Source organism: Pseudophryne corroboree, chromosome 12, assembly GCF_028390025.1.
Source record: "Pseudophryne corroboree isolate aPseCor3 chromosome 12, aPseCor3.hap2, whole genome shotgun sequence".
Taxonomy (NCBI): Eukaryota; Metazoa; Chordata; class Amphibia; order Anura; family Myobatrachidae; genus Pseudophryne; species Pseudophryne corroboree.
This window is the reverse complement of record NC_086455.1, coordinates 11,733,303-12,021,660: the sequence shown is the minus strand read 5'-3', so window position 1 is coordinate 12,021,660 and position 288,358 is coordinate 11,733,303. Positions and strand designations below refer to the sequence as shown.

Genomic DNA, 288,358 nt, shown 5'->3' with positions numbered 1-288,358 from the left:
AGCAACACATCCCCACCTCACTGACAGTAGCACATCCCCGCCTCACTGACAGCAACACATCCCCACCTCACTGACAGCAGCACAACCCCGCCTTACTGACAGCAACACATCCCCGCCTCACTGACAGCAACACATCCCCACCTCACTGACAGCAGCACATCCCCGCCTCACTGACAGCAACACATCCCCGCCTCACTGACAGCAACACATCCCCACCTCACTGACAGCAGCACATCCCCGCCTCACTGACAGCAACACATCCCCGCCTCACTGACAGCAGCACATCCCCGCCTCACTGACAGCAGCACATCCCCGCCTCACTGACAGCAACACATCCCCGCCTCACTGACAGCAGCACATCCCCGCCTCACTGACAGCAGCACATCCCCGCCTCACTGACAGCAACACATCCCCGCCTCACTGACAGCAGCACATCCCCGCCTCACTGGCAGCAGCACATCCCCGCCTCACTGACAGAAACACATCCACACCTCACTGACAGCAGCACATCCTCACCTCACTGACAGCAGCACATCCCCGCCTCACTGACAGCACATCCCCGCCTCACCGACAGCGGCACATCCCCGCCTCACTGACAGCGGCACATCCCCGCCTCACTGACAGCAGTGCATCCCCGCCTCACTGACAGCGGCACATCCTCGCCTCACTGACAGCATCACATCCCCCCTCACTGACAGCACATCCCCGCCTCACTGACAGCAACACCTCCCCACCTCACTGACAGCAACACATCCACACCTCACTGACAGTAGCACATCTCCACCTCACTGACAGCAACACATCCTCACCTCACTGACAGCGGCACATCCCAGCCTCACCGACAGCGGCACATCCCCGCCTCACTGACAGCGGCACATCCTCGCCTCACTGACAGCAGCACATCCCCGCCTCACTGGCAGCAGCACATCCCCGCCTCACTGACAGAAACACATCCACACCTCACTGACAGCAGCACATCCTCACCTCACTGACAGCAGCACATCCCCGCCTCACTGACAGCACATCCCCGCCTCACCGACAGCGGCACATCCCCGCCTCACTGACAGCGGCACATCCCCGCCTCACTGACAGCGGCACATCCCCGCCTCACTGACAGCGGCACATCCCCGCCTCACTGACAGCGGCACATCCCCCCTCACTGACAGCAGCACATCCTCACCTCACTGACAGCAGCACATCCCCGCCTCACTGACAGCAGCACATCCCCTCCTCACTGACAGCAGCACATCCCCGCCTCACTGGCAGCAGCACATCCCCCCTCACTGACAGCACATCCCCGCCTCACTGACAGCAGCACATCCCCGCCTCACTGACAGCAGCACATCCCCGCCTCACTGACAGCAACACATCCCCGCCTCACTGACAGCAGCACATCCCCGCCTCACTGACAGCAACACATCCCCCCTCACTGACAGTAGCACATCCCCGCCTCACCGACAGCAGCACATCCCCGCCTCACTGACAGCAGCACATCCCCGCCTCACTGACAGCATCACATCCCCGCCTCACTGACAGCAGCACAACCCCGCCTCACTGACAGCAGCACATCCCCGCCTCACTGACAGCACATCCCCGCCTCACTGACAGCACATCCCCGCCTCACTGACAGCAGCACAACCCCGCCTCACTGACAGCAGCACATCCCCGCCTCACCGACAGCGGCACATCCTCGCCTCACTGACAGCAACACATCCCCGCCTCACTGACAGCAGCACATCCCCGCCTCACTGACAGAAACACATCCTCGCCTCACTGACAGCGGCACATCCTCACCTCACTGACAGCAGCACATCCCCGCCTCACTGACAGCAGCACATCCCCGCCTCACTGACAGCAGCACAACCCCGCCTCACTGACAGCACATCCCCGCCTCACTGACAGCAGCACAACCCCACCTCACCGACAGCAGCACATCCCCACCTCACTGACAGCAGCACATCCTCACCTCACTGACAGCAGTGCATCCCAGCCTCACTGACAGCAGCACATCCCCGCCTCACTGACAGCACATCCCCGCCTCACTGACAGCACATCCCCGCCTCACTGACAGCAGCACATCCCCACCTCACTGACAGTAGCACATCCCCGCCTCACTGACAGCAACACATCCCCGCCTCACTGACAGCAACACATCCCCGCCTCACTGACAGTAGCACATCCCCGCCTCACTGACAGCAACACATCCCCGCCTCACTGACAGCAACACATCCCCACCTCACTGACAGCAACACATCCCCCCTCACTGACAGCAGCACATCCCTGCCTCACTGACAGCAGCACATCCCCGCCTTACTGACAGCGGCACATCCCCGCCTCACTGACAGCAACACATCCCCGACTCACTGACAGCAGCACATCCCCCCTCACTGACAGCAGCACAACCCCGCCTCACTGACAGCATCACATCCCCACCTCACTGACAGCATCACATCCCCACCTCACTGACATCAGCACATCCCCCCTCACTGACAGCAGCACATCCCCGCCTCACTGACAGCAGCACATCCCCGCCTCACTGACAGCAGCACAACCCCGCCTCACTGACAGCAACACAACCCCGCCTCACTGACAGTAGCACATCCCCGCCTCACTGACAGTAGCACATCCCCGCCTCACTGACAGTAGCACATCCCCGCCTCACTGACAGCAACACATCCCCCCTCACTGACATCAGCACATCCCCCCTCACTGACAGCAGCACATCCCCGCCTCACTGACAGTAGCACATCCCCGCCTCACTGACAGTAACACATCCCCGCCTCACTGACAGCAGCACATCCCCGTCTTACTGACAGCAACACATCCCCACCTCACTGACAGTAGCACATCCCCGCCTCACTGACAGCAACACATCCTCACCTCACTGACAGCAGCACATCCCCACCTCACTGACAGCACATCCCCGCCTCACTGACAGCACATCCCCGCCTCACTGACAGCAACACATCCCCACCTCACTGACAGTAGCACATCCCCGCCTCACTGACAGCAACACATCCTCACCTCACTGACAGCAGCACATCCCCACCTCACTGACAGTAGCACATCCCCGCCTCACTGACAGCAACACATCCTCACCTCACTGACAGCAGCACATCCCCACCTCACTGACAGCACATCCCCGCCTCACTGACAGCACATCCCCGCCTCACTGACAGCAACACATCCCCACCTCACTGACAGTAGCACATCCCCGCCTCACTGACAGCAACACATCCTCACCTCACTGACAGCGGCACATCCCCACCTCACTGACAGCACATCCCCGCCTCACTGACAGCACATCCCCGCCTCACTGACAGCAACACATCCCCACCTCACTGACAGTAGCACATCCCCGCCTCACTGACAGCAACACATCCTCACCTCACTGACAGCGGCACATCCCCACCTCACTGACAGCACATCCCCGCCTCACTGACAGCACATCCCCGCCTCACTGACAGTAGCACATCCCCGCCTTACTGACAGCAACACATCCCCGCCTCACTGACAGCAACACATCCCCACCTCACTGACAGCAGCACATCCCCGCCTCACTGACAGCAACACATCCCCGCCTCACTGACAGCAACACATCCCCACCTCACTGACAGCAGCACATCCCCGCCTCACTGACAGCAACACATCCCCGCCTCACTGACAGCAGCACATCCCCGCCTCACTGACAGCAGCACATCCCCGCCTCACTGACAGCAACACATCCCCGCCTCACTGACAGCAGCACATCCCCGCCTCACTGACAGCAGCACATCCCCGCCTCACTGACAGCAACACATCCCCGCCTCACTGACAGCAGCACATCCCCGCCTCACTGGCAGCAGCACATCCCCGCCTCACTGACAGAAACACATCCACACCTCACTGACAGCAGCACATCCTCACCTCACTGACAGCAGCACATCCCCGCCTCACTGACAGCACATCCCCGCCTCACCGACAGCGGCACATCCCCGCCTCACTGACAGCGGCACATCCCCGCCTCACTGACAGCAGTGCATCCCCGCCTCACTGACAGCGGCACATCCTCGCCTCACTGACAGCATCACATCCCCCCTCACTGACAGCACATCCCCGCCTCACTGACAGCAACACCTCCCCACCTCACTGACAGCAACACATCCACACCTCACTGACAGTAGCACATCTCCACCTCACTGACAGCAACACATCCTCACCTCACTGACAGCGGCACATCCCCGCCTCACCGACAGCGGCACATCCCCGCCTCACTGACAGCGGCACATCCTCGCCTCACTGACAGCAGCACATCCCCGCCTCACTGGCAGCAGCACATCCCCGCCTCACTGACAGAAACACATCCACACCTCACTGACAGCAGCACATCCTCACCTCACTGACAGCAGCACATCCCCGCCTCACTGACAGCACATCCCCGCCTCACCGACAGCGGCACATCCCCGCCTCACTGACAGCGGCACATCCCCGCCTCACTGACAGCGGCACATCCCCGCCTCACTGACAGCGGCACATCCCCGCCTCACTGACAGCGGCACATCCCCCCTCACTGACAGCAGCACATCCTCACCTCACTGACAGCAGCACATCCCCGCCTCACTGACAGCAGCACATCCCCTCCTCACTGACAGCAGCACATCCCCGCCTCACTGGCAGCAGCACATCCCCCCTCACTGACAGCACATCCCCGCCTCACTGACAGCAGCACATCCCCGCCTCACTGACAGCGGCACATCCCCCCTCACTGACAGCATCACATCCCCGCCTCACTGGCAGCATCACATCCCCCCTCACTGACAGCACATCCCCGCCTCACTGACAGCGGCACATCCCCCCTCACTGACAGCACATCCCCACCTCACTGACAGCAGCACATCCCCCCTCACTGACAGCGGCACATCCCCGCCTCACTGACAGCAGCACATCCCCCCTCACTGACAGCAGCACATCCCCGCCTCACTGACAGCAGCACATCCCCCCTCACTGACAGCAGCACATCCCCCCTCACTGACAGCAGCACATCCCCGCCTCACTGACAGCAGCACATCCCCCCTCACTGACATCAGCACATCCCCGCCTTACTGACAGCAGCACATCCCCGCCTCACTGACAGCAGCACATCCCCCCTCACTGACATCAGCACATCCCCGCCTCACTGACAGCAGCACATCCCCCCTCACTGACATCAGCACATCCCTGCCTCACTGACAGCAGCACATCCCCGCCTCACTGACAGCAGCACATCCCCGCCTCACTGACAGCAGCACATCCCCGCCTCACTGACATCAGCACATCCCCCCTCACTGACAGCAGCACATCCCCGCCTCACTGACAGCAGCACATCCCCGCCTCACTGACAGCAGCACGTCCCCGCAACACATCACCAATCACTGATTGACAGGCAGAGGCGGTTGCGGGGTGGGAGGGGGCGTGCCAACGGTGTTAGAACGCCATTGGCGGGGCGTGGTCCGGACAACACAGGTGTGTAAGGACCATTCCGGGGGTCTCACACAGCTGCTGCAACCTGAGAAGCGGCTGGTAGCCCCCTGCCAGTGCTCAGGAGCTGCACAGGCAGGGAGCTACTCGCCAGGTGCAAAAGCATTGCTGCTGTGCAATGCTTTCGCACCCTTGCGGGATGGTGCAGAGCCAGACATGCGGAGCGGACTAGCCCTGTGCTGGGCGTCCCCCCGCATACGATCAGATCTGAATTACCCCCTTGTGTCTGTGGCTAGCTTTGCATAATGAGCAAAATGCTATTTTTTTTCCCTGCTCGCATTTTACACTTTCATTTAGATGCAACGCCGAATGAGGTCCATTATATACATATTGATATGAGGCATTTAATGGAAAAAAAAGTAGATTTGGATAACATTTTTAACACGTGGGATACACCGGTAACACGTTTGGAAAACCCCTTGTAAAATCCTTCTCTGTTTCCTCTCTCCTGCTGTCCCGTTCTTCTCTCCTCTCCCTCACCTCCTGCCAATCAATGTGCCACATTGTGCTGGTCTGACACAAATGTGACCTTCAATTACAAATGTATTCTCTAAATGCCGGCTCAATAACTGTCCTGAGGTTGGAAATAGTGATGGGGGCTATGTGCAGCCTGTCAGACCCTCCATAGAGAAGCACTAACGCCCTTACACGGACCACAGCAGTGGAAACACTAGCGTCCACTCAGCCCATATGGATTAAGCTGCCAATACTCACTGATCACCGTGACACCTACTCATCTACAGTACACTGATCACCGTGACCCCTACTCATCTACAGTACACTGATCACCGTGACACCTACTCATCTACAGTACACTGATCACCGTGACCCCTACTCATCTACAGTACACTGATCACCGTGACACCTACTCATCTACAGTACACTGATCACCGTAACATCTACTCATCTACAGTACAGTGATCACCGTGACACCTACTCATCTATAGTACACTGATCACCGTGACATCTACTCATCTACAGTACACTGATCACCGTAACATCTACTCATCTACAGTACACTGATCACCGTGACACCTACTCATCTACAGTACACTGATCACTGTGACACCTACTCATCTACAGTACACTGATCACCGTGACCCCTACTCATCTACAGTACACTGATCACCGTAACATCTACTCATCTACAGTACACTGATCACCGTGACCCCTACTCACCTACAGTGCACTGATCACCGTGACCCCTACTCACCTACAGTACAGTGACCCCTACTCATCTACAGTGCACTGATCACCGTAACATCTACTCATCTACAGTACACTGATCACCGTGACACCTACTCATCTACAGTACACTGATCACTGTGACACCTACTCATCTACAGTACAGTGATCACCGTGACACCTACTCATCTACAGTACACTGATCACCGTAACATCTACTCATCTACAGTACACTGATCACCGTGACCCCTACTCACCTACAGTGCACTGATCACCGTGACCCCTACTCACCTACAGTACAGTGACCCCTACTCATCTACAGTGCACTGATCACCGTAACATCTACTCATCTACAGTACACTGATCACCGTGACCCCTACTCACCTACAGTGCACTGATCACTGTGACACCTACTCATCTACAGTACAGTGACCCCTACTCATCTACAGTGCACTGATCACTGTGACACCTACTCATCTACAGTACAGTGACCCCTACTCATCTACAGTGCACTGATCACCGTGTCACCTACTCATCTACAGTACACTGATCACCGTGACACCTACTCAACTACAGTACAGTGATCACCGTGACACCTTCTCATCTACAGTACACTGATCACCGTGACCCCTACTCATCTACAGTACACTGATCACCGTGACACCTACTCATCTACAGTACACTGATCACCGTGACACCTACTCATCTACAGACACTGATCACCGTGACCCCTACTCATCTACAGTACACTGATCACCGTGACCCCTACTCATCTACAGTACACTGATCACCGTGACACCTACTCATCTACAGTACACTGATCACCGTGACATCTACTCATCTACAGTACACTGATCACCGTGACATCTACTCATCTACAGTACACTGATCACCGTGACACCTACTCATCTACAGTACAGTGATCACCGTGACACCTTCTCATCTACAGTACACTGATCACCGTGACCCCTACTCATCTACAGTACACTGATCACCGTGACACCTACTCATCTACAGTACACTGATCACCGTGACATCTACTCATCTACAGTACACTGATCACCGTGACCCCTACTCATCTACAGTACACTGATCACCGTGACACCTACTCATCTACAGTACACTGATCACCGTGACCCCTACTCATCTACAGTACACTGATCACCGTGACATCTACTCATCTACAGTACACTGATCACCGTGACACCTACTCATCTACAGTACAGTGATCACCGTGACACCTTCTCATCTACAGTACACTGATCACCGTGACACCTACTCATCTACAGTACACTGATCACCGTGACCCCTACTCATCTACAGTACACTGATCACCGTGACACCTACTCATCTACAGTACACTGATCACCGTGACCCCTACTCATCTACAGTACACTGATCACCGTGACACCTACTCATCTACAGTACACTGATCACCGTGACATCTACTCATCTACAGTACACTGATCACCGTGACCCCTACTCATCTACAGTACACTGATCACCCTGACACCTACTCATCTACAGTACACTGATCACCGTGACATCTACTCATCTACAGTACACTGATCACCGTGACCCCTTCTCATCTACAGTACAGTGATCACCGTGACACCTACTCACCTACAGTACACTGATCACCGTGACCCCTACTCATCTACAGTACACTGATCACCGTGACACCTACTCATCTACAGTACACTGATCACCGTGACCCCTACTCATCTACAGTACACTGATCACCGTGACCCCTACTCATCTACAGTACAGTGATCACCGTGACACCTACTCATCTACAGTACACAGATCACCGTGACCCCTACTCATCTACAGTACACTGATCACCGTGACACCTACTCATCTACAGTACACTGATCACTGTGACCCCTACTCATCTACAGTACACTGATCACTGTGACCCCTACTCATCTACAGTACACTGATCACCGTGACACCTACTCATCTACAGTACACTGATCACCGTGTCACCTACTCATCTACAGTACAGTGATCACCGTGACCCCTACTCATCTACAGTACACTGATCACCGTGACCCCTACTCATCTACAGTACACTGATCACCGTGACACCTACTCATCTACAGTACACTGATCACCGTGACCCCTACTCACCTACAGTACACTGATCACTGTGACCCCTACTCATCTACAGTACACTGATCACCGTGACATCTACTCATCTACAGTACACTGATCACCGTGACCCCTACTCATCTACAGTACACTGATCACCGTGACACCTACTCATCTACAGTACACTGATCACCGTGACCCCTACTCATCTACAGTACACTGATCACCGTGACCCCTACTCATCTACAGTACACTGATCACCGTGACCCCTACTCATCTACAGTACACTGATCACTGTGACCCCTACTCATCTACAGTGCACTGATCACCGTGACATCTACTCATCTACAGTACACTGATCACCGTGACCCCTACTCATCTACAGTACACTGATCACCGTGACCCCTACTCATCTACAGTACACTGATCACCGTGACCCCTACTCACCTACAGTACACTGATCACTGTGACCCCTACTCATCTACAGTACACTGATCACCGTGACCCCTACTCATCTACAGTACACTGATCACCGTGACACCTACTCATCTACAGTACACTGATCACCGTGACCCCTACTCATCTACAGTACACTGATCACCGTGACCCCTACTCATCTACAGTACACTGATCACCGTGACCCCTACTCATCTACAGTACAGTGATCACCGTGACACCTACTCATCTACAGTACACTGATCACCGTGACCCCTACTCATCTACAGTACACTGATCACCGTGACCCCTACTCATCTACAGTACAGTGATCACCGTGACACCTACTCATCTACAGTACACTGATCACCGTGACACCTACTCATCTACAGTACACTGATCACTGTGACCCCTACTCATCTACAGTACACTGATCACCGTGACCCCTTCTCATCTACAGTACACTGATCACCGTGACCCCTACTCACCTACAGTACACTGATCACTGTGACCCCTACTCATCTACAGTACACTGATCACCGTGACATCTACTCATCTACAGTACACTGATCACCGTGACCCCTACTCATCTACAGTACACTGATCACCGTGACCCCTACTCATCTACAGTACACTGATCACCGTGACACCTACTCATCTACAGTACACTGATCACCGTGACACCTACTCATCTACAGTACACTGATCACCGTGACCCCTACTCATCTACAGTACACTGATCACTGTGACCCCTACTCATCTACAGTACACTGATCACCGTGTCACCTACTCATCTACAGTACAGTGATCACTGTGACCCCTACTCATCTACAGTACACTGATCACCGTGACACCTACTCATCTACAGTACACTGATCACTGTGACCCCTACTCACCTACAGTACAGTGATCACCGTGTCACCTACTCATCTACAGTACAGTGATCACCGTGACACCTACTCATCTACAGTACACTGATCACCGTGACCCCTACTCATCTACAGTACACTAATCACCGTGACCCCTACTCATCTACAGTACACTGATCACCGTGACCCCTACTCACCTACAGTACACTGATCACCGTGACCCCTACTCATCTACAGTACACTGATCACCGTGACCCCTTCTCATCTACAGTACACTGATCACCGTGACCCCTACTCATCTACAGTACAGTGATCACCGTGACACCTACTCACCTACAGTACACTGATCACCGTGACCCCTACTCATCTACAGTACACTGATCACCGTGACCCCTTCTCATCTACAGTACACTGATCACCGTGACCCCTACTCATCTACAGTACACTGATCACTGTGACCCCTTCTCATCTACAGTGCACTGATGACCGTGACCCCTACTCATCTACAGTACACTGATCACCGTGACATCTACTCATCTACAGTGCACTGATCACCGTGACCCCTACTCATCTACAGTACACTGATCACCGTGACCCCTACTCATCTACAGTACACTGATCACCGTGACATCTACTCATCTACAGTGCACTGATCACCGTGACCCCTACTCATCTATAGTACACTGATCACCGTGACATCTACTCATCTACAGTGCACTGATCACCGTGACATCTACTCATCTACAGTGCACTGATCACCGTGACCCCTACTCATCTACAGTACACTGATCACCGTGACCCCTACTCATCTACAGTACACTGATCACCGTGACATCTACTCATCTACAGTGCACTGATCACCGTGACCCCTACTCATCTATAGTACACTGATCACCGTGACATCTACTCATCTACAGTGCACTGATCACCGTGACCCCTACTCATCTACAGTACACTGATCACCGTGACCCCTACTCATCTACAGTACACTGATCACCGTGACATCTACTCATCTACAGTGCACTGATCACCGTGACCCCTACTCATCTACAGTGCACTGATCACCGTGACACCTACTCATCTACAGTACACTGATCACTGTGACCCCTTCTCATCTACAGTACACTGATCACCGTGACCCCTACTCATCTACAGTACACTGATCACCGTGACATCTACTCATCTACAGTACACTGATCACTGTGACCCCTACTCATCTACAGTACACTGATCACTGTGACCCCTACTCATCTACAGTACACTGACCCCTACTCATCTACAGTACACTGATCACCGTGACCCCTACTCATCTACAGTGCACTGATCACCGTGACACCTACTCATCTACAGTACAGTGACCCCTACTCATCTACAGTGCACTGATCACCGTGACACCTACTCATCTACAGTACACTGATCACCGTGACCCCTACTCCTCTACAGTACACTGATCACCGTGTCACCTACTCATCTACAGTACACTGATCACCGTGTCACCTACTCATCTACAGTACACTGATCACCGTGACACCTACTCATCTACAGTGCACTGATCACCGTGACCCCTACTCATCTACAGTACACTGACCCCTACTCATCTACAGTGCACTGATCACCGTGACCCCTACTCATCTACAGTGCACTGATCACCGTGACCCCTACTCATCTACAGTGCACTGATCACCGTGACCCCTACTCATCTACAGTGCACTGATCACCGTGACCCCTACTCATCTACAGTGCACTGATCACCGTGACCCCTACTCATCTACAGTGCACTGATCACCGTGACCCCTACTCATCTACAGTACACTGATCACCGTGACCCCTACTCATCTACAGTACACTGATCACCGTGACCCCTACTCATCTACAGCACACTGATCACCGTGACACCTACTCATCTACAGTACACTGATCACCGTGACACCTACTCATCTACAGTACACTGATCACCGTGACATCTACTCACCTACAGTACACTGATCACCGTGACCCCTACTCATCTACAGTACACTGATCACCGTGACACCTACTCATCTACAGTACACTGATCACCGTGACATCTACTCACCTACAGTACACTGATCACCGTGACCCCTACTCATCTACAGTACACTGATCACTGTGACACCTACTCATCTACAGTACACGGATCACCGTGACACCTACTCATCTACAGTACACTGATCACTGTGACACCTACTCATCTACAGTACACGGATCACCGTGACACCTACTCATCTACAGTGCACTGATCACCGTGACCCCTACTCATCTATAGTACACTGATCACCGTGACATCTACTCATCTACAGTGCACTGATCACCGTGACCCCTACTCATCTACAGTACACTGATCACCGTGACATCTACTCATCTACAGTGCACTGATCACCGTGACACCTACTCATCTATAGTACACTGATCACCGTGACCCCTACTCATCTACAGTACACTGATCACCGTGACACCTACTCATCTATAGTACACTGATCACCGTGACCCCTACTCATCTACAGTACACTGATCACCGTGACATCTACTCATCTACAGTGCACTGATCACCGTGACCCCTACTCATCTACAGTACACTGATCACCGTGACCCCTACTCATCTACAGTACACTGATCACCGTGACATCTACTCATCTACAGTGCACTGATCACCGTGACCCCTACTCACCTACAGTGCACTGATCACCGTGACACCTACTCATCTACAGTACACTGATCACTGTGACCCCTTCTCATCTACAGTACAGTGATCACCGTGACATCTACTCATCTACAGTACACTGATCACCGTGATACCTACTCATCTACAGTACACTGATCACCGTGACCCCTACTCATCTACAGTACACTGATCACCGTGACATCTACTCATCTACAGTACACTGATCACTGTGACCCCTACTCATCTACAGTACACTGATCACTGTGACCCCTACTCATCTACAGTACACTGACCCCTACTCATCTACAGTACACTGATCACCGTGACCCCTACTCATCTACAGTGCACTGATCACCGTGACACCTACTCATCTACAGTACACTGATCACCGTGACCCCTACTCATCTACAGTACACTGATCACCGTGACACCTACTCATCTACAGTACACTGATCACCGTGACCCCTACTCCTCTACAGTACACTGATCACCGTGTCACCTACTCATCTACAGTACACTGATCACCGTGTCACCTACTCATCTACAGTACACTGATCACCGTGACACCTACTCATCTACAGTGCACTGATCACCGTGACCCCTACTCATCTACAGTACACTGACCCCTACTCATCTACAGTGCACTGATCACCGTGACCCCTACTCATCTACAGTGCACTGATCACCGTGACCCCTACTCATCTACAGTGCACTGATCACCGTGACCCCTACTCATCTACAGTGCACTGATCACCGTGACCCCTACTCATCTACAGTGCACTGATCACCGTGACCCCTACTCATCTACCGTACACTGATCACCGTGACCCCTACTCATCTACAGTACACTGATCACCGTGACCCCTACTCATCTACAGCACACTGATCACCGTGACACCTACTCATCTACAGTACACTGATCACCGTGACACCTACTCATCTACAGTACACTGATCACCGTGACATCTACTCACCTACAGTACACTGATCACTGTGACACCTACTCATCTACAGTACACGGATCACCGTGACACCTACTCATCTACAGTACACTGATCACTGTGACACCTACTCATCTACAGTACACGGATCACCGTGACACCTACTCATCTACAGTGCACTGATCACCGTGACCCCTACTCATCTACAGTACACTGATCACCGTGACCCCTACTCATCTACAGTACACTGATCACTGTGACACCTACTCACCTACAGTACACTGATCACCGTGACATCTACTCACCTACAGTACACTGATCACTGTGACACCTACTCACCTACAGTACACTGATCACCGTGACACCTACTAATCTGCAGTGCACTGACCCCTACTCATCTACAGTACACTGATCACCGTGACACCTACTCATCTACAGTACACTGATCACCGTGACCCCTACTCATCTACAGTACAGTGATCACCGTGATACCTACTCACCTACAGTGCACTGATCACCGTGACACCTACTCACCTACAGTACACTGATCACTGTGACCCCTACTCATCTACAGTACACTGATCACCGTGACCCGTACTCATCTACAGTACACTGATCACCGTGACACCTACTCATCTACAGTACACTGATCACCGTGACACCTACTCATCTACAGTACACTGATCACCGTGACCCCTACTCCTCTACAGTATACTGATCACCGTGACCCCTACTCACCTACAGTACACTGATCACCGTGACACCTACTCATCTACAGTACACTGATCACCGTGACACCTACTCATCTACAGTACACTGATCACCGTGACACCTACTCATGTACAGTACACTGATCACCGTGACCCCTACTCCTCTACAGTATACTGATCACCGTGATACCTACTCATCTACAGTACAGTGATCACCGTGACATCTACTCATCTACAGTACACTGATCACCGTGACACCTACTCACCTACAGTGCACTGATCACCGTGACACCTACTCATCTACAGTACACTGATCACCGTGACCCCTACTCACCTACAGTGCACTGATCACCGTGACACCTACTCATCTACAGTACACTGATCACCGTGACCCCTACTCACCTACAGTGCATTGACACCCCTACTCATCTACAGTACACTGATCACCGTGACACCTACTCATCTACAGTACACTGATCACCGTGACACCTACTCATCTACAGTACACTGATCACCGTGACACCTACTCATCTACAGTACACTGATCACCGTGACCCCTACTCCTCTACAGTATACTGATCACCGTGATACCTACTCATCTACAGTACAGTGATCACCGTGACATCTACTCATCTACAGTACACTGATCACCGTGACACCTACTCACCTACAGTGCACTGATCACCGTGACACCTACTCATCTACAGTACACTGATCACCGTGACCCCTACTCACCTACAGTGCACTGATCACCGTGACACCTACTCATCTACAGTACACTGATCACCGTGACCCCTACTCATCTACAGTGCATTGACACCCCTACTCATCTACAGTACACTGATCACCGTGACACCTACTCATCTACAGTACACTGATCACCGTGACACCTACTCATCTACAGTACACTGATCACCGTGACACCTACTCATCTACAGTACACTGATCACCGTGACCCCTACTCCTCTACAGTATACTGATCACCGTGATACCTACTCATCTACAGTACACTGATCACCGTGACCCCTACTCATCTACAGTACACTGATCACCGTGACACCTACTCACCTACAGTGCACTGATCACCGTGACACCTACTCATCTACAGTACACTGATCACCGTGACCCCTACTCGCCTACAGTGCACTGATCACCGTGACACCTACTCATCTACAGTACACTGATCACCGTGACACCTACTCATCTACAGTACACTGATCACCGTGACCCCTACTCATCTACAGTACACTGATCACTGTGACACCTACTCATCTACAGTACACTGACCCCTACTCATCTACAGTACACTGATCACCGTGACACCTACTCATCTACAGTACACTGATCACCGTGACCCCTACTCATCTACAGTACACTGATCACCGTGACCCCTACTCATCTACAGTACACTGATCACCGTGACCCCTACTCATCTACAGTACACTGATCACTGTGACCCCTACTCATCTACAGTACACTGATCACCGTGACACCTACTCATCTACAGTACACTGATCACCGTGACCCCTACTCATCTACAGTACACTGATCACCGTGACACCTACTCATCTACAGTACACTGATCACCGTGACCCCTACTCATCTACAGTACACTGATCACCGTGACCCCTACTCATCTACAGTACACTGATCACCGTGACACCTACTCATCTACAGTACACTGATCACCGTGACCCCTACTCATCTACAGTACACTGATCACCGTGACCCCTACTCATCTACAGTACACTGATCACCGTGACACCTACTCATCTACAGTACACTGATCACCGTGACCCCTACTCATCTACAGTACACTGATCACCGTGACCCCTACTCATCTACAGTACACTGATCACTCTTTTTTACTGACAGAAAATCAAAATTTTAAACAAAACTTGCTTAAAAAAAAGGAAGATTAGCAGACCCAACCATTACCCAAATCTTTGGTGCGGCACTTCTCTTACTGATGGGTGCAAATGTGGCATCTTGTTTCTTTATCAGTTTTACTGACACTCAAACAATCTTACTGACAGGTGGCGAGCCATAATGAAATTATTTCTTAGTGATGTAATTGAATGTATTCCCCTGAGAGTGATTATGGAAATAATTAGAACATTGGGGGTAATTCTCAGTTGATCGCAGCAGGAACTTTGTTAGCAGTTGGCAAAACCATGTGCACTGCAGGGGAGGCCAATGTAACATGTGCAGAGAGAGTTAGATTTGGGTGGGGTGAGTTCAATCTGCAATCTAAATTGCAGTGTAAAAATAAAGCAGCCAGTATTTACCCTGCAAAGAAACAAAATATCCCACCCAAATCCAACTCTCTCTGCACATGTTACATCTGTCCCCCTGCAGTGCACATGGTTTTGCCCAACTGCTAACAAACTTGCTGCTGCAATCAACTCAGAATTACCCCCATTATGCAGGTAGTTGGAAAAAGATTAGGGCAATTTATTTTCTGACGTGAGCAAGGGGGGGGGGGGGGGGGGGCACATTGATGACACAGTACAGAGATACGTGGGATTCCTATCGGTAACCACCGCCTACATTATAAAAACTCTATATCTTTGTGGTAATGTCACATATTTTGGACTAACGTCTTTCTTTCCTGACTACTGAAAAAAAAAGGCAGTTTTTGCCGACTGTAAGTAAATTTACAGACATTAATGACACCCCCCTCTCAGCAACACCGTCTGACACTGAAGTGAATATAATCCATCGCACCGGGCGGTTCCGCCACTCTGCGCCTTACAGCCCCCTGCGATGGATTGTGCCAAAGGTGACGATTTAACACTTCCGCTCCCAGATAGCCTAAACATTATGTCTGCTGCCAGTGCGGGAGCTGCTGGTATCTGCACCCCCCCAATATGACATGCATTTGTTTATTTATTCACAGCCGTCTACATAGCGCACACATATTCCACAGCGTTGTACAGAGAGTGTATCAGTCACTCACATCAGCCCCTGCCTCTATGGAGCTTACACTCTATATTCCCTGTCACATGCACACACACATTCACTCTAGGGTAAATCTACCAGTCTGATATTGGATGCATATAGAGACAGGCAGACTTCCCCCCGCTGTAATATGACATGCAACGTGCCAGCTCTCTGCCCGTGTCTGCGGTGAAGGGCCGATAGATGCCTGGCAGACAATGGGCAGTACCCGGCCCCGAGCTGCAGAAAGCGTCTCCTTACCTGTTGATGAAGAACTTGAGTATTCCCATCCCCACGCTCTGCCTCTATAATTGTATTCCGTTGCTAATCACAGATTGCCGCCAGCTCCCCCCGGGATCACCCACCTCACATGAAGCACTGTAGGTGTCCCCTCTCCATCTGATGTTCTGCTGGCGGTCTCTCTTCTCCCTGCATTTTCCAGGGGGGATGATACTGATGTTTTGGTTGCTACCAGCAACCGGTACCTATAGCAACCCTTGGGCTGTGCATCTGCCAATCATTTGCAAGAGCCTGTGGATGCTGACGCCTTGAAGAGGTCCCCCCTGCTGGCCAGTCAGCCTCGTCTGCTGGACCACAGAGGGATACCCCTCCGGCTGCGATTGGCTGCTCAGATGACTGGTGTTTTTTTTTTTCTTCACTCTTTTCTGTGTGATGTGAGACTGAATGAGCCCCTCCTCTGATCTGAGACCACCGGCCAACGCTGACAAGTGGATGATGGGGTGGGGGACTGTAACCCTCCGCTTGCCAGACAAATGCACAGCAGGGGAAGGGGTTAATCCTGCTGGAGCAGACTGTAGTGTAACTGAGCACAGCCGGGCCAGCCATTACCTGCCTAGTGACCACCAAGGGGTCCAAACTACCCTGCTTTACATTTATTTATTTTATATATTACCTAGGGCCCCCGTTGGGCCCCCCAGGCTAGCATGGACCAAGTAAACTGTACCCTCCCACCCCCCTTTTGCAGCCCCCGGACATAGTAGGTCGGCATCACTGCCCTGCAGAAATGGGGCACTGGGTTTAATTTTGGTGCCTGCACAGGGCTTGCATGCCATTCCGCCGCCATCCCCCCAAAAAACACATCAGCAGATCATTTGGACTTTCAGGGCATGCTGGGACTTGTAGTTCTAGTTGCTGGCTCCAGCCTTCAGCAGACAGTTATGTAATGATAAACACCATTTACTTTCTAATGTTCCTTAAAGCCACCACATATAATGTGATCTTAGCATTTCCCTGCATATATTGCAGCTTCCGCCACTATACAGATATACCTTATGCATACATTATACATAGGAAGACTCAGATGCAGATAAGCAAATCTGTCTGGGTTGGGTTTGGAACCCACATATGAGACATATTCACACAAGTGCAAAACGTGCCCGAGGCGGTTTGCCTACCTCTAATTTCATCATTGTGGCTGTGGTGGGAATAAAAACCATATACATTTTTTTTTTTTGTCAACCTATCTACTTGTGAGCTGGAGAATTCAGCCGCTGTGTATAAAGGGACATGGAAATGTCATTTTGGGTGGAGTTAGTGAATTATGATCAATTGCAGAGAGAGATTGATCTGGGCTATGGGGCTAGTCCAGGTATATAAGGCTCCCCGAGGGTTCCAATCTGCAACCGTATATACTTGTTATAAAACCACGATGTTGTTGATGCCCCGCCCTCCATGAAGTTCCCTTATACAGGAAAGGAAATGATCAGTATTTTTATTTTGGGGTGGGGGTTGGTGGTAGAGAGGTGCTGACCGTTCCTCTGCTTCTTTCAAGCAGGTACGCTGTAGTAGCAGAGTGGGCACACCTGGTTCACTAGACAGGGCCTGATTCTGAGCTGACGTAATCCGCGCACGGGGCCTAATTCAGACCTGATCGCAAAACCAAAATCTTTCTCTAATGGGCAAAACCATGTGCAGTGCAGGTGGGGCAGATGTAACATGTGCAGAGAGAGTTAGATTTGGGTGGGTTATATTGTTTCTGTGCAGGGTAAATACTGGCTGCATTATTTTTTTACACTGCAATTTAGTTTTCAGTTTGAACACACCCCACCCAAATCTAAAGCCCCCCATACACACTAGACGAGAAAATAAAATATAATAAAATGTAATAATAATAATAATAATAATAATAATAATAATAATAATAATATCGCTCAGAAGGGCCGTTCTGAGCAAGATCTTTTACAGTCTCATCTAATGTGTACACTCAATGTCGCTCTCGCGCATCGTTAACTAACCACTTCCTTACCTTTACTCTCTCTGCACATGTTACATCTGCCCCACCTGCAGTGCTACATGGTTTTTTTGACCAGTTGTGTGCTTTTTTGCCTTTTTTTACAAACCTGAATCAGGCACCCAGAGCCGGCCCTACCCAATATGATGCCCTAGGCAAGATTTTGGCTGGTGCCCCCTAGCACCAACGCTAGTTCCTCCTCTAACCCTGCACCCCTTTCCCAGCACCATCACCCCTCACCTATACCAGTCCTTATTTGGGTTTTCCTACCCCCTGTAATTTAAATAAGAACAGTGTGCACATTCAGCGCACAGCCCAAAAGGTATGTGTTCTTGCTGGGAAGGGGCATGGCCACACAATAGAACCCCCAATTCAAATTATGCCACACAGTAGTGCAACTTTGTTCACAATTTATCATGCGATAGTGTCCCTTATTCACATTACATCACACAGTAGTACAACTTTACCTTATATACGTTACTCCTCACAGTAGTGCCCCTCATTCACATAACATCATACTGAATTGCTCCTTATTCACATTACACCATACCATATTGCTATTTATTCACATTACACCATACCATATTGCTCTTTGTTATCATTACACCACACCATGTTGCTCCTTATTCACATTACACCATAACATATTGCTCTTTATTCACATTAGACCACACACTAGTGCCCTTTCTGTACACATTTGCTGCACATTATTAATACATTATACACATTAAACCCATAATGACCCTTACACATATGCTGAACACTATTGCACAACCAACCCACTCACACACACAGCACTCACACGGCTGCTAACACTGTGACCTCTGCCTCTGCTTGGATACATAAATCTTACACCATGCAGCAGGAGATGCCTGGCGCGAGTCAACTGGTAGCTCTGCTAACTTCAGGTGCCTGTTTTTGATGAAAATGCATCTTATTTGCATTGCTATGTGGCTAGGATGCACAAGCAGCTTTTCCTGATTAAAATGATATGCAGCATGCCTATATACTGTGTGTGACTGTGGCTGTATCTGCAAACGAAATGCTACACACAGACTATAGGCATGCCGCATATCATTTTAATCAGCAGAAGCTGCTTGTGCCCCTAGGCATACCAGATGCCATAGGCAATTGCCTAGTTTGCCTATACCTAGGGCCGGCTCTGCCTGAGGCACCCCTATACATGAGAGAGAGGAACAAATGCTAAAACAAAGGAAGTGCAGTACGGATGGTGTAATGGTTAGCATTACTGCCTCACAGCACTGAGGTCATGGGTTCCATTCCCACCATGGCCCTAACTGTGTGGAGTTGTGTATATTCTCCCCGTACTTGCGTGGGTTTCCTCCGGGTACTCCGGTTTCCTCCCACAATCCGAAAATATACTGGTAGGTTAATTGGCTCTCAACAAAATTAACCCTAGTATGAATGTGTGTGTGTGTACATGTGATAGGGAATATAGATTGTAAGCTCCACTGGGGCAGGGACTGATGTGAATGGCCAATTCTCTGTAAAGTGCTGCGGAATATGTGTGCGCTATGTAAATAATAAATTATATAACTTGAATGCATTATGAAAACAGGCTGAGATTGGAGTTATGCCGCCATCTACTGGTGATAAATGGATAAAGTATTATTAATGGTTTAGGGAGCTTTTTTAGTGTTAGGAAATTGACAAGGAATGGCATCACACAATTCTGGCATATTATTATACCACCAATATAACAAGAAATTGGGGATGATTCCGTTAGCCTGCGGGACCTCACTATACTAATGCCTTGGGGGATATCCAGGTTTTTCTTCGCTCACACCTTATAGGTTGCACGAGTTTCTTGATGGGACCTTGCACTGAATTGAATCTGCCCCATAAAATGCACCTTAAAAATGAATTACATTTTTACAACATGTCCTTTACTTTGTATTCGAAGCTCTCTGCCCCTCTTTGCATAGTTTGTACCTCTGTGAAGTTGCAAAGGTTTGCGATCAGACAGTCGCTGCCCAGCCAGAGTGAAAATCTGCCCCGTGCAAGTCTGCATACGCCGTGCGAAAAGATGGAAATCCGTTCGCAACTCACTCACCATCAAATGATTTTTCCAGTGTGTGCGTAGCGCAGGACCTAATCCTACTGTGCGATAGAAACAGGCTGATTGGGGGCCGGAGCTGACGTCACACACCCGCCCTGAAAATGCTTGTACACGCCTGTGTTTTTCCTGACACTCCCAGAAAACGGCCAGTTACCACCCCAAACGTCCGCTTCCTGTCATTCAATCTGCAAACGCCTAACGATCAAAAAAGTTGCAGTTTTTTTCCCGCAGTTTGGCCTCGCGTCTGCGCATTACAATCCGTACGCATGCGCAGCAGATCGATAATCGGCAGCTTTGCGATTTCGCACAACTGCGATCGGGTCTGATTTAGGCCCAGTGTTAGAGATGAGCTCTGCCCACATTTGAGAATCTGGCTCTCTGCTAGTAGAGGCTTGGGATCTATAATGGTAATTAAATGGTGTTGCTGGCCCTCTTTAAAGTAGTACAAAAAGACTTTGGGGTCTATTTACTAAGCCTTGGATGGAGATAAAGTACCAGCCAATCGGAGTCCTAACTGCCATGTTACAGGCTGTATTTGAAAAATGACCGTTAGGAGCTGATTGATTGGATTCCAAGGCTTAGTAAATAGACCTCTTTATGCCCAGGACTGTCCAGGGAGTGTTCAAGTTGAGACAAGCAGTGCCTAAAAGGTGCCATCGGAATGCCGCCAGTGCGGCCGGAATGGCGGCACTTCACAACCACCTACATCGTTAAATACACCGCGCCCCCCATGGTAGTGCACAGAATAATTGGTGATGTTGGGGTATTGTACTCTGCCTCACATTACGAGTTAAATAAGGGCCTTGATGACAAACTGAAAAAGTGACATATTTCCCAGCAAGTGTTCACATCATAAACGTTTTTGTATTGTGCACATTGATCACAAAATGTTTTTGTTTTTCCTTCAGGGATTAGCACAAAAAGATGCTTGGGGTTATTAACTCGTAAAGCTGCCCATGGGAGAAGCAGCTGGTCCTGGGATCTACGCCTGCAGCCCTGAGCGTTTGCCGCTGCAACATTCGATCGTCATAGCAAAGCAGACGCTTACAGGAAACTCCAAGCGCTTGAATTGGGAAGGGAAAGGGTATACGTGGTATAAACACAGTCTCACCTGCGCAGCTGCGCTACATCCCGTTAGAATCTCTGCCTCTGCAGAGCAGTGACTGTAAGTCGGGTTCCGTTACATAACTTGGGCGGAGTCAAGTTCCGCAGAAGCATGATCGGAACACCACCTTTCAGTGCGCCGAGTGTCAAGCGCCCGGTATTTCCTTTATTGCTCCTCTCCCTGATGTCACATCGAGATCATACATACCTCCGTTTCTGTCTAGGTCACTAAGCTATTCAATCGTGAAAACGCAATCCATATTCATCCAATGGTTTTAGTGTGATTCCGGAACAGACAGACTCCATCGTTCATAAACAGTCCATTGTAGTATATTCCTAAGCACAAATTGCTATGTACAGACGCAACCCTTACAGTTTATTATATGTATAGATAACAAGGTTTCACAGTGATCACGGCTCTTGCTTCTGGCTTATTTTTCAGCTTGGAAAAAGGGGGGGGGGGACCTGAATTGCAAATATATTAAAAAATAATTTAAATAAACCCTCACAATTAACATGAAGTATAATTGAAGTGCTTGTGCTAAGAACTTCAATTATATTCCATGGTAATTGTGAGGGTTTATTTCAATTATTTTTACTATCAGTGTTCTTAGTTGGTCATTTCAAGTTGATCGATCGCTAGCAGTTTTTAGCAGCCGTCCAAACGCTATGCCGCCTCCCACTGGGAGTGTATCTTAGCTTAGCAGAAGTGCGAATGCAAGGATCGCAGAGCGGCTACAAAGTTTTTTTGTGCAGTTTTAGAGTAGCTCAAAACCTACTCAGCGCTTGCGATGACTTCAGACTGTTCAGTTTCGGATTTGACGTCACGAACACGCCCTGCGTTCACCCAGCCACGCCTGCGTTTTTCCTGGCACACCTGCGTTTTTTCGAACACTCCCTGAAAACGGTCAGTTGACACCCAGAGACGCCCCCTTCATGTCAATCACTCTGTGAACACAAGTGCGACTGAAATGCTTCGGTAGACCCTGTGCTAAATTACATTGTTCATTGTAATAGTACTTCGTGTGTGCGCATTGCGCTGCATACGCATGCGCAGTAGTGCCATTTTTTTGCCTCATCGTTGCACAGCGAATTAATGCAGCTAGGGATCAACTCGGAATGACCACCATAGTGCTAAGAGTGTGCATCTACATCTCTCTTCCCCCAGCATAGTATTAGAACCCTCAGCATGATAGCAGCTCTTGATATCTTTAGTATTAGGGTGTGCAGTCCAGCTCTCCCCCTTTTTCCTCTATATTTGTGTCTATATTGTACACTGGAAGGCAAGGCTTCCTTCCTCTGGTATTGGCACTCCTCCCATTCACCCTCAGGTGATTTAATTAGCACGGTTCCTGCATTTCAGATCACACATTGATAAGGCCCTATGTAGAGGTGAGTCCTGAATACATTTATAGAATATGATGGTATTAGGAATGTTAGGGACCCATGTGACTAAGTCACCTGGCCGCGGTACATGGGCCCGCATATTTGCGCAAATCTGTGCTAAGAACTTAAATTATACCCCATGTTAATTGTGAGGGTTTATTTAAATTATTTTTACTATCGGTGTTCTACAGGCCCGTATTCACAGGCCGATGTGGGAGAGATGTGTGCTGGGGGAGACGGGGGGGGGGGGGGGGCTAATTTCACCCAGCGGATGAAGTGAGCGACCTGCTAGATTGAGCTTGCATGCAGGCCAATCTAGCACCAGCGATAGCGATGCGCGGGGCTGCGCATCGCTATCGCTGTAGGGGGTACACACGGAGCAATCATGCTTAAAATCTAAGCAATCTAGTGAGATTGCTTAGATTATCGGTCCGTGAGTACCCCCCTTTAGTGCTAAGAGTATGCATCTGCATCTTTCTTCCTCCAGCATATTTTTCACCTTGACTAATACAAAAGATGGCTCTTGCCGCAATAAAGGGCTACGTAAAGGATTACACTCTGCCACAGATTATTTTATTGTCGGTTATTTATATAGCATACAGTGGGGCAGATGTATCAAGCCTGGAGAAGGCATAAGGAAGTGATAAATCAGTGATAAGTGCAAGGTGAAAAACGCACCAGCCAATCAGCTCCTAACTGTCAATTTGCATATTGGAGTTGATTGGCTGGTGCGTTTATCACCTTGCACTTATCACTGGTTTATCACTGCCTTATGCCTTCTCCAGGTTAATACATCTGCCCCAATATTCCATGTATTTATATATTTATATTCTATAGCGCTTTACAGAGCTGTGCCACTTTGCAGCTGATTAGATGCATGCACAGTTGAAAAAAAACATACATTTCAATGAATGTCTGCATCTTTTTTGGAGAGTGTGAGGAAAGCCACGCGAACATGGCAAGAACATACAAACTCCACACAAAAAATGTGGGGATCAACCTAAAAGTAGCTAAGCAAAGGCTGTGATCTAGCGATAAGACTTCTGTGTCAACAGGTGAGGAGGAGGGAGACGTGAGGGAAATGGGAGTCATACCCCTTCTGGGCGGCGGGATATGTGAGCAAGCAACTACTATGATGTATCCTGATTTCATGACAAAATCATTGGGAGTCCTTTATGCTGGCCTGAAGGGCAGATAGCTTGCTTTAATTCTCAGTACTAACCAATGGCCTTTATTGGTCAGGAGGTCTCAAGATGGCCGTGTTATTGTTCTACCCACGAGAGATGGCATTTATATTACTATGGATTTGACAGAAATACCACACCTCTGATCTGCAATAATCTCAGGGTGAGCTTGGTCGTCTCTTTAGAATGGTTGAATAAAGGTGATTTTTAATCCCAAGCAGTGGACAAGGGCTGCTGGGACACTCATTCCAACGGCTCACCATAAAACCAAACTGAACTCAGAATTATGGAGGGATTTTGTGTAATTGATGATAAATTGAGGTGACTAGAATTCTCAGAGGCCAAGGGAAGATAAGAATTAGGGGCAGCGCTGGTGGCTGCTCAGATCTTACCAGTTCAGGATTGCCCAGTATAGTTTATGTCACCTTCTATTATGTCTGGCTCGAGTCGCAGGGTGGCACAGACACCTCCTCTGAGGATTCCACTGATGATAGACTGCCTTTAGGCAGATATGGATGATGTGCGTTGTGGGCCTGAAACCTGCCTTGGGCACATGGGCTCATGAACGGAAGCTTTGAGCAATGCTTAGCTCCATCTCTGTTTATGTCTCCAAGTAGCCTCTTGGCTTTTCCAAAAGGGAATGCAGAGCTGGTAGCTGAGATCTTCTGTAGACCCATCACACTGGTCCTAGAGGTGGAGTTGTCATCTGCTAACTGGAGGTAGCCCATGCTGTCGACAAGGGAAATATTGTATTCTGCTTTTTCATCTTCAACCTTGTTAGCGCATGCAATCACAACCAGGTTTCTCCAAATATTCCACAAAAGGTCTCCTGTACTATCAATGGCTAATGGAGAAAACCATTAACACAAGCTTACTGTCTTCTAATCATACAACCTTCTCTCTCTCCGCACATACTTCAAGGTCATAATATCCACCCACACACCATTACTTCTTTGCCACCATTAAGTCGCTTATATTCATCAACACAACCATCATTGTTTTTTATTCAACCTGTCCCATCAACCATGTTCCTTGTCTGTTCGCTCTCCCCCTCAATGCCTGCCTGCTCCTAAGGCTGGGTACACTCTTGGCTGACCAACCGGTTGACCAGCCGACTGATTTGGTAAACTGTACACACTTACCTATTGGCCGCTCGATATTGACTGCCCAGGCATCAGACCCCCCCCCCATAGAAAACACAGGCAGATGTACCACTACATCTACCGTGCCGCTGGGCAAATCTGATACTGAATGCCTGTGGACACTGCACATGGGCCCTCTCCTTTCTTAAACCGCCCCTGTATACAAATGCTTAGTTATTGCTTAATATTACTAGAACCCTAGGACTTGAATACATTTCTCATTAGAGCTTAGTCTCAGACCCTTCCATTAAAAACGTATACACTTAGAGTAGGGGTTGGTGCTATCTCTTACTCCATCTTTCTGCAGGTCTTTGAGATAGTGGATGTTCTCCTCAAATGGAGAGTTTAAGCCCAGGGTAAAGGGTTTAGACTGGAATTTACAGGAGGACGAGACTTTGATAAAACAAGAAACCTGGAGACTTCCAATAACAATGGGGTAAGCCAGCATGAGGTAGGCCAGGCACCAGAGAGATGGCCACCAGGTGGGAGACCTGCTAAAACAGGACGCACGCTACCTCAATTGCAGCCAACAAACGAGCAAGATTCATGCTCTCCAAAACTCATTTTATTTTTCAGTTATTACCATCCTATTCCTGAGTTTGTCACTTTACATCAATGTATTGATGGCCTTGCTCTATTCCCCTCAGGCCACTAGATGCCACTGTGAGCTCAGACATGGCTGACCATGGGAGCTAAAAGAAGCCGTATACCCAAGAAGGTAATTGCACTGCTTCATGCAATAGAGGGACAAGATTGCCTTGGCTTTTCTGGAGCTGATCCACGCTAATCAGATTGCTGCAGTTCTCCCGTTACAAGAATGCTCTCCACATACTGCTATCGGTTAAATATACTTCATCTGCAGTCGCCGCACAGGAGGTTATTTAAAGATTGTTGCCTGATGGCGCTACAGAAAAGCAGTCCCCCAGCTACTGCTCTTCTCTGAAAATACAGACAACCAAATTTATCAAGTGCGCTCAATCAGGACTGAGTTTATATATCGGCTGGCAGCCCAAGTCTATTTCTGACAAAAGTGCTGACTTTAATTCCTGCAGCAGCTTATTTTTCTCTACAGCTTCTGGGAAAATTGAGAGTATATAACTGTTGTTAAGAACGTCACGTCAAATCTTGTCAAGGGCTACACGAGCGTCTTTGGAACAGCAATTAGCACTTAATAGATTTTTATCAAATCTTTAAAACACTTCCGTTAATTGGTATTGCTTTAATGACTTGATAAACCATGCATAAATAGCTGTCATCGCAACACAAGGCATGTAATCTAGACTCAGGAAGGTATTTACACAACGACTGCTCGTGTTTGTGTGCGGGGAGGGGGCTAACAGCCAATTTGCGGGTGCTGTATCAAAATTTGAGGTGGTGCGGCAAAGCTGGTAAATATATATGCCATGGCGCAGTGCTCCCATGTCATTACTCTATAACCCAACCAATGTACGTCTACCTCCTTTCCTGGCAGATTACATAATCTACTTTCTAGACAAATATCTCGGCACACAAATCAGTCTTACTGGGATAACAAAATATCACCAACTACCAACTACATCTCAATCAAATGTGGTCTGATATATGAACCTAAAGGACCTCTATACATGTTCTCCCATCTTGCTATGGCCCCATCTAGTGTGTTGTCCAATGTCTGCTGTCAAACCCAAACTCTTTTATCATTGATCAAGTACAGAGTGAAATCTAGACAATATCGTACCAAACATCATTATGGAAGAGCAGACATCTGGACTAACTTTCGAACCTGGAAGAGAAGAACTAAAACTGAAAAATGTTGTCCTGTAATGCCTTCATTGGATCTATTCACCATTGAATTGTTTTCAGTAATTTACTGTATATAGGGCCTAATTCAAGGTTGATTGCAAAACATTTTCCGCTAATGGGCAAAACCATGTGCACTGTAGGTTGGGCAGATGTAACATGTGCAGAGATAGTTAGATTTGGGTGGGGGTGTTGAAACTGAAATCTAAATTGCAATGTAAAAATAAAGCAGCCAGTATTTACCCTGCACAGAAACACTATAGCCCACCCAAATCTAACTCTCTCTGCACATGTTACATCTGCCCCACCTGCAGTGCACATGGTTTTGGCCTTTAGAGTAAAATGTTGTTTTGCAATCAACCTTGAATTAGGCCCATAATCCCTTCCTGACAGGATAAAGTATTACATTACAAATGATAGCAGATACGGTATATAGGAGCATCAGAAAGTGTAATCAAACAGGGACTGTATATTTCTGTATAAACAGGAACAAACACATGCTGCAAACTTAACACACAGCTTTCAGCATGGAGGGGAGAAGGAACACCTATATCATTACATGGCAGCTCCTTGTACAGTATGTACGGATATTGCAGATGGGGAGCTGTTGAGACTGCCATGTGCCTTTGCGGATTGTCGTGTGCCTTTGGGCAACATTCATGACGTCAGAGTCAAATTATAGGCCCCAAAATATAAATGAACTTTCTGCTCACGTTCCTCATGCCAACCTCACGCTCCCCACACTCCGCATACCTCCATCCCTTCCACTAGAGCTGTGGGGCCTGATGAGGCCCATGGCGTGCTAAATATGGTTGATCTATAGACATGTCACTAACCTCGGTCAACTGCAGAAAAAGGAATAGCGCAAAGCTCTGAATCAGGTTTAACATGGGGGCAAGGGGTGATTTGATTTCTGCCCTTGCATCCCAAATACTCTTGTGGAAATTATATGACCATGCCTTATTTGTAAGAGGTTTTCGTGGTGGGCCCAACACCCCTTCTGTGAGGTACCGATGAGCCAAAGGTATTCAACCGGCCAACACCTAATTAAAGAAATGGCCTGACCATCATGAGCTTCTCATCGTACTTATGCCAAGTCATTCTTCTGTAACTCTTCATAGGTCTTCCAATTCCCACCTAGGAGCCAATATCATCCTGAAGAGTTTGCAGGAGCTTTCTCTCCTATAACTCTCCCCATGGTATTAAATGTTTGTAGTCAGTGGCCAAACAATCTGTGGATGAGCCGTGGCCTACAGCTTTCTTCATCTCCCCCCCACCTCTTTCCCATGTGTCTATATTAAAGTGCTTCAGTGGAAGAACAGTGAATATGTCAGTGTTCTATCTCCAAATCTTCTCTGTTATTTCCTGACTCAGGTGTGGACCTCAGCACGGAACCTACTACAATCCAACCATCTAAGACTAAGCTGTAAGGTGGATAACTGCTATAAGAAGTTGCCTATTACTATCTTGCACACTACCACTAGTTCCCACACAGCCCACATCCAGACCAGTTATGGGTTCCTGAGCTTAAGGCCGCAGGAAAGGCAGTTCTCTTGCATCAATCATGACCCACATAGCGGTATCCAAGGCCTTTCTTCATGGTTATCCATCTGATTTTGCCAGAATATTGCTTTGACTTGCGATAAAGATCTAAGTTAATGTTTGGACATCTCAAATTTGGAGATGAGCTCACTAGTGAGCGCACACACATTATGTTACTTAGTTTTTTTTCGTCTTTGGTGTTTGTGTGTAACCTGGGAGGAACGGGTGGTCTCATACTACACCCGGGAGGAACTACAATCAACCTGTAGCATTAGAACCTTCAGCCAATAGTCAGCATGCTGTCCGTTATCCTTAACAGGTTCACTGCGGCGACAATTGAGGCGTGACATTAAGAAAAGACCAAGGAAGAAACTTTTTATGTTTAATAATGGTCAATCTATTATTACTCAATGTTCATGTTAAATTAGCTAATAATATAAACAAATATAAGCATGTTACACGCCACTACAAGACTGTACAGTACAGTTTTACCTGTTTCCCATGCTTATGGATTACAGATGTGTTGAGTACTCTGCCCCATGTTGCAGCAGGATACGGTGCTTCTGTATGCGCATAGTGACTTTGTATAGAGGCGTGATGATTGCATAGATTCCATCTGGTTGACCCTGAGCAGTCATTTATCTCATCAAGGTGCCATTTCATGTCCCTTCATTAAGCCATGTACTACTTGCCCACATGCCTGTCGGCGTGTAAATCTCTTTATAACTGATCCGCGGCGCCCACGCTTCTCTCCCGTTTATTGCTTTAACCTTTCAACGAAAAGCATGCTTTTTTTTTTCTTGCACCCATAAATATTCTTTTAATGTCCACTCTGTATGAGAACGTTCACACAATTCATAATATTTAAAACACAGGAATGGTTCTATTTTACAGTTTAATAGTTGTTTTGTATTTGTGTAATATATAACTGGAGTGGCAAGTTTAGTTTATGTAGATGTTCTTGGCGCTCAAGCTGAGTTTTACGGAATGTGCTTCTAAATCACCTGTGCAAAATGTTAATCGGGTCATATAGATGTGTCTAGCTCGCAAGGTTAGACTATGCGTCTGGTTTACTCCAGGAGACAACGGTAGTATAGGCCTAATTCAGGTTAGATCGCAAATCGCCATCCAACCGCAGTTTTTCTGATGGCACCCACTAATGCTTAGCATTAACCGCGAACGCAGCATTCATGAGGCGGGCGGAGGTCCATTGCGGGGGAGGCGCAGGGTAAACAGGGGCATGGCGGTGCGAACGGGGGGTGTCTAGTCTGCATTTTCGGGGCGGCTGCGTGTCATCAGAACAGTCTACAATCAATAAATGCGGAGGGGGATGCTGAGTCGCTTCAGAACGACTTAGTTAAATTAGAAGCTTGGGCAGCGAAATGGAGAATGCGCTTCAATACAGACAAGTGTAAGGTAATGCACTGTGGTAACAAGAACAAAAATAACACCTACCTACTAAATGGGGTAAAATTAGGGGATTCTGTACTGGAAAAGGACTTAGGTGTCCTCATAGATAGCAAACTAAGCAGTAGTACCCAAAGTAGGATTGCAGCAAAGAAGGCTAATAAGATATTAGCATGCATAAAATGGGGAATTGATGCTAGGGACGAGAGTATTATACTCCCGTTATATAAATCACTTGTGAGGCCACACCGTGAATACTGTGTACAATTCTGGGCACCTTACTACAGAAAGGATATCCTGGAGCTAGAAAAGGTTCAAAGGCGGGCGACCAAACTAATTAAGGGTATGGAGACGCTGGAATACTAGGAAAGGCTTGCAAGACTAGGCATGTTTACACTAAAAAAGAGGAGAATAAGAGGGGACATGATCAACATTTACAAATATATAAGGGGACAATATACAGATCTTGCGCAGGACCTGTTTTTGGTTAGATCAACACAGAGAACTCGTGGACACTTGCTCAGGTTAGAGGAGAGGAGATTCCGCACAATACGGCGTAAAGGCTTTTTTACGGTAAGGACGATACGTGTTTGGAATTCCCTGCCTGAGGGAGTTGTAATGGCGGAATCTGTCAACACCTTTAAGAATGGGTTAGATAAATTCCTAATGGATAAGGATATCCAGGGTTACGGGGCATAGTCACGCACTATGGGTATTATGAAAAAGAGGGGTAAAACGTAACGGCAGTCATCAACTTCAGTCAAAATTTTATACAAGATAATCGTGCATAGGAGACCTCAAATAGGTTGAACTCGATGGACAATTGTCTTTTTTCAACCTTAGATACTATGTAAACTAATACAGTAGGTCTACCAAAAGGTAGACATAGAATAGGTAGACAGTAGGAAAGGTCGACATGTAAATGGTCAACACAAAAAAAAAATGGTAGAAACAATTTTATTTTTTTTGGGGTGTGTTGTCACCGTTTGAACTGTCTACAACTGTCTACATTTTACATGTCGACCTTTTGACTCTGTCTGGACACCTAATGCATGTTGCCCATTAGTGGTAGACCTATTGACTGTAGACCTTTTTAGTGTAGATCTATAGTCCAGATTTCCCCTGGGAGGAGGTATGTAACATAACATGGAGATTCTCCTTGCAGGAGGATGAAGGTCTATCCGTTATACATTGGGGTGGTGGATTTATTTGGCTGTCTTCACCCTCCACCATTTCTCTCACAAAGTGGTAAGTAGGACGCCAACAACAATTCATTTTCATCCCAAGAATGATTTTTGTCCCCGCAAAAAGTAGTAGCAAGTTTAGCGGAGTGATTATGCCATTATAAAGCGAATCGTTAACAGAGAGCGCCATCTAATGGCCAATTTACTATGAAAATAGTGACCACAGAATCTATTGCTCCTAATAACAGAAACGTGTTTTAAAATCATGAACCTCCAATTACATACAGGTATGGCGTACTGTACCCCCTACTCTGAATTGTTTGGCTATTAGAAGTCACAGAGGATTTGTGTGACTATATAAAAGCCACCTGATTATGTACAGGTCACCGAAATCCAAGGTGAGTTCTAATATCTGTAATCATTTACAATAGGGGTTCCTTATAATATACAGGGATCCAGATTTATCAATCTTTGGAGAGTGATATGTTGCATGGTGATAAGATACCAGCCAATCAGCTCCTAACTGTCATTTTTCAAACACAGCCTGTAACATGGCAGTTAGGAGCTGATTGGCTGCTACGTTAACACTGTGCTATTAATCACTTCCGAGGCTTGATAAATGAGGGCCAGGGTTTCTTACAGAACACCTGACCTAATGACTTCAGATATTAATTATGGGAGGTTATTCAAATATTACCATCACTTGTGTACTATTATAAAGATGTAAAATCTCAAATCGTTCCAGTTTCTCCTTGTTATGGATGGGTCTGTTCTATGCAAATGATGCTCGCTGTTCTAAGCATGCAGGAAATTGGACAGCTGCATTAGGCATAACAAACGATGCATGGAGAATACTTTGCCGTCATGCCTGTAAATCAGACAGGACTGTAAAAGAGGTATTTAATATTTATTAATCCCCGCGGATAAATCACGCTGAGCCTGCAGCTTGTAATGCCTCCGGCAATTTGCTCCCTGATCAATGTGCATCTTCTTAATACCCCCTTCCCCCACTTCACCTCCTTGTGTGATTATTTAGAAAATAAATGACATTTATCGATAAGAGTTATGTATTTATTCTGCTGTCAGGCCTGTGAACCAGAGGGAGCGCAATGAACGGCTGCATTTTGGAGAATACATTGTGTCCTTGTCTTATCAAACTACAAGGGTAGCACCAATGTCCCAGAGAGACTGTAAATCTTCACCCACCCAACCCCCTCCAAAGTAAAAAGACAAAGCAGCTGTGGTATATGTGTAGCTTTAGTGGGTGCAGGTGGTGCCCTTGCTGTGGGGCCCAGAGGCTCTAGGGGGACCCTGACACATGTCATATAGTTTTCTACCAAGTTCCCAGAATTTCCTGTTACACAATTGTCTCTGACGCATGCCAGGCCTAAGTAGGGTGACAATGACATTCCATTTTCAGTGACTACTGTGTGCAGTGGTTGTTAAGAGTACCTGTAAAGTGGCATAATGTGAAATGGGCACTGTAATGTTGTATAACAATAACCAGTGGCACTATAGTATGGCATAATATTAACTGTGGGCATTGTAATGTGGCATAATATGACCTGGAGGCACTATAGTATGCATAATATGAACAGGACACTTTAATGTGGCATAATACGAACAGGGGACAGTGTAATGTGGCATAATATGAACTGGGGCACTGTAATGTGGTATAGTATGAACTGTGGGCACTGCAGTTGGGCATAATGTGAATTGATGGCACTACAATGTGGCATCAAATTATCTGGGGCTACATCTGTGGTGCTATGAACTGAGGACACATCAATGTGACATAATTTGTTACTGGGGACATACGGCATGATGTAAATTGGGGCCATTGTGTGGCATAATATGTACTGTCAGCACTACATTGTTGCATATTGTGATCTGGGGTCACTACACTGTGGTATTATGAACTGAGAACACTTCAATGTGACATAATATGTACTGGGGGCAATGTATGGCATAATGCACAGGTTCTCAAACTCGGTCCTCAGGACCCCACATGGTGCATGTTTTGCAGGTCTCCTCACAGAATCACAAGTGACATAATTAACTCCATCTGTGGACCTTTAAAAATGTGTCAGTGATTAATTAATACACCTGTGCACCTACTGGGTTACCTGCAAAACATGCACTGTGTGGGATCCTGAGAACCGAGTTTGAGAACCACTGGCATAATGTAAATTGGGGCCGCTGTGTGGCATAATATCTACTGGGGACAATGTATGGCATAATGTGAATTGGGGCAGCTGTGTGACATAATATCTACTGGGGACAATGTATGGCATAATGTAAATTGGGGCCGCTGTGTGGCATAATATGTACTGGGGACACTGTATGGCATAATGTAAATTGGGGCAGCTGTGTGACATAATATGTACTGGGGACAATGTATGGCATAATGTAAATTGGGGCCGCTGTGTGGCATAATATGTACTGGGGACAATGTATGGCATAATGTGAATTGGGGCAGCTGTGTGACATAATATCTACTGGGGACACTGTATGGCATAATGTAAATTGGGGCAGCTGTGTGACATAATATGTACTGGGGACAATGTATGGCATAATGTAAATTGGGGCCGCTGTGTGGCATAATATGTACTGGGGACACTGTACGGCATAATGTAAATTGGGGCCATTGTGTGACATAATATGTACTGGGGACAATGTATGGCATAATGTAAATTGGGGCCATTGTGTGGCATAATATGTACTGTCAGCACTACATTGTAGCATATTATGAACTGGGGACACTTCTTTGGAGCTTACAATGAACTAGGGAACTACTATGGGACATATATGAATTAGGATACTGCTATGGGGCATAAAATGAACAACTGAAAAGAAAGGTGTCTCTATGGAAGCATTAGGGTGGGGCAGGGCCGGCTCTACCATTAGGCAGCTTTAGGCGGCTGCCTAGGGGCGCCAGCCCCTGGAGGGCGCCACTGAATTCATCTAGCAAAAAACTGAAGGATGTCTCTTTATGCCGCCTCTTCTTTTCACACTGTGCTGGCTGCTGCTGCGGGTCTAATCAGGTGCAACCACCACTATCAAGCTGTACCACATAGTGCCTCAGCACTTCCTCTGTGCCGACATGTGTAACGTCAAGTCACGTGAAGGCACATAGGGGGGCGGATGTAACTATGGCTCCTGAGGGGCACTCCCATGGCTGCTCTTCATAGCCCTAATGCACCTCCTGCAGGAGGGTTGCAGGTTAGGAGGCACCAGGTTGAAGCTTTGCCTAGGGTGCAGAGAGACCTTGCACCGGCCCTGGGGTGGGGGCTTTCTCAAAATGTTGATATGGGGTCCACATATTTTCTGCTACACCACTGAGCTGTTGCCATCTAGGACTGTAGGATGATGGGCTCAACAGTCTCCTACATAGGCATCACTGTAATCACCACCAGGGCTGTATCTAGAAAGATGTCCAGGGGCGCTGGTCAAAGGGGGGCATCACCTGGCTCAGCCTGCACCAGGATCTGCTTCTTGTCACCACAGTGGAGGGGAGTCCCCTTACTGAAGTCTTTGCACTGGTATTGTTAATATAGAGAAAACTCATACCGTTCTGACTATACCCTGCAGAACATTGTGTACGGAGAGTAGAAAATGGCATAATATCACTGTTTTCCTAGGGGGAGGGCCATGACCAGGTAAGGTTATAGAAGTCCCCATCTCCCTCCAAAGCAATACTGTGCAAAGGACTGCTTGGTGCAGCACTGCCTTCATGTTTCTTGGAGCCATTTTGACGTTTCTATAATGGGTGCAGTGTGTGCGGTGCAGGGGGCCCCACACCGCACACACTGCACCCATTTCTCCTATATTTACCTTTCCAGAGTCCATCGCTGACGGTGTGTCTCCCGTAGCCGTTGCGCCGCTGCTAGCGCTCCGAGCGCTGTAGACTCTGGCACAGTGCCAGAGTCCACAGCGCATGCGCAGGACTCCGAAAAAATGGCCGCTGCGACATTTTTTTGGAGTCCTGCGCATGCGCTGTAGACTCTGGTACTGTGCCAGAGTCTCTAGTGGTCAGTGCGCTAGTAGTGGTGCGACAGCTACGGGAGAGGAAGGGGCCCACACACGGTGTCTGCACACGGGTTCCCTCCTCTCTAGAGACGCCGCTGCTTGGAGCTAATGGACTCCACAAGGTAATGCCCCGCTTTATTGATTCTGCTTTAGGTAATGCCCCCTCTCTACACTGTAACTTCAGGTCATGCCCTCAGTGCATTCTCTATAGTTTGCCCTATGTTTGCATATATCCTACAAGACCCTCCTCAGTCGTCCGTCCGTCCCCCCATATCCCACTACACCTCTCCGGTCACCCTGTTTTCCCATCCTTCCTGCCCAACACCCCACCCTGCTGTTACTATTGTCTTATCCTTCTCAGTTTCCACTAATTACCACAAGTCCACTGTCCCACCTCACCTAATGTATCTTTCCCTTCCTTCCACATTTGATGTTTTGATGGGCAGGGTCTTTAGTAATTTGCCCTATACAACACGGAAGGCCAAGTAACAAGTAAAAATTATTATATGGATGACATGATGTGGGGGCAACAACAGTGGCTGATCCGGGGGGGGGGCACTCGGGCCCGTGCCCCCCCTGTCATTTGTGGCCTCCGTCCCCCGTCCCTCCGTCCGTCCCCCGTCCCCCCGAAGCCGCACAGGGAGATGACGGGCGCCCGCTGAGATTGTGTTACCAGCGGGCGCCCGCTGAGATTGTCTTACCAGCGGGCGCCCGTCTCCCTGCACAGCGGTAGCCGGAGGCCGGAGCTCAGTACTGAGCTTCGGCTTCCGACGCTGTCACTGTGCGGCGTGCGCTATGGGAGAGACATCAGTCATGACGTCTCTCTCATAGTGCTGAGGAGAGGACGCCAAGAGAGGAGGACTGCAGAGATCTGGAAGCGGGAACGGGGCTTGGTAAGTATGTTGTGTTTTGTCTTCTTCAGTGCAGCGGGGGCATCTTCTGGGGGCATCAACAAGGGGCATTACTACGTGGGGGGGGACATTACTACTGGGGGCATCAACAAGGGGCATTACTACTGGGGGGGCATTACTACTGGGGGCATTATTACTGGGGGAGCATCTACTGGGGGCATTACTACAGGGGGGCATCAACAAGGGACATTACTACTGGGTGGGGGGGGCATTACTACTGGGGGCATTATTACTGGGGGAGCATCTACTGGGGGCATTACTACTGTGGGCATCAACAAGGGGCATTACTACTGGGGGCGCATTATTACTGGGGGAGCATCTACTGGGGGCATTACTACTGGGGGGCATCAACAAGGGACATTACTACTGGGTGGGGGGGCATTACTACTGGGGGCATTATTACTGGGGGAGCATCTACTGGGGGCATCAACAAGGGGCATTACTACTGAGGGGGCATTACTACTGGGGGAGCATCTACTGGGGGCATTACTACTGGGGGGCATCAACAAGGGGCATTACTACTGGGTGGGGAGGCATTACTACTGGGGGCATTATTACTGGGGGAGCATCTACTGGGGGCATTACTACAGGGGGGCATCAACAAGGGACATTACTACTGGGTGGGGGGCATTATTACTGGGGGAGCATCTACTGGGGGGGCATTACAGCTGGGGGCATTATTACTGGGGGAGCATCTACTGGGGGCATTACTACTGGGGGGCATCAACAAGGGGCATTACTACTGGGGGCATCAACAAGGGACATTACTACTGGGTGGGGGGGCATTACTACTGGGGGCATTATTACTGGGGGAGCATCTACTGGGGGCATTACTACTGGGGGCATCAACAAGGGGCATTACTGCTGGGGGCATCAACAAGGGACATTACTACTGCGTGGGGGGGCATTACTACTGGGGGCATTATTACTGGGGGAGCATCTACTGGGGGCATTACTACTGGGGAGTCATCTATTGTGGGCAACCTCCTAGGGGGCATTACTACTGGGGGCAAACTACTGGAGGACATTATTACTGGGGGACATTATTACTGGGGGCATCTACTGGGGCAAACTACTGGAGGACATAATTACTGGGGGACATTATTACTGGGGGCATCTACTGGGGCAAACTACTGGGGGACATTATTACTGGGGGCCAACTACAAAGGGGCTAACTACTGGGGGCATACTACAGGAGGGCCTTACTACTGGCGGCTTAACTACAGGGGTATTACTACTTGGGGGCTAAACTACAGGGGCCAAACCACTGGGGGCATAACTACAGGGGCCAAACTACTGGGGGATAACTACAGGGGCCAAACTATTGGGGGCAGTACTACTGGGGGCTAAACTACAAGGGGGGCATAACTACAGGGGCTAAACTACAATGGGGCAAACTACAGGGAGGCATTACTACTGGTGGCTAAACTACAAGCAGGCAAACTACTGGGGGCATTACCACTGGGAGGCTAAACTAAAGGGTGGTGGTAAACTACTGGGGTCATAACTGCAGGGGCATTACCACTGGGGGCATAGCTACTAGGGCGCCAAATGACTGGGGGCATTACTACAGGCAACATTACTACTGGGGGCAATATGGGCATTGCATAAGGGGCACCACTACTATGGGGTCTATATAAGGGGCACGACCAGTACAGTGGACATTGCATAATGAGCGCTACAACTGTGGGCATTGTATAAAAAGCGCCACCTCACATGCACCGAAGCCGCACGCAAATGTACTTGCCCCTTCCATGGTGCCCCCCCTATCATTTTCTTCTGGATCCACCCCTGGGCAACAAGCCGTTCACCTCTCCAGGGTGCCCAGACCCCAATGTACGGCCCTGATCACCACCTGCCTGTATGACATGATAGCAAAGGGACGGATGGGGCACTGTGCCAGAGTCTACTGCGCACTCCCAGATATCAGGTGTGTACAGTGACACAGCAGTGAGCTCATTACTGTTCCTCATAACTGTAGATATGTCAGAGCGATTAGGGCCATTGATGACCCTCTCAGCTGTAGGGCCCTGTAGCAGCTATTACTTCTTTTTCCCATGTAGTCAGCGTTGGAATGGCCCATAGGGGTACAGGTGAAATTCTTGGCCACACACCCTCGGTTGGGTTACCACACCCCTCTGGTAGTAGGCCACACCCCTTAAGCATGGGCCCCTACCACAGCATTTCCTGGAGGGCCCAGTCCAACGCTGTCAGTAGTTACTGCCAGGGCCGGACTGCCCATCTGGCACTTCTGGCACTCCCCCGTACATTGTGTCAGCACGCCCTCCGTGACATCGGCACGTGCGTTCACAAATGCCCGGGCCGAAACGGAAGCCCCAGTCCGTCCCTGGTTACTGGCAGCACACAATCAATTGAGTCAATCTCTCTGGAACCTTCATCAGGTGATTAGTGATTGCGGCGAAGGCGCTGCAGTATTTAGAACTCATAATTTCATTAGCCGTGAAATTAAAATCATTACGTTTAAAAAAAAACAGTCAATATAATTACATTTCATAATTAGTAAACTTCCATGTTGTTTACAGTGACACTTTAATGACATTGTAATAGAAGAGATTACAAGATTTTTATATACGTCGTTATATCATCCATTTTATGTCACTTAATAAGCATTTACATTTTAATCGTGTAGTACAATTTGTAAAATATGTTTTGTTGAGACCTGTGTATTCTGTGACTAAAAGTATCCTCTGAATAAAAATAATACATCTATTACAAAATGTGAAACGATGTTATCATCACCCGCTGATTTCATTTGAATACTCATAAATAATTGCTAGGTTTATGATGATTTTATAATATGTGGGATATAAAATATGTGACCTATAACTACAATAAATTGTGGAAGGGAAAGATCAGATGATATAAGGGCTCACACAGGTAAAATAAATCAATAGAATATACAAGGTAAAATGGAGGTAATGAACGCGGGTCATTATTATACTATTTCACTATCCCGTCAGTTTACTGTAAGGACTGAAATCTATTACAGAGGCATATTCCAGTGTTAATTACCCAACAGACTTGTTCTGTTACAGCTCAAAGATACATAGACATATCTATATAGCATTTATCCAGATTTAAATGATAGAAAGTTCAATAGCACGGAATAGAGTGAACGTTTTTATTACCCATAGGAAGCACCGGATCAAGTTTCTTAATATTTTTTTATTTATTTTGTAGTAAAACTAAGTAGGTTTCAATATTGAGATTCATTTTAATATTTAAAAATCATCCCTGATACGCCTTTTGTGCTCGGAGGCTAATTTACATTTGTTGCTGAGTTGGTTCGAGGTACTGGAGTCAAAACTGCACAGAGCTTTTAACCACTTAACTGACCATTTTCCCCCCCAAAAAAACGCTCCGAAATTGTCGTTTTTTTTTAAAATGAGTTTATTAGGTGAAGAACACTATCCAAAATTATTTTAGTTAAAAATAAAAAATAAAAAATAATATGAAATCATTTTTCTCAAACATCGGAACACCGGTTGGAAGATATGTAACATCAGAACATCGCGACCATCGCAATGTTACTTTATTTACCCCCAAGACAGCTGCCGGCTACACAGGGAGGGCCCTGGGGGTGGCTTGGGGGGGGGGGGGGGGGAGGGAGGGAGGGGGGATTGCTTTACACTTCCCCAGCGGCTGCTTTTGTCTGCAGCCACTGCAGCCGCTTTATGTTTACATTGCAATTTTGATTTAATTTTGAACACCCCCCACCCAGATCTAATCTGTCTACACATGTTACATCTGCCTCATCTGCAGTGCAATATGGTTCTGCCTTATTGCTGGCTTTTTTGTTTTACTTACAAACATGAATCAGGCCCAATGGATAGGAAAAGTGTCCAGGCCACCCTGCTAGCCGAAAACAGGTGCCATCATGGCAACATCCAGAGTCGGCCCTAACCAATATGATGCACTAGGCAAGATTTTGGCTGGTGCCCCATAGCTACGCCGCTAGTTCTGCAGGAGATGCCTGGCATGAGTCAGCTGGCAGCCCTGCTAACGTCTGGCGCCTTTTGTTTATGAAGATGCATCTTATTTGCATTACTATGTGGCTAGGACACACAAGCAGCTTCTGCTGATTACAATGATATGCAGCATGCCTATATTCTGTGGGCGACTGCGGCTGTATCTGCATATGAAATGCTACATTACAGTGATTTCCAGGAATACACTGCAACGTAGCATTTCGTATGCAGATACAGCCGCAGTCACACATAGAATATAGGCATGTTGCATATCATTTTAATCAGCAGAAGCTGCTGGTGCCCCTAGACATTCCAAATGCCCTAGGCATTTGCCTAGTTTGCCTATGCCTAAGGTCGGCTCTGGCAACATCCATGCCCCCCCATTACAGCCTTGGGTATATAACTCCTAAAGGTGGGTACACACTGGTAGATATATCTGCCGATCAATTGATCGGCAGATATATCTATGGACGGATCGGACAGTGTGTTGAGCATACACACTGGCCGATTCGTCGGGGACTGACGCCATGAACGTGCCCGCCCAGTTCAGCTGTCAATCACCGCCGGCTGCCGCAGCATGTGTACTGGCGGTCACAGCGACGCTCCAATATATCGGTAGATATATTGGCCATCGGCTGTGCTGTGAGGCCGACGCGATACGTCTGTGGACGATGGAGTTCACAGACGTATCGCCCGTACACACTGGCCGACGGACCCACCTTTAGTATAATGTATTCATTACCAAAACTATCTACTCTGAGGATCAGGGCTGCCCACTCTCTCCGTTATTGTTTCATTTGGCCTTGGATTGCATATTGAGATTACTCCAAAACCGTCCATCTTTCTGGTATATCAAGGTTGGACTGTAGGAGGTGAGGCGGAATCCTTTTGTATATCGCAAATCCTGAGCACTATTTGACTTTAGATATGATCGCCTCATTTGGTTTAATTTCCAGTTTTAAAATAAATGTTAATAAGTCTGTGGCACTATTATTGCAGGGCCGGACCACTTGTCCACGGTGGGCGAGTCATTTTTCCTAGAAATGGGCCAAGGCCACTCGGTATCCGGACACCAAGAAGGTCGACACCACTTAGGTCAACACAATTAGTCAACACACCTTAGGCCGATGCCTGAAATAGGTCGACATTAACAAAAGGTCGACGTGCGTTTTTAGCTTTTTTTCTCTTCATTTTTTGAACTTTTTCATACTTTACGATCCACGTGGACTACGATTGGGAACGGTAACCTTGCCCTAAGCATGGCAAATGAAGCAAGCCATGCGAGGGGACACGGTGCACTAAATGGGGTTCCCCGTCACATTATGGAGAAAACAACACCCAAAAACCCATAAAAAACTCATGTTGATCTTTTTTCCATGTTGACCTTGTTCAGGTCGACCTTTTGTCCATGGTGACCTATTTCAGGTGTCGACCTACGGTGTGTCAACCAATTGGTGTCGACCTAATTGCTGTCGGCCTTGAGTCCCAGACCCGACCCCTCTGCCTTATCTAGGTACTGCCTTGCTTAAACATCCCTCCAACTTATTCTAGAACTCAATATTTTGTGGACTGCACTGAACGTCACACCACGCTGGGAGAGGAGGAGATGTTGGTTGTATATTGATGCCAGAGACTAAAAAAACAATAATGTTATTATTGGTACTCTCCATCATCTTATTGGCTGCCAAAATGAAGGTTCCGGATGCTTCACTTATATGTATGCCTGTTAGTAAGGTGTGCCTAACCATCTTATTTAGGATTAGGGGCCTGTTCAGCAAGGTGCAAAAGGCCATATTGCCGCCCATATTGATCCAGTGATAAGTGTCATTGCTAAAGGCAAGCCATTGTATGTGGAGGCCTATTTATCAAGTACGTACTGCAGCAATTGGCGTTTCTATAATGGGTGCAGTGTGTGCAGTGCACATGCGCCCCTGAGTCCAGGGGGGGCCCACACTGCACACACTGCACCCATTTCTCCTATACTTCCTTTCCAGAGTCCATCGCTGACCGTGTGTGGGTCACCTCCTTTCCCGTAGCCGTCGCACCGCTGCTAGCGCACTGGCCACTAGAGACTCTGGCACAGTGCCAGAGTCTACAGCGCATGCGCAGGACTCAGAAAAAATGGCGCGGCGGCCATTTTTCGGAGTCCTGCGCATACGCTGTAGACTCTGGCACTGTGCCAGAGTCTACAGCGCTCAAAGCACTAGCAGCGGCGCGATGGCTACGGGAGAGGAGGGGGCCCACACACGGAGTCTGCACACGGGTCCCCTCCTCTCTAGAGACGCCCCTGCATAGACCCCACTGTCTAACCCAGTTATATACTGCCCAGGTCTGACACTGTAAGGCTGCAAATTCTGCCCAGCCCCGGTAATTTACCTCAGCATATGAGACAGTAACATTACCTGTTATTACCAGTATACAGCAGCAGTGTCGGACTGGGGCATGTAGGGCCCACCGGGGGAATGCAGTGGTAGGGGCCCATGTTTAGGGGTGTGGCCAGTCCACAGAGGGGGTGTGGCCTGCCACCTCATTAGTTTCACTAACCATTAGAGGGTGCAACGTCTGGGCCCCTTCATAAATATATACAGTAAATTCAGCTGCTGCATGCATGATAATGTACCAGATTAAGAACAGCAATGCACTGTAGAAAATACACCATAGTCCAGTATAAGGTAACATATGTATAATGTATAATTCAAGTGCACAGTCTGGAACCTGATCCTTAGAGCAGGAGGTGGGGCCCACCGGGGTTTCCCCTGTACCCCTGTGGGCCAGTCCAAGCCTGTACAGCAGTACCCAGCCTCGGTAATTACCTCAGCATATGAGACAGTAACGTTACCTGTTATTACTAGTATAACTATACAGCAGTACCCAGCACAGGTAATTTACCTCAGCATTTGAGACAGGAACGTTACCTGTTATTACTAGTACACAGCAGTACCCAGCACAGGTAATTTACCTCAGCATTTGAGACAGGAACGTTACCTGTTATTACTAGTATACAGCAGTACCCAGCATAAGTAATTTACCTCAGCATATGAGACAGGAACGTTACCTGTTATTACTAGTATACAGCAGTACCCAGCCCCGATAATTTACCTCAGCATATGAGACAGTCACGTTACCTGTTATTACTAGTATACAGCAGTACCCAGCACTGGTAATTTACCTCAGCATTTGAGACAGGAACGTTACCTGTTATTACTAGTATACAGCAGTACCCAGCACAGGTAATTTACCTCAGCATATGAGACAGGAACGTTACCTGTTATTACTAGTATACAGCAGTACCCAGCACAGGTAATTTACCTCAGCATATGAGACAGTCACGTTACCTGTTATTACTAGTATACAGCAGTACCCAGCACCAGTAATTTACCTCAGCATATGAGACAGGAACGTTAACTGTTATTACTAGTATACAGCAGTACCCAGCCCCGATAATTTACCTCAGCATATGAGACAGTCACGTTACCTGTTATTACTAGTATACAGCAGTACCCAGCACCAGTAATTTACCTCAGCATATGAGACAGGAACGTTACCTGTTATTACTAGTATACAGCAGTACCCAGCCCCGATAATTTACCTCAGCATATGAGACAGTCACGTTACCTGTTATTACTAGTATACAGCAGTACCCAGCACAGGTAATTTACCTCAGCATTTGAGACAGGAACGTTACCTGTTATTACTAGTATACAGCAGTACCCAGCACAGGTAATTTACCTCAGCATTTGAGACAGGAACGTTACCTGTTATTACTAGTATACAGCAGTACCCAGCACAGGTAATTTACCTCAGCATTTGAGACAGGAACGTTACCTGTTATTACTAGTATACAGCAGTACCCAGCACCAGTAATTTACCTCAGCATATGAGACAGTCACGTTACCTGTTATTACTAGCATACAGCAGTACCCAGCCCCGGTAATTACCTCAGCATATGAGACAGTAACGTTACCTGTTATTACTAGTATACAGCAGTACCCAGCACCAGTAATTTACCTCAGCATAAGAGACAGTAACGTTACCTGTTATTACTAGTATACAGCAGTACCCAGCACTGGTAATTTACCTCAGCATAAGAGACAGTAACGTTACCTGTTATTACTAGCATACAGCAGTACCCAGCACTGGTAATTTACCTCAGCATAAGAGACAGTAACGTTACCTGTAATTACTAGTATACAGCAGTACCAAGCACCAGTAATTTACCTCAGCATATGAGACAGTAACGTTACCTGTTATTACTAGTATACAGCAGTACCCAGCACTGGTAATTTACCTCAGCATTTGAGACAGTAACGTTACCTGTTATTACTAGTATACAGCAGTACCCAGCACCAGTAATTTACCTCAGCATATGAGACAGTCATGTTACCTGTTAGTACTAGTATACAGCACAGTACCCAGCACAGGTAATTTACCTCAGCATTTGAGACAGGAACGTTACCTGTTATTACTAGTATACAGCAGTACCCAGCACCAGTAATTTACCTCAGCATAAGAGACAGTAACGTTACCTGTTATTACTAGCATAGAGCAGTACCCAGCACTGGTAATTTACCTCAGCATAAGAGACAGTAACGTTACCTGTTATTACTAGTATACAGCAGTACCCAGCACCAGTAATTTACCTCAGCATATGAGACAGTCACGTTACCTGTTATTACGAGTACACAGCAGTACCCAGCACCAAGACCAAGTGGTGGTGGGAGTGATAAGCAGCATCTTAAAAATACTAAAGAGAATACATACTGGGGGTGAGTAATGTAATAAAGGACACACAAGAGGGGGGAGGGCATGTATGCGAAGCTCGGTAAAGGGGGCTTCATGTTAAGGTTAATACAGTTATATAGAGGAGAGAACGTCCGTAGTGACGTCATCGCGGCCACGCCCATTCCGGAAGCGGGCGGCCGCGTTCATCACTGTAGCGGGACCGCGAACAGAGGGGACCTGGACAACACTCGCCGCACACCTTGCGGCTGCGGTAACTTACACTAGACCACCAGGGTTTGAATGCTGAGTAGGAATCACTGGTGACATTCAGGTCCGCTGCCCAATACCAACTGCACACGAGTTCAATTGACACTAGATCGCCATGGTTATAATGTGCAGTAGGAATCACCAGTGCTCAATAACATTTAAGTTCGTTGTTTAATACCAACTGCATACTGTTTTTTTTGTCCACAAATATAATCGTAGTGACATCAGATATTAAATCTATCACTACACTCTCTGTTTTGAACAGTGTTTTACAAACAATGTTCTATCTGCAAATAACAATCTGCATAATTATGTTCTAAATACCCGTCCATGCCTCCAAGAATGATTTGTTAATTACAGATACCTAACTGTGTTTCATGGTAAACATATATATATTTTCTCATTTGTTGCAATTCCAACCTATATATGTACTTAAGGTAGTAATTAGCGATTTCGACATATATATGTATTTATGGTAGCATTATTTATTTACATTATAATTTTTGTTTTCTCTGGTATTTATCAAATAATAATTGACACTTGGTATTAACTGTTCCCATACTGAATAAGGTGAAGAGTACCATTTGTGAACTAGCCTTGAGCTCCTCATTAACAATTTTGGCTCTAATTATAGAATAATTGAATAACTGACACTTGGTATTAACCACTATTTTTCTGAATATAAGGCGAATAGTACCATTTGGAAGCCTATTTTGAGCTCCTTCAGTATATGATCAGCCATTTGGCATTAATTAAATTTAGTTAATTCCTAGCTCTATTCTATTACTAACTGATACAGATTAAATTTTTCTTCATAATAAGACTCCATATACACTATTCATGAGCCAGCCTTGAGCTCTCTTTTCATAAGATATTTACACACATCTTGCATTATTCTTTCAATATTTCTGTGTGAGCTTCACCATCTGCCAAACTTCACTTACCACACCATCCCTTTATCAATTCCAGACACTTAGAACCATCTTGATACACCTTGTCCGGAATTACCAATGGAGACCATCAGTGGCCTTGGTTGAGTGTGAAGTACAGAAAGCAATTTACTCTCCCTTTCCATTCTTATTTTCTCCACACTGGCCCACGGCCATACTACCCTGAATACGCCCGATCTTGTCCAATCTCGGAAGCTAAGCAGGCATGGCCTGGTCAGTACTAGGAAGGAGAACCTCCTGAGAATACCAGGTGCGGTGGGCCCTTTTTAATTCTCCAACACCTTCCATTTCATTACTCCTGCTTCTGGAAAAACACTCCCAGACTACACATGGTTGATATATGCACAGTACGGACATTAGGAGTGGATTTTCTCCCTTTTCATCTTTTCCCACATATTTCCCACAATAGGCCCACGGCCATACTACCCTGAATACGCCCGATCTTGTCCGATCTCGGAAGCTAAGCAGGTATGGCCTGGTCAGTATCAGGATGGGAAACCTCCTGAGAATACCAGGTGCAGTGGGCCCCCCTTCTCTTTCCTTCTCCAAAAAGAAAAAAAATTTTGTTCAGTCAATTCAATCTTGCTACCACATCACGCTTCCATTGAATACCTTCATTTCCAGGCATGCACAGTGATTGTTCCGGACACATTTATTCCATCAGAACACACGGATATCTAACATATTGCTTCTGATATTTTCACCTTCTCTGAATAACTTGTACCTCATTTGTTAAAAAGGTTAAACAAGTTCCTTACAAACATCAGACACGAGTCTCAAAATTATTCCTCATTAATTTCTTTTTATTCTAGAAACAATTAAAGGTTAAGTTTTATTACACTAATCATTTACTTTACTCATATCATACAAATCATTATAAACGAGTGCTCCCAAACAAGGGTTTTTTGTCTTTTCTCTCCTTTCCAATTGTAGCCAAGCCTACAAAATTCCTGGGAGCACCGCCAATCATTAGCAGTTTAAAACTTTTTGCTAACTGCATATACATTGGTTTCTTTATGTTATGTTATTTCTATACTCAGTTTAGATTATTAAGACTAGTGCGGCTCCACATTGAATTTACTTTAATACAGTCAAGGGGTCAGTATTATTAAGTAAATACAGACAAGAGGGGGGACCCTATAAGGAATATACAATTAAGTGGACCACTATAAGGAATATACAGATAAGGGGGTCGGGTCTACCACGTTATGCTGGCTGTCGGGATCCCGACTGCTGGCAGCGGGCGAGCTTAAAAGAGCTCCTTGTGAGATACTCGTGCCATGCTATTTATTCTCCCTCCAGGGGGGTCGTAGACCCCCCAGGAGGTAGAATAGTTGTCGGTACGCCGGCTGCCGGGATCCTGGCGCAGTGTGCTGTGATTATATGACATTCTAATGGAACTATAACCTTTCACTTAAAGTGCACGTGCCAGCTACGCATAGCAGAGGCAGCCACCTTCTCTACAGACTTTTTGGTCATGAAGAGCCCTCAATGAGGTTATTGGTTCCCATGAGAAGAGACATGTTGTAGGTCAGGAGGCGAGAGCCTTGTCTCTGGATGGTGCCACTTGAGATGAAGTTCCCACCTCGCCCCATGGTCCTTCCTGTTCTCGCACATCACAGCTAAACACTGTTTGGTCGCCGTCCTGGTGGATTGTACTCCACATTACGATCAATATTTGTTGCTGGTCTTGGTGTGTACACTGTTATCCATTCACAGCTTCTCCTTTATCTTTGCAGTTCAGCTGGAAACTTCATGAAGACAAAATGGCCGCTCTTAAAGCAAGTGCACTTCATAAAAGCAGTAAAGAAGGTAATGATCTCTATATCTTTTATTCAGCTCGATATTCACAGTGCCTTTGCTCCAACAGACCGGAAGAAAAAAATGTTTTACATGTAAATGTGTCAGCCTTTGGGTGGTCTGTTCAAATTACGCTATCACACTGCTTCAGGCTCTGATCGGAGCAAAGCAAGTCTATTAAAAACCATGAGTTTTTAAAATGCGTCTGAACCATATATAATATATATACCAGCATATAAACTGTATTTTAAATAACATAGGCAATAAAAAATATTGATGATAAATCATAAACTGAAAAAAAAAAAAAAAAACCAAAAAATAGACTGAGATCCACATGAAAGAAAGCGCTTGTGTCTGCAACGCGTTTCTTGGTGCAACAGACCGCTTCCTCAGCAAGTGCTTTGTATCCACCATTATTTATTCATTTACACACAGCGAGGGGGCTGAATACCCGAAATATAAGCTTCTATATATCTTTGTATACCATTGGTTTCTGGGGATGAAGGAATGAACACCACAAACATTTGGGCTTCTCTCTAATACCTCTTTCACACCAAATTCATGGGTCCAGCCCGGATCACTGAACACCGTTTCACACTGCCCTGTAATCCGGGTCGTCCAGTGTCCAACTCAAGTCGCTACCCGGGTTGGATTCGTGGGTCACTCGGCCCAAGCTTTTTTCTGGGGACGCTTTCACATTGAGCTACGGGTTAACCAACCAATAATCTGGGTCGATGCGGTGAAGTGAAAGGGGTTTATTGTATTTGGCATGATTTGCGTGGCACCAGCCGGAACATCTGCCTATACACCCCTACATGCATGCCACCACTGTACAATACTTAAACTTGCTCACTCCTGAACAGAGGTGGATTTAGACCTCATGGGGCCCTAAGCAAGATACAGATTTGGGGCCCCCTCCCTCAAACAATCCACAGCACTATTTTCCTTCCTCGTTTATGCCTCTTACATTATTTGTTATTTTTCCACTTCTATTACAGTTTATTACTTTCCCCCTTCACTGAGTGCACAATGGGGGTGATTCTGAGTTGTTTGCTCGCTAGCTGCTTTTTGCAGCATTGCACACGCTAAGCCGCCGCCTACTGGGAGTGTATCTTAGCATAGCAGAATTGCTAACGAAGGCTTCGCTAATTTTCTCGTAACGATTACCCCGCAGTTTCTGAGTAGCTCCAGACTTACTCTGCCATTGCGACCAGCTCAGTCCTTTACGTTCCTGGTTTGACGTCACAAACACACCCAGCGTTCGCCCAGCCACTCCCCCGTTTCTCCAGCCACTCCTGCGTTTTCACGTAGAACGCCTGCGTTTTCCGCACACTCCCATAAAACGGCCAGTTTCCGCCCAGAAACACCCACTTCCTGTCAATCACACTACGATCAGCAGAGCGATGGAAAAGTTTCGTTATGCCATGAGTAAAATACCTAACTTTTGTATAAAATAACTAAGCGCATGCGCTCTGCGTACCATGCGCAGTAAGCGACTAATCGCAGTATAGCGAAAATCGGCAACGAGAGAACAACTCTGAATGACCCCCAACGTCCACTCACTGACTGCATTTTATAATACCCATTATTTACCCTCTCCAGTCAGTGTGACTGTGTTGATTATATATCAGTGCCCCACTGATTGTAGCAGGCAGGCCCCCATCGTCAATACACAGTTGTACTTAAAATAGAGTATAATGACATATTGATATATCATCAGTCAGCGGAGGTCTTGGTCCACCGGAAATTCCCTCCCTCAAGCCATATCAGCAGGACCTCCTGCACCCACAAGGCAACCAAGGCAGCTGCTTAGGGCCCTGTGGTAAATCCTCCTCTGCTTCTGAACCACTTCTCCAACTGCTATTGCAGGTTCCATCTAACTATAAGTATTGCTGCATTTTTGTGAGTGGGGATATCAAGGCCTGCAGCCATTGAAATCAGGGGCTGTGATCACAAATCAGAGTTTTAATGCTCTTTACACGCTCTCCGAGTCCCCTTTGTTTTTACTAGGTAAATCATAACCTCGTTCGCCCTTACACGCAGCCCAGTTTCAAGTTACCAGCCTGGAACTGATGCCCTTTCAAGATGTGCGACATTCATAACGGGTGACATCAGCCTGACACATGTTGACGAGATTAGACCCCCTGCCACGGGATCCGCTATATATTATTCTTGTTTATGTTCATGATCACCCTCCACACCTGTTCAGCTCTCGCTCATGTCATATTCCACTGAGTCGGCACGATGAGCCGGATAATACCAGCCCAGCTCTGCTTACTAAGCAGAGTTATACTTCCAACGGCGTCGCCGTGACACTAGACCAACTGTTCAGCACCTAAAGTGTGCCGGTCATCTTCACACAGTACAGGCGGCCATTTTGTGGACTTTACTAACATTCATTCTGTCAGTTCATTAGTAACTGGGCAGCTTTCTCAGATCATGTCAGCTTAGCTTGCACCATGGCTGCTACACACCTTGGTAACATCACTAGCTCGTATTAACGTGATAGATGGCTTTTTCAAGATCCATACACAAATGTACCATGGTAAATATCCAAGTTACGTAATATATTGGTTCAGTTTACAAAATGGCTCTTGTTAACTTAGAGTGGCTGGCTGCTTCGGTGTGGCGCATTCTAACACTTAGTTTAGCACTTTTTTAGAACTTTCAAATATATATATATGCTACTAATACAACACTTTTTAGCATTTTAATTAATACCTCTCTCCAATGTAACACTCTTTAATACATCGTTTTTGCTTCTTTCTTATTAACACTTACTAACACCTTAGCCTCTCACTAGTGTGTGAGGGAGCTAGCCTTTGCTGGCGTGGTGGGCTCCCGCACCCCGGACTTAAACTTAGTGTTAGGGACCCACCAGACGAGGTCACCTGGACGCTGGTTGGTGGGCCGATATTTTTTGGACAAAAAGTATGCCAAGACCTCGATTTTGCTCAATTCTAGATTGCAGAGTTCATAATCACTTTTCTCTGACGTCCTAGTGGATGCTGGGGACTCCGTAAGGACCATGGGGAATAGACGGCTCCGCAGGAGACTGGGCACATCTAAAGAAAGATTTAGGACTATCTGGTGTGCACTGACTCCTCCCCCTATGACCCTCCTCCAAGCCTCAGTTAGATTTCTGTGCCCGGCTGAGCTGGATGCACACTAGGGGCTCTCCTGAGCTCCTAGGAAGAAAGTATATGTTAGGTTTTTTATTTTCAGTGAGACCTGCTGGCAACAGGCTCACTGCACCGAGGGACTAAGGGGAGAAGAAGCGAACCTACCTAAGTGGTGGTAGCTTGGGCTTCTTAGGCTACTGGACACCATTAGCTCCAGAGGGATCGAACACAGGACCCGACCTCGTCGTCCGTTCCCGGAGCCGCGCCGCCGTCCCCCTTACAGAGCCAGAAGCAAGAAGGTGGTCCGGAAAATCGGCGGCTGAAGACTTCGGTCTTCTCCAAGGTAGCGCACAGCACTGCAGCTGTGCGCCATTGCTCCTCATGCACACCCCACACTGCGGTCACTGATGGGTGCAGGGCGCTGGGGGGGGGGGCGCCCTGAGCAGCAATATTAACACCTTGGCTGGCGAACTGACACCATATATAGCCCCAGGGGCTATATAGGTGTTTATTAACCCCTGCCAGAACTTTTACAATAGCGGGAGAAAGCCCGCCGAAAAAGGGGCGGAGCCATCTCCCTCAGCACACTGGCGCCATTTTCCCTCACAGCTCTGCTGGAGGGATCGCTCCCTGACTCTCCCCTGCAGTCCTGCACTACAGAAAAGGGTTAAAAAGAGAGGGGGGGCACAAATTAGGCGCAGTATATGTATATTATGCAGCTATAAGGGAAAACACTCTCTATAGGTGATATCCCTGTGATATATAGCGCTCTGGTGTGTGCTGGCATACTCTCCCTCTGTCTCCCCAAAGGGCTTTGTGGGGTCCTGTCCTCTGTCAGAGCATTCCCTGTGTGTGTGCTGTGTGTCGGTACTGCTGTGTCGACATGTATGATGAGGATAATGATGTGGAGGCGGAGCAAATGCCTGTGAATGGGATGTCACCCCCTGCGGGGTCGACACCGGTGTGGATGGACTTATGGAAGGAATTACGTGACAGTGTCAACTCCTTACATAAAAGGTTTGATGACATAGGACAGCCGGCTGCTCAGCTTGTGCCTGTCCAAGCGTCTCACATGTCATCAGGGGCTCTAAAACGCCCGCTACCTCAGATGGCAGACACAGATGTTGACACGGATACCGACTCCAGTGTCGACAACGATGAGACTAGTGTACCTTCCAATAGGGCCACCCGTTACATGATAGAGGCAATTAAAAATGTATTACACATTTCTGATAATACCCCAGATACCACAAAAAAGGGTATTATGTTTGGTGACAGAAAACTACCAGTAGTTTTCCTGCATCTGAGGAATTGATATGAGGTGTGTGAGGAAGCGTGGACTTCCCCCGATAAGAAATTGATAATTTCTAAGCAGCGTACCCTTTTCCGCCAGAGGATAGGTCACGTTGGGAAATAACCCCTAGGGTAGATAAAGCGGTTACACGCTTATTGAAAAAGGTGGCACTACCGTCACAGATACGGCCGCCCTGAAGGACCTGCTGATAGAAAGCAGAAAACTACCCTTAAAGCTATACACACACACACGGGCATTATATTGAGACCTGCTATTGCCTCGGCATAGATGTGCAGTGCGGCAGCTGCGTGGTCAGATTCCCTGTCGGATAATATTTATACTATAGATAGGGACAATATTTTGCTGAAAATAGAGCATATAAAAGACACTGTCTTATACATGTGTGATGCACAGAGGGATATTTGCCGACTGGCATCACTAATAAGCGCTATGTAAAACCATTGCCGCCAGACGGGGGTTATGGACTCGGCAATGGTCGGGCGATGCCGATTCAAAACGGTACATGGAAGTTTGCCCTAGAAGGGGGTGGAACTGTTTAGGGATGGTCTTTCAGACCTCGTTTCCACAGCTACGGCTGGGAAATCAAAACTTTTGCCACAAGCTACCCCACAGCAAAAGTAAGCACTGTATTATCAGGTACAGTCCCTTCGGCCCCAGAAAAGTAGAGGGCTAGAGGCTCATCTTTTCTGCCAAGAGGAAAAGATAGAGGGAAAAAGCTGCAGCACACAGCTAGTTCCCGGGAGCAGAAGTCCTCCCCTGCGTCCGGTAAGTCCACAGCATGACGCTGGGGCTGCTCAGGCGGACCCGGGTACGGTGGGGGCCCGTCTCAGAAATTTTCAGCGCACAGTGGGCTCTCTCACAGGTGGATCCCTGGGTTCTTCAAACAGTATCTCAGAGGTACAGGCTGGAATTCGAGACGTCTCCCCCCCGCCGTTTCCTAAAATCTGCCTTACCGGCAACTCCCTCTGCCAGGGAGGCAGTGTTGGTGGCTATCCAAAAAACTGTATTCACAGCAAGTGATTATCAAGGTACCCCTCCTTCAACAGGAAAAGGGTTACCTTTCCACAATGTTTGTGGTACCGAAACCGGACGGTTCGGTGAGACCCATCTTAAATTTAAAATCCTTGAACACATATAACAAAAGATTGAAGTTCAAGATGGAATCGCTCAGGGCGATTATTGCGATCCTGGACGAGGGGGATTACAGGGTCTCTCTGGACATCAAGGATACTTACCTGCATGTCACCATTTACCCTCCTCACCAGGAGTACCTCAAGATTGTGGTACCGGACTGTCACTATCAGTTCCAGACGCTGCCGTTTGGATTATCCACGGCACCGAGGGTCTTTACCATGGGTAATGACCGAAATGATGATACTCCTTCGCAAGAAGGGAGTTTTAATTATCCCGTACTTGGACGATCTCCGGATAAAGGCGAGGTCCAAGGAACAGTTGGTAAGGGGGTAGCACTTTCTCGGGAAGTGCTGCAACAGCAGGACTGGATTCTCTATTCCAAAGTCACAGCTGGTCCCGACGACACGTCTTCTGTTCCTGGGAATGATTCTGGAAACAGACCAGAAAAAAGTGTTTCTTCCAATGGAAAAAGCCGAGGAGTTTGTCATCTCTAGTCAGAAACCTCCTAAGACCGGGACAGGTGTCGGTACATCAATGCACACGAGTCCTGGGAAAAATGGTAGCTTCGTACGAAGAAATTCCATTCGGAAAGTTCCACGCAAGGATTTTCCAGGGGGACCTGTTGGACAAATGGTCCGGGTCCCATCTCCAGATACAGCAGCGGATAACCCGGTCGGCAAGAACCAGGGTGTCGCTGCGGTGGTGGCTGCAGAGGGCTCATCTACTAGAGGGCCGCAGATTCGGAATACAGGACTGGGTCCTGGTAAACACGGATGCCAGCCTTTGGGGCTGGGGTGCAGTCACACAGGGAGTAAAATTCCAAGGACTGTGGTCCAAACAGAAGATTTCACTTCACATAAATTTTCTGGAGCTAAGAGCCCTTTACAAGGCCGTAAGCCAAACAAGGCCCCTGCTTCAAAACCAGCCGTACTGATCCAATCAGACAACATCACGGCGCTCGCTCATGTAAACAGGCAGGGCGGCACAAGAAGCAGGAGGGCAATGGCAGAAGCCACAAGGATTCCCCGTTGGGCGGAAAATCATGTGGTAGCACTGGCAGCAGTGTTCATTCCGGGAGTGGACAACTGGGAAGCAGACTTCCTCGGCAGACTCCACCCGGGAGAATAGGGACTTCATCCAGAAGTCTTCCAAATGCTGGTAAACCGTTGGGAAAGACCACAGGTGGACATAATGGCGTCCCGCCTCAATAAAAAAGATATTGCGCCAGGTCAAGGGAACCTCAGGCGATCACTGTGGACGCTCTAGTGACACCGCGGGCGTACCAGTCGGTTTATGTGTTCACTCCTCTCCCTCTCATACCCAAGGTACTGAGGATAATAAGGAAAAGAGGAGTAAGAACTATACTCATTGTTCCGGATTGGCCAAGAAGGGCTTGGTACCTGGAACTTCAGGAGTTGATCTCAGAGGACCCATGGCTTCTGCCATTCAGACAGGATCTGCTGCAGCAGGGGCCCTGTCTGTTCAAAGACTTATCACGGCTGCATTGACGGCATGGCGGTTGAACACCGGATCCTGAGTGAAAAAGGCATTCCGGAGGAAGTCATTCTTATCCTGATCAAAGCCAGGAAGGATGTCAGCCTGAAGTGCAGACGTTGTAAGGGAGTGCTGCATATTCAGCCCCTTTTTTGTGCCCCAGTGGCACCTTGGGATCTCAATGTGGTTTTGAAGTTCCTGGAATCACATTGGTTTGAGCCACTTAAAACCGTGGATTTGAAATATCTCACATGAAAAGTGGTCATGTGTTGGCTCTGGCTTCGGCCAGGCATGTGTCAGAATTGGCGGCTTTGTCATAAAAAAGCCCTTACCTGACTTTCCATATGGATAGGGCAGAGTTGAGGACTCGTCCCCACTTTCTCCCGAAGGTGGTATCAGGTTTTCACTTGTACCAACCTATTGTGGTGCCTGCGGCTACTAGGGACTTGGAGGATTCCAAGTTACTGGACGTAGTCAGGGCCCTGAAAAATTATATTTCCAGGACGGCTGGAGTCAGGAACACTGACTCGCTGTTATCCTAGATGCACCCAACATGCTGGGTGCTCCTGCTTCTAAGCAGACTATAGCGCGCTGGATTTGTAGCACTATTCAGCTTGCGCATTCTGCGGTGGGACTACCGCAGCCTAAATCTGTAAAAGCCCATTCCACATGGAAGGGGGCTCATCTTGGGCGGCTGCCCGAGGGGTCTCGGCTTTACAACTTGGTCGAGCTGCTACTTGGTCAGGGGCAAACACGTTGCAAAATTCTACAAATTTGATACCCTAGCTGAGAAGGACCTTGAGTTCTCTCATTCGGTGCTGCAGAGTCATCCGCACTCTCCCGCCCATTTGGGAGCTTTGGTATAATCCCCATGGTCCTTACGGAGTCCCCAGCATCCACTAGGACGTCAGAGAAAATAAGATTTTACTCACCGGTAAATCTATTTCTCGTAGTCCGTAGTGGATGCTGGGCGCCCATCCCTAGTGCGGATTGTCTGCAATACTTGTAAATAGTTATTGTTACACAAATCGGGTTGTTATTGCGAACCATCTATTCAGAGGTTCCATTGTTATCATACTGTTAACCGGGGTTCCTATCACGAGTTATATGGTGTGATTGGTGTGGCTGGTATGAGTCTTACCCGGGATTCAAAATCCTTCCTTATTGTGTCAGCTCTTCCGGGCACAGTGTCCTAACTGAGGCTTGGAGGAGGGTCATAGGGGGAGGAGCCAGTGCACACCAGATAGTCCTAAAGCTTTCTTTAGATGTGCCCAGTCTCCTGCGGAGCCGTCTATTCCCCATGGTCCTTACGGAGTCCCCAGCATCCACTACGGACTACGAGAAATAGATTTACCGGTGAGTAAAATCTTATTTTCTTGATTAGCAGTGCTTGGTACTATATAGGGGTGTGTATCGTGTTACCGGCGGCCGGGATCCCAGCGGTCAGCATCCCAGCGGGGGAAGGGCGAGCGTAACAAGCCCCTTGTGGGCTCCCTGCAGTCGCCACAAGTTCTATTCCTACTCTATGGGTGTAGTGGACACCCACGAGTGGGAATAGTTCCTGTTGGTTGTCACGCTGACCATCGGGATTGTGAAGGGGCGGGATATAGGGGGAGGTAATGTGACCGTCAGTCTCCTCAGACCTGTATGAGGGCCCCAGGTTAGAGTCAACTCATCCAAATGACGACAGGAGTCTCAGGTATGTGAGCCCTATAATAACACATCATGACGTATGTATACTAGCTGGGAGCCCAATATTCAGACATACTGACAAGAGGCCTAGGCAGCCCTTTCTCTCGTTGGACCAAGATACCGCTGATCCCTATTTAGCACAAGGCTAGCGTAGTGGGACCTCTCGGTTTTGGAACTCTGTCTGGCTTAGACTCGCTCCTTCACTTTCAGTGTATCCAGATGAAGCTGGAACCCCCGAGCAAACGATATTATTCCTTTACCCACGGAAGCTCAGCTCGTAACATGGTTGAGGAAGGAATGGGTTGGCAGGGGTTAATCTGAAACCCAGTGACATTGCGCACGGCTGGACCCGGCGCCAGGGCAGGCATCGGCAAGTGCATACACGCTCACCGATGCTGCCAGTGACGAATGACGGCAGGAGGGGCGGGGAACAATGCTTCATTGTTCATCACATAGTGCATACACACTGGACGATATTACAAACGATATTGCTCAGAAGGATGAAAATGAGTGAAAACACTTGCCTAGAGCGGACCCAGCGTTACTTCCTGAATAAACAATACCCAAACCCAAGGGCACCCCTTCCGGTAACTGGCATGTAGATTTGCTCTGGACAGTGTCTGGTCTGTATATACTATCTCTCCCTAGCTCTATGTGCAGGTAAAACGCGCTTCCCTACCATCTGATTCTCTGGTTTTTACATCTCAGCAGCTTTATTGAAATGAGCTGAATCCTTTGGCTTCGCCTGGGAAATCAATCTCATTGAGGTGCTTGGCCCGCAGTTGCCTGGCATTAAGACGCCACTTAAGTTTCTTTTCATTGTTGTCCAGCGCGGAGAGGAGACGGCTCCCAGAAGAGTCCCCTTCTCCTGAACCTGCCAATATCGCTCTCATTTGCTTTCCTTTCATGAGTACACTTGTACCTCCTCACAGACAACTGTTCCGTATTCACTGCATTTGCCGGAGACGATGATTGAAAAATAGAGAGAATTAGATTATGGAGAAAGGAAGGAGGACGGCGACGCAGGAGCCGAGGGGATATCAGCCGATGGTTTTTCTTTAGGGCTATGAAGATGCTGACCTATAAATTGGTAATATACTCATCTCTTCGTTCCACTTCAGCAAAGTCCCTCACCCATTATTCTCATATTTACCATTTTTAGCAATCTGAAACAAGTATAATGCAATATGCTTACTGTTAGTGTGCCATTATAATGCGGTATAACATGATGGATACCTCCGCTGGTGTTATGTGATGGGCACCTCCACTGGTATAATGTGATGGGCACCTCCACTGGTATGATGGGATGGGCACCTCAGATGGTATAATGTGATGTTACCTCCACTGGTATGATGGGATGGGCACCTCCGCTGGTATGATGGGATGGGCACCTCCACTGGTATGATGGGATGGGCACCTCGGATGGTATAATGTGATGTTACCTCCACTGGTATGATGGGATGGGCACCTCCACTGGTATGATGGCATGGGCACCTCTGCTTATATGATGGGATGGGCACCACGGATGGTATAATGTGATGGGCACCTTCACTGATATGATGGGATGGGCACCGCCTCTGGTATGATGGGATGGGCACCTCCACTGGTATAATGTGATGGGCACCACCACTGGTATAATGGGATGGGCACCACCACTGGGATGATGGGATGGTCCCCTCCGCTGGTATGATGGGATGGGCACCTCAGATGGTATGATGGGATCGGCACCTCCCCTGGTATAATGTGATGGGCACCACCACTGGGATGATGGGATGGGCACCTCGGATGGTATAATGGGATGGTAACCTTCACTGGTATAATGTGATGTGATGGGCACCACCACTGGTATGATGGGATGGGCACCTCCACTGGTATAATGTGATGGACACCACCACTGGGATGATGGGGTGGGCACCTCCACTGGTATGATGGGATCGGCAACTCGATGGTATAATGTGATGGGCCCAACCACTGGTATGATGGGATGGGCACCTCCGCTGGTATAATATGATGGGCACCTCCACTGGTATGATGGGATGGGCACCTCTGCTGGTATGGTGGGATCTGCACCTCAGATGGTATAACTGGATGGGCACCTCCCCTGGTATAATGTGATGGGCACCTTTGCTATTATTTACTGCTGGCCAGTTGTTGGGCCCCACTGCTGGTTTGATAGCCTGAACACTGTAGGTATGATATGCTAGGAACCAGTAATCTCTAATTCAATATAGTACATTAAATAAAGTTCACATGCTCCAATTGTTTATCATTTTCCAAGACTTCACCTTCCTGTGCCCCAGTTTTGAAGTGAATAGAGATGGAACAACCTACCGTCAAGATTGTGATATGTAGTCTTGTAGGAAGCCCTCCCTGCTTCCAGGCCTGCTTCCAGACCTTCCACACTAATCTAGGCTGCTCTTCCTGTATACAGATGTGGATTTCCCACTAGGCATGTGTGGCACTTGTTGGGGGGCAGCATGGCAGACTGATGAAGTCAGGTGATTCTTTTTTTTTTCTGTCATTACGACTTTTTTTTTAAATATATATTTTATTTTGCAACTGACGGGAGTGGGACAATGGGCGGCAAATTTTGGCCTGGGAGCTGGTGGTAGGCTGAGGTTGGATCTGCTTTGGTGGTCTTGAGGCATCAACATGAAGGCAGTGACTTGATGGGGAGCGTGGCCAATAATATGCCTAGGGGTGGCCTGTCCCCTAAATCAGCTCCTGTCTGTATCGCATTCATAGCTGCACGAGAGAGAGGGTTAGAGAGAGGGAAGAGAAGGAGAAGGTGCAAAGACAGTGAAAAACACGGGCCCTCATTCCAAGTTGTTCGCTCGTTATTTTTCTTTGCATCGGTGCGATTAGTCGCAAACTGCGAATGCGCAACGTTCGCAGTGCGCCTGCGCCAAGTAAATTTGCTAAAAAGTTTGGTATTTTAATCACGGCTTAACAAAGAAATTTCTTCGCTCTGGTGATCGGAGTGTGATTGACAGGAAGTGGGTGTTTCTGGGCGGAAACTGGACGTTTTATGGGTGTGTGCAAAAAAACGCAGCCGTTTCTGGGAAAAACGCGGGAGTGTCTGGAGAAACGGGGGAGTGTCTGGGCGAACGCTGGGTGGGTTTGTGACGTCAAAGCAGGAACGAACCTGACTGAACTGATCGCAGTGGCAGAGTAAGTCTCGAGCTACTCAGAAACTGCAAAGAAATTTCTATTCGCAATTCTGCTAATCTTTCGTTCGCAATTCTGCAAAGCTAAGATACACTCCCAGTAGGTGGCGGCTTAGCGTGTGCAAAGCTGCTAAAAGCAGCTAGCGAGCAAACAACTCGGAATGAGGGCCACTATTTTAAAGTTTATAAGTTTGGGACTTTCGTCAGAACTCCTTGCACACCCACCCCCCCTAATGACTAACTAGACAATTGGAAGTTTCCAATGAACTTAATTAGTTAAAAAATACGTGTCATTATTGGTATGAAAAAAAAAATGGTCTTAAAATAAAACTTTTGTTACTATATGCACCCTAAATGTAATACTATTTAAGCAGCCATTTTTAGCATTTTTAAATATCAAAATATTTTTCTTTGGGACAGTAATGAACTTAATTACTGTTTTCCAATATTTTTTCTAAACATTTTATGGGGATACAAGCTGTTCTAATAAACTGGTTTTTGCAGTAAAAACGACTGTGACCATTGTTGTTGAGTTGGATAGGGTGAGTATCGGGAGCACACATACCTGTTTTAATAAAAAAAAAAATGGCTGCCATGTCTGTGGTAATTTGTTCAGCAAAAATCACGCTACTAATTTATTTAAGTTTCACATTTATTATATAAGTGAATACTTTTATTCATAGGCTATCACAGCTGGGTTTTTTTGTTGGGGGGGGGGGGGGGGAAGCATTGGGAGCTGTAGTAGATTATTTTAAAAGTAAACTATTATATGGTAGCAAATACAAGGTATAAATGATGGCAGATTATTTTGTATTATTATTATTATTATATTATTATAATAGTTATTTATATAGCGCTAGCAGTATGTCCTGCTTATACCCCTGAGCTGAGGTCCAGGGTTATTGCCAGGGCAAGCTGGCACGACGTGGGTCGCAGCTCTGTGTGAAAGGATCAACCCGGAACCTTGCATGCCAAATCCAGAACCCTGGTTGCGACACGAGGCTGCCTCGTGGTTGCGACTAGGGTTATACCCGTGTCCGACCCGGGTCAGCTGCAGTGTGAAAGGCAGCCCGGCTCATTTGACTTGAGTCATGCCTGAAGGGCAGCTGATTGGCAGGATCGGAAGTGCCTGTCGATGATGTCATCTCCAAGCGTCCTGTGTGAACAGCGACAACCTGGGAATAACTCGAGTCCTGGTAGAGGCCTAAATGGGTAAGTGCTTCTGAAGCCTCAGCTCCGGCCCATGTTCAGAATCCCAGGACGGACACAGGTCGGAATATGGGTTTCTTTCTCACAGGGGTGATAGTGTTACATGACTGATGAAGGATGCTGTCCCACCATCAGTTATAGTATGTGACTGACAATTTTATTTACTCTTTTTTTTTTTTTTTTAACTGTGTCTGGCAAAAGGAGCCTAAGTGGCCCTCGTACTGTATGTAATTAACCCTTTTATCTCACCACTTTAATGCTGCCCTGAACAATCGCTGTTACTGTGGTACTCTTGTGTAAGGGAAGGGGTTAATCTATTGATCTAGCTATGCTTCTCATGTCCTCCTGTCGTCTCCCTGCCCCCTTCTGTCTCAGTGTCCACCTTCTGTCTCCATGTCCTCCTGTTGTATCTGTGGCCCCTGCTGCCTCCGTGTCCACCTTCTGTCTCCATGTCCTCCTGTTGTATCTGTGGCCCCTGCTGTCTCAGCGTCCACCTTCTGTCTCCATGTCCTCCTGTTGTCTCCCTGCCCCCTTCTGTCTCAGCGTCCACCTTCTGTCTCCATGTCCTCCTGTTGTATCTGTGGCCCCTGCTGTCTCCATGTCCTCCTGTTGTATCTGTGGCCCCTGCTGCCTCCGTGTCCACCTTCTGTCTCCATGTCCTACTGTTGTATCTGTGGCCCCTGCTGCCTCCATGCCCCCTTCTGTCTCTGTGTCTCGCTGCTGTCTCAGTGTCCCCTGCTGTCTCCATGCCCGCTGCTGTCTTTGTGCCCTCTGCTGTCTCCGTGCCCCTTGCTTGTCTCAGTGCTTATTGCTGTCTCAGTGTCCCTCTGCTGCCTCCATGCCTCCTGCTGTCTCAGTGTCCCTCTGCTGCCTCCATGCCTCCTGCTGTCTCAGTGTCCCTCTGCTGCCTCCATGCCTCCTGCTGTCTCTGTGTCCCTCTGCTGCCTCCATGCCTCCTGCTGTCTCTGTGTCCCTCTGCTGCCTCCATGCCTCCTGCTGTCTCTGTGTCCCTCTACTGCCTCCAAGCCTCCTGCTGTCTCTGTGTCCCTCTGCTGCCTCCATGCCTTCTGCTGTCTCTGTGTCGTGCTGCTGTCTCTGTGTCTCCTGCTATCTTTGTGGCCCCTGCTTTCCCTGATCCCCTTGCTTGTCTATGTACCTCTTGCTGTCTCCGTACCCCCTTGTGTCTCCGTGTCCGCCTGCTGTCTTCGTACCCTCCTGCTTTATCAGTGCCCCCATGCTGTCTTTGTGCCCCCACTGTCTCCATGCCCCCATGCTGTCTTTGTGCCCCCCAGGCTGTCTCCATGTCTCCCTGCTGTCTCCTTGCCCCCTGCTGTCTCCATGCTCCCTGCTTTATCCATGCCCTCTGTTGTCTCCGTGTCCCGCTTCTGTCTCCATGCACCATGCTGTCTCCGTGCCCCCATGCTGTCTCCGTGCCCCCATGCTGTCTCCGTGCCCCCATGCTGTCTCCGTGCTCCCATGCTGTCTCCGTGCCCCCAGGCTGTCTCCATGTCTCCCTGCTGTCTCCGTGCCCCCAGGCTGTCTCCATGTCTACCTGCTGTCTCCTGGCCCCCTGCTGTCTCCATGCTCCCTGCTATATCCATGCCCTCTGTTGTCTCCGTGTCCCGCTTCTGTCTCCATGCCCCCATGCTGTCTCCGTGCCCCCATGCTGTCTCCGTGCCCCCCTGCTGTCTCCATGTCCCCTGCTGTCTCCATGCCCCCAGGCTGTCTCCATGTCTACCTGCTGTCTCCTGGCCTCCTGCTGTCTCCATGCTCCCTGCTATATCCATGCCCTCTGTTGTCTCCGTGTCCCGCTTCTGTCTCCGTGCCCCCATGCTGTCTCCGTGCCCCCATGCTGTCTCCGTGCCCCCAGGCTGTCTCCATGTCCCCTGCTGTCTCTGTGCCCCCAGGCTGTCTCCATGTCCCCTGCTGTCTCCATGCCCCCAGGCTGTCTCCATGTCCCCCTGCTGTCTCTGTGCCTCTTACTTTAATGCATTGTTTTACCCATATGTTAGGTGTTTGTATATTTTGTAAGTTACTTTATAGATTTTAAAATAAATATTTTATTAGTTCAAACTGCAGCATTGGTCCTGATGCAATATACTACTATATAAGAGGAAATAGACACATGCTTAGGGTACGTATCCAAGACCATACACTGAGGGTGTGCCAGATGCAGATGGGGGCGTCTTTTGCTGCAGACGCATCTGCGTCTTTATGTTCTATGCGTAAATCCCCGGATCTGTTTATTTATAATGTGTGGATCATTTATTTCCAACCTGCACCGTTCTGAACACTAAACAATAGCCAAGTAATAGATATCAATGAGTATCCCATATTACAGTGGCTTTACACAGTGCTGACTTCTGAGGACTCTGGCGGTTTATTCCGAGTTGATTGCTAGCTGCATTCGTTCGCTGTGCAGCGATGAGGCAAAAAAATGGCACTTCTGCGCATGCGGCGCACGCGCGACGTACTTTTACAACGGCCGATGTAGTTTCACACAGGGTCTAGCGAAGCTTTTCAGTCGCACTGCTGACCGCAGAGTGATTGACATGAAGTGGGCGTTTCTGGGTGTCAACTGACCGTTTTCAGGGAGTGTTCAAAAAAACGCAGGCGTGCCAGAAAAAATGCAGGCGTGGCTGGGCGAACGCAGGGCGTGTTTGTGACGTCAAAACAGGAACTGAACAGTCTGAAGTGATCGCAATCGCTGAGTAGGTATTGAGCTACTGTAAAACTGCACAAAAAAACTTTTTAGTCGCTCTGCGATCCTTTCGTTCGCACTTATGCTAAGCTAAAATACACTCCCAGTGGGAGGCGGCATAGCGTTTGCACGGCTGCTAAAAACAGCTAGCGAGCAAAGAACTCGGAATTACCACCTATGTTAGATCAGGAGACTGTCTAGATACTGTAGTAGTTCAGGTCTTCTAGGCAGAAGAGGGGAAAGTGTCAGCCTGTGCCTCTTATTTGCATGCCCCAGCCCGAGGAGGCAGAGGCAGAGCTCTGGGAAGCAATGGAGTCATCTGCCGCCGGGCTCCTGCTCTGAAGGGGGGCACTTCTCCTCCCATTCTGTGACACCATTGAATTAAGTTAATTGATGGCTGTCGCTGTCTTTTCAGTGGCCGACTTCCTCACTGGTCCCTGCACCTTACAAATCACACCCTCTTTATTATACACATTTTACAAGTGTCATACCCTGGATTAGAACCCACAACTTATTACACTGGAAGCAGACACCTTACTGATAAAGCTGTTTGCTCCTGTATAAGAAATATGAGAATTCTAACTATATGAAGATACTTCTCTGACAATTACACGTGACTTCATATAGTTAGAATTCTCATGTTTCCTCTACAGGAGCAAATAACTCCATCAGTAAAGTGTCTGCTATCAGTGTAACAGGTCCCGTGATTGCATAATGAAAGCCTGCACACAAACAATGCGGTCACGGCGCGTGCGCAGATGGCCGGAAGGCGTCTGTTTGCGATTTTATAGAGACTGCGTGCATCTTTGAATAGCCCCTTTAGTGGGCAAAATCAACATCTGGGGATGGATTGTCTTCTTCTGATGAGGTTAAATTGACTGATGTTTCTCCCCCTGCTCGTAGCATACCACCCAATATTTTATATTTGTACATCTGTACCCTTCTGTGCATCCAAAAGGCGACGTGGCCTAGGTCCCATTAGGTTACACCTTGAATAATGACGGTTTGGAGACGTGGGCTGCATTTCACCCCCCTATTTTCAGGTCAGGGCGGTGGAGAGCCCCAGCCCCCTCACGTGCATCTATTCACCATGCACTGCTGCTCAATCTGCATAGCAAGTCAGAGTAAAGCAGCTCGACGGCCCCTGCGGGACGCTGCGGCTCGCAGGTGGGAGAGCGGGACAGTCCTGGAATAACGGGACTATACCGTTAAAGTCGGGCTGGTTGAGAGGTATTCCATTGCAACCAGATGGGTTGGGTCTATTCATGAAGCAGTGAAAATAGTGAAGAAGTGAGCCAGTGAAGAAGTTGCCCATGGCAACCAATCAGCTGCTCTGTATCATTTTATAGTATGCATATTATAAATGTTGTTTCAGTGCTGATTGGTTGCCATGGAAAACTTCTCCACTGGCTCCCTTCTCCACACTTTTCACTGCTTCGTGAATAGACCCCTCTATCGTTTTCTACGATACAATAGAGACATGATCAACAACACCATTTTTTTTTTATTTTAGAAGCTTTGGTAAATCTACCCCCATAGACTGATATCTTGACGATGGTGTACACCGCTGGAACCAGACACTATGATTTTTTTTCTTTTTTACAAGGAGAAATTAATATCATTTTGCCTTTGAATATACTTTTGGGAAGTTGCGTTATCCATTTAGCCATCCATAAAAGGCGTACGGGTTGCTGGAGCTTCCAGCGTACTTTCCCGTACCGATGACACTCAGAAATATCCAACCACAGGACGCCTCTTTTTTTATTATTATTTTTTTTATTTTTGTTTACAAATTTTACATTCAATGTCTTTATAAAAAAATGCAGAAGATGCCGATCGTTACACAGGGACAACAGGCTATTCACTCCAGGGAGCCGCACAGCCTGTGGATTATTACAGGGAATTACGCTTATAATGAGGGGGTGGGGGGCAATTTCGTGAGTAGCCGATGAGTCGGGAACCTGCGTGAAACATGAACAGATTTGACGTAAGATAAATTGTGTCGCCGGGCGTTCCTCTGCTAAGCGGAACGCATCATTCGCAAAATGCCGCCATCTTTGACTTCAGTCACATATCCGTGTATCCTGAATAAAACATTCGGCAAATAATAGCTACAGGATGGCGTCTTAAAAGTTTAAAAGCCCATGCTGAGAAACGGCTTGGAAGAATGTAAGCTCTGTGGGGAAGAGACCATATGTTTCTGGATTACACAGTTCACCCATGGGCTTCTGGGAAAAACATTGACAAAATAACACTGGTTCTCTATGAATTCATAGTAGACAGTAGACCACAGATGGCCAAGGGTCACTCTAAATAAACCTTTTGAAGTGTGTGTGTGTGTGTGTGTGTGTGTGTATGTGTATATATATATATATATATATATATATATATATATTTCTCTATCGTCCTAGTGGATGCTGGGGTTCCTGAAAGGACCATGGGGGGATAGCGGCTCCGCAGGAGACAGGGCACAAAAAGTAAAGCTTTAGGATCAGGTGGTGTGCACTGGCTCCTCCCCCTATGACCCTCCTCCAAGCCTCAGTTAGATTTTTGTGCCCGGCCGAGAAGGGTGCAATCTAGGTGGCTCTCCTAAAGAGCTGCTTAGAAAAGTTTAGCTTAGGTTTTTTATTTTACAGTGAGTCCTGCTGGCAACAGGATCACTGCAACGAGGGACTTAGGGGAGAAGAAGTGAACTCACCTGCGTGCAGGATGGATTGGCTTCTTTGGCTACTGGACATTAGCTCCAGAGGGACGATCACAGGTACAGCCTGGATGGTCACCGGAGCCTCGCCGCCGGCCCCCTTGCAGATGCTGAAACAAGAAGAAGGTCCAGAATCGGCGGCATGAAGACTCCTCAGTCTTCTTAAGGTAGCGCACAGCACTGCAGCTGTGCGCCATTTCCTCTCAGCACACTTCACACGGCAGTCACTGAGGGTGCAGGGCGCTGGAAGGGGGGCGCCCTGGGAGGCAATGAAAACCTATTTTTGGCTAAAAATACCTCACATATAGCCTCCGGGGGCTATATGGAGATATTTAACCCCTGCCAGAATCCGTTAAGAGCGGGAGACGAGGCCGCCGAAAAAGGGGCGGGGCCTATCTCCTCAGCACACAGCGCCATTTTCCCTCACAGAAAGGCTGGAGGGAAGGCTCCCAGGCTCTCCCCTGCACTGCACTACAGAAACAGGGTTAAAACAGAGAGGGGGGGCACTAATTTGGCGTTAGAAATATATAAAAAAGATGCTATAAGGGAAAACACTTATATAAGGTTGTCCCTATATAATTATAGCGTTTTTGGTGTGTGCTGGCAAACTCTCCCTCTGTCTCTCCAAAGGGCTAGTAGGTCCTGTCCTCTATCAGAGCATTCCCTGTGTGTGTGCTGTGTGTCGGTACGTGTGTGTCGACATGTATGAGGACGATGTTGGTGAGGAGGCGGAGCAATTGCCTGTAATGGTGATGTCACTCTCTAGGGAGTCGACACCGGAATGGATGGCTTATTTAGGGAATTACGTGATAATGTCAACACGCGGCAAGGTCGGTTGACGACATGAGACGGCCGACAAACAATTAGTACCGGTCCAGACGTCTCAAAAACACCGTCAGGGGTTTTAAAACGCCCGTTTACTTTAGTCGGTCGACACAGACACAGACAGGGATACTGAATCCAGTGTCGACGGTGAATAAACAAACGTATTCCTTATTAGGGCCACACGTTAAGGGCAATGAAGGAGGTGTTACATATTTCTGATACTACAAGTACCACAAAAGAGGGTATTATGTGGGATGTGAAAAAACTACCGTAGTTTTTCCTGAATCAGATAAATTAAATGAAGTGTGTGATGATGCGTGGGTTCCCCCCGATAGAAAATATGGGCGGTATACCCTTTCCCGCCAGAAGTTAGGGCGCGTTGGGAAACACCCCTTAGGGTGGATAAGGCGCTCACACGCTTATCAGAACAAGTGGCGGTACCGTCTATAGATAGGGCCGTCCTCAAGGAGCCAGCTGACAGGAGGCTGGAAAATATCATAAAAAGTATATACACACATACTGGTGTTATACTGCGACCAGCGATCGCCTCAGCCTGGATGTGCAGAGCTGGGGTGGCTTGGTCGGATTCCCTGACTAAAAATATTGATACCCTTGACAGGGACAGTATTTTATTGACTATAGAGCATTTAAAGGATGCATTTCTATATATGCGAGATGCACAGAGGGATATTTGCACTCTGGCATCAAGAGTAAGTGCGATGTCCATATCTGCCAGAAGATGTTTATGGACACGACAGTGGTCAGGTGATGCAGATTCCAAACGGCACAAAGGTGTATTGCCGTATAAAGGAAGAGGAGTTATTTGGGGTCGGTCCATCGGACCTGGTGGCCACGGCAACTGCTGGAAAATCCACCGTTTTTTACCCTAAGTCACATCTCTGCAGAAAAAGACACCGTCTTTTCAGCTTCAGTCCTTTCGTCCCTATAAGAGTCATATCTGCCCAGGGATAGAGGAAAGGGAAGAAGACTGCAGCAGGCAGCCCATTCCCAGGAACAGAAGCCTTCCACCGCTTCTGACAAGCTCTCAGCATGACGCTGAGACCGTACAGGACCCCTGGATCCTACAAGTAGTATCCCAGGGGTACAGATTGGAATGTCGAGACGTTTCCCCTGCGCAGGCTCCTGAAGTCTGCTTTACCAAGGTCTCCCTCCGACAAGGAGGCAGTATGGGAAACAATTCACGAGCTGTATTCCCAGCAGGTGATAATTAAATTACCCCTCCTACAACAAGAAAAGGGGTATTATTCCACACTATATTGTGGTACTGAAGCCAGAAGGCTAGGTGAGACCTATTCTAAATCTAAAAAAATTTGAACACTTACAAAGGTTCAAATCAAGATGGAGTCACTCAGAGCAGTGATAACGAACCGGGAAGAAGGGGATTATCTGGTGTCCCGAGACATCAGGGATGCTTACCTCCATGTCCCAAATTTGCCCTTATCACTAAGGGTACCTCAGGTTCGTGGTACAGAACTGTCACTATCAGTTTCAGACGCTGCCGTTTGGATTGTCTACGGCACCCCGGGTCTTTACCAAGGTAATGGCCGAAATGATGGTTCTTCTTCGAAGAAAAGGCGTCTTAATTATCCCTTACTTGGACGATCTCTTGATAAGGGCAAAGTCCAGGGAACAGTTGTAGGTCGGAGTAGCACTATCTCGGATACTGTTACAACAGCAGGGGTGGATTCTAAATATTCCAAAATCGCAGCTGATCCCGACAACAAGTCTCCTGTGCTTAGGGATGATTCTGGACACAGTCCAGAAAAAGGTGTTTCTCCCGGAAGAGAAAGCCAGGGAGTTATCCGAGCTAGTCAGGAACCTCCTAAAATCAGTGCATCATTGCACAAGGGCCATGGTAAAAAAAATGGTGACTTCCTTCGAAGCAATTCCAGTCGGCAGATTTCATGCAAGAACTTTTCAGTGGGATCTGCTGGACAAATGGTCCGGATCGCATCTTCAGATGCATCAGCGGATAACCCTATATCCAAGGACAAGGGTGTCTCTCCTGTGGTGGTTACAGAGTGCTCATCTTCTAGAGGGCCGCAGATTCGGCATTCAGTTTTGGATGTTGGTGACCACGGAGGCCAGCCCGAGAGGCTGGGGAGCAGTCACACAAGGAAAAAATTTCCAGGGAGTGTGATCAAGTCTGGAGACTTTTCTCCACATAAATATAGCTAAGGGTAAATTTATAATGCTCTAAGCTTAGCAAGACCTCTGCTTCAAGGTCAGCCGGTATTGATCCAGTGGGATAAAACATCACGGCAGTCGCCCACGTAAATAGACAGGGCGGCACAAGAAGCAGGAGGGCAGTGGCAAAAACTGCAAGGACTTTTCGCTGGGCGGAAAATCATGTGATAGCACTGTCAGCAGTGTTTCATTCCGGGAATGGAAACTGGGAAGCAGACTTCCTCAGTAGGCACGACCTCCACCCGGCAGAGTGGGAACTTCATGGGGAAGTTTTCCACATGATTGTAAACCGTTGGGAATTACCAAAGGTGGACATGATGGCGTCCCGTCTGAACAAAAAACGGTACAGGTATTGCGCCAGGTTAAGAGACCCTCAGGCAATAGCTGTGGACGTTCTGGTAACACCGTGGGTGTACCAGTCGGTGTATGTGTTCCATCCTCTGCTTTTCATACCTAAGGTACTGAGAATTATAAGACGTAGAGGAGTAAGAACTATACTCATGGCTCCGGATTGGCCAAGAAGGACTTGGTACCCGGAACTTCAAGAGATGCTCACAGAGGACTTATGGCCTCTGCCGCTAAGAAGGGACTTGTTTCAGCAAGTACCATGTCTGTTCCAAGACTTACCGCAGCTGCGTTTGACGGCATGGCGGTGGAACGCCGGATCCTAAGGGAAAAGGCATTCAGGAAGAGGTCATTCCTACCCTGGTCAAAGCCAGAAAGGAGGTGACCGCACAACATTATCACCACATGTGGCGAAAATATGTTGCGTGGTGTGAGGCCAGGAAGGCCCCACGAAGAAATTTCAACTCGGTCGATTCCTGCATTTCCTGCAAACAGGAGTGTCTATGGGCCTCAAATTGGGGTCCATTAAGGTTCAAATTTCGGCCCTGTCGATTTTTCTTCCAGAAAGAATTGGCTTCAGTTCCTGAAGTCCAGAAGTTTGTCAAGGGAGTATTACATATACAACCCCCTTTTGTGCCTCCAGTGGCACTGTGGGATCTCAACGTAGTTCTGGGATTCCTCAAAACACATTGGTTTAAAACCAGTCAAATCTGTGGATTTGAAGCATCTCACATGAAAAGTGAACATGCTCTTGGACCTGGCCTGGACCAGGCGAGTGTCAAATTGGTGGTTTTTTTCTCAAAAAAGCCCATATCTGTTTGTCCATTCGGACAGGGCAGAGCTGCGGACTCGTCCCCAGTTCTCTCCCTAAGGTGGTGTCAGTGTTTCACCTGAACCAGCTTATTGTGGTGTCTTGCGCCTACTAGGGACTTGGAGGACTCCAAGTTGCTAGATGTGGTCAGGGCCCTGAAAATATAGGTTCCAGGACGGCTGGAGTCAGGAAAACTGACTTGCTGTTATCCTGTATGCACCCAACAAACTGGGAGCTCTTGCTTCTAAGCAGACTTTTGCTAGTTGGATGTGTAATACAATTCAGCTTGCACATTCTGTGGCAGGCCTGCCACAGCCAAAATATGTAAATGCCCATTCCACAAGGAAGGTGGGCTCATCTTGGGCGGCTGCCCGAGGGGTCTCGGCTTTACAACTTTGCCGAGCGGCTATTTAGTCAGGGGCAAACACGTTTGTAAAATCCTACAAATTTGATAACCTGGCTAAGGAGGACCTGGAGTTCTCTCATTCGGTGCTGCAGAGTCATCCGCACTCTCCCGCCCGTTTGGGAGCTTTGGTATAATCCCCATGGTCCTTTCAGGAACCCCAGCATCCACTAGGACGATAGAGAAAATAAGAATTTACTTACCGATAATTCTATTTCTCGGAGTCCGTAGTGGATGCTGGGCGCCCATCCCAAGTGCGGATTATCTGCAATACTTGTACATAGTTACAAAAATCGGGTTATTATTGTTGTGAGCCATATTTCAGAGGCTCCGCTGTTATCATACTGTTAACTGGGTTCAGATCACAGGTTGTACAGTGTGATTGGTGTGGCTGGTATGAGTCTTACCCGGGATTCATAAATCCTTCCTTATTGTGTACGCTCGTCCGGGCACAGTATCCTAACTGAGGCTTGGAGGAGGGTCATAGGGGGAGGAGCCAGTGCACACCACCTGATCCTAAAGCTTTACTTTTTGTGCCCTGTCTCCTGCGGAGCCGCTATCCCCCCATGGTCCTTTCAGGAACCCCAGCATCCACTACGGACTCCGAGAAATAGAATTATCGGTAAGTAAATTCTTATTATACACACCCACACGTGATCACACACATATATATTTCTTCATTCATTCATTGGTGATTCAGTTGTGGATAAATGGAAATGTAGGGCTCTCAAGATAAGGACCTCAGGAGTAAGTCATTCATTTCTTTGTAATGAACTTATATTTACTGTAAAATCAATAGATGATAGATATTTCTTTCACAGCAGTAGTAGTGTTTATAGTGGTTCCCCTATATCTCTTTGATCTGATGAAGAGGTCATTCTATAAGAGTGAAGATAAGTAGTGTAAATAGATCCGTGTCACCATAATCTATAACGAGCTATAAGAATGATTGGGAGATTTAAGCTATTTATGAGACAAATAAGCGAAAGTTGGACATTTTTTAAGTTCTACCTATCATCGAGTGATAACGAATTCTGCATTTTTCCAGCCAGTTTTCAGAAGCCTGTACGGTAAATCGGTAATAGATCCATCTCAAAGGGAAACGCTGGTCGCCGTTACTCTAGAGTACTTTAGAAGGATATTCTGGCTGACGGGATGCCGGCAGTAAGAATACCGACGCTTGCACCCCGATAGAGTAAATCCCGATAGTGGGGAGGTAACACTGTCGATCCCCTGGCCCTGACGGGATTCCGTTGTTTGGCATTCTGACGGTTGTCGGGATTTCTGCGTAGGCATTCCGACTCCTGAGATCCTGACAGCCGCCATCTTGACCGCATCCCCTTTAGAGTGCTTCAATCGTAGAGTGCTCTAGCATTTTAGGGCCCCTACTGAATATTATTACCCAGAAAACATTTATTTTGTCTGGAACAACTCTCCATTCATCAACGCTTTTGCCACGCGCTAAAAATGAAATATTCATGAAGATGTTTTTGTAAACTTGCTATAATGTTTTTGTTTTTTTTCTCTGCGCTTGCTTTACGGTAAATTTACCTTTACCATTATAGAACAACCTCTGTAAATTTTGTATATTGCCTTTGAGTTAGATAACCAAAACAAGATTAGGTACATTGGTATACTTTACATACGGTTTTATTAAATGCTACCCTAAACTCTGATATACGCAATTTCTGCGTCCCTTATAACGCAATAAATGGATCCGGAGTTACCGCTGCCAGTAAAGACCGCTCGGCGGCCTCTCTACATAATTTTTCCTTTGAGGACCTACGTTGAAAACTAGATAGGGAAAGTAGCCATGACGTGACTTGTTTGCAGCTGAAGTCTGGTCACAGAGCAGATCTGCATAGTCCGGGTGACCAAATTTACGTATTCAAAGGATTTAATATGAGGTACTACCTGGAGCGCATTAATGATCATTTTTTACTGGCATACTGGTGAAAACCCATGAAAACTAAGTACTAGGGAAATCTGATGGGCAAAATAAATAAATCTGCGGCGCCTATAGACGTGAACCTGGCTAGCAGCCACCAAGACGGCATTTCCCGACAACGTACAGTGGAGCGTTGCGTTGCTCCACTAGTGAAAGCACCCCTTTGCAAAAATAAGAACCACTCAGTGACAAAATAAATACAGACGTGTGTTGCTACAATCGCAGTGTTCATAATACTAGGTTGAAATAAGGCACACATGTACACAGACTATCCATTGACCTATCTGGATTCAAATAAAGAGCAGAGTCTCTTTGCCAAGCGCCTTTCTCCTGAAGGAACTTTCAGTCTCGGCCAACTCCCTCCGATCACTAGTCCAAAGATACGGCAGGCGTGGGGCCCCATCAATGTTGAGCACACGGTGCTCATAGCTCGGCTGTTTTACATCACCCTCATCTGGAATATATTTGACAGTCACCGGTGATTTAAGAACAGCCTAGACGAGACCGTTTCTCTGATACTGCTGCGGTGAGAGATTCACGATGCTGAAGTCCATTGACGTACACCTGATTGGATGGGTGACGCTACACATTAGCTCAGGCACCGACTTCCGACTAATTCTTCATTTTCATTTTTTTTTTTTAATGTTTATTTTTGATCTATACATTTTCAGAAACATTAATATAGAAGTGAGTTTCTAACCCCTACACAGTAGGGTATTTTAACCTCCTTTTATATGGAGTTAAGATTGTGAAATATATATATATATCTTTATATATATATATATATATATATATATACATGTATGTATATATAAATTTAATTTACATTTGATCTATTCCTCTTGAGGTATCCTTTCTTCATCCAACTGCGGCCATGAAACGCGTGACTGTCCATTTCATGGGTCTCGTTAGTGCTATTCTTCGGCTCAGAGATACAGGTAATTTAAGTCCGTTGGATTGATACTTATTTGTGATGATCTGTGAGGTTACCCCATTTCCCACCCTCCCAAATCACATCCACCAATCAGGTGATGGGGCAGGCTCTCCTGGTGCATAAATGGACATCGGTTGTCAACATATGCGGGTCATGTGCTCCAAGTAGAGGCCTACACTGTAGCTAGGTAGAATACTTTTAAAATAAAACAGCAGTTGTCTGCCCTCCAACAGTGTCTCACGTGCTGTCACCCTAGGACATCAAGGCAGTTCATGGGTGCGTTGGTGGCGTAGACCGTCTCACCGCTTCGCACACTCTCCAGTCGTTTCTTGGAACACTCTTGTTTGCTGGAGATTACGTGACATTCAATGTCTTTGAAAGTACTCTGTGGCGAGGGCATTTCAGAACACCAAGGCAAAGTTCACAGCATCAGTTTTCACATTTCTTCAACTGAGTTTAGAATTGTTCTAAGTGTCCTTTGGTTGGTAGAGTAGCTAAACTGATCTTTTTAATACTTAAACTGATTTGCATCCTTTACGGGAGAAGATGGTAGGAACACAGGGTTTGATGACACTTCTGGCCTCAATGAGAGGGTCCTTTTCACCATACTTCTCTGCATTGGGTTTTGCTCTGAGTAGCTGTGCTGCCGGGAGAGAAAGACGTTGTGGCTATCCATAGGCACTGGTGTGCCCGTTGAGTGCATCCTGGTGAGAAGAGGGGCAGGATGTTGCCTGCCACCTTGTCCCAGGCTATGCTGTCTAGAAACCATCGGCCCTCCTGGACCCAAGTTCATGAGTTTGTGTCCAGAGGAGAGAGAATGTCTCTGAGACGGGTGCCTAGACTGTTTCTCCAAGCAGGACTGGGGAGAAACATCTGGTGGTATGTCAAGTCTCCTGGGCAGACTGTCCCTCGGAAGTGTTGAGGAGCTGTAATAAGGTGCACTTTCAGTGTCGGGAATTTGGGGCTGGACTCTGTTCATAAAGGACAAGGGTGAATGGGGGCTGACGGCCTGTGGGCTAAAAGCCATCATGCCTGACATTTTCCTTGGCGATCCGCCACTTTCTGGAAGGTGCTTGAGGAGTTCATCTAGAGTGGTCACCTCAACCCCTTTCGGGAGATAACACTGCGAGTGACGTAGGAGAGCCCTTTCACAGTTGGGTATCTTCTTCTCATCTGTGTAGGTGGGCAGGGGCTGGTCGTAGCCATGCATGCTACTTGGGAGGACCATGGTGCTAGGAAACTGAAAGACTTGAGAATTGGATATGGGGAAATGAAACACTGGACTCTTGCCTTGGATTTCTTTGGCATTGTTACAGTTCTGATTCCTTTCCCATTGGTTCTTAAAGGCCTTGAGGTTCTTCATGGGCAGTTCTGGTGTGGACTCTGGTGTGGGAAGACCCTGGAGCTCAGGATGTTCTTTCGTCCCAGCTTTGGTTGCCTCTGCTGGCTGCTCTTTTTCACCGTGCAGTAGTGTAGTGTAGAGCTTCGGAGAAGTAGCTTCCATCATTCCTTCCTTGGATTGGCTGTCTAGTAGTCCATTCATCTTTGCCAGGCTCCTCAGGGACAGTGGTCTCTGAAGACTGGACTCTGGGTCCTTCCCAATGTGCTTACTTTTCTGGAACATATGGTTGCAGTAACAAGACACAAAGAGACCAGAGAAGATGGCTCCCACAACAAAGGCTACGAAGACACAGCCAATAAGGAAGGTAAAGTGGACCGTCTTGGTGGCCTCTTTTCCAGCAGCTTCCTGACGTACACCTTAGGAAGAGAAAAAGAGACGAGTGTAAAAACTCACAAGTCTATTTTACCAAGAGCTACAATAAAGGCTTATAAATCCATTTACTGTCAATTATCTTCCAAATTTCTATGAGAATACAAAAACAATTGCTCAATCTCCTAGCATTTTCACTGGATTGCAGTCATTTTTTATTGCCAGTAGGTGGCGCTGTTGTTATCCCTGTCTACAGCCCTCTTGGAAAGATGCAAAATTCAAGCTACTGTACTGAAACCCTAACATATCAAAGATTGCTTGGATGAATAGCCTAGATGAAACAATGACCGTAACCTAATTCATCAAGTATAAGAGACTTAAGTTAGACTACATTTACTCTTTTGCAGATAATCTTCATTTACACAAAATATTAAAATATTAGATACGTGTGCTGTAAAGCCACATTTGCAACCTGCCCTTAAACCATTAAAGACTTTGGATCTGTAACTGTTTGTTTTTGTTTTTTTATTTAAAGCGGCTAATAATTTATTATCTCGCCGGTGTTAAACTCTTGTTCTAAATTTCTTGTCAGGAACTAAAGGTTGTTTACTCAGAAGATTCTTAGCTCAGAATTCTATTGGGATAAAAAATAAAAATAAAAAATAAAATAAAAATGTTTTATTCTCCAGAGACTGCAGTGCAGGTTTGTGAGGAAAACACAGGAGGCGGAGCTGGAGAAGAGGGAGAGGTGGGGAGTTTAAATTCTCCTTTCCCTAGAAGGACTATGCGGTCTCCCTGGGGCGGTGACAATAAAGAAACATAGAATGTGACAGCAGATAAGAACCACTTGGCCCATCTAGCTGACATTGAACACAGGCACTCAGTATGGAACCAAACAATTTTGGAAATCACCAATCTTCAGTGTTATAAATGTTTTTGATTTTTTTTTAAAATGCGAGATATTGCAGCCTATCCGTTCACAAGGAACTAGTGACATCACTGAGGCATGAGTCACTTGGATGATGTCACTAGCTGGTGTTAAATGGTCAGCGGGCTCACGCTGGTGATGTCGTTAGTCTTCAGCAAATGGAATTGGCTACATTCCCATGGAATAATGGCTGCCCTCTAAAGTCCAAAGTGCCTCTAGCGTATACATAAAACCAGCTCTGAATCCACCGTGCGTGATTAGACAGGAGATCGCTGCGCCACCCATTTGCTGGACTTGCTACATCTGTGTATTGGCAAATTACCCAACACAACCAAACAGGGTTATAGGTATTATATTTATTAAAGGGGCAACGCTTAAGATTGCCACAAAAATCCCTTAATTAAGAAGCCTCCATGGACGCTAACTAGTGTTCGGGCCACTTCTTCCTTGTACAAGATCCCTTTTAGCGACTTATTTGAAAAGCTGGGATATTATTTGAAGTGTTCGTTGACAGTGGTCGCAGCCAGCGCTTCCACTGACTATTCTCCACCCTGGCCTCAGCTTGCAGCGCACAGAGACCAGTGGGATATTTTAGCAAGAAGCACTCCTGGCATGGTATCAGACATCAAGGATCCAAGCAACATATGCACCGCGCCGTCCAATCAGACAGGCGGTGGCAGGCACTGTGATGTTAGCTAATGGATGCGGCCTTCATCCCCGAAGGCTGCCTGCCATGCTCCGGGCCCGCGGCTCCCCCCCCCCGCCCCTCCCGGGACGGCTTAATTTAAAACCCAGCAAAGACTCATTTTGAAAAACGTGCGCTGTTAATGCAATGAAAGGCATGAGCCAATCAAACCGTAGTGCGCGCAGCTGCAGATAGGTAATGAGCTGCCTGCTTCAAAGACAGGACAGCAGGCAGAGAAATCACATAAGCTAATGTAAGACTATTATAATTATACACGCGCACCACAACGAGCTCTCGCCGGCTCCATCTAATCTTTACACACTGAGTTTTGTTTTAATAATACAATGGCTCCTCCGCTCTTTGAACAATATCCTCTCAGGTAAGTGCTGGGAAATTGCATTTTTCTTTCTGTATTCATGAACCAATCAATGACTTTAACCCACAACGTGCCTGGGAAAGGGGTGGGGGGGATAGGTGGGGCACAGACAATTATTTCCGCAGTGAGAAATATACGGCTTGTCATCTTGCCGGAGATTGATGCGATTTTCGGTGCGGCGGAAATCAGCTTGATACGGCCGCTCGTGTCTCTGAGGCAGCTGTAAGCAGACTTTGGCTGTATTTATTCTGCTGTAAGCCGGGAACGCGGTTGCGTTGACTCACAAACAGCTCCTAACAAAAATGCCGCAAAAATCGAAACAATGAAAAATAAAAATAAAATAAAAAATTCATAACAGTCATTGTTAATGATCCAAAATATTTAGTGGATAATTTGTTTAATTAGTAATTCACTGCTAATTACCAACTTCCTAGGCCTTGAACTCAGCTCACAAACCTGTACTATTAGTGGGAGGGACACATACTGTATGATGGGAAGATGCTAGCCTCTTCCTTCGTTAGATTGCAAGCTCTTGTTGCCAGGGTCCTCACTATCTACTTATGTACAGCAAAACATGGCGGCACTTTATAAATACTAATAATTACTTATAATACTGATAATGGTGACAAACAACAGGAATGCTGCCCCGCCCCTGTCTCTGTTTGTGCCATAAATTTCCCGTAGGAAGGGACTGGCCATTGATGAACACTTGGCTGACAGAAGGGAAAGGACTAGACACAGGGGAAAAATGCAATAAAATTAATTTCTAAAGCAAATTATTATCTATACGTATCATTATCACAATCCTCATTATCCAGAAAGTTCTGACCTCTATAATTAGTAATAATATACCCTCAGATATAATTACTGGCATCCGGAGTCACTGCTACACAATGTAATGAGGGAGGAACTCCTGTGGAATGCGTGTGCTGTTTTTAAATATATTTAATATATCTTAGGTCACCTCTACCTCCTAAGCATTCTGGGTAACACATTCCCTGTCAGCACAGTGTGATGTAGGATACAGTGCTTATGGCACTGGGCATAGGTGGCAGATATTTCCCCAAAATATGGCAGCGTGTAGTTGCCAACTCGTAAAGAACTGCATGTGAAAACTCTTTTATAATTCATTTCTGCGTAATATGGCTGCACGGTGCCTTACAGGAAAAAGGAGATGGATTAGACAAGCAGGTTAGCACACAAAACACAATGGTCAGGTTTAATGGCTGAGGGGTCATGCAAAGCTCAGGCTCCGCCTATCACAAGCCGGGGGAGGTGGAACAATGTCACAGCGGAGGAAGCAGATGTTAATCCTGGCACCCAGGGATGGTGGAAAGGAGAAGATGGGTGCATCTAGTGGGGATGAGGCAGCCGGCGACTAACCTGCAGCATCTAGAAATTAGGCTATCTACCAAAAGCCCAGGATGGACGGTAAAGAAAGAATGCCCCTCTTACCCTGGGTTCTAAGAGTGTGCCAGGCAGAGAGTTGGTAGTAACCGTCTGAAGTCACACCTGGTGGGGGGTAGCCATGCCCGCCTGGGAGAGTCACTACCCCAAGGGAGGCAACACTGGCAATGGTGAAGTCGCTGCTGGCCGGGTTTTTCCCTGCGTTACCAGCAACAAATAAAACATAATAAAACACAGGCAAAGGCAACAGTATGAATAGTGTAACGGTGCAATTATCAGGGGGCGGGGCAAGTGGGGGGAGGGGGAGGGTCTGGTCAATGCAACAATTACTCTACTCCCGATTACTATGGGTAAGTGTGAGAGAGCGAGTAACCCAGTGTAAGAGGAGACCACTTCCTAATTACATGTATCATTAAAGGGCTTGCTGGGCCCAATAAAAGCCTAACTTGATAATATAATGCATACAGGCCTGATGTGCTGTAATTAAGAACCCATGGGGACCTAGGCAAGACGCCGGATTAGGCCCCTGTTTCAAATGACCCTTATAGATAAATAGGTTACAGTAATCTGGGCCATACGATGCCCACTGGGCCCTGGTTGCCTTATGGATGATCCAGCTCTGGCTGTAACCAATACCAACCAATCAGATTACACGTAACAATGACCTGACTTTAGTCCTTTGCATACTCACATTGTAAGGACCACAGAGGAAAACGTGACCTACCGTACTGTCGTCAAACTACTAGTGCACGGCTCCAAACCAACACCTACCCAACACCTACCCATCCCCTGTCTACATCTGCTTACGCAAAACCAATATGTATGCCACCGTCACTTCATGTTTCATCCACTAATTGCCAAGTCCCATAAAACATTTATGTAGCTCATCAGTCTTGGTGGTCACCATATGATCACTGGACAACATGGCTTGCTACCAGAGTATAGTTCTATATATTTCTGTTGGTTATTGTGCTGGAGCTGTGCGTAAATTAGTACATAATGGGTTGTCAGTCAATGAGCTTGGTGACCTGCAGGAAGCTGACATGGCCACAAGGTGGCAGACATGCTCCGATCACAGGCTGGTTTTTATATTTTTCCACAATATGGCTGCATTATATTGCTGTAATTATAATAATTGTGCTATCAGTTTGCTAATAAACACAAAAATATATCCGTTTTCCTACTACATGCGATCGCACCTGAAAAATCTGGAGCTTCAATCATTTGCAGTCTTGTAATACAATCTAATCTGAATTATCCTTTATAGATACTTAGATACTCTGTGTGTGTGTGTGTGTGTGTGTGTGTGTGTGTGTGTGTGTGTGTGTGTGTGTGTATATATTGCAGTTTAATTCTTTATGGTACATAAAATCATCCACTACTAATGTAAATGTGCGTCGCCTTTCATGAACTTGAAGGTTTCGTATACACGCGCACTGAGAAATATTGCTGTGTTTGAGGCCCAAGGGAGTGGTAAAGGGGGACATTTACTAAGCAGTGAAAAGAGCAGAGAAGTGATCCAGTGGTGAAGTTGCCCATGGCAACCAATCAGCACTGAAGTAACATCCATAATTTGCACACTATAAAATGATACAGAGCTGCTGATTGGTTGATGGGGCAACTTCTCCACTGGCTCACTTCTCCGCTCTTATCACTGCTTAGTAAATGTACCCCAAAGCCTTGGAGAGTGATAAAGTGGAGAGAGATAAAGTACCAGCCAATCGGCTCCTAACTGTCATTTTTCAAACACAGCCTGTGACATGACAGTTAGGCGCTGATTCGTCGGTACTTTATCTCTCTCCAAGGCTTTAGTACAGCTCCCACTACGAGTCGAAAAATGTCCATTTATTTGATCAAAAGGACTAAATAAGACAGCGTGCGGCGTATACTCCGCCGTGGAACATTTCTTCCTGTGTGCTGATGCACTCCCCAGGCCTGGGAAACTTCCAGTGATCCGTCGAACGCTTTCTCTATCCAGCCGCGCTTCTCACACATCAGTAAATCTTTTCCATCTGACAAACACCTTTCTCCGGAGAGACAAATCCGAGCTTAAAGCAAGTCGTCTTAAAGATACGAGATGGGGCCTGCTGTTAAATTAATGATATGCCATGTCTTCTAATCCTCTTCAGAAGCCCAGTCACTCCAAAACATCTATGATGCCTCCTCCATCACTGCCAACTCTCTGGGTTTCCAGCAAAACGCGTTTGGTCGCTGCCGGTTAACCAGCTCATTTTTCATCATTTAAAAAAAAAAAAAAAATTCATCCCCCGCCCCCCAAAAAACCTGTGTAGACCTGATTAAATTAAAAAAAAACCTAAAAAAACCCTCAACTGCTCCATCCGACAGCGTCCGTTCTCTACTCCTGAGTATTAATTTGCACGGACAAGCAGTAATGGGCTGATAATGTTAAAATGCTAGTGCGGTCTAATGAAGACTTGGAGGATGGCAGCTCGCTGTAAACGGTTCAGCTTCTCATTAGGTTATTATTTTTTTCTCTCTGAGAAGTACATGGAAAAAAAAGTACTCAGGGAACAGAATCTGCCTCTCACGCGAGCGGCTCTGAAGGATCCTTATCCTGAAAACACTGTGTTCCAAATAACTTCTCTTTGGCTTAAAGAAACAATGCAGAAAGCTTACGGCGCTAGCAGGAATGCTGAACGCAATGAGGAGACTGAAGTCGGACTCAGCGAGATAGTTCTGTCTGCCGGATCAGCTTACTGATTAATCCCATTGTCTCTTGGACTGTGTGCGTTAAATTGCTCCTTTAACTGGCAAAGCAGAAGCTCTTTAAGGATCACACGCCTCTCATAAGCTCTCCAGCCCCCCCATGTGTTCCGAGACATTGTCAATGTTTTTACTACTCCGGACCCTTCAAATTATTCCACCATTTGGTATGACGATATTTCAGCCCTGTTGTCAAAGTACAACTTTTTTTTTTTAACCTAAACAATAAATTATTCTGACTCCTCCCCCCCCCCCCGAAAATCAGTTCTACAGCTCTCTGCAATAACTGGATGACTGTGACCAGCAGTCATCACATTTTCATTGTGTAAAACGCGTTGGTAGACGACCATGAGCATTGTGTGTGACTGTGCAGCCACTGGCCCTCGGAACTAAACGCCATCTACGTGATCCTAACACAGGCAGCCTGACCGCCATCTTTATGTGCCCCAGAATAGTGCATAAAGAATGGATTTAGTGAGAAATACCTCATAAGACATGAAGCTAAGAGCGCAGGAGTGGGCAAGAGATGGGAAGGAAAGGGTGGCTTAAGGTTTGTGGAGGAAAAAGAACAATAACTTACCATAAGCCGAGTCCCCTTCCCTGTCTGTGTTTCCTGACGCAGTGACAACATCTGCAGAGGAGACAAACCATCAGGGTGGATGAGAAGGGGGCTTTACTTTGTAAAAAAATAAATGGGGAGGGAGATGTTAACTGTTCTGGTATAGTCCCTTGACCTCTGTCTCAGAAAATCAATAAGGAGTTACTTGCTAAATGCTTCCATACTTAGATGAATGTCTCCCCCCCAACATCTCACTAAATAAACAGGAATGTACGTTGCGGCAGCTGTTTTATATACAGCTATTGAATAACATTTCTGGAATATATATGTTGTCTATTACTTTGTATTTAGATTTTTTATAGTTTTTTGTTTGCCTCATTCTGTATTAACCTAAATGCTGCTTTAAACACATAAAAGAAATAGAGGAATATTTAGGTTAAAGGGTTATAAATATGATACAAATAAAGTCATAAGATACACAAAGAGACTGATTCAGAGCCTCGTGTCTCATGTCCTAACGTACAATAATAAACAGTATCACAGAGATTGTGGTTCCGATGCAGCAACGCGTTTCGCAGTAAGTCAATGAGACCAGTGTGTCAGAAGCCCGCTGGGAACAATCCTCCTCCTTTATGGTCCACTCAACAAGACTGTCTGATTACACAACACATCACACTCCGGTCTTCATGTAGCCTGCAATTTGTCCTTTATGGTATGAAGATTATTTCTTTATAACAATCCCTTGTTGTTACTTTCCACCATTCTTCAGTGATTGTATGGTGGTAACTGTGCTACACTACACTTGCCAAACGCCAGTGGTCTTGTACCCTGAAGGACCATTACAAGCGAGCAGACGACGCACTATTGCTTTGTGGAGATGTTAAAAATGAATGCAGCTGTATCGACTGACATAAATGTACGGGATATACTACCAGCGTACAATAGCTGCCATTTGTCTTGTAAATGTCAGAAGGCATAACGCTCCATCAGGGAAGAGTTGGTTGTATAGATTTGCTTTATTAATACGGAGTCTTGTAATGTGCCCAGAAGTCTTTCTAAGCCCATGAAATATGAGATTGGAAATCTGTCTGGAGCGAGCGTAACCCACAAGCTAATAGACACACAGCTCTATCCCTAGCTGGCTCACTGCAGTGTGTGAGGCCGGGTGCAGAGCCAATATGAATATCTGCAGAACACGTTATATACTCGTATCTGGTGCGACTGCAGAGTAGTGCCTCCCCGGCTGTGTCTTTCTGCATTAGCGCTGCTAAAATTTGTTCCTGGGTAAACAAAACTCCCTGCGACATGACTTTATTACCATGTAAATCACTTACACAAAGAGCCAGAAGTCTCTGAACGGCTCTGCATTTTTAATGTATATTAATGACGTTTGCAGAAGTGAGATTACCTACTCCCTTATACACTCCTCCGTGATAACAGTAATGAGGGTAACCAACTGGTGTAAAGGATTTACGGCAATCTCTGCCATTATGGCAGTCCCCATCATAGTTATATGGGGTGGGGGGGTATGGTCCCCATGCACCATTTTTTGCCCACCCTTACCTGTGTTTGGCTCTCGGCACAGCTGGTCTGAATACTTGCAGACCATGTAGCAGCCAAGAGAGCCTGGCATTGCTGTTTCATGCTTTGGGCACTGTGGGTGTGTCCTGTGCGCAACATACGAGAAGCTGGGACCAATGAGATCAGCTGACACATACAGTGTACACCCTTGTGCTGAAAAGCTGCTCCGGTGCTCCATATCCTGTGTGCTACCCCGGCTATAATATATAAGATGCATGATTGCACTTACCTTGACAGTTTCCCCGATGTTTCGCTTGCTCAATATCCTGTTCGAAACCAGCCCTAGAAAGAATAAAATAGTAAATATTAGAACAGACCATCTTCTGTTTCCCTTCAGGTGGTGCTGATAAGGAGATTCTGAGAGCAGGGATCCGTGGCATTAACCAACCAATCTTTAGCCTATTAATTCATTAGGGACTAGTAACATCACTGAGGTACGAGGCACAAACCCACAACTCCCGATTGTGAATGAATATCGCCCTATAAACATCCTCCCATGCCGGGTACAGGTGACAAGTTTGCTTTATACATTATAGTTTAGTAACACTATATATAGCAACCGCGGAACGTTTTACGTTATCTCGGTGAGTCTGCCCAATGTTTTAAAAGGGCAATCGTTTAAAAGGCAAAACCAGGTTAGTATAGCCTTTTAAGGGATTGCGCCTTTAAAACATCAACCAGCAACTAGCCGATGCCAAGCTGTTACCTGGTTCTGCCTTGTAAATGATTGGCGCTTTAAAAATACAGGCAGACTCGCACAAACACCCGCACCTCCGGCAATTCACAGCCTATTACATTTAGGGGGTCATTCCGAGTTGATCGCTCGCTAGCAGTTTTTAGCAGCCGTGCAAACGCATTGTCGCCGCCCACCGGGGAGTGTATTTTCGCACTGCAGAAGTGCGAACGCCTGTGCAGCAGAGCGCCTGCAAAATCTTTTTGTGCAAAACAAGACCAGCCCCGTAGTTACTCTTCGTGTGCGTTGATTCTAACGACGGAGGGACGGCTTTTGACGTCACACACGCCCAGCCACGCCTGCGTTTTTTTCTGCCATGCCTGCGTTTTTCTAAGCACTCCCTGAAAACGGTCAGTTCACACCCAGAAACGCCCACTTCATGTCAATCTTCCTGCGTTCGGCCGTGCGACAGGAATGTTCGTTAGACTCTGTGCAAACCCACAATGCTCACTGTACCCGTACGACGCGCCTGCGCATTGCGGTGCATACGCATGCGCAGAAATGCCAATTTTTAGCCTGATTACTGCGCTGCGAACAACAGCAGCTAGCGATCAACTCGGAATGACCCCCTTAGCCCAATGCTTTCAAAGCCATAACTGTATTGCAAGGTCAGCGGACAAGGATCAATCCACGTCTGTGTATTTTGCAGGATTCATCATATTTGAACAGTTCCTGGGATTTATAGTGTGTAATGAGCTCTTAGGGGATGAGGCAGGAAAAGAAGACGTTTTCATTAACTTTTAATGCAGAATTTGTGCAAAGAGATTGGGGAGAGCTGTATACCCCTGGTATATACTTATGCTGGATTACCTTATGTCACCCCGGTAGCTGGCGCAAGTCCCCGACTTTAACCACACGCAGTAGGGGTCTCTTGATGCCAGGCAGCTTCTGTGGGTGGGAAATCATCATTTGTTACTGAATACACAGGGTACTGGTAAAAAGATTACCCAAAGGAATGGTTCACATATAGATATCTGCGTCATGTCTGTACACCTGCGTCCTAGTCTGCGCACACAGTGGGGGTAGAATAGACCCTAGCTCATTAACATCCCCTCAGATTAACCAGGAACATTTCCCATTGATATATACAACCGCTGCCATCTCCATATCGCTGCCCCCCTGTAGGCACGTCGCTGGCAACCTTCCAGAGAACGGCAGCTTCTCCGGGATGCCACTAGCAGTGTAATCGCTTTCTGACTCTTTGTTCTCTTCATCTTTCCCTGATGCCCTCCTCCCCAGCGATAAGGGGCCTGGCAAACGAAGGCTTGGCTTTCTGCCACACGGCGGGCATCCTGAGGCTTGTTCAAACGATACTGCCATGGCTGTAGCGCTAATGTGGCGTATTCGCCAACCGGGTGCGTCCTGTGTGTGGATGAAGCAATGAGGATTCTATGCAGCTTTGTTCTTGAGATGCGGAACATGTGATGGGACTCTATTAATGAGATTATTACTGAGCCGGGTGCGTCTGATCAGAACAAAAGGGTTGCATTTTGTTTTGTTTTTTTCAATTGGTTCCAGAACTAGCGTGGAACAAAAGAGGCCAGGCAGTTGTTGCAAAAGACGATTAACACAGCACAATTAGGTTTTTGTCGCCCCCCTCCTCCGTTATCTTCAATTCCCATTGGCTGATGAAACCCTTACAATGCAACGAGCTCCCTGGATAGTGTAACACTCCCCTAACAGATTCAGGAGAGACATTGGACTCTTGTCCGTGTTAGACATCTTAACCCACCTTTGCAGCATCAATAGGCCTGTCAAACTGGTTAAGGACATGAACCTAAATCCGATAGGCTCATCGTCATGTGGCCCCAGACTAGTCCAAAGCTGATATATGTAACCCATTTCCCATCACCACTACCCAATAGGTAATACTCACCGTCTACAGGTCCCATATGCATCACAACGGCTGAGCGGAACGCGGATGATGCAGCTGGAGAACGCCACAAACAGCGCATGATTCTCACGGTCCAACTGTAACCCCAGGATCCTTCCGTCCTCCATCTTCACACCGCACCTACATGACACAAGGAGCGCCTTATTGTAGACGAAGATATAATACATTGTCCAGGGCCGTCGGGAGGTGGCATGGCACTCGCCTATCATAGCTGTAGACATTGATCTCTTCCAGAAGCAGAGTTTCCACAGTGGAATTCTCTGTAGTTCCAGAAAGAACCTTTAGAACCTTTCCGTCATCCGATCCCAGGAACAAGACCGTGTAATTTCCATAGGGTCCGGCGGAGGTGTCTGCGGCTATTTGGGTCACTTTATACCTGGAATATGAGAAGAGCAGATATGTTTAAAATTAATAATAATGGACGAGAAACAACATGGATTTAAGTCTGTATTCCAGTCTCATAATAGGACATAATTGCCTAAATTGGGCCAATTTAGGGCAAAGTTCTTTGTTCTCTGACTGTTAAGATAACTAGGATAATGTGTTCCCTAAAGTGATACGTGTGGTAGCTCCATGTTTCCCAAGGACAGTTTGGAAGCTGTGATGAGCATGTTAGGACGGGAGGGAAAGTACAAGTTTCATACTATGAAAACCAGGGGTGGACAAAATAAGGCCGGCTTTAGGAGCCAGTACAGGACATTGAAGGGCCAGGAGGATCTCTGCAGAGGCTGGAGAAAACGTGCGCCCATTTGTCTCACAGAGGTTCATTATAAGCAGCAATATTTTAGGCTCACCAGCTCCTGGATTGTTTCCAGCCTGGATAAAGACTGAATTTAATAAAGAAAAACACTTTTAGTCAAGAATAATATTTTAAGGTTGAATAATTTAAAGTGCCTTTAATAAAATATAGGGCTTTACTTTTAATCTAGATGTATCTTGTAGCTTTATTTTGTCTCTGCCACAGACCTGTATGGCGGTTAGCCAGTTCCTGGAGTAGAGTGCGGTCTGTGTGGCGGAATATTTAATCACCGGTTCCTTTTTGGAGTTCAGATATTCTGAGTGCCCATTTCCTACTACTTCCAATACTCATTATATGTGTACGTCTTTGAAAAACGATTATGTACTTTTATATGATACCTATTATATTTCACCTATGAAATGCGTTTCAGCATTTGGCTCTATTGCTCAGCATGTCCTTGCAAGATCATGATGTACTTTTACATAACCTCAAGCTACCTTTTTGGTAGGTACAGTACCTTTTTTTTATAGTCTGTACCGATTTTAGGCTCTCCAAAATTCCATTGACAGTATAGGAAAAAGGGCGTAGCCACGTCCCTTTGCCCGTGGCCACGCCTCCTTTTCGAATTTGTACCGGTTTTTATGTGTAAATTGTTAGAGGGTATGCTTTTATATTGCAACTATGAAATGTGTTGCTGCATTCTACTTTATTGGTGACATCACATCAAAGCTGACCCAATAGTAACAAAAACCCTGAACATGCATTAATTCCTGACAATTTTGTGATTTATTAAAACAAAGGCATTTTAGAATGTAATATTAAACCAGCCGCAGTTGTGGATCTACACATTTGAGCTTTCCCTATTAGCTAAAGAACTACTGGACCTATAAGTTGTTGAAGTCTGACCTACCCCAACAACGCGTTTCGCTGGAAGTATTAGGAGACAAGACTCGGCCATAATAAGGTGGTGGCACTATACCTGCTGGTTGTCTTTGTAAACCAGGGTGTCTCTGTTATGGATGGCACAGCTTCATCTAAGAGAGGGAAAGACTTGATAAAGGAGAGAGTCTCGTCCGGGAGCTCATTGGAGGTCTTGTATGAAGCCGCACTTCCAAATCCTGCACAACAGCCAGGCCTGCAAGAGGAAGAAAGAGGTTGAGCCTCGAACACAGACCTCCTGGGCTCCGTGTATAGAATATGTAAGAACCAGTTACCTGGGGGTCGGGACCTTTTCCTCTAGAATTGGGGTCCAAGCAGATTCAGTGGTCTTTTGCTCTTTATACTTCCCATTAAAGACTCTTTCGATGTCCTCCATGTAGAAGGCACATACCCCTGAGCCGGTGATGCTGGGCAGAACGAGAGGAGATGCTTGATGAGTCACAGGGACATTACCGTGAGGCTACTTCATATTAGATTTCACATTTTGGAGGAAACACCTACCTTCGCTTTAATGTGTCTTTTTTAATATAAGTACTTATCCTTCTGCTTTTAATAGCAAGATTGTGTTTGGTATAACCTCTGCCTGAGAAAGCATACATTTCATATTTGTATAATCTGTCTCCCAAATGAACCAAAGGAACTCTTCTAGCCACAAAGCCAGGCACCTATAGACACGTCCACCTCCAAATACATAAAATAAATGAAAGTAGCATCCGTGTCCATTAGATGAAGGCAGCCTATCACTTCTGAATGTTGGTTCAGCTGACAAAATGGCTGCCATCATGACATCACCACTTCCCAGTGACTTTATCAATCTACAGCCTCATGGATACAAAATGGCTTCCTTGTGTGTGTGAGCGAAGGTGAACGTCAACTGTTCCGTCACTGTGAATACTTCAGCTTCCTGCTACAAGCAAATCTCTGATATAATTTGTGCTCCAATTATTAGTAGTGGGATACATTTCCCACAGTTTAATGACAGATCTCCCCTGACGTTCGCACTGAACGATGCCACACTGTGCATCCCATCCGATAATAACACGTCCCTACGGATCCATTCCTTTTATGAGAGAATAGATTCACGGTCGTAAAAAAACATTGATATAAATGGTTTTATATCTGCCAGCAGACATCCTGCATCTCCCGAATACAGTCCGCAGCCTCCCTTTTCGGCGTGCTTCCTCTGGCACGGCTGTTGTGCTGTAATGTATTACCCTCCATTACCTGCGGTTTTCTTTCTAACTGGTAATTTATCGTCCTGTCTTTATTACGTTTTGTCTACCAGCCACAGAGCCGGCAGTAAATCTCCCCTTGAACTTTTCCCAGCCACTCGGTTTCTGTTTCATGGCCCCACCGGGCCTCCCTGCGCGGCTCCGCTTTCCTTACCTAATGCACTAATAGGAGCGGTAATGCTTCATTTTCCTGCACCCTGTCAGACGCGGTGGAGCAATTATTGGCGGTTTCCTATGCGTTCATATCCCTGGATACTTGTCTGGATTTTTCTGGGGAAACTTCATGGGCAAAATTAGAGAACATCTTTGCAATAACTGGAACGTGGGGGGGGAAAGGGCAGAAGCATCAGCTCTTTAACATCTAGTTATACCTGCTTCATGTGCTGCAAGACTCCCAAACTACCATTATCCCAGATCTGCGCGTTAATAAAACTATAATAAGTGTGTATGGCCTATTTCTTGAATCTGCGTGCACACAGTGGCGACAACGACGAAATCCTGTATCTTATAGCAACCACTGGTTTTCCTAAATATCCGTTATAGCTGGATTGTGCTGCCAGGTACCCAGCAGTAAATTCAATATGAATAGCCCATTGTAGTCAAAATTATATGTGTTACGTAAGATAAAAGGTTTACGCTGAAAATAGGCTTTGCAATGCATCCTAGGACTGTTTGGTTTAATGGCTTCAACACACGACAGGGATTGAAGCCTCTTCGAGGCAATATTTGGTGCAGCACTCAGGCTGAAAGCCTACCAGCATTTACCTTGTCAGCTGTAATGGCCCTGTTGGGACACATCAGACGCAGGCTGAATACCTGGTGCTTGTTGGTGGTGTTAAAAATATATATATCTCTGAAAATTCAATTCACAAATCTGACTGCTGTGTTTCCTGTGCCCTAAGACACCACTCTGAGGTAAAAAGCGCCCACGCATGGGAGTGACTGACCGCAGCCATGATCCATTTCCGGGTTCCAGAGGCTGGATCGATAGTGTCAAGTTAAAGGAGACAATAGGCCAACCCCATATGGTCAACATGCAACAGGACGACATGGTTAAAAGTTCGACAGTTAAAAGGTCGACGCTGTCTAAGGTGGGATCCGGACTCTAGGTCGACAGTAACTAGGTCGACCACTATTGGTCGACAGTAACTAGGTTGACAGGGTTTCTAGGTCGACATGGTCTCTAGGTCGAAATGTTCTAGGTCGACAGGTCAAAAGGTCGACATGAGTTTTTCACGATTTTTGTCTTTTTTTTTAACCTTTTCATACTTAACGATCCACGTGGACTACAATTGGGAACGGTAACCTGTGCCGAGCGCAGCGGTACCGGAGCGAGGCACCTTGCCCTTCGCTCGCCATGTGAGGGGACACGGTGCACTAATTGGGTTTTCCGGTCACTCTACTAAGAAAACGTCACAAAGGAAACATAAAAATTATGTCGATCTTTTGACCTGTCGACCTAGACCATGTCGACTTAAATACCCTGTCGACCTATATACTGTCGACCAATAATGGTCGACCTAGACACTGTCGACCTAGTTACTATCTACCTTCCATACCACACCCATCTAAATTTGACATGACAATGGTCGACACAAATGGTCGACAGAGTTTTTTTTTTTGAAGGAGTAGTGAGGGAAGTGAGCCTCGTGAGAGTACACGCTACACTAATTGGGGTCACATATGATAAAACATACAAAATGACACCCCAAAAGCTTTACAAAAAAAATCTGTGTCAACCTTTTCTGTGTTGACCATTTGCCTGTTGACCTTTTCACCATGTCGACCTTATGTACCTGTGAACATTAGACAGTTTATTTTTTTATTGTTGACCTTTTGGGGTTGACCTATTGACTATTTACTGTAGATCTATTGAATCACACCCTCCATTTCCACACGCACGCAAAAATGACTGTAACACAAAATTCTCTGCCCACTGTGTCCCACTGCTTACACTTAGGGGGAGATTCAAATGTGTGAAAAGTCAGTTGGGAGTCTGTTTTTTCCAATCTAATAGACAGACACCCAACTGACTTTTCAAACATTTGAATTCCACCCATTATTTTTACCCATATAAATACACACCGCCACCTCACCGCCGCTTCTCACCTATTGGCCTGAGTGCCAAACACCCCAACGACGGCGGGCCGCCCGTTGACGGTGAGGATGTTGCTCATGGACTGCAGGACGTCGAAGTAGAAGAAGGAGTCTCCCGGCACGGAGCAGTTGAGCCGAGCCTTCAGAAAGGAGGTCCAGTACTTCTCCAATACTCGCGGGGAGCCGCCCATGTCGTTCTTACATACCCTGGCTACGCGAGAGAAAGTCACCTGGGGAGACATTGATGTACTATCTCAGGCGGGTTCATAACAGGCAGAACAGATTGGCATCCAGGGCGGGATTACAGCTGTAACTCCGACAACTCTCCGCCCCGCCCGTTTGTGCAGAAGTGGGCAACCTACAGTATGGCTCACCGGCTTCTGAGAGTGGGAGAGCTTATGCCAGGACTGCGTGGGCGCTGCTAGATGTCAGCAATATGTCGGCAGGAGGGAATTTGGTGTGCAACAGCATTAGGCGTGGGTGTATTCGTTAAGCTACCCATAAGGGAGAATATGCCAATAAACGTCTCCGGTAATCGCGGCTTACATGGTCCATTCAGTGATACCTGCAAAATAATTCATGCCAGTTCTAACAAGCGAGGCTTGGAAGTAAATATATATTACATATACGAGTGTAACAAATCTTCCGCACATCCCTTGAAAGGACACGGGACAATTAATCCGCGGGCCCTGTCTCTGGCAGATAATGATGAAGGACTATCAGATTGAAAACAGCCACACTCGCTCATTTCCCTGTTAACGGGCTGAGTGCAGATAGCAGAGCTTGCCTTTGGTGGCCGGGAGATGACGGGATAAGCTGTATCGTACGGCGGAGCTTCCTATTATCAGCATCGTCCAGGACTGGCAGCGCAGATGGGGAATGGTAATTGGCTTGTAATACTGTTAAGGGGCCAGAACGGAGGTTGGGGAGAGATAACAGACTGGCGGAGTAAGGGTGGCGAAGTGACGTAGCTCACCGTGTGTCGTCCCCCCCCCCCCCCCCAGCCCGTAATAGATCTACCTACCTTTCCCAGGGTGGTGTATTCCATGGAGATCTCCCGGAAAAAGAAATAGGCGTAGTTTCCATATTCCACCGCATGTATAAAGTGGGGCTCTGCAAGGGGAAGACGCACAAGTATTGCAATTCCATGTAATATGTATCTACATACAATGTTTTATTTCATTCTTCATTTATTTCTTCAGTTCTTAAATCCGTCTAACAGAGCTGTAGTGTGGTGATCACATGCTGATTGCTCCTAGTAAGAGGATATATGGGGACAATTTTATATTTGCGGCTTAATCCCTAAAAACACCCTTTTTTGGGGGTTAACTGCAAATATTAAGCATCCCCTGAATGTATCGCAGAGAGATCGCAGCAGATATCTCTGCATTCTGAAGATTGGCCCCAGCAGTTGCAGCCATCTGAATATGGCGGTAGCCCGCTGTAGCCTATGCGCTACACATCGCAGTTGGCAGAGAGTTTCCCTAAAACCCTCCCCGGAAATAGCCGCCGTGCATGTGTGGTCAGCGGGACCTGGCAGCACTCGAAGCACATCACAGGGACGGGACCCATTCTGCAATGCGATTCTGGGCCCTACTATAGCACCTAGGCCCTCATTCCGAGTTGATCGCTCGCTAGCAGTTTTTAGCAGCCGTGCAAACGCATAGTCGCCGCCCATTGGGGAGTGTATTTTCGCTTTGCAGGAGTGTGAACGCCTGTGCAGCAGAGCGGCTGAAAACACATTTTGTGCAGAACTAGAACAGCCCTGTAGTTACTTATCCTGTGCGATGATTGCTGCGACGAATGATGATGTCAGATACCCGCCCTGCAAACGCCCGGCCACACCTGCGTTTTTCCAAACACTCCCAGAAAACGGTCAGTTGACACCCATATACTCCCACTTCTTGTCAATCTTCTTGCGTCTGCCAGTGCGACTGAAAGCGTCGCTAGAAGCTATGCAAAACCACAATGTTCATTGTACCCGTACGTCGCACGTGCGCATTGCGGTGTATACGCATGCCCAGTTTTGCCGTTTTTTAGATTGATCACTACTCTGCGAACAACGGCAGTTAGCGATCAACTCGGAATGAGGGCCCTAGATTGCATTGCAAATGCAGTTAATAATAAGTGGGCCCATAAGCTTGGTATACAGGCATCGTAACACTGCCCCCCAGTGGCCACATTATCATAAAGCGCAGACTTGCTGGAGCAGATGGATTATCTATGACAGAAGCCACTCTGAGACACTAAAGCTTACTGTTCCATTCAGCAGTCTTTGCAGATATTTGGCCTAAAGCTGTGATCATGGAGGATAGAATTCTGTAGAGAGCCTTAGTCTGAAGTAACTGATAACAGAGAGCACTAGCTTGGGCATAGCACTGATATATATATATATATGTTTTTGTTATAGGTGCAATATCCTAATATAATAAGACATGTAGGCATTTCTGTGTTTCTCGGCTGTTGGGGAACAACAAATCCCAGCATAATCTGCCAGCCTCAGCCTTTGCCCGGCAGCCTCACCTCTCAGCCACTTGGAGTCGTACTTGACGGTGCGGAGGACTGGGCTCTTTTCCCCTAGGCTGCGGTATATGACGGCGTCACTTGCCTGGAAATCGGCCACAGTTGCAGAATACAGATTTCCATCTACAGAGAGTGAGAGGGAGAGAGAGAGGGGGGAGGTGAGGGGGCCACACAGCTAAGCATGTAATCCAAACACTAGACGCTCGCTGCTTCCGGCTGTTGTATTACTGAGACAATTAGTTACAGTCTCACTGAGCACAACAACTGCTGTCTCTACAAATGTGAATTTATCCGGAATATCCGTACATCCCATTATTGCTGCGCCGTTCGCTGCCGCCGCGTGCCGCACTTGTTTGCTGTTATAATGGATCTCGTCTAGTTGATGCGCCTTTAATCAGGGGCTTAAGTTGATTTTTCTCCGCCTTGCAGAAACTGCATGTATCGACCTATAAATCTGCACCGTGTCTAATATCATCATTGCTCGCCGCCAGGCGCTTCTCTCGCCTATTATCTCACTTACCTCCCTGACATATGCAGATTATTGCCAGAAGTGGGACCTAGTGACCCGGATAGTCAGCAGTGTATAACACTCGTCCGCCGGAGGAAGGAATGTTATTTACATCACTCTTTGGGGTAAGGATTATTGTGACAAGTGTGAAATAATGAAATGCTTTTATTTTGTATCATAATAAGCCCCGCCCTATGCTGAGCAATGGTAAAGAGCATATTTCAGAGTCGGCATCGCGCCTGCGCGGTCATTCATATTGCTGCACATCACCAAATGATGCATCATCAACACGATTGACGGCGGCAGGAGTTGGAAGGGGCGGCGAATGCGATATGGCATTTTGCGGGCGTGTTGGGCCGAACAGGGGCATGCCAGGAGCATTTTACGAGGCGGCTGCATGACGTCACGCGCAGCCACTCCGATAAAAAAAATAGTGGCGGACCGTCTGACGGCCCACCCAGGCTGCGCTGGCAGGGGTCAACCTTTAATTAGATGCGTCTGGACGCATCATGAGGTGGCGCCACACACGTTTGGCAGCCATCTTCTCACATGCTGGGCGGGCTCCAGAATGTGAGGAGATGGACGCAGATTTTGCTTACGGACAGCAAGATCTGCGTCCGTCTTTGAATAACCCCTAAATACTTTAATGTTAATCCCAACATCAAAGAATTGGGCCGTCCATTTAATAGGATAAAAATGAATGAAAACAGGTCTTAGAATAAAGTATTTTGTCCAATTATCAAGTTTTTTTTAAAATTTATACAACTATTTAAAAAAAAAAATTTAAATTTTATTTTTATTATTAATATAATTATAATTATTTTTTAATAAATGAGCACAATTGAAATTCCAAGTCCGATTTTCGGTTCCGCTGATCATTAGCGAGACGGCCAGCCTAGTCACGCATGCCGGTACCTCCACAGAACTAGCTAACCCTTATCTTTCTTGAGCAGTATCGCCAATGCATCAGCAGCAGCTGCCTCATGGAGATATTAATAATAATAAATGGTGACTGGTGAAAACCAACCCCATCGCTGTATAATATATTAATAAATAGACCCCCTGATTCTCAGAGAAGTGACTGGTTCTTAGTGAACGGATAGGACCTCTTCACATGAGCTGTACTTCTGCCCAGAGAATGGCTGCCAGAATATACTACAGATACCTCGCGCCTTTTATTATCATACATAATAATGATGATTACGGGACAATGGCTGTGATCCCCCGCTGTCTTTTTTATTAACTTTATTACAGTGTTGCTATGTAACCATTAGGACCAGTCTGGCCTGTTTATTGGGCACATTCATTGCTGGCTGCTGTGTTTATATGTAGAATTCCTGTTTCCAGACTGAACAATGCAGTGAAAACAAGACATACCGCTTTCCCATGACACCTCATTTACTTTACTGTGAGGGTTCCAGGCAGAACTAATAGATTTCCGAAACTCTATAAAATGGAAGAAAGGAAGTGTTGGCCAAATCAACCAGTCAGATTCCAGCTCTCATTTACTAAACTGTGCTAGACAGATGTGAGCTAGAATCTGATTGGTTTTTAAGAGCAACACCTCTGCTTTTCCATTTTCACAGGTTTTTTTTTAGTACATTTACTCCCCAAATAAAATGTCTCTGTAAATACAGGGCTTTCAGAGACCCTTCTGCAAATTCCTGGGAATTATACCGGACTACCAGGGGAGGTATAGACCGACCTCCCATTTCCCGCCCAGAGACACATGTATCAACATTCCCCCCCCCCCCCCCCCCCGAATGCCACACAGGGTTGGACTGGCCCACAGGGGTACAGGGGAAACCACCGCTAGGCCCTACTGCCTGGGGGGCCCTCCTCCTCTAGCGATCAGGTTCCAAACTGTGCTGTTACTAATCTAGTACATTATCTTGCATGCACTACAGTATATACTGTATATATTTTTTAGGGGACCAACACTTGCAAAATGGTTAGGCAAACCAATGTGGTGGCTGGGCACACCCCCTCTAGAGACTGGCCACACCCCTAAACATGGGCCCCTACCACAGCATCCCCCCGGTGGGCCCTACATGCACCAGTCCAACACTGATGCCACAAATAACATCACCACACCCCACTGCTATCCCACTTGGACCTCCCCATCCGGGATCTCCCGTGGGAGGCAGAAGCGTCTGGCATGTTTGCTCTACACTTCATTCACTCCATTCATACATTAATGTCTTCCCGTCTGCCTACGGCCACCGATGTCAGCAGAACTGTTGTCACCGGTCACGTGCTCGGCGAATGAACGCACAAAGAAAATATTAGCAGTTAATGGAATGTAATACCAGCTCATTAGCAGGCTGGGACATCTGCATACTGGAATAAATCATTTTAGCAATTTGTAAATAATAAATCAAGAAAATGAAACCAGCACGGAACAACATCGCTGGTGATAATAACGGTAATGACAGGCTTGTGGGATTGACGCGGCTCGCTGCTTATGGGGAAATGTTTTAACACATTCTGCGTGCCTTCTCTGAGAGAGCATGCGGTCCTACCCTGCTGGATATAGAGTACATGTGCTGTAACCCATAGCAACCTATAGAAATACTAACAGCCGTGTCAGCCATTTTGTGGGGCAGACCAATATCCATGAGTTTGACGCCCACCACCTCACTAAACCAGTGAGGCATCAGGAAATTTGCGCCTCTTGCCTCAGTGATGCCAGTAGTCCCTACTGAATTCGTGGGCTAATGGGGACATGTACTAAGCAGTGATAAAAGTGGAGAAGTGAGCCAGTGGAGAAGTTGCCCATGGCAACCAATCAGCTGCTCTGAATAATTTTATAGTATGCAAATTATAAATGTTACGTCAATGCTGATTGGTTGTAACTTATCCACTGGCTCACTTCTCCACTGTTATCACTGCTTAGTACGTGTCCCCCTCAATTGGCTTAGCCAACAAAATGGCTGCCTGCATTGTATGTAGGTGATGCAAGGTCCTGTAGCAGAATGGCATACATGGGCTTATAGATGTAAACCTGTGGTAATGAGCTGTGTGTTAGGGTTGCTGCTTGATCAGAGCAGCCCTGCAGAGGTGCAACAGATAGGGATTATTGATCCCTATGAGACATATCATCAATGCCCATAGTTTACTGGAACCAGCGAGCGTAGTTTTTCTTTTTCATGTTCTTTGTCCGTCATCCATTAGGAAACGAGTCAGTGAGTATTGATAAACAGTTCCTAGGCCTCACGGATCTGCATTTCTAGTGCCTTCCATGGGGCGTGATGGAAATGACAGCAAAGGATCATGGATACATACCCACAAGCTTTTATATCCTGCAGCCCGCTGTACTGCTGGGGCCTGCGCTGGGCTTTACTAGATAGATTCCTAATCCTAGTTGTAGTAGAGTGCGGACTGTCACAGCGACTAAAAGGATTTTGATTTGCAGCGTTCCACCTTTTTGGCCAATCGCCATGTGACACTTATTTATCTATACGCTCTGATGGAGAGGTGGCGCCTAAATGAGAGTAATTTCCAATAGCCAAGCTCTAGATGAGTTCCAGCAGGCAACAGTAGTATATACGGCTGGTTTACGCCAGACACACGTCACAGGAGCTTACATGCGACAAACACCTTCACTATTGGACATCATGTGAATTATTAGCAAATAAAAAAAATCCAATATATACAATATATAATATGTCCTGGAGATGAACACCGCCCTCTTCTGGACTGGTAGCAAATTACACCCCGATCAGATAGCCACCACTGACGCCTAAGCTACTGTAAGTAGATGTACGCACTACTCTGAAGGCCCTCTCTCCCAAATTCCATATAAGCAGAACCAGCTGGGCAGACAGATGTGCCTCTTATGCACTGTTAGCAAATGAGGGCTCCCCTGTGGGCCTACCCCCCCCCCCCCCCCCCCCTCCCCTACATATATGTACAAGAGCAGGGGTTGTTATATTCCCCTCATTCCACACTTGGGAGCAGAATTTCACACGTTTCTGCAGCGGAATCCGGCCTGGAGTGCTATCAGTTTGTTCTGCGCTGATGTCCACCTTACTATACCCCTAGAACATTGCACAGCCGAACGGATTAACACGTGAAGTGCAGAAATGACCAATAAAATTGGGCCATTCCACGTGCCTCAGGGTGGTGAACCAAAAATGTAATTTAGGAAGAACTCCGACAAAGTTTGGCTCATCTCTAGCAAAAACATTTGGAAGCAATAACCCCATTATAATGCTGTAGTATCACATAGTCCAGTAGGAGAGAATATTCAGCACACAATTGCGTGGCGTACTATAGTTTCCCGCAATGGCGGCCAGTCTACGACAATATCCTGTAAACCTGAAGCAAAAAAATGTTTATTCGGCGCCTGAAATGCTTCTAGATCACAGACTCCCGAAGGGAGATGACGAGTGGTTGGACGCCATGTCATCGCTTCATAAACGGCAAGTACAATGGAAAGTACGTCTGGTGTCCTTGAGCACAATAGGAACACTTCCCGGCGTCCTTACGGACTTGTGGATGATAGCAGCCTTCTACCTGATGATGGATTTAAATCCAGGTATTTTGGCTCATGAATCACTGCATAAAAATAATAAAATAAGTTCCGCTGTCTGTACTAACCAGGCACTGCGCAGTGACGGATTACAGAGGATTACCGTCCTCCTTAGGACTAATCCCCATTAATTCACGCTGCGTCCTTATTACTTTAAAACGTCTTTGTGCTCTTGGCGTATACGCAGCCCAGAAACTGAAACGTGATTCGCGTGTGCATGCGGACTTCAACCCCTGTCTCTCGACAAGTTAATCAAAATAAAAAAAAGAACACGCGAACAAACATGTTCTGTGGGACGTGTTTCAGTTTAGAGGTCAAAGAGACATGTGTAGCAATGGTTTCTTACCTGCAAAGAGAGCGACACTGGCTTGCTTGGCGTCAAAGGGGCAGCGCGCCTGGCCGTTAAACTCCTCCCCTTCCTGCTCCAGGGTTTTGATCTAAAACAGCAAATGACGGATAATATGGCGGACTTATAAATAAGCTTGTTTCCTCTTTTTTTTCTTATGTCTGTGATGTTCAGTAAACGCTGGAGTCATACTGCTTTAGCTACGGGTGCTGCCATATTGCTTATCCAGCCAAACATCCGTGGATTACAATGAAACAGCGCCCCCCAGTGTTCAGAATGAAATGACAAATGGCTGAGCTTTATATTAAGGAAAAAATTACCTCAGCTATTGGGCATAACTATTATAATATCATGTTACAGGTTGAGTATCCCATATCCAAATATTCCGAAATACGGAATATTCCGAAATACGGACTTTTTTGAGTGAGACTGAGATAGTGAAACCTTTGTTTTTTGATGGCTCAGTGTACACAAACTTTGTTTAATACTCAAAGTTATTAAAAATATTGTATTAAATGAACTTCAGACTGTGTGTATAAGGTGTATATGAAACATAAATGAATTCTGTGAATGTACACACACTTTGTTTAATGCACAAAGTTATAAAAAACATTGGCTAAAATGACCTTCAGGCTGTGTGTATAAGGTGTATATGAAACATAAATGCATTCTGTGCTTAGATTTAGGTCCCATCACCATAATATCTCGTTATGGTATGCAATTATTCCAAAATACAGAAAAATCCGATATCCAAAATTCCTCTGGTCCCAAGCATTTTGGATAAGGGATACTCAACCTGTATAATATTAGCCTCCGTTGACGCTTTGTGGACATGTATTTAGAAATCAGAAAGAGTAGCCTATTTCCTGAGCACTACTTATCAATCTCCTGATGTATGTAAAAGTGATAGGCGTTTATACCATACCATACCTCTCAACATTTTAAGAAGTTATAAGCAATGACCACCTACAGAAGACCTCAATCTACAGTATGTACAACCTGTCATGATATGACCACCCACGTTTGATGTTGGAGAGAATGAGAGGCACCTTACCTTGTAGTTTCGGCACATCGGGTTGAATGAATTGGTGCCGCAAGCAATAAACGTCTGGTCGTTTTTGGGTACCAGAACCTTGATGTAGTTATAGCACTCCTGCGAGAGAGTAGACAACGTGTGTCAGGACACAGTATTTTATTTATCCCCATTTGTTGCGGTTTTTACCATAAAAATGCAAATATCAACAAAAATCATCCTCGAGTTGGTCACTACCCATTGCCATATCTGTAGTAATATCTGCTGCATAAACCACCTCACTTTTATGAGAACATATTTTACCCCTAATAATATTTTGCATAAAGGGACTAAAATGTTCTAGTACAAACGCTGCACTGGGTTTATTTCTTGGTATAATTTATCAGCGAAGGTAAATTCTGAATGGTAATGCATGAAAGATACAAGGAGCCCAGGTCTGTGAAGAATGAAGGAAAACATTCCTTTTATCTTAATGCACGTTGGTTTTCAGCAACCGAGACTCTATGTCCAGATCATATCAATGAGGAGATGTGACAGAACATTGCCAAAGTACAAACAAAAAACGGAACAGCAAGGCCAAATCGCAATTATCCGGCATTGTGCTCGCATTTCAGACCAGAATCCTTATTTTTGCATCATGAAGAAAACAAAACAGTACTCCTGTAAAAAAACATTCCTCCTGTTTTGACATAAGGCGGTGGGACTCAGATTGGCACGTACTGCCTTTGATAAATATTACATTGGAGGGTGCGATAGCGGTGAATACCTCACAGATGCCATTTTCTGCAAATAATAAGATGTGTACGTCTTCTAGCCTCAATTTTTTGAAGTCCTAAAAGCTTCTGCACCAGAACACAAAATCATATAAATGATAAAATGTCTGTGGAACAGTAATATTTTCCCTCATGGATTGATACAGGCTGAGTTTTTCAATAAAGCTTTAACTATCGTTTACCCACTGTGGAGGCAGACATTTTGTGGGTCCAGTCACAGAAAATGACATCCATCTTTTTGCTAGATGGCCCCACTGTGGAGGCAGACATTTTGTGGGTCCAGTCACAGAAAATGACATCCATCCTCTTGCTAGATGGCAGCGACATTGCTTTGGGTCTAGGCAGCCATTTTGTACCACAGTGATGTCACTTATGGCCCTATACCATGCCAAGTCTATTGCTGCAGGGCTATATTTTAATGTCTGCTTTGTTGGAACCACCGCCAATTTTTCACAAAGAAGCCTTTTGTCAGGCACTAGCAGTATTTATATGACACCGGCCTGCCACCGATAATTTTGATTTATCCCTGTTGAGCACCTTGAGACGAAAAAAATTAATCGATAAATCCCATCTACTTCAAGCAATCCAATAGGTAACATAATGGAAAGCTCTTGCAATCAATGTGAGCCAATCAAATCCTGACATCGTTAATTGCAGATAAAATGTGTTGAAAAGCGCATATTTACATACCTTTCCTAGGTGTGGGATTTTAACCCTGTATTACTTACATATCTTGCACGGATGAGATCTAAGAAGACTGACACATTTCTCAGTTTTTGGCCAAGCTCAATGAGAAAATGTCTGAGGTGGGCATGTAGACATTTGCCCGTTAAAGAGCTATTAGACTCCTGGGTTTAGGGATGTGAAGATGACCCCTAGCTTTGGAAAAAGGGCTCTTTTTTTCCTTAAGGGGCCTTATGGCTGCAGGGGATGAGGAGGAAGGGTCCAAAGACCTAAGTACTCTTTTAATGTTGGTTAAGTCCACAAAATGGCTGCCACTACTGTGTGCAGGTGTCAGGTAACACTTTATCCTGTATTCGTTGTGATTTTACTGACTCCTCAATAACTGAATAAGAAATATAAAGTCAGAAGATGAAATCGGCATGCCGTTGTATGAGCTGAAGAGTATTTTAGTGACTAGTCTGCGGTTCTCCTGTAATAAACCCAATTCATGCAGAGTCTGAGCGGTCAAACAGACTCTCCATTTAATGCGCGTCTGCCATTACAAGGTCATCTCTGTCCTGTTTCTTTTGTATGAATCCTCCCCACCTGCAACACCATCTCCCCCCAATTCCACCTCCTCCGTAGGTGCTAAAATTTCCTCAGAACTCCAGCACTGAATTCACATTTTATCCGTGTCCAAAGTGTCACAGCTCGGCTGCTGTCCACTTAGCCGTGTCCCTGTACTTTTAACTCTGTAATGATATACGGTTCTCTGAAAAGTGCTGCCCTGCGGAGTTGAGAGGAATAAGCGCACTTTCTTGTTGTGGAAAAAGCCACCTGAAAGGGGTCTGGTGCGCAGCGGTTGGGGTGTATCACCTATTGCGCTGTATGTATCCTCACAAAGCCTTTCATGTGGAGACATTAAAATATACTACACAGCTCATAAAATTATTACAAGACGGCTCTTAGTTTGAATAAAAGTAAAAGTTTACTTCAGAATTCCTGTTTTGAAGGCCGCAGACACAGTTTAGCATTGCAGTCTGGCCATTATTTTATGTGGGTAACTGTGTGAGAAACTATCATGTAGTGTAGGTGTAGACCATGGACTGAATAATATTAGACTTTCCCTTCATACATAGCCAGATTAAAGGAGGGGTGGGGGGCAAGGGAAACCGTACCCCGGGCCCCCTCCCGGTCAGAGCACACTGATATCACTAACTCTCCCTCTTGTGTAGCAGCATCTACAGATGGAGCTTCCTGAACAGAGAAGAGATAGGAGGGGGAGAGACCTATAAGTGATCCAGGGATTCCTCCTATTTTGTTTTATCAATTAAATAGTTTGACACAGGTGACGCTAATCATATATTAAGAGGAAAGTCCAGGAGCAGAGCATTTTGTCCCTCCTGGAATGGGTCATGTTAGGAGGCATGCACAATGTAATATACACCATGCCCACGGACTGATGAAAACAGTGGCGTTTTGCAAGGCCATGCCCCTTTCCCATGAGGACACGCCCCTTTGCAGGTGCAAGCAAAAGACTACCGAAAATAAAGTGTACACTTCACTCATACTTGCTTACCCTCCCGGAATGGCCGGGAGGCTCACGAAAATCAGGTGGCCCCTCCGGAAATGTGGGCAAGTCTCCCGCTTTTGCTGGCAGCCCCCTGCGCTCCCCCTCAGCTGCCCACAGCAGAGAACAAGTGGGTGGTCCAAGGGGGATACGATGACGCGATTTGTGCTGAATTGCGTCATTGTAACTCCACCCCTTACTGTACAGTGCCTGTTTTCTCAGCTAGCGTAGGCGGGGCAACGATTATGCAATCATGATGCCACACGCCCGGACTGCTCACTTTCCCCACCGGTCACGCCCCCAGACCGCCCACATTGCCACCGGACATGCCCCCAGTAGCCTACCACGTTGCAGGGTGCAGCACATAGGCACCTATGACTTCACTTCCCCATAACTGTTAGAGCCATTTTACTGGCTAAGCCAATATTCACACCTATTTGTAGAGACATGACTGAGGCATGAGGCACAAAGTGTTTCAGTGATGACACTTTTTCCTAGTAAACTATTAAGTTGCATACTCGTGTATAATGGTTCCTGCAACAAATATGGCTGACTGTGTGTATGTGCTGGTGACAAATATGGCTGACTGTGTGTATGTGCTGGTGAATGCTTCACTTGAAATAAATCAAGGCAAACCAACCACCGCCCTGATTTTACAGAGACAGTCCTGATTTCATGGGAGCCTACTGCGGCCCCGTGATCAGGACTTTTGAAGTGATTTAAGTGTCCACAGGGGCTTGGCCACTCCCGCTCAGATTGCTGCAGCCATGGCTCCGTCTCAATTTTGCAACCTCCCACTGTTCAAAGTTATGACGAGGGCTGCCAATAAGGCAACACCGATCATTAACAACACTTAAGACTCCATGTAGTCACAGAGGGCAGTTGTGCTTGTGCGAATGGTGCTGCATAGAAGGTTGGAGACCATAATACAGTAGGATTAGGTTTGAACCAACAATAAGGGGATGGTCTGGCCACATCCCAAAGTTAGGACTGCTATGTGTTTAGTATAGAACAGTAGTGGGTTTACATTTACCCCTGCTCCTCTTTTTGGTAGAACTCCAGAAAATTAGCACACCAAGATCTTCAGTTCACGATTGTCCACTCCAAATTGACCTCTTAAGACCTTCAGCTGAACATGTCCAAAGATCTAACCTTCACCCACTACAGTGGACTCAGCTATAGTTCTTAGTAAGCAAGGGAGCAGATGTCACATTTTTGACCCTCCTATGGTGCTCCTCATTGACCTCTTCCGCTCCTGAGACCTGCTGGGCGGGCTGCAGGTGAGCCACTTCACTTCAGATCAGAAATCTAATCAAGGCGGGCGGGGTAGAGAGCGGTGTGCCGGTGTGGAAGGCACTGGAGTGTGAGACATTGATGAAGGGAGGCGAGCAGACGTCGGTGCTTAGCTCAGCAAGAGCGGCCCTCCGTCGTGCACCATCACAGAAGCCGCTGAGTGGAAAGGGAGCTGGGTCAGCTGTTGCTCAATTCCAGCAGCATGCTCTTCTTAATTAAAGGCGAATTCTAATTAGTGCTGGAGTTAATTTTGTTTTTCCTGGGCCAGCAGTCGGAAGCTTTTTAATTTAGGAAATTTTCATTTAGCGAACAGTAACAAAAGGCCTTGAGCTGGGAGGGAGGCAGCGATTGTGTCTGGGATCACTTCGGCTCATCTCTGTAAGCTCGTAAAAAAAAAAATGTTCATCACAACCTATTGTGTGTGATACATCCCTAATTCAGCCTTCTGTTGTCTGGGGACGAAATGTCTCACATTCATTACTAAGACTAAGGAGCTAGATTGCTGACAGTCCCCGGATCGCATACTTCTAGCGTCATAATGTTCCCTCATATGGGCATTTGCTGTGCACGCTGACCTCTATCTGTGTACTTTTATACGGTATACTGACATGTGTGTGTATGTGTGTGTGTATATATATATATATATATATATATATATATATATATATAATTGTTCGTTTATATGTATGTTATCGATAAACTCGAGAACTGCTGAACCGATTTTGGTTGAGCTTTAACTGAAACGTTCTTTGAGATCCTCTAAGCAACATAGGCTATGAATCATCTCGATATCAAGTTAATTGGATATTTAGCAAACAAAATAATCAATGCATTTAATGGTTTCTGCTGTGCCACAGACCAGGTGATTTGGGGGTCAGAGCCACACATAGGTGGGTAATGGGGAAAGGGGGGGGGGGGCAGAGGCACAGGGTGAACACAGGGTGAAGTGAAGGGAGATAAATCAACCTGTAAGGGACATTCATAGGACTAGGACAACCTTTACCCAATAAGAACATTAGATAGTCTACAGGGCAAGACGGACCTTTACCCAATTAGAACATTAGAACGTTTGCAGGGCTAGATCAACCAATAGCTAAATGGATCATTTGAATTTTAACAGAGCTAGACCAATCTGCAGCCAATCAGACCTTTCCAGCATTACCATTAGACCATTCATAGCGCTAGACCAACCTGCAGCCAATGGATAATTAGAACGTTTACACCGCTAGACCAACCTGCGTAGCCAGTGGGTTCATTAGAATGATAGTACAGGGTTAGACCAACCTGTAGTTGACCAAACCATTAGGACATTCATAGGGCTGGATCACTGTTTTCAAAAACCCAGGCCTCGCGGGCCACTAACAATCCAGACATTAGGGATAGCCCTGCTTTAGCACATGTGGGTAACCAAACTGACTGTGGTAATAATTAAGCCACATGTGCTCAATGTATGGATATCCTTAGGACTTGGACTGTGGGTGGGCCATGAGGACCCAGTTTGTGAAACACTGGGCTAGACCAACCTGTATCCAGTGGGTCACAGATATGCTCTCGGGCTTGGTTCTGAACGAATAGGCATTATTCTAGCGGGCGGAGTTAATCATTATATGACAGCAAGTCAGAATAAAGCACCCACCTCCTGCTTGCCCCTCATAGCGCAGTTGTCCATATCTTGAGTCTTCCATGTTATATACTGAAAGAAAGAGATCAAGTTGTAGGTCCAGGCCAGGGTCAGACCACATCAACCACTCCAGGCCACTACATGGGCAGTGACGTGACCTTACCCTGTCCGGTGAAATCATGTCTTTGGCTCTCCTCAGATCAATGGCATATACGTGGTCTCTGAAACACAAAGGGGGTCTCTGTAAGCAAGTGTCTGCAGGGGGGTCAGCATCTGCAATGTCGCTACAGCATCACAGGCAGCAGCCGCTATTTTGTGCTCCCTCACAATCTCAACCAAGTCAAAGTTGTCCTATTCTTCTTCCTATAACTTAATTTCTTTTTTTTCCTGTAAAAAGATCTATTTGAGGCATGCACATGAAGATTACAGTTTATTTAAAGCCTTTCCACGGCATATCCATTATTATCTCCTCAGGCGGAACCAGGTGAGGAAATCTGCATTGTAATTATACACGTTTTCCTCCGCAACGACAAATGATAAATCATCCGGTGCTATAGTTGGCTGAGAATGAATCTCATGTGTCAGTAAAATAAATGACTGCATATAAGCCACCGTGTACACGGAGATGTGGATACGGCCATTGTAAATCACATGACTTTACATTATAGCGGTAAAGGCTATCAGTGATTGGCAGAGCTACAGGTTTGATTTGTCTTGACAAATTCCACTTTTCCAAAGTAATTAAATAGGAAAGATACTCTGCGAAAAATAAACCTTACTGATTCTTAATGTAATTTTCATTTTTTTATAAGGGAATTGTGCACCGTGACCTAGAAATCTCACAAACCCACCAATGACTATTCCCCTGGCTGTCATTCCAGCACTCACCTTGCAGCAACAAACAAAGTTTGGTTGAGCCGGATCATCTTTTGGAAGTCCAGACCAAGGTGTGCGGAGTCGTCGTCGGTCAGTCCCCGGAACCATGGATAGGATTTAGTGCCTACAGGAGAGAAGCAAAGGTGGTCAGCAGATAAATGGTTCCTGCAGGGGCGTTGCGACCCGATGTGGTTGCAATATACATTTTCCAGAGCCAGATGGGCTAATTACGTCAAGGAGCCTTTTAAAAGGATTTTATGCTTATTGTTACTTTCTCTAAAGAAATGCTTCAATAAAGAAAGAAATGTTTAAAAAAAAAAAAAAAAGGATCTAAGAGCTTGTTCATCATTTTAAAGGGACCACAGATCTAATGTTAGGAGTCGGACCTTCAAGAAATGTGGCTTACAGAAAATGTTACCCAAGGTCCATCAGCTACACATAGTGCAGGCAGCCATTTTGCGTGAGATTGCAGCTTACTTGTCTACTGCTCTGGAAAGTCTAGGAGACTCCCATATTGCAAGGAGTTATTCCCGACTCCCAGGAGACTAGGCCGTACTCCTGGGCCCTGCTGGCTCCTCTTGTGAAAGGTGCTGTGATTACCCATTTCACTGCAATAAGCCATGAATTGTGGCCTTGCACTGCCCTGCGCACTTGCACCTAGGCCAGAGGTACTCAAACGCAGTCCTCAAGGTACCCCAAGGTCCAAGTTTTAAGTTTATCCATGCTTGGCCACAGGTGACTTAATTAGTACCTCAGTAAATTTTGATTTAAACGTCTGTGCTGAGCCATGTATATATCTAAAACCTGGACCGTTGGGATGCCTTGAGGACCACATTTGAGAACCTCTTTCCTAGGCAGTAAGGCAAGTTCCCAGTGAATTGAGAGGCTGTCCTTTGGTTGAACAAACAAAATGTCTGCATCACTGAGTATAGGCGACGGACCCAATTAAATGGTCAAATACGGTCAGCTTTCAGGAGAAAACATGGGTGGTACCCTAAATTACATTACTTAATCTGGACGTTACTTGATACTGTAACTGCCGGTTGGATTGAAGTATGAAAAAAACAATTGTACAACATACAAAAAGAAAACCCCAACTAACTGATGTAATAATACATAAACCATTAGGCCATAGGCCGCATCTCAGTTATCTGGTCTACAACAGGAATTCTCTTTGTCTGCTATTAAAAACAAGTATTCTCATGGCGAAGAGAGGTTCTGATCTAGAAGTTGAAGCCAGATAAAAAAGGGTCTATGACGAAATGGAAACCGAGACGAGATCTGAGGTACTTACTTGCTGCATCAACACTTCTAAGAGGGCTCAGATCTTTTGGGAACACTAGTGCGACGGAGAGTAGACATCTGACCAGGAGAAGAACCACAGCAAAGTGCACGTGGGACATTCTCGTCTCCTTCACAGGGTAACAGAAACCAGAGGCTGGGACACAGGCTTTAGGGGACGTTCATTCTGATCCTGGAGGCTCTGCAATGACAACACAAACCCACAATTAAGAACAAGTACGGTTGAGGCATAAAACATGAGGAGCGGCTGATGATAACTGATGGAAGTCAAAGCTATTGCTTTACCAACTTTGTCCAGCAGGTGGAGATGTAGAGCTCTTCCCTTTTATTAGGCACTGTGGCTTAGGCTCTATTTTAGGGCAGGACATTTACACGCTGGACAAGATTTATGTGTATTGTGCGTTTATATATTGTGTGTATAATTGAAGTATGCCATGCATACAGTATATGGTGAATGCACTATAGCAATTATTTTCCCCTAATTCTTCCCCTTTATAAAACCCCTATATCTGCCTCCGGCCTGCAGTGTTAATTGTATGTGGTGACTATAAGGATGAGAGTTGTAGTTTACCTAGCTCTATACTGCTGGTTTGTGTTTTCAGCCCAAGATACCATCTAGAACAAGCCCTCAGCTATCTTAGTCCTGGCAGAATTCATATATCACAGTATCATTTATCTCCAAATGAAAACCTTGTGTCTGTTTTAATTTCACACAGCATAATTTTGTCTCCATAGACCTCTAATGCGATGGACCTCTTGAACCCGATTGCTGGGAAACGCAAAGCTTGATTAATAGGAATGTTGATCCGATCTGATGTATAATGTCTAGCAGACCTGCTACATGTAAAGTGTATTTATTACTGCCACAGCCAGAGCATATCATCTGATACCCCTCCGCCTCCCCTGTTTTCCTAGCCCACTTGACTGGCCGGCTCTCTGGTGCATCATTCAGTATTGTACAGTAGGCATCCATCGTCCAGTCTGACAACCTGCATTATTTCATTCCCAGGCCTAAGAGAACCGGCCCCAGTATTTGTAAATCGCTATAACACTTAATTACGCATGCATTTATTTTTTTTGACGGTGTTTCAGTGGGTCTGTAGCGGAGAACATACAAGGGAATGTGGAGGGGGGGGGGGGGGGAAGGTTCCTATAATAAATTATATGCAGCAACTGTGTTCACATATTGTAAAAAAAAAGTGAGAGTGAAACTTCAGGAATTTGTGATGTTATAGTAAAGAATAATGGGGGTCATTCCAACCCGATCGCTCTCTGCAGTTTATCGCAGCGCAGCGATCAGGTTGGAACTGCACCGGCGCATGCCAGCCGTCGTTGCCTAGCGATCGCCTCTGAGCCAGAGGCGGTTGCTGGGCGGGAGTAACTCCTGAGATGCAAAAGCATCGCCGCTGTGCGATGCTTTTGCATTTCTGCCCTGTGCTGGGTGTCCCCCCGCATGTCTGAGTGCCTGATCGTAGCTGTGCTAAATTTAGCACAGCTACGATCAACTCGGAATGACCCCCAATGTGTGCTGTTTCTACTCTACGGCTGTCAGAATTTCAATGAAACCGCAGTGGTTGCTCAGTGCACGCTGCCATATCCCTGCAAAATGAAACCCTACATCCTAGTTCAATGGTGCAAAAAGAAGGTCATAGACTGTTTTGATAACAGCTAAAGATACTACAGCAAAGTTTTTTTTTTGTAATCTGTTTAATTTCCACTATTATTATTATTATTTATTATTATGGTTTATTTATTTATATGGCGCCAGAAGGGTTCTGCAGAGCCTAACAAAGGGCCTAGTGCGGACTGGAATGCTGCAGCGGCAGCGTTCGCAGTCTGAATACTGGTGCACGCGGGGCAGCTGCACTGCACTTGTTCACACAGTGAGATGCGACGGCATCTCACTTGTGCGATCGCCTCAGGCGGTCGCAGGGCAGAAGGGGGCGTGTTGGCATCGGCGTTGAGGGGGGGGGGGGTGCAGTCCGGACAATTCAGGCGTGTCCGGACCGTTTGTGGGGCGGGCTGCAGTGGCCGCGTGACATCACACAAACATGGCAGGTAGCCGCCTGCCTTCGCAGCTAGGCTGCGTAGGAAGGGGGCTACTCGGCAGGTGTGAAAGCATCGTCGCTGTCACTATACCAACAGCGGCATCCCGTCTGCTGGAATCCGGGCAGCGAGTCCCCTTGCGGCTCGCCGCGCTCCACACAGGTTCTATTCTCACTCTGTTAGTGGCGTGGACCCACCAACCAAGTGGGAATACCGGGCGGGTGTCGGGATTCGGTCTGTCGGTAAAATGCCGGCTGTCGGGATTCCAGCGTCGGTCTCCTGTACGCCAGGATCTCGACAGCCGGTATACTGACTGCATCCCGATATGGCAGAGCGATGTTCTGCAGATGTCTAGAGGGGTGAGTAATGTGATAATCTGCAGCAGAGTATTATACACTGTAAGCAGGTTGGCGACTGGCGTCAGATCTTGCAATGACAATATATCTACTTGTACAGCACACAACAAATACATAGTACAGAGCTATATGAGCCGCCAGACACGATATGATAAGTCGCTGTCAGTCGGTGGGCTCTGATTGAGTAGTAATGATTGAAATGATCGCCTGAAAACTGCTGCATGTACATCAGCAGATCTCGCAGTGTAAGTGTCATTTTTTGGTTTTGGTTGTCGGTGATCACACCGAAGGCCACTTACACCCCTCGCAGGCAGCGTTATTGGTGGCAGGAGTTGGCGGATGTGCTGAGAGAGAAGTGCGGCCGCAGTTCCTGCCTATAATGTCTTCCCGGCGTGAGCAGCCCAGCACGTGGATCATGCTAGAGGCAGCAAGTAATAAGTGAGTGCAGGACTGAAGAAAATAGCTCCCAATTATTTCCAACCAGATGGAAGTAAACTGCAAGGCAAATGTACCTTAAAAGCACGCCAGGCAGATGAGCCCCCTCCCCTCCCAGGGATACTAATTTCAAGCCATTTCCAAGGCCCAAATTGAAGCAAAATTACCCTCCCGAATTTGCAGGAGATGGGAGAGAGTGGCGCCTCGTGCCTCGGAGAGAGGATTTAGCGACTGTAATTAATTGGATGAACTCTACGTGGTGCGAGACCTAGACGGCTCTTCGTATGTTTGTATGCAGCCTATAGATCATTGCAGACTAGACACCCGGTCGTTAGTATAACCGCTCCTTATTGACGGTTCCAACGCTATTACCTTATTCTTTATCCCCAGCCGCTGAGAGATTAGATGCCGGCTGTGTGCTGATGAAAAAAGCTGAAACTCACTTGGAAAAAAAAAATAGAGAGATAGCAATTTGGGGAATTGGAGAATAAAATAAATAAAGGTTTCGCTAACGCAATACCTCACTGTCGATCACTGCTCCGTGTCGCGGGGTGCACAGCGAAGTCGTGGGGGAAACGCGGGGATGTGAAACTTATTTTGGTAGCATTGTCATGTTTCCGCCCTGGCTGTCCGGAGCTGCGGAGGTGCGCGGTTTCCTACAAATAAACCATCGCAGTAACGTCAATGGTTTTATTGAATTTAAACAAAGGTACTCCCCACGCCGAGGGCCGATGCTGTTTAAACAATCAAGTTTAAATGCTCAATGAAATCCAATTTGATTTTTGGGGGCGGCCGTCAGGGGTCTCGGCTTCTTTGACCTCTGTTCAAACCTCTTCCGGGGCCTATTTATCAACGGTCGCGAAAACTGACCAGCCTATCCGTTCACTAAGAACATGCAAACACAATTGTCAATTTCTACAACCTTGTGGTTGACTAAGGCTCTGTCCCAGGGACCTTTTTGAGGTGAATTTCATTTTAACCTAATAAGGCCACTGACTCGTCACTCTCCACAGATGCCACTAAACCTAAGCTGCTAAACCCGTCTCTAGATTTGTGGCCGGCCTGTGTAAGTAAAGCACGGTGTGATATTGGTGTGTGCGCTACGGCGGAAGCCCCCTGTGTGTCGGCGTGACTCGGATGGCTAATGCACATAAATAAACACACGGCAGCTGCCGTGTGGGGTCCGGTTACACTGTGTCAATGTCACATTAGTGGCATGAGGCACACGTTAGGGGAAAACGCTTGTGCTGGTCCGGGGTGTTACACCGCTCGTGGAAGGATTCGCCGCTCTTAGTCTGCCTTCACTACGATTATTTAATGCATTTACCAGCTTATACATCTTTTCCCGTCCAAATCAACTTAGAAATTGATTCCATTAATTAATGAAGGCAGTAAAATGTGGTTTGCTTTTCAAGGATCAGGATATTCTGGGTCTATACTGGAACTGGGACCTGGGACGACCGGCGTGAGATACGCTTTACGACTAAAGCCCTCCATGGTGTGTCGACACGTTCTCTGACAGTGAAGGGCTTACACGTCAGCTGGTCCCCGCTAGCCGGGGTTGACGTGACAGCGGACATGACAGGAAGTGGCAGGATGTTTAGGGGCCGTGTGTGTGTGCCACCCAGGGGCAGAAGGCGGGCCCGTGTGGATTCCGACACCCAACACACACTTCCTAGTCTCCACACGCAATCGAGTTGACGGGGAAAGTCCTGCAGAGCGTCTCGCTCGAATAAACTCTCCATTACGTTACAAAGCCACGGCATTTTCTGCCTGGCTGGCTCATAGGATTTCATTACCTGAGCATGGTGTCTCTGGGTGCGTGTCGCATATAATTCTCTTTCCTGCGCTGCTTGTCACAGACATTTTATACTCTTTGGCGCTCAAGCGACACAGAGAGAGGGAGTGAAGACAGAGCAACACTGTGACAAAGAACCACTTGCAAATGCAAGTTCCCGGCAGCTCCTGAGATCGGCGGCCAAATGATAGCCTGTCACTGTATAAAACACTGGTGAGGGGGACTCTGGGTAATGACATGCAAATGAACACTGATGCAATCAAACAATGTATTAGAGTTGGCTGCGAGCAAAGTTGATAATCAGCTGGAGCTGCCGAAATAGGAATATGATCAAGCTGGAATCATCTAAAAAAAATAAACATAAACTATCTATCTATCTATCTATCTATCTATCTATCTATCTATCTATCTATCTATCTATCTATCTATTTATATCCATATCTCTCTGTGTATATATCTATAGCTATATATGTATACTGGGTGCAATGGGGGCACTCTCATACACATGTTATTAGAACACTATCGCCATAGAGAAGACGTACTGTCAATACCCAGAATCCTTTGCTGCAGAGGTGGCATGGCCAAGACTGTACAGCAATATAGTGTGACTATTTCATGCTGTGTTATTTTTTAGGGATACCTGAACGAAACACAAGACGATTAATAAAATTTACCACCTTTTCTCAGATTAATTGTTTTGATGGATTTACAAGGGACAAAAACTGAACAAACTTGAAGCAAGTTGTGTTCGGCCACAGCCACGTTCAGGCCAGGCTTCACTTGCTGGACTTAGAATACACCTCACTGCTCAGTAGGGTTTAAAAAGAAAAATATGTAAAATGTGATGAGCGAAAGTGTAAATTCCCAAACCACAAACTCAATTTGGGCGTCCACTGGCGACTGAATCGGTTATTACTCATTAACCGTAGTTATAAAGGGTTATATTTTATTGACGCAAGTTACTCATATGCCCATGTGATTAGCGGTTGTCTCAGTCTGTTGATGCCAATCCTTATATCCGGTGCAGTGCCAAGTACAGCTCACTAATTGTTGTCATATTTTCCCACTAATTATATAATCCAATTACATCAACAGTCTGAATTACATAAAAATAAAACACAAAAAGGCATTTAAAACAGTTACTGGTTTCCTATGGCAAAAACCTATGGCACAAAACCCGTAAGTGTGGCAGCCACACAGGGTAGAGCAATGTTGCTATGTAATCAGCCATTTTGCCTTGCTGTCAGCCATTTTGTAGGCTGAACCGATCTGTATTATACCGTAAAGCAACCTATCAATACACAATGAGAGTTGTCCGTAGTAATAGTCAGACTCAGTGCTGTCTTCTAGTACCTTGTTACAATGCTGACTGCTACCCATATACTAACATATGCCACAATATATATTCTGGGTGATAGGTTTATTTTGCATTGAATTGCGAAGGGTTAATGAGCTATGCCGTTTTACCGTCGTAATGACTTTGAGTGCTGTATACATTTATATTTGTTACACGACCCCAGCCTCTTAAGTCGTTGTGTCAAAATATTTGTCAGCAAAACTTTCAGAATGTGGCTTCTTGTCAACATGCTTAAGGCGTTATGTACTGTAGCTTGGGATACAGCCAAGTGGTCTTGGCATTTCTACGTGTACTCCATCTTTACATTTCTTTCCCAAGCTTGTTTATTGGGACTCTGGGAACGTCCAAAACTCTGAAGGCGACTGTTCCCACAGTTCATCTCCCCGAGGTCGGGTGCAAGGGGCCAGCGAAGCGATTGGTTCGGCTGCCGTACAGACGGGACCGCTTCAAGTTCTCACGCCCCTGGTCTGCACAGGTCGTCCTGATTCCTACACACGTTTCATCTTATGCCCAACTTATCTTTCTGTGTTTTAAGCATCTAAAAGGAGCCTAGGCCATACAGCAATAAGTGACGGGGGGGGGGGGTTAATCTGTGTTTATGTGGGCGATCAATCCACCCCCGCCTCAGAAATAAATGAGAGGTTTCGTCATTTCCTCACATTATGTCAAAGACCTTTCTGTCAACTTGAAATGTTGTAGTGATAGAGGCGGCCATTTTGTCACCCGACACAATACTCATGACAAGGCAGCCTATAAATTCACTATGAGTTAGTCGCTGAGGCAGAATAGATAATGATATATTATCGATGTACAACGCTACAGTGAATAGTGCCGCTATGGATAATTGCTGTAGATTCTTCTTTCTGTTTGTGGCGAGCCTTTTGTTCCCATCAGCCATTTTCCCACTGCCTCATGAATCCTGGTTCTCTTCTTATGCTCCCTGCCTCCTCCACATCTCTATCTCCACTTAGTATGGATAAAAACAAGACAAGTTTGCTAATTATATCCGCAATTTACTTCAGATGGTGGCAGCGCAGTACCCGACGTCAGAGCTCAGGATATGTAACGTCTCCTCGAATGATAATCCCACTCATTTTCAATTTATAGGGCAGTTAGATTTTCTTTTATTGGGTTTTCTTGCCTAAGACAATTGCATAGCGGTTAATTAGCCCCTCAGGCAGACTCTGTATTGATGGTCCTTATATGTCTCTCTCCCTCTAATTGGTCAGGCCACCGCCGCGAGGGGAAATAATCTCCTGTCAGGTTAGAGACATGGTGGCCAAATCGATTTTGGATTATCCATTAAATTAGCATGGATGACAATCTTGAGATCTGCAACACAATTACACAACGTGGCGATGGTCGTTTTTGCGTCTCCCAACACCTTGCGCTTAATTTGACCCCCTTATGAAACGGAAGGACAAAAACCAGATGGAATATTTCAAGGAAATTAAGGTTCCACAGACTAATATAACCCAAATCTGACAGACGTTCTTAAAGAAATGCTGGTTTTCAAAAATGAAAGTTCTTTTTTTGCAATCTATTTAAGTCCCCCCGGCCAGTGCTAGTTTTCAGCGTGTCTCTCTAGCGGAGTTCTTCCCTATGCACAGTCCTGATGAAGCACTCCTCTTCTCCAGCATTAAGAAGAGTTTAAATCTAAAACCTCATTACAGACAGAAAGAGGGGCTGCTAGCTGCGGTGCACGCACACTTAACACTAATGACGCCGCTGAGAATTGCGCGGATGGTACAGGACGTCTTCGCCCACTTTCTCTTAGCTGGTTAAAATAATAAGCCGTCTCCTGGCGCTCTGCGAACATGCTGCTGACAGGCTGCGAAAACAAAACAACTGGAATCTCATTATCCGGCGTAATTCCTCTTTCATTAATGGAATATTTGATGGAAGGTCATTGCGAGACAATTTAATTTTTACTTATGAGGTTTGCACGGAAAGCCTATAAATACACCTCCGGTGCCGAGCGACACTGGCGGCTGCATCACGTGGGACTGGGCCGCCTGGCTCGGCCTTTCTGGTCATCACTTAAAAAGAACTTGCTATGCCCTTAATGCATAAACTTATAGATCGGTATAATCCCCTTGTATACTGCACCGCACTGAATGCAGAGCCCATTGACTTGTAAAAACAAACCCTTGATAAAAATAGAATGCTAATCCTCCCCTCCTTTCTCCCCCTGCCCGCGCTCCTAATGCTTCCTTATATCTCTCTCCCTGTGCTAAGAGAGGCTTCTGCTGTAGATGTGCTTCTGCTTTCATGCCCATCTGAGACGTTTAAGCCCCCAGGTGTGACCCCCTGCGCAGCAAGCAGGCACCACGCTGGTGTAGAGACTGGCAGTCTGCTGCGCGACCATAGAACATAGCCAGCTGTCAGTGGGGGGCATCAGCTTTCCATCTGCAGACTCGTTAACCCCTGTGTTGCCTCCAAAACCAGAATATGCACTAGGCAGGGACGTACGGACCATGCAGGAGCGCACGTGCAACGTCTGGGTACCGCGTGCAGCGTAGACAACCCTTTATGTCCAATACAATCTCTGTTTCTGCTTCATTCTATTTGCCCGCTACTAGGAATACTAATGGAGGAGGGCCGAAGAGGAATGAGAGTGGGTAACGTGCCAGCTCTGTGTACAAGACGGGCACTTCCCTGTTCTGCCATGGCACGCAGAAAATGCCAGGCTTCATTTCTGTAAATCAACATCGTCAGCCCATTAATAGCTCCCGGACGCCCATGGAAAAGCTAAAAATATCAGAGTACAGTCCCCACCCAAAAAATACAGAAGAATATTAAGCGAGTGATAGAAGAATATCATACAAATGACACAATTAGTATAGAATAAATCGTCGCTCAGGCATTCATCTCCCTTTCTTTAATCTCATAGAACTTATAACAAAAATGATCATAGTTGTAAATGAATGAGATGAAGGAGATGGAAGATTTTGGGGGAGCAAAGTTTGTTATTATGGGGTTGCAGCTATCAAACAGGCCAAGTGTGTATTGCTACAGCGCCCCCTCCAGGCTGGAAATATCCCCTTCACGCACAGTGCACACATATCCCAGTAACCCTATACAATCTTTTTCTACATGACAGTGTCACTTACCTTTCTCTACATAATGGGATTTGATATTGCACAGTACAACTTCCCATATTCTACATAATGTGTTATTTGATAATGCACAGTGACACTTTCCTTGATCTACAAACAGAGCTGACAGTGCACAGTGCTACTTCCCTTGCTCTACACACTGAGGTGTGTCAAGACACAGTTAAACTTTTCCTCTACATACTAAGTAATGTGACAATACACAGTATCACTTCCCTTGCTGTACATAATGGGTTATGTGACATTACACAGTGCCGCTTCTCGTGTTCTACAGACCAGGATATGTGACAATGCGCTGTACCACTTCCGTTGTTCTACACAATGAGTAATGTGACAATACACAGTATCACTTCTCTTGTTCTACATATTGGGATATGTGACAATGAACAGTGTCATTTACCTTATTCTACATACTGAGTTATGTGGCAATGCACTGTGCCTCTTCCTTTATTCTACATACTGGGATGTGTGCCAGTGCACAGTTCCACTTCCCTTGCTCTACATAGTGCATTATGTGAAAATACACAGTACCACTTCCACTGTTCTGCATACTGACTTATGTTGCAATATACAATATCACTTCCCTTGCTCTACATACTGGGTTATATCTATGACGGTACACAGTATCACTTACCTTATTCCACAGGTGTGGAGCATAGTGTCGACAGTAACTAGGTCGACACGGTCATTAGGTCGACGTGAACAAGATCGACATGCATTTTTTAAATTTTTTTGTGTAGTTTTCTTCTAACATGACCGGAAACCCCAATTAGTGTTTCGCTCGCCATGCTTGGGGCAAGGTAGTCCACGTGGACCGTAAAGTATGAGAAAGTGCAAAAACATGAAAATAAATGTGAAAAACCCATGTCGACCTTTTTTTTACATGTCGACCTTGTCCAAAGTCGATTTATAGACCATGTCAACCAATAGTGCCATTTCTCTTGTTCTACATTTTGGGATATGTGAGAATACAATTTCCATTTTCCTACATACTGGAATGTGTTATACTACACAGTACCACTTCCGTTCACTGGTCCCAATATATAGATATTGGGATCAGTGAGAATACACTGTACCACTTCCCCTGTTTTATATAATTGGTATACATGATAATACACAGTACAACTTCCTGTGTTGCACATACAGGGATATGTGAGAATACATAGCACCACTTCCCGCGTTGTACATACTAGGATGTGTAAGAATACATTATACCACTTCCCATGTTTTATATAACTGGTATACATGAGAATACACAGTACAACTTCCTGTGTTGCACATGCTGGGATATGTGAGAATACACAGTACCACTCCCCGTCTTGTACATACCGGGATATGTACCACAGTACCACTTCCTGTGTTGTACATACCGGGATATGTACCACAGTACCACTTCCCGTAGTTGTACATATTGGAATATGTGAGAATACAGAGTACCACTCCCTGTCTTGTACATACCGGGATATGTACCACAGTACCACTTCCCATAGTTGTACATATAGGGATATGTGAGAATACACAGTGTGGCTCTGCCCATTGAGTTTACAATCTAGTTACTGCCTGCATGAATCATTCCAAATAGGAGTTTGTTGTTCCTGCTGGGTGCTGTATGCTGCCAGGACCCCCAGTAATAACACAGGCTGCATTATCTGTATGGATGCTCAGACCTTACTGAGGGGACTCTGCTCCTGGTATGACTAATACCCCTTTTTCACTAGCTCCTTAAAACACGGGTAAATGCGCGGGGGCGCGCATTTACCCGTGTTTTTCCCTAGTGGAAACGGGTCCCCCGGCAAATTCCCGGATCAAGGGATCCGGGAATCCTACCCTGGTAGCTAGCCGGGTTGAACACGTGTTCAACCCGGCTAGCTGTCTAGTGTGAACGGGAGCCGTGTCGAGGCGACACGGCTCCCGTTCACAGTGCATAGGGAGGGCGGCACTGGGAGATCATGTGATCTCCCAGCGCCGCCCCTGCCGGCATCACTAGCGCGTCACCAACCCGGCAATTGCCGGGTTGGTGAGCGCTGTCTGCAGGGGGCTTTAGCACGGGTCGCAGCCGTGTCAGGCGACACGGCTGTGACCTGTGCTACGCTAGTGGAAAAGGGGTATTACAGTCAGATTACAGCCATCACAAGTACTAGGATTTGTAAGTAATTGCTTCCAGGCACGCAAGGGTTATTTATGGCTGATGAGAATCTGCAGATAGGCTCAGGCTGCAGAGTACACATGACATTAATCTATTAATTTACAGATAGATCCTCAGGGAATAAGAGATTAGTCATAGGGCTAATGCCGCTTAATAGGAGCAGGGGATGACAAGGTAGGAGAGTGGCCCGGGGCTGTGGAAGAACAGGACTGATGAAGGGCAAAGCTTATCTGTGGAATTGCCTAATGCTCTGGGCCGCAGTCATTGTAAAGAGATATTATGCAGGTAGAGAGCTGCCATCTCCCTGAATGTGACATACCACGGCCAAATGAGGAGACGTAATGGACCGTATGTCTATTGATTAGGCTCAGCTGTCACTCAGGCACTGGACGGCTGTCCAATGGCTCTATGCAGATACAATAGGAATGCTGGCAGCGGAATACAGAATGCCATTAGTGGCCTTTGTATCCGGGTGTCACCTTGTGCAGACTCCCACTGTGTCTGTGCTCCAGTCACTTCTGATACAGGATGGAATTGATGCTGTGTGATTATAGATCGCGAGGAACGGTTTACTGTTACTGTGATAGCCAAATGTCACTGACTTGTCCTGGAGGCATCTAACCTATGTATTCTCCCACTGACCTGTACTAGTAGCAAGTAACCTATGTATTCTCCCACTGACCTGTACTAGCAGCAAGTAACCTATGTATTCTCCCACTGACCTGTACTAGCAGCAAGTAACCTATGTATTCTCCCACTGACCTGTACTAGCAGCAAGTAACCTATGTATTCTCCCACTGACCTGTCCTAGCAGCAAGTAACCTATGTATTCTCCCACTGACCTGTCCTAGCAGCAAGTAACCTATGTATTCTCCCACTGACCTGTACTAGCAGCGAGTAACCTATGTATTCTCCCACTGACCTGTACTAGCAGCGAGTAACCTATATATTCTCCCACTGACCTGTACTAGCAGCAAGTAACCTATGTATTCTCCCACTGACCTGTACTAGCAGCGAGTAACCTATGTATTCTCCCACTGACCTGTACTAGCAGCAAGTAACCTATGTATTCTCCCACTGACCTGTACTAGCAGCGAGTAACCTATGGATTCTCCCACTGACCTGTACTAGCAGCGAGAAACCTATGTATTCTCCCACTGACCTGTACTAGCAGCGAGTAACCTATGTATTCTCCCACTGACCTGTACTAGCAGCAAGTAACCTATGTATTCTCCCACTGACCTGTACTAGCAGCAAGTAACCTATGTATTCTCCCACTGACCTGTACTAGCAGCGAGTAACCTATGTATTCTCCCACTGACCTGTACTAGCAGCATGTAACCTATGTATTCTCCCACTAACCTGTACTAGCAGCAAGTAACCTATGTATTCTCCCACTGACCTGTACTAGCAGCGAGTAACCTATGTATTCTCCCACTGACCTGTACTAGCAGCGAGTAACCTATGTATTCTCCCACTGACCTGTACTAGCAGCGAGTAACCTATGTATTCTCCCACTGACCTGTACTAGCAGCAAGTAACCTATGTATTCTCCCACTAACCCGTACTGCTATGTATTCTCCCACTGACCTGTACTAGCAGCAAGTAACCTATGTATTCTCCCACTGACCCGTACTAGCAGCGAGTAACCTATGTATTCTCCCACTGACCTGTACTAGCAGCGAGTAACCTATGTATTCTCCCACTGACCTGTACTAGCAGCAAGTAACCTATGTATTCTCCCACTGACCCGTACTGCTATGTATTCTCCCACTGACCTGTACTAGCAGCAAGTAACCTATGTATTCTCCCACTGACCTGTACTAGCAGCAAGTAACCTATGTATTCTCCCACTGACCTGTACTAGCAGCAAGTAACCTATGTATTCTCCCACTGACCTGTACTAGCAGCAAGTAACCTATGTATTCTCCAACTGACCTGTACTAGCAGCAAGTAACCTATGTATTCTCCCACTGACCTGTACTAGCAGCATGTAACCTATGTATTCTCCCACTGACCTGTACTAGCAGCAAGTAACCTATGTATTCTCCCACTGACCTGTACTAGCAGCAAGTAACCTATGTATTCTCCCACTAACACGTACTGCTATATAACTATTCTCCCACTGACCTGTACTAGCAGCAAGTAACCTATGTATTCTCCCACTGACCCGTACTAGCAGCAAGTAACCTATGTATTCTCCCACTAACACGTACTGCTATATAACTATTCTCCCACTGACCTGTACTAGCAGCAAGTAACCTATGTATTCTCCCACTGACCTGTACTAGCAGCAAGTAACCTATGTATTCTCCCACTGACCTGTACTAGCAGCAAGTAACCTATGTATTCTCCCACTGACCTGTACTAGCAGCAAGTAACCTATGTATTCTCCCACTGACCTGTACTAGCAGCAAGTAACCTATGTATTCTCCCACTGACCTGTACTAGCAGCAAGTAACCTATGTATTCTCCCACTGACCTGTACTAGCAGTAAGTAACCTATGTATTCTCCCACTGACCTGTACTAGCAGCAAGTAACCTAGGTATTCTCCCACTGACCTGTACTAGCAGCAAGTAACCTATGTATTCTCCCACTAACACGTACTGCTATATAACTATTCTCCCACTGACCTGTACTAGCAGCAAGTAACCTATGTATTCTCCCACTGACCCGTACTAGCAGCAAGTAACCTATGATGTATTCTCCCACTAACACGTACTGCTATATAACTATTCTCCCACTGACCTGTCCTAGTAACAAGTAACCTATGTATTCTCCCACTGACCTGTACTAGTAGCAAGTAACCTATGTATTCTCCCACTGACCTGTACTAGTAGCAAGTAACCTATGTATTCTCCCACTGACCTGTACTAGCAGCAAGTAACCTATGTATTCTCCCACTGACCTGTACTAGCAGCAAGTAACCTATGTATTCTCCCACTGACCTGTACTAGCAGCAAGTAACCTATGTATTCTCCCACTGACCTGTACTAGCAGCTAGTAACCTATGTATTCTCCCACTGACCTGTACTAGCAGCAAGTAACCTATGTATTCTCCCACTGACCTGTACTAGCAGCAAGTAACCTATGTATTCTGCTTGTTGAACTTGGGGAGGCACCGGTCAGCATGCTGGTCGGCCTTGCCCAGCGATGGGCGGCCCCCAGCATGCGATCCAAAGGATTGCAAATTCTGCTAATTAGCAGAATTTGCAATCCTTACTAAATTAGGTCCATTATCTCCTTTCAAAATCTCTCTGGAGGGGGCAAAAATATGTATGGCTGCCAGACACACTGCTACGGAGACACAGAAGGTAATGCAATGGCACAGTGAGAGAGAAGGAGGTGGAGGATGTCACAGTGCAGACAGATCTCAGAGGTGATCCAAAGACTCACTGCTCACCACATTATGTGACTGTGGTTGCCATGGTAGTCCTTGACGTTCTGTAGACTTACAAATCATTAATTGCGGCATGAAGAAACAAACCATGTAGAAATAGTAATTACTAAGATTCTTATATATATTTTTTATCATTGGATAACTGCTTAAAAGTTTTAGTTTTCAATATTCTAAATAGTTTAATAGATACAGTCCAATAAGGCCGATAAATATGAAGAAATCCGCAGCGTGACAGAGACAGCATGAGCGATTTAGCTGTACAAGGGAACTTGCTCCAGGCGCTGTATATTATCTAAAGTCTACAACAGCTCCTAATAGGTCTAGCTTAAGGCTATTACTCACTAATACTCCCTATCCACCGGGGGAAATGATAGCCACCTGCGCAACCTCTCCACAGACACCCCCGCATCTCTCACCCCCCTCCCCGGGGGGAGAGGGACCACTCGTCGGCCAATTATAAAGTCAGCTCTGACATCCTCGGGGAGAGTTCTGCGAGATCTGGCAGCTATTTATTCTCTATCTGCCTCTGTGAGTGCCGGGAGACTGTTTTTCTGTAAAGAAAGCATTTTTTCCTCACTTTCTAAACAAAAAAATACTCATGGTAATCAGGTCACAATCTCGCAGCGTGATTACAGAATATGCGTATTTGCACCATGCTCCAGCTCGCCGCCCCCCTTGCGAATTGCCCTGGCTGTCTGCAGTAATTTATCACTGTTGCAGTGTCAGTGTCGTTTACCGTAATTCACGTAAAAGGTATATTTTTGGTACATTATATTTAAGCCTTCAATATTGCTTTTGTAACATGCAGTCACTTTCCATGTAAACACTCTAATTTCTTAGGTGTGTGTATGTACAAAAAGGTGTTTTAAGTCAGTGATAACATATTATATTTTATATACAGGTTTGAGAGGCGTACATTCTAAATATCAAATTAGCTGCATGTTGGTCAACCCTATAACTATTCTCATGCTCAAAATGGCTACAGGTTGGCCAACTCTAACACCGTCCTCATGCTGTGATTGGCTAAAGCCCTGTGATTGAATGTTCTCATGCTCTGATTGGCTAGAGGTTGGCCAATGCTATGACTGTTCTCATGCTTTGATTGGCCAATGGCTGGTCAACCCTGTGGTCTTTGTAATGCTCTGATTGGCTACAGGTTGGTCAACCCTATGACTGGCTGCAGGTTGGTCAACCCTAAGACAGTTCTCATGTTATAATTGGCTAAAGCCCTGTGAATGTTCTCAAGCTCTGATTGGCTACAGGTTGGTCAATGCTTTGACTGTTCTCATGCTTCGATTGGCCAAAGGTTGGTCAACCCTATGGTCGTTGTAATGCTCTGATTGGCTATAGGTTGGTCAGTCCTATGACTGGCTACAGGTTGATCAACGCTATGACCATTCTCATGTTCTTATTGACTAAAGGTTGATCTGCCCTATAATCGTTATATACTGATGATTGGCTACAGGTTGGTCATCCAATATGACTGTTCCAGTCCCCTGATTGGCTACACGTTGGTTAACCCTATAACTGTTCCAGTCCTCTGATTGGCTACAGGTCGGTTTAGCCCTGCAACAGTTCTAATGCTTTAATTACTAGATTAGCTAAAGGTCTATGTGCCTCGATGTAAACCACCTGCTCTCGCCAGCCATATGCTTTCTAAAGGTGGGTACACACTAGTAGATATATCTGCAGATCAATTGATCTGCAGATATATCTATGGACGGATCGGGCAGTGTGTTGAGCATACACACTGCTCGATCCGTCGGGGACTGACGTCATGAACTGGGCGGGCGTGTACACACGCCCGCCCAGTTCAGCTGTCAATCACCGCCGGCCGCCGCAGCATGTGTACGGGCGGTCGGCCGACCGCCCCGTACACATACAGCGACGCGCCAATATATCGGTAGATATATTAGCCGTCGGCTGTGCTGCGCGGCCGACGCGATACGTCTGTGAACGACGGTGTTCACAGACGTATCGGCCGTACACACTGGCCGACGGTCCCGCGATATATCGGCCGTTCAGGAGAACGGCCGATATATCGACCAGTGTGTACGGGCCTTTAGGTCTTGCAGCACTGGAGTCATGGAATTGACTCCAAGTTGGGTTTCCTCCGGGTGTGTGTGTGGGACCCTAGTGGGTGTCTATGTTCTACAGATTTTAAACTGCAAGCCGCAATGGGGCAATGGGCAGAGAGTGACCATGGGGTGATGAAACATACTCTGTACAGCGTAGTCTGTTGGTGCTGTATGCATAAGCAATAATACATTCAACTGGGATTCTGCGGCATCATGGTACAAAGCGAATAAATGTGGTCTGCAGATTGTTTCCTGATCACCGAAAACAGCAAAACAAAGGAGGGAGAAAAGAAAGTCTCTAAACGATACTCTCAGAGTCTAGACGCAAAGACGTGTGTTGATCAATCACAGCGCCGTGCACGGCATACAGAGAGGGCCAGGCCTTCAGTTATATTCTAGATAACTCATCGCTGCTGGAAGTTTAAAGGTCGCTTTGCTTGTAATGCAAGTCACAGAAGGGAGAGGGGACGGGCGTTGGGAGGTAGCTCCTGTGCTACGGTAGAACTTTTACTTTCAACAGTCACATGCAGAGGGAAGCTTCTCGTGGGACCTTGAAATCCACTCTAAGACAGCGCCATCCCACTCCGCGCAGATGCATTGTACATCTGATCTCGGAGGTCACATTGCAGCTCATCAGGAATCCTGGTGTGATGTTTCAGATTACACTTGGCTTCGTATATCTGGGACTTTGTAGGGGGTCCCCCGACCTGAAAGCTGAGGTCTTGTCACAGGCTGGGAGGCACACAGGTATAGGGGTCTGTGATTTTTCCCTACTAATTAAAAGCCCGTCACAATGATTCTATTAGGAGAGCGGTCACTACTCACACAGGAGCTGCCGGGTTACTGGAAGTCCTGCTGCTGAGAGCTGGGGGACGCCGGTCAGTCCATCCCGCAGTCTGCCGCAGCTGGGGTACGACTGGGAACACTTAAGGGCAAATTCCCCCCACGGCACTGTCAAAACATTGCCGGGAAATTAGGCGGATATTTCACAGAAGGGTTGTAGAAAATGCCGCTCGCCGCACCCCGGTGCCGTTCCGGCACAGCTAATGACTGCTGCGGTCGTGCATTTTAATACCAAGTCATATCCTGACCTCTAATAAGGGCCCGCCATATGCACCGGGCTCTCATTTGGAACATGAATTCATTACGCTAATTGATTCCTCGCATGTACTAATTAAGAGCACGGTATTAAAAATAAGAGATACCCTCCTGGTTTATTAGATCCTGCAACACAGACAGCAAGGAGCGAAACAATTAGAGGGATATTAGCAGGCCGCAACGTCTGTCCTGAGATCAGAGGCCGGGCTGCAGCGGTCAGACCACTAATAAGCCCTGTTATTGTCACTGTGCGCAGGATGAGCGGGCGATGGCGGGGAGTGGGGAGCTAGGCCAGGTGCGCACGTCAACACCGTCTATTTCTGGCAGGCTCTTCCCACTCATACACCTGTTACAAATTGGCTAATTTCAGTAATTATGCTCAGCTGCGCATTAATTCTATCATTTACTTGTTATAGTTCACAGGCCCAAGCCTGGCATCTGTGCCACCTTCAATCAGATCCGCCATCCCACCCTTCCCCACTAATTGGGGTAGATGAAGGGAGCCCGTGTTCCTATCTACGCGTGTTCCTCCCGGAGATGAATGGGAGAACTTTCACAATCACAGCAGCTCTGCGATCCAGAACTGAGTCACTGTAATACAGATGTAACAGGGGCACAGAGATTTCAGCACCGGAACCGAAGACACCGGCATCCGGTTCCGAGCGACCAAATGAAAACTGTTTACTGCACAAATGATCTAGTAGGAAAACAAAGACAGTACATTACAGTGCAAATGTTGTATATGATTGGCCGGATCTGTCTTTATGTGAAATTGTCCGTTTCTGGGTGGATCAGCCCCATGACCTACAACCAACTATAAGCCACTAAATAATTTAGATGTAGAACCCAACTGATATGAAACGCCATCCCTGCACAGTTTATCTGGAATGATAACATTTATACCATCTCTGTACTGGTGATTTAGGGGTCTATTCATGAAGCAGTGAAATGTGTTGAGAAGTTGCACATGGCAACCAACCAGCATTGAAGTAACATTTATAATTTGCACACTATAAAATTGTACGGAGCAGCTGATTGGTTGCCATGGGCAACTTCTCCACAGGCTCACTTCTCCACTCTTTTCACTGCTTCATGAATAGACCCCTATGAGTAGACACGGACGCCAGCTACTGTAGGCAATGTGGTCTGAATGCCAACTGCCCGAGGCATTGCTGTGCCAGTGCACTAGAGCTGAATGAAAACCATTACCGCGCAAACGATCTAGAACCAGATGAAAGTCGTTGCCGGGCTAATGGTCTAGAATAAAAGGATCGACGTATCACGCGGATGATGTACAACGAGATACCTGCGATGAACACATAATTGTTTCCTAACCGCTCGCCCTCCATACCTTGCCTGTGGTCGCAGTCTGTCGCCCTCCATAGCTTCATGGTGAAAAGTGACAGACTCTGGCAGAATCGAGTAGGTTCAGCTGAACGCTTCCTGCTAATGTGGATGCAGGCGATGGTGGTAAATCAGATCCTGTATTTAACGTCTGCCCCAACTTTGCAGCAACCACATGGTTGATTGTCACCGTGCTCATCCAGCACAGAACTGCTGGCAGTCCTTTTCCCTTGTACTTCTCTACCCTGTCTGCACAGATAACAGGAACCTGTATCCCAAGAGGGTAACATTTATCTCTTCCTGCTCAGCTGTGCAGCCACCACCCTGATCCTGAGAATCGCTTCTTCTGTATGTGTAAATAAATATATATATATATATATATATATAATAAGAATTTACTTACCGATAATTCTATTTCTCGGAGTCCGTAGTGGATGCTGGGGTTCCTGAAAGGACCATGGGGAATAGCGGCTCCGCAGGAGACAGGGCACAAAAAAGTAAAGCTTTTACCAGATCAGGTGGTGTGCACTGGCTCCTCCCCCTATGACCCTCCTCCAGACTCCAGTTAGGTACTGTGCCCGGACGAGCGTACACAATAAGGGAGGCAATTTGAATCCCGGGTAAGACTCATACCAGCCACACCAATCACACCGTACAACTTGTGATCTAAACCCAGTTAACAGTATGATAACAGAAAGAGCCTCTTAAAGATGGCTCCTTAACAATATAACCCGAATTTGTTAACAATAACTATGTACAGTATTGCAGATAATCCGCACTTGGGATGGGCGCCCAGCATCCACTACGGACTCCGAGAAATAGAATTATCGGTAAGTAAATTCTTATTTTCTCTATCGTCCTAAGTGGATGCTGGGGTTCCTGAAAGGACCATGGGGATTATACCAAAGCTCCCAAACGGGCGGGAGAGTGCGGATGACTCTGCAGCACCGAATGAGAGAATTCCAAGTCCTCTTTTGCCAGGGTATCAAATTTGTAGAATTTTACAAACGTGTTTTCCCCCGACCACGTAGCTGCTCGACAGAATTGTAATGCCGAGACCCCTCGGGCAGCCGCCCAAGATGAGCCCACCTTCCTTGTGGAATGGGCCTTAACAGATTTAGGCTGTGGCAGGCCTGCCACAGAATGAGCAAGTTGAATTGTGTTACAAATCCAACGAGCAATCGTCTGCTTAGAAGCAGGGGCACCCAACTTGTTGGGTGCATATAGTATCAACAGCGAGTCAGATTTTCTGACTTCAGCCGTCCTTGAAATGTATATTTTTAAGGCTCTGACAACGTCCAACAACTTGGAGTCCTCCAAGTCGCCAGTGGCCGCAGGCACCACAATAGGTTGGTTCAGGTGAAACGCTGATACCACCTTAGGGAGAAAATGCGGACGAGTCCTCAGTTCTGCCCTATCCGAATGGAAGATTAGATAAGGGCTTTTATAAGATAAAGCCGCCAATTCAGATACTCTCCTGGCGGAAGCCAGGGCCAGTAACATAGTCACTTTCCATGTGAGATATTTAAAACCCACCTTTTTCAATGGTTCAAACCAATGGGATTTGAGGAAATCTAAAACTACATTTAGATCCCACGGTGCCACCGGAGGCACCACAGGAGGCTGTATATGCAGTACTCCTTTAACAAAAGTCTGTACCTCAGGAACTGAGGCCAATTCTTTTTGGAAGAATATTGACAGGGCCGAAATTTGAACCTTAATAGATCTCAATTTGAGACCCATAGACAATCCTGATTGTAGGAAATGTAGGAAACGACCCAGTTGAAATTCCTCCGTCGGAACACTCCGATCCTCGCACCACGCGACATATTTTCGCCAAATGCGGTGATAATGTTTCGCGGTGACTTCCTTCCTTGCCTTAATCAAGGTAGGAATGACTTCTTCTGGAATGCCTTTCCCTTTTAGGATCTGGCGTTCAACCGCCATGCCGTCAAACGCAGCCGCGGTAAGTCTTGAAAGAGACAGGGACCCTGTTGTAGCAGGTCCCTTCTCAGAAGTAGAGGGCACGGGTCGTCCGTGACCAACTCTTGAAGTTCCGGGTACCAAGTCCTTCTTGGCCAATCCGGAGCCACTAGTATTGTTCTTACTCCTCCTCACCGTATAATCTTCAATACCTTTGGTATGAGAGGCAGAGGAGGAAACACATATACTGATTTGTACACCCAAGGTGTTACCAGTGCGTCCACAGCTATTGCCTGTGGATCTCTTGACCTGGCGCAATACTTGCCCAGTTTCTTGTTGAGGCGAGACGCCATCATGTCTACCATTGGTCTTTCCCAACAGTTTATTAGCATGTGGAAGACTTCTGGATGAAGACCCCCCTCTCCCGGGTGAATATCGTGTCTGCTGAGGAAGTCTGCTTCCCAGTTGTCCACGCCCGGGAAGAACACTGCTGACAGTGCTATTACGTGATTCTCCGCCCAGCGAAGAATCTTGGCAGCTTCTGCCATTGCACTCCTGCTTCTTGTGCCGCCCTGTCTGTTTACATGGGCGACCGCCGTGATGTTGTCCGACTGAATCAACACCGGTTTTCCTTGCAGGAGTGGTTCCGCCTGGCTTAGAGCATTTTAGATTGCTCTTAGTACCAGAATGTTTATGTGAAGAGACTTTTCCAGGTTCGTCCATACCCCCTGGAAGTTTCTTCCTTGTGTGACTGCTCCCCAACCTCTCAGGCTGGCGTCCGTGGTCACCAGGATCAAATCCTGTATGCCGAATCTGCGGCCCTCCAATAGATGAGCCTTTTGCAACCACCACAGAAGATATACCCTTGTCCTTGGCGACAGGGTTATTCGCAGGTGCATCTGAGGATGCGACCCTGACCATTTGTCCAACAGATCCCTTTGGAAAATTCTTGCATGGAATCTGCCGAATGGAATTGCTTCGTAAAAAGCCACCATTTTTCCCAGGACTCTTGTGCATTGATGTACAGACACCTTTCCTGGTTTTAGGAGGTTCCTGACAGGTCGGATAACTCCTTGGCTTTTTCCTCGGGAAGAAAAACCTTTTTCTGAACCGTGTCCAGAATCATCCCTAGGAACAGCAGACGTATCGTCGGAAAACAGCTGCGATTCTTGGAATATTTAGAATCCAGTCGTGCCGTCGAAGAACTACTTTAGATAGTGCTCTTCCGACCTCCAACTGTTCTCTGGAACTTGCCCTTTTTAGGTCGTGCAAGTAAGGGATAATTTAGATGCCTTTTTTCTTTGAAGAAACATCTTTTCGGCCATTACCTTGGTAAAAAGGCCCGGGGTGCCGTGGATAATTCAAACGGCATCGTCTGAAACTGATATTGACAGTTCTGTACCACGAACCAGAGGTACCCTTGATGAGAAGGACAAAATTTGGACATGGAGGTAATCCTTGATGTCCAGGGACACCATATAGTCCCCTTTTTTCCGGTTCGCTATCACTGCTCTGAGTGACTTTATCTCGATTTGAACCTTTTATGTAAGTGTTCAAAACATTTTAGATTTAGACTATGTGTCACCAAGCCGTCTGGCTTCAGTACCACAATATAGTGTGGAAAAATAATACCCTTTTCCTTGTCGTAGGAGGGGTACTTTGATTATCACCTGCTGGATATACAGCTTGTGAATTGTTTCCAATGCTGCCTCCCTGTCGGAGGGAGCCGTTGGTAAAGCAGACTTCAGGAACCTGCGAGGAGAAGATGTCTCGACTCTCCAATCTTTACCCCTGGGATAATACTCGTACGATCTAGGGGTCAACTTGCGAGTGATCCCACTGCGCCCTGAGACTCTTGAGACTACCCCCCCACCTTGAGTCCGCTTGCACGGCCCCAGCGTCATGCTGAGGACTTGGCAGACGCGGTGGAGGGCTTCTTTTCCTGGGAAAGGGCTGCCTGCTGCAGTCTACTTCCCTTACCTCTATGTCTGGGCAGATATGACTGGCCTTTTGCCTGCATGCCCTCATGGGAAAGGAAAGATTGAGGCTGAAAAGACGGTGTCTTTTTTAGCTGAGATGTAACTTGGGGTAAAAAAGGTTGGATTTCCCAGCTGTTGCTGTGGTCCCCAGGTCCGATGGACCGACCCCCAAATAACTCCTTCCCTTTATACAGCAATACTTCCATCTGCCGTATGGGATCTGTATCACCTGACCACTGTCGTGTCCCTGACATCTTCTGGGAGATATGGACAACGCACTTATCTTGATGCCAGAGAGCAAATATCCCTCTGTGCATCTCACATACATATATATAGAATGCATCCTATTAAATGCTCTACATGAATAAAATATTTTCAGTCAGGGAATCCGACCAAGCCAACCCAGCACTGCATCTCCAGGCTGATGGCGATCGCTGGTCGCAGTATAACCACCGTATGTGTGTATATACTTTTTAGGATATTTTTCCAGCTTCCTATCAGCTGGCTCCTTGAGGGCGGCCGTATCTGGAGACGGTAACGCCACTTGATAAGCGTGTGAGCGCCTTATCACCCTAAGGGGTGTTTCCCAACGTACCCTAATTTCTGGCGGGAAAGGGTATAACGCCAATATTTGCTATCGGGGTAACCCTACGCATCATCACACACTTCATTTTATTTTATCTGATTCAGGAAAAACTACAGGTAGTTTTTTCCACTCCCACATAATACCCTTTCTTGTGGTACTTGTAGTATCAGAAACACGTAACACCTCCTTCATTGCCCTTAACGTGTGGCCCTAATGAGAAATACGTTTGTTTATTCACCGTCGACACTGTATTCAGTGTCCGTGTCTGTGTCTGTGTCGACCGACTGAGGTAAATGGGCGTTTTTAAAACCCCTGACGGTGTTTCTGAGACGCCTGGACCGGTCCTAATAGATTGTCGGCCGTCTCATGTCGTCAACCGACCTTGCAGCGTGTTGACATTCTCACGTAATTCTCTAAATAAGCCATCCATTCCGGTGTCGACTCCCTAGAGAGTGACATCACCATTACAGGCAATTTCTCCGCCTCCTCACCAACATCGTCCTCATACATGTCGACACACACGTACCGACACACAGCACACACACCGGGAATGCTCTGACAGAGGACAGGACCCACCAGCCCTTTGGGGAGACAGAGGGAGAGTCTGCCAGCACACACCAAAAACGCTATAATTATATAGGGACAACCTTATATAAGTGTTTCTCCCTTATAGCATCTTTTATATATATACAATATCGCCAAAATCAGTGCCCCCCCTCTCTGTTTTAACCCTGTTTCTGTAGTGCAGTGCAGGGGAGAGCCTGGGAGCCTTCTCTCCAGCTTTTCTGTGAGAGAAAATGGCGCTGTGTGCTGAGGAGATAGGCCCCGCCCCTTTTACGGCGGGCTCGTCTCCCGCTATTTTTGAAGTTAGGCAGGGGTTAAATATCTCCATATAGCCTCTGTGGGCTATATGTGAGGTATTTTTTGCCTCTAATAAGGTTTTTATTTGCCTCTCAGAGCGCCCCCCCCAGCGCTCTGCACCCTCAGTGACTGTTGTGTGAAGTGTGCTGAGAGGAAAATGGCGCACAGCTGCAGTGCTGTGCGCTACCTTTATGAAGACTCAGGAGTCTTCAGCCGCCGATTTTGGACCTCTTCTCTCTTCAGCGTCTGCAAGGGGGCCGGCGGCGCGGCTCCGGTGACCATCCAGGCTGTACCTGTGATCGTCCCTCTGGAGCTAGTGTCCAGTAGCCAAGCAGCAAATCCACTCTGCACGCAGGTGAGTTCACTACTTCTCCCCTAAGTCCCTCGTTGCAGTGATCCTGTTGCCAGCAGGACTCACTGTAAAGTAAAAAACCTAAGCTAAACTTTCTCTAAGCAGCTCTTTAGGAGAGCCACCTAGATTGCACCCTTCTCGTTCGGGCACAAAATCTAACTGGAGTCTGGAGGAGGGTCATAGGGGGAGGAGCCAGTGCACACCACCTGATCTGGTAAAAGCTTTACTTTTTTGTGCCCTGTCTCCTGCGGAGCCGCTATTCCCCATGGTCCTTTCAGGAACCCCAGCATCCACTTAGGACGATAGAGAAATATATATATATGTTTGAAACATTTCAAGCACATTTCCACTTCCACCTGTGGGGCACACCTGGGCTGTATTCTCACGCAGGCAAACCTCGTAGACAAACCTCAGAGAGGACGCGTTGGACATAAGCGTAATCCGCCTATTTCCAGGCGTAACATTTGCACCATACAACTACAGCTCCTTTACGGTAACGTTAACTGTACAGCACACTAAGGGGGTCATTCCGAGTTGATCGCTCGCTATCAACTTTTTGCAGCGCTGCGATCAGGTTAAATCTCGGCAAAACTGCGCATGCGTATGCAACGCATTGCGCAGGTGCATCGTACGGGTACAAAGAGGATCGGTGCTGGGCAATGGATTTAACGAAGAATCCATTCGCACAGCCGATCGCAAGGTGATTGACAGGAAGAGGGCGTTTGTGGGTGTCAACTGACCGTTTTCTGGGAGTGTTTGGAAAAACGCAGGCGTGTCCAAGCGTTTTCAGGGCGGGTGTTTGAGGTCAATTCCGGGACCAAGAAGACTGAAGTGATCGCAGCGGCTGAGTAAGTCCAGAGCTACTCAGAGACTGAAAAAAACTTTTTTGTGCCGTCGGCTTCAAAAGCGTTCGCACACTTGCAATGCGAAAATACACTCCCCCATAGGCGGCGACTATCTGATCGCAGCACTGCAAAAAGTTGCTAGCGAGCGATCAACTCGGAATGACCCCCTAAATTTTGGGAAAAGTTGGGCGTAAGTAGTTTCTTTTGTTTGAGCTAAGACTTTTTCTGGGGTGAGTGAATATGAAGATGATTACGTCCGTAGGGATTTTCTAAGTAGCTGAGAAACTTCTAATCCACATTTTTATCATTCACAGACATCTATCCTCTCCTCTCCTCTCCTCTCCTCTCACACTCATAAAAATCAGCATGTTTGCCCTTTAACACAATTTGGCCGGGCGGAGAACTTCCTTGGTGTAATTAAATGGCGGCAATGAACCAGTTTTAAGAAATATAGAGTATACATTTATTGTTTGTAAACTCATTAAGTGGAGTACAAGAGCTTGCACTCTCCTGCTCTTCCGTTAGTGGGTGGGAGAGGCAGCGGGAAGCCGGGTTAATGCCGGGAGGTGGCTCGGTTTCCTGGCTGCTCAGGAAAAACTCTGGGGTTAATTGAGACTTGGCGGATTGAAGAACGCAGGAGCAGCAGAACAGCTTCATGACAATAGTGTGGGAAGCCATCCCAGCCTGCATCCTGTTCTCTGTGACTGCAGCAGCACAGCAGATAGACCTAGGACTTGGTGCTGCACTTCTACGTCCAACGTGGCAGTTGGAGAAAGAGCGGCGGTAAGGCCGATTTATCGCAACGCTATCCGGATGATAGATCGGCGATGTATTGCCAAACACTCAATAGCTCGATACCATACGGTCGACGGTACTTAAGGCCGACGGGTAAAAAAGGTTGACAGGTTCAAAATCTCATGGCCTTTGGCACAGGTGTCTTTGTCCTGGTGCTCTCGTGTCCCGTTGGTTTCCTTGTCAGACACATTTGGGAAGCGCCTCTTGACAGCCGGACAATTAAGACCTTCTCTGGCTGTATTTAGATCCCGTCCTCACCCTTACCCCACGTCCCTGGGGCAAATTCAAGATCGGCTCGCGTCAGCGGCAATACCTTTTTTATTTATTTTGCCCCAGGCCGGAAATAATTTTTAATCTGCGATTGCCTGGACCAGGCGCATTAAATAAATAGATAAGGGCCTACCGGAGAAAGAAATCAATGCAGAAACAAGTGACTAATAGCTTATTAGTTCTGACACGCAGCAGGTGAGGGTTCTGCCAAACGATGCATTCAGTGATGCGACTAGCAGTTCCCTTCTTCCCATCGGCTGCATAATAAGCACACGGTGACAAAGAGCGCAGGAGCGAGCATTTAATCTATAGAAAATAAATGTTCCGCGGACGGCGGCTATTGTATTCTACTGAACACATAATAATATCATTAACATCAGAACTGCAACTGAGGTCTGTGTATCAAGGCTGTCTGGGAGTAATATTGTCATTAACGAGAAACTAGTCGGTAGTCTGCGGTACGTCTGAATGGATGAGATTCCCATCTTACCCCGGCACGACATTTCCGCAGATTAACCCTGTGTACTATCAATGTAGTCAGTAACTGGGAGAGGGGGTGGGGGATAACTGGGAGAGGGGGAGTGTAAATAGGCTTCCCCGGGAAAAAGCTGGAAGAAACCTCCTAATGTATTAATCGCGGAGGCTTCTGGGCGCTACCGGCCGACAGCGGTAAGAGTTAACTCTTTGTGGCATATTAAAATGAACTCTGCCCAGCCCTCCAAAATCAGAAATTCTTAGTTTGGCAATAAGGATTTTTTTTTTCAGGGGAGATTTACCAATCAAAGTCTCTGGGGCACGGATCCGATAAGAGCCCTTTCTGGCGATGAGTAAGAAGTAAAGTGATGGCATAGGCAAATACTGTACTTCCAGGTCCTGACCCCGGCCGGCCCACCGAGCATGAGTGGATATGACAATTATAATTGCGACCACTTCCAGCCCATCCCTCTCTGGCAGGGTTGAAGGCCCCATTGAAGATGACAGGTTAATGCTATCTTCAGATGGCGTTAGCCCACACAGGCGAGATCCGGGAAGCTACACTTTGCCAGCTTTGTTACACACCAAGTGGGACATCTGATGCAAAGGTTGGCAGTGGCTGTATCTCCTGCTTGCTCTCTTCTTGTATGTAAGGAATATTTAATACTGCCCTTCAATATGAGGAAACTGCAATTTATGCCTATTTTAAGGGCAGAATGAACTAATAGGCCTTTCAGCATGTGCGGAACTTCACGTGCGCGGCCCAGCTTGTCGTTAAACGCACGTGCAGCGGAACCAGAAGTCCACATCTGAGTTTTCAATTCCACTTAGAAAAAAATAAATAAAATGATTTGACCTAATTTCAGTATTAATAAAATGCTTTATTTAAGCAAATAAAGCTTTGTTGCCCGACTTCCTATTATTTCCTGGCACCACCATCCTGAGAAGGCGGTCGGGAATGGAGAATTGCCGCAGTACTTGTAAGCACGGGAATGATACTGGTGGAGAAACCGTCTGAATCGTTTGCTGGGGCCTATCACCAGCGGTAACCCTTTCATAGACAGCGAGTAGCCACAACTCTGTAAAAGCATTATCTCCCGTTGATAAATATACCCAAAAGTCACTCCTATATGCTCTTTTGTAAGGGCAGTATGCGGGGGTGGGGGGGGGGGGGGAGCATGTCTTGAGTTCTCCAGACCCCCCAAAGCCTTAATCCAGCTCTGCTTAGGCGTGAAAGAGAGGTGCATTGTAGTAAAATATAATAGCTGTCCGCAGGACAATGGCAGCCTGTAATGAGAGAAGCGGCCATTGTTCATCTGAGTGTCATATGGTTTTGATCTCAAAGGCAGCAGCAAATTAGAGCCTTCTTTTTATTATATGGCTTGCCTGTATCCGGCATTCATAAGGTACCTGTACTTTCATTATGTGACTGATCTTATTACCTCCGGCTAGCCGGGTCTCTGCGCCATATATAACGTTCACCTTCCTGCGCACATGCGTTCCCCTGTTACTGCAGCCATACCGACTCGTATCTCTGTTATTATCACAGAACGCCAATAAATACCCATTGTCGCATTGATTTACTTAGACGGAGATAAATTCAAATAGCTGCGAGTTGCAATCATTTTACTGTTCTACTCTTTTATTGTTTGTAAATGCACAACTTTATATGGAAATAAAGAAAACACAATATTGGCAGAATTGATAGAACGTAGTGGGAAAAATAAACAACCCAACTATAAATTATTAGGATATTAGAAGTCACTGATGAGTTCTGGGAACATACAGGTCACAAAACTGTCATGAATTCTAATATCCTTTCTTATTTTACAGCACAGGTTACACTATACCTCATATACAGGGCTATTTACTAACGGAACGTAATGGGCTTCATTCTGAGTAGCACACACTACCGAGTCAAGTTTATTATTATGCGCATGCGTCTATTTGGCACTGCGCAGGTGTCCATATAACGCGTGCACACAGAGTTGCAATTGAAACGCACCATCTCAGAAATGTCTTGACTACGTAGCGGGCGTTCCCGAAGCAGTGACATGGAGGTGGCTTGGCGGACGCACTGAGATAGTCTGTCATATGGGCGTGTTATGGGATTGTTGCAGGTGTATTGCTTATATCGGTTGTGTACAGAGATGCACAGTCGCTTGCATAGGAGGTCAAACACTGCAACTTCCATAGTGCTGGTGCACATTTCGTTGGTGCTACCGATGGTGGTGTCTGGAGATGCACCAGACAGTATAAATTTTCAACGGACGCTGACGGTGGGAGTCTCAGTCTGTGCACATTTATAGGACACCAGGAAAGGGCTTTGTAGCGGCAATTGTGTGAAGTCGCAGACCGACACAGCTGTTAATGCATCTCCCTATCTACCCCCAACTGTTGACAGCTATTGCCAAATCTCTCTGCCAATACATGTACCTCTGCAATTCTAGTATTGTGATCGCCACTTCAGAGTCTCAATGGACTGGCTGGTGTAGAGAGTACCACGCAGAAAAAAAAGAGAAAATGCAAGTGCCTGCTTTAAATACTGTACACTGATAATCAGAATAATTATAATACATATAACATAGAGTACATTTCAGGTGCTTAGCATAATTTGGCCCAAATAAACGGGCCCAAAACAATGAGCAGGTGGCCTGATATGGTGGGTCTCTAACACTAGGGTCTCCGTGTCCTATGCCCTGACCTTGAACCTTACTGTTAGGGACCCACAAGATGGGGTCACTTGGTCTTGGTTTGCTGGTCCATATCTTTGGCCAAAATTATGCTAAGCACCTTAAATTACTCTATGTTATATTGCAGAGTGTATTATAATTATTCTGATTAGCAGTGTTTAGTATTTAGAGTGTGCACCTGCATTTTCTCTTTTTTTCTCTGAATTAGCAGGTGCAGTGGAAGGCCTCCCCCCATATAGTGTAGAGCAGGCATGTCCAAACTGCGGCCCTCCAGCTGTTGAGAAACTACACATCCCAGCAGCGCCATTTCTTGAGGCGGGCGCTCGCCGCGGCACTTCTTGAACACTTTAAAATCCATTCCCACCTCCTCCGTCCTCCCGAGTACCCAGCTCGGGGGGCGGAGTATCGTGGAATGACGCGGTACGTCGTGACGTCACAACGCAATTGCGTCATTCCACGAAACTCCGCCCCCCAAGCTGGGTACTCGGGAGGACGGAGGAGGGGGAGCCAAGCCGGCGGCGCCGCGAAGAGGAGGGAGAGGCGGCGAAGAGCGGGAAGAGCCGCTTCAACTGTAAGTCAGCCTCTCCCTCTCTCTCTCTCTACCCCCTCTCTGCCACCTGCCATCATGTATACAAAGGGGACACTTGCCTGCCATAATATGTTAAAAGGGGACACTTGCCTGCCATAATGTGTTAAATGGGGACACCTGCCTGCGTACTGTGTAAAATGGGGACACCTGCCTGCGTACTGTGTAAAATGGGGACACCTGCCTGCGTACTGTGTAAAATGGGGACACCTGCCTGTGTACTGTGTAAAATGGGGACACCTGTCTGCGTACTGTGTAAAATGGGGACATCTGCCTGCGTACTGTGTAAAATGGGGACGCGTGCCTGCCATACTGTGTAAAATGGGGACTCTTGCCTGCCGTACTGTGTAAAATGGGGGCACGTGCCTGCCGTACTGTGTAAAATCGGGGCACGTGCCTGCCACAATGTGTAAAATGGGGACACTTGCCTGCCGTACTGTGTAAAATGGGGACACTTGCCTGCCGTACTGTGTAAAATGGAGGCACGTGCCTGCCGCAATGTGTAAAATGGGGACACTTTCCTGCCGCAATGTGTAAAATGGGGACACTTTCCTGCCGCAATGTGTAAAATGGGGACACTTGCCTGCTGTAATGTGTAAAATGAGGACTTTTTTTTTTTTTTAATCCTGTGGTGGCCGTGATGATGAGATCAGATGAGGCCACGCCCATCTTAACAAAATCACACCCATTTTAATGAGGTCACACACCCTTGTCGGGAGCGCGCGCACCTTCGACGCATGCATTCTTTTACACTTTATATCTATGGGGGGGCGCATTTTTTTTATGTGAATGGGGGGGGCGCATTTTTAAATCTCGCACTGGGAGCCAAATTGGCTAGAAACGGCCCTGCATCCCAGCATGCCCTGACACAGCATTTAGCATTCACTGACAGCAAAACTGTGTCAGGGCATGCTGGGATATGTAGTTTCACAACATCTGGAGGGCCGCAGTTTGGACATGCCTGGTGTAGAGAGTACCCATGCTTTGTAAAATCAGAAAAAAACGGTGGAACCTCAAAAAATACAAATGACAGAATGGGGCTCTGGGCAGGAGAAGGAGGAGCTGAGCAGCGTTCACTGATGAAGTGCTAATGGAGCGTTCTAACCTAAATTCTCTCCGACTTGCTCGGCTAATTCTTTCCTACAAATAACTTGTCACTTTATATATTCATTCCATGTCACAGTTCCGGCACCCACGACTCCACGGTCTATCTCTAATGTCCGCGGCCTGGTTCTTTTTGAAGCAAGCTGCGCCAATTTGTAGACAACCCACAGAAAACGCCATGACAGTTCTCCTACAGGATCTGTCAAAATAAACTCCCAGCAGTGTCTGTGACGGGCGCATCTTATTAGATCACTTAGATTTACAGTCATTTGTCAAGTACAAATCGCAGCGGAAAGGGGAATTGCTGAGCGTAATTATCTCATCGCATGAAGCCTTTATGGCCATCTCTGCAGTAGTCTAACACACCCCAACATCTGTAGGCCCCGGATTCACCATGGCAACCAGGCTCCGCTCTCAGGCCTCTTCCCTTGCAGGCCGTATCCATTAGGGCATGATAAGGCCTGCAGGCGTATAATGAATGAAATATTAGCAGCCAGCCTCTTGCCCCCCAGCTGGCTCTCTTTCTCGCCTTGTGGGGGGGTGTCAGTAAATGGGGAGGGGGGCAAGATGAATGGACCCTTACAGCCTCCTACTCTCAAAGCTTAATGAGAATTGTAAATTAAATCATGCACGTACTGTATATTCATCAAACACTGCCTGCTTGTCACACCCCCCTCAGTAAGCTTCCTGGAGGATGCCCAGGCAGAAACAGACCATCTTCCCTTCTGTCTAACGCCACCCTTATCTGAAATGATCTATATATAATTCTACAATGTATGACCTGCAAATATCTATCTATCTATCTATCTATCTATCTATCTATCTATCTATCTATCTATCTATCTATCTATCTATCTATCTGGAGAACTGTAAGTATGGCGGCACTCGGAAACCAACTTCACACCTTTACTGCAGGAAGAACTCTTCCTGCAGCAGTACAGGTGTGAAGTTCATCTCCGAGTGCCGCCATACTTACAGTTCACTACAATTGGATCTAGTAGTGGGTACCTAGGAAGTCACCAGGGCAAGTTTATTATTTGAATGGGAGTGCTTCTTGGAATGGACTTGTTTTATATATATATATATATATATATATATATATATATATACATATAGTTTCTACATTCTTGGTAGACTATGTGAGGTAGATGCAGAGAGAAACGCACACATTTGCAAAGTCGAACCTACTTCAATCGCATCTCCACTTAAGACTGAAGAAGTGCCGCCGGGTTACGGTGGGGTGCTCTTGCGTAGGCACAGCTCACTGAGAGAGCTTCGATGACACTGCAGGCTACAGAATTGGGCGTAAGTGCAAATGTGCCTGTTTGGGGTTGACCAACAGTCCGCCAAGGGTACATGTGTGTGGTTGTAATAAGCATTTTTTGCACGTAGTTAATTCACCTCTTCATCAGCGTGTGTGTGTACAACATATATATATAATCGTCTACATCTTGCAAAACAGTTGACACTTATGTCCTTATAAGAACCTCCTGTAAGTGATTGATATTAAATGAAGTAGGGTTCTTATGACAAACGTGGAGCAATTTGCTGCACGCTGTGCGTTTTACCATGTAACAGCATGGGGGATGGGAGCGGTACCCCAGCACAGATCTGCATCATATTGAATATTGAGGCATGTGTATTAACCTGTAGAAGGCATAAGGAAGTGATAAACCAGCAATAAGAGCAAGGTGATAAACGCACCAGCCAATCAGCTCCAATATGTAAATTAACAGTTAGGAGCTGATTGGCTGGTGCATTTATCACCTTGCACTTATCACTGGTTTATCACTTCCTTATGCTGTCTCCAGGCTTGATACATCTGCCTCAATATATCATATATAACATTCACAACTACTATGCAGACTGGATGCAACGCGGATATGAAATATTCATTACGGCTTTGAACCGCGGTGTGTCCTCACAAAATAGAGCCCGGTTGTTACCGTGGGACTCAAGAGTCAATCACTTCTCCATAGATCTAAGTAAGGGTTAAAGTTTGGGTTGCTACCGTCCCGGGGTAGCCGCGGGATGAACACGTGAGGCGCTTCATCTTTTCCTCTCATCTCCGACAGCACGGTAGCGAGGATTTGAATTGATTGTGGGATTATCTACTTATTGCTTTTATTTCTCCATATGCAAAAGATGGGATCTTGCAGGATTTCTCAAGTGCTCCCAGTCAGAAGGCTAAGAAGAGCAATTGATTAGCTCCTGCTGCTGCAGCGATCACAATATTAATTAGGATTATTCCTTTCTAGATAAGAAGGGATGTTTGTAAGCAGAGGAGCACTGGGAGGAGCAGGGGGAAGGGAGCACTTCCATCAGCAATGGGAAATGTCAGGGCTGTGCCAAATCTCGCTAAGAGAACCAAACCGAATTCTGCATTCCATCCTGACGTCTATTGCAATCCATTTATATTCATCAGCCTCTGCAACAAAACAAGAAAAAGGGGAAAGCGGCATAATTAGCTGGTTGAGTCGGAAATAAAGTGGTTCTGGGCCCCCCGGATGTATTGGTTTAGAAGAGGTGTCATAGGGATGTTTTAGGGGTATTCCTTTTGCATAGACATCCAAGCAGCAACGCTCGTCGGCTCCTAGCGGTGCATGCGGCATACAGATAGGATAGGCACCGCAGCAGCAGCGGCAGAAAGGGGGCTCTGCCAGTCACAGAGTCATCAGGGAGAGAAATGACAGGCTGCCAGCCCGCTGCTTCCTGTGCTAATAACAGGTATTGTATCAGCAGCCGAGCATGATGCCCGTTCATTGATATCTTACATGAGGCGCCGCTCAGCAGAGGATAAATGCAGCGCGTGTAACAGAGACAGACAAGGCATACAATGAGCCGGGAGAGAACCGCTAGAGACACATCATGGAGAAGACAATCCTGTCTTGCCTATCTGTTATAGAGCTCGCCGGCTGTCTACCATTGTGCCCTTGTCAGTGTCAGAGGGTGTTTACGCTCATCTGTACCACCTAGGCTTACCAACCACGACTGCATTCCTTCGCTTCGTCCAGTATGATAAAAGTAGAGGTGCGCGGTTCCATACTACAAAAATCCAAACAAAGTTTGTGGATCTGAACCGGACCAAAACCTGGTCCGGATCCCCTGAGGAGATCCAAACTGAACCGAGTCCTGTTTTGAATCTTCCCGCGGCTCGGAATTCGGGTTTTAAATCTCAATTTCAGGTTTTGGAATGCAAAAATTACATGATTTTAGCTGTTCGTATAGATTTTTTCGCTTTTTTTAGCTTTGATTAATGATTTTTATATCGAGGTTAAACCAAACCGAAATCTGGAATCCAGACCATAACACTTGAGGGTGGTTTTGCCAAAACCAAATCCAAAACACAGCGATAAATTAGAGCCGAAACCAAAACATGGGGGTCAGAACACATCTCTAGGTAAAAGGCCTTATGACGGGGAACCCACGAGTACCTTCAAAATAATTCCTCCAATATCGCCATCTAAGGGTAACGAACGCAGGTGAAAATCATTCAAATAATATATATGTTTTAAACATTAAGCGTTTTTTTGCATTTAAAAAAAATAGATATTTGTAACCCTTTCTCACATTTAGTGGAAGTGAAAGCGCAAATCTGGGTTTTCACGCCCACTGCGAATGCGTGATCGGGCTGTGCGTGCCAGTTTCTGCAGAGACTGGCCCAGTGAAAGCTGTAACTTAACCCTTACCCAAGTTACTGCTCCAGGCCGGAATCGACAGGGGCAAATAATTATTGTTGATATTCTCACAACAAATGTTAATTAAGAAACCCCTTTAAACAATTTTAGCGTTGCTTTTTGATAAACAGACCAATAAGTCCTCTGCATCTCCTCCAACTTTACGTGTGTAACTAAAACCCCTACTGTGTGGTGCATGCTGGGAGTTGTAGTACAACAGGGTAGCGTCACACATGCAGTCAGGTATGACAGTCAGGGAGGCCTTATCTCTCATCACTTTTACTGGCCTTATATATCAACAGGACAATAGGGGCAGCTGTAAATTGGCACTCTTGGCCTGGAGCAGTAAGGGTTAATAAGAGCCTGTTTCAGCTCCGTACTGTGTGAAAATAAATATCGAACCACAGCCACTGTAACTGCGTATGGGGTCGCAGGCTGTAACGCCCTCCTAAAATGGTTGTGATACTCCTGCGTTTGAGTCGCCACTCTGCCGTTACTTCCCACAAATGCTCCCTGCCTGTCACTCACACTGCGCATAAATCCTCACGGCGTCATCTCTGAATCGCGTCCCCAGTTCCTTATTTTCAAGACATATACGTACAGATTTCTCCGCTTCCGCACTTTATTTGGCGTGCAGCAATTTAATATAAAGATTCTCCGAAAGGAACGGGAGAAATACAGGAAAAAAAATCTTCAATTAATACAAAATCAAATAAGAAACAATGGCTTCCGCCCGGGGGCCGCGCTCTTGAAATCAAATTATTTCTTCTCTGAGACAAAAATCCTACAGCGCTCTAGGGAATGTAATAAAAGTCGCTCTCCCAGTGGGATAGGGAGGCATCGCTAGACGAGGGTCTTCAAGCGCCACAACAAAAGAAATACGCTCGAAATGACAGCGTTTTCTTTTTTTTATTATTGACGGTGGGGACCCTGAGACGCTCCATCTATCTCCCCTTCATCTTCTACAAAACGTCACCACACAACTAACCAGTAAGGATGATGGATAGCAACATCTAGTGTTCCGTTATGTTCTGATGAACCAGCCGTAAATATGATGAAATATAAGCGCAATTTACAAAAGCATCGACTTTAACCTTCCGGCTATCCGTAATGTAAAGGGTAATGAGCTTTACCCTTCCCAGGAGACCCATTACCCGAATCATCCTCTGTGTAGGTCCAGGCTGTTAGTGAAATACAGAGGATTAATATTCCTGGCTAAATGGAGGAATGAATCCTTCATTTAAGACAGGGAAGCAGGTGGCGGCCATCTTAAATATATCCTAATTTGCTGGTGCAGAGTTGATTGGAAATACTGGTGTAAGAGCAGGGCCGAAACTAGGATTTTCGTCACCCGGGGCAAGGCAATAGTTTGCCTTGTAACTTCTTGGCGCCCCCTCAAATCCTGCACCCGGGGCGCATGCCCCCTTAGCCCCCCCCCCCTAGTTACGGCCCTGGTAAAAGGAGGACTGTGTGTGGTCTATGTACTAATCCTTGGAGAGAGATAAAGTACCAGCCAATCAGCTCCTAGCTGCCATGTTACAGGCTGTTAAAAATGACAATTGGGAGCTGATTGTCTGATTCTTTGGGGTCTATTTACTAAGCCTTGGAGAGAGATAAAGTGGACAGAGATAAAGTACCAGCCAATCAGCTCCTAACTGTCATTTTTCAAACCCAGCCTGTAACATGACAGTTTGGAGCTGATTGGCTGGTACTTTATCTCCATCCCAGGCTTAGTAAATAGACCTCTCTATCTCCGTCCACTTTATCTCTCTCCAAGGATTAGTACGTAGGCCTCTGTGTCTGGAAGCTAAGGGTAATGTGGGGAAACTGCTTTAGTCAAAATATATATATGTAAAATAGCGCTTGAAGTAGTCAGCAGGATAAGCACCGATATGCAATGTATCGTTAAAAAGTTATGAAGAGCTCATTAATAGTCTTTTCTTTTGGTGCACTACCTTACTCCCACCTGCAGGTGTCACTGCTGCTACCTCCGATGTAAACCTTATTAATCAACTGAACTAAAGACCAAAACAAAAAAAAAACAAAACAAAAAAAAAAAAACATTTCACAAGGACATTTTTGCCTCTGAATGAAAGACTCCACGCTGTTGCATGCCCGCAGCCTTCGCGCAGTTCGTTAGTCTCATGAAATCCAGTCTGCGAGTTCTTCCACGTCTCCCGTTCCTCCGGCTTCAAAGGCCGTCTCTCCCCTTCGCTAACAACTGAAGCGCAGGAACGAGAGACCTCATTGTGTGAGGTTAGTGCAGGGGGCGGGAAGGGACGCCGCTCATTTTGAAGAGGGCACAGGTTGGCACGGAAGCCTTCTCAGAGGCCCTTTGTGTGGTCTGGCTGTACAGACAGCGTCTGATGGAACGGTAACAAGCGAAGAGGCTCTTTAGACAAGGCTCATTGAGCCAAGGCTTCCACCTAATTGGCCGCTGGCAGAGGGGTGCACTTTGCAAATGAGTGGAGCGCATAATTCCACAATGTAACTTGCACGCTCGTTATTCTTCCGTGCGATCTGTCAGAGCCGGCAGAGAGGAGTCGGCGTTATATGGCAACAAGGCTTTCATAATTGCTTTGTGGAATAATCGCAACATCTCGCAATTGGCTGCGGACTTGCGCCTGGTTGTCTGTCCAAATGCCGTGGAACATGGATTCATGTCTACTGTACGGAATGGCTGAGAGGCAAAACAAGCTGAACTTGAGACCTGTGTTAGCGGAACGTCACCCCCTCTTCTGAAACTGCTGTTCTGCTGCAATATTTAATTTCTACCCAATATACTCTCACCCCCCTTCTGCATGTACAGTATGTTATTGGTGTCAGGTATACATATGTATTGTACAGTACATATATTTCACGTGCAATGCAGGAATTCTAACGGCTCAGGATGCTACGGGAATCGTTACACCTTTTTATCGCACCGCTGCAAACGCATTTCGTATTGCCCTCTTAAAAAATGAAGCACGTGCCATTTGCCAGTAATTTGCAGTGTATTTGACATATTGATGCATTTAAGTCCATATTGCATCATCCTCCGCACTGGGAGGGAGGGTAAGGCCTGTCCAAATTTGACTGATGATGTCCCGGGAAGTCTCTTGGCTACTAATCAAAGACCAGCAGTATTATAAGTCCTCGCTGCTGTCTTAAAAATATCATTCACGGTGAAGGGGGGGGAGGAGAATTGTGACCAGCATAATTACACAATTATACACATACTGCAGGATCACACAGTTGCAGTGAAGAATCTTAACACAACTGTGTGAACAGGTTATTCTACCGCCTGTGTACCATCTTTTGTTTGGTCAGTTTGGGGTGTCGTAGAGCCCGCTCTGTTGTCTTCAGCACCATACGCCAGTTGGTACAAGTCTCGGATGGTTTGACGGAAACCCTTACGATAGGAAAACATATGTTCACTTTCTATAATGTGAAACGCAACGGCAAGTTGAAAGCAGGAAATGACTTAAGCAGATGTGGATATTCAACTCAGAATGACCCGATTTGCTAGTTACCGTCTTGCTTCTGTATAAGGCACGCAGAGTTCCGAACCATTGATTTGTATATACTGTATGCAATGAAATTACATTTTCCGCATGTTGGTTTTGCAACTAATTTAATACTATGGGATCCATTAGCTGCGAGGGCAGCGAGTTGCTGTTGCAACGGTTTGGAAATGGCGCCAATGGTTCCTCATCTCATCCCCCCTCGTGGGCCAATCCCACCCTGAGCTCATGGCTTGTTGCATATAGCTGCACGTACAAAACTTATTCAACCGGCCAATAATAGTCTCACAATAATATTCAGTATCGCTCTGTAACAACATGGAAGTCACGGACGTGAAACAGGAAAGTCTATTTGGAACACCTCTAAGTTACACCTGCACAAGGCTGTTATAATACATTTGCATAGTTACCAACTGTTTGTCTTATTCAGGGAAACTAATTTATCCATGGAAAGGATGGTCCGTGAAAAGGTCCCTAATTTTTTCATTTTTGACCAACTGCGCAATACACTTCCTAGTAAACTGTATGTTTAATGCACCATTAACTCGCTATTCACAGTCTCTATAGAAATGAATATTTTACAGAAAAAGGGAATATTTAAATTCGCAACAAAAAATGGAAATTATACGTTCAATAAGCATTTCATGGTAAGGGGAAAGAGAACTAAGATATGCTGGGACGGCGGAACGCGTTGTTCGCTCAGATGGACCTGCTGATTAGCAAAGTGTCCCTGGGAAGTTATAGTAATGTTGCCAATTATGCATATATATAGTCATTCCATAATGATTCTTTCCGCAGACGGAATAAAGCAAAAATATTTGTATTTATGTATTCTATAAATGGGTTCACGGCCCCATTAACAAAAAAGGCATGGTGAATGTTATTCAAAATGTTAGTACATAATTAGTCTAAAAGTGCATGGAATACAATTTATTTTAAATTGGTTTTGAATATGTTATATAGTCCAGACGGCGGCCTTCGTTCATGATACACATTTGTACTCAAGTCCTGAAGTTACACATCACTTGGCGGGTCATTTCCGGCATCATGGCGGCAATTCCTGACGAAGATCACTTTCATTGTCTGACTGCGTTAACAAGCAGAATTTTCGTTACTGGGCGGAAAACATCCTCATCAGCTTCACGAGAAGACAACGAGGCCATCTGACCGCTGAGGTCTACAAACATCCACCAAAACCATCAATGACCCAAAGACTGCTATATGCCAAGAAATGACCATATCATATTCAAAACCAACTGAAAATAAACTGTATTCCATGTACTTTTACATTATGTACTAACATTTAGAATAGTGTTCACCATGCCTCTTTTTTTTGTGTACCTTTAAAATCTGAGAGGTGTGTTTGCCTCACCTTGTAGGTTGCTTGGTGGGTATGTGCAAGCCAGTAAGTTAAAGTTATCTGGAGGTGTAAAAATCTATTTGAGATCCTAGCGCTCTCATTCCTACAGGTTAGGACTTCATCTGGTTTGTCCTGCACGTAAACGTCTGGGCGCAGTTTAAGTGCAACACTCTGGAAATTACGGGTGGCCTTAACGAAGGACTCTGCTTGTTCTAGTTAGTAACTAGATTGCAGAACACGTCCCTGGCAGCATTTTACAGACATCCAAGTAATTAGGGAAAACGGATAAACAGCACAAAGTGAATCACAAACAAACATGACTCCCACGTCGGTGTCACAGCGGCGGCTGCCCTGAATCCACTGAAGTTGCCGACTCTCCCACACAGCGCCGTCACACTCCGCTTCAGCCTGTGTGCACTGCAGATTGGGTCATTAATAATTCACACCCATACCCTTTTTTAGACAGGAAACTGAAAGGGCAGAGGAGATTGAATTTCTCCGTCTCACCTTTGTCACCGTGTCCGGGGTACAGACTGATGAGGCCATTCAGAAAATCACGCTCTGATCCCGCCGTGACAGAACCGGGGCACGCCAGCAAAACACAATCTGTTTCTTTTCTTAATATCTTTCTCTTTCTTTTTTTTCGGTTATCATTTAATTTACATTGTGAATTTTTTTTCCCTGGAGCATTATTCAGCAAATTCTCTTCACTCCATGCGGACAAGTCTCTCTGTCATTTGTGATTTGTACAGCTGCAGGCCAAATGGAATGGGTCTTGAGTAGCATGTAGGCAGCTTGAAATAATTGACTGATATATATAATATTAGTGGCACACACAGGGGGGTTTCTGAGTAACTAGAAACTCCCCTCAAGTGGCAGCTCCCATAGGCCTTTGCCCTCTTTGGCTCTGGTCAGAGCAGGTAAGGTGTCTGCTGTACTATAACAAATCTATAATATCACGTGCTCAATAAAGATGTCTGCAGCTGAGACCCATTGCTGCACCATATTAAAAAGCAATAAATGACTGGGCTGGGCATGAAAATGGCTTCTATGGGCTCCTTGCAAGTCTGATTTTTATATATATATATATATATATATATATATATATATATTACATCAGATCTGCCAAAAGCCCATTGACAATATATTTTTAGTATTATCAGGCACAAAATAACGTACATGAAAGAAAAGGCTTTACATCATGTAGTGTGACGTCAGCTGCATGTGGTGGTAGCGGCCCCTTGTCACATGCTGCTGACGCCATAGGACCAAGTACATGATGTTTAATAAGTATAAAGCCTTTCTTTCATGCATGTTATTTGTGCCTGATGGTAATATTTTGATGCTGCGTGGTGATTTATATATATATATATATATATATATATATATATATACACATATATACACATATATACACACACACACACACACACACACACACACACACACACACACACACACACGCAACTCCGGTAAAACCAGATAAGTTAGCACACTAAGTTGCAGTTAAAAAAAAAAAAAAAAAAAAAAAATATATATATATATATATATATATATAGATATATGGGTCGCACTCACGTTTAGATCATAGTCCATCCGCTGGGGTGTCATCCAAAGAGGTTCTCACGAACATCCAATTGTATATAGCAAAAAAGTGGAGCACTCACCAGTCTCAATATTAAATATGCACCATATTTGGTGCATATTTAATATTGAGACTGGTGAGTGCTCCACTTTTTTGCTATATATATATATATGTATATATATGTATATGTAGGTCTTGCACCTCTACAACACAGTAGACTTAAAATAAAATACAAAATATATAGATTAAAAAAAATAAAAAAATAAATAAAAAAAAATATATATATATATTTCCAAATGTATCCACACTCACTTAAAAAGGGCAATTGCTGGGGTGACAATCCTGAGATAAGTGAGTCCAACGTTGAAATCACTTCCACAATAGCCAAACATGTTAGGAGCACTCACCAGTCTTCAAAGATATTCTCTTGTATTTAAAGCAGCATTTCAGTGCAAAGTAAAGCAGCAGCGACGTTTCGGTCCTTACCAGGATCTTTGTCAAGCTTGAATATACTGAATATACTGTTATAGTTGAGGTAATTAGTTTTCTCTGACGTCCTAAGTGGATGCTGGGACTCCGTAAGGACCATGGGGAATAGCGGCTCCGCAGGAGACTGGGCACAACTAAAGAAAGCTTTAGGACTACCTGGTGTGCACTGGCTCCTCCCACTATGACCCTCCTCCAGACCTCAGTTAGAATCTTGTGCCCGGCTGAGCTGGATGCACACTAGGGGCTCTCCTGAGCTCCTAGAAAGAAAGTATATTTTAGGTTTTTTATTTTACAGTGAGATCTGCTGGCAACAGACTCACTGCAGCGAGGGACTAAGGGGAGAAGAAGCAAACCTACCTAACTGGTGGTAGTTTGGGCTTCTTAGGCTACTGGACACCATTAGCTCCAGAGGGATCGACCGCAGGACCCGACCTTGGTGTTCGGTCCCGGAGCCGCGCCGCCGGCCCCCTTACAGAGCCAGAAGCAAGAAGTGTTCCGGAAAATCGGCGGCAGAAGACTTCTGTCTTCAACAAGGTAGCGCACAGCACTGCAGCTGTGCGCCATTGCTCCTCATGCACACCTCACACTCCGGTCACTGATGGGTGCAGGGCGCTGGGGGGGGGGGGGGGGCTGAGGGCAATATAAGACACCTTGGCTGGCAAATCATCACAATATATAGTCCCAGGGCTATATATGTGATAAATTACCCTTGCCAGAATCCATGAAAAAGTGGGAGAAAAGTCAGCCGAAAAAGGGGCGGGGCTATCTCCCTCAGCACACTGGCGCCATTTTATCTTCACAGTGCAGCTGGAAGACAGCTCCCCAGGCTCTCCCCTGTAGTTTTCAGGCTCAAAGGGTTAAAAAGAGAGGGGGGGGGCACTAAATTTAGGCGCAATATATGTATACAAGCAGCTATTGGGGGAAAAATCACTCAGTTATAGTGTTAATCCCTGCATTATATAGCGCTCTGGTGTGTGCTGGCATACTCTCTCTCTGTCTCCCCAAAGGACTTTGTGGGGTCCTGTCCTCAGTCAGAGCATTCCCTGTGTGTGTGCGGTGTGTCGGTACGGCTGTGTCGACATGTTGGATGAGGAAGGTACGTGGAGGCGGAGCAGAGGCCGATAAATGGGATGCCGCCCCCTGTGGGGCCGGCCCGACACCAGAGTGGATGGATAGGTGGAAGGTATTAACCGACAATGTCAACTCCTTACATAAAAGGCTGGATGACGTAACAGCTGTGGGACAGCCGGCTTCTCAGCCCGCGCCTGCCCAGGCGTCTCAAAGGCCATCAGGGGCTCAAAAAAACGCCCGTTACCTCAGATGGCAGACACAGATGTCGACACGGAGTCTGACTCCAGTGTCAACGAGGTTGAGATATATACACAATCCACTAGGAACATCCGTTACATGATCTCGGCAATGAAAATGTGTTAAACATTTCTGACATGAACCCAAGTACCACATAAAAGGGGTTTTATTTTTGGGGAGAAAAAGCAGCCAGTGGTTTGTTCCCCCATCAGATGAGTGAATGAAGTGTGTAAAGAAGCGTGGGGTCTCCCGATATGAAACTGGTAATTTCTAAAAAGTTACTGATGGCGTACCCTTTCCCGCCAGAGGATAGGTCACGTTGGGAGATATCCCCTAGAGTGGATAAGGCGCTCACACGTTTGTCAAAAAAGGTGGCACTGCCGTCTTAGGATACGGCCACCTTGAAGGAGCCTGCTGAAAAAAGCAGGAGGCTATCCTGAAGTCTGTATATACACACTCAGGTTCTATACTGAGACCTGCAATTGCCTCAGCATAAATAGTGCTGCTGCAGCGTGGTCTGATACCCTGTCAGATAATATTAATACCCTAGACAGGGATAATATTTTGCTAACATAGAGCATATTAAAGACATCGTCTTATATATGAAGGATGCACAGAGGGATATTTGCCGGCTGGCATCCAGAATTAATGCAATGTCCATTCTGCCAGGAGGGTATTAGAGACCCGGCAGTGGACAGGTGATGCTGCCTTTAAAAGGCACATGGAGATTCTGCCTTATAAGGGTGAGGAATTGTTTGGGGATGGTCTCTGGGACCTCGTATCCACAGCAACAGCTGGGAAGAAAATTTTTTACCTCAGGTTTCCTCACAGCCTAAGAAAGCACCGTATTTTCAGGTACAGTCCTTTCGGCTTCAGAAAAGCAAGCGGGTCAAAGGCGCTTCCTTTCTGCACAGAGACAAGGGAAGAAGGAAAAAGCTGCACCAGACAGCCAGTTCCCAGGATCAAAAATCTTCCCCCGCTTCCTCTGAGTCCACCGCATGAGGCTGGGGCTTCACAGGTGGAGACAGGTGCGGTGGGGGCGCGTCTCGGGAACTTCAGGGACCAGTGGGCTTGCCCACAGGTGGATCCCTAGGTTCTGCAAGTAGTATCACAGGGATACAGGCTGGAGTTCGAGGCGACTTCCCCTCGCCGTTACCTCACATCAGCCTTGCCTGCTGCCCTCGGAGAAAGGTAGTACTGGCGGCAATTCACAAGCTGTACTTCCAGCAGGTGAAATCAAGGTACCCCTCCTTCAACAAGGCCGGGGTTACTATTCCAAAATGTTGTGGTACCGAAACCAGACGGTTCGGTGAGACCCATTCTAAAACTGAAATCCTTGAACACTTATATACGAAGGTTCAAGTTCAAAATGGAATCGCTCAGGGCGATTATTGCAAGCCTGGAGAATTTCATGGTATCAATGGACATCAAGGATGCTTACCTGCATGTCCCTATTTACCCTCTTCACCAGGAGTACCTCAAAATTGTGGTACAGGATTGTCATTACCAATTCCAGACGTTGCCGTTGGTCTGTCCCCGGCACCGAGGGTATTTACCAAGGTAATGGCCGAAATAATTATCCCGTACTTGGACGATCTCCTTATAAAGGCGAGGTCCAGGGAGCAGTTGTTCGTCGGAGTAGCACTATCTCGGGAAGTGCTACAACAGCACGGCTGGATTCTGAATATTCCAAAGTCGCAGCTGGTTCCTACGACGCGTCTACTGTTCCTGGGTATGGTTCTGGACACAAAACAGGATAAAAAGGGTTTCTCCCGGAGGAGAAGTCCAAGGAGTTGTCGTCTCTAGACAGAGACCTCCTAATACAAATACAGGTGTCGGTGCATCAATGCACGCGAGCCCTGAGAAAGATGGTAGCTTCTTACGAAGAAATTCCATTCGCCAGGTCCCATGCAAGGATCTTCCAGTGGGATCTGTTGGACAAGTGGTCCGGATCTCATCTTCAGATGCATCGGCTGATAACCCTGTCTCCAAGGACCAGGGTGTCTCTGCTGTGGTGGCTGCAGAGTGCTCATCTTCTAGGGGGCCACAGATTCGGCATACAGGACTGGGTCCTGGTGACCACGGATGCCAGCCTTCAAGGCTGGGGGGCAGTCACACAGGGAAGAAACTTCCAAGGCTATGGAAAAGTCAGGAGACTTCCCTACACATAAATATTCTGGAACTAAGGGCCATTTACAATGCCCTAAGTCAGGCTAGACCCCTGCTTCAACACCGGCCGGTGCTGATCCAGTCAGACAACATCATGGCGGTCGCTCATGTAAACCGACAGGGCGGCACAAGAAGCAAGATGGAGATGGCAGAAGCCACAAGGATTCTCCGATGGGCGGAAAATCATGTGTTAGCACTGTCAGCAGTGTTTATTCCCGGAGTGGACAACTGAGAAGCAGACTTTCTCAGCAGACATGACCTCCACCCGGGAGAGTGGGGACTTCATCCAGAAGTCTTCCAAATGATTGTACACCGTTGGGAAAGGCCACAGGTGGACATGATGGCGTCCCGCCTCAACAAAAAGCTACAAAGATATTGCGCCAGGTCAAGGGACCCTCAGACGATAGCTGTGGACGCTCTGGTAACACCGTGGGTGTACCAGTCGGTGTAGGTGTTCCCTTCTCTGCCTCTCTTACCCAGGGGCACCCAACAAGCTGGGTGCTCCTGCTTCTAAGCAGACTATTGCTCGCTGGATCTGTAGCACGATTCAACTTGCACATTCTGCGGCTGGACTGCCGCACCTTAAATCTGTAAAAGCCCATTCCACGGGGAAAGTGGGCTCTTCTTGGGCGGCTGCCCGAGGGGTCTCGGCTTTACAAATTTGCCGAGCTGTTACTTGGTCGGGTTCAAACATTTTTGCAAGAGTCTACAAATTTGATACCCTGGCTGAGGAGGACCTAGAGTTTGCTCATTCGGTGCTGCAGAGTCATCCGCACTCTCCCGCCCGTTTGGGAGCTTTGGTATAATCCCCATGGTCCTTACGGAGTCCCAGCATCCACTTAGGACGTCAGAGAAAATAAGATTTTACTCACCGGTAAATCTATTTCTCGTAGTCCGTAGTGGATGCTGGGCGCCCATCCCAAGTGCGGATTGTCTGCAATGCTTGTTTATAGTTATTGCCTAACTAAAGGGTTATTGTTGAGCCATCTGTTGAGAGGCTCAGTTATATTTCATACTGTTAACTGGGTATAGTATCACGAGTTATACGGTGTGATTGGTGTGGCTGGTATGAGTCTTACCCGGGATTCAAAATCCTTCCTTATTGTGTCAGCTCTTCCGGGCACAGTATCCTAACTGAGGTCTGGAGGAGGGTCATAGTGGGAGGAGCCAGTGCACACCAGGTAGTCCTAAAGCTTTCTTTAGTTGTGCCCAGTCTCCTGCGGAGCCGCTATTCCCCATGGTCCTTACGGAGTCCCAGCATCCACTACGGACTACGAGAAATAGATTTACCGGTGAGTAAAATCTTTTTTTTTTTTTTATAAGGTTCTTTTGATATATGAATATAAGCCGTTGGGCACCAGCGTGAGTGTTATTATTGACACAAGTAGTATGCTGGATTACACTGTTGGATAGTATGTTACTATACGTATAGATTTTATGGCCTATGGCTTCATTCTGCCTACATTATTACACCCTCTGCAGCGAGTGTTGTTTTTCTCAGCATTCCCACATGCATGATAGATCATAGAGGGTAATTCCAAGTTGATCGCAGCAGGATTTTTGATAGCAATTGGGCAAAACCATGTGCACTGCAGGGGAGGCAGATATAACATGTGCAGAGAGAGTTAGATTTGGGTGGGTTATTTTATTTCTGTGCAGGGTAAATACTGGCTGCTTTATTTTTACACTGCAAATTAGATTGCAGATTGAACACACCCCACCCAAATCTAACTCTCTCTGCACATGTTATATCTGCCTCCCCTGCAGTGCACATGGTTTTGCCCAATTGCTAACAAAAATCCTGCTGCGATCAACTTGGAATTACCCCCCTACTTCCTATACTCTGTTGTGTGGGGGTGGAGCCTTTTGCTGGCTTTGGGGTATATAATAGACCAGACTTTGTCTCTGGTGGCTATGCTTCTTCACTCTGGTAGCTGGGTCTTGAGAAAGGACCGTTCCAGGCCCGAAACGTCGACATGTACCTATGTGATGTAATGTTCGTGAATTAAACTCTATCTATGAATTTTCTAAAGAAGACTGGTGAGTGCTCTCTCTGAAATATTTGGATATATTATGGCCTACTATGGAGGAACTATGTGGAACGCCAGAGGTTTTTTTGCACCTCAGACGAATGCCTACAGGAATTTTGTGAGTGCCGCTATACAGTTAGGATTATATATATATATATATATATATATATATATATATTTATAATGTAATGGCATTTTCCCGGAGAGATGATATCGCTCATTGAACATGCGGATTTGCCACTGGCTTTGGAACCTGAATATTTGCAAATTGCGTCCAGCGGGCCGGCTTTCTGTTTTGTTTTATTATTGTTCTAACAAAATTTTAAAGATAATATTAATATTTTCTAAACATGTGCAGTGGACGTTACTGTGTTTGCCGCTGAGGATCTTTTTTAATTTTCTCTGTTTGCCATACAAAAATTGTCAGGAGTAATTAAATGTACCTGGAACTTGCACGCCACCTTCCCACAAAACGCAGACCGACTTGAGCACCATCTGACCGGCTCGGACGTTTTATTTTTCAATTTATTTGACCGGTTCTAAAGTCTGTGAGATTCTGCCAAAGTTGAACGATTCGCCAAACCGATTCAATAAACCAACTGCGATCCTTTGGCGCATATGCACCTACCTACAACGGTCTACAGGGGGCGCTGTTGCATTGGAGTCTATAGGATGCATTTGACTAATGAAGAGCAAATGTGAGGTAACCATAGCAACTATTTTAATGGATCAAGCGCAATCAGGCAATGAAAGCACAGCTCTTATTGGCTTACATTTCTAGGTTATTAATAAACAGAGTTTCATGTTAAATAGTTAGGCAATTAGCATGACAGCACGCACTCATGTTAATAAATGTGAATTTGGGAAGAAATTAACAATTTCTCCCTGTGTTTGAATACACTTGATTATGTGGAACGAGGTAGATTTCCTTTTTAATGCAACCAAAACCAACATTTTAAAACTTGCAGAGACAACAGTTCTATTCATGACGGGATCCGAAAAGGGTTAATTGGATTTGCGTTAGTGAGTGGGCGGCAAATTAGCTAATGAGCCCGCCTGCCACACCTTGGTGTCCTCTTCGCCGATCTCTTAGCGTGATACCCGCCCAGCGAATGTGAAACGGGGGGTCTGGGGGATAACGGCAGCTGACTGGGAGTCAGGGGGCTGCGAGATCAGCTGGATGTTCCCAAGTGACTGAGTGAAAACAATTATTCAATTTATTCTCTGTAAGAAAAGCAAACCCTCAGGACAGGCTGTGCTGGGATACGTAGCAGAATATCACGGGCTTGTATTGTTTGTTTGGACCCTGACCAGAATACGGACCCTGTGATGTCTATTGGCGGAGGGGGGCACAGATGGTAATCTGTCTTCCCGGGTCCCACGAGGACGCTTCAAACAACGCACTAGATTTATCAACCACAAAACCATGTTTCGGCAACACTTTTCTACATATGTTTATCTCCTTGTGCAGCAGTAAATATGAGACATGATTAATTGTCTGTGCCCCGCCAGTCTCTTGTCTGCGCTGCATAGTGATGAGCGGAGAAAATCGCCTACTTACGGGTATCGACCTAAAATCTTGTATAGTCCGGAATGACGTCATTTTTCCTATTGCAGAGTCCTGTTTTACGCTAATTATCAGATCGCACCCCGGGGCTGTTTACAGATCCCCAGGATGTTACTCAGTTACCCTTTCACAGGCCTATTGCTTATATTTTACAGAGTATTTTATATTTAGCTAAAGGTCCCGCACCAAACTGAACTTATTTTTAAAAGCACAACGGTTTAAGGGAACTCTGTTCCTGCAAATAAATATACACTGGAACAGTGCTTCTGTTTCTTCCTGTAGTTTAGACCATCTCTCTTTGAGGCAGATGTACTAAGCCTTGAAGAGAAAGTGGAGGGATAAAGGCCCTCATTCCGAGTTGATCGCTCGCTAGCTGTTTTTAGCAGCCGTGCAAACGCATAATCGCCGCCCACGGAGGAGTGTATTTTCGCTTTGCAAGTGTGCGAATGCCTGTGCAGCCGATCTCTGCAAAAACATTTTGTGCAGTTTCAGAGTAGGTCTGAACTTACTCAGCCGCTGCGATCACTTCAGTGTTTTTGGTGCCGGAATTGACGTCACACACCCGCCCTCCAAACGCCCGGACACACGTGCGTTTTCCCTACCACTCCCAGAAAACGGTCAGTTGACACCCATAAATCTTCCTGTCAATCTCCTTGCGATCAGCTGTGCGTATAGATTCTTTGTACCCGTACGACACACGTGCGCATTGCGGTGCATACGCATGCGCAGTCAGTGCCAGATTAAGGTCCACATGGGCCTGGAGCTGACAATGATGAAGGGCCTATTGTGTGCTGCTGTATGGAGGTGTGGTCTATATAGGGGGTGTGGCCTGTGTTGTGGGCATCTCCATAATTCTATTAGTGTTCATGCCGCATACCTAGCCACTGTAGTAAGTCAATTAAATAAATAATGCAGAGAATATCACAGTGACCACCATATAATACAGAGAGCATCGCAGTGACCGCTACATAATACAGAGAGCATTGCAGTGGGTGCCATATAATACAGAGCACATTATATTGACTGCTAGATAATACAAGGAGCATTACAGTAACATTCATATTATGCAGAGAGCCTCCGTGGCTGCCAAATAAAACAGAGAGCATGGTAGTGCCCTTCATATCCAAGTGACCTCCATACAATACAAAGAACATTGTAATGAGTCCCATATAAATAAAATAGAGAAGACATCACAGCCACACACCATGACCCGCGTAATCAAATTAATCAGACAGCAGGTATATCTATGGTATTATATCTATAAACAGTACTTAATGGAATTCACACTTTTTAGCATTGGGCGCTGGTAGTAGCTCTGGTTAGCCACCTCACTGGAAGAATTCCTGGGTAAACATAGGACACCAGGCACAGCCCTGCTTCCCATCTCCCTTCTCTGTTCTTTACTCCTGCCTCTGTCTTCCTGGTTTCCTTTATACTGTGTGAACCGCAGCCCGTGGTTCAGCACAGACACACTGAGTGTGCGGCTGAGCTCTATGAAGCAGTGCTAAGGCAGGAACAACTGCAGTCCACGACATTGCTGAAGAGTGATGATAATTATTAATCATCATCATCCTTTATTCATAATGACATCTCACTCCCAGCCATCCTGTCCTCTGTCACCCAGGCCACATACCGCACCCACCCCTTGCCCTTGCACCCCAGCATACATACATATATACACACAAATATATTAGAAATACAACATACTTATAAATACATAAGTCTACCCTCCAGATCCACATTTTAATTACAAAAAATCAGACTAGAATTCAGATTATGCACTGTACCTCAATCTTAATTATCTCAGGTTACAGGTGTCAGTCAGTCATTAGGAGGCAGTATAACAGAGATCCCCTGCCACTGTGTGCTGACACTGTCCCTTTGGGTGCGGTGGGGAGTGACAACACACAGGGCAGAGGAGCTGTTGAGGTACTCTATATGGCACATATCACCCACACCCCTTTTCACTTCTGTGCCTCAAGTTTCTGTACCCTTCCAATTGTGTGTGATATAGATATATATATTAAGCGATATATATATATATATATATATATATATTAAGCGATATATATATATATATTTATATATTTTAGACAGCAGGGCTGTAATAAGGGTGGTGTGGTACCAGCCATACTCACACGCCTCCACAATCCGTGCCCTGCTTCTCCATTTTCCGGCTCCCGTATTATGTCATGACGTCTCCTACAGTGCCGTTGGATTTATACTACCGATCAGAGCGTCCTGTGAGGATGCAGCTAGCTTCCCAACGAACGGGATCCCGGGGGTCAATATACCGATGAGGGAATCCCGTGTTAGGACAGAAAACCTGCGTCACTATACCGACACTGAACAGGATGCCGGCGTTAAAATACCGACAGCTGACATCCCGATAGTCCCCGATAGTCCTGAAAGCAGGACGCATTGGCATCCTGCCGTGCGGGGGGGGGGGGGGGGGGGGGGAGGTTTAGCCAGGAGAATGGGGGTTAGGGTGCAGGGATAGAAGGTTAGGGTTAGGTACCGGGGTGGAAGGGTTAGGGTTAGGCACACAGCGGAGAGGGTTAGGTTTAGGCAGCAGGGAAGGGAGGGTTAGGGTTAGGCACCACCCGGGAGGGTTAGGCATCCACAAGGGAGGGTTAGGGCAGGGAAAAGGTGAGGGTAATACCACTTTCATACCGTCTGAGGCGGGTCGCTCCCGGGAGCCTGACACGGGAGCTCCCAGTGTGCGACCCGCCTCAATAACCCTTTCACACCACAGACTGCAACCCGGCATATTGCCGGGTTGGTGACGTTGGCGGTGACACGGCGTGGGTGGTGCTGGGAGATCACATAATTTACAATCGCCGCCCATCCACACACTGTGAACGGGAAACGGGTGGCACTGACCCGGCTCCCGTTCACATCGCACAGCGAGTCGGGCTGAAATACCGGGTTGCTCAACCCGGTATATTGCCCCTGGCACCTTTCACACCGCACAAGAACACGGTTTATGCGCGCTCATGTGCCAATAACCCGTGTTCAAAGCTGCTGGTGTGAAAGGGGTATAAGGGGGCTTCCTGGGGGGTTGTCGGGGTTTTTGATGGAAGGGATGGCGCTGTCGGTATACTGAACGCCGGCATCCCCTCCATCAGCAAATCATACCGATCCCATCCTACGGATGCTCTGAGTAGCACCCTAGACACCCAATGAAGTTGCTCTTGCCCACCCTTCCCACTAGGCACAGATTTAAGGCTGACACCCAGGAAGTGAGTACTGCACAGGGTACACTGACACCCTGTTATGGGACCGACCAGGCCTGAAACTAGGATGTTTGTCACCTGGGGCAGTAATTTGACACTCCCCTCCCTTTTCTGACATAAATGTAATATCCATCTCCCTCCCTACCACACTTTATAAAGGGACAGCAGTACGCACGCCAAAAATAGAGGATTTACAGTACACACCTCCAGATGTGATGCTGGATCTTTCCCCTAGGTATACCTTACAGCCTGTGAGCCCGCTAACTCATCATCTGGTTCCCTTGTTGGATGTGTTTTCCGACCACCCAAACGGCTCCACCACGGAGCTCAAAATCAGGGCAGCAGAGGATATGGAGACATCGTGACTTTTCCGGAGACGAAGTGGAAGGAAACCTTAGTGTACAATCACAGGCTGGGGAGTGACACCGAGCCATCTCTGTCACTCAGCACCGCGGCTGTGTCTGGTGCGCAGTCAGCGGCGCCCAGGTATACCAGGCATGTATGTGACTACTCCTACCCGGGCATAGCATACCTCCCAACTGTCCCGATGTTGGCGGGACAGTCCCGTTTTTCACGGTCTGTCCCGCTGTCCCACCTGCGGGTCGCAGTATCCCGCGGGTGGGGGTCAGTTGGGAGATCCTCCCCTATCACTCACTGCATGCGCACAGCGTCTATTCCCCGACAGAAAGGTACAGGGGGCATGGCCAGCAGCTCAGTGAGCGCTGTTCATGCCTCCATACTGACGGAAACAGGGAGCGTGGTCTGCGATCGCAACACTTGCTGTGTGGCCACGCCCCCTACCAATAAGGCCAAGCCCCCATTTGCTAAATCGCACCCCCTGATTTTTGACGCGCGCATCCAGACACCACTGGGCTGGGGACATGGCCACATGCAGTAAGCTTTAGGATCTGCTGACCCCCCCTCCCCACACCCTCCCCCCCCCCATTCCTCCCTGCTAGGTACAGGCAGTAGGCCCCTCAAGTCTGCCCCCCTAGCTTCACCCCCCTAGTCGTGTCCCTAAGCTGGCACACACAAATCCATACATAGCTAGGTGCCAGACATTATACTGACCTGCTTTAACTCCTATGCCTGTCAAGCACAGACTCACAGTGCTCCACCATAGCAGGTCTGAACTCAGAGGTGGGGGTGAATGCTGGGCTTCAGGAGTCTCTAAGGAACACAGCTTCGAATAAAGGGGGCGGAGCTTCACGCGACCAAGGGGCGGGGCTTCATACTGCTCCGATACCATGGGATGTGACCTGCTGATCGGGGACTTGGGGAGTGAGGGGGTCAGTGAGTTTGACAGCCAGGATGTGATTACGATTAAGCTAGTCACTGTCAACACAGATTGCACTACAGCAGATCCTGTGGGCCTATTTTCCTGGGAAGGCCTGGAGCTGCAGCTCCACCCGCCCCATTGTTTATCCGGCCCTGTGCGCAGTAGAGACCTGATCGCAGCGAAAATCGTCAGCGTGCGATCATCTCGGAATGACCCCCAAAGTCCCAACCAACCAGCTTCCAACTGTCACTTTTTACTGATTGGCCGGTACTTTATCTCCGCCCACTTTATCTCTCTCCAAGGTTAAGTAAATCTCCCCTAATTTGTCTCGTTCTCTTGACACTCTTCTAATTTTTTTTTATTATTTTCTATCTCTCTTCTGTCTCCCTCCTGCTGTCTTATTCCCCCCCTACCTCCTCCTCCTTCTTCTCCTCCTCCTCCTCCTCTTCTTCCCTTACCCTCAAGAGTCCTATTTTATTGCCTGTTTTATTACACGGTTGATGTTTCTCATTGTCCGGCTGTCTGGATGTAGAAGCCCTACAGTAATCTAGGAAGACACATATGTATACCTGTCTCCTTTTCACAGAAAAGGGATTTCAGCTCCTTGGATTTAATCATCCAACCGCACATCCTCTTGACGCTCCCTGAACGCAGATAGGGACGGCTCAGCCTCTTTATCACAGGGGTCACATAGAATACAATGCGGCTAATGGCCTGCGTTACGCCAGGCTTCTCAGTAAGCCAGGCCTTTTCATTACAGTTATGGCCACGCCGCTAGTTTAGGAAGCAAAGCAACAAAACATTACAAAACAGATTTTTTTTCTCCTTTTCACCTGGCGCTTAGTACAGGGGCCAGGAAAAAATCTACATACACGCACTGATATTTTTTATTTTTTTTAATCCATCAGTGAAACGTAACTATGCACACACCCGTCACGCAGGAAGCCTTAGGTGGTTTTGAACCCATATTCAAGTGCTTCACTGCCTCAATTCCTGACGAAGGGATAGACCGCTGCTCCACAAATATCGGTTCATCTCAAAAAATGGCTGCTTTCCCCCTGTCTGTGTCAGGCCCGACTGACACTAGCAACGTGCCCACGAGGGTGGAAGCCTGCGGAAGTGTCGCATCTCACTCCTTATATCCTCATTTGTTTTCTTTCATGAACCCAGGATCAAATTGGGCTAATTAAATTCCACCCAACCTCACTTCTAGGCCCGAACACAGCTCATTATATTTTTTGTCGACATTATCTGAAAATATGTGGATAATGTCGACGTAACCTATGAATCACAAGGTTATTAAATTATCCGTAACATACTTTTGCCTTAAACAAATGTTGTAGTGAGCGCTGGGTAGGAAAGCACTTATACTAAAGACGCAGGCAGGCTCGGGGGAGCGTCGGTCCCCTCCCGTCGCTCCTCTAGGCTATAAAAAGCCCTCATTAAGTGTGACTAGTGCTTTTATTGAATACTTCTCAGCTTCCGTCTCTTAGCTTTCTGTAATTCCCGCCTGGTAGTTTAGTGTTTGCGGCGCGGGGCCAGCACTGTTACTCTCTGTGCCCCCTTTCCTCCCTGTAAATCAGCGCTAAGTACCACCGCCACGTACACTCCGGCTCACTCCTTTCTGCAGCCACGCACAGATACGGGGACATTTTGTGTGGGTGCTGTAGACACCCCTTTGATGGCATTTGGAAGCTGGCGAACACATTGGGCACAGATGGGTGCCTGGCTACCAGAAGAAATGGGCACGGTCACCGTGGGAAAGCACAGGACGGCCGGACCCCTTATCTCCTGGTTATCAGGAGGTCTTGCTTATTTTCCATCTGGCACTTGTGAGACTCTGACAAGGACAGAATTAGGCGGCTGTGTCTGGTCTTTTATCACCTCCTCCTAGCTACCAGACGGTCTCCCTGGCGCTGCGTGCTGGTACATGGAGGCCGGGAAACCAGGGTGCTGTAATGTCACAGTGACAGAGCTGATAATGTGCTGGCTGCTGCTTTCTAGGATAGAGGTGTGAGATAGTCTGCAGGGAGTATTGTATAGTACTGTACCGCTATACTGTACTATGGCAGAATATACATTATCATACTGTCCCGCCACATACTGCTCTGTACTGTATCATATTATACTATCCATGTGATATTACAGTGTGCCATACTGCGCTATATTACACTGTACCCTACTGTACTACACCATTATACACCATACTGCTCTGTACTGTATCATATTATACTCTGCCATGTGATATTACAGTGTGCCATACTGCGCTATATTACACTGTACCGTACTATACTACACCATTATACACCATACTGTTCTGTACTGTATCATATTATACTATGCCATGTGATATTACAGTGTACCATACTGTACTATATTACACTGTACTATACATTATACTATGCCATGTGATATTACACTGTACCATACTATAGTACATCATTATACACACCATACTGTTCTGTACTGTATCATATTATACTATGCCATGTGATATTACACTGTACCATACTATACTATACTATACTATATTACACTGTACCATACATTATACTATGCCATGTGATATTATTACACTGTACCATACTATACTACACCATTATACACCATACTGTACTGTACTGTATCATATTATACTATGCCATGTGATATTACAGTGTGCCATACTGCGCTATGTTACACTGTACCGTACTATACTACACCATTATACACCATACTGTTCTGTACTGTATCATATTATACTATGCCATGTGATATTACAGTGTACCATACTATAGTACATCATTATACACACCATACTGTTCTGTACTGTATCATATTATACTATGCCATGTGATATTACACTGTACCATACTATACTATACTATACTATACTATACTATACTATATTACACTGTACCATACATTATACTATGCCATGTGATATTATTACACTGTACCATACTATACTACACCATTATACACCATACTGTTCTGTACTGTATCATATTATACTATGCCATGTGATATTACAGTGTGCCATACTGTACTATATTACACTGTACTATACATTATACTATGCCATGTGATATTACACTGTACCATACTATAGTACATCATTATACACACCATACTGTTCTGTACTGTATCATATTATACTATGCCATGTGATATTACACTGTACCATACTATACTATATTACACTGTATCATACATTATACTATGCCATGTGATATTACACTGTACCATACTATACTACACCATTATACACAGTGCCGGTTCAAGGGCGCAGAGCGCCCCGGGCAGGAAAGGGGCGTGGCCTAATACAGGGGGCGTGGTGAGTCACGCCCCCTGTACATTGAAAGCGCCGCTTGAATGCTGAGCGGTGCGCGATGACGTCATCGCGCACCGCACAGCAAAAGGTCCTCTCCACGAAGAGAAACTAGACGCTATGCGTCTAGTTCCCTTCTTGGAGAGGACCTTTGCTGTGCGGTGCGCGATGACGTCATCGCGCACCGCTCAGCAGTTACTCTCCACGAAGGGAAACTAGACGCATAGCGTCTAGTTCCCTTCACAGGAGGCGCCGAGGACGGGGACGGCAGCGGGCAGCGGAGGCGGACGGGGGACACAGCGGGCAGCAGTGGCGGATCTTGCCACGGTGCGGCGCCCTCCGGATGGCGCCAGCGCCCTCCGGAAGGCGGCGCCCCGGGCAAAAGTCCTGCTTGCCCGTGGCAAGAACCGCCACTGATTATACACCATACTGTTCTGTACTGTATCATATTATACTATGTCATGTGATATTACAATGTGCCATACTGTACTATATTACACTGTACTATACATTATACTATGCCATGTGATATTACACTGTACCATACTATAGTACATCATTATACACACCATACTGTTCTGTACTGTATCATATTATACTATGCCATGTGATATTACACTGTACCATACTATCCTATATTACACTGTATCATACATTATACTATGCCATGTGATATTACACTGTACCATACTATACTACACCATTATACACCATACTGTTCTGTACTGTATCATATTATACTATGCCATGTGATATTACAGTGTGCCATACTATACTACCCTATTATACACCATACTGTTCTGTTCTGTACTGTATCATATTATACTATGCCATGTGATATTCCAGTGTGCCATACTGTACTATATTACACTGTACCATACATTATACCATACTTGCCTACCCTCCCGGAATGGCCGGGAGGCTCCCGAAAAACGGGTGACCCTCCCGGCCCCCCGGAAGAGCAGGCAAGTCTCCCGATATCCGCGGGTCACCCCCTGCCCGCTGCCCATTTAACGAGTAAAGTGGGCGGTCCGGGCAGGCGATGACGCGATTCTTGTTGAATCGCGTCATCGTAACCACGCCCCCTGCTGTATAATGCCGGTAATCGCGGCATTACACAGCGGGGGGCGTGGCTTAAATGATGCTGTCCAGAAGCCACGCCCCGTTCCGCCTCTGGCCCACCTCCGTTTCGCCTCTGGCCCGCCCCCATGTCACGTCACCTCACTGCCCACCCCCCCTGCTGAGCCGACGGGCTGCTCTATCCCGGAGAGAGCAGCCCAGAAGTCGGCAACTATGCATTATACTATGCCATGTGATATTACACTGTACCGTACTATACTACACCATTATACACCATACTGTTCTGAACTGTATCATATTATATTATGCCATGTGATATTACAGTGTGCCATACTGTGCTATATTACACTGTACCCTACTATACTACACCATTATACACCATACTGTTCTGTACGGTATCATATTATACTATGCCATGTGATATTACAATGTGCCATAATGTACTACATTACACAGTACTATACTATACTACACTGAATTACACACCATACTGTTCTGTACTGTATCATATTATACTATGTCATTTGATATTACAGTGAGACATAATGTACTATATTACACTGTACCATATTATACTACAATATTATACACCATACTGTTCTGTACTGTATCATATTATATACTATACCATGTGATATTACAGTGACATACTGTTCTATATTATACTGTACCAAGCTAAACTACACCATAATACACCATCCTGTAGCAGCCTATAGTATACAATAATATAACCATCGATGGTGATCCCTAATACAGCGTGCATGCATGTCGGCTGGGACGCAGAGCATTGCACAGCTGCTCTGGTGTTTTTTTTGTTATTGCAAGTTGTCCCAAAAATAGGTCTTTTCGGGCCTTTTTGATAAATAGGCACCTGTACATTATACTATACCATAACTATAGTTTATGAGAGAGGACAATCTGACTGGTCACACCTGTCCGTTACTCCTCACGCACGCAGGAACATCTTTACATGGACTGTTTCCCTTTAAGGATATTATAAGTCACAGAGGTCTCTTGCATGGTCACAAGATTGGGAGCTATCATCCTGTACATGTGGAGAATGAATCAGAAGCACGGTATCCCTCATATAATACGCAGCGCTCTCAGTAACTACCGGCGGGGATGAGACGATTATACTCACAGATAAGATAATACACATATTGTTTACATCTTATACGGCTACTCACACCCCTCTGCCGTACGGTACAAGGCAGCCCTCAGAACTCCTATTTCGGGGGTGGCTGGCTAAATCCAGCCTATGTGTTTTCCATTTACAGCTACGGATTATCCGAACGGATCCCAGTGCTGGGAAACTGCTTATCACCTTGTGCTGAGGCCCTGATCTGCGCTCCCCGCCCGTGCCCCCTTCTCATTAGGCTTAGTCAGATTAACGTATGACACTAAGCTCCCGGTGACCCGCTCGCCCCAGTCATGGGAGAGGCTTCCAGATCCACGGCCCTGCTTCCCGTCACATACATTTCTTCGTTTTGTTCGGGGGGTGACCCGAAAAAGCTGATCCCAGATTAAGCGAGTGACAGAGACGAATGTCTGCTATTAGCATATATATTGGACGTGGAGTTTAGAGTAAACATAATGTACTTATCGCTATGACTGAGTGACTTTGTCCGTGTAACTGTGTTTTACAGATTAATTAACTTTTAGATCACGTGACACCGACAGAGACTAATGATCGGACGCAGCAAATGATTCCTTGGAAGAACTGGTATAAACAGGCATGTGCTGCAGTCTTACATCATAAATTAACGTGACCAAGGGCTCCACGTGTGTAAAATAACGTGACCAAGGGCTCCACGCATGTAAACATGACCAAGCCCTCCACATGTATAAATTAACGTGACCAATGGCCCCACATGTGTAAATTAGCATGACCAAGGGCTCTACATGTGTAAATTAGCATGACCAATGTCTCTACGCGAGTTAATTAACGTGACCAAGGGCTCCACATGTGTAAATTAGCATGACCAACGGCTCCACGCATGTTATTTAACGTGACCAAGTGATCCACGTGTGTAAATTAACGTGACCAAGGGCTCCATTAACGTGACCAAGGGCTCCACATTTAACGTTACCATGTGTATAAATTAACGCGACCAAGGGCTCCATTAACGTGACCAAGGGCTCCACATGTGTAAATTATCGTGACTAAGGGCTCCATGTGTGTGAAGCAACGTGACTAAGGGCTCCACGTGTGCGGCCACATCTCAATAATCAGTTTCATTTCAATTCAGGCTGCACAAAATCATCATTTCCCATAAATTAGTTCTTTAACACTATAAAACTTTCCCTGTGCAGATCGCGACTACTTTATATAGATTTTAATCACCTGTCTCAACTATATCCGAAAAACGGGGAACACTCATTATAAAACGCTGCGTATTATTGCGTGTTGCAGTTATAACTGTACGTCTCATTCTGCATTTCATGGGTTCTTCAGTGAGGGCCTGACTTAGAGGTGGCTTGCGCACAAAGACGCACAATCAATCACATATCGATGAGTCACAAGGTTCACTACAAGACGCAGTCGGTCTTTCACACGCCAACATAATGCTCGCAACACGCCCGCGCTTGACTAGCCACCCCCTTGCTACCTCCTGTAAATGTTCACCAAACTCTCCCAGAATGGCCGGGAGGCTCCCGAAAACCCAGCCGTCCATTTACCGAGTGAAGTAGGCGGTCCGGAAGGGCGATGACGCGATTTGCAGCCGCGATTTATCAGCAACTATGATATACACTAGCTGTCAATCACTCCGTGTCCAAATTCTCGCTGCGACCGCCGACGGTAATCAAACTTGGCACGTGCGCAGTGTGGCTGATTCATGCGCAGTACAAAGAAGATCTCTCAACTCTGCAAACATCGCGACCTCTGAATCATGCCAGTCCCCATTTTTCCTGCGTAGGGCCTGAGATACTAAGGTCTTCTACAGGTTAAGGCGCTGCACACTATATATGTTCAAAGGAAACAAATCATATTTATCATATTCAGTTTTTAAGGCATCTGATCTAAACAGCTAATGGTGGTATGTGAGCAACAGACTTCCACAGAAATATGGCAGCTGGCAGTGAGCACACTCTTATTGATAACCTTTGTGATCAGAGCAGAATGCCCATTCTTGCCTTATTTAATATTCAGGAACAATCTATATACATAGGGGGAGATGTATCAAGTCTTCTAGGGAGATGAAGAGGAGAAGTTGCCAATAGAAGCCAATCAGCTTCTACCTGCCATTTCATAGACTGTGTTAGATAAATGATAGCCAGAAGCTCATTGGTTGCTTTGGGCAATTTCTCCACATTATCTCTCTTGAAGATACATCGCCCCTCTAATATTTGATGATTTAAGTGACATGGCTAATAGACTGTTGCGGCCACCGCGTGTCCATAAATGACCAATTAATGTGGAGTGCGTTGTTCTGTAGCCCTGGTGCTATCAAAGCCCCATTGTGTTTCCTGTGTAGACAATGTCCTACATCTGTCAGAACCTCCTTTCAGCTGCTATTTCCAGTGAGCTGTGGCTGCCGCTTTCTATGCCGGATTCCCCGTCCGCGGCGGGCATAAAAGGGGACGGCAGACAATACAGTCTATTTATTATGCATCAAAAGTAACTGTACACCCCTGCAGAATCACTGAGACAAAGTGTCTGAGCACCCCCCTTTGTCTCTCTTTCCCCAGGATACCATGACCTTGCGCGACGCCTGTGGACAAAACCCAGCTCGCGTGTGAAATGTCATCTTCACTGGGCAGTGTAAGGGCATGGGTGAAGCCTAAGCAGGGGTTAAAACTAAAAGGTGGCGTGTTAAGGACATCGAAGGAGTTTATTTGAAGAGCATTGCGGGGGGGGGGGGCGCGGGGGGGGGGAAATAGCGCACATACAATATCTGGAACTTTCCGTTACCTAGGAGACAGTAAGCCAGTGACTCTTCTTTTTAATGCTGCATGTTGGCCACAGTGATAATGCATTTGAACATATTGTACATAAATAGGTTCCACCCCTGGGGAAATGTATCAATATGTCCCCGATGTAGTTTAAGAGTAGAACTGATGAGGGCCCCTATAGTGGTGGGGGCCCATCTCTGTTGGCCCAATCCTTTCCGCAGGCTACAAGAAGCGTAAGCCTTACTAGGGTAAATTGACTATTTTTTTTTTTAAGTGCAATAGATTTTCCCTGAAACCGTTTGTTATATGTTTCTGTATTCTACACCTTCCCTCTGAAAGATTTGTTCACCCTTTTATGTGGCAGCCATGAATATGAATGAATGCGATTTATCAAGGCTGCAAGCATCCTGTTTTATTGGAAAAAGCCGTGTTTTGTGCATTATTAGTGAAGCCGTAGAACCTAAACAGTGCGTTCCTGACCTCTGTGGCGGCGGCGCTGCTCACATATCACTTCTCATTATACCCAGTCATTTGTCTTTTTCGTTCCCAAAGAAATTCTTTAGCCGAACAGGTTCTACGCACTGGTTTTCCTAGAACTGCAGAAGATTAAGCCGCACAATAATGCTTATTAAATAACGCGGCAGAAGTGCTATAATCCACACACGCCGTCTTTCATCATCGGGATTAATCCCGCTCTTTAACCTCCCAGTGTCTGTCTCCTCGCACTTTGTTGCCAGGGTATCAGAGGTCACAGTAGTATCGCCGTGCCCTATGTTACCGTGTGATTTTAAGGCAGCGATCTTCGCTCAGTTTTCCTCGCAGCAGTGTCTTCATTGCCGTATTTTCCTGCAATGTGCGCAGAAACACGGGGCCTCTTTCTAATTTGCGACTTTATGCAAATGCTACTATAAAGCTCTGCGGCACTCCCAGCTCTGTGCGTCTGTTTATCTGCCCCCTCTTACCTCCCAGTCACTCCCAACGGGATCCGGTCTCTAGGTCGACAAGACCTAGGTCAACACTGTCTACGTCAACCACTATTGGTCGACAGTAAGTAGGTCGACCTGGTTTCTAGATCGATAGGGACTCTAGGTAGACATGTTCTAGGTCTATATGAAAAAGGTCAACATGAGTAGTTTTTCACTGTTAAATTATTTTTTTAAAACTTTTACATACTTTGCGATCCACGTGGACTACGATTGGGAACGGTAACCTTGCACGAAGCATGGCAAGCGAAGAGAGCCATGCCAGGGGACACGGTGCACTAATTGGGGTTCCCAGTCACTGTACAGAGAAAACGACACAAAAAAAGTTAAAAAACTCACGTCGACCTTCTGTCACGTCGACCTAGATTCCCTGTCAACCTACTTACTGTCGACCAATAGTGGTCGACCTAGACACTGTCGACCTAAATGTGGTCGTCCTTGCATACCACACCCATCCCCAACTATGCCAAACTACTACAGAACCTCACGGCTCATTGAATCAGCTGATGTCACAAACAAAAATCCATTTGCTCCTCAGTTCATTTTCACAGATATATCCAGCAAGATTTTTGCTTACATCAGTTAAATGGACTGTTAAAATATTAAAGACCATATTTACATTGCTTTGCCATCATTTGCCGCTCCAGTTACAAACCACGTAAACCATGCAGGCTTGGATAAAAAGTTGAGATCGTTTGTGATAGCGCTCCCTTGGGGTCTTACCTTGGTGATGCTTATTGGTAAGAGTTGGGAAGCTTTGAAGTCGGTGACTACGTCAAATCTGAAATAGAGATGAGAAAAGTGATGAGACTGGCTAAGTGACTTTCCGTGTTACTATAGTATATTATATAACGCTATCTGGATATTTTATCAGCACAGAGCAAGTAATGCCTCTTTGCAAAGTTAATATATACGGTACATAAGAGTTTGTGCATTAGTGAGCTTTACAATATACACGGAATAAGTTTTGTATTCGCTCTTTCCGGGAATCGAACCCGGGACCATGAGCACGGCACGCGGTAGAGTTTACCGCTAGGCCACAGAACCTAGCTTGGGAAAAGCGACACATTTGATCCATTTGACAACATTTATGCTCTGCAAGCTGCAGTGTGGAGCGTTCGTAAACAGGGACATTGCCAGTGATGTCACAGCAAGTATAACTGACACGCTGTGCTTTATTATTTCAGCTTTTTATGTATAAACTCTGCTTTGGATTGTGTTTTCTGCAAGCCTCCATATCGTGAACAAGTCAAGAACGGAATTATTTAACACTGAATCCATCAGGACTGTCAACATAGCAAATTATCTTGATAACTGCGTGAAAGGATATTGCCGCCTCTCTATTACCGAATTCCTTTTAATCAAAGATTTTCTGAAATCTGGAACCTTTCCATAGAAATGAAAGCTAATGGTACTCTGTATTTAGCGAGCAAAAGTAATCCTATTTCCCAGTGATGGATTCCTTTTCATATGAGCCGAGAGTTTATAGGCGCTAAAGAGACAACGTTACAACTTTAATGAGCCCGTTTTATGAACTTCCAACATGAGCAGAAAAATTAAAATAGTGCATAGTACATATTTATATAGGTCTTCTATCTTTTTTTAACATAATCCTGTCCCATCACAGCGCTGCTTGCAGAATACAACCTGACAGCGTGCCAACGTTACCACTCTCAGCCGCTGCAAGGCGCCATGAGTACTCTGTGTAATAACTATAGGATCCTCCCTTCTTCCTCCGTGTATACTACTTATTGTACAACAGAACCGTAACTGGTCTAACAGGAAATTATTTATTTTTCTAAGTATTTATTTCCCTTTATTTTTTTTTTATTTTACACCTAGGCAGCCACTTTGTGGTCTAATCTGTAACACTGGAGTACTGTCACATTGGAGTGTTGTTGCATTGATACATGTGGTTAAGACACATGGGGGGGATTCAGTTGTTTGAAAAGTCGGTTGGGTGTCTGTTTTTTTCCTGTCTATTAGATAGGAAAAAACAGACACCCAACTGACTTTTCAAACAATTGAATACCCCCCACGGGATTAACCTTGGACTGGTATATGATAGAACTATTGATTTGAAACATAAGATTACCCTTAATGTGATATATCAGAGTACTGTTACATTGAGACATGGGATTATTGTTGGGTTGAAAAACATGAGAGCACTGTTGCATATTGAAATTGGATTACCCTATTACTGATACATGGGAGTACAGTTGCATTGATACATGGGATTACACTTGGATTGATACAGGGGAGTACTGTCACATAGAGAAATGGGATTACCTTTGGACTGGTGTTTGGGAGTACTGTCACATAGAGAAATGGGATTACCCTTGGACAGATACATGGGAGTACCTTACATAGGGGTTGATTCAATTTAAAGCAATGTGAATAGCGCCGTGATGAAGGACCCAGAGCTATTCAATTGGCCAGACTATTAAATTGAAACTATTGCTGCAATGCTGTTTCCTGCCCTCAACGTGGCGCGAACAGAATCGCGGCAATCGGAGAATGCCGGTTCTTGTGACTAGACGCTTGGTTTAAGGTGAGATTACTGGCATCTCCAACTAGCGATGTGTACAATTAAATAGCTCTAGGAGCTCCTTCCCCACTCTATTCCCAACGCTTTGAATTGAATTGACCCCATTGACACATGGGATGACCTTTGGGCTGATACATGGCAGTACTGTTACTTTGATATATGGGATTGCCCTTGGATAGATACATGGGAATATATAACATTGATACATGGAATTACCCTAGGACTGATACATGGGAATAGATAACATTGATACATGGGATTGCCCTAGGACTGATACCTGGGAATATATAACATTGATACATGGAATTACCCTAGGACTGATACATGGGAATATACAACATTGATACATGGAATTGCCCTAGGACTGATACATGGGAATAGATAACATTGATACATGGGATTGCCCTAGGACTGATACATGGGAATAGATAACATTGATACATGGGATTACCCTAGGATTTATACATGGGAATAGATAACATTGATACATGGGATTGCCCTAGGACTGATACCTGGGAATAGATAACATTGATACATGGGATTACCCTAGGACTGATACATGGGAATAGATAACATTGATACATGGGATTGCCCTAGGACTGATACATGGGAATATATAACATTGATACATGGGATTGCCCTAGGACTGATACATGGGAATATATAACATTGATACATGGAATTACCCTAGGACTGATACATGGGAATAGATAACATTGATACATGGGATTGCCCTAGGACTGATACCTGGGAATAGATAACATTGATACATGGAATTACCCTAGGACTGATACCTAGGAATATATAACATTGATACATGGGATTGCCCTAGGACTGATACATGGGAATATATAACATTGATACATGGGATTGCCCTAGGACTGATACATGGGAATAGATAACATTGATACATGGAATTACCCTAGGACTGATACATGGGAATAGATAACATTGATACATGGAATTACCCTAGGACTGATACATGGGAATAGATAACATTGATACATGGAATTACCCTAGGACTGATACATGGGAATAGATAACATTGATACATGGAATTACCCTAGGACTGATACATGGGAATAGATAACATTGATACATGGGATTACCTTAGGACTGATACATGGGAATAGATAACATTGATACATGGAATTACCCTAGGACTGATACATGGGAATATATAACATTGATACATGGGATTGCCCTAGGACTGATACATGGGAATATATAACATTGATACATGGGATTGCGCTAGGACTGATACATGGGAATAGATAACATTGATACATGGGATTGCCCTAGGACTGATACATGGGAATAGATAACATTGATACATGGGATTGCCCTAGGACTGATACCTGGGAATATATAACATTGATACATGGGATTACCCTAGGACTGATACCTGGGAATAGATAACATTGATACATGGAATTACCCTAGGACTGATACATGGGAATAGATAACATTGATACATGGGATTGCCCTAGGACTGATACATGGGAATAGATAACATTGATACATGGAATTACCCTAGGACTGATACATGGGAATAGATAACATTGATACATGGGATTGCCCTAGGACTGATGCATGGGAATAGATAACATTGATACATGGAATTACCCTAGGACTGATACATGGGAATAGATAACATTGATACATGGGATTGCCCTAGGACTGATGCATGGGAATAGATAACATTGATACATGGAATTACCCTAGGACTGATACATGGGAATAGATAACATTGATACATGGGATTGCCCTAGGACTGATACATGGGAATAGATAACATTGATACATGGAATTACCCTAGGACTGATACATGGGAATAGATAACATTGATACATGGAATTACCCTAGGACTGATACATGGAAATAGATAACATTGATACATGGGATTACCCTAGGACTGATACCTGGGAATAGATAACATTGATACATGGAATTGCCCTAGGACTGATACATGGGAATAGATAACATTGATACATGGAATTACCCTAGGACTGATACCTGTGAATATATAACATTGATACATGGGATTACCCTAGGACTGATACATGGCAATAGATAACATTGATACATGGGATTGCCCTAGGACTGATACATGGGAATAGATAACATTGATACATGGAATTACCCTAGGACTGATACCTGGGAATAGATAACATTGATACATGGAATTACCCTAGGATTGATACCTGGGAATATATAACATTGATACATGGGATTACCCTAGGACTGATACCTGGGAATATATAACATTGATACATGGAATTACCCTAGGACTGATACCTGGGAATAGATAACATTGATACATGGGAATATATAACATTGATACATGGAATTACCCTAGGAATGATACATGGGAATAGATAACATTGATACATGGAATTACCCTAGGACTGATACATGGGAATATATAACATTGATACATGGAATTACCCTAGGACTGATACCTGGGAATATATAACATTGATACATGGAATTACCCTAGGACTGATACATGGGAATATATAACATTGATACATGGGATTACCCTAGGACTGATACATGGGAATAGATAACATTGATACATGGAATTACCCTAGGACTGATACATGGGAATAGATAACATTGATATATGGAATTACCCTAGGACTGATACATGGGAATAGATAACATTGATACATGGAATTAACTAGGACTGATACATGGGAATAGATAGCATTGATACATGGGATTACCCTAGGACTGATACATGGGAATAGATAACATTGATATATGGAATTACCCTAGGACTGATACATGGGAATAGATAACATTGATACATGGAATTAACTAGGACTGATACATGGGAATAGATAGCATTGATACATGGGATTACCCTAGGACTGATACATGGGAATATATAACATTGATACATGGGATTGCCCTTGGATAGATACATGGGAATATATAACATTGATACATGGAATTACCCTAGGACTGATACATGGGAATAGATAACATTGATACATGGAATTACCCTAGGACTGATACATGGGAATAGATAACATTGATACATGGGATTGCCCTTGGATAGATACATGGGAATAGATAACATTGATACATGGGATTACCCTAGGACTGATACATGGGAATAGATAACATTGATACATGGGATTGCCCTTGGATAGATACATGGGAATAGATAACATTGATATATGGAATTACCCTAGGACTGATACATGGGAATATATAACATTGATACATGGAATTACCCTAGGACTGATACCTGGGAATAGATAACATTGATACATGGGATTGCCCTAGGACTGATACATGGGAATATATAACATTGATACATGGAATTACCCTAGGACTGATACATGGGAATAGATAACATTGATACATGGGATTGCCCTAGGACTGATACACGGGAATATATAACATTGATACATGGGATTGCCCTAGGACTGATACATGGGAATAGATAACATTGATACATGGGATTGCCCTAGGACTGATACCTGGGAATAGATAACATTGATACATGGGATTGCCCTTGGACTGATACATGGGAATATATAACATTGATACATGGAATTACCCTAGGACTGATACCTGGGAATATATAACATTGATACATGGGATTACCCTAGGACTGATAACTGGGAATAGATAACATTGATACATGGGATTGCCCTAGGACTGATACCTGGGAATAGATAACATTGATGCATGGGATTGCCCTAGGACTGATACCTGGGAATAGATAACATTGATACATGGAATTACCCTAGGACTGATACCTGGGAATAGATAACATTGATACATGGGATTACCCTAGGACTGATACCTGGGAATAGATAACATTGATACATGGGATTGCCCTAGGACTGATACCTGGGAATAGATAACAATGATACATGGGATTGCCCTAGGACTGATACCTGGGAATAGATAACATTGATACATGGGATTGCCCTAGGATTGATACCTGGGAATAGATAACATTGATACATGGGATTACCCTAGGATTGATACCTGGGAATAGATACCATTGATACATGTGATTGCCCTAGGACTGGGAATAGATAACACCTGGGAATAGATAACATTGATACATGGGATTGCCCTAGGACTGATACCTGGGAACAGATAACATTGAAACATGGGATTGTCCTAGGACTGATACATGGGAATATATAACATTGATACATGGAATTACCCTAGGACTGATACCTGGGAATAGATAACATTGATACATGGGATTGCCCTAGGACTGATACATGGGAATATATAACATTGATACATGGAATTACCCTAGGACTGATACCTGGGAATAGATAACATTGATACATGGAATTACCCTAGGACTGATACATGGGAATAGATAACATTGATACATGGAATTACCCTAGGACTGATACATGGGAATATATAACATTGATACATGGGATTACCCTAGGACTGATACATGGGAATAGATAACATTGATACATGGGATTACCCTAGGACTGATACCTGGGAATATATAACATTGATACATGGAATTACCCTAGGACTGATACATGGGAATAGATAACATTGATACATGGGATTGTCCTAGGACTGATACATGGGAATATATAACATTGATACATGGGATTACTCTAGGACTGATACATGGGAATAGATAACATGGATACATGGAATTACCCTAGGACTGATACATGGGAATAGATAACATTGATACATGGAATTACCCTAGGACTGATACATGGGAATAGATTTCATTGATACATGGAATTACCCTAGGACTGATACATGGGAATAGATAACATTGATACATGGAATTGCCCTAGGACTGATACATGGGAATAGATAACATTGATACATGGGATTACCCTAGGACTGATACATGGGAATAGATAACATTGATACATGGAATTACCCTAGGACTGATACATGGGAATAGATAACATTGATACATGGAATTACCCTAGGACTGATACCTGGGAATAGATAGCATTGATACATGGAATTACCCTAGGACTGATACATGGGAATAGATAACATTGATACATGGGATTGCCCTAGGACTGATACATGGGAATAGATAACATTGATACATGGGATTGCCCTAGGACTGATACATGGGAATAGATAACATTGATACATGGAATTACCCTAGGACTGATACATGGGAATAGATAACATTGATACATGGAATTACCCTAGGACTGATACATGGGAATAGATAACATTGATACATGGAATTACCCTAGGACTGATACATGGGAATAGATAACATTGATACATGGGATTACCCTAGGACTGATACATGGGAATATATAACATTGATACATGGAATTACCCTAGGACTGATACATGGGAATAGATAACATTGATACATGGGATTGCCCTAGGACTGATACCTGGGAATAGATAACATTGATATATGGAATTACCCTAGGACTGATACATGGGAATAGATAACATTGATACATGGGATTGCCCTAGGACTGATACATGGGAATAGATAACATTGATACATGGAATTACCCTAGGACTGATACATGGGAATAGATAACATTGATACATGGGATTACCCTAGGACTGATACATGGGAATAGATAACATTGATACATGGGATTACCCTAGGACTGATACATGGGAATAGATAACATTGATACATGGATTACCCTAGGACTGATACATGGGAATAGATAACATTGATACATGGAATTACCCTAGGACTGATACATGGGAATAGATAACATTGATACATGGAATTACCCTAGGACTGATACATGGGAATAGATAACATTGATACATGGGATTACCCTAGGACTGATACCTGGGAATAGATAACATTGATATATGGAATTACCCTAGGACTGATACCTGGGAATACTGTTGCACTAGGAAACGGGATTATAATTACCCTGAGCTATAGGAGTACCAGTGTGATTGATGGTTATATTGAGTTTTATCATAAATCATGTTTCAGTGTATGGTATAATGTAATTAGAGTGAAAGTCAGCCATGTATTAGTATCGCAGCTCAGCCTGCAGCCTCTCCTATAACAAACGCTAAGGAGACCAGTAAATCATCTGTCGCTGTTAGCAGTTTACTCAGCCCTCGCCGGAGAAAGCCAGTCATCCCCTCATCTGTTTGTCACCCCTCTACGTTTTCATCACACAGCCACGGCCAGCTCCGGATTTAGGCCCGCTCGCTTGCGGCAGCTGTGCTGGGAATCCCCGTCCTTTCCGGCCATCTTGCATTACAGACCGGTGGTCACGACTTATGTTACTTCAAAGACAAGTGTCTTATTCACAGCACGCTGTGATCCCTCATTCCCTCAGACCTCTCTCTGGTCGCCCCTCTCTCTCTATTTTACGTTATTTTGGCTCCACCTCTAACACCTGTGGCGTTCTATGCAAATGACAGATGTGAGATTGAGTAAACATTCTAGTAGTAGCAGAAAGCCGGACGCAGCGCCTGCGAGGGGGCGAGATACACACGGCTGCTTCATTTGCTCCCGTGCTGCGCTCTGCTTGTGGAGCAAGAGATCATTGATCTTGACAGTAAACGGTAAGTCGGTACACACTGGCAATTCCCCTAACGCCTGAGAGGCAGTGGATGCTGCTAGTTGCGTTCATGGTCCATTAGGCGCCCTGGAAATTGTTGCAGCGACGGGATGCGATACAGATCAATGCAATTTTACAAGACAGAGAGCGGGGGCAAGACAGGGACCTGTAGGTATCTGCCGTAAAGGGAGAGAAAGAAACACAATATAGCAATCCCCTCTATTTTATCATCTACAATATTCCCAATTTACTTACAAATACCAGTGACAGTACACAGGGCAGAGAGCGCAGCGTTTATCCGCCATACAGAAGCGCTGTACCCACACACCAGCCCCCCATACATACAGAATAAGAGGTATTGCATGTGCAGTAAATGGTTAGAGATCAGAGGTATATCTAGGCAGTGGTGCAAGTAGACATTTTTTCTTAGTGGTACTGATAGTAAAAATGGGCGTGGTCATGGGACAATAGGGGCATGGCCACATTATGCCAAACACCATAATGCCCCTTACACATTATGCCAAACACCGTAATGCCCATTACACATTATGCCACACACTGTAATGCTTATTACACATTATGCCACACACCGTAATGCCCATTACACATTATGCCACACACCGTAATGCCCATTACACATTATGCCACACACTGTAATGCCCAGTACACATTATGCCACTCACTGTAATGCCCATTACGCATTATGCCACACACAGTAATGCCCATTACGCATTATGCCACACACAGTGATGCCCATTACGCATTATGCCACACACAGTGATGCCCATTACGCATTATGCCACACACTGTAATGCCCATTACACATTATGCCACACACTGTAATGCCCATTACACATTATGCCACACACCGTAATGCCTATTACACATTATGCCACACACTGTAATGCCCATTACACATTATGCCACACATCGTAACACCCATTACACATTATGCCACAGACCATAATGCCCATTACACATTATGCCACACACTGTAATGCCTTACATATTATACCACACACCGTAATGCCTATTACATATTATACCCCACACAGTTATGCCACTGACACCATTTTATGTCCCACAAACAAAAATGCCCCTTATAAATGATGCCCCAGCAGTGGGCTGGTGGTACCGAGTACCACCACCATATTCATTAATAGTACTCTGTGCCAACCCGTACCACCCTACTTTCAGCACTGTATCTAGGGACATTTTTGAAGATCCCGGGCTGTAATTTAGATGAATATGGTGGTGGTACTCGGTACCACCAGCATATTCATTAATAGTACTCTGTGCCAACCCGTACCACCCTACTTTCAGCACTGTATCTAGGGACATATTTGAAGATCCCGGGCTGTACTGGAGATTAGGGAAAGTTCATATCTTGCTGGACCGGCACCTACAGACGCTGAAAGTGGGCTCGCCAATAGACACAGGCATGGCACCATTGCGGCATATCACACTCCTGAGGCCTACCGGTCCCCTGATGCTCATCCCAAGTTTCATGTGCACCCTCCACTTATTGGTCCAGAATCTGCATATTGCAGAATGCTCGCAGCTGCTAAGTTTGACTAAATAAACCAATTGCATCAAAAATCAGATTGTCGGCATTCCGTACAATGAATTCTATGAGAAGTCTAGAACATGCAAACCTTGTATCTGGTTTTCTGCAGGCTTAGCAACATGTGAAATCAACTGCCGAATCATCTAAAATAGAACGGTAACTGTTCTGCAATTACAAGCTAAAAGGGGTCAGGTGTTCCTACACACAAACCATCCCCAGGTTTCCGCCGGTCTCCCACTGCGCCGACTATGGCTAATCGCTACAGCAGAATTGCTTACCTACGATTAACCACTGCAAACCTCTCAATTATCAGAGGCCTCCGTCAGTGTGCCCAGTACGAGACTGGAGAATAACAAAGGATCTTTTATCATCCCCCCAAATATCTTCCTTTGATATGCAATGAATTGCAGATACAGTGACCAGGCGTGGAATGTGTATGATGTATTGTTCTATAAACTCCAAGACCTGAAAATATCTGACCTGAAATGTAATGAAATCCAGCAGAACCATTCAGGCCTGGAGGTGTCTTTCTGAGACGGAGATGTTTAGGGTGAAACGTAGCAAACTTTTTAAAGGGCTCTGTCCCCAAAATATGACTATGCCTGATGAATATTGAGTGACAAGCTACTGTATTATTATCACTTATGCTAGAAAATGTGTGCGGAACGTTATATCTTCCTGTGCGTGCAGGTGATTATCTGAACATACTAATGCACTAATGTGCACCAGTGTAACATATCCCCTAATGATCCCTATTATGGGCCCTCATTCCGAGTTGATCGCACGGTAGCAGTTTTTTGCAGCCCGTGCAATCAGATAGTCACCGCCTATGGGGGAGTGTATCTTAGCTTAGCAAGTGTGCGATCGCATGTGCAGGGGAGCTGTGCAAAAAGTTTTCTGCAGTTTCTGAGTAGCTCTGGACTTACTCAGCCGCTGCGATCACTTCAGCAGGTCCCGGAACTGACGTCAGACACCCGCCCTGCAAACGCATGGACACGCCTGTGTTTTCCACGACACTCCCAGAAAACAGTCAGTTGCCACCCAGAAAAGCCCTCTTCCTGCTGTCAATCTCCTTGCGATCGCGTTCTTCGTAAGGTCCCACGCTGCCTGGTGTTTCCCATCGCTGGGCAGCGATGCACCTGCGCATTGTGGTCGCGGCGCATGCGCAGTTCTGACCCGATCGCACCGCTGCAAACAACTGCAGCTTGCGATCGGGTCGGAAAGACCCCTATTGGTGGAACGCTTTTGATTCTTGGCATCAAAATATGAGCTGAGAGCAATGGAACGCGTCTTCACATATCCAGTACCTACGTCTGAAGCCATATCAGTACACTACACTTTTTTAAGAAAAAGTATAGACCATAATAAAATAAATACAGGTATGTCCAAGTGGTTGGACTCACTTTCCTAGTCTGTCCATACCTACTGTGGAAAAAGCCATATTATATTCTCAAAGTGTTACCAGCCACTATGTACCTTCAACTTTTCTTAAATATTTACCATAATGCAGTACTTACCTTTCCCCGATTCGGCGCTTTCAGATGGGATCCTCAGAGACTCATTCCTGCCCCAAATGTCACCAGGATGTAGCAGACACTTACCACTGCCTGTGGGCTCGCCCCATGATCCAGTACTTTTGGCACCTAGGGGGTCATTCCGAGTTGTTCGCTCGCTAGCTGCTTTTAGCAGCTTTGCACACACTAAGCCGCCGCCTACTGGGAGTGAATCTTAGCATAGCAGAATTGCGAACGAAAGATTAGCAGAATTGCGAATAGAAATTTCTTAGCAGTTTCTGAGTAGCTCCAGACTAACTCCTACACTGCGATCAGTTCAGTCAGTTTCGTTCCTGGTTTGATGTCACAAACACACCCTGCGTTCGCCCAGCCACTCCCCCGTTTCTCCAGACACTCCCGCGTTTTTCCCTGAAACGCCTGCCAGTTTCCGCCCAGAAACACCCACTTCCTGTCAATCACACTCCGATCAGCAGAACGATGAAAAAACTTTGTTACGCCGTGAGTAAAATACCTAACTTTTAAGCTAATTTACTTGGCGCAGGCGCGCTGCGTACATTGCGCATGCGCAGTTTGCGACTAATCGCTCCGTAGCGAAAAAAAATAACGAGCGAACAACTCGGAATGACCCCCCTAGTCCGCCGATATGCGGAGACCAAATTAGTAACCTTTGTGCCCTTTACCCCTGAATGGGCGATTTTAGGGGTCTTTGACCCAAACCAACGCCTGACTCCGGAAAGAAAGAAGCTATTACTGGCTCAGTGAGGCTGGCAGGAAAATGATCTGAAAGTGCACCCCCACGGATACCTTTATTTTTAGCAAAACTTAGTTTCTTGTTTAAAATGGATTGGGTGGAAGCAATAGTAGAAAAAGAAAAACAGGTGGAACGCTTTGTCACACTGTGGCAGTCATACAAAGATACCCTCCCCCGTACTACCAGACGTCAGATCCACCATAGTCTGAAAAACACCACTTGGTATCTTACACAACTGGCAATACAAGACCCACCCATCTCGCTTAGTGGATGGGGGAAATTACTCAGGCACCTCCCTTTCAGGTCCCATATTACGGTACGATAAGGAATTGCCACAATGTCTTTTCTTTCCTTGCTTGTTTTGGATACAATAATGGTTCTACTATTGGTTGCCACTGTTTGACTGTAGTGATTACTATGTATCCCTTCACAAATACTCCATACCATTACTTTATTACGATGTACGAATTGTCCAATTTGTATCTGATTCATGATGTCGAAATACAAGTTTAAAAAAAATATATATATATGAGCTGAAAGTACCAGGTACATGGAGCGGGTACATTACAGAGACGAGCTGAGAGTAGCGGGTACACGGAGCGGGTACATTACAGAGAGGAGCTGGGAGTAGCCGGTACATGGAGCGGGTATAATACAGAGAGGAGCTGGGAGTAGCGGGTACATGGAGCGGGTACATTACAGAGAGGAGCTGGGAGTAGCGGGTACATGGAGCGGGTACATTACAGAGAGGAGCTGAGAGTAGCGGGTACATGGAACGGGTACATTACAGAGAGGAGCTGGGAGTAGTGGGTACATGGAGCGGGTACATTACAGAGAGGAGCTGGGAGTAGCGGGTACATGGAGCGGGTACAATACAGAGAGGAGCTGAGAGTAGCGGGTACATGGAGTGGGTACATTACAGAGAGGAGCTGAGAGTAGCGGGTACACGGAGCGGGTACATTACAGAGAGGAGCTGAGAGTAGCGGGTACATGGAGCGGGTATACTACAGAGAGGAGCTGAGAGTAGCGGGTACACAGAGCGGGTACATTACAGAGAGGAGCTGGGAGTAGCGGGTACATGGAGCGGGTACAATACAGAGAGGAGCTGGGAGTAGTGGGTACATGGAGCGGGTACAATACAGAGAGGAGCTGGGAGTAGCGGGTACAATACAGAGAGGAGCTGAGAGTAGCGGGTACATGGAGCGGGTACATTACAGAGAGGAGCTGGGAGTAGCGGGTACATTACAGAGAGGAGCTGGGAGTAGCGGGTACATGGAGTGGGTACATTACAGAGAGGAGTTGAGAGTAGCGAGTACACGGAGCGGGTACATTACATAGAGGAGCTGAGAGTAGCGGGTACATGGAGCGGGTACATTACAGAGAGGAGCTGGGAGTAGCGGGTACATGGAGCGGGTACATTACAGAGAGGAGCTGAGAGTAGCGGGTACATTACAGAGAGGAGCTGAGAGCAGCGGGTACATGGAGCGGGTACATTACAGAGAGGAGCTGAGAGTAGCGGGTATATGGAGCGGGTACATTACAGAGAGGAGCTGAGAGTAGCGGGTACACGGAGCGGGTACATTACAGAGAGGAGCTGGGAGTAGCGGGTACATGGAGCGGGTACATTACAGAGAGGAGCTGGGAGTAGCAGGTACATGGAGCGGGTACAATACAGAGAGGAGCTGAGAGTAGCGGGTACATGGAGCGGGCACATTACAGAGAGGAGCTGAGAGGAGCGGGTACATGGAGCGGGTACATTACAGAGAGGAGCTGGGAGTAGCAGGTACATGGAGCGGGTACAATACAGAGAGGAGCTGAGAGTAGCGGGTACATGGAGCGGGTACATTACAGAGAGGAGCTGGGAGTAACGGGTACATGGAGCGGGTACAATACAGAGAGGAGCTGAGAGTAGCGGGTACATGGAGTGGGTACATTACAGAGAGGAGCTGGGAGTAACGGGTACATGGAGCGGGTACAATACAGAGAGGAGCTGAGAGGAGCGGGTACATGGAGCGGGTACATTACAGAGAGGAGCTGGGAGTAGCAGGTACATGGAGCGGGTACACTACAGAGAGGAGTTGAGAGTAGCGAGTACACGGAGCGGGTACATTACATAGAGGAGCTGAGAGTAGCGGGTACATGGAGCGGGTACATTACAGAGAGGAGCTGGGAGTAGCGGGTACATGGAGCGGGTACATTACAGAGAGGAGCTGAGAGTAGCGGGTACATTACAGAGAGGAGCTGAGAGCAGCGGGTACATGGAGCGGGTACATTACAGAGAGGAGCTGAGAGTAGCGGGTATATGGAGCGGGTACATTACAGAGAGGAGCTGAGAGTAGCGGGTACACGGAGCGGGTACATTACAGAGAGGAGCTGGGAGTAGCGGGTACATGGAGCGGGTACAATACAGAGAGGAGCTGAGAGTAGCGGGTACATTACAGAGAGGATCTGGGAGTAGCGGGTACATGGAGCGGGTACATTACAGAGAGGAGCTGAGAGGAGCGGGTACATGGAGCGGGTACATTACAGAGAGGAGCTGGGAGTAGCAGGTACATGGAGCGGGTACAATACAGAGAGGAGCTGAGAGTAGCGGGTACATGGAGCGGGTACATTACAGAGAGGAGCTGGGAGTAACGGGTACATGGAGCGGGTACATTACAGAGAGGAGCTGAGAGTAGCGGGTACATGGAGCGGGTACATTACAGAGAGGAGCTGAGAGTAGCGGGTACATGGAGCGGGTACATTACAGAGAGGAGCTGAGAGTAGCGGGTACATGGAGCGGGTACATTACAGAGAGGAGCTGAGAGTAGCGGGTACATGGAGCGGGTACATTACAGAGAGGAGCTGGGAGTAGCGGGTACATGGAGCGGGTACATTACAGAGAGGAGCTGGGAGTAGCGGGTACATTACAGAGAGGAGCTGAGAGTAGCAGGTACATGGAGCAGGTACACTACAGAGAGGAGCTGGGAGTAGCGGGTATATGGAACGGGTACATTACAGAGAGGAGCTGGGAGTAGCAGGTACATGGAGCAGGTACACTACAGAGAGGAGCTGGGAGTAGCGGGTACATGGAACGGGTACATTACATAGAGGAGCTGAGAGCAGCGGGTACATGGAGCGGGTACATTACAGAGAGGAGCTGAGAGTAACGGGTACATGGAACGGGTACATTACAGAGAGGAGCTGAGAGTAGCGGGTACATGGAGCGGGTACATTACAGAGAGGAGCTGAGAGTAGCGGGTACATGGAGCGGGTACATTACAGAGAGGAGCTGAGAGGAGCGGGTACATGGAACGGGTACATTACAGAGAGGAGCTGAGACCAGCGGGTACATGGAGCGGGTACACTACAGAGAGGAGCTGGGAGGAGCGGGTACATGGAGCGGGTACATTACAGAGAGGAGCTGAGAGGAGCAGGTACACTACAGAGAGGAGCTGGGAGGAGCGGGTACATTACAGAGAGGAGCTGAGAGGAGCGGGTACATGGATCGGGTACATTGAGTGGGTTCTCTACAGAGAGAAGCTGAAGGTAGCGGGTACATGGAGTGGGTACATTACAGAGAGGAGCTGAGAGTAGCGGGTACATGGAGCGGGTACATTACAGAGAGGAGCTGAGAGTAGCGGGTACATGGAGCGGGTACATTACAGAGAGGAGCTGAGAGTAGCGGGTACATGGAGCGGGTACACTACAGAGAGGAGCTGGGAGGAGCGGGTACATGGAGCGGATACATTACAGAGAGGAGCTGAGAGTAGCGGGTACATGGAGCGGGTACATTACAGAGAGAAGCTGAAGGTAGCGGGTACATGGAGTGGGTACACTACAGAGAGGAGCTGGGAGGAGCGGGTACATGGAGCGGGTACATTACAGAGAGGAGCTGAGAATAGCGGGTACATGGAGCGGGTACATTGAGTGGGTTCTCTACAGAGAGGAGCTTGGAGTAGCGGGTACATGGAGCGGGTACATTACAGAGAGAAGCTGAAGGTAGCGGGTACATGGAGTGGGTACACTACAGAGAGGAGCTGGGAGGAGCGGGTACATGGAGCGGGTACATTACAGAGAGGAGCTGAGAATAGCGGGTACATGGAGCGGGTACATTGAGTGGGTTCTGTACAGAGAGGAGCTTGGAGTAGCGGGTACATGGAGCGGGTACATTACAGAGAGAAGCTGAAGGTAGCGGGTACATGGAGTGGGTACATTACAGAGTGCAGCTCGGGGTATTAGGTATGTAGAACAGTGAGCATTTGTGTCTGTATTTTGTGATCTGGGCTCTTACACAATGAGTAATTTTCATTGTTATTAATGAGAAAAAGAAGGAAATAGCATTAAGTGAAGGAACACTCAGTACCTCCCCCCCCAATGTGCAGGAACCAAATGTATCCCCCGGCAGTCCCGCTCCCTACTCGCGTCTCATTGTGTTCCTCGCACCGGAGTGCAGCTCTATAACTCTCATTGTTGTTTCCCAGTCAGCTCCTTGGCACCTCCCTGACATCTCATTCTGAGGCAACAAGGTGTTTTTTGTCTTATGGTATTATATGTCTCTCTCTATTTTATAGACCATTTTGCTGCCACAAAGCATAAAAAATAATATTAATAATAATAATAAAATATATATATATCTATCTATCTATATATATCTATATATATATATCTCCATCATTGTGGGACTACTACAGCTAGTAAGGTATGCTGGGACTTATATTTCCACATGAGCTGTAGTAGTTACACATGTTCACACTTAAAGTAGCAAAGCTGCGAGTGCTTGCGATTGCATGCTGGGGACCGCCAGAGATGCAATCGCAATTCAATTGCGATCGCATCACTAAATAAGGGAAGTCCCCGTCGCTGCAAAGGCACTCGGGCCGCCGCCTGCGTGTGCACACTGGAACTAAAAACAGCATAATGCGATCGCATTAGCGTGCCTTACTGAATATATGAACTGTATATTATATTAGTATATTAACTTCTGGTGTACCTAGGAGAGGGAGTTGTTTTCTCTCACCATCTTTTGATAAATACACATAAATACAGATGTGTGCTCATGCACCACTGACGCAGTTGCGCCAAACAGCCCCTCTCAGCGCGCCAAACCACATGTGACCAGGCTGCGCCGAACATCTTATCTGTTGAGAATGTGCCTCTTATTCGCACTTTAAAAACAGCTGGAAGTGACACTACTATGTGGCTAGCCGCACTGATTACCGCGATGTGCGACACTTGTATATCCGTGTGTTTCTGAGCCTGACTAGAAAGTGCTGCTAGTTCCTGGTTGCAGTTGCAGGCCGGCGTCTCTAGTGCAGAGTTAGTGCCTACGCTATACAGCCCTGCGCCGGGTGTCTTGCACTACATGGCGTATTGAGGCTTGGTGTATCAATTCAAGACGCCTCTGTATCCTCGGCAGATCACCTGGGAATGAATAGCTGGCCGGATGGTGTATATCTTCTAGTACACACTTGGCAAGTCTTAAGCCTATATTTACTTGACTGCGGGTGTTCAGCAGTGGAGATGTTGCCCATAGCAACCAATCCTATTCTACTTATCATTTATCTAGCACTTTTTAGAAGATAAAACCTAGAATCGGATTGTTTGCTACGGACAACATCTCCACTTCTGAAAACCTACACTTTAATAAATATACCCCCTTAGAGTTATTATACAGGCAGTTTCCACTGGCCGTGAGACTTTCTGATGACTGATGATGGGATACAGGTAATATGTGTTGGTTGTCTGGTTCATAGATAGATAGATAGATAGATAGATAGATAGATAGATAGATAGATAGATAGATAGATAGATAGATAGATAGATAGATAGATAGATAGATATGAGAGCTAGATATGATAGACAGACAGACAGACAGACAGACAGACAGACAGATAGATAGATAGATAGATAGATAGATAGATAGATAGATAGATAGATAGATAGATAGATATGAGAGGAGAGATAGATAGATAGATAGATAGATAGATAGATAGATAGATAGATAGATAGATAGATAGATATGAGAGGATAGATAGATAGATAGATAGATAGATAGATAGATAGATAGATAGATATGAGAGGATAGATAGATAGATAGATAGATAGATAGATAGATAGATAGATAGATAGATAGATAGATATGAGAGGATATGAGAGGATAGATAGATAGATAGATATGAGAGGATAGATAGATAGATAGATAGATAGATAGATAGATAGATAGATAGATAGAAGAGAGATGAGATAGACAGACAGACAGACAGACAGACAGATATGAGAGATTAGATAGATTTATAGATAGATAGGAGAGATTAGATAGATAGATAGATAGATAGATAGATAGATAGATAGATAGATAGATAGATAGATAGATAGATAGATATGAGAGATAGAGAGATAGATAGATATGAGAGATAGATAGATAGATAGATAGATAGATAGATAGATAGATAGATAGATAGATAGATAGATAGATAGATAGATATGAGAGATTAGATAGATATAATAGATAGATAGATAGATAGAATAGAGATCAGATAGACAGACAGATATGAGAGATTAGATAGATAGATAGATAGATAGATAGATAGATAGATAGATAGATAGATATGAGAGGATAGATAGATAGATAGATAGATAGATAGATAGATATGAGAGGATAGATAGATAGATAGATAGATAGATAGATAGATAGATAGATAGATGGATAGATATGAGAGGATAGATATGAGAGGATAGATAGATAGATAGATAGATAGATAGAAGAGAGATGAGATAGATAGACAGAGATATGAGAGATTAGATAGACAGACAGACAGACAGACAGACAGACCGACCGACAGACAGACAGATGTGAGAGATTAGATAGATTTATAGATAGATAGGAGAGATTAGATAGATAGATAGATAGATAGATAGATAGATAGATAGATAGATAGATAGATAGATAGATAGATAGATATGAGAGATAGAGAGATAGATAGATAGATAGATAGATAGATAGATAGATAGATAGATAGATAGATAGATAGATAGATAGATAGATAGATAGATAGATAGATAGGTAGATAGATAGATAGATAGATAGATAGATATGAGAGATTAGATAGATATAATAGATAGATAGATAGATAGAATAGAGATCAGACAGACAAACAGATATGATAGATAGATAGATAGATAGATAGATAGATAGATAGATAGATAGATAGATAGATAGATAGATAGAATAGAGATCAGACAGACAGACAGATTTGCGAGATTAGATAGATAGATAGATAGATAGATAGATAGATAGATAGATAGATAGATAGATAGAATAGAGATCAGACAGACAGACAGATTTGCGAGATTAGATAGATAGATAGATAGATAGATAGAATAGAGATCAGACAGACAGACAGACAGATATGAGAGATTAGATAGATAGATAGATAGATAGATAGATAGATAGATAGATAGATAGATAGATAGATATGAGAGATTAGATAGATATAATAGATAGAATAGAGATCAGACAGACAGACAGATATGAGAGATTAGATAGATAGATAGATAGATAGATAGATAGATAGATAGATAGATAGAATAGAGATCAGACAGACAGACAGATTTGCGAGATTAGATAGATAGATAGATAGATAGATAGATAGATAGATAGATTAGATAGATAGGAGAGGGTGAGGGGAGCAGAAGATACACACCCCGATCTGCAGGAATAAGTTGCTGCAGCAGCTCCTGATGAGTAAGGTGACCTCTCCCCTGGTGCTGAGTGACTACAGGCGGGTGAGTTATCCTGCAGGTCCTGGGGGCACAGAGCACACTACCACTGTGACGCAGAGATACTGCGTGCGGCCTCATGTAATATCATGTATCATGCTGACTACTATCTGTGTAATAGGAAATCCTGTTGCAAGGAGCTTTCACTCATCATAGGAAATCATGACTTCATTATAGATCTTCTACAAAACAGCTTACACTGCAGAACCCGCACGGGAGGCACTGTCAGACAAGAGGTGTCAAGCAGCATGCAATCTAATAACTCGTTCCTGAGGGGTTGAATCATACAGAGCCGGCCCTAACCAATCTGATGCCCTAGGCAAAATTTTGGCTGGTGCCCCCTAGCACCACCACTGGTTCCGCCTCTGACCTTGCACTTCTTTCCCAGCACCATCACCCCTCGCCCATAGCAGTCCATATTTTGGTGTTTGTACCCCCTATATTTTAAATAGGAACAGTTCGCACATTTGGCGCACTGCCCAAAAAGGGGGGTGTTTTTGCTGGCAAGGGGCATGGCCACACAATAGTAACCCCAATTCCAATTACGCCACACAGTACTGCACGTTCACATTTGATCATGCGATAGTTTCCATAATTCATATTACAGCCCACAGTAGTATCACTTTACCTTATAAACGTTACTCCTCACAGTAGAGCCCCTTATTCACATTACATCACACTGAATTGCTCCTTATTCACATTACACCACACCCTATTGCTCTTTATTCACATTAGACGACACAGTAGTGCCCTTTCTATACGCAACGCCACATAGTAGAGCACCTTAAACACATAATGCCACACAGTAATGCTCCTAAAACATATGAGAAACATTATTAATGTCCTTATAAACGGGTTCACTACGGCTGGCCGGCGGTCGGGCTCCCGGCGACCAGCATCCCGGCGCCGGGAGCCCGACCGCCGGCTTACCGACAGCGTGGCGAGCGCAAATGAGCCCCTTGCGGGCTCGCCGCGCTACGCGCGCCACACTATTTTATTCTCCCTCTATGGGGGTCGTGGACCCCCACGAGGGAAAATAAGTGTGGGTATGCCGGCTGTCGGGCTCCCGGCGCCGGTATACTGAGCGCCGGGAGCCCGACCGCCGGCATACAGAAGACCACCCCTTATAAACATAATGTGCCTTACACATTATGACAACCATTATTAATGCCCTTTTACACATAATGTCCCTTACACATATGCCGCACATTATTAATGCCCTTATACACATAATGACACACATCGTGCCCCCTACACATTTGCTGCACATTATTAGTGCCCCTATACACATAATGACACATACAGTAGTACCCTGTTACACATATGCTGCACATTATTAATGCCCTTATACACATAATGACACACATAGTGCCCCTTACACATATGTTGCACATTATTAATACATTTTTACATGACACACATAATGCTCCTTACACATATTCCGAACACTACTGCACAACCAACCCACTCACATGCACACAGCACTCACACTTCCACTAACACTGTGACCTCTGCCTCTGCTTGGATACAGATGTGTCCTCATAAATCTTGCCTCAATGCTAACGTCGGGAACATTTTTTTAATGAAAATGCAACTTATTTGCATTGCTATGTGGCAAGGGTGCACAAGCAGCTTCTGCTGATTAAAATGATATGCAGCATGCCTATATACTGTGTGAGGCTGTGGCTGTATCTGCATATGAAATGCTAAACACAGAATATAGGCATGCCGCATATCATTTTAATCAGCAGAAGCTGCTGATGCCCCTAGGCATATCAAATGCCCTAGGCAATTGCCTAGTTTGCCTATGCCTATGGCCGGCTCTGGAATCGTAATAGGCGAATCAAGCATTGAAAACTGCTTTAATAAGATAGCTCAGCCTCAGCAGTCCTGATTTTTCCAGGCAGCTGACCAGACAATACTTAGCAAATACAGAGTGTTGGCTTTGCCAAATATGGTCTGTGGGTGGGCAGATCGGGGTGGGGTGGGGGTGTCTGGCTAATTTACGGGTGTGGTGAAAGGTTACCCTGTTTTATTTATACCTGTGGGGGAGGAATGAGATAAGACAGGGATAGGCAACATGCGACGCCCCAGCTGTTGTGGAACTACACATCCCAGCATCCCCTGCCACAGATCTGCTTTTAGCGCATTAGAATTCTGTGGCACAGCATGCTGGGATGTGTAGTCCACAGCAGCTAAGGCGTCACATGTTGCCTATCCCTGAGACTGGCCACTCGTAGAGATTACTGTCTACCTTGATGAAGTATCAGAGAGGCTACTGAGCAAACAGGGGTACTACAAAAACACCTGAAAGTTCCTGGGAGAAAAAGTTTTGCGAGACGCCTTCCATTGTACTGCTCTGTGGTCTATGGTGGCACTATATAAAATAATAATTAACATATGACTTGTAAAATCGAGTCGGAATAGAAACGGCGCCCGGCTATCCCGGGCTCATCTTCTGTTGCAGGCATCTTAGATTGTACCGTGTCATTTCCTAATGAAATCAAGCATCAGGAGAGGGGCAGTAGCATATGGAGGTACTCAGGATAAATCACAGCTTGTTCCACCACTCACACAAACTGCTGCCGTAACCCCCCCTGACCCTGATTTTTTGAAAACAAAGATCTTGGCTGGTAACGAGGTTAGTCTGACTATATTACATCCATCTCTAGATAATTTTGCCCCACTCTGCCTATATGGGGATCACCACCCGGTGGGAGGTGTACGCAGTAACCATTAGATCAATTTCCAAAGAGGATTCGTCGCTACGTGAGCTGAATGCCATCCCAGGCGTGGATAAAGCGCCAGCGCTGCGGCATGACTCCACGTCCCAGGTACCTATCTGTAACCTTCAAACCGAACGTGTGATTTGCTTTTAATTTACTGAGAGCTTTTTTGAAATTGACTGCTTTTTCTCTCTCCGTCTTCCCCTGACCTGTATTACTGAGTGAGATTAATTGTAATGACTGCTGAGGAACATTAGCTGGTGAACAGATTTACAAAATGACACCCCTTGCTCCTGCCAGTCCGAATCTGGGGAATTCGTAATTCCTGCGCCGTGGGACCATGGAGGAATCTTGGTGGAATTGGGGCACTTGAGGCCTACCTCCCAACTTTTCGAAGCCCTCTAAACAGGTTAAAGTGTGTTCGCGGCTGCCAAAGGGGGTGTAGCCACGTCATATTTTGGGCATGGAGGTACGGCAAATTGCGGGTCACAGCGGGAGGGAAACCTTTCTTGTTTTTGCTTTCACCTCTATGGGGTGTGATCACTAACGAGTGAGGTTATCCAACTGGTTATAGCGGTGAGAGAGGTTCCGATTAATCCTCCCTCTCTCAATTGAATCTGCCCTGTGGTTTTAAATATTACGTGAAACCGTCCATATATCCATACCGCTGCCTAAATGAATCCCTTATTGCCGCAAATGATCAAAAACAATCTACTGAGTGGGAGAGCGGTACTGAGCACCACACCACAATACTCACCGGAGGCTGAAAGAGTTAACATCATCTTTCTGCCTTTGGACTTTCCCTTCCACTAAAGTGGAAATCAATACATTAGTTACAACGAATAGATTTTATTTATTTCTCTATCGTCCTAGTGGATGCTGGGGTTCCTGAAAGGACCATGGGGAATAGCGGCTCCGCAGGAGACAGGGCACAAAAGTAAAGCTTTCCGATCAGGTGGTGTGCACTGGCTCCTCCCCCTATGACCCTCCTCCAAGCCAGTTAGATTTTTGTGCCCGGCCGAGAAGGGTGCAATCTAGGTGGCTCTCCTAAAGAGCTGCTTAGAAAAGTTTAGCTTAGGTTTTTTATTTTACAGTGAGTCCTGCTGGCAACAGGATCACTGCAACGAGGGACTTAGGGGAGAAGAAGTGAACTCACCTGCGTGCAGGATGGATTGGCTTCTTGGCTACTGGACATCAGCTCCAGAGGGACGATCACAGGTACAGCCTGGATGGTCACCGGAGCCTTGCCGCCGGCCCCCTTGCAGATGCTGAAGTAAGAAGAGGTCCAGAATCGGCGGCAGAAGACTCCTCAGTCTTCTAAAGGTAGCGCACAGCACTGCAGCTGTGCGCCATTTTCCTCTCAGCACACTTCACACAGCAGTCACTGAGGGTGCAGGGCGCTGGGAGGGGGGCGCCCTGGGAGGCAAATGAATACCTATTTTGGCTAAAAATACCTCACATATAGCCTCCGGAGGCTATATGGAGATATTTAACCCCTGCCAGAATCCGTTAAGAGCGGGAGACGAGGCCGCCGAAAAAGGGGCGGGGCCTATCTCCTCAGCACACAGCGCCATTTTCCCTCACAGAAAGGCTGGAGGGAAGGCTCCCAGGCTCTCCCCTGCACTGCACTACAGAAACAGGGTTAAAACAGAGAGGGGGGGCACTAATTTGGCGTTAGAAATATATAAAAAAGATGCTATAAGGGAAAACACTTATATAAGGTTGTCCCTATATAATTATAGCGTTTTTGGTGTGTGCTGGTAAACTCTCCCTCTGTCTCTCCAAAGGGCTAGTGGGTCCTGTCCTCTATCAGAGCATTCCCTGTGTGTGTGCTGTGTGTCGGTACGTGTGTGTCGACATGTATGAGGACGATGTTGGTGAGGACGGAGCAATTGCCTGTAATGGTGATGTCACTCTCTAGGGAGTCGACACCGGAATGGATGGCTTATTTAGGGAATTACGTGATAATGTCAACACGCTGCAAGGTCGGTTGACGACATGAGACGGCCGAAAAACAATTAGTACCGGTCCAGACGTCTCAAAAACACCGTCAGGGGTTTTAAAACGCCCGTTTACTTTAGTCGGTCGACACAGACGCAGACAGGGACACTGAATCCAGTGTCGACGGTGAATAAACAAACGTATTCCTTATTAGGGCCACACGTTAAAGGCAATGAAGGAGGTGTTACATATTTCTGATACTACAAGTACCACAAAAGAGGGTATTATGTGGGATGTGAAAAAACTACCATAGTTTTTCCTGAATCAGATAAATTAAATAAAGTGTGTGATGATGCGTGGGTTCCCCCCGATAGAAAATTATGGGCGGTATACCCTTTCCCGCCAGAAGTTAGGGCGCGTTGGGAAACACCCCTTAGGGTGGATAAGGCGCTCACACGCTTATCAAAACAAGTGGCGGTACCGTCTATAGATAGGGCCGTCCTCAAGGACCAGCTGACAGGAGGCTGGAAAATATCATAAAAAGTATATACACACATACTGGTGTTATACTGCGACCAGCGATCGCCTCAGCCTGGATGTGCAGAGCTGGGGTGGCTTGGTCGGATTCCCTGACTAAAAATATTGATACCCTTGACAGGGACAGTATTTTATTGACTATAGAGCATTTAAAGGATGCATTTCTATATATGCGAGATGCACAGAGGGATATTTGCACTCTGGCATCAAGAGTAAATGCGATGTCCATATCTGCCAGAAGATGTTATGGACACGACAGTGGTCAGGTGATGCAGATTCCAAACGGCACAAAGGTGTATTGCCGTATAAAGGAAGAGGAGTTATTTGGGGTCGGTCCATCGGACCTGGTGGCCACGGCAACTGCTGGAAAATCCGCCGTTTTTACCCTAAGTCACATCTCTGCAGAAAAAGACACCGTCTTTTCAGCCTCAGTCCTTTCGTCCCTATAAGATCATATCTGCCCAGGGATAGAGGAAAGGGAAGAAGACTGCAGCAGGCAGCCCATTCCCAGGAACAGAAGCGTTCCACCGCTTCTGACAAGTTCTCAGCATGGCGCTGAGACCGTACAGGACCCCTGGATCCTACAAGTAGTATCCCAGGGGTACAGATTGGAATGTCGAGACGTTTCCCCTTCGCAGGCTCCTGAAGTCTGCTTTACCAAGGTCTCCCTCCGACAAGGAGGCAGTATGGGAAAAAATTCACAAGCTGTATTCCCAGCAGGTGATAATTAAATTACCCCTCCTACTACCAGAAAAGGGGTATTATTCCACTCTATATTGTGGTACTGAAGCCAGAAGGCTAGGTGAGACTTATTCTAAAAAATTTTTTGAACACTTACAAAGGTTCAAATCAAGATGGAGTCACTCAGAGCAGTGATAACGAACCAGGAAGAAGGGGACTATATAGTGTCCCGGGACATCAGGGATGCTTACCTCTATGTCCCAAATTTGCCCTTCTCACTAAGGGTACCTCGGGTTCGTGGTGCAGAACTGTCACTATCAGTTTCAGACGCTGCCGTTTGGATTGTCCACGGCACCCCGGGTCTTTACCAAGGTAATGGCCGAAATGATGATTCTTCTTCGAAGAAAAGGCGTCTTAATTATCCCTTACTTGGACGATCTCCTGATAAGGGCATAGTCCAGGGAACAGTTGGAGGTCGGAGTAGCACTATCTCGGATACTGCTACAACAGCACGGGTGGATTCTAAATATTCCAAAATCGCAGCTGATCCCGACGACACGTCTGCTGTGCCTAGGGATGATTCTGGACACAGTCCAGAAAAAGGTGTTTCTCCCGGAAGAGAAAGCCAGGGAGTTATCCGAGCTAGTCAGGAACCTCCTAAAAACAGTGCATCATTGCACAAGGGTCCTGGTAAAAATGGTGGCTTCCTACGAAGCAATTCCATTCGGCAGATTTCACGCAAGAACTTTTCAGTGGGATCTGCTGGACAAATGGTCCGGATCGCATCTTCAGATGCATCAGCGGATAACCCTATATCCAAGGACAAGGGTGTCTCTCCTGTGGTGGTTATAGAGTGCTCATCTTCTAGAGGGCCGCAGATTCGGCATTCAGGATTGGATGTTGGTGACCACGGAGCCCAGCCCGAGAGGCTGGGGAGCAGTCACACAAGGAAAAAATTTCCAGGGAGTGTGATCAAGTCTGGAGACTTTTCTCCACATAAATATACTGGAGCTAAGGGTAAATTTATAATGCTCTAAGCTTAGCAAGACCTCTGCTTCAAGGTCAGCCGGTATTGATCCAGTGGGAAAAACATCACGGCAGTCGCCCACGTAAACAGACAGGGCGACACAAGAAGCAGGAGGGCAATGGCAAAAACTGCAAGGACTTTTCGCTGGGCGGAAAATCATGTGATAGCACTGTCAGCAGTGTTTCATCCCGGGAATGGAAACTGGGAAGCAGACTTCCTCAGCACGCACGACCTCCACCCGGGAGAGTGGAAACTTCATCGGGAAGTTTTTTCCACATGATTGTAAACCGTTGGGAAATACCAAAGGTGGACATGATGGCGTCCCGTCTGAACAAAAAAAAAAAAAACGGGACAGGTATTGCGCCAGGTCAAGAGACCCTCAGGCAATAGCTGTGGACGTTCTGGTAACACCGTGGGTGTACCAGTCGGTGTATGTGTTCCCTCCTCTGCTTCTCATACCTAAGGTGCTGAGAATTATAAGACGTAGAGGAGTAAGAACTATACTCATGGCTCCGGATTGGCCAAGAAGGACTTGGTACCCGGAACTTCAAGAGATGCTTACAGAGGTCTTATGGCCTCTGCCGCTAAGAAGGGACTTGCTTCAGCAAGTACCATGTCTGTTCCAAGACTTACCGCAGCTGCGTTTGTCGGCATGGCGGTGGAAAGCCGGATCCTAAGGGAAAAAGGCATTCCGGAAGAGGTCATTCCTACCCTGGTCAAAGCCAGAAAGGAGGTGACCGCACAACATTATCACCACATGTGGCGAAAATATGTTGCGTGGTGTGAGGCCAGGAAGGCCCCACAAAGAAATTTCAACTCGGTCGTTTCCTGCATTTCCTGCAAACAGGAGTGTCTATGGGCCTCAAATTGGGGTCCATTAAGGTTCAAATTTCGGCCCTGTCGATTTTCTTCCAGAAAGAATTGGCTTCAGTTCCTGAAGTCCAGAAGTTTGTCAAGGGAGTATTGCATATACAACCCCCTTTTGTGCCTCCAGTGGCACTGTGGGATCTCAACATAGTTCTGGGATTCCTCAAATCACATTGGTTTAAAACCAGTCAAATCTGTGGATTTGAAGCATCTCACATGAAAAGTGACCATGCTCTTGGCCCTGGCCTGGACCAGGCGAGTGTCAAATTGGTGGTTTTTTCTCAAAAAAGCCCATATCTGTTTGTCCATTCGGACAGGGCAGAGCTGCGGACTCGTCCCCAGTTCTCTCCCTAAGGTGGTGTCAGTGTTTCACCTGAACCAGCTTATTGTGGTGCCTTGCACCTACTAGGGACTTGGAGGACTCCAAGTTGCTAGATGTTGTCAGGGCCCTGAAAATATGTTCCAGGACGGCTGGAGTCAGGAAAACTGACTTGCTGTTATCCTGTATGCACCCAACAAACTGGGTGCTCTTGCTTCTAAGCAGACTATTGCTAGTTGGATGTGTAATACAATTCAGCTTGCACATTCTGTGGCAGGCCTGCCACAGCCAAAATATGTAAATGCCCATTCCACAAGGAAGGTGGGCTCATCTTGGGCGGCTGCCCGAGGGGTCTCGGCTTTACAACTTTGCCGAGCAGCTACTTGGTCAGGGGCAAACACGTTTGCTAAATTCTACAAATTTGATACCCTGGCTAAGGAGGACCTGGAGTTCTCTCATTCGGTGCTGCAGAGTCATCCGCACTCTCCCGCCCGTTTGGGAGCTTTGGTATAATCCCCATGGTCCTTTCAGGAACCCCAGCATCCACTAGGACGATAGAGAAAATAAGAATTTACTTACCGATAATTCTATTTCTCGGAGTCCGTAGTGGATGCTGGGCGCCCATCCCAAGTGCGGATTATCTGCAATACTTGTACATAGTTACAAAAATCGGGTTATTATTGTTGTGAGCCATCTTTTCAGAGGCTCCGCTGTTATCATACTGTTAACTGGGTTTAGATCACAAGTTGTACGGTGTGATTGGTGTGGCTGGTATGAGTCTTACCCGGGATTCAAAATTCCTCCCTTATTGTGTACGCTCGTCCGGGCACAGTACTTAACTAGCTTGGAGGAGGGTCATAGGGGGAGGAGCCAGTGCACACCACCTGATCGGAAAGCTTTACTTTTGTGCCCTGTCTCCTGCGGAGCCGCTATTCCCCATGGTCCTTTCAGGAACCCCAGCATCCACTACGGACTCCGAGAAATAGAATTATCGGTAAGTAAATTCTTATTTTTATAAATCAAGAAAACATTTGAAAACATTAATTCATTAAAACAAACAAAAAAAGCAAAAACAAAAAGAGAAAAAAAAATATTCTGAGACTTATTCTATAACTGCTAGCATGAAATAGTAATAACAGAGCAGGTATAATGACAGTACTCGTGTTGCTACAATACTTGTTATGTAGCATCTTAACACCGGCGATGAGAATATTATCACCAACAGTAACTCCTCTCTTAGATTTCTGCTCTGCAAACGAAAAAAATCTTCCCCCATACCCATTTTGTAACTCACTAATTGGCCCTTTCGTGATGGCCGTTACCCTGTCATTGATATGTGAGTGTTATTATCAGCTCTGTCATATCAGGTAATTTGTATATTAGTTGTTAGAGGTCTTTAATTGTAAGTTGCAGTTCTTGGTGGCTGTCCAAGCTCTGGACCTGTGGGTATTATGCACCTGTGTAAGAGAGCTCGCTGGAAACAGACGTGCCATGGCAGATATGACACAGGAGTCTGCACCGGCCTTGAATAACTAGTCATCAAATGTTTGCATTTATCTATAGAGTGTAACATGTAGCCCACCTGTCTCATCTGCCTGCCTATCTGCTGCTGCATTGTTTCAAGGGTAGGGAACCGTCTGCCTTCCTGTGTACTTGCATTTATTGGTGTGTCTGCCGACTACGCCAAAGTGTGATCCAGCCGCCCAGATCTCTGCAACATGACCACTAACTTGAATCTTGCAATGGATCCTGGTGGTGAAGCAACAGAATACGGTGCATGGGTGCACAGATTGTTTTATTGTTTATTAAAGTATATTAGCTAGTTCTCCATCCCCTGTATCTTATACGTAGCATTCCGCTTATTTACACAGAGACCGGACACCGATCTTAACATGCGGAATGCAGAAAGTACATACCACGACTGTATAAAGCATTATATATCTATGTATACTGCTTATATAAATAGTTATCAGTCCCGTCCGTCTCCCGGTTTCTGGGTAACACAACCTGCCTTTTCACCTGCACAGAGCTCAATGCCTTCATGGTGACTCATGTCGGGGAGAGGAAATGCTCACGCTATAACGATCGCTGGTTTCAGACCTCTAAGATTAGTTTGTGTGGGGAGGAAGGAAACACAGATATGATAGTATCCAAATAATTGCTTCCGCTGCACCACAACCGAGTCTTCTGCACAGACACAGGTGACTAGTGACACCGTCTTCATTAAGGAGAGCATTTCTTATCTACTCTCTGCAGATAAAACACCTCCACATTCTCTGTGTTATCACTGGGTTCTGCAGCTGTTAAATCACCTTGGCATATGTAAGAGAATCCTGAAAGCATGGCCTGTTGCGGTTAGTCAGAATCTGTATCGTAATAAGCCAGGCTTGTAGGGTGAACGCAGCAGGGGATGTCACAAGTGAAACCTAACTTTTGTGCTCGGCTCTTAGAAAAACACAGTGGTCCACTGGGCCTGCCTGCACAATGATTACAAATCAGTAGCATGAACAACGGGTCTATTTACTAAAGAGAGAAAACCCATGTCTCTGGAGAAAACACCAATTTCTGCCAGCGTTAAGGTTTCTCCCTATCTGATAAACCCCACTGGCCGGTGATTGCTATTGGACGGAGGACCCTTAGATACCAAAATGACCTATTATTACATCACCATAGGTTGACATAAGGCAAACTTTTTTTTTTAACCATCCGCGACAATAATAAAGGCACTGTATGTAATCTGCGATTAAAGTGGATACAGATCCTAATATAGACATCTGCACATAACAATCCGTTGCTTAATCTCTGCAAATAATCCTGATATTAGTGGTATATAAAGCTGGAAAGCGGGCTTCGTCCCACACATCTGTTTTGCGTAATCTGGGAATAATTTGCGTATTGCCGTTTTATCCCATGTGTTTCTAATGTAATGTTTATTTGTCAGCACAGGAATTCTGCAGCTGTTCCAGACATATTGTAATCTGGATCGCTATTTGTCCTGATTTTCCACATTGCTTGCCCCTCTAATAGACTATGAAAGTGAACTCGTTTAGGCGGCCATTTTGGAAGCTTAACAGCTATCCATGACAACGCGGCTGATCCATTTACTAGAGACCAGTTACGTCGTTGAGGCATAAAGCACAACATTTCTGGTGCCTCAGTGTTTTCTATTGAATTAGGAGGTTGCAGTCTGGTTGACACAAAAGGACTTTGGGGTCATAATCACATGGGTCCATAATTATAAAAATAAATAGGGTTCTCTACGTATGGCTTTATTAAAAAAGCAGTTAATGTAACCTGCATTAATGCAGATTTAAATAACTGCACAATCTGGAACTTTTTACCTCACATCGGGGCAAATTCTGGTTGGGAATCCCCCATAATCTGATGCCCATTACACAAGCCTAGTGCGTCTCATCCGAAGCAACACAGCTACTGTATATCTCAGTTCACACTGATGTATTATGGAACTCTGATGTTTCCTGCCCATGAGAAAATCTCCACTTTCAATCCATTCAGCCAATTTAGTGTAATTAGCTGCATTGTCTCGTTATGCCTGACTCACGGCATGAGTGCGGTAAACACATTACCCAGCTTGAGTGCGTTTTCCCCCTTGTGATTTTCATCAGGGTCCTGTGAACAATAGGCCGCGGCCGGGGTTTGTGTGTTGTGTCGGGATTATTATGCTGTGCACTTCCTTTCTCTCTGAGGCTGCTCGATCTGACCTTAAACTAGAGGCCTATCTGTATTCCTGATCCGTTATACGCACTGTGTGGCTAAGTAAACTAACGAGTCACAGTAGAATATGGGGGCTCATTAGTTTCACCACGCCGCTGTAGAACCTAACTACCGACGCAGGTGGATTGTTTCATCATTATTATAAACATTATGCACTGCTGTATGATACCGAGGGCTGCACTGGTAGGTCTAATGGTGAATGGTGGGGCCGAGGGCGGGGGGTTCTGTAACCGTAACCGGGATCTCCCTACTAAAAGGGAGATATGACATTTCTCTGGTGAAAATTGATGTTTTCACCAGATATGGGACTTCTTCCTATCTGTCAAGGAGGTAGCACCCAGCGGTGAAGATTATACATACAGTGTATAATGTATAATACATAAATCTATATGTAATGGCGGAGGATATCTCTTATGTTCCTGACAAACGCAGCGGGAGCCAGGGCAGGCATCGCAGGCTGAAAGGAAAGGTGACATGTGACCCGTCAAAGTGTTCTATTAACTGGTTATGCATGTGGCGGAATCTATATACAGGTCGATATAAAAGTTTTTGGAATTTTTTAAAAACTTTTTCAACATATATCATCTACGTGGACTACGGCTGAGAATAGTAACCTGTGCAGAGCGCAGCGGTAGTGGAATGAGGCACCTTGACCGAAGCATGGCGAGTGAAGCGGCACACTAATTGGGGTTACATGTGGTTTAACATAGAAAAGGACCCCCCCCCCCCAAAAAAAAAAAAAAACCTGCATCAACCTTTTTTTGCGTTGACCATTTTCATGTTGACCTTGTGTACCTGCCAATCTAATGCATGTCGACCATTTGGGGTCACCCTTCGGACTGTCGACCTATCCTTTTGTGCAGTAGTCTATGCTTGGGAACATGTGCGTCTCCTGTTCTAATAAGCGGTGTTGCATTATAAAACGTATTGCAGCGTATACCCTGCGTGACCCCTGGAAGTCACGATTTAGCAATACATACATATTGCATGCAGCAGATGTACTGATTGTTCTACCGCATCCTCTGAGATCTCCGCACAAATACGGCAAGAGGCACCGACCTATCGGTATCACCGTGATGCAGGCCCCGCCCACTTGTGCGATATCACTCCTAGGTGATAACTGGTATTAATCTGCAATGGCTCCTAGCATTTTGTGGCGCGTGTGACACCACAGGGGTCATTTATCAATCATTGCGTCTGCAACGCAATCTGTGCACGACGACAGCGCCCATGATCGCATTGCAGGATGCGGATACATCGGCTAGACGTATGAAGCGGCAAATGTAGGGACTGTCCCTGTGATGCGCTCGCTTCAGTGTACTCGCTGCATGTGCAATCCCTCCGGCGGCCACTGCTGTGAAGGGTTCTGGGGGAACCGTCTCCTGGTGATTCACGTGGAGTACAGCGGGATGGCGTTAGCTGGGGATCCGGTCTCTAGGTTGACAGTAACTAGGTCGACACTATCTAGGTCGACCACTATTGGTCGACAGCAACTAGGTTGACAGGTCAAAAGGTCGACATGAGTTTTTCATGATTTTTTTCTTTCTTTGAACCTTTTCATACTTAACGATCCACATGGACTACGATTGGAACGGTAATCTGTGCCGAGCGAAGCACTACTTGGGGTTCCCGGTCACTCTACGAAGAAAACGACACAAAACCCCCCCATTAAAAAATTGGGTCGACCTGCCAACCTAGAACATGTCGACCTAGTTACTGTCGACCAATAGTAGTCGACCTAGACACTATCTACCTTCCATACCACACCCCGTTAGCTGCAGGGGCCAGTGCCCAGAATGCTTTGCATTCCGGAGCTTAGTAAATCTGTCCGCATCGCACCTTCGGCTGCAGTTGGGAATGGAATGCAGGAATTGCAGCAGATCTCTCCAATATCTGCTGCAATCCTTCCTTCGTACATTTAGGTTATACTAAATACGCCCCCGTTGTACAGCAGAGCCTACCGGGAATATCTGTTAGATAGAGTCCATGAGTAGGAACTGTGAATCAAGTCTGTAATAGGAAAATATTGATTAAATATAAAACCAGTATATCCTTTTTTTTTTTCATTAAGTAAAACATTGGCCAGCACCCTTCCTCCCACCTGGCCCCTCGCCTTCACCTTGCCTGTCACGTCCCGGACGACTGTGGGTAAAAAAAAACAAAAAACCCTGATTGATCGGTTTGCTCAGAAATAATTTCTAATTTGTCAGCGCCTGCGATCAATAGGGCTTGCTGCGGAGGATAGGGACAGCGGCGGACACAGCACAGCGGGGAAAGAAGGCAAATATCAGCGTGACGAAGAAGAACAGCCAAAACTGCGGCGAGAGAATAATGACACCACGCGCCCAGCGCCAGGCCGCCAATCAATTCCACATTATTAACGAGGAAACGGATGGCAGAATGTTATATCTGCAAACAAAACCAATTTGCTCTCCTTTTTAGCTTATAACAGCAAGTCACTGCGCAGTTTAGCATTAATATACTATATATATATATATTGTACCAAAAATAAACTACAGGCCACTTGCACAAATTTTTTTTTTTTCAAATAAACTTTATTGGAGCATTTCATATACAATTAGTGATAGTCATCGGTGGGTTAACCATTGATGCTATAAAACCATCGATAGTGGATGGTTTGCACCATTGATGGACATTCTTGCAATGTGGAGCGGTAGGGTGGTGGGCCAATCAGGGAAAGAAGGGGGATGGGTCTTTGTGGGTCTCCATGGGCGGGACTAAGCTCCATGGGGATCCGGTCTCTAGGTCGACAGTAACTAGATCGACCACTATTTGTCAACAGTAACTAGGTTGACATGTTCTAGGTCGACAGGTCAAAAGGTCGACATGAGTTTTTCACAATTTTTTTCTTTTTTTGAACTTTTTCATACTTAACGATCCACGCGGACTACGATTAGAACAGTAATCTTGCCCGAAGCATGGCGAATGAAGCGAGCCATGTGAGGGGACACGATGCACTACAAAGAAAACGACACCAAAACCCCCATAAAAAACTCATGTCTACCATTTGACCAGTCGACCTAAAGACCCTGTCGACCTAGTTACTGTTGACCGATAGTGGTTGACCTAGACACTGTCGACCTAGTTACTATCTACCTTCCATACCACACCCGCTACATGCCCCCCTACGATGAGCAAGACAAAGTACCCATTACCGCCTCACCGTCGTTGATGGCGGAGAACCGTCAGATTACATGGCAATACCACCGACCACTGGTGGCAAACTATCGATGGTCGATGGTAATCCTTACATACAATGTGTAGCAAAAATGACGACACTATCAGCAAATGAGACAACAACTGTTGAATGTGTTATTGTGGAGTGGGGCTGTTATAGTGAGAGAGATGAGTAAGAATCAGATGTACAGGCAGATGGGAGGGAATGAGCAGGGGGCTGGGACACAGTGTGGTGCGGCGGGTGAATATGTCCCCCATATGACTTGCTCCGGGGCAGCGTGCAATGTATGTGCGTGATGCAGAATCCTCAGAGCGGGCAGAGCTCTGACAACAGTTGGCTTGCAGCCAGAGACGCTTCTATACACACTACAGTATCCCTCTGATGAGGGTGGGCTTCCCACGGGATACGTGAGCCCCTGGGCAGTGAGCTGTCACTACAGATGGGGATACAGCGCAGGGACTGATTGATGATATCGTGCAGACCTAGACAGCATAAATATGGTCGGATGGCGACCGGCTTGGGACCTGGGGTTGGGGGCCCATACATGGGGCATAGATTCCTGAACCTGGAGCCCGTGAACGCAGCCAGGAGTGTCGTAATTGATGTTGGCTGAGACTGAGAGCTCATATTGAAGTTACACTACAAATATAAACCAATACGATATGTTTTTTTCTGTAGCATAAAAGTGCACGGCATACTGGGGCTCTCCTGTCTGATACTGAACTACAAGTCCCAGCATTCAGCAACAGCCTCTTAGGAAAACATGCGTCTCCCTAGCTGCTGTGGAACTACAAGTACTAGCCTGCACCGGCCTGCTTCTGTCTCCTTACCTTCACTTGAATGTCAAAGCTTGCCTGTTTTGCATTTTCACAAAGGCTATCAGAGGTTACTCACTTCCCGCTTCCATATTCCTGTGTAAAGCCACCCCACGTCCCAAGACGCTGTGCTCTCTGCGTTACAGCCCTGTAATGTCACTGTCCATGCTACGGTTAAATGTGGAGGCCATAGGCGGCTGTGCGTGACGTGCTGGCGGCGCTCACACCATTACAGCCAGCACTTAGCCAGCATGAGGTAAGATTTGGCAAAAACCTCTCGCTGCAACTAACTAATGGTCTTGTCAGAGAGACAATGTAATCAGGGACTTGGCCGTCCTGCGGGGACCTCATTTGTGTTTCATGGAAAGCCAGCGGAGGGTAGATGGGGTCTGTGCAGCGTCATCTGTGTGAGAAACAAGGACGCTAAGAAAGTTGGTCATCAGGAATCGGAGCTGCCAGGCCATTAACCCTGCCAATAAGCCACGTTTCTCAGGGGTATACAGTACTTATTACTTGCCCTGATAACAAACATCTCTTATCGCTAATAATCAGTTATCCCGGCCCATGCTAACATGTGGAGGCAAAGTTGAGGAAGACGAGGTGGCTGGCTGGGCCTCATCCTGCAGTTTGCAATGAAAAGCCGATGAGTAAATCACATGATCAAGTCCCGCTAACCTCAGTCGTAACTGTTTATGTAACGCCGCATTCTGACAGTAGGCCGCACCCACTTCACAGCAGGTAAATTCTCCTGGGTGATTTCACTGCTGTCTCTGAAGTGCGTGAGCTCTCCCCTATTTCTAACATCCAACTATGCTTAGAAAAAGTGACATCACTGAGGCACGAGGCACAAAGTTTGCTTATCCCTAGTGCTCAGCCCTGGCGGCACTGTGTAGATGCCTCATTTACAAAGTGCACCCGGGGCACTCCGCAAAGTGACTAGGATTTGCTCCACGTGCCCGAACGGTTTGCCCAGCGCACACCAAGGGGGTCATTCAGAGTTGACCACTCGCTGACGTTTTTCGCAGCGCAGCGATCAGGTCACTACTGCGCATGCATATGTACCGCAATGCGCAGGCGCGTTGTACGGGTACAAAGCGGATCGTTGCTGAGCGATGGATTTAACGAAGAATCCATTCGCACAGCCGATCGCAAGGAGATTGACAGAAAGAGGGCGTTTGTGGGTGTCAACTGACCGTTTTCTGGGAGTGTTTGGCGTGTCCAAGCGTTTGCAGGGCGGGTGTCTGACGTCAATTCCGGGTCCAAAAAGACTGAAGTGATCGCAGCGGCTGAGTAAGGTCAGAGCTACTCAGAAACTGCACAAAATGTTTTTGTACCGCTCGGCTACACAAATGTTCGCACACTTGCAAAGCGAAAATACACTCCCCCATAGGCGGCGACTATCAGATCGCAGCGCTGCAAAAAATAGCTAGCGATAAACTCGGAACGAGGGCCCAAGGTGGACGACCGGCTCTGTGCTCTCACGCAGATGTCTAAGCAACCTAGAGGTGAGTGCAAGGTGTGCGGAGACGGGGGGGATGGGGTCTCAACATGCGCTCTGTGTAAATGGCAGACGCATAGCGACTATTCTGCTGTAAAAACCTCCAGTTATCTTTAAACTGTAAAAAGAACCCTCTGATAGCACTACAGAGCCATAAAGAAAGAAATTGTCTTTAGGAGTCACTACTGGGAACAATACAACAGAAAAAGTGCTCCTGTCCTCGCACATTTTCCGCGTCACACACCTTCCTCGAAGTCCTGCTACTTCCTAATGCTTTGGAAATTACTGCGACCTCTGCCAGATGCGGTTCTCCCCAGGTGACAAATTGTCTGGCTCAATGGTCATATCCTGAGAAATCACATTCACTTCGGCGTTCCCATTAGAGATAAACACGCTGCGCAGCAAAGTGGACATTGATCCGGACCTATTCCCGACCGGATAAAGGGCTTCTCTACTTGTATAACAGGAAACTATGGCCCTCATTCCGAGTTGATCGGTCGCAAGGCGAATTTAGCAGAGTTACACACGCTAAGCCGCCGCCTACTGGGAGTGAATCTTAGCTTCTTAAAATTGCGACCGATGTATTCGCAATATTGCGATTACTAACTACTTAGCAGTTTCAGAGTAGCTCCAGACTTACTCTGCCTGTGCGATCAGTTCAGTGCTTGTCGTTCCTGGTTGACGTCACAAACACACCCAGCGTTCGCCCAGGCACTCCCACCGTTTCTCCGGCCACTCCTGCGTTTTTTCCGGAAACGGTAGCGTTTTCAGCCACACGCCCCTGAAACGCCGTGTTTCCGCCCAGTAACACCCATTTCCTGTCAATCACATTACGATCGCCGGAGCGAAGAAAAAGCCGTGAGTAAAAATACTTTCTTCATAGTAAAGTTACTTGGCGCAGTCGCAGTGCGAACATTGCGCATGCGTACTAAGCGGAATTTCACTGCGATGCGATGAAAAATACCGAGCGAACAACTCGGAATGAGGGCCTATGTGTGTACAATAGTGTTATTCTGTGCGACGGTTAACTGTCCAGTGCGCGCTGCGGGCCGATTTATAAAACCTCACCCTTAACGATCATTTCTAATTGCGAAATATTGCGGCAAAGGGAAATTATTTTCGTTGGCTGTCAAAATTTTCTTGCCGGGTTGGTTGCTCCAATGAGCGCCCAATTCAGAGACAAGTAAAAAGTAAAGTGACAGCTTACCAGGCATGTTCAAACTGCGGCCCTCCAGCTGTTGTGAAACTACATATCCCAGCATGCCCTGACACAGTTTTGCTGTCAGAGAATGCTAAAGCTGTGTCAGGTCATGCTGGGATGTGTAGTTTCTCAACAGCTGGAGGGCCGCAGTTTGGACATGCCTAGCTTACACTATATCCAGGGCTGCCTTCAGAAATTGTGCGGCCTGGGACTGCCAGAATAGGCAGGGCCCCCCATCCCCACACACCCTCAACTTCCGCTCCCCTGCGCCCCCTCAACTTACCAGTTGGGGCACCAGTTGCTGCTCCCAGGACAAGCCGCACAACACCAGGTGACACCCCTAGTCACAGCTAGGCTTGGACTGGCCCAAAGGGGTACAGGGAAAACTGGACTATGGTGTATTTTCTACAGTGCATTGCTGTTATTAATCTGGTACATTATCAGGCATGCAGCAGCTGAATTTACTGTATATATTTATGAAGGGGCCCAGACAGTGCACCCTCTAATGGTTAGTTAAACCAATGAGGTGGCAGGCCACACCCCCTCTGCAGACTGGCCACACCCCTGAACACGGGCCCCTACCACTGCATTCCCCCGGCGGGCCCTACGTGCCCCAGTCCAACACTGGTCACAGCAACAGGAAAGGGAAGGAGTCCAGAGCATACAGCCATAGAATTACAGCATCAGCAACATTTCAAATTTGGAGCAGCCCACAAGCCAATCGGAGCCCACGGACCAGCAGCCAATCAGGACCTGCCGCTGCAAATTCAAAATGGCACCAGTGTTGCCCCCTCCGTGGCAGCCTGCAGTGCGCTTCAATCCATATTGCTGCCATGCAGGCCCCCTTGCGGTCAGGGCCCCCCAGGGCAGTCCCGGCAGTCCACCCCAGGGCAGCCCTGACTATGGGGGTCATTCTGAGTTGCTCGTAGCTGTGCTATATTTAGCACAGCTACGATCAGGCACTTGGACATGCGGGGGGACGCCCGCATGTCAGTGCCGGCCGCCCGTCCCCCGCAGAAGTACAAAAGCATTGCACAGCAGCGATGCTTTTGCATTTCAGGAGTAGCTCCCGGCCAGCACGGCTCCTGCGGCTGGCTGGGAGAACCTCTTCGCTGCCCAGGTCGCAGCGGCTGCGTGTGACGTCATGCAGCCGCCGCGGTCCGCTCCCCCCAATGGTCCGGCCACGCCTGCGTTGGCCGGACCGCGCCCCCCTAAACGGCGGCTTAACACCGACGTCCAGCCCCCTCCCGCCCAGCGACCGCCTCTGCCTGTCAATCAGGCAGAGGCGATCGCTAGGCAACGACGTCCTTCGGCCATCTGGCATGCGCTGGCGCATGTGCAGTTCTGACCCGATCGCACCGCTGCGAACAAATGCAGCGTGCAATCGGGTCGGAATGACCCCCTATATCATTATACTGCCAAGTTTGGGGTCGGCTTATCTTTACCGCGGGTACAATCTCGGTGAATTGGGCATTTTTCAGTCCCCACAGATGGCTATGAGGACTTCTTTTGTGATCAAAACTCCAGATATCCCTGATAATTACGGTACCCTCATAATAAATCGCCCCTAATATTTAAATATGGCATCGATCCTGCAAAAATAAGGATTGACTCCAAAATGACTTTAATAAAGAAGACCCTAATACACCAAATAAAGGGGGAGAGTTATCAAATAGTGGAGAGAGATAAAGTTAAGAAGTTGAGCATATTAACACATACTAAGTAGATAGATTTTACCTCACAGGAGGCTTATTCGTTTCCAATATGGCAGCCCCCAACCAAAGCCGCTCACAGTATGTATAAACAGGAATATGTAAACAAGAAATACAATTAACTACTGTGTTGTACAATGTGCCCAGCCACGGAGTACGACCTCTGCCCCTGAAACTGCTTCCCCTCCGGCCCATTGTTGATTTTCTCATTGTGAGATAAAGGTTTGCACTACAGCCCCGTGTTCCTCCAGGCCTCGCAGGCGTATCCTCTCTTTGTTCTGCAAAATGCAACACAGATCAGAGAGGAAGAGGAGGAAAAGCAGTTATAAACGAGAATATTGATATTTATTTTGATGTCGGCACAATCTCGGGCACAACGTATGATATAATTCCATAATTTTGGGACGCATTAATCGATAGTCGTGCAGGAGATTAAGGTGAATTTTATCGCACTAGCTTTCCTCACCACATGGTATTAACATATTCCTGTATCCCACAATTGAGCTCCTGTGCGAAATTATCTGCAGGAGCAGAGTTCTCCTGAAAGGAAAGCATCACTATGCCTGTCAGAGGGAATTTGCTGAGATCTCAGCGCTGAATGGAGGGAAGACGAGCAGCGTCGCGGAGCAGTACATAGACCGTCTCTTATTTCAACTACTGTCACAACAAGATTGTCAGAGGGAGGAGAGTTGACATATTATTTAGCTGAAGCGTCCCCACTAGTGTATTTCCCTGCGGTGTGCATGTCACATTGCATAATAAAAGGGTGTGATGAGCGCAGCTGGAGCGCGGTGGGCTGCTTATTGGAGCGAAGCGACCGACAGTGACAACAGCCGGGCGTTTTTGTACCAATAAATAGGCTGGCATTCCACACAGGGGAAGGTATAAACACAGCACCCAAAAACGGGCTGGCTTCCAAATGGCGGCAGCCATTTTGTTAGCTGAAAAGTATGGTCAAGACCAGTTTGACCACTGCATGTCTATATGTGTACACATATATAATATACACTATACATAAAAACCTTATTGTGTGATCACCTGCGCCTCTTCCCACCGCAGTGTTATATAATCATATGTAGATAATCTACTTCACTTAATTAGTTTAATGTGCATTTTGTATCCTCGTGTGACATCGCTAAGTACACGCATCGTCATGTACACGTATTACTGTATGTGTGACATCGCTGATAAGTACACGCATCGTCATGTATACGTAATACTATATGTATGACATCGCTCATATGTACACGCATCATCATGTATACTTATTACTGTATGTGTGACATCACTGATATATATATATACGCATTATATATACGCATCGTCATGTATACGCATTACTGTATGTGTGACATCACTGATCTGTGCACGCATTGTCATGTATACGTAATATGTGACATCACTGATATTTACAGTACATGCATCATCATGCTAACGACATAAGTATTATGTGTGACATTACTGACACGTACATAGATCGTACATGTTATATGAATCAGATGTTTAGCAAATTTTTCCAAGTGAATAAAAAACTACAACCTTATAAATATTGTAAAAAAAACTTTTTTTTCCCTATGAACTTTATTTGCCTGTGACATGTGATCGCTCATTTTGGGTTGGGCTAAAAAGTTTTGGGATAAAAATGATGAAGTCGCCTCCCACAAACACGGACAGCTGTCGTGTATAACCACGGAGGATGTGACCATGTAAACGCTCTGTTATTGGGTTCTCATGCTGACATGCCGAAAACATGTTGCGTAGGCAACATGTAAAAAGAAAAAGAAATATTTTTTTAATAATAGTAAATAATGTATATATAACGTCATGTATGTAAGAGCTCTGGGAACGCAGGTGAGGCTCGGGAGTGTTGGCTGGTAATAGGTGACAAGCTATCCCAGACGGCTCTGGTTTGTCCAACTGGATTCTGAATTTATCCACCCCCGACTGACAGCGACATTGGAATTTCATGATAGCACTGGTTTTTGGCATTTCATGATAGCATTGGTTCTTGGCATTTCATGATTGCACTGGTTCTTGGCATTTCATGATTGCACTGGTTCTTGGCATTTCATGATTGCACTGGTTCTTGGCATTTCATGATTGCACTAGTTCTTGGCATTTCATGATTGCACTGGTTCTTGGCACTTCATGATTGCACTGGTTCTTGGCATTTCATGATTGCACTGGTTCTTGGCATTTCATGATTGCACTGGTTCTTGGCATTTCATGATTGCACTAGTTTTCATCTTTGCAAATGAGCAGGAACATAGATCCTGTGAGAAAATACGTGTAAATAGAGCTGTTGCCCCCAGCAACTAATCAAATTCTAGCCATAATTTTCTAGAACGCATTAGACAAATAGCTATAATTGGTCGCTATTTTGCAACACCTTTACTTTCATAAACCCGCACTTTAGTCCATTTACCTCACAACCTCTGCGACCTCATTTAACTTTAATTTGGTCACAGATTGCTCTAAACCTCTAAAGATGTCTTTAGACTCGTTGATTGGGAGCTATTAGTCCAGCATGGAGGGGTCACTGCGTGCGTGCTGGTCGCTGAGAATCTGTCCTGGTTCCGGAAGCAGAGGTCAGAGACCCTGGATGATTAATTGTGTCAGAGATCAGAGGATCTTATCCCACGTCTCCTCACCAGTCCGGTTCTCAACATCTCCCTCCAAGTCATTGACCCCCGGGCAGATGCCCCAGGGGCAAACAGAAGCACTTCGCTGTACTGGAATTGGGGACGGTGGGAACCGACCTCTGCACTGGTTAGTGAACACTGTCCAAAAAACTCTGAGAGTAACACATTACTTTCCCCAAATATATGCTACAGGATGACCCCTCAGTTGTATTTAGAAATATATTTTTCAATCTTGTACCCTGACACCAACTATATTCAAGAGATTTTTATTTTCTATTTTATTCGAACCTAATAGCAAACGCGTATTCAGCTATTAAGGCAAAGACAAGATTTGGTGTTAGTGTATTTGACGGATGCCTTGCGTAAAATTGGCGCATTTGTTGCGAGTCCAGACGTGTGCCAAGTTGTGAATGTTGCTGCAATCGCGTCTCTCTAGTGTACATGTTTTACATCTGCAAATGTCAAACTCTGCTTCTGCTCCTAAAGCTGCAGCGTTCCTAAACAAACACCCCTAAAGTATAACTGCAACGTTCAATGATCCCAGAGGGCTCAACTACGTGCAGGGTGTTGGTCATTGCAGGCCCAGCCCCCGCAGTACAAAGCCGCGATCGGCTGCATTTTACAGCAGGGGCAGGGCCACATTGGGGTCAATTCAATTTGCCGACAGTTGAATAGCACCGGGAATTAGCTCCCGCTGCTATTCAATTCTGCTCAAGTTAAGTTGGCGAATGCCCGTTCTCCCGGACTTAACAGGTTGATTTGTCGGGAGAACGGGCATTCTCCGACTTAACTGTCCGGCGCGATGCTGATTCCCGACAGAATCAGCCTTGCGCCGACCGTGCGCCAGCACTTTTGTCAGATTTCTGCTCGCATCGCCCCGGGGTAGTGTCACATGGCGCTGTATTGAATAGCTATTCAACTGGCAGCAAATTGAATTGACCCCTTTGACTTCATCAATCCTCCAAACTACTCACTTCACCTGGAGGGCGGCCTATTCCCTCAGCAGTACTGGAGAGGCCTCCAAAATATTGGGGCCTCCCAGATATTGCGGGAGGCTAGGTAAGTATACCCTAAATTAAATATATATATATATTTTATCACCTATGCCTTGTGTGGACTACAGAGACATTGAATAAGGAGCAAAGTGTTTTTTTGTTGATGAATTGTGCTGAATCTAGTTTTTCCTTGCCAGAACGAAGGTGTTGGAGGTGGGGTTTGCCGCTGTCATACAGGCTCGGAGCGGCAGTGTGGTCAGTCCTCAGTAATATTTCTTAGCCAATAGTTTAACCTGCGGTGATAAGGTGAATAGGTCGATAGATTGTTATTCCCCTATGCCTGACGCACGCCTGTCTCTCTGTTCCACTTCTAAATGTCCCCGTCACCTCGTGTGAGGACGTGCCGGAGAATACAGAGGCTTTATAAATGAATCTTAATGATAAGATTATAAACCATTTAATTGTCCACAGCACTGTGCGAGGCACAGACCTGCTGGAACACACTGTACTGCGACACTGTAATGGCTTTCAAAGGTTGCTCGGGGGCCCACAGTCTTAGAGGTCCTGGAGCCAGGTTATAAAGTAGCATACCAATATCTCAGATTTGCCTGCTAAGCAGTTGGGTTTGGATTCTGTGATAGTGAGAGGAGAATGTAATAGATGTTATAATGGTAAGGGGGCGCTATAATGTGGCACAACATGAAATTGAGGGCACTGTAATGTGTCATAATCTGATCTGCTCATTATAATGTCATACCTCACAACTGTCTCGATTCAGGCGGGACAGTCCTGCTATTCGGATACTGCCCCGCTTTCCCACCCGCGGGCCGCAGTGTTTCACAAGCAAGCGGGAGGTTAGAGGAACATTTGATCACCCGCTGCTCTGCAAAGCTCCCTGAATAGATGTTGTGCGCAAGTGCACAGCACCTATATACAGTGCAGGGAGGCTGTGTGGAGAGCGATGGGCATGCCCCCAAAATGCAGAAAACTGGTCCATGCCGCAAGGCCATGCCAACCCCAGGAGGCTACACCCCTCCCATCCGAGGCCATGCTCGAGGGTCCTGATATATGGGAGCTTAAAGTTGGGAGGTATGATAATGTGGAGGGCACTATAATGTTACATAATAAGAACTAGGGCACTGTAATGTGGCACAACATGAAATGGAGGCACTATAGTGTGGCACAATATGAAATGGAGGCACTATAGTGTGGCATAGTATGAAATGGAGGCACTATAGTGTGGCACAATATGAAATTGAGGCACTATAGTGTGGCATAGTATGAAATGTAGGCACTATAGTGTGGCATATTATGAAATGGAGGCACTATAGTGTGGCATAGTATGAAATGGAGGCACTATAGTATGGCATAGTATGAAATGGAGGCATTATAGTGTGGCACAGTATGAAATGGAGGCACTATAGTGTGGCATAGTATGAAATTGAGGCACTATAGTGTGGCACAATATGAAATGGAGGCAATATAGTGTGGCATAGTATGAAATGGAGGCACTATAGTGTGGCACAATATGAAATGGAGGCACTATAGCGTAGCATAGTATAAAATGGAGGCACTATAGTGTGGTACAATATGAAATGGAGGCCCTATATTGTGGCATAGTATGAAATGGAGGCACTATAGTGTGGCATAGTATGAAATGGAGGCACTATAGTGTGGCATAGTATGAAATGGAGGAACTATAGTGTGGCATAGTATGAAATGGAGGAACTATAGTGTGGCATAGTATGAAATGGAGGCACTATAGTGTGGCACAATATGAAATGGAGGCACTATAGTGTGGCACAATATGAAATGGAGGCACTATAGTGTGGCATAGTATGCAATAGAGGCACTATAGTGTGGCATAGTATGAAATGGAGGAACTATAGTGTGGCATAGTATGAAATGGAGGCACTATAGTGTGGCACAATATGAAATGGAGGCACTATAGCGTAGCATAGTATAAAATGGAGGCACTATAGTGTGGTACAATATGAAATGGAGGCCCTATATTGTGGCATAGTATGAAATGGAGGCACTATAGTGTGGCATAGTATGAAACGGAGGCACTATAGTGTGGCATAGTATGAAATGGAGGAACTATAGTGTGGCATAGTATGAAATGGAGGAACTATAGTGTGGCATAGTATGAAATGGAGGCACTATAGTGTGGCACAATATGAAATGGAGGCACTATAGTGTGGCACAATATGAAATGGAGGCACTATAGTGTGGCATAGTATGAAATAGAGGCACTATAGTGTGGCATAGTATGAAATGGAGGAACTATAGTGTGGCATAGTATGAAATGGAGGAACTATAGTGTGGCATAGTATGAAATGGAGGCACTATAGTGTGGCACAATATGAAATGGAGGCACTATAGTGTGGCACAATATGAAATGGAGGCACTATAGTGTGGCATAGTATGAAATGGAGGCACTATAGTGTGGCATAGTATGAAATGGAGGCACTATAGTATGGCATAGTATGAAATGGGGCACTGTCTGTCATGTGAATTGAGAGTACAGTGTGACATAACGTGAAATAGGGCACTACTGTGGTCATATAATAAACTAGGGCACTACTATGGGGCATAACATATAATAATATATAACTGCTGTGTGGCGGTGTCTCTCAGGAAGTATCGGGACAGGGGCCCCTTCAATATGTTGCTACGGGGACCACAAAGTTCTGGTTCCGCGCTTGACCAGGCATCCTGAAGTAAAAGCAAAAACTTGGTTATGTGTGCGTGTTCTGGGAGCGTCGGGGACGTGTCGGTGACACACATACGCAGCCTCAGAGGCAATGGTAAGATGTAGACACCGCACTTCCATAAGGCTAGTGCAGTGTCTATGGTACACGATGATTGCATGCTTGGTTCTAAGTGACAGTGACCGGTGACAGATGGCAGAACGGTATAGGTCACAGAACAGTATGCCGCGGGCCCCGGGCTCTGACAGGGTGACGCGCACAACTGTTCTGTAATCATATAATGACAAGACATATGGCAGTATAATAACACACAGTCCCTCCATAAGACGGAGGAGGGAACACAAAACTTTACAGCGGGGGCGGACAAGTTTATATAAGTAAAGTGGCCGCATCTGTCCTGGAATCCCGCCAACCCGGCCCTGGCACCCGAAAGGTTTATTTAGGTTTGTTTGTTACGCTCTCTGCCTCCATCTGCAATTTACTCACAATAGGAGCTTATTAATGTTATAGTAACATGGAAACATTTTCCGGGAATTCTGCCCACTCGAACGCTGACCCGTTTTATATCATGTTGTTATAACGTTACATCAGTGCGGATACACGGACGTGTAAACAGTTGTATACAAGGATGTGCCGTCCGTTTTATTTATAAGCGACCTCGATATATGTATATAAACCCTTGTAAATGATAACAGAGACTTCTGATGCCCATTGGTTCCCGAAGGCTTCTATTGGGTAACAACAGCTGCAGGTGGCGTTACCCGTCTTATCCAAGGTCCTGAGTGCGTCACGTTCTGGAGCTTAGTACATAAGGGGATGCTTAAAAACTCAGAAAACAGGATTTTCAGGGTTTTTTTTACGCATTTTCGGCTTTAGTACAATCCACCCTAAGTATAAAGGAATTATTTGTGTATGAAAGTGTACCACCTACGAATTCACTAGCAATTAGTGGCGTCATGGTGGGAGATAGTCTCTGACTAGGGCCCGGATTCACCCGAGCACAGCACAACCCTACCCACACCTGGGTGAGATGAGGGGTGGCTGTCTGTTTTTTTGTTTTTTTTCGGGTGTTGTTTTCTTCGTAAAGTGGGGGTCATTCCGAGTTGTTCGCTCGTTATTTTTTTCTCGCAACGGAGCGATTAGTCGCTAATGCGCATGCGCAATGTCTGCAGTGCGACTGCGCCAAGTAAATTTGCTATGCAGTTAGGTATTTTACTCACGCCATTACGAGGTTTTTTCTTCGTTCTGGTGATCGTAATGTGATTGACAGGAAGTGGGTGTTTCTGGGCGGAAACTGGCCGTTTTATGGGTGTGTGTGAAAAAACGCTACCGTTTCTGGGAAAAACGCGGGAGTGGCTGAAGAAACGGAGGAGTGTCTGGGCGAACGCTGGGTGTGTTTGTGACGTCAAACCAGGAACGAAACTGACTGAACTGATCGCAGATGCCGAGTAAGTCTGGAGCTACTCAGAAACTGCTAAGAAGTGTCTATTCGCAATTCTGCTAATCTTTCGTTCGCAATTTTGATAAGCTAAGATTCACTCCCAGTAGGCGGCGGCTTAGCGTGTGCAAAGCTGCTAAAAGCAGCTAGCGAGCGAACAACTCGGAATGACCCCCAGTGGCCGGGAACCCCAATTACTGCACCGTTACTATTCCCAACCGTAGTCCACGTGGCCTGATTCAGTATTGTGCTCTATTGAGATCCCTCATACGTAGAAAATAAATTGCGTTTTTGTCTTTGACATTTTTCAGAAAAATCTTCTTTGGTGATAATTGTTGCAGCAATAAAAAAAAAAAATACTTTTCCCAAATCATTCACCAGATCTTGATACAGTTAGTTTAGGTCTGTTACCCTAGTTTCAGCGTCCTGCAGGTACTGTGTTCAGGCAAATATACCCCCCCCCCCATCTCCCCAAGATAAACGTTGTGTTGTACCGGAGGCCCTGCTGGCAACTTAACAGTTAAAGACATTAGTTTAGGACCCCCTGACCCCCAAATTGGCTTCCTAAGGGGGACAATCTGCATTTCCTGCCTGTTTTCTCATGGATGAAAACAAGGCCGCTTTAGTAATGTAAACAAGCTGTGTGATTAATGTGAAGAAAGAGACCTATCCCCCCCCCCCCCCAAAGGTTCTCCAAAACCTTAAAATGTTACAGCAGCCTCCGTCACATCTTTGCGCCCCAAATACCCCTCACCCCAACCCAGCTCCAGTGCTGCCCTCTGCAGTCGCCGGGTGCACAGCGTTCCCATTACTATAAATGCTCGGAGAATTACTTCTCTCATGGCTGCAAATATTAAATTATGGATTTCAGTTTCTGCTTTTGTAGTAAATCGTTACTTTTAGTTAAACGTAACAAGCTGGAGCAGCCTCTGAACGTTCCGGAGACACACTCGGGCGCACTGAGAACAAAGAACCATTTAATTGTTATCTATCATCGCCAAGTATTTGTTATACTAATCAGATAGTCTCAATGTCGCCTTTGTAAACAAGTGTGTGGAATACCTGGGGACGTCACATGACTGGGCTTTAAAGGCCGTGACCAATCAGATGCAGACGTTACTTACACACCTACCAACCAATTTTCTATTTAGGGACTGGTGGCGATAATAAAGCAACAAAAAGGAACCCACCTACCTGCTATCCAAAGGGGCACTAACCATTAAATATAACGCAACCTAATGTTAATTGTTGCTGCTATTTGCTATGATTTCAGGGCTATTTATCATTGCACCTAGCCGGAACAGTTACTCTGATAAGTGTATAGTTCCGGGTTCTGTCCCGCCAGTTTAATAGCACACGGTGAGTGTCGGAGGAGAGCTATTTCAGTAGGCAAGAACAAAGTAGCGCCCCCTATAGGTATCGGCTAGCTGTCAATCCCCCTTCCCTGAAAATGTTTAGTTTTCATAGCTTGATAAATAGCACAATCGCAACGTCCCCATATATCGTACGGGGACTGCAGTGTGCTCCGACTCTTACAGTAACGCAGTATAGACTTAATAAACAGTATTTTTTTACATAATTAAGTGATAATCAGTAATCACATGAAAATCAATGTTAATGCTTGATTAACATAGGTTTGATAAATTGGCCCAAATCTCTTTAAAGTGTCCCCCCCCCCCCAGAGATGGAGAAGATATTTTGGCCGGAGATCTTGACAAGAACCATATGAGAAAAGGGTCTAAAAGGGAATCATGAGCCACAATCAAGAGTTTATGGTTGGTTTGTGATTGGTCCTCACACTCACTATGGTTTGTGATTGGTCGTCCCCTCCCCTCCGCCGGCATTTAAAGATTGTCAAGTGGCATTTAAATATCATTGATCAGTGCCCAGCCACCTAGAACCCCACCGTGTTCCTATGCTGAGGCATTCTGGGGGTATGATGAGAAATAACAGAAGATCAAACAAAATGCCAATTTTCTTTATGCAGAATTCTAGATGAAATATACCTCAAGTAGTATTCTAAACTATTTGCAACCTAATTCATATACAGATGGTTGACAATCATTGTATCCTAAAGGTCAGCCATTCGTTTATGTTTCAGACCCACCCTTCGTGAAAGCTAATTGCAAGCTCTTCGGCCTAGGCTGAAATACTGAAGCGGCGCTCTCGGGATCCAGTTTGGAATACATGAAAGAAATGTCAGTTTGATGGCGACGGAGAAGAGACCAACTCTTTTATCTAAGACGAATGTGTCACACAGGGCTCCTCGTCATGTAACGCTGGCACTTATCAGGAGGCGGGCGCATGCATAACCTTTCTCTCCTTGTCTTCTCTCCCCAAAGTGTCAGACGCACAGATAATTCTGTTTAAGGCGCTGTCTGCAACAGAGCATCTTAATAAGGAGGCGGGTGGGCCCTGACAATTATCCAGCGCACCCCTTTCAGAGCCTTCTATCCTGGAGCGTGCACAGTCCCGAAATAATCACTTATCCTGCCTTCTGGAGGTCACAGACCCATCTGGTAAAGGCTGGGGTGTAGGATAGGACCCTTCTCTCTTCTACGCCCCCCAAACTCACATGCAGGACCCTGATAATACTATTGTCACTTAGCAATACCGATCACCATTTCCTCTCTCCGCAGATGTGTCACTCTGGTTATCTCTTCTGAATATGGAACACGGAACAGCTTTAAAAGCAGCGTCACAATGATTCAGCTCCACTTATTGTACGGCCTCTGGGACGTATACACTCTCAGGCTTGCTGTTATCCCGAGGAGCCGTCTGCCAGCCTAATATAAAAAAGGAAAAAAAATAAAGTACGCCGGCTCACTCGGAAGAAACATTTAAATGTCCGGCTTGGGAAAGTGTTCGCTCAACAAAAACTCCCAGCTCCGTAACACAGAAACTGTTCTCGTTGCGCGGCTGGGACTTTGCGCCGATGTTCCCACTTCAAAGACTCCGTACTGTACTCTGGCAAAAGAGCCGGGCCTAAGGAATTGGAAAAACATGACCGGCGCAGTTTGGCTCTGCAGGCAGGCGGCGTTGCGCAGTAAAATAACAGTGCGCGGCTGAAACTATGCAATGGTAATGGTAATTCTCACAACTGCGGCATTCCCGTGAAGCAACACCATCCGATTTGTGGGAGTCTCCCGGTCCTTTCCGGGAGTGTAGGCAAGTATGTTGTTACATGGCATTTAGAAGCTTATTGGCTGGTACTTTATCTCCATCCACTTTATCTCTCTCCAAGGCTTAGTACATAGACCCCATGGCAAGAGATAAAGTACCAGCTAATCAGCTCCTAACTGCCATGTTACAGGCTGTGTTTGATAAATGACAGCTAGGGCAAACTGGTTGGTACTTTCTCCAAGCTTTGATACCTCTCCCCCTATACTCAGAGAAATAAGTACTATGTGATGGTAGAGAGGTACCCCTTGTCATCTATATGTGCAAATTATACATATATCTCTATGTATATGTCATACATGACGGGCCCATGGGCAAGTCTTTGTGTGGGCCCCTCAGGTAAAATGGTATTGGCAAAGTATCTGGCACAGTGCCACAGTCGCACACAAGTGCATTTTGGTGCTGATGGGTTGGGATGCCGACGTTCAGATACCGACCGCGGCATCCTGATGATCAGAATCGCAATAGGGGGAAGGTAAGTATACTTACCCTCCCCCTTGGCCACCCCTTTAGGTGGAGCCTAAACCTAACCTCCCTTTAGCCTAAACCTAACCCTCTGCCCCCGCAGCCTAAACCTAACCTCTCTGCAGCATAAACCTAACCCTCTGCCCCCGCAGCCTAAACCTAACCTCTCTGCAGCATAAACCTAACCCTCTGCCCCCGCAGCCTAAACCTAACCTCTCTGCAGCCTAAACCTAACCCTCTGCCCCCGCAGCCTAAACCTAACCTCCCTGCAGCATAAACCTAACCCTCTGCCCCCGCAGCCTAAACCTAACCTCCCTTTAGCCTAAACCTTACCCTCTGTCCCCGCAGCCTAAACCTAACCTCCCTTTAGCCTAAACCTAATCCTCTGTCCCCGCAGCCTAAATCTAACCTCCCTTTAGCCTAAACCTAACCCTCTGCCCCCGCAGCCTAAACCTAACCTCTCTGCAGCATAAACCTAACCCTCTGCCCCCGCAGCCTAAACCTAACCTCCCTGCAGCCTAACCCTCTGCCTCCGCAGCCTAAACCTAACCTCCCCGCAGCCTAACCCTCTTCCCACCGCCTAAAGCTACCACCGCCCCCTCTCTTCCCGCGGCTTACCTCTCCGTCGTCGTGGTGGATGCTCGTTTGGGATTCCGGATGTCGGGATTCCATCACTGGGCTGCAGACCCTATTCGTGATGCCAGTGTCGGCATTCCGAGCAGTGTCGGTATTCCGGCGTCTGTATTCTGACTGACGGGATCCCTAACAGCACTGATGTGACATGTCTGTGTTTTTTTTTACTTGTGTCATTTTTACTGACATCTAAATTTTTTCTTACTGACGAGTGAAAATGTGACCTTTTTTTTCTGCAGTATTTGTGAAATTGCTGGCGGCTGGCAACCCTGGGGCTACAGGCATGTCACTGAGTCAGAGGTATCTCTGTGTAGCATTCACCAGGCTGCTCAGTCAGCAGTAATACCACACACACACACACGCACGTTTCCTGTCAGGCACCGCTTAGTGGAAATGGGCCTCTGTGGACCCTGTCACATTCTGCCCGTGTTAGTGACACTTGCCTCCATCCCCAAGCACTGTACATGCGGTGTGAGGGAAACTTGTCCCCAATTTATAACCTAACCCCACCTGCGCCGTGCCAGGTCACGCCTGGCGTCAGATATGGCAGTGTGGGGGCGGCAGAACCGCTGCCAGCTCACTGCGGGTGACACCATCCTATGTATGTAAATGGAGCATGATTCTGTCATTTCCCCGCTCAGTGTGCGCGTGTTTAAAATTCATTGCTGCTTCTATGTGGAAGGAGAAAATACAGGCACCGCGGCAGCCGAGGCTCGCTGGTGGCAGCGACGTTCTGTCTATAGCAATGATAAGGAAGGGTGGCGGCGTTCCTGCACACAAGGGGTTAAACGGTACGTACCATATATTATATATATATATATATATATATATATATATATACTGAGCAGTTTCAACCTTGTGCATGGATTGCCAGCTCTTGGGGTGAGGGGAATAAATGTGCCTGCAGTCTATGTTATGACCTGGCTGCACAGAGGCTGATAGCCCCGGCTGCTGGAGCAATGGAGCGACAGAGAGGGCCACCAGCAGGCACACTGTTTCCTTCTTTCAACAACATCAGCATTATCCTGCCTGTAATGAGATTATCCCCCCCCCCCCCTCCCATCCCATGGGCTGCAGGTAAGCAGACGGTCTCTCTCACAACCTGCTCCCAGCAAGAAGCCAGGCAACACATCCCCGCTCTCTATTAAGCAGGCCCCTGGGACCCAGGCACAAGCAGCCTCCCTCCTCTGCCTCCTTGGCCCACACCAGGAGAAGCCATTGTTACAAATGCTGGCAGGCTGACAGCAGCACAGGGAACAGAGGCCAGTGACACCGCAGCCTCTCACAGATCATAACAATGTACGGAAAGGGTTAAACCGTGGCCTGGAGTCAGTGGGCTTCCACAGGCCTTGCATTGTAGGCTCAGTTTGCAAGACCCCCACCACCCTTCTATACACAGTACTGCACTATATGCAAGACCCCAAAACAGGCCCCTGCTCTGACAGCTCCAACAATGCTAGGAGAATAAGGGGCTGTTCCAGGGATTGTTATTCTCCCAGCTGTTCTACAGTCATGGAGGAAGCTCAGTTCACTTTTGAACCACTGCCCTGGCACATCTGGGGAAATCTGGAATAAGGGCATCGGTGACGGGGTCTTTAGCCTCGGACTGATGCAATACTAGGGGGCTGTTCTGTCAGTCACTCCATTGGCCACTTTAAATCCGGATGGCCATTTGCAGAGGGCAAAAAGCTGAAATCAAAAGTCAGGCAGAGTTTTTAGACGAGTAAGATGATGACAGGATGACCTCACTCCTGACAGGGTGTATTTATGACTTCTATATTTTATATATCTTATATTTATATCGCCTACACCCCCACAGGAGGTTGTACCTTGCAGCAAAGTCTATATTAAACTCAATGAGCTCATCTTACTGAACTTCGGCCCAGTCTGATGCACTCCTGGAAGAAAGAACTTTGTATTAGGTGATAAATAGAGACTGCGCCCGGCTGGGGACGGATCAGCGCAGCCTCTGGCTATATAGTGGTAATGGCATTGGCTGTTACGCTGATCAATCCCTGCATCTCTGTCTACAGGAGGAACCGGCAGCCTATAGCTGTGCATGGCAAACAAGAGGCAGCACATCTTTCTTTCAATATAGATATCGCTCTGCATAAAAAGACATTGCTCTGCATAATAGTGCCAAGGAGAGAACTCTGATAGATGCAGCGCTGTCTAATAGACATCGTACAGCCTACTAGAGACTGCAAATGAGACGTATTGCTCTGCTGAAGAGACTCTTCATAAGAAACAGTGTTCTGCATATTATATATTACTCTGTATAAGAGAGACTTTGCCCTGCATAAATACAATACTCTGTATAGAATGGCATAATACAAATTGCTCTGCATTTAAGATGTTACTCCCAATACAAGATACTTTACACTGCATATTGCTCTGCGTGAGAAACATTGCTCTGCATATAAGATGTTACTTTGTATACAAGAGATTTTGCACTGCATAATTTGTTCTGCATAAGAAGCGTTGCTCTGCACATACAATGTTACTTTGAGTTTGTATACAGAAGACTTTACACTGCATAAATTGTTCTGCACAAGAAACATTGCTCTGCATAGAAGATGTTACTTTGTATACAAGAGACTTTGCACTGCAAAAATTGCTCTGCATAAGAAACACTGCTCTGCATATAAGATGCTGCTCCGTGTCAAATAAGCTCTGCATAGCACAATATACAAAAATACAATGCTCTGCATTACAAATATTGCTCTGTAAATAACATATTGTTCTGCATAAGAGATAATCTGCACTGCAAAAACAAATGCTCCGCATTAACCATAAAAAGAGACATTGCACTGATAAGTACTTTATTCTGTATAACAAACATTGCTCTGCAGTCTGCATATAAAACACTGTTCTGCATAAGAGAGAATGCTCTGCATGAAGTACTCTGCATAAAAAAAAACATTGCTCCGCAGTAACCCTAAGAAATATACAATGCACTGCATGAATACATTACTCGGGTCTGCGTATAGAATGTTGCTCTGCATATAAAAACTTGCACTCCGTGACTTTGCACTGCATATATAGCTCTGCATGCAAAACACTGCTCTGCATATAACACATCTACCCTATATAAGAAACACTGCTGTGCAAACGACACATTACTGTGTATAAGAAAAACCGCTGCACGGCATTAATTGCTCCGCATACCAAACATTGCTCTGCCTGTATCACACTGCTCTGCACACACTGTAAGACACACTGCTCTGCAGGCAAGAGACTTGCACTGCAATAGTACATTACTCTGCCTTATCAAACAGTTATTCTCCGGGTCTTAAGGACCATGATTTGCAGAAATCGGCACGCACACCGTGAAGGGGTTAATCAGCCGCAGTTATAATTCCATCGGCATTTGCTGGTAGGGAAAATGAGCGCAGCTTAGCAGACCTGGTCAGGGGGGGGGGGGGGGGGGGGTAAACAAATGGAAGAAAGCGGATACAGCTGGTGGCTTCTGTGTGACTCTGAGCACCCCAAATCTTTCTGTTAGTCTTTGGAATACCGCTGTGTATAATTTGCACCCTTTAATACCCGGCTCTGGGGCATCAGCGAGCGGTGACAGGCGACATCAGGGAAGGCAGCGGAGACTCGGGGACAGTTGTTGGAGAACCCGTTATTTAACCCTTTAGATACGTGCTCTGGGACCTCTCCAGGCCTCTTCTTTGGAATGGAAAGGGTTAAACACTCCGATACCCTAAGCAAAATCTGCTGGCCACCCCGCAATCATATATATATATATATATATATATATATATATATATACTGTATGTATGTAATATAGATAGATAGATAACACATATCTTGAGCCAAAAACACAGAGACGATGAATAATACCCCCCCCCAGTAATGACCCCCGCCGCTCTCTCCCTCTTTTCCGCTATGCAATAAAACTTCCAACAAACAATGAAGGACCAGCAGCGATGCCAATCACAACTCATCCTCTACCTCCACAACCTGACTTTATGCCAACAACAGCAACTGGACCGCAGAGCTTGCCATCAACAACAAAAAAACAAAACACAGCTGTACTGCGCCACCGCCTAGGCAGCCGCCATGGCTCAGCGGCGGTGCCAATCTGTGCAGCACCAGCTGTGAGATCCCATAAGTGCTCGGCGCGGAGAAGACAATGGGCCAGGGATAAGACGGAGATGGGTCTTACCTTTAGGAGGGTGAGGAGTTGGTAGGTTTCCTTCTACACAGGGAGGCAGGGAAAGGTCAGATCAAAAAACAATAGGATGCCAAGGGAGGAGGGGGTGGGGGTGGGGTTGGTGTTGTTGGTGGTGATGGTGGTGGGGGGGCACATGCCCCAGATTCCTAGGCTGGAGAGTTGTATAATTCCGTGTGGTGTCAGGGCTGCTGTGTGTCTCTAAACTGAGGGCAGAGCAAAACAAAGTACTGTATGCCAGGATCTCCTAACTGGGAGACAGCCTACCATCACTCCCTGATTCCCAGCACCAATAGAATCCCAACGCCTCTCCCACCACCAGGCTCTGCTCCTCCTATATCTCCTCTGCCTGGCTCTCCTTTCTGCTGCTCAGCTGTCATTCCTTCCCTTCGCCTGACCTGTCACCCGCAAACTCATTCTTCCCTCCCTGCCAGCATTGCAATGGTTACTGTCCCTGCACCACCGAGCTGCCCAGCCTGGCACGGGCCCAGCTGCGGACGCGGTGCTGTGACGGGTATCAGTAGGCAAGCCGCTGGTTCTGCAGCTTTAGGGGAGATATTGGGTACAGGGTATAGCGCTGGCTTTGTGCATTGTATGGAAGTTCCCAAGGTCTGTGGGTACAGAGGGGACAGGGGGGCGTTATTCCTTATAATGCACAAATGGTCGCCAAAGTGACCGGCACTCACCCTTTATACAGATAATATTTGCTGACGTGACCCAGGCAATGCCAGCCCTCCGCTCACATTTTGTCCCAAGCTTGACCCCCTGCGCCTTTAATCATCTATCCCCAAACTGTCCCCTCTGTTCCAGTGTCTACATTGTGGCAGCAGCCCACCGGCCCGTGCAGGATAGGAAGGGTTAAATCCCACTCCTTCGCTGCCAGGAGGTGAGAATCGCAGCCCCGGCAAAGGCTGCGCCACACACAGGGCGCCAGGCTCCTTGTAGCTGCTAATTGGAGTTGGAAGGCACTAGTTAGATCATGTCACAGCTGCCTGTGTCATCTGTCTTTGTGTCACTGAGAAGAGAGGAGGGGGCATGGATGCAGGGTACACCGTGTACAGGTATCACAGGTGTACAGAGTGTGTGGTCTTAGGGCGCAATGACTGCAGGGTACACCGCGTACAGGTATCACAGGTGTACAGAGTGTGTGGTCTTAGGGCGCAATGACTGCAGGGTACACCGCGTACAGGTATCACAGGTGTACAGAGTGTGTGGTCTTATGGCGCAATGACTGCAAGATACACCGTGTACAGGTGTCACAGGTGTACAGAGTGTGTGGTCTGAGGGCGCAATGACTGCAGGGTATTCCGTGTACAGGTGTCACAGGTGTACAGAGTGTGTGTTCTTAGGGCGCAATGACTGCAGGATACACCGTGTACAGGTGTCACAGGTGTACAGAGTGTGTGGTCTGAGGGCGCAATGACTGCAGGATACACCGTGTACAGGTGTCACAGGTGTACAGAGTGTGTGGTTTGAGGGCGCAATATCTGCAGGGTATTCCGTGTACAGGTGTCACGGGTGTACAGAGTGTGTGGTCTGAGGGCACAATGACTGCAGGGTATTCCATGTACAGGTGTCACAGGTGTGTGGTCTGAGGGCACCAGTCTGAGGGCGCAATGACTGCAGGGTACACCGTGTACAGGTGTCACAGGTGTACAGAGTGTGTGGTCTGAGGGCGCAATGACTGCAGGGTATTCCGTGTACAGGTGTACAGAGTGTGTGGTCTGAGGGCGCAATGACTGCAGGGTACACTGTGTACAGGTGTCACAGGTGTACAGAGTGTGTGGTCTGAGGGCACCGGTCTGAGGGCGCAATGACTGCAGGATACACCGTGTACACGTGTCCCAGGTGTACAGCGTATGTGGTCTTAGGGCGCCGGTCTGAGGGCGCAATAACTGCAGGATACACTGTATACCGGTGTCACAGGTGTACAGAGTGTGTGGTCTGGGGGCGCCAGGTTGAGGGCACAGTGACTGCAGGGTACACCGTGTACAGGTGTCACCGGTGTACAGAGTGTGTGGTCTGACCTATGGGCGCCGGTTTCCTCTGCGTGATGCCCTTGTGTCATTCCTGTGGCACATTTACAGTCAGTCTATCCTAGTCCTTCTCTTCCCTGTACGATGTGCCCTACGCAGACCTTGAAGTCATGGCGTATTACCGAGGCAGCTGATGAAGTTGGAGCCCCGAGGCCCTAGCAGAAATAGGCCGACTGACAATGTGTTTTGTGTATTTCTGAGGCGAGAAAATGCTCATTGCATCTATTAGAGACAGAGAGATTGCAGGGAGCTCGGCGGGAATCCTATACCAGCCGGACTAGATTGGGCACATTGGTTCGAATGTGCGCATATATTGCAAAATGTGCACGTTTTGCGGGACTGCGGCCTGTGATAGAAATGGTGGGCCAAAGCAAAAACATTACCTCAGTGTTCTACGCCATGTCATATCTGACTTAGCTTAGCCCTAGCCACCACCCCTGGTGTCTTAGCCCTAGCCGCCCACCCCCAAATCTTAGCCCTAGCCGCCGTTAGGGTAGGGGGAGGCGTAAAATAATTGCCCTGTCCCCCGTCGTCATTGTTGAGATGCCAGTGTCGGTCACGTGACTGCCGGAATCCCGCCTGCCGGCACCGTGTATCACACCCCACAGGGGGGGTCATTCCGAGTTGTTCGCTCGCAAGCGGATTTTAGCAGATTTGCTCATGCTAAGCCGCCGTCTACTGGGAGTGAATCTTAGCATCTTAAAATTGCGAACGAAGTATTCGCAATATTGCGATTACACACCTCGTAGCAGTTTCTGAGTAGCTCCAGACTTACTCGGCATCTGCGATCATTTCAGTGCTTGTCGTTCCTGGTTTGACGTCACAAACACACCCAGCGTTCGCCCAGACACTCCCCCGTTTCTCCGGCCACTCCTGCGTTTTTTCCGGAAACGGTAGCGTTTTTTCCCACACGCCCATAAAACGGCCTGTTTCCGCCCAGTAACACCCATTTCCTGTCAATCACATTACGATCGCCAGAACAATGAAAATGCCGTGAGTAAAATTCCTAAGTGCATAGCAAATTTACTTGGCGCAGTCGCAGTGCGGACATTGCGCATGCGCATTAAGCGGAAAATCGCTGCGATGCGAAGATTTTTACCGAGCGAACAACTCGGAATGACCCCCAGTACACAGTAAGCTAGGGATGGACATCGGAAGCCCGCCATCATATAATGGCTGGGCTTCCGTCATTGAATCTTTCGATGCAATGGTAACTAACCATCGCATACATAAAATTCAGATAGAAAACCAAAAATCATATGATTTACGCATGCGCAAAACCTCTGCAGTGTAGCCTGCTGGGGATCGGGGGGCGGGAACCGGAGTAAACATCGGTACACCATCAAATGTTTACCATTTGATGGCGGCAACCATTTAAAATGCCGCTACTGAGTGGTCAAAACACTAACATCACATAAAAAACATAGATGGCTTCAAACCATTGCGTTCCGATGTCCATCCCTACAGTAAGCCCAGCAATTGGGACAATATTATCCGGGAGCGGAAATGAGGGTTACTGTGCCTTTAAGATAAATGTGCGTCATATGTGGTATTGCAAGAAATGGGCCAATTGGCCTGGGTTGTGGATTTCCGTATAGTAAGGTTTTCAATTACTTAACTATGATGATGATAAAAACAGTAATAGCAAAACAAGTCACACTTTTATAGTAGCTAAATAAAGCCCGGCAACTGGAATATGATTAGATAAGTGGGTGGGGGAGGGAGGAAGGCTTACTGTGTCTTTAAAACGTCTCATATGTGGTATTGCAAGGGATTAGCCGAGTGACCTCATGTGTGATTTCCATAAGGAATGCTGCAAAGTATGTCACCTGTGTCAGCAGGGAGGTCACCACATAACCTCACCTGGCTGCTCACCTAATGCAGCCACCCAACAACACGAGTGCTAAGCGCGCTAGCTTCCCGCCACCTGAATGGACACAGCCGACTCTGGAAGAGGCGATGATCGCTGCTGATGTTATTCATGAAGTCTGAGCACCAGACAGGCAGTGGAAACGTGTTCCTCATACAATCCTAATACAATACGTAGAGATTCGCTTTCACAAGTTTCCCGGCAAGCAAAACGAGACTGCGGTTCCGACACAAAGCGAAACACTCGGTGAGCGGAACCTCGGGAATAGGACCGCAGGCTGCCTTTTCATTTTCTAAGGGCTATTTGTGTATGTAATATGTAGGGGTCTATTTACTAAGCGCTGTAACGAGATAAAGTACCAGCCAATCAGCTCCTAACTGTCACTTTTTGAAACACAGCCGGTAACATGGCAGTTAGGAGCTGATTGGCTGGTACTTTATCTCCATCCAAGGCTTAGTAAATAAGCCCCAAAGGGCCAGCCAATCGGCTCCGACCTGGCGTGTTACAGGCTGTGGGGCAGATGTATTAAGCCTGGAGCCAAGCCAGTCATTACAAGTTTGGAAAGAACAGTTAGGAGCTGATTGGCTGGGGCGTTATCACCTTCCATTTATCACTGACAGAAGCTGATTGGCTAGTACTTTATCTCCGTCTACTTTATCACTCTCCAAGGCTTAGTAAATAGACCCCATAGAGGAGATGGCGATTCGGAGCTGTCCCTTTAATGTCACACTTGCCTCAGTAGGGATCTCTGGGTGCAAATTACAGTAAGGGGGAGGGGGGGGGGGGCCTGATAGTGATCCCCACGCTCGGGTCATTTAATATTTTGATGGCTGCTGACAAAACAGGCAAAACGCTCTCTGTTCATTGCTATAAAGGCAGGCAGCAGTATACCATGCTTGCAGCGGATACAGGCAGTAATGGCCGCTGGAGGTGGTACCCTGATCCCTTATTTAGCAGTGGCAGCGCTTCCCGCAAGTGATGGTGCATTATGTGTTGTCAGAGGCGCAGGGACACCACATGAGATTCTTGAAAGCAGCTTTAAAAAAAGAAATCTCTGCACTTTCTGTGTCTGTCGCCAGCAATCAGATGGACAGCGCAGGAGGCGTGCTCAATTCAGTGCCAATGTTAAACGCAGGAACCCGGTGTGAGAGTGGTAGTAGCGTACCGCCTTTATTATTTACCTTCTCAACCTACAAATTGTCACTTGTGAAAATATCAGCATTACATGAGCCGAGCTGATAGAATCAGCGCTGACAGAAAATCAGATATATTGAATGTAATTGCCGTCTGATTTTATTAAATGTGATTCTCCGTTTTCAGTTTATTTGCCGCCTTTTTTAATGGTCTTTGGCCACTGATCTCCCATTTCCTCGTTTTATTTCTGCCTCTTATGGACACTGATACTGGCACTCAGCGCTCCGGCTGATTGGACACTGATACTGGCACTCAGCGCTCCGGCTGATTGGACACTGATACTGGCGCTCAGCGCTCCATCTGATTGGACACTGATACTGGCACTCAGCGCTCCGGCTGATTGGACACTGATACTGGTACTCAGCGATCCGGCTGATTGGACACTGATACTGGCACTCAGCGCTCCGGCTGATTGGACACTGATACTGGTACTCAGCGATCCGGCTGATTGGACACTGATACTGGCGCTCAGCGCTCCGGCTGATTGGACACTGATACTGGCGCTCAGCGCTCCGGCTGATTGGACACTGATACTGGCGCTCAGCGCTCCGGCTGATTGGACACTGACACTGGCGCTCAGCGCTCCGGCTGATTGGACACTGATACTGGCGCTCAGCGCTCCATCTGATTGGACACTGATACTGGCGCTCAGCGTTCGGGCTGATTGGACACTGATACTGGCGCTCAGCGCTCCGGCTGATTGGACACTGATACTGGTGCTCAGCGCTCCGGCTGATTGGACACTGATACTGGCGCTCAGCGTTCGGGCTGATTGGACACTGATACTGGCGCTCAGCGCTCCGGCTGATTGGACACTGATACTGGCGCTCAGCGCTCTAGCTGATTGGACACTGATACTGGTGCTCAGCGCTCCGGCTGATTGGACACTGATACTGGCGCTCAGCGCTCCGGCTGATTGGACACTGATACTGGCACTCAGCGCTCCGGCTGATTGGACACTGATACTGGCGCTCAGCGCTCCATCTGATTGGACACTGATACTGGCGCTCAGCGCTCCGGCTGATTGGACACTGATACTGGCACTCAGCGCTCCGGCTGATTGGACACTGATACTGGCGCTCAGCGCTCCAGCTGATTGGACACTGATACTGGCGCTCAGCGCTGCGGCTGATTGGACACTGATACTGGCACTCAGCGCTCCGGCTGATTGGACACTGATACTGGCGCTCAGCGCTCCGGCTGATTGGACACTGATACTGGCGCTCAGCGCTCCGGCTGATTGGACACTGTTACTAGCGCTCAGCGTTCGGGCTGATTGGACACTGATACTGGCGCTCAGCGCTCCGGCTGATTGGACACTGATACTGGCGCTCAGCGCTCCGGCTGATTGGACACTGATACTGGCACTCAGCGCTCCGGCTGATTGGACACTGATACTGGCGCTCAGCGCTCCGGCTGATTGGACACTGATACTGGCGCTCAGCGCTCCAGCTGATTGGACACTGATACTGGCACTCAGCGCTCCGGCTGATTGGACACTGATACTGGTGATCAGCGCTCCGGCTGATTGGACACTGATACTGGCGCTCAGCGCTCCGGCTGATTGGACACTGATACTGGCGCTCAGCGCTCCGGCTGATTGGACACTGATACTGGCGCTCAGTGCTCCGGCTGATTGGACACTGATACTGGCACTCAGCGCTCCGGCTGATTGGACACTGATACTGGCGCTTAGCGCTGCGGCTGATTGGACACTGATACTGGCGCTCAGCGCTGCGGCTGATTGGACACTGATACTGGCGCTCAGCGCTCTAGCTGATTGGACACTGATACTGGCGCTCAGCGCTCTAGCTGATTGGACACTGATACTGGCGCTCAGCGCTCTAGCTGATTGGACACTGATACTGGCGCTCAGCGCTGCGGCTGATTGGACACTGATACTGGCGCTCAGCGCTCTAGCTGATTGGACACTGATACTGGCGCTCAGCGCTCTAGCTGATTGGACACTGATACTGGCGCTCAGCGTTCGGGCTGATTGGACACTGATACTGGCACTCAGCGCTCCGGCTGATTGGACACTGATACTGGCGCTCAGCGCTCCGGCTGATTGGACACTGATACTGGCGCTCAGCGCTCCGGCTGATTGGACACTGATACTGGCGCTCAGCGCTCCGGCTGATTGGACACTGATACTGGTGCTCAGCGCTCCGGCTGATTGAACACTGATACTGGCACTCAGCGCTCCGGCTGATTGGACACTGATACTGGCACTCAGCGCTCCGGCTGATTGGACACTGATACTGGCGCTCAGCGCTCCGGCTGATTGGACACTGATACTGGCGCTCAGCGCTCCAGCTGATTGGACACTGATACTGGCGCTCAGTGCTCCAGCTGATTGGACACTGATACTGGCGCTCAGCGCTCCGGCTGATTGGACACTGATACTGGCGCTCAGCGCTCCGGCTGATTGGACACTGATACTGGCACTCAGCGCTCCGGCTGATTGGACACTGATACTGGCGCTCAGCGCTCCATCTGATTGGACACTGATACTGGCGCTCAGCGTTCGGGCTGATTGGACACTGATACTGGTGCTCAGCGCTCCAGCTGATTGGACACTGATACTGACCCTCAGCGCTCCGGCTGATTGGACACTGATACTGGCGCTCAGCGCTCCATCTGATTGGACACTGATACTGGCGCTCAGCGTTCGGGCTGATTGGATACTGATACTGGCGCTCAGCGCTCTAGCTGATTGGACACTGATACTGGTGCTCAGCGCTCCGGCTGATTGGACACTGATACTGGCGCTCAGCGTTCGGGCTGATTGGACACTGATACTGGCGCTCAGCGCTCCGGCTGATTGGACACTGATACTGGCGCTCAGCGCTCCGGCTGATTGGACACTGATACTGGCGCTCAGCGCTCCGGCTGATTGGACACTGATACTGGCGCTCAATGGTTCGGCTGATTGTACACTGATACTGACGCTCAGCGCTCCGGCTGATTGGACACTGATACTGGTGATCAGTGCTTGGGCTGATTGGACACTGATACTGGTACTCAGCGCTCCGGCTGGTTGGACACTGATACTGGCGCTCAGCGCTCCGGCTGATTGGACACTGATATTGAGGCTCACGCTGCACTGATACTGATGCTCAGGCTGATTGGACACTGATATTGAGGCTCAGCGCTCCTGCTCATTCGATACTCATACTGAGGCTCAGCGCTCGAGCTGATTGGACACTGATATTGAGGCTCAGCGCTCCTGCTCATTCGATACTCATACTGAGGCTCAGCGCTCGAGCTGATTGGACACTGATATTGAGGCTCAGCGCTCCTTCTGATTCGATACTCATACTGATGCTCAGAGCTCCAGCTGATTGGACACTGATATTGAGGCTCAGTCAGATTGGACACTGATACTGCCGCTCAGCGCTCGAGCTGATTGGACACTGATATTGAGGCTCAGCGCTCCGTCTGATTGGACACTGATACTGCCACTCAGCGCTCGAGCTGATTGGACACTGATATTGAGGCTCAGCGCTCCTTCTGATTGGACACTGATATTGAGGCTCAGCGCTCCGTCTGATTGGACACTGATACTGACGCTCAGCGCTCCGGCTGATGTCAAAAACTAATATTTACTGAACACAAGTATCTAATCTCCAATACATCTACATTCTGGTCATGTACGGCTATAATTGCATTTGTGATAATTGCGGGAGGTTGTATCTTATGTCTGCATGGAGTGATCCGATGGGTTACGTGTCGGTGGCATCGCTAGTTCCACTGTGACATAGTGCAAAGACAGCACAACAAAGGCGCACATCTCTTGTGACATCTGAGACCGGCGCTCTCTGAACTGTCAGCTGTACAAGGAGACACGAGAGCACCAAGCAGCGGCTTCTCTCTGAACTCACAGCTTAACTGCTTCAGCGCCACAGCTCCTTACATACAAAGGCCAAGTGAGCATCCCACAGCAACTGCAAAAAGCCAGCTGACGTCTGTCACCGACAGCTGCCCGAGAATCTGTTTCTGATGGACAATGTCTTTCAGAGTGTCCCCCCGTCTCTATCTGCCTGGATCCCCCTCAGCAGCCGCTCTGCTCCCCCTGTGCCTGAGCTGACAGAGTAAGAGATACAGAGAGTCCTTTCCTGTCCATATCCACCGATCTACTGTACCCTTTCTCTCGGGGGTCTGTGTATGGGATACTCATACACTGTGGACTCAGTTATGCCCTGTAGCCCCTCTCAGTGTTTCGGTCAAAATGTGCCTTTATCCGCATAAATCAAACAAATGGCTGCCACAAAACTACACTGAGCAATCTGTGGGGTGACATTTGTACATCTGCCTGCGACCAAGTCTGAATGTGTGTAAGAAGCCTCATGATGCGGCAACTGAGGTTTCTCCCTCACACCAGGTTCCAGTAGGCTTCATCTGCGACTTTGTACGTGTTTAGCACTAATTCCTGCGCAGGTGAAATCGCAGCCCGGCGTCTCCTGTACACTGTGCGCGGTGTTTCGCTGTGTCTGCGATGCAACTAAAATGCAAAATTTAAATAAAACGTCAGTACGCTGCACCTCTCGGAGTGTCTCAGTAGCACCGGGAGTCTCGCGCTGTATGGCATGTAGACGCTAGGTGTATGAGGACACGAGTAGGTATGGGAATATACAGTGCATCCGGAAAGTATTCATAGTGCTTCACTTTTTCCACATTTTATTATGTTACAGCCTTATTTCAAACTGGAATAAATTAATTTTTTCCCTCAAAATTCTACACACAATGGGGGTCATTCCGAGTTGATCGCTAGCTGTCGTTGTTCGCTGCGTAGCGATCAGTGAAAAAAATGGCTAATCTGCACATGCGTATGCACCGCAATGCGCACGCACATCGTACGGGTACGAAGTCCTTTGTGGTTTTGCACTGGTTCTAGCGACGATTCCAATCGCACAGCCGAACGCAAGGAGATTGACAGGAAGAGGGCGGTTCTGGGTGTCAACTGACCGTTTTCTGGGAGTGTTTGGAAAAACACAGGCGTGGCCGGGCGTTTTCTGGGCGGGTATCTGACGTCATTACCGTGTCACTCGTCGTAGCAATCATCGCACAGGATAATAATCTACAGGGACGGTCTTGTTTTGCACAAAATGTGTTTGCAGGCGCTCTGCTGCACAGGCGTTCACACTCCTGCAAAGCGAAAATACACTCCCCCGTGGGTGGCGGGTGACTATGCGTTTGCACTGCTGCTAAAAACTGCTACAACTCGGAATGACCCCCAAAACCCCATAATGACAACGTGAAAAAAGTTTTTGCGAGATTTTTGCTAATTTATTAGAAATAAAAAACCTAAGAAATCACATGTACATAAGTATTCACAGCCTTTGCTCAATACTTTGTTGATGCACCTTTGGCAGCAATTACAGCCTCAAGTTTTTTTTTAATATGATGCCACAAGCTTGGCACACCTATCTTTGGGCAGTTTCGCCCATTCCTCTTTGCAGCACCTCTCAAGCTCCATCAGGTTGGATGGGAAGCGTCGGTGCACAGCCATTTTCAGATCCCTCCAGAGATGTTCAATCGGATTCAAGTCTGGGCTCTAGCTGGGCCACTCAAGGACATTCACAGAGTTATCCTGAAGCCACTCCTTTGGTATCTTGGCTGTGTGCTTAGGGTCGTTGTCCTGCTGAAAGATGAACCGTCGCCATAGTCTGAGGTCAAGAGCGCTCTGGAGCAGGTTTCATCCAGGATGTCTCTGTACATTGCTGCATTCATCTTTCCCTGTATCCTTACTAGTCTCCCAGTTCCTGCCGCTGAAAAACTTCCCCACAGCATGATGCTGCCACCACCATGCTTCACTGTACGGATGGCATTGACCTGGTGATGAGCGGTGCCTGGTTTCCTCCAAACATGACGCCTGGCATTCACGCCAAAAAGTTCAATCTTTGTCTCATCAGACCAGAGAATTTTGTTTCTCATGGTCTGAGAGTCCTTCAGGTGCATTTTGGCAAACTCCAGGTGGGCTACCATGTGCTTTTTACTAAGGAGAGGCTTCCGTCTGGCCACTCTACCATACAGGCCTGATTGGTGGATTGCTGCAGAGATGGTTGTCCTTCTGGAAGTTTATCCTCTCTCCACAGAAAAATGCTGTAGCTCTGACAGAGTGACCATCAGGTTCTTGGTCACCTCCCTGACTAGGGCCCTTCTCCCGCAGTCGCTCAGTTTAAATGGCTGGCCAGTTCTAGGAAGAGTCCCGGTGGTTCCAAACTTCTTCCATTTATGGATGATGAAGGCCACTGTGCTCATTGGGACCTTCAAAGCAGCAGATATTTTTCTGTACCCTTCTTCAGATTTGTGCCTCGAGACAATCCTGTCTCGGAGGTCTACAGACAATTCTGTTGACTTCATGCTTGGTTTGTGCTCAGAAATGCAATCTCAAGTGTGGGACCTTATATAGACAGGTGAGTGCCTTTCCAAATCATGTCCAATCAACTGAATTTACCACAGGTGGACACCAATTAAGCTGTAGGAACATCTCAAGGATGATCAGTGGAAACAGGATGCATCTGAGCTCAATTTTGAGCTTCATGGCAAAGGCTGTGAATACTTATGTACATGTGATTTCTCACTTTTTTATTTTTAATAAATTTGCAAAAATCACAAAAAAAAACTTTTTTCACGTTGTCATTATGGGGTACAATTATTGTGTAGAATTTTGAGGGGGGGGAAAATGAATTTATTCAATTTTGGAATAAGGCTGGAATAACAAAATGTGGAAAAAGTGAAGCGCTGTGAATACTTTCCTGATGCACTGTATGTGTGCATGCTAAAGCGACGCAGAGGCTACATGTGACTACAATGTGAAACCGGAGTTCAACTTTATGATTGTCTTTTATTAATAAGATGTCACAAGTGTTCCGTAGTGCCTAGCATACAAACCATACTAACTAGCCTTATGGGACCCCTCTCCAGGAGATACTGGGGGAGATGGGTGATGTGGGTGTGACATCACGGCAACTCCTTGCTGCAAAATGCCTCCTTTGCAGCCAATGGTGGGGCCACGATGATGTCATGCACAGTGAGTGATGTCATAGCGGCCCACCCACTTACATGTGGAAGAGAGGCAGGAATGTTGTTTATGGCATCACCAAAATCCCAGACTTTCTGGTAGGTACTGTAGGTGGGTTCAGTATGATTTCCTGATGGACGGGATGCCGGTGGTCAGGATACCGACAGCGGCACCCCATCCATCAGAATCCCGACAGCCCCCTCTAAAGTACCCTAACCTTCCTCTGCACCCTACCCTCCCTTGTGGGTGCCTACACCTAACTTCCTGGTGGTGCCTAACCCTAACCCTCGCGGGTGGTGCCTAACTCTATCCCTCCCTTCCCCGCTGCCTAAACCTAACCCTCCGTGCTTGGTGCCTAACCCTAACCTCTCCTTCTATGTGCCTAACTCTAACCCTCCCTCCCCGGGTTCCTAACTCTAAACTTCCTGGCCCTGCACCATAACCCTCCCTCTCCTGCCTAAACCTATCCCCTAGTTTCAGACCTCTAGTGCCAGGAGTCACTCGGAGGCGGAGTCATATGATGTAAGTTCCTCTTCCTCCATCTCAGATACAGTGTGGGGAGAGTGTGGCAGAGACTGAGAGACAGAGTCCTGGTGTACAAGTGTGCAGAGCTGAGACCGGGAGCGGATCTCAGCTATAGAGACTCACAGCGTTTCCAGTGCATGAATCATCTTCTCTAGAGTTGGAGTCAGACTGCACGGCTGTGCAGTCCTCCATGCTTCACCACCACAGACATCTCCTGATAAGTACCACTACCTAATGCTGTTACCTTGTGTGATATATGGGCCCCTGATTACCGCTGTCAGTGTTACATCTGAGTCACCTGTGTTCACTAAATAAACCCGCGTTACTGTTTAAGTCACTAAGGGCGGTATTCAATTCTTTTCACCCCCTTCCACACCCATTCTGTTTCTGTTGACGGGTGGTATAATCATTTCAGCTCGCTACCCCTGGGGTAGTGAGGGTGCCCGACCCTTTACGCAGAAAAACCTGATTACTATGGGCGCAGTATGTGTGATAACGGAGATCACTTTAGAAAGGAGATTGGGCGTGATATATCATTTGAATACCACCCAAAGTGTGTGGACTGACGTCACTGCACCAGATAGCCCAGAACACTCTGCCAACAGCGCACACATGACTGCACTGAGAAATTCCTGGTGCCTGATCACCATTTACGCTAAGTGGTGGGGTAACATAAGGTTGATGACTTAAAAGAGTCATGGGTATAGGGGGCTAGCCTTCCAGCCAGCAAACTAACAAACAAAAACTAATTAAATGAGGCACAGAAGTCCCACCTCTTTAGCCGCCACTAGTCATGATACATCTTCAAGAATAAAAGCATCACATAGGCTAATTCATGAAGCAATATATTAAAAACTGGTCGCCCATTTTGTAACATCCCCTTTTGGGTGAGCACCATTTTGTAGACTGTCTCCTAAAACTGGGCAGACTAGAGAACACCACCCGTTGGGTGCGTTGAAGCGGTCTAGGTTGAGTTCAAAGTAACATCGCCTTGTCCTTGACCAGCAGCCATGTTGGGTAAGCTGACCCACCTACTCATTATTATTTTTTAATACTTAATGTCCCTCAAAGGATTTTCATATATGTTTTATGGGGTGGTCTTCAGTTTGCCGGCTGTTGGGATCCTGGTGCACAGTATACCGGCACCGGAATCCCGACACCCGGCATACCGACACCTTTTCTCCCCCTTAGGGGTCCACAACCCCTCCGGAGGGAGAATAACGCACGCCACCGTGCCCGCAAGGGGCTCATTTGCGCTCACCCAGCTGTTGGTATGCCAGCGGTCGGGATTCCGGCGCCGGTATGCTGGCCGCCGAGAGCCCGGCCGCCGGCATACCATACTACACCCGTTTTATGAGCCATAAAAGCTCACAGTCCAGAGCGTTAACTTGACAGGAAGTGTGGTGCGCGCAAGATATCTTCTTCCCTCACAAATCAAATTTGTTTACCTTTGGTTTAGTTGAAGAATATCAATGTTGACATATCGGTTTCTTTCTTCTTTACGTATCGGCAATAGCTATTTCATGCAGAAATACATTTTATCAGGATTCTAGATTTCATTTATTGTATATGAGAGGGTCTGTAAGTTTTTCCCCACTATTATTTTCAAGCCATAACTGGTTATCTCAAACACAGTCTCCGCATGTGCGCACAGCGCTCGGGCTATTTAACTTCTGTTGCAGAAAATGTATGGAAATAGCGCCAAATTTGTCTGAAATGTAACATAATGATTTTCTACGTCTGTTTGTGAAAGCAGTAACACAATTACCGAGTTATGGGTGTATAATGGATAAAATGGATAAAGTGCTCCGCATCGCAGACATTCATTATACTGTCTCCTTTACAATCTCATTGCAGAGGAATAGCTCCGCGACGGCAGCAGCTAAATAGATCTCTTTCATGGAGCTCTGGCATTGTTCTGCACAAAGTCAGCTTGTAGCAGGCTAACATTACACACGAGATGCTGTAAGTGGCAGTTGTCCCACCCAGTCTGACTACTTTGTGCTCGCTAGAAAGCGACAATAGTCTCCTAGTATTGAGGATTTTTGCATTGTGTCTGCATCAAGCGGTTTGCAAATGAATACACCGATTTAAAGCACATGTATATTGAGTTCATAGCGTATGTCATTTATCTCCCCGGACCTGTGAAACACAAGCGGCCTGTTGCAGAGCTGAGTGGATGTATTGCAGTTTGGCGGGGGAATCTCGCAAGGTCTTGCACCGCACATGGGGCTTGATTCAGACCTGATCGCTGCGGTGCGTTTTTGCAGCAGTCTGCGATCAGATAGCCGCCGCCCATAGAGCGTGAAAACCCATACCGTGCAAGTGTGCGAATGCATGTGTACGCCGTGCAAAAATTCCGCCGCACAGTGGCCAGCTGCAAATCGGTTCGCAACTCACTCACCATCGAATGATTTTTCCAGTCTGTGCGTAGCCCAGGACTTACTCCTACAGTGTGATACACACAGGCCGATCGGGGCCGGAGCTGACGTCACACACCCACCCTGGAAACGCTTGGGCACGCCTGCGTTTTTCCTGAGACTCCCAGAAAATGGCCAGTTACCACCCACAAACGCCCACTTCCTGTCAGTCAGCTTGCGAACGCCTGTGCGATCTAAATTTTCACACCATCCTGTCGCAGTTTGTCGACGCGCCTGCGCATTGCTGTGCATACACATGCACAGTCATTCGATAATCGGCCGCTGTGTGAATTGGCACTACAACCATCAGATCTGAATCGGGATCATGATCCGTAGCCGAGCCTTATGCCAGCCGTACGTTCTAGTATCACAAATGTTTACGGCGGGGGTGTCCTTTGCTATTGACCGATATCTTTGGTACGGTATTTCATCGGTGCTGCGGATCCGGTCGCAGTGCCTTGTTGACAGGCCTAGGTGTTTGGGGGTGGTGACTGGGAGTATTTCTGAAAATGGAGGTGTATCACCTCTGTTTCTGGGGGGTGTTCCGAAGCTAGCGGCTGCGTCTCCCTACACGGCGTCACTGGCCTCAGCAGTGCAGTCTGATGCTGTGTGCGATGGTCGCAATGTTACTCCAAAGCTGTGTCGGCAGATGCCGCAGCGGATCAACATCCGGCTCTGAGCAGCTTTTTAGCCAAGATGCCTCTCGTAGCATTTGCATATTTTGGCACGGCGCTATGGCGACATTTGCATCCATCTTTGAATCAGGCCCTTAGGGGACATGTACTAAGAAGTGATAAGAGTTGAGAAGTGAGCCAGTGGAGAAGTTGCCCATGGCAACCAATCAGCATTGACGTAACATTTATAATTTGCATACTATAAAAGTATAAAGAGCAGCTGATTGGTTGCCATGGGCTACTTCTCCACTGGCTCGCTTCTCTACTTTTATCACTGCTTAGTACATGTATACTCCACCATTAGATGTACTTAGCAGAGTCAGGCATTGGCACACCTTAATTTCTCCTATACCGCAGCCCTGTGGAATCACCTTTTCCGTGAGTGCCAGCTGGTGCCCCCTCACCCAGATGCGCACATTTCACCCTGAGGAATCTCACTTTCCTGGGTGCTGCTGAGACGAACTTCTAAACACTTTGATATTTCACCTTTAATTTGCCTGACGAGTAAGCAGGGGGAATATTCATAAGCGCAGCCTGGGGGCTCTGTATCAAACCATCGCAAATAATGTGTTTTGGCATAAAGTCGGTCCATTTTGCATTAATTTGAGCATGTCCGCGGCTATCAATCACGTCTCCTCATTTTTCTTTGGGAGTGCAGGCAGCACTGCGAGTGTTTAACCCCCCCCCCAATGTGTTTGTGTTCCCAAACGTCACCCTGCTGATGAAATATCGCCCAGCGATGATGTAACCTGTATGTGAGATATGAGGGGTGAAGTCAGTCTATAAACCGCTGGCAATATGTCACCGGGAGAACAAGTCAGATCTCCTGGGACATATACATTAATCAGCAACTGGGTGCAGGGATGGGGGGGCTGTAATATGGAGAACGGCTGAGAACATAAAACTGTCTATGACGCATTGGGGCACTTGCAGGGGTGCCATGGGTTGGTGGTCCAGGGTCAAATCAATTTGTGGTCCATGTGAAAAGCAAATCCGGTGCTGGTGGCTGCCAATCATGAAGTATGTGACATACAGAAGCACAGCCCCTGTCCTCCACCCAGGGCCGGTTCTACACCTTGTGGCGCCCAGTGCGAAAGTTTCCACTGGCGCCCCCTCCCCCGCGCGGCAAAACAAGTGGGGTGTGACAACAGTTATGCCCCCAGTAGCTGTGCCCCCAGATTTGCCATAAGTAGTTGTGCCTCCAAGTTGATTTGCCCCCTGTAGCTGTGCCCCCAGTAGCTGTGCCCCCAATAGATTTGCCCCAGTAGTTGTGCCCCTTCGCTGTGCCCCCTGTAGCTATGCCCACCAGTAAATTTGCCCCAGTAGTTGTGCCCCCTGTAGCTATTCCCCCAGTAGATTTGCCCCAGTAGTTGTGCCCCCTGTCGCTGTGCTTTTTAGTAGCCGCTTACACACACAAAAATAAAAAACAATACTTACCACTGCCCCGCTTCTGCTTCCTGATCGCTGCTGCTGCTGCTCCGTTTGGCCTCCCGCGGCTCCTCTCTATGACGTCTCTCCCATAGCAGCGCTGTCACTGGAGCTGGCTGCAGCGGACGCCCACACAGCCCACGGCGTCTGCTGCAGCCATGGAGTGGGGTGCGGGTAGGCGGCGGTGCCTGCGGGGTGACTGTGGCCACGCCCCCAGGCCGCAGCATCCCGGGCGCAGGCATTGCTTGCCCGCACCATGAACCGCTCCTGACTCCACCACATAACAACAAAAATGTAAACAAAAATTTATTTTGCTGACCTGACGTCCATAGAGTTACTATGGACGTCAGGTCAGCAAAATTAATTTTTTGTTGTTGCCTAGAGGCGCTGTGTAAAAAATGCTGACACTCTAGGGTGCCGACATTCCAGAAAGTTTGGGAACCATGGCGTGAACTAAATATCCCCCCACTGCCGGAATCCTCTAAGTTTATTCATTGTAAAAGGTAATTAAAATAGACAGATAGATAGATAGATAGACAGACAGACAGACAGACAGACAGACAGACAGACAGACAGACAGACAGACAGACAGACAGACAGATAGATAGATAGATAGATAGATAGATAGATAGATAGATAGATAGATAGATAGATAGATAGATAGATAGTCCTCTTGGCCATTCTCACCAGCACCTGAAAGTTTATGGGGTGAGTTTTCAGTAGAAGTCCCAGCTCACATTATGCTACAGTGCCCCCCACTGGTGATGTAGCTATGTGTGGGGGGGCTTCATGTGTGGTTTGTCCTGTTGGTCTCTGTATATACTGTAGGGCCGAATTCATGATTGGAATGAATTGCGCCTGCTCAGACCCCCATATATTGTATTTGTACATAATTAGGCTCATTGTCCCAATCGTTTTTTTATTTTGGTAGCTGTCTTCTGAACCTCCACTGATCACCTGATCCACCATATTGCCTGTTCTGTGTTTCTGTCCAGCTCACTCCTACACTTGCACATTGCTTAGTGTTATCCTGACACTCCACTGCACCGCACATTCTGATTACCTCCCAGTACAGGGGCAAACGCAGGATTTCTGGAGGGGGGTTTCCAAATATTTGATTTCAGAGTGATTGTTGCTAGCCCATGAAGGTGCATAATTACCTGTATTCTGCCCCAAAGTGCAGTTTTTGTAATACTTACCAGATTTTGACTGCGCACTGAGAGCTACAGACACACACAGCAGACTTGGTAGGAAAATCTGCTCCAACTGTGCCACTGGGCATGTGCAGTAGCTCCATCCAGCCCTACATGTAGTGGCTGCTGGCTTGGCTCTGGGAGGGGGTCAACTGGAAACCCCCCTCCTTGCATTTGCATTTGCCTATGCAGTCACTGCCAGGAACACCTCTTAACATTTCTACTACCGTACATCTAAATGTGATCCGCGGCTCTGCACAAACAAAACCGGGATGTGTGTGCGGTGCGATGGAACTGCTAATCATCGCAACCTTGCAAGTGAAGCGGCCGCCCAGGTAACTATACAGGTGCCTATCGGAGCCATTGCAAAGTCCTCAGCAACTGCGTACACATACATTGCACTGATACAATAACGAGGAACTCCCCCCGAGTCAGTGCGTGGTCACGCAGACTGGCCGCGGAAGTAGTGACACTGGCGCCGTGTTCCTCTACGTACATGATCGCAGCAGACGGCAGGTACACGCCCTGAAAACAGCCATGACTGGCCTAAGTTTTTGCCACCACTCCTGTTACCTCCCTAAGCGGTCCCTTCCAGCAAGCGGCATTGCAAAGGTACCTTGGCACGCGCGTGCAGTGCGATCGCGGCACACGCACAGTCTACCGGTGATCGCTCAGGTGCGCAGACATCGTCATTGCGTACATATATTAATTAACCCCTCGGGCCGCATGGCCATTAATGAACTATAGTGCAGGCGGGGAGGGAGAGCAGTGAGTAGCTAACATCACCTCCGCTGCCCTGTCCCTGACACCTTTCATGTTCACTCAGAAAATAAACACTATCGTCTTCTCCGTCGGGAGGCGACAGCTGCTGCGTGAATCAAACGCACGAGATCAATGATGTCATTTTTGCAGAAGCGCCCATGTTTATGGTCCTGATGATTGGAGGCGGCTTCGTGTTACATTTTATGGCCCATAAATGCAGGTTTTATATTTACTTCTTTATTTCCCCTTCATTAGATGTAAATTTGCGTAACTCTGCAGCTCCGTGCCCAGCTCTCGCTCCTGCCAGGGGTGAACCTGTGGCAGCAGAGTGTCAGAATAAGTCCTGGGGATGCAACATCCTTTGGCGTTACTTGTAGGGGGGGAGGGGGTTTGATACATACATCTTCCTCTTAGACTGTTACGGTTTCAATTGCGTGCAGTTACAAAATCAGTGCACACCACTGTGCGACTGTGCCTCATTATCCCCATTTATTTCACTGTAGTTTTATGCAGGCCGATCTTATATAGATGATCTCATTTTATAGCGTTGCCCTCTGCTCTGTAATGAACAGCGGGCGATCGCTAATCAGCATCGAAGGCGGATGGGGAATGTAGTTCCTCCGCTATCCTGCGCGGTACAATACTGTGGCGTTTTACTAATTAATTATAATAGTAATAGGTCATTGAAAACAACCCTCGCTGATCGCAAATAAGTCATTTGTAGCTGGGCAATGAGGTGACTCAGTGGCTAAGATCACTGACTATGAGATAATGGCTCTGGTAGACTTGCTGTCGACTCTCGATGACCTGAGATAACATATTTTGTTCCTCTGAGCCCCGGGCACCAAGCATTAGATTGTTCTGGGAAATTGTACAAGAAAACCTATTTTCTCTATCGTCCTAAGTGGATGCTGGGGTTCCTGAAAGGACCATGGGGAATAGCGGCTCCGCAGGAGACAGGGCACAAAAAAGTAAAGCTTTACTAGGTCAGGTGGTGTGCACTGGCTCCTCCCCCCATGACCCTCCTCCAGACTCCTGTTAGATTTTGTGCCCGAACGAGAAGGGTGCAATCTAGGTGGCTCTCCTAAAGAGCTGCTTAGAGAAAGTTTAGTTTAGGTTTTTTTCTTTACAGTGAGTCCTGCTGGCAACAGGATCACTGCAACGTGGGACTTAGGGGGAAAGTAGTAAACTCACCTGCATGCAGAGTGGATTTGCTGCTTGGCTACTGGACACCATTAGCTCCAGAGGGATCGAACACAGGCCCAGCCGTGGAGTCCGGTCCCGGAGCCGCGCCGCCGACCCCCTTGCAGATGCTGAAGCGTGAAGAGGTCCGGAAACCGGCGGCTGAAGACTCCTCAGTCTTCATAAGGTAGCGCACAGCACTGCAGCTGTGCGCCATTTTCCTCTCAGCACACTTCACTGGGCAGTCACTGAGGGTGCAGAGCGCTGGGGGGGGGCGCTCTGAGAGGCAAATATAAACCTTATACAAGGCTAAAAATACCTCACATATAGCCCATAGGGGCTATATGGAGATATTTAACCCCTGCCTGACTGGAAAAATAGCGGGAGAAGAACCCGCCGAAAAAGGGGCGGGGCCTATCTCCTCAGCACACGGCGCCATTTTCTGTCACAGCTCCGCTGGTCAGAACGGCTCCCAGGTCTCTCCCCTGCACTGCACTACAGAAACAGGGTAAAACAGAGAGGGGGGGCACATTAATGGCTATATATATATATATTAAAGCAGCTATAAGGGAGCACTTAATATAAGGATATCCCTTGTATATATAGCGCTTTGTGGTGTGTGCTGGCAGACTCTCCCTCTGTCTCCCCAAAAGGGCTAGTGGGTCCTGTCTTCATTAGAGCATTCCCTGTGAGTTTGCGGTGTGTGTCGGTACGTGGTGTCGACATGTATGAGGACGATATTGGTGTGGAGGCGGAGCAATTGCCAAATATGCAGATGTCACCCCCCAGGGGGTCGACACCAGAATGGATGCCTTTATTTGTGGAATTACGTGATGGTTTATCTTCCCTTAAACAGTCTGTTGAGGACATGAGGCGGCCGGACAATCAATTAATGCCTGTCCAGGCGCCTCAAACACCGTCAGGGGCTGTAAAACGCCCTTTGCCTCAGTCGGTCGACACAGACCCAGACACGGGCACTGATTCCAGTGACGACGGTAGAAATTCAAACGTATTTTCCAGTAGGGCCACACGTTATATGATTTTGGCAATGAAGGAGACGTTACATTTAGCTGATACTACAGATACCGTAAAACAGGGTATTATGTATGGTGTGAAAAAACTACAAACAGTTTTTCCTGAATCAGAAGAATTAAATGACGTGTGTGATGAAGCGTGGGTTGCTCCTGATAAAAAGTTGATAATTTCAAAAAAGTTATTGGCATTATACCCTTTCCCGCCAGAGGTTAGGGCGCGCTGGGAAACACCCCCTAAGGTGGACAAGGCGCTCACACGCTTATCCAAACAAGTGGCGTTACCCTCTCCTGAGACGGCCGCACTTAAGGATCCATCAGATAGAAAGATGGAAGTTATTCAAAAGAATATATACACACATGCAGGTGTTATACTACGACCAGCTATAGCAACTGCCTGGATGCGCAGTGCTGGAGTAGTTTGGTCAGAATCCCTGATTGAAAATATTGATACCCTAGATAGGGACAATGTTTTACTGTCGTTAGAACAAATAAAGGATGCATTTATCTATATGCGTGATGCACAGAGGGATATTTGCACACTGGCATCTCGGGTGAGTGCTATGTCCATTTCAGCCAGAAGAGCCTTATGGACACGACAGTGGACAGGCGATGCGGATTCAAAACGTCACATGGAGGTTTTGCCGTATAAAGGGGAGGAGTTATTTGGAGTTGGTCTATCAGACTTGGTGGCCACGGCTACTGCCGGGAAATCCACTTTTTTACCTCAAGTCACTCCCCAACAGAGAAAGGCACCGACCTTTCAACCGCAGCCTTTTCGCTCCTACAAAAATAAGAGAGCAAAGGGCTTGTCGTACCTGCCACGAGGCAGAGGAAGAGGGAAGAGACACCAACAGGCAGCTCCTTCCCAGGAACAGAAGCCCTCCCCGGCTCCTGCAAAAACCTCAGCATGACGCTGGGGCCTCTCAAGCGGACTCGGGGACAGTGGGGGGCCGTCTCAAAAATTACAGCGCGCAGTGGGCTCACTCGCAGGTAGACCCCTGGATCCTGCAGATAATATCTCAGGGGTACAGGTTGGAATTAGAGACGGATCCTCCTCATCGTTTCCTGAAGTCTGCCTTACCAACCGTCTCTTCCGAAAGGGAGAGGGTGTTGGAAGCCATTCACAAGCTGTACGCTCAGCAGGTGATAGTCAAAGTACCCCTATTACAACAAGGAAAGGGGTATTATTCCACTCTATTTGTGGTACCGAAGCCGGATGGCTCGGTAAGGCCTATTCTAAATCTGAAGTCCTTGAACCTCTACATAAAAAAGTTCAAGTTCAAGATGGAGTCACTCAGAGCAGTGATAGCGAACCTGGAAGAAGGGGACTTTATGGTATCCTTGGACATCAAGGATGCGTATCTACACGTTCCGATTTACCCCGCACACCAGGGGTACCTCAGGTTCATTGTTCAAAACTGTCACTATCAGTTTCAGACGCTGCCGTTCGGATTGTCCACGGCGCCTCGGGTCTTTACCAAGGTAATGGCCGAGATGATGATTCTTCTTCGAAGAAAAGGCGTATTAGTTATCCCATACTTGGACGATCTCCTAATAAGGGCAAGGTCCAGAGAACAGCTGGAGACAGCTTTAGCACTATCTCAAGAGGTGCTAAGACAACACGGGTGGATTCTGAATATTCCAAAATCCCATTTAATCCCGACAACTCGTCTGCTGTTCCTAGGAATGATTCTGGACACGGTTCAGAAAAAGGTTTTCCTTCCAGAGGAAAAAGCCAAGGAGTTATCCGATCTGGTCAGGAACCTCCTAAAACCAGGAAAAGTGTCAGTACATCAATGCACAAGAGTCCTGGGAAAAATGGTGGCTTCTTACGAAGCAATTCCATTCGGCAGATTCCATGCAAGAATATTCCAAAGGGATCTGTTGGACAAATGGTCAGGGTCGCATCTGCAGATGCACCTGCGAATAACCCTGTCACCAAAGACAAGGGTGTCACTTCTGTGGTGGTTGCAGAAGGCTCACCTATTAGAAGGCCGCAGATTCGGCATTCAGGATTGGATCCTGGTGACCACGGACGCCAGCCTGAGAGGCTGGGGAGCAGTCACACAAGGAAGAAACTTCCAGGGAGTATGGACGAGTCTGGAAAAGTCTCTTCACATAAACATTCTGGAACTAAGAGCAATCTACAATGCTCTAAGCCAGGCGGAACTTCTCCTGCAAGGAAAGCCGGTGTTGATTCAGTCGGACAACATCACGGCGGTCGCCCATGTAAACAGGCAGGGCGGCACAAGAAGCAGGAGTGCAATGGCAGAAGCTGCCAAGATTCTTCGCTGGGCGGAGAATCACGTGATAGCACTGTCAGCAGTGTTCATCCCGGGCGTGGACAACTGGGAAGCAGACTTCCTCAGCAGACACGATCTTCATCCGGGAGAGTGGGGTCTACATCCAGAAGTCTTCAACATGTTAATAGACCGTTGGGAAAGACCAATTGTAGACATGATGGCGTCTCGCCTCAACAAGAAACTGGACAAATATTGCGCCAGGTCAAGAGATCCACAGGCAATAGCTGTGGACGCACTGGTAACTCCTTGGGTGTACCAGTCAGTGTATGTGTTTCCTCCTCTGCCGCTCATACCAAAGGTATTGAAGATCATACGGCAAAGAAGAGTAAGAACAATACTAGTGGTTCCGGATTGGCCGAGAAGGACTTGGTATCCGGAACTTCAAGAGATGCTCACGGACGAACCGTGGCCTCTACCTCTGAGAAGGGACCTGCTACAGCAGGGTCCCTGTCTTTTTCAAGACTTACCGCGGCTGCGTTTGACGGCATGGCGGTTGAACGCCAGATCCTAAAAGGGAAAGGCATTCCAGAAGAAGTCATTCCTACCTTGATTAAGGCACGGAAGGAAGTCACCGTGAAACATTATCACCGCATTTGGCGAAAATATGTAGCGTGGTGCGAGGATCGGAAGGTTCCGACGGAGGAATTCCAACTGGGTCGTTTCCTACATTTCCTGCAATCAGGATTATCTATGGGTCTCAAATTGGGATCCATTAAGGTTCAAATTTCGGCCCTGTCAATATTCTTCCAAAAAGAATTGGCCTCTGTCCCTGAGGTCCAGACTTTTGTCAAGGGAGTACTGCATATACAGCCTCCTGTGGTGCCTCCGGTGGCACCGTGGGATCTAAATGTAGTTTTAGATTTCCTCAAATCCCATTGGTTTGAACCATTGAAAAAGGTGGATTTGAAATATCTCACATTGAAAGTGACTATGTTACTAGCCCTGGCCTCTGCCAGGAGAGTATCTGAATTGGCGGCTTTATCTTATAAAAGTCCTTATCTAATCTTCCATTCGGATAGGGCAGAACTGCGGACTCGTCCGCATTTTCTCCCTAAAGTGGTATCAGCATTTCATCTGAACCAACCTATTGTGGTGCCTGCGGCCACTAGCGACTTGGAGGACTCCAAGTTGTTGGACGTTGTCAGAGCCTTAAAAATATACATTGCAAGGACGGCTGGAGTCAGAAAATCTGACTCGCTGTTTATATTGTATGCACCCAACAAGTTGGGCGCACCTGCTTCTAAGCAGTCGATTGCTCGTTGGATTTGTAACACAATTCAACTTGCACATTCTGTGGCAGGCCTGCCACAGCCTAAAACTGTAAAAGCCCACTCCACAAGGAAGGTGGGCTCATCTTGGGCGGCTGCCCGAGGGGTCTCGGCATTACAACTCTGCCGAGCAGCTACGTGGTCGGGGGAGAACACGTTTGTAAAATTTTACAAATTTGATACCCTGGCAAAGGAGGACCTGGAGTTCTCTCATTCGGTGCTGCAGAGTCATCCGCACTCTCCCGCCCGTTTGGGAGCTTTGGTATAATCCCCATGGTCCTTTCAGGAACCCCAGCATCCACTTAGGACGATAGAGAAAATAAGAATTTACTTACCGATAATTCTATTTCTCGGAGTCCGTAGTGGATGCTGGGCGCCCATCCCAAGTGCGGATTATCTGCAATACTTGTACATAGTTATTGTTAACTAATTCGGGTTATTGTTAAGGAGCCATCTTTAAGAGGCCCTTTCTGTTGTCATACTGTTAACTGGGTTTAGATCACAAGTTGTACGGTGTGATTGGTGTGGCTGGTATGAGTCTTACCCGGGATTCAAAATGCCTCCCTTATTGTGTATGCTCGTCCGGGCACAGTACCTAACTGGAGTCTGGAGGAGGGTCATGGGGGGAGGAGCCAGTGCACACCACCTGACCTAGTAAAGCTTTACTTTTTTGTGCCCTGTCTCCTGCGGAGCCGCTATTCCCCATGGTCCTTTCAGGAACCCCAGCATCCACTACGGACTCCGAGAAATAGAATTATCGGTAAGTAAATTCTTATTTTTTACGGCACAACAAACACTTATGGGTTATGATAAGATCACTGGAATAGTGGTGGAAGGCAGGTATATTTGCCCCAGGTTACTTACCTATTTGTTTTAAAACCCCAGGAATATTGTGTTGGTTCTGCTGAGAGCTTTTGGTAAGAACCAGATAAGGGTCCTGGGGTTGGATGTGAGAAGAGAGGGCGGGATCTCCAAACATTTAAAACCCAGTTCAGGTCTTTGGGCTTTTAGCCTCACAGGAGGCTAATTAGGGCTTTCAGCTGTATAGGTCTGTTAGAAATCCTACCAACCTGATCATTGCTCTCTCACACTGCTTGGGGTAAAGGAGAGACTATGGAGTCTCTGTGAGAGAAACCTAGTCTTGAAATCCATTGAGCTATGCCTGGTAAAAACTTCCTGTATTGTGTTTTTAGTGAGGTAGGATTATCCTGTGTATAGTTAGCGCCGGACGGCAAGATATGTATGTTGAATAACAATATTTGCGGAAAAGTAGCGAGGAGTGAGTGGGCTTGCGCACACTGGGGCTGATTCTGAGCTGGAGCAGGCAGGTTTTAGGAGGCGTCTGGCTGATTGCGTATGTGCTGTAGAGAGAAATTGACAACTGCGTGTGTGCCGAATCACATATGCGCACACAGACGGAGATCGCAGGTGCAGACAGACCGATCGGACCACTGTTTCTGTGAAACTGACATTAGTGGGTGGAAAGCGGGCCATGCGGATGCAAAGAACTGTTCCGTCTAGTGGGAGGAGATGTGATGCTTGTTTAGGACGCAGTAATGATGGCTGTGTGGGGGGGGGGGGGGGTGGCCTTCCTCATGCAGACGCAGGGATGATTGGCACACACAGCAGATTCTCGCATTGAGTAGACTGCTGCGGCTGTACGGAGAAGCTGGTGCAGATGTGTCGGAATCGGCACCAAAGGGTCCACACTAAATGAGGAGGTCTTATGAGACTCTCTGGGGGAGATGTACCATGCCAAGGAGAGTACCAGACAATCAGCTCCTAACTGCCATGTTACAGGCTGTTTGAAAAATGACAGTTAGGAGCTGATTGGCTAGTACCTTATATCTCCCTACTTTATCTCTCTCCGCGGCTTAGTACATCTGCCCCTTTGACTGTAAGGTCGGATTATTATCGTTGCGGGAGGAATTAGTTGATCGTCAGTTGACTGACATGTTTACCTCATGACTCTTTTTATATTAATTCTAGTGGAAACCAGTTTTACTTCTTTGGTGGAATTCCACAACCATTGTAAACACTCATAGATGAGATCTCCTGGCAGCGAAGTGAATAATTTGTTATTAACCCGTAACATTCCCCCGAAACCCGTCAGAGATAAACCGAGCTGCGCGCTTAGCTCTTCAATCTATCTCATGTAATAAAGGACACAAGCTTTACACAATGGTGATTATGGATCCCGTTTAGAGAGAAAACGCAGAGGAGTGATAAGTCGCACTGCGCATGCGTCCCGAATGTGATTATGCAGAGTCGCGGTTGCGATTTCAGGTGCAACGCAGGGAGAAGTGTAGTGAAAATGTAGTGGGTGTTCCTGCAGCTTTATAGCGAGCCCATCACCTTCATGCGGCCGAGGCTGCCATCTCACAACAATGTATGAGAGAATACTGGCTATCGAGGCACACGGAACCAGTGGCTGTGCCTCGTGGCTCAATCACGCCACTGGACTCTAGTAAATGGAAAAGAGTGCGTTTACTAAAATGTTGGTTTACCCGACAGTAGTGCCACCTCTGCAGTGACGAAGAGACATGGTTTAATTTCAGATGGATCATTACAACCCTGGAAGCTACTGCTAGATAATGACGGTATTAATCAACCATTCTCATTTTTATCCAATTCCTGCTATAATCCATAATAAATAGATCTCATTACGTTTCTAAAGAAAGAATACCGCCATTTACAGATAAACCAGATTGCCCTTTTTTTTCTTCATAACATTTTAATAAATGTCATTTTATATGTGTGTGTGTGTGTGTGTGTGTGTGTGTGTGTGTGTGTGTGTGTGTGTGTGTGTGTGGATATGTGTATGTATATATATATATATATATATATATATATATATACACACACACACACACACACACACACACACACACACACACACACACACACAAGGGTGGGTCAGAAAGTAATGTAACAGGACCTCTCACGTGTCTAATAATCTCTATTTCATCCTAATTTCCCGCCAGGCCAGAGCAGGTAGACCGCAGCTTCTCCTCACGGTCATTACACTGCGCCTCATATCAGTCATACTGTCCCAGCATCAGGTGTAAGATGGCGGAACTAGAGGAAGCATGGTCACACATTGAGGTGCGTAGGGTGATCAGATTCCTGCATGTAGAGAGTATATCAGCAGCTGACATTCATCACCAACTTACTTGAGGTATACAGTGATACCGTCATGTCACAGAAACAGGTTTGGGGTTGGTGTGCTGCCTGTGGTGGCCCCGGTTGGCCGGCCGGATCGCTGCTCATCATGAACGTCTGTTCTGCAGTTATCAGACGTCCCTGAGATGACCAGAAAGGATCCACCTCACCCACCTGGCTATGTGTTTGGTGGAAAGACCCTGATGAGAGAGAGAGATACAGAGTAGAGGAGGAAGAACCTAGGTTTCAGTGATGGCATGGAGACTGAGCGACTTAGAGTGGCTTTAGAGTAGAGATGAGCGCCTGAAATTTTTCGGGTTTTGTGTTTTGGTTTTGGGTTCGGTTCCGCGGCCGTGTTTTGGGTTCGAACGCGTTTTGGCAAAACCTCACCGAATTATTTTTGTCGGATTCGGGTGTGTTTTGGATTCGGGTGTTTTTTTCCAAAAACACTAAAAAACAGCTTAAATCATAGAATTTGGGGGTCATTTTGATCCCAAAGTATTATTAACCTCAAAAACCATAATTTACACTCATTTTCAGTCTATTCTGAATACCTCACACCTCACAATATTATTTTTAGTCCTAAAATTTGCACCGAGGTCGCTGTGTGAGTAAGATAAGCGACCCTAGTGGCCGACACAAACACCGGGCCCATCTAGGAGTGGCACTGCAGTGTCACGCAGGATGTCCCTTCCAAAAAACCCTCCCCAAACAGCACATGACGCAAAGAAAAAAAGAGGCGCAATGAGGTAGCTGTGTGAGTAAGATTAGCGACCCTAGTGGCCGACACAAACACCGGGCCCATCTAGGAGTGGCACTGCAGTGTCACGCAGGATGGCCCTTCCAAAAAACCCTCCCCAAACAGCACATGACGCAAAGAAAAAAAGAGGCGCAATGAGGTAGCTGACTGTGTGAGTAAGATTAGCGACCCTAGTGGCCGACACAAACACCGGGCACATCTAGGAGTGGCACTGCAGTGTCACGCAGGATGTCCCTTCCAAAAAACCCTCCCCAAACAGCACATGACGCAAAGAAAAAAAGAGGCGCAATGAGGTAGCTGTGTGAGTAAGATTAGCGACCCTAGTGGCCGACACAAACACCGGGCACATCTAGGAGTGGCACTGCAGTGTCACGCATGATGTCCCTTCCAAAAAACCCTCCCCAAACAGCACATGACGCAAAGAAAAAAAGAGGCGCAATGAGGTAGCTGTGTGAGTAAGATTAGCGACCCTAGTGGCCGACACAAACACCGGGCACATCTAGGAGTGGCACTGCAGTGTCACGCAGGATGTCCCTTCCAAAAAACCCTCCCCAAACAGCACATGACGCAAAGAAAAAAAGAGGCGCAATGAGGTAGCTGTGTGAGTAAGATTAGCGACCCTAATGGCCGACACAAACACCGGGCCCATCTAGGAGTGGCACTGCAGTGTCACGCAGGATGTCCCTTCCAAAAAACCCTCCCCAATCAGCACATGATGCAAAGAAAAAGAAAAGAAAAAAGAGGTGCAAGATGGAATTATCCTTGGGCCCTCCCACCCACCCTTATGTTGTATAAACAAAACAGGACATGCACACTTTAACCAACCCATCATTTCAGTGACAGGGTCTGCCACACGACTGTGACTGATATGACGGGTTGGTTTGGACCCCCCCCAAAAAAGAAGCAATTAATCTCTCCTTGCACAAACTGGCTCTACAGAGGCAAGATGTCCACCTCATCTTCACCCTCCGATATATCACCGTGTACATCCCCCTCCTCACAGATTATCAATTCGTCCCCACTGGAATCCACCATCTCAGCTCCCTGTGTACTTTGTGGAGGCAATTGCTGCTGGTCAATGTCTCCGCGGAGGAATTGATTATAATTCATTTTAATGAACATCATCTTCTCCACATTTTCTGGATGTAACCTCGTACGCCGATTGCTGACAAGGTGAGCGGCGGCACTAAACACTCTTTCGGAGTACACACTTGTGGGAGGGCAACTTAGGTAGAATAAAGCCAGTTTGTGCAAGGGCCTCCAAATTGCCTCTTTTTCCTGCCAGTATAAGTACGGACTGTGTGACGTGCCTACTTGGATGCGGTCACTCATATAATCCTCCACCATTCTATCAATGTTGAGAGAATCATATGCAGTGACAGTAGACGACATGTCCGTAATCGTTGTCAGGTCCTTCAGTCCGGACCAGATGTCAGCATCAGCAGTCGCTCCAGACTGCCCTGCATCACCGCCAGCGGGTGGGCTCGGAATTCTGAGCCTTTTCCTCGCACCCCCAGTTGCGGGAGAATGTGAAGGAGGAGATGTTGACAGGTCGCGTTCCGCTTGACTTGACAATTTTGTCACCAGCAGGTCTTTCAACCCCAGCAGACCTGTGTCTGCCGGAAAGAGAGATCCAAGGTAGGCTTTAAATCTAGGATCGAGCACGGTGGCCAAAATGTAGTGCTCTGATTTCAACAGATTGACCACCCGTGAATCCTTGTTAAGCGAATTAAGGGCTGCATCCACAAGTCCCACATGCCTAGCGGAATCGCTCCGTGTTAGCTCCTTCTTCAATGCCTCCAGCTTCTTCTGCAAAAGCCTGATGAGGGGAATGACCTGACTCAGGCTGGCAGTGTCTGAACTGACTTCACGTGTGGCAAGTTCAAAGGGCATCAGAACCTTGCACAACGTTGAAATCATTCTCCACTGCACTTGAGACAGGTGCATTCCATCTCCTATATCGTGCTCAATTGTATAGGCTTGAATGGCCTTTTGCTGCTCCTCCAACCTCTGAAGCATATAGAGGGTTGAATTCCACCTCGTTACCACTTCTTGCTTCAGATGATGGCAGGGCAGGTTCAGTAGTTTTTGGTGGTGCTCCAGTCTTCTGTACGTGGTGCCTGTACGCCGAAAGTGTCCCGCAATTTTTCTGGCCACCGACAGCATCTCTTGCACGCCCCTGTCGTTTTTTAAAAAATTCTGCACCACCAAATTCAAGGTATGTGCAAAACATGGGACGTGCTGGAATTTGCCCATATTTAATGCACACACAATATTGCTGGCGTTGTCCGATGCCACAAATCCACAGGAGAGTCCAATTGGGGTAAGCCATTCCGCGATGATCTTCCTCAGTTGCCGTAAGAGGTTTTCAGCTGTGTGCGTATTCTGGAAAGCGGTGATACAAAGCGTAGCCTGCCTAGGAAAGAGTTGGCGTTTGCGAGATGCTGCTACTGGTGCCGCCGCTGCTGTTCTTGCGGCGGGAGTCCATACATCTACCAAGTGGGCTGTCACAGTCATATAGTCCTGACCCTGCCCTGCTCCACTTGTCCACATGTCCGTGGTTAAGTGGACATTGGGTACAACTGCATTTTTTAGGACACTGGTGAGTCTTTTTCTGACGTCCGTGTACATTCTCGGTATCGCCTGCCTAGAGAAGTGGAACCTAGATGGTATTTGGTAACGGGGGCACACTGCCTCAATAAATTGTCTAGTTCCCTGTGAACTAACGGCGGATACCGGACGCACGTCTAACACCAACATAGTTGTCAAGGACTCAGTTATCCGCTTTGCAGTAGGATGACTGCTGTGATATTTCATCTTCCTCGCAAAGGACTGTTGAACAGTCAATTGCTTACTGGAAGTAGTACAAGTGGGCTTACGACTTCCCCTCTGGGATGACCATCGACTCCCAGCGGCAACAACAGCAGCGCCAGCAGCAGTAGGCGTTACACGCAAGGATGCATCGGAGGAATCCCAGGCAGGAGAGGACTCGTCAGACTTGCCAGTGACATGGCCTGCAGGACTATTGGCATTCCTGGGGAAGGAGGAAATTGACACTGAGGGAGTTGGTGGGGTGGTTTGCGTGAGCTTGGTTACAAGAGGAAGGGATTTACTGGTCAGTGGACTGCTTCCGCTGTCACCCAAAGTTTTTGAACTTGTCACTGACTTATTATGAATGCGCTGCAGGTGACGTATAAGGGAGGATGTTCCGAGGTGGTTAACGTCCTTACCCCTACTTATTACAGCTTGACAAAGGGAACACACGGCTTGACACCTGTTGTCCGCATTTCTGGTGAAATACCTCCACACCGAAGAGCTGATTTTTTTGGTATTTTCACCTGGCATGTCAACGGCCATATTCCTCCCACGGACAACAGGTGTCTCCCCGGGTGCCTGACTTAAACAAACCACCTCACCATCAGAATCCTCCTGGTCAATTTCCTCCCCAGCGCCAGCAACACCCATATCCTCCTCATCCTGGTGTACTTCAACACTGACATCTTCAATCTGACTATCAGGAACTGGACTGCGGGTGCTCCTTCCAGCACTTGCAGGGGGCGTGCAAATGGTGGAAGGCGCATGCTCTTCACGTCCAGTGTTGGGAAGGTCAGGCATCGCAACCGACACAATTGGACTCTCCTTGTGGATTTGGGATTTCAAAGAACGCACAGTTCTTTGCGGTGCTTTTGCCAGCTTGAGTCTTTTCAGTTTTCTAGCGAGAGGCTGAGTGCTTCCATCCTCATGTGAAGCTGAACCACTAGCCATGAACATAGGCCAGGGCCTCAGCCGTTCCTTGCCACTCCGTGTGGTAAATGGCATATTGGCAAGTTTACGCTTCTCCTCCGACAATTTTATTTTAGGTTTTGGAGTCCTTTTTTTTCTGATATTTGGTGTTTTGGATTTGACATGCTCTGTACTATGACATTGGGCATCGGCCTTGGCAGACGACGTTGCTGGCATTTCATTGTCTCGGCCATGACTAGTGGCAGCAGCTTCAGCACGAGGTGGAAGTGGATCTTGATCTTTCCCTAATTTTGGAACCTCAACTTTTTTGTTCTCCATATTTTATAGGCAGAACTAAAAGGCACCTCAGGTAAACAATGGAGATGGATGGATTGGATACTAGTATACAATTATGGACGGACTGCCACGGTTAGGTGGTATAAAAAAACCACGGTTAGGTGGTATATAATACAATTATGGATGGACGGACTGCCTGCCGAGTGCCGACACAGAGGTAGCCACAGCCGTGAACTACCGCACTGTACACTGGTTGATAAAGAGATAGTAGTATACTCGTAACAACTAGTATGACGACGGTATAAAGAATGAAAAAAAAACCACGGTTAGGTGGTATATATTATAATACAATTATGGTTGGACGGACTGCCTGCCGAGTGCCGACACAGAGGTAGCCACAGCCGTGAACTACCGCACTGTACACTGGTTGATAAAGAGATAGTAGTATACTCGTAACAACTAGTATGACGACGGTATAAAGAATGAAAAAAAAACCACGGTTAGGTGGTATATAATACAATTATGGTTGGACGGACTGCCTGCCGAGTGCCGACACAGAGGTAGCCACAGCCGTGAACTACCGCACTGTACACTGGTTGATAAAGAGATAGTAGTATACTCGTAACAACTAGTATGACGACGGTATAAAGAATGAAAAAAAAACCACGGTTAGGTGGTATATATTATAATACAATTATGGTTGGACGGACTGCCTGCCGAGTGCCGACACAGAGGTAGCCACAGCCGTGAACTACCGCACTGTACACTGGTTGATAAAGAGATAGTAGTATACTCGTAACAACTAGTATGACGACGGTATAAAGAATAAAAAAAACCACGGTTAGGTGGTATATATTATAATACAATTATGGTTGGACGGACTGCCTGCCGAGTGCCGACACAGAGGTAGCCACAGCCGTGAACTACCGCACTGTACACTGGTTGATAAAGAGATAGTAGTATACTCGTAACAACTAGTATGACGACGGTATAAAGAATGAAAAAAAAACCACGGTTAGGTGGTATATATTATAATACAATTATGGATGGACGGACTGCCTGCCGAGTGCCGACACAGAGGTAGCCACAGCCGTGAACTACCGCACTGTACACTGGTTGATAAAGAGATAGTAGTATACTCGTAACAACTAGTATGACGACGGTATAAAGAATGAAAAAAAAACCACGGTTAGGTGGTATATATTATAATACAATTATGGTTGGACGGACTGCCTGCCGAGTGCCGACACAGAGGTAGCCACAGCCGTGAACTACCGCACTGTACACTGGTTGATAAAGAGATAGTAGTATACTCGTAACAACTAGTATGACGACGGTATAAAGAATGAAAAAAAAACCACGGTTAGGTGGTATATAATACAATTATGGTTGGACGGACTGCCTGCCGAGTGCCGACACAGAGGTAGCCACAGCCGTGAACTACCGCACTGTACACTGGTTGATAAAGAGATAGTAGTATACTCGTAACAACTAGTATGACGACGGTATAAAGAATGAAAAAAAAACCACGGTTAGGTGGTATATATTATAATACAATTATGGTTGGACGGACTGCCTGCCGAGTGCCGACACAGAGGTAGCCACAGCCGTGAACTACCGCACTGTACACTGGTTGATAAAGAGATAGTAGTATACTCGTAACAACTAGTATGACGACGGTATAAAGAATGAAAAAAAAACCACGGTTAGGTGGTATATATTATAATACAATTATGGATGGACGGACTGCCTGCCGAGTGCCGACACAGAGGTAGCCACAGCCGTGAACTACCGCACTGTACACTGGTTGATAAAGAGATAGTAGTATACTCGTAACAACTAGTATGACGACGGTATAAAGAATGAAAAAAAAACCACGGTTAGGTGGTATATATTATAATACAATTATGGTTGGACGGACTGCCTGCCGAGTGCCGACACAGAGGTAGCCACAGCCGTGAACTACCGCACTGTACACTGGTTGATAAAGAGATAGTAGTATACTCGTAACAACTAGTATGACGACGGTATAAAGAATGAAAAAAAAACCACGGTTAGGTGGTATATATTATAATACAATTATGGATGGACGGACTGCCTGCCGAGTGCCGACACAGAGGTAGCCACAGCCGTGAACTACCGCACTGTACTGTGTCTGCTGCTAATATAGACTGGTTGATAAAGAGATAGTATACAATACTACTAATATACTGGTGGTCAGGCACTGGTCACCACTAGTCACACTGGCAGTGGCACTCCTGCAGCAAAAGTGTGCACTGTTTAATTTTAATATAATATTATTTATCATGTACTCCTGGCTCCTGCTATAACAACCTGCAGTGCTCCCCAGTCTCCCCCACAATTATAAGCTTTATATACAATACATTGATGTGCAGCACACTGGGCTGAGCAGTGCACACAGACTGAGTCACTGTGTGACTGTGTATCGTTTTTTTCAGGCAGAGAACGGATATATTAAATAAAACAAACAACTGCACTGTCTCTGGTGGTCACTGGTCACTGTGGTCGTCAGTCACTAAACTCTGTCTGCACTCTCTTCTAATCTACAGTATCACAGCAATCTCTCTCTCTCTCTCTCTTCTAAATCTAATCTAAATGGAGAGGACGCCAGCCACGTCCTCTCCCTATCAATCTCAATGCACGTGTGAAAATGGCGGCGACGCGCGGCTCCTTATATAGAATCCGAGTCTCGCGATAGAATCCGAGCCTCGCGAGAATCCGACAGCGTCATGATGACGTTCGGGCGCGCTCGGGTTAACCGAGCAAGGCGGGAAGATCCGAGTCGCTCGGACCCGTGAAAAAAAAAGTGAAGTTCGTGCGGGTTCGGATTCAAAGAAACCGAACCCGCTCATCTCTACTTTAGAGTGACCAGCGAGGGAAAGCACGAGTTAAACAAGGGTGAAACAAGAATCACTGGGCACCACATGATATTGACAATGGCCCTCATTCCGAGTTGTTCGCTCGGTATTTTTCATCGCATCGCAGTGAGAATTATCTTAGTGCGCATGCGTAATGTTCGCACTGCGCATGCGCCAAGTAACTTTACTAAGAAGAAAGTATTTTTACTCACGGCTTTTTCATCGCTCCGGCGATCGCATTGTGATTGACAGGAAATGGGTGTTACTGGGCGGAAGCACGGCGTTTTAGGGGCGTGTGGCTGGAAACGCTACCGTTTCCGGAAAAAACGCAGGCGTGTCTGGGGAAACGGTGGGAGTGCTTGGGCGAACGCTGGGTGTGTTTATGACGTCAGCCGGGACCGAAAAGCACTGAATTGATCGCACAGGCAGAGTAAGTCTGGAGTTACTCTAAAACTGCTAACTCGTTTTTGATCGCAATATTGCGCATACATCGGTCGCACATTTAAGAAGATTAGATTCACTCCCAGTAGGCGGCGGCTTAGCGTGTGTAACTCTGCTGAAATCGCCTTGCGAGCGAACAACTCGGAATGAGGGCCAATGTGTAGAATAAATGAGCGGTGAGCAGAACAGGGCAGGAGCTGACACAATCACCAGCCTCGGACAGGAGAAGCAATGGACAAGTGGGCAGAGGCCAAACACTGAGATGAGCGGTGAAGCAAACACAACCTGTACACTGAGCAATGAGGAAGGAACTCTGGGGCATGAGCCGTGAGTTAGCGCATAGTTCTGTACAGTACGGAGGAATGTAAGCACGTGGCTAGACTGATTCTGAGCCCGGCGGAACCCCAGATTATCAGCAGACTGCGTATACACCACGCCATTCATACGTAACTTGATAGAGGAAACGAGAAAGTGAAATGGGTTTCTCCAGATCCGTGTCTCAAACATACATACCACCATAGTCTGGGCACAAGTAGTTACCAGTAAGAGCTGGCAAGGACCACGCAGAGGGCACTACTAAGCCATGCAGGTGGGTGCAAATGGCGGGAGCCAGGCCAGGACCATGGCTTAGAGCGCCATTACAGGCAGTTCATGGACATCAGAGGTAAGAAGAACCCACACTGGCCAGAGAACGCGGCAGGCAGAGGCTGAGGTACCCACTGAAGATAGATGGCCAGCCAGCGATAACCCGCAGGCCAGGTGGGCTGGAGAGGCATCCAGATGTGACCGGATCTAGGAGACACCGCAGGACAGATAGGCGGCAGCCCAGTGAGTCCAGGGCTGGATAGAAAAACAATGTGTATTGACATGCCTACGGGCCTCTCCACCTCTACGGCTCACCATTATATACAAATAACACCAATTTGCAGTGATTTACACAGGCAGCCTAGGCTTAAACATCAACAAGTACATTTACATGCTGCAGATTACACCTGTCTCTCAGCATCTCCGGGGGCGACCTCACCAACCGGTATTACACAAATCATGTATCACAAAGGAATCAGTACTGCACGGCTGAGGCAGCGCCGGGCTACGCCTCCCACTGTTATGCTGACACACTTCGTCCCGCGTGCTCCTGGTGTGTAGTCATCCCTCTAATATATTTATGTTACATCTAATTACAGGCATGGCCTAATTAACCTTCAAGAAAAGGGCGCGCCCTCCCTTCGAGAAATTCAATTCCTTTATTTCTTTGGGTTATTTCATCAGCGCACATTCCCAAATCCAGCTCATTGACAATCCTGAGCGCTGAGTAGAAAATACCTGGCGTCCTGGCACACGTGGAGTGCCGGCGTCAGGCTCTAGTGGTGAGAGGAACTCGGGGTGGAGTCATGTCTGAAACTGGTTCTGTATAGGTGACTTCCTGCCGAGTGCCTTTCTCAGCTGGGAATCTGCCAGCTGGATGCAGGTCAGGTTGTCACGTTCAGCCGAGCGCTCATCACTGTTCTATTAGATCAGATAGATTGATTGAGGCTTGCCAAACTATGGGGCAGATGTATTAACCTGGAGAAGGCAGAAGGAAGTGATAAACCAGTGATAAGTGCAAGGTGATAAACGCACCAGCCAATCAGCTCCCAACTGTCAATCTGCATATTGGAGCTGATTGGCTGGTGCGGGGCCCCCCAAGACTTAATCCAGCCCTGTCCAGAAGCCATGAATGGAGCGCTATGAAATACCAGTGACTACAGTTACAGCGTCCAAAGTCAGAACATTCTAAGCATGTTTCGTTGACCACTCAAGTGGACCATTCATGGAAGGATTATAGACCAGTTAGTCTTGCATCTATAGTGGGGAAAGTAATGGAAGATATTCTAAAGGATAGAATACAGAAGTTCCTTGATTAATTAATTAGAACCAACATGGGTTTATGAAGGACAGATCATGTCAAACAAACTTACTTGGCTTTTATGAAGCAGAAAGTGCGAACCTAGATCAGGGTGCAGAGGTGGATGTAATCTTTTTAGACTTTGCCAAAGCTTTCGACACTGTACCGCACATGAGACTTACCTATAAGTGAGAAGAAATAGGGCTAGGGAGCACAATATGCACTTGGGTTAGTAATTGGTTTGATAATCGGGAGCAGCGCGTTGTGGTTAATGGATCTTTTTCAAATTGGACTAAAGTACTAAGTGGTGTGCCACAAGGGTCTGTACTTGGACCACTACTGTTCAACATCTTCATTAACGACCTAACAGTAAATCTAGAGAGCATGGTGTCAATTTTTGCAGACGATACCAAATTGTGTAAGGTTATAAATACGGAGGAGGATGCTGAGTCTCTTCAGAATGACTTAGGGGGTAATTCAGACTGGATCGTAGATGTGCTAAATTTAGCACATCTACGATCACTTTCACAGACATGCGGGGGACGCCCAGCACAGGGCTAGTCCGCCCCGCTTGTCTGGCTCTGCCCCCCCCCCCCCTCCCCGCACAGGTACAAAAGCATCACACGGCGGTGATGCATTTGTACCTGAAGAGTAGCTTCCTACCAGCGCAGCTCCTGCACGCTGGCAGGGAGCTACCCGTCGCTCTCAGGGTCGCAGCGGCTGCGTGTGGCATGTCGCAGCGGCTGCATGTGGCATCACGCAGCTGCCGCGGCCCGCCCACCGCATGGTCTGGGCACGCCTGCGTTGCCTGGACCACCCCCCCCAAAACGGCAGCCCAACGCCGCCGGCCCACCCCCTCCCGCCCAGCGAAAGCCTTTGCCTGTCAATCAGGCAGAGGCAATCGCTGGGTTGAGATGCTGATCGCATCTCTGGCATGCACCGGCGCACTGCAGCACCTGCGCATGCCCAGTTCAGACCTGACCCAAGTCAAACTAGAAGCATGGGCAGCAAAATGGAGAATGAGCTTCAATACAGACAAGTGTAAGGTAATGATGCAAGTGATGAGAGTGTTATACTCCCGTTATATAAATCACTAGTGAGGCCACATCTTGAATACTGTACACAATTTTGGCCACCATACTACAAAAAGGATATCCTGGAACTAGAAAAGGTTCAGAGACGGGCGACCAAACTCATCAAGGGTATGGAGACGCTGGAATACGAGGAAAGGCTTGCTAGGTTAGCCATGTTTACACTGGAAAAGAGGAGATTAAGAGGGGACATGATCAACATCTACAATTATATAAGGGGACAATACACAGAGCTAGCGGGGGATCTGTTTTTGGTAAGATCAACACAGAAGACACGTGGACACCCGCTTAGATTGGAGGAGAGGAGATTTTGTACCCAGAGACGGAAAAGTTTCTTCACAGTAAGGACAATACGTGTTTGGAATTCCCTGCCTGAGAGAGTAGTAATGGCGGACTTGGTCAACACCTTTAAGAATGGACTAGATAAGTACCTAATGGATAAGGATATACAGGGTTATGGTGTATAGTCACGCACTATAGTTAGAAAAAAAGAGGAATAAACACAACGGCCGACAACAGCAACAGACAAAATTAGTCCTAAAAATATTGCAGTGTAGGAGACCACAAATAGGTTGAACTCGATGGACAAATTGTCTTCTCTTCAACCTCAGAAACTGTTACTATGGTGGTCATTCCGAGTTGTTCGCTCTTTGACATTTTTCGCAACGGAGCGGTTAGGTGGAAAATGCGCATGTGCATGGTACGCAGCGCGTATGCGCTAAGTAATTTATCACAAAACTTAGTAGATTTACACAAGCTCGAGCGACGTTTTTTCATCGCTCGAGTGATCGTAGTGTGATTGACAGGAAGTGGGTGTTTCTGGGCGTAAACTGGCCGTTTTCAGGGAGTGTGCTAAAAAACGCAGGCGTGCCAGATAAAAACGCATGAGTGGCTGGCCAATCGCAGGGCGTGTTTGTGACGTCAAACCAGGAACTAAACGGACTGAGGTGATCGCAGTGTAGGAGTAGGTCTGGAGCTACTCAGAATCTACAGGGAATTATTTAGTAGCAGTTCTGCTAACCTTTCGTTCACTATTCTGCTAAGCTAAGATACACTCCCAGAGGGCGGCGGCCTAGCGTGTGCAATGCTGCTAAAAGCAGCTAGCGAGCGAACAACTCGGAATGAGGGCCAATGTTACTATGATTCTGAGAGCCCAGTGTCAGGCTGCAGCTGCAAAGCCTAAGACGGAGGGGGGGGGGGGGGGGGGACAAGTAAATAAGAAAGTGAACAAATACTTTTGCAATAAGTTTTATCGAAATAATAAAATATACAGAAAGTGTACTCAGCCGTTCTTGTTAAAACACAAAGCGGAAAATATGCTAAAATTGGTTTATTTACATGAGAACAGAGCCTGTGTGAGTCCTATTATATAGCCTTACACAAAGAACCGTCCAAGGACACACGATGATTCTCTACAATCAGCAATAGCAGAGTAACTATCCAGGGAGGCTGTGCTGGCAGGCTCTGCAGTTACAGTGCATATTGCATAAGAAGGATATACAAAGCTGCAGTATTGCCGTCTCTGTTTAAAGAGAAATATGCACCAATAAGTGCGACTGAAGAGTAAGTATATAGCCAGTATATAGCCAGTTACAGGAGATACGCATTTTTGGAGAGACCGTGCATTTTGCTGCGCTTCTTGTGGTTGTGTCTGTCAGGTCAAAATTAATCAAAGTTATTTTGCGCTTATGAATAAGTAGGAAAATCTAGTTCCCTGCCCAGTGCTGCGGAACAAGACAGATGTGTACTCACATGCTTTTTGTCTGTACGCTACACGGCGCAAATGTGGAGCGCTTTAAGTTCTGCATCTTAGTCGCATCGCGCTCACAGTGTACCGGAGATACTGGGCTGCGACTTTTATGGCACAGGAATTGGTGTTACACACGTACAGCGGAACTTGGCGTGGGGAAGAGCTACGGCTGCTCGCACACATATGTACACGTCATACATCAGACTGACCAGTGTGCGCCTGCAATGTAGCTTTGTTACTTCTAGGTGTTTAAGTTATGCGAATAAAATGCAAAAAAAAACCGCTCAATGCGGCTGCGTCACCCAGGAACGGGGAGGGCCTATTTGGCGCGACGGAAGCAGCAGTAAGAAATGACGCATCTGTTGTGATGTCTTCGGCTTTGTATCAGCATAAGTGGGTGATAACTACAGGGGTGTGTGGATCGATGGGTCAACAGTAACTAGGTCGACAACTATTGGTCGACAGTGTCTAGGTGGACACAGGAAATAGGTTAACACAGTCATTAGGTCGACGTGCAAAAGGTTGACGTGAGTTTTTTTATTTTTCGGGGGTGTCGTTTTCTTCGTAAAGTGACCGGGAATCCCAAATAGTGCACCGTGTCCCCACGTATGGCTCGTTTCGCTCGCCATGCTTTGGGTAAGGTGTCTCGCTCCATTACCGCTGCGCTTGCCATAGGTTACTATTCCCAATCTCAGTATGAGACAGTGGACAAAAAAGGTAAGTCTGCACAAGAGCTGTATTTATTTGGATCAATATGAATGAAGTGTATGAAAAACCAACATATGGCTATAATGATAGAAATATTGGTAGCGCTAGGTTGGTGGTGCTCCCCGAAAATAGTTTGATAAACTAAATACAAAGGACTAATTTTTGCAGAGGCACAAAAACAGAAACGACTATACGTCTATTCTGGGGCACACTTTTTATAAATAAAAAAAACACATAAAATACAGCTTTTATTATGATCACTTAAAAGATGGATGGAGAACAGGTATAGGAATTTATTCACATTAAGATATAACGTATGGCGAAATAACTATTTTATTTGAAGAGGTGCCAAGCCCAATGCTATGTGTTAGAATAAAAATACCAACAGTACCTAGTATTCCATGGTGGTCTCCCAACCAGGTACTGACCAGGCCCCACAGTGCATAGGATGTCCACCTACGGTCAAACCACACTGGGTATGCCCAACCTCGTCTGATCTTGGAAGCTATGGGCTGTGGGGCCTGGTCAGTACCTGGTTGGGAGACCATCAGGGAATACTAGGTACCGTAGGTATTTGTATTCTAACACACAGCATTGACCTCTTGAAATAAAATAAACAATAAAACAAAAGGCACAGTGTCTCTGTGGGTTATAGAGCCTGGTGATAATTCTCTTTACCACAATTATCTCCTATTTTGGAGAGGTGAACAATTTGTTGTTTCACCAAGAGAGAGAGAATTAAAATTTGTATATTTTCGCTTGTGGAGTTATTTCACCATACGTTATATCTTAATGTAAATAAATTCCTATACCTGTTCTCCATCCATCTTTTAAGTGATCATAATAAAAGCTGTATTTTATGTATTTTTTTATTTATAAAAAGTGTGTCCCAGAATAGACATATAGGGGTATATGCAATTGCGGTCGAATTCCAGAAAATGTCGAAAAACGGGACATTTTCGACAAAAAAAATAATTCGACAATGCAATAGAGTACTTTTCGCCAAAAAACCGGCCATTCCAAATTCGACTTTTTGAAATTCGACATTTCTGCAATGGTACAAATGCGGCATTTCGACAAAAGTATATTCAATTGAAGATTGTAAATTCGACAATAGTGCTTTTAGATAGTAAATTCGTCATTTTCAATCCGCCACACTTTGCTGGCGGAATCTAATAAAAATTTGTAAAAACATGTTTGTTTTTTTTGTTTGTTTTTTTGGTAATAGCATATCTATTTATATTAGAAGGGATTAGGTACTTGGTTTGTCTATTTAGGAGGCACAAGTATTATTTATATATTTTTAAATATATTATTTTTTTTTTATTTTTTTTTAAATGGAATGGTGTAAAAATCAGAAAAAAAAATGCGTCGTTTCTGTTTTTGTGCCTCTGCAAAAATTAGTCCTTTGTATTTACTATTCCCAATTGTAGTCCATGTGGATCGTAAAGTATGAAAAAGTAAAAAAAAAAAAAAAGTAAAAAATTTGTGAAAAACTCACGTCGACCTTTTCATGTGTCGACCTTTGCCACGTCGACATGATGACCATGTCGACCTAATGACCATTTTGATCAATAGTGGTTGACCTAATGAGTGTAGACCTAAGTGTTGTCGACCTAAAGACCGGACACCACTGCAGGGCTGCAGTATAAAAGGCTGTGGGGGTGATTCCGACTCGTTCGCACGCGGTTCTTCGCTGCGGTGCGAACAGGTCTGGAATGCGCATGCGCGGCGTTCGCACTGCGCATGCGCGACATTGCCTGACAACAGAGGTCGCCGGGCAACGACGCTTACAGAGAGGAAAGCGGTTGCAGCGGCTACCGCAAAAAAAGATGGACAGCAAGAGGGCGTTCTGGGGCGTCAACCTACCGTTTGCTGCCGTTTTTGGGGAGTGGTAAGCAAAACGCAGGCGTGTCCAGGCAAATGGAGGGCGGATGTCTGACGTCAAAGCCGGGCCCATGATCGCTGGATCCGTCGCACAGGGTAAGTATGTCCAGGGCTGGTCTTGTTTTGAGTTAAACTTTTTTAGCTTAGCAGGACTGCACAAGCGTTTGCAGCCCTGCTATGCTAAAATACACTCCCCCACCATAGGCGGAGATTAGTTGATCGCACCAGCAGCAAAAAGTTGCTTGGTGCGATCAACTCGGAATGAGGACCCATGACTCTGTTAGGGGGAATGATGACATGGCATTGCGATATGACAGCTACCTCTAACGAAGCAATAACGGGGTATGCAGTGTAATGGCTTAATGTCGAGGTGCGGGAGGAGAGCTGCAGACCGCAAAATAATGTCATGTTCCGGAGCTGGCCAATGAGCTCCTTCCATTGTCCCACACCACAAACTGGACCTTCTGCTCCTCACTTCCACCTACTCTAGTAACAATATAAAACAGCAGAGAACACAGAACAAAGTAAGGCTGGGTACAGACCCGAGATATCCGCCGATTGCCGGATCTGCCGACTGATCGGCCGATTCAGGTGACCATACGCACTTACTGATGCCCGGCTGGCAGGCCCGCCCAGCAGTGATGTCAGTCCTTGCAGCCAGGGCACGGTTGGTCGGCAGATCTGCGTCAGCTGTGCTGTACGACGTGGTTCACAGAAATATCGGGTGTAGTAGCCCGCCAGCAATATATCGGCAGTTCAATCGCCTGATATATTGGCCAATGTGTATCCAGCACAAGGATTATGCCATATACTGTATACAATATAAATCACATTTGGGATTATTAATTTGATCATCCGAATTCAGAATAAATGTAAAATGTTGAACAAAATGTTTTGCCTTCTGTTTTTGAAGGTATTTTGTATTTAGAAGATGAAGCTGAGGGGACAATGGTGGACAATGGTGGGACAATGCTGGACAATGGTGGGACAAGAACTGGATTGTACATTACACATATTGGCCGAACCAAAGGTACCGTAGGCAAATTATATTAATTTTTTTTTATTTGTTATTTTTGTTTGATTCTCATCAGAATATCTTTGTGTTATCATTAATGTTTTGTGCTTCAAAGTTGCCAATAAAATCATCAGAATGCTCACAGCAGCACAGAGTATATCAGGAGATGAGATGTGTTAGTGAGGACACAGCTGCATGTGACAGGAGCAGTGACATGATGTGAGGAGGGGAATGGCAGCAGCAGGAAGCCACAGACTGAGAGTTATATAGCGGGAGGAGCAGGGTCACCAGCAGCACAGAGTATATCAGGAGATGAGTGATGTGTCAGTGAGGACAGGGCTGCATGTGACATGATGTGCTCTGCCTGGTGCAATGTATATAATGTGCTTTACCTGGTGCAATGTGTATAACGTGCTTTACCTGGTGCAATGTATATAATGCGCTTTACCTGGTGCAATGTGTATAATGTGCTCTGCCTGGTGCAATGTATATAATGTGCTTTACCTGGTGCAATGTTTATAACGTGCTTTACCTGGTGCAATGTATATAATGTGCTTTACCTGGTGCAATGTGTATAACGTGCTTTACCTGGTGCAATGTGTATAATGTGCTCTGCCTGGTGCAATGTATGTAATGTGCTTTACCTGGTGCAATATGTATAATGTGCTTTACCTGGTGCAATGTGTATAATGTGCTTTACCTGGTGCAATATGTATAATGTGCTCTGCCTGGTGCAAAGTGTATAATGTGCTTTACCTGGTGTAATGTGTATAATGTGCTTTACCTGGTGTAATGTGTATAATGTGCTCTACCTGGCGCAGTGTGTATAATGTGCTTTACCTGGTGCAATATATATAATGTGCTTTACCTGGTGTAATGTGTATAATGTGCTTTACCTGGTGTAATGTGTATAATGTGCTCTACCTGGTGTAATGTGTATAACGTGCTTTACCTGGTGTAATGTGTATAATGTGCTCTACCTGGCGCAGTGTGTATAGGAGGTTCTACCTGGTGCAATGTGTATAAGCGGCACTACTGTGTGGTGTAATTTGAATTGGCACTATTATGTGGTCACGCCCCTTCTCCATGCAGCCACACCCCTAAAATTTTGCTGCGTGCATGTGGCGCGCACTTTCCGTGCACACCTGTAATCAGGCCTTCTGAGCAGTAATCCTGCCCACTTGACAAACTCCACTCTCTCAACAGACTCCACCCCTATTAGGGCTGTTTCCATAAATTTCCCGGGCTGGTTTTCAATACCAATCCGCCCCTAGTTGTATATCCCTATATTGTATATGGGTGTGGTATTGAAGGTCGACCACTATTGGTCGACAGTAACTAGGTTGATAGAGATTCTAGGTCAACAGGGTCTCTAGGTCGACAGGTCAAATGGTCGACATGAGTTTTTTAATCTTTTGGTGTCGTTTTCGCCGTACAGTGGGGGTAATTTAGACCTGATCACTGTTGTACCTTTACGCACAGCGGGTGATCAGGTACAGACTGCGCATGCGTATGCATCGCAATGCGCAGGCGCGTCGCACGGGTACAAAGCGGATCGCCGCTCAGCGATGGGTTTGTATGACGGATCCGTTCGCACGGGCGATCGCCAGGAGATTGACAGGAAGAAGCCATTTGTGGGTGGCAACTGACCGTTTTCAGGGAGTGTCTGGAAAAACGCAGGCGTGTCCAAGCGTTTGCAGGGCGGGTGTCTGACGCCAATTTCCGGTCCCGGAGAGGCTGATGTGATCACAGCGGCTGAGTAAGTCCTGGGCTGCTCAGAGACTGCACAAGATCAGTTTGTACAGCACGGTTACACATGCGTTCGCACACTTGCACAGCTAAAATACACTCCCCCCGTAGGCGGCGACTATCTGTTCGCAGCAGTGCAAAAATCGCTGCCCAGCGATCAGGTCTGAATTAGGCCCAGTGACGGTGAACTCCAATTAGTGCTCCGTGTCCCCTCACATGGCTCTCTTCGCTTGCCATGCTTCGGCCAATCGTAGTCCATGTGGATCGTTAAGTATGAAAAAGTTAAAAAAAGAAAAAAATCATGAAAAACTCATGTCGACCTGTCGACCTAGAACATGTCGGCCTAGAAACCCTGTCGACCTAGTTACTGTTGACCAATAGTGGTCGGCCTAGACACTGTCGACCTAGAGACCGGATACCATCGTATATGACATACAGTACCTGCCTCCTCTCTCGGATTCACAAAGAATCATGTGACCCCCCCCCCCCCCCAGCCGCTTCACAACGGCAGTAATGCAGGCATTGCATAGCGGGGCCATAATTTCCGAAAAGCCGGTATTACACTCCGCACACCACCCACCTGGCCGCGCCTCTCTTCCCTCCACCTCCGGCCTAGTTGCTAGAAAGTCGGTAACTTTGGTATTCAGCGCGACTACCTACTGACCGCTACACGCACGGACTCTTGTGATGATTGCTCGTACTGTATATTGGCCCTCATTCCGAGTTGTTCGCTCGGTATTTTTCATCGCATCGCAGTGAAAATCCGCTTAGTGCGCATGCGCAATGTTCGCACTGCGACTGCGCCAAGTAACTTTACTATGAAGAAAGTATTTTTACTCACGGCTTTTTCTTCGCTCCGGCGATCGTAATGTGATTGACAGGAAATGGGTGTTACTGGGCGGAAACACGGCGTTTCAGGGGCGTGTGGCTGAAAACGCTACCGTTTCCGGAGAAAACGCAGGAGTGGCCGGAGAAACGGTGGGAGTGCCTGGGCGAACGCTGGGTGTGTTTGTGACGTCAACCAGGAACGACAAGCACTGAACTGATCGCACAGGCAGAGTAAGTCTGGAGCTACTCAGAAACTGCTAAGTAGTTAGTAATCGCAATATTGCGAATACATCGGTTGCAATTTTAAGAAGCTAAGATTCACTCCCAGTAGGCGGCGGCTTAGCGTGTGTAACTCTGCTAAATTCGCCTTGCGACCGATCAACTCGGAATGAGGGCCATTGTTTTAGGTTCACACTGTGTTTGCGGCTTGAATGGATGTTTTTGTACAACTCTGCGACCTGCAACCCGGTTCGATATTCTTGCTTTATTTTCTCTTTGCGATTCATTATACACAATTGTGCGATTGTAACGGTAACGCCGAGTAAGTCTGAGCAATTTGATTTCCAGCGTGTTTCATGTACCTGATCTTTAGCTGCTGACAATTGTAAATGACAATGACATTATAAAGCCGCCCTCTGCCTCTGCCACTTGGCATTGTGCTCACGTAAGTGGCTGTAGGATGGGGAGGTCTTATAAAAAGGTATTTTTAGATGTTATTTGTAACAGTGAACGCTCAGGAAGAATGGGATTAATGGAGGTTACTCGGAGCACTGTGGATTTTCAAATCTGTTCCAGCAGGTAGTTCTTCTTCTCCCCGGCAGGAATAAGTAGATTGGGCCGCTGTAATTCCAAAAGCGCCATTGTCCCCTTATAGTAATAGCGGAATAGAATTAACCCCCTTCGGGATCAGGCCGGCAATATTAATGTGCATTTCCGTCTCCGTGACCTTCGCTTTACATGTCGCTGTTATCACATAGCCGCCATGTCTCCGTAGGGGTGTAGCAAAATGGGCGCCCATCACTCAGGACGACACAGGACACAAGAAATTGCGGATTTCCGCACGGATAGCATGCAGAGCGCTGGAATGCGGCCGGATTTGCATTGGCAAATGCCACCTAGCTTTCCTCCGCATGATAATACGGTAATTGATGGGGAGCGGGTAAAGGCCGCAGAGAGCTGTGATTTCTCCGCCATTAACTAATTAATAGGAACAATAAAGGGGAAACTTAGCGCTGCAGCTAGTGTGTGAGGTGGTAATAGGTGCACTTCATGGGACCAGAAATAAATACGGAGAAACATTAGTAGATTAAGGGCGGGATGTACTAAGGGAAAAATGCGGTAAAACCCCCGTTTTCGGGGTTTTTACCGCATTTTCAAATGTACTAAGACCCGGGTGTTGGGTTTTCGCTGCCCAGGGTATCGCCGCAAACCGCCGCCTCCGCTGCCCCCCCCCCCCCTCCTCCCCCGCCGCAGATGTCTCCCCCCGGCATACTTTCCTCCAGGAAGCCTGGACCCGGAAGGTAAACTCCTCCTCCCCCTAGCAACGCAGCCGGAGGTCCTTCCGGCTGCAGGGGGGAGGAGGAATCGCCGGGGACAGCCTGCTGCCTGCTTCCCGGCGTGCGGGGAGTGTGGAGAGCGCAGGGAGGTGGCGGAGACCACCTCACAAGTATCGCGGGGGGCCTCCGTCACCAAATTGCGATGTTGATCGCATATGTTAGTACATATGCGATCAACATCGCTGAGATGGGCGGGGAGGGGCAGCGATGTATGGCCCTCATTCCGAGTTGATCGGTCGCAAGGCGAATTTAGCAGAGTTACACACGCTAAGCCGCCGCCTACTGGGAGTGAATCTTAGCTTCTTAAAATTGCGACCGATGTATGCGCAATATTGCGATTACTAACTACTTAGCAGTTTCAGAGTAGCTTCAGACTTACTCTGCCTGTGCGATCAGTTCAGTGCTTGTCGTTCCTGTTTGACGTCACAAACACACCCAGCGTTCGCCCAGGCACTCCCACCGTTTCTCCGGCCACTCCTGCGTTTTTTCCGGAAACGGTAGCGTTTTCAGCCACACGCCCCTGAAACGCCGTGTTTCCGCCCAGTAACACCCATTTCCTGTCAATCACATTACGATCGCCGGAGCGAAGAAAAAGCCGTGAGTAAAAATACTTTCTTCATAGTAAAGTTACTTGGCGCAGTCGCAGTGCGAACTTTGCGCATGCGTACTAAGCGGATTTTCACTGCGATGCGATGAAAAATACCGAGCGAACAACTCGGAATGAGGGCCTATGTTAATACATCCTGCCCTAAATGAGTTATTAAAAATAAAAAAATCAACCCCCTTCTTTTCTTGTCCAGTCTTTAATGAATGGTCCAAAGTAGTAAAACATCTATTTGCTGGTGCTTTTTCCTAGAAAATTGCCTTTGTACTGCTACACTGGCCAGCAAGATCCCATGAACAGTTTGAAAGATAATGTTCTTAATCTACTTATTTGCTTATTGGATCATTTAGCACTTTGGGGGCATCATAACCTGACCCTCCTGGCTTGCCCCTGGGCCGGGCCCCGATGTAGGGTAACTACTGTGCAGTAGAATTTCGGCAATCCAGTGGCATATAGCAGGATAATATTCTGCAGCTGTATAGCCGCTGATTCCCTGAGCAAACGCTGTATCGTCCTGAGTAATAACGTGTCCTGTCACCTGGGAATTGAAGACGCTTTCTCTACCTGCAGGAAGGGCTCAATGCTTCATGTACTATCTGCTGTCACACCTCGCTCCAAAATCCATCACGTCTGCTGCCTCTATGGCGAATGTCAGAGCGTCACCTCAGTTCCCAGCATCCCACACAGCGCAGGGCTGTTCCGATAGGGGGATAAGAATCCCTCTAGGAACTGGAAATCAATCATAATAATAGTATGAGAACTCAGTGTGCGGCAATTGCAGGATTTAAAAAAAAATGTATTTACTCTTTCCTTTACAAGTCTGGAGGTAAGCTGATAAATGTTGTATTGATAAGTGATAAGCGCAGGGCTGTAACTAGGGGTGTGCCAGCTTTGCTGCAGCCCACGGAACAAGGCACCTGAACAGCACCCTGCAACCTGGAGAGCCCCCCAATAGGAAACGGCGCTTAGTATCCTCGTCACTGCCCCCTGCTTGTCACGTCATGACATCACATATACAGGTCTTGGGGCCCAGGAGTGGATAAGTAAGTACAGGATAGGCAACAGGAAGGCTGAGGAACTAGAGTCTAGAGAACAGGTTCTCAGGCTCAGTCCTGAGGACCCCACACAGGTCATGTTTTCCAGGTCACCTGTGGATTTGTGAAATGTGGCAGTTGTGATACACAGTGCACCTGGCGGGTGAGCTGGAAAACGTGACCTGTGTGGGGTCCTGAGGACCGAGTTTGAGAACCACTAGTCTAGAGCAACTGGTTGCCCGCGCAAAGCATCTATTCATGGGAGTCACAGAGCGCAGGGCATGCCCCCTCAATGACGAAATCGTGAGGCGTGGCTTGCGAGTGTAGTATTCCCGCAACATCACACCCCCTTTCAATGAGGTCACGCCCCTTTTTTCAGGCACGGGTGCGGCTACGCTGCGCAGAAGTCCCGACTCCCAAAACAGCAATGTTGGGAGTTATGATGACATAGTGTGGTATGGCCTTATATACCCTGATATTAGTGTGGTATCATTGTGGGGGGAGCGTTATCAAGTAGCGGAGAGATATACCATGTCTTCCTTCCTTCTATATAACAAAGCTGTAACCGCTGATTTGGTAATGTTCACCCCTGCATGAAGAAAGATATTTTACAAATACTTCTTCTGGCTGGTGATAACATATGAAAATCATTGTAAAATATACATACTGTGAATAAAACATTTATAGTTTTTTTTAAATAATTTTATACGTTTTGAATTTTTTTATTACAATTTTATTGTGTATGTCATTTTGTTATTTAAATTTGAGCTTTCAGTTCCACTGTGCGTGCCAGCCCATACACCCGCATATCCGACGTTGGGATAAGTGATCCCTTACCGTTCCGGTCCAGTATCATAGGGCGAGAGCAGCGGTATCGCTCAGCTGCCCGGGAAATAGTGTTTTGTTTGTTTGTTTGATCGTTTGATAAATTGCCTCGATAAATTATTGTGTTTCCCTGATCACCGGGACAAGCAGCGACTAACACTCAGCCTTAGTGCCGGAGGGAGACAGCGGCCCAATACGTTCCTCCTCTTTACCTGTAATGCGTGGCCCTGTTGTGAGTATAGGGGCCACAATGGAGGTCCCTGAGAGCCACAAAGGGCCAGATTCAGAGACAGAAAGCAGACGCAATGCTGATATCGATGCAGTTGAGCGATTATTTGCGCATGTGCATAATAATCGGGAAACCCCTACGGCGCACGGGTCACCCTGAGTGTACGCACATTGGTGCTATTGTGTACGCACACAATGGGCTTCCCAGGGCTTGCGTACTCCGGCACAATACATATTATCGCCGCCGTGATTCCAACAACGGGCGCCAGTGCGGACGCAGCAACCACCTCTGAATGAGGCCCAAAGTGCACTGATATAGACTATTGCTGCAGTGTAACATACATTGCCAAGCACAAATATATTATACTCTCTCTCTATTCCCATCTGCACAGAAGAAGCAATCTTGGAAATAATCATCCTCTTCTACTGCTAATTATAACCTCCCAGTCTCTTGCAAGGCTCACAGAACTGTTATAATACTGCCCCCCCCCCCTCCTCTTTTTTATATTTCTGCCGTTTACAAAAAAAAACCCTGAGAAGTGTTGGTGTAAGTTCTGCTATATATCCAGAATATCGTGACACGTGAACTCCTTATACGGACACCAAGCACTGAAATATCAGCTACTAAACCTCCTGCTTCTCAGAACTGACGTCTGCAACTTTCACTAAGGCGGGGGCCTGCAAACACAGGGGCCTGCAAACACGACCCCCCGCCAGCTACTCTATCAACGCGACTTAGCGCTTGTGACAAAAGATACAGGGTACATAGAAAGAAATTCCAAATAAGGGGTCCGCTCCTCCACTCAGTCTGGGCCAGTGGCTCCGCATCGGCTGCAAACCCACAGATCAGGGCGTGCACCCAGGCCAAAGCTGATTTTGCACCCGGCATCCGTGCATTGCGCCGCGGAAATGGTCTCAGACGCACGGCTATGAATCAAGTGTATAATCAAAAAGCTAAGTAACGCAGAGTACCGCCGTCCTCATGGTTCTCAATGGCAATTGCAGTCTGGAGCAGTTTATCATTCTCCAAAATGTTGGGATGGTGTTGGCCGCTGTAGCCTACTGTATAGGCTACAGAGTTGATGGAGAAGGTCCGTGTGTGCATATGGCCCAATGGCCAGTCATGTGCCCTGAGGGGAGCTGTACTAAGCCTTGAAGAGAGATAAAGGGATCTATTCATGAAGCAGTGAAAAGTGTGGAGAAGTGAGCCAGTGGAGAAATTGCCCATGGCAACCAATCAGTGTTGAAGTAACATTTATAATTTGCATACTATACAATTGTACGGAGCAGCTGATTGGTTGCCATGGGCAACTTCTCCACAGGCTCACTTTTCCACTCTTTTCACTGCTTCATGAATAGACCCCAAAGTACCAGCCAATCAGCTCCTAACTGCCATGTTACAGGTTTGAAAAATGACAGTTGGGAGCTGATTGCTTGGTACTTTGGGGTCCATTCATGAAGCAGTGAAAAGAATGGAGAAAAGAACCAGTGCAGAAGTTGTGTATAGCAACCAATCAGCTTTCAAAGAAGCCTTTGTCAAGTACAGTCTATAAACTGTAAGGGAGATGCTGATTGGTTGCTATGGGCAACTTCTCCACTGGTCTGATTCTCCACTGTTTTCACTGCTTCCTGAATAGATCCACTTTATCGCTCTACAAGGCTTCGTACATCTGCCCCCTAGTCTGATCGCAGCACACCCTCTTATAGGACTGCGCTCTCCCCGCCTGAATGTAGCGGTAATTTGCACCATTGATTCATCTGTTATCGCTGCGAATAGTAGTGATGGCGGATGCTACTCATTGCGGCAAAAATGCGACTGACGGTATATAAGCCCCATAGTCTCCTTGCTGCTGCTGCAGCGTCCTACTGTTTGGCTTGCACTGGTCGCCGGCGGTCGCGCACCTTCCTTCACTCTGACCGCGTATATGTAATTTTAATTTTTTGGGGGCTTTTTTTTCTGTTGTAAACTTTTCTATACAGTGCGATAGTGTGAAAGTCAGCACAAAGTTCCGGCCTAGTGTGATAAGATAAATATGTAAGAGCTGGCGGAAAGTGGAACAGAAGGGAGCTGGCACGCTGACTGAACTCTGATTGGTTCTGGCGACAACATCATTTATAATAAGAGCGATCAGAAGAGATTCATCTTTTATTTCAAGCTTCAAACGCCTGACATTTGTTGTGTTGTCAAAATGTGGTTTCACGTTCCAGGGCGACACAGATTATCTCTCCCCTGCGACAGACGGCCGGGGCGGGGGGGGGGGGGGGGGTACACACAGAGACTGGGAACAAAGATTAACGTTAGATACAGAGACAGATCATACAAAGTACCCCTGAGCTCAGGGCGAACCCCCCCAAATGTGATGTATGAAGAGTAGACTGTCATTCCGGGCAGGCTTGCTGGGATTTATAGTTCCACGGCAGCTGAATAAGCATTGCCTAAACATACTGGCGATGTCATCGCCTCATGGTGCCGGCTTCAGTTGTCTGCAGTACTTACCGCTGGCCTGTAGTCTTTTACACCTGGAGCTATTCAATTACAAGGCCATTTGCTTGCGCAGTAAGTCTGCGGCTAATGCGTGCTAACCCACAGATTCCGGAATAAGTAATTACAGCGGATAATTGACTCCGCCTGTCATTGAATACACTTGTTGTCACTCACATTTGTAAAATTGAAGTACGGTATAATGGATATTGTTTGCCTGGCAGCCCCAATACTGTCCACGATCCACAAAGTGATGGCAGAACCTATATCAACTTCAGATCTGCTTCCACTTGTGCACTGCAGGTGGGGCAGATGTAACATGTGCAGAGAGAGTTAGATGTGGGTGGGGTGTGTTCAAACGGAAATATAAATTGCAGTGTAAAAATAAAGCAGCCAGTATTTATCCTGCACAGAAACAATATAACCCACCCAAATCTAACTCTCTCTGCACATGTTACATCTACCCCAGCTGCAGTTCAGCATGGTTTTGCCCAGTTGCTAACTTTGTGGGTTTGCTAGCAACTCTGAATAACCCCCTTTGCGTTGATTGATCCATTGATTAATCTGAGTGAGGACGGGGGGGTCCGGTCTGCGTGTGCCTAATTGGAGGGGGGCAGGTAAGGACTTCCACCTGGTATCGTGTGGTCCGCTGGCTTATCTGTACAACATGTGTCTTTCCCTTCCCAGGCAGCGTGAAGAGTTAGACAAATGATGGCCACATAAGGAGTATTTATCATAGCCTGTGGTCTTTGTCATCCAGCGAGAAACCCCAGGCTTCTGGATAGTAAACATTTATTTACATAAACGTTCCAGCAAACATGTCGTCTCTTTTACCAATCTGCAATAATTTGCTGACATTTGCAGAATTTACTAACGTTTCTAAGGAGCGGAAATGAGAGCTGTGCTTTTATAGCAGTCGGCAACCACCGTAATCCGTCCGTGCCTGGCGGTGTCTGTATCAGTGTGACGTACGCTGTTATGTCTATGATCTCTGCTGTTTACAGCTGCGTTATAGCAGGCCTGCGGTCAGCCGAACAACAACTGCTCAGTGACCCAGTTAAGGTCATTTATTTTATACAGTAAGTCAGGGCTGAGTCTTGGGTCCCTGCTGGCTTCAGGGAAATGTGAGGTGGCCCTGTCCTGCATCGCCATCCATTTATTTGTCACCAGTTACTTATATAGCGCACACATATTCCGCAGCGCTTTACAGCGAGTATTTCATCCATTCACATCAGTCCCTGCCCCAGCGGAGCTTACAATCTACGTTACCAACTATCATATGGGCTCACATACAAACACATGATAATATTTTGTTAGATCTAACCATGACCTACCAGTATGTATTCATAGGACACTGAAGAACAGGGAGGAGACCAGCAAAAACAATGGGGAACATACAAACTCCACACAGATAGTGCTTGGTCAGGAATCACACTTATGACCTAAGCTAGGGGAAAAGAGGAGGGCCCATGTACATTTCCATGCGGGCCCCCACCCCCATTCCTCACTCTGTCGTATGTCCTCAGTGACTAGTCTACTCAGTATACTGCACATGCGCCATTCCTCATGAAAATGGCACCACCCCCGTTTTCCATAGTGAGGATGTGCAGATCTCCAGAAATATGACACCGGCGCCATGTTTCCGGTGATATCTGTGGGCCCATGTTCCCATTGATGTAGGTATTATGAATGGGTGTACAGTGTGCAGTTTGGGCCCCATGTGCTCTGCACACCTTGAATCCATTGTAGATACACCCGTGACTTTAACCCTGTGAGGCTGTATTGCTAACCACTAAGCCAACCATGCCGCCATATTTGAAAATGACTGCATCCCAGTAACTTCCCCAGTATTGTTGTTTATAAGTCAAGCAATATTCACACTCAGCATCCGATCCCTTGACCTACAGTATTGACTGTCGAATTAAACATTGGAATCCCTAGTAAAAGTCTAACTAAGCTAAATGCATTGTAAAAATAAATGAAAATTTAAAAAAAGTTCAGTTATATAAGTTATAAGCACTGGGATGACCTAAGTGTTTTTGTACAACTACATTCTTAGTTTGCAATATGATAGATATGAAATGTTATTTTCACACAAGAGAACATTAGCGATGCAGCCCCCGTAGGTCTCAGTGGGGGCTGATCAGTTACTCTATTTATAGAGAAGAGAAAATATTCTCTTTGCCAAACTCTCCAAAAGTTATCACCGTTTCTGTATGATATGGTAGGAGAGAGCAGAGAAACACATTCATCGTGCAGACAGATAAAAACATAGCTTAATGAAAAAAATATCTTAATAGAATATACAGGAATATATATATATATATATATATATATATATATATATATATATACATACAAAGTTCTGGGAAAAGACAGCACTCAAAGTTATTGTAAATCATTGGCAAGGTGGTGGTGCAGGGTAACAGGTAACAATATTTACACTCACTTTTTCAGCAATTTAAAAAAAGAAATTACCAGCACTCACGGTTTAGTTCAGGGGTGGGGTGCCTTTGGTCCTCCAGCTGTTGTTGAACTAAACATACCAGCATGCCTTTCTACAGTTTTGCTATTTGGCCATGCTAAACTTGTTTGTAAGAAAAAAAAAAACATTTCGTTATCCCTAATGCAAAGTGATAGGGAAAACAGACATATGTGTAATTATTTATGGGGTGGGTGTGGGGTGCGGTGGCCCCTATGTTGGTATGGCTGGGCGACTTCAGGTCGGCACACTCTAACACTTTATTAACACTTATGATTTTCCCTATCACTTTGTATATATTTTTGTATTATTTTAATCACACTTCACTTACATAGCACTTATGTGCTTCTTATTAACCCTTATTAATTTTCACCTGTGTGCTGACCTCGGGTAGCCGACCTGTGCCGACGTGATGGGGTCCTGCACCCCGGACTCATACCTAGTATTAGGGACCCCCAGTGACGGAGACGCCTGGGGGCTTAACCCTATATCTGCAGATATACGCAACTAAGATCTCCGTATTATCTGATTATTATGTAGTATTATTTTTCACTCAGTGTGCATTAGGGATAACAAAATGTTTTTTTTCTTACACAGAATTACCCCTCCCTTTTAGCACCTGAGTGACATCACAATCTGATTGAGCAGCTTGCCAATATATGTGCATGCTAAAATTGTTGCAGGGCATGCTGGGATGTGTAGATCAACAACAACTGGAGGGCCGAAGGTTCCCCATACATTGTTTAGATGAACATGAAAAGAGTTTTATTCTTCAAGAAAAATCCATCTAAGCACATCTGGCAGCTGTGGCCCAACAGCTGTTTCAACCAACAAGGTTTTCATCGGGGGCTGGGTAGGGTTTGCTGCGAACAGAGGTAAGTATGGGGGAAACTGAGTAGGTAGGTGAGAGAGCTGGGGAGCCATATGCTGGGTCCCATTATTAGTATGTATACATATATTAAAATGTGTATAGGAAGGTGGAGGACATTATGGTGCCCATTTATCATTACATATTCGCGGCTTATTCCCCAAAAACACCCATTTTCAGGGGGTAACTGCAAACATTTATGAAGGAGGAACCTCAGCAGAAATGTAGCCTATGGGATACGATTCACAGAAAGCACTGGGAGGGTGTTAATCCGTAACCCTCCCCAGCAATAGCCACTGGGGACCACACATGTGCAGGTGTCCAAGCATACAGGAGGGAACAAGTAGTGGGACTCGCCAGAGGTAGTGGGCAGCATGTAGTGGGACTCGCCAGAGGCAGTGGGCAGCATGCAGTAGGAGTCACCGGAGGCGGTGGGCAGCATGTTGTGGGACTCGCCAGAGGAGGTGGGCAGCACGTAGTGGGACTCGCCAGAGGTGGTGGGTAGCATGCAGTAGGACTCACCGGAGGTGGTGGGCAGCATGTGGTAAGACTCGCCAGAGGCAGTGGGCAGCATGCAGTAGGAGTCACCGGAGGCGGTGGGCAGAATGTTGTGGGACTCGCCAGTGGTGGTGGGCAGCACGTAGTGGGACTCGCCAGAGGAGGTGGGCAGCACGTAGTGGGACTCGCCAGAGGTGGTGGGTAGCATGCAGTAGGACTCACCGGAGGTGGTGGGCAGCATGTGGTGAGACTCGCCAGAGGTAGTGGGCAGCATGCAGTAGGAGTCACCGGAGGCGGTGGGCAGCATGTTGTGGGACTCGCCAGTGGTGGTGGGCAGCACGTAGTGGGACTTGCCAGAGGAGGTGGGCAGCATGTAGTGGGACTCGCCAGAGGAGGTGGGCAGCACGTAGTGGGACTCGTCTGAGGAGGGCAGTCCTTGCTCACCTGTGGTAGTCGGATGCTGCAGCAGTCTCTCTTCACTGCCTTCTGATAGTAGCTGGCAGAACTGCACGTTTCTCACTTCAGTACTGCGAGAGACTTCTCCGGACGCTTCTCAGGGACAGACCTTTAGCGCAAAGTCTGCCTTGGGTTAAACAGCTTAGTAATAAGTTTGCAATATGCCATGATAACATGTAGTAAATGTCAAGCTATTGCCGCCG

General features: G+C 46.8%; 2 protein-coding genes and 3 pseudogenes across 5 annotated transcripts in view; 4 read left to right on the top strand and 1 right to left on the bottom strand.

Annotated features, from left to right (window-relative positions):
- The first annotated feature begins 47,421 nt into the window (after positions 1 to 47,421).
- On the top strand, positions 47,422 to 47,539 carry LOC134981707 (5S ribosomal RNA; annotated as a pseudogene).
- A 147-nt stretch (positions 47,540 to 47,686) lies between these two features.
- Positions 47,687 to 47,804, top strand: LOC134981513 (5S ribosomal RNA; annotated as a pseudogene).
- Positions 47,805 to 60,394: 12,590 nt separating this feature from the next.
- On the bottom strand, positions 60,395 to 230,256 carry SEMA6C (semaphorin 6C). Of its 4 annotated transcripts, XM_063946987.1 has the most exons (20): positions 230,026 to 230,256; positions 173,570 to 173,627; positions 109,726 to 109,914; positions 108,444 to 108,555; positions 107,719 to 107,776; positions 107,571 to 107,627; positions 101,657 to 101,755; positions 100,603 to 100,693; positions 95,215 to 95,337; positions 93,716 to 93,804; positions 92,704 to 92,921; positions 89,638 to 89,769; positions 89,403 to 89,558; positions 87,887 to 88,060; positions 87,667 to 87,804; positions 86,601 to 86,678; positions 85,287 to 85,339; positions 83,498 to 83,548; positions 80,242 to 80,391; positions 72,414 to 76,844 (listed from the first exon to the last, which is right to left on the bottom strand). In XM_063946987.1, the coding sequence occupies exons 3-20, from the start codon at positions 109,832 to 109,834 to the stop codon at positions 75,595 to 75,597; spliced, it is 3,138 nt and encodes a 1,045-aa protein (XP_063803057.1). In that variant the 5' UTR covers positions 109,835 to 109,914; positions 173,570 to 173,627; positions 230,026 to 230,256; the 3' UTR covers positions 72,414 to 75,594. The 4 variants fall into 4 exon arrangements, with proteins under 4 accessions (XP_063803060.1, XP_063803057.1, XP_063803059.1 ...); XM_063946990.1 differs by lacking the exons at positions 72,414 to 76,844; positions 80,242 to 80,391 and adding an exon at positions 60,395 to 60,579; XM_063946989.1 differs by lacking the exon at positions 80,242 to 80,391 and having other exon boundaries at positions 230,026 to 230,255.
- Positions 230,257 to 272,097: 41,841 nt separating this feature from the next.
- On the top strand, positions 272,098 to 272,216 carry LOC134981792 (5S ribosomal RNA; annotated as a pseudogene).
- Positions 272,217 to 274,464: 2,248 nt separating this feature from the next.
- The window catches only part of TNFAIP8L2 (TNF alpha induced protein 8 like 2), a 416,345-nt gene continuing 402,451 nt past the window's right edge, over positions 274,465 to 288,358 (top strand). The window contains exon 1 of the mRNA XM_063946986.1: positions 274,465 to 274,560. The gene's annotated coding sequence lies outside the window, so the exon portion shown is untranslated. The remainder of the gene's footprint in view (positions 274,561 to 288,358) is intronic.

What these genes read in the sequence shown, in the direction of transcription:
- SEMA6C (XM_063946987.1), bottom strand. Translation starts at nt 109,834, where the DNA reads ATGTCCCACGTGCACTTTGCTGTGGTTCTTCTCCTGGTCAGATGTCTA. An exon ending in CTATGAGGGGCAAGCAGGAG is followed by an intron (nt 101,756 to 107,570) that starts GTGGGTGCTTTA and finishes ACTCTCTCGCAG; the next exon opens with GAGTGCTATAACTACATCAA. An exon ending in AGCTACCGGGGTGACATAAG is followed by an intron (nt 85,340 to 86,600) that starts GTAATCCAGCAT and finishes TATTCTTTCTAG; the next exon opens with GGCTGGTTTCGAACAGGATA.